The 250343-nt window shown below is 43.1% G+C and overlaps 7 protein-coding genes and 1 long non-coding RNA gene across 16 annotated transcripts; 2 read left to right on the top strand and 6 right to left on the bottom strand.

Moving 5' to 3' along the window:
• Window positions 1-7754: 7754 nt before the first annotated feature.
• Window positions 7755-15459, top strand: si:ch211-125o16.4 (neuroblast differentiation-associated protein AHNAK). Of its 2 annotated transcripts, none has more exons than XM_052081018.1 (5): window positions 7755-7955; window positions 9465-9525; window positions 9599-9738; window positions 9847-10019; window positions 11328-15459. In XM_052081018.1, exons 3-5 carry the CDS (start codon window positions 9633-9635, stop codon window positions 14673-14675), a joined length of 3627 nt encoding a protein of 1208 aa, XP_051936978.1. In that variant the 5' UTR covers window positions 7755-7955; window positions 9465-9525; window positions 9599-9632; the 3' UTR covers window positions 14676-15459. The 2 variants fall into 2 exon arrangements, with proteins under 2 accessions (XP_051936978.1, XP_051936977.1); XM_052081017.1 differs by having other exon boundaries at window positions 7756-7955; window positions 9621-9738.
• Window positions 15460-16095: 636 nt separating this feature from the next.
• Window positions 16096-46080, bottom strand: edaradd (EDAR-associated death domain). 4 transcript variants are annotated; one of them, XM_052081173.1, is made up of 6 exons: window positions 45912-46080; window positions 34441-34502; window positions 34081-34123; window positions 23989-24056; window positions 16853-16901; window positions 16096-16699 (listed from the first exon to the last, which is right to left on the bottom strand). In XM_052081173.1, the coding sequence occupies exons 1-6, from the start codon at window positions 45943-45945 to the stop codon at window positions 16308-16310; spliced, it is 648 nt and encodes a 215-aa protein (XP_051937133.1). In that variant the 5' UTR covers window positions 45946-46080; the 3' UTR covers window positions 16096-16307. The 4 variants fall into 4 exon arrangements, with proteins under 4 accessions (XP_051937133.1, XP_051937132.1, XP_051937131.1 ...); XM_052081172.1 differs by having other exon boundaries at window positions 16096-16702; XM_052081171.1 differs by having other exon boundaries at window positions 16096-16744.
• A 3895-nt stretch (window positions 46081-49975) lies between these two features.
• Window positions 49976-99986, top strand: pdzd8 (PDZ domain containing 8). 2 transcript variants are annotated; one of them, XM_052081021.1, is made up of 6 exons: window positions 49976-51023; window positions 62314-62439; window positions 69265-69367; window positions 94812-94974; window positions 95141-99091; window positions 99153-99986. In XM_052081021.1, exons 1-5 carry the CDS (start codon window positions 50137-50139, stop codon window positions 97477-97479), a joined length of 3618 nt encoding a protein of 1205 aa, XP_051936981.1. In that variant the 5' UTR covers window positions 49976-50136; the 3' UTR covers window positions 97480-99091; window positions 99153-99986. The 2 variants fall into 2 exon arrangements, with proteins under 2 accessions (XP_051936981.1, XP_051936980.1); XM_052081020.1 differs by having other exon boundaries at window positions 95141-99087.
• Window positions 99987-108913: 8927 nt separating this feature from the next.
• On the bottom strand, window positions 108914-133195 carry slc18a2 (solute carrier family 18 member 2). Its single transcript, XM_052081097.1, has 16 exons — window positions 132829-133195; window positions 132569-132748; window positions 126908-127256; window positions 123807-123865; window positions 123587-123670; window positions 118677-118769; window positions 118105-118194; window positions 117943-117986; window positions 116847-116907; window positions 116558-116653; window positions 114000-114078; window positions 111937-111988; window positions 111678-111741; window positions 111472-111591; window positions 109899-110032; window positions 108914-109797 (listed from the first exon to the last, which is right to left on the bottom strand). Exons 2-16 carry the CDS (start codon window positions 132699-132701, stop codon window positions 109690-109692), a joined length of 1566 nt encoding a protein of 521 aa, XP_051937057.1. The 5' UTR covers window positions 132702-132748; window positions 132829-133195; the 3' UTR covers window positions 108914-109689.
• Window positions 133196-147322: 14127 nt separating this feature from the next.
• kcnk18 (potassium channel, subfamily K, member 18) lies at window positions 147323-153724 on the bottom strand. 2 transcript variants are annotated; one of them, XM_052081111.1, is made up of 5 exons: window positions 153609-153724; window positions 153370-153438; window positions 152920-153255; window positions 152628-152774; window positions 147323-149181 (listed from the first exon to the last, which is right to left on the bottom strand). In XM_052081111.1, the coding sequence occupies exons 2-5, from the start codon at window positions 153407-153409 to the stop codon at window positions 148340-148342; spliced, it is 1365 nt and encodes a 454-aa protein (XP_051937071.1). In that variant the 5' UTR covers window positions 153410-153438; window positions 153609-153724; the 3' UTR covers window positions 147323-148339. The 2 variants fall into 2 exon arrangements, with proteins under 2 accessions (XP_051937071.1, XP_051937073.1); XM_052081113.1 differs by lacking the exon at window positions 153370-153438.
• A 15512-nt stretch (window positions 153725-169236) lies between these two features.
• LOC127610727 (cytosolic phospholipase A2 beta-like) lies at window positions 169237-194362 on the bottom strand. Its single transcript, XM_052081192.1, has 24 exons — window positions 194278-194362; window positions 194059-194189; window positions 193350-193478; window positions 192078-192112; window positions 191946-191988; window positions 190006-190078; window positions 189780-189916; window positions 189479-189607; window positions 188479-188519; window positions 188337-188379; window positions 188180-188234; window positions 187705-187829; window positions 187070-187159; window positions 185256-185290; window positions 184984-185122; window positions 183349-183485; window positions 181211-181433; window positions 181011-181125; window positions 180672-180809; window positions 179551-179643; window positions 175514-175693; window positions 175078-175250; window positions 173420-173606; window positions 169237-170226 (listed from the first exon to the last, which is right to left on the bottom strand). Exons 1-24 carry the CDS (start codon window positions 194360-194362, stop codon window positions 170015-170017), a joined length of 2748 nt encoding a protein of 915 aa, XP_051937152.1. The 3' UTR covers window positions 169237-170014.
• A 5515-nt stretch (window positions 194363-199877) lies between these two features.
• Window positions 199878-204261, bottom strand: LOC127610745 (uncharacterized). Its single transcript, XR_007965017.1, has 2 exons — window positions 202932-204261; window positions 199878-199959 (listed from the first exon to the last, which is right to left on the bottom strand). It is a non-coding gene; the product is annotated as an uncharacterized LOC127610745 (long non-coding RNA).
• Window positions 204262-204586: 325 nt separating this feature from the next.
• On the bottom strand, window positions 204587-236581 carry pla2g4f.1 (phospholipase A2, group IVF, tandem duplicate 1). Of its 3 annotated transcripts, none has more exons than XM_052081028.1 (25): window positions 236363-236581; window positions 230086-230158; window positions 229773-229903; window positions 228434-228562; window positions 225833-225867; window positions 225685-225724; window positions 225145-225217; window positions 224876-225012; window positions 224552-224680; window positions 223793-223833; window positions 222048-222090; window positions 221096-221150; window positions 218826-218950; window positions 218470-218559; window positions 217713-217747; window positions 217361-217499; window positions 212529-212665; window positions 212088-212310; window positions 211884-211998; window positions 211575-211712; window positions 211379-211486; window positions 210119-210298; window positions 206897-207069; window positions 206627-206813; window positions 204588-205417 (listed from the first exon to the last, which is right to left on the bottom strand). In XM_052081028.1, exons 1-25 carry the CDS (start codon window positions 236369-236371, stop codon window positions 205200-205202), a joined length of 2763 nt encoding a protein of 920 aa, XP_051936988.1. In that variant the 5' UTR covers window positions 236372-236581; the 3' UTR covers window positions 204588-205199. The 3 variants fall into 3 exon arrangements, with proteins under 3 accessions (XP_051936990.1, XP_051936988.1, XP_051936987.1); XM_052081027.1 differs by having other exon boundaries at window positions 225685-225727; XM_052081030.1 differs by lacking the exons at window positions 217361-217499; window positions 217713-217747 and having other exon boundaries at window positions 204587-205417; window positions 225685-225727.
• Window positions 236582-250343: the final 13762 nt, after the last annotated feature.

Below are 250343 nucleotides of genomic sequence, written 5' to 3' on the forward strand. Positions count from 1 at the left end.
GGCCGACATGACGTGTTACCAACACACATGTCCTAAACATCTCACAGCTAAACATTCACTTTCGTCACTTGCACATTTTTAAACTAAATTGCGTGTAAAACAAAAATGCAAACTAATACTATACTAACCCTGTCGTGAAAGGCCAACACTAAGTCTTTCAGAACCGTGACAAGGATGTTGTGACTTGTACTGAAACAGCCCAGAGTCTGAAGAGAAACACCGACCTCCATGAACGCCAAGTGGAGGCAGAACTTTAGCATCTTGACTGGTATTCGTAAGAGGGAGCACATAACTCCTACACTGGCATCCCTTCACTGGCTCCCCATTCATTTTAGAGTTATTTTCAAGATCCTCCTCTTTGTTTTGAAATCTCTGAATAATCTCGCGCCACCTTACCTCTCTGAGCTCATCCGCCCCTACACACCTGCCCTGCGCCTCAGGTCTGTGGACCAGACGTTATTAGAAGTACCAAGAACTAAACTGAGGCTCAGAGGGGATTGAGCCTTTTCTGTTGCTGGTCCCTCTCTCTGGAATGACCTCCCACTGAACATTCAGCAAGCCTTCTCGCTGCCCATCTTTAAAACCCTCCTCAAAATTCACTTGTATTCTTTGGCATTCGACTCAGCATGACTTAGATTTGTCCTTGGTTTTACTGTTTGGTGTTTTCTACTGCCTTTATTACCGATTTGTCTTACTGTTTATTGCGCATGTTAATTGCTCCATGTACAGCACTTTGTATGCAGCGATGGCTGTTTGAAAGTGCTCTATAAATAGAGTTGACTTGACTTGACCAAGGTACTGAATTGTTAAGAAGGGTGAGGATCCATGCATGTGGCCAAAGACAAATATCCCTGTGCCCTGCCCCTACTTCACATATTTCAAACTCAAGGCTCGGGGGCCAGATTTATGATCGTTTTATGTGGCCCGCGAACACAGTTCAAACGTGTCAACTTCCATGATCCATTTCTAAAATGTCTTCCAAAATTTTACATTTTCATATGTAATAAATAAGAGATATATTCTAAGCACTTTATTGTGACCAAACTCCTCATGAACGAAACTTGAAAAATAGTTGAATAAACCGTTATTCTTGACTTTTTAATATGGTTTCATTCCTAATGGCCCTTCAAGTGAAACGGTAACTAAAACGTGGAATAACCCTGCCCTACATCAACAATTTGATGTGCCCTGTCATTGCATGGCGACCAATCCAGGGTTGTCTGCTTTTTGCCCAAAACCCAGGTTGTACTCACTGATTAAAAAGTGAACCCCAGCACACACACAGAAAATGTCCATTTTTGTATTTTAGACATTAGTGTAAAACCAAATATTTCTCCAAATCTTGACGTGTCACATCCCACATCCGAAAGGAACGTCATCTTAACAGATCTGCCGCATTTTCAGATGAAGAATCCAGTCACCATGGCAACAAAGATTTTCGCCTCACCAGCTCCCTTTGCTTGGCACTACTTTGAATTGAGAGCTGTGAGACAAATTTAGAATCTGTTCTTGCAAAACTTCTTCCCCCCCCCCTCCCTCCTCCACCCCCACACACACATCCCAACTCTTGGACAATAACATGGAATATCTGGACCAGATCGAGACAAACAACTACGATTTCGATGTAATGACATACAATATAAAACACGGACATTGGGACACCACATCCTAGCGTGTTATTCTTGCTCCGACTTAAAAAAAAAAAATCGGCTGTGGTTTGTTGTTTTACTTCTCTCTTCTGAGAGCCTCCACCCATCTCCAGCTCGCCCATTCACTGCATTGTCATAATTTGTCGGATGGGCAGGGTAGTGACTCATGCTAAGCTTACTGTGCATCTTAGCAAGAAAAGCGTACTTTTGTCAGGGCCTTCTTGAGCATGCCACTGCGACTGTGTGGATTACATAATTTCATGTTCCTTTAAAGGGGCGAGTGCATTAAGTTGAAACAAATGTTGCAAAGATCCTCGAACACCCAACCGGCCTTGCCTTAATGTGCATGCGAGTCAATACAACAAATGCTAATTAAGAGCCTCCAAAGGGACATATTCGGCATTTCTTTTCACAATTCCCAACAGTTCTCAAGTATCATGATAAAAGATTCCTGAGAGTATTTTTCATTCGTTATTCGACAGCGGCCGGGCCACCCGTCCATCATTATTTCAAGCCGACCCAGACTGTTAGTCTTTAGTCTTTCACTCCATCATTGTTTTAACGGCGCTTCCGTCATCGCTAAATTACATTCGTCGCCACTATTTTCAGATGATCAGAAACCCGTAAGTCTTTCGGCGGCAGCATGTTGGCAATAGCCAATCGGCGTTGATGACTACTTTCAACGTCACACACAGGTGCAGCGCAAGCAGACACACAACCAAATAAAGTTTTTTAAAAAAGGCGGAACGTGGTCATTGGTGATATGAAAACAAAATGGGACGTCATTGCAGTCTGTGGGACTGAAAGGTATACAACAAAAGCTTCTTTACTGGCTGGGGCAATCTAAAAGAAGGAGCAGGTTTGCAGAATGCAAACCGAGATTCACGACGGGTCACCAGATTGACGAGCAACGTTTAAACGTAAAACAAACACACGCGAGATACGCAGCACGTGTTTCCATCATCGTCGGCGAAACGGGAGTCCGCTTTTACTAATGGACTGCCCACTTGGTGAAGTGATGATTCGGGTAACGGGCGAAAAAAAACTCGCCGGTCGACGAATCGTCCGTCAGTGTGTCAAAGTTTCCGTCATTTGCAGGAAAACAGAACGCCATCATGCATATTTGAACATAACGAAAAGATAACGAGGAAAAAGAAAACACCAAACTGTAGCGCCATGAGCCATTGCTTGTGTATGAGCCGCCATCTTGGGTATGCACTTTAATACTATCTGTACTGACTTTGTAATGTAAATCATCTTGTCCAACTCTCAGAAGCATTCACACATTTTTTTAAGACGGGAATTTCTATACACCTCTAATGTACAATGTACAATACGCAAAGCCACCTTACCAGTTTGTGCAATTACCGTGATTTGTTCTCATCAATACATTACGTACCATTTCAGTGTTTTTATTTGATTACCTTTTCCGATGTACCGAATGGAGCAGCACTCCCACTTTCATTGTATTCCTCTTGTAGAATGAGAATAAAAGCTGAGAATAAAGGCATTCTATTCTACTCTATTCTATTTTTCTGGCTAAATACTCTAAGGATGAATAATTACAGTCAATGAAAACCCATGTGTCACAATCTGGGTCAAATTACTTTGCCAGGGTTGTGCTGTTTCCTGCAAGTGTCAAATTCTTAAATAGTGGAGCAAATTACCACCAACATTGCCACTTTTGGTGTTGTATTTGCAGACTTCTAGAGACTGGGACTCCTTCCAGACTGGGAAAGGTACGCTAGATCACTCACATCCAGTTGGCAAAGAATGGCGCATGTGTGATCCTGCTTCAATTTAACCATGACCATTTCTGCAAATTTCAGAATGGCTCAGACAGATGCATCGATAGAATAATTCATTTTTATATAATTTGGTCATTGATGCCGCCCTGATTTGGAGCCTATCCCAGTCGTCTTCGGGGTAGCAGACGGGGTACAACGGAGCTAGTTGCCAACCAATCGCAGGGCACACATTTATGAATGACCATTTGCACTCCCAAATTTGTTATTCATGTTTTGGGAATGTGGGAGGAAACCGGAGTACCCGAAGAAATAAAAGCAATCGTGAATTGAAGCTCTGCTCTGCATCCATCCATCCATCTTCTACCGCTTATCCGGGGCCGGGTCGCGGGGGCAACAGCTTTAGCAGGGAAGCCCAGACTTCCCTCTCCCTAGCTACTTCTTCCAGCTCTCCCCGGGGGATCCCGAGGCGTTCCCAGGCCAGCTGGGTGACATAGTCTCCAGCGTGTCCTGGGTCTTCCTCTGGGTCTCCTCCCGGTGGGACATGCCCAGAACACCTCACCGGGGAGGCGTTCAGGTGGCATCCGAATCAGATGCCCAAGCCACCTCATCTGGCTCCTCTCGATGCGGAGGAGAAGCGAGTCGAATCTGAGCCCCTCCCGGATGACCGAGCTTCTCACCTTATCTCTAAGGGAGAGCCCGGACACCCTGCGGAGAAAATTTATTTCGGCCGCTTGTATCCGGGATCTCGTTCTTTCGGTCACGACCCATAGCTCCTGACCATAGATGAGGGTTGGAACGTAGATTGACCGGTAAATTGAGAGCTTCGCCCTTTGGCTCAGCTCCTTCTTTACCACGACAGACCGATACAAAGTCCGCATCACAGCAGACGCTGCACCGATCCGCCTGTCGATCTCTCGCTCCCTCCTGCCCTCACTCATGAACAAGACCCCAAGATACTTAAACTCCTCCACTTGGGGCAAGATCTCCCCCTCGTCCCGAGGGGGCACTCCACCCTTTTCCGACTGAGGACCATGGTTTCAGATTTGGAGGTGCTGATTTTCATCCCAACCGCTTCACACTCGGCTGCGAAACGCTCCAGTGAGAGTTGGAGAGCCCTGTTTGAAGGAGCTAACAGCACCACATCAATTGCAAAAAGCAAGGATGCAATACTGAACCCACCAAAACGGACCACCTCAACGCTTCGGCTGCACCTAGAAATTTTGTCCATAAAGGTTATGAACAGAATCGGCGACAAAGGGCAACCTTGGCGGAGTCCTACCCTCACTGGAAACGATTCCGACTTACTGCCGGCAATGCGAACCAAACTCTGACATCGGTGGTATAGTGACCGAACAGCACGTATCAGGGGGTTCGGTACCTCATACCCACAAAGCACCCCCCACAGAACTCCCCGAGGGACACGCCTTCTCCAAGTCCACAAAACACATGTAGACAGGTTGGGCAAATTCCCACATACCCTCGAGGACCCTGCTATAAGGGTGTAGAGCTGGTCCACTGTTCGACGGCCGGGACGAAAACCACACAGCTCCTCCTCAATCTGAGGCTCGACTTCCTGACAGACCCTCCTCTCCAGCACCCCGAATAGACCTTACCAGGGAGGCTGAGGAGTGTGATCCCTCTGTAGTTGGAACACACCATCCGGTCCCCCTTTTTAAAAAGAGGGACTACTACCCCGGTCTGCTAATCCAGAGGCACTCTCCCCATTGACCACGCAATGTTGCAGAGGCGTGTCAACCAGGACAGCCCCTCAACATCCAGAGCCTTGAGGAACTCCGGGCGGATCTCATCCGCCCCCGGGGCCTTGCCACCGAGGAGCTTTTTAACCACATCGGTGACTTCAACCACGGAGATAGGAGAGCCCACCTCAGGGTCCTCAGACTCTGCTTCCTCCAAGTAAGACGTGTTAGTGGAGTTGAGGAGGTCTTCGAAGTACTCCGCCCACCGGTTCACAACGTCCTGAGTTGAAGTCAGCAGTGCCCCTCCTGAGACGTCGGATGGTGGACCAGAATTTCCTCGAAGCCGTCCGGAAGTCGGCTTCCATGGCCTCACCGAACTCTTCCCACGCTCGGGTTTTTTCCTTGGCGATCACTGAAGCTGCGTTCCGCTTGGCCAGTCGATACCCGTTAGCTGCCTCTGGGGTCCCACAGGCCATAAAGGCTCGATAGGACTCCTTCTTCAGCTTGACGGCATCCCTTACTGCTGGTGTCCACCAGCGAGTACGAGGGTTGCTGCCACGACAGGCACCAACCACCTTACGGCCACAACTCAGATTGGCCGCCTCAACCATAGAGGCACGAAACATGGTCCACTATGACTCAATGTCCCCAGTCTCCCCCGGAACATGGGAAAAGCTCTGTCGGAGGTGGGAGTTGAAACTCCTTCTGACAGGGGATTCCGCCAGACGCTCCCAACAAACCCTCACTATACGTTTGGGTCTGCCAGGACGGACCGGCATCTTCCCCCACCATCGGAGCCTACTCACCACCAGGTGGAGATCAGTTGACAGCTCCGCCCCTCTCTTCACCCGAGTGTCCAAAACATGCGGCCGCAAATCCGATGATACAACCACAAGGTCGATCATCGAACGACGGCCTAGGGCAGGTGTCACCAACATTTTTGAGGGTGAGAGCAACTTCATGTGTACCGATTGTGTGAAGGGCTACCAAATTGATACACCTCTGAAATAACATATTTGTCCAAAATACCTTCAATAATATGAGGATGTGTTATTTTTAATACTTGATGATTTAAATTGTCAGACTTTGATCGTGTTTCGAAATGTCTCACAGTACTGCCAATGTTTGCATTTTTAAATCATAATTTCTACTAGCAAATCACAATGTCCAGGCACTGGCGGGCTACTCAAGTGGTCTTCACGGGCTACCTGGTGCCCGCGGGCACCATGTTGGTGACCACTGGCCTAGGGTGTCCTGGTGCCAAGTGCACATAAGGACACCCTTATGTTTGAACAAGGTGTTCGTTATGGACAGTCTGTGACGAGCACAGAAGTCCAACAACAAAACACCACTCGAGTTCTGATGGGGTGGGGGGCTTCGTTCCTTCCAATCACGCCCCTTCAGGTCTCACTGTCATTGCCCACGTGAGCATTGAAGTCCCCCAGTAGAACAAGGGAGTCCCCAGCAGGAGTACTCTCCAGCACGCCCTCCAAGGGCCCTCCAAAAGGGTGGGTATGCTGAGCTGCTGTTTGGTGCATATGCACAAACAACAGTCTGGACCCGTCCCCCCACCCGAAGGCGGAGGGAGGCAACCCTTTCGTCTACCGGTGTGAACCCCAATGTGCAGGCACTGAGCCGGGGGGCAATGAGCATGCCCACACCTGCTCTGCGCCTCTCACCGTGAGCAACTCCAGAGTGGAAGAGAGTCCAACCCCTCTCGAGAGGACTGGTACCAGAACCCAGGCTGTGGGTGGAGGCAAGTCCGACTATATCCAGTCGGAACTTCTCTGCCTCACACACCAGCTCGGGCTCCTTCCCTGCCAGAGAGGTGACATTCCAAGAGCTAGCTTCTGCAGCCGAGGATCGGAGCGCCAGGTTCCCTGCCTTTGGCTGCCGCCCAGCTCGCTTTGCACCTGACCCCTTTGACCCCTCCCACGGGTGCTGAGACCATGAGAAGGGGGACCCACGTTGCCTCTTCGGGCTGAGCCCGGCCGGGCCCCATGGGTGTAGGCCCGGCCACCAGGCGCTCGCCAACGAGCCCCACCTCCAGGCCTGGCTCCAGAGGGGGGCCCCGGTGACCCGCGTCCGGACAAAGGAAACCGAGTACCATCGATTTTATTTTTCATAAGGGGCTTTGTGAGCCATGCTTTGTCTGGTCCCTCACCTAGGACCTGTTTGCCATGGGTGACCCTGCCAGGGGCATAAAGCCCCAGACAACTGAGCTCCTATGATCATTGGGACACACAAACCCCTGCACCACGGTAAGGTGACGGCTCACGGAGACTGCTCTGCAGTAAAAACAAAAACAGTCACATTGCAATAGCTGCAATCAAAGCCAAAATATCACAAAGGTATTGGTAAGGCAGCTATTGACCGAAGTAGAATGAAGGGCTTGAGTAGTTCCCTGTAAACCTGGTTAAGCCAGTTACAAAGGAGTGGTGTGTTTCTTTCTGCACTGACTTTTTCTCTATGTGCTTCTATGTGCGTCAGGTTTCGACTGCCAAAAGGCCTGCGTGTTGCTCTCTCCAACATACTTTTAAACTGAAGTGTGTGTGTGTGTGTGTGTGTGCGTGTGTGCGTGTGTGCGTGTGTGTGTGTGTGTGTGTGTGTGTGTGTGTGTGTGTGTGTGTGTGTGTGTGTGTGTGTGTGTGTGTGTGTGTGTTGCAAGGTGAAAAGGGACATGAGGAGAGGCAGTACTGATGCGGCCCAACCTGTTCTCCTGGTAGCCATCGAACTTTTCGGCATTTAACTGGCAGATCTCTTCCATCCTTGTGACAGAGCAAGAGTGACACGCTGAAGAGGACACCTCTCTCTCTCTCTGGGCTTTCCTTAGGTGGAGGAGTCCCTGGAAGCAATATACAGTGAGTGCACCGACTAACTTCCCTTCCTAAGACTCCCATGGTGTGATGACAACAAAAAAAACCCACTTAAGATGTAGTCGATTCTGACCTGTTGCAAGTGTGTACTGATTTAAACTGGTTGTCAGTATCTCATCTTTCAATTGTGTGTGTGTGTGTGTGTGTGTGTATAAAATAAAAAGCAATTCAATACATCTCGATGCATAGGGTGCAATATGATTTAAGGACAGTTTGGCTTTAAAGTGCAACAATTCCATTTGATTCAATCCAGCGGTATTACAAATACGATTTGATATGGTAAGGCTCAGTTCGAGAACATATGCTGCAATTAGTTTCTTGTCATTTTACTGTGTGTACATATATACAGTATGTGTGTGTGTGTGTATATATATATATATATATATATATATATATATATATATATATATATATATATATATAATATATATATGCGCACATCCTGTGGACGCCATAACAGCTAAAAAATACGCTGATTATTGGTCTCCTGACCTTTAGCAAGTACTGACAATGAAAATGTCCAATTGAATTTGAAGATAAATGAAGATGTCATATTTTCTGTCGTATGCATTTTATGGTCCCCCTCGTTAAAAATGTATCGGGTGTATTCAATTTATCTATATGACTGATACGTTTTATTCAATCAGCTACCGTGGCATTTGAAAAGCTAAAATATTCGTGTTGGTATTGTAGCATGAGGCACCATATATATATATATTTTTTTTGGTTACCTGGTCTGCACATCCACTGGCCCTTTTTCCTCTGTGGTTGTGTTGCAATGTACCTTGCTGAGTTTACATGATCTTCGGGTGTGGTTGACAGGCAGACTGTTATGTGACGGAATGCGCGTGTCGATCAGTGCACCGTGTGAGGGAATGCAAACCGACTGGTCCGCATGTATGCATTCCTCTGCAGAGGCCTCGGATTTTTGAGGTGCGGTGTTGGAGGGTGTTGTTGTTTCTGCATCTCGCTGAACGGTTCTGGTTAGGGAATAATGACCAATCGTGAGGCAAATGAGAATGACATTCTAGTGAAACCCTCAAAATGAATCCATATATCCAACAGTGATCGCTGGGGTTCTTTCTTTTGATGCATACCATATTCTTACATAGGGACCAACTAACGCAAGCAAAGAGGAGTTGTCCAGAATAGCGCAATGTACCGGTAGCTGAAATGTCAACTAATAAGAGGACGGTTATTTAGCCCATTAGATATTCTGTCTATATCATGGTGACATTGAAATAAAAATGGCATGACATCATCTACCCTCTCACTGTATGATATAAAACTGGTAAAGGAACCTGTAGCTGTTCATGTCTTGAGCTTCATATTCTTTTCTAGTAAAATTGTACATTATTTTATTAGAGGACGCTAACAAGAGTTTATTCAGTTGAATTTTAAACAAATACCGGTACACATTTTATCCATCCAGTATAAATCTGACTTATATTGTTGTGATCTGTCATTGAAGAAAACTCTTTTTCCCGTTTTTAGCGATACTGTACTTGTGCAGAGCAGCTTCCGTGATATGTCGAAACAGACCTAAGATAGAATGGTGAGTAAGTGGGACTCACTCAAATAATACGAACGTGACCATTGCTTTGTTGGACTCTCAGAAGTAATCACAGTGTCAACCAATTTGTAACCAAGAGCGCAGACAGCATGAGCATCTCTTCTCAAAGACTGGTCTTGGAAAACGCTGGGAAAGGAGCGGTCGTTCAAGGAATGCCAGATGGCACATTTATCGCATCCAGTGGCGGGCAGGCAGGTAAGCCAATCAGTAGACGTGTTTTTTATTTTTTTTATTTTTTACAGTCACTAACGACACCTGGGTGAAGGATTTGACACGAGTTTGATGAGTGTCCGATGGTTTCAGATGATATTGTAGCAGCCACGATACACCTTGATCATCTCAGCCAGAACGAAGTGCAGAACATCCTGAAAGCGCTGCAGCCGTACGATAACAACATGAAAGTGGTGACAAAGAAGGAGCTCAGCACCGCCACCAGCCTCAGCTCGTTGGCATTGGATCTTCAAGACCCGTCAGAGGTAAATGTTATTGTTCAAGGCAACGAGAAGGACTGGTGAATATCACAATGAAAGGAAAACATATTTATTGTTTTTGATAAATAAGAATTTCCCATTTTGTCTGTAAATATGGAGACATTATATTGTAATCAGTACCAGTCTGTTTGGTTGGTGATCTTTCCAGTTACATAATATCATCCTTTATTTTTCACAGCTGAAACTTAGAGTAGAATATGCCACGTCCATTTTAGCACTTTGATTAATCCTTTATGTGACGTTACAGAGAATTCTATTCTCCTAAACGCTGGTTAAAATGAAAGGGTGTGTCTCATGGTTTTTATCAACAAAGATACAGAGAACATTCACAACTGACAAAATTTGAGAATACATTTTGTTCTGGGTTTGTTTTTTTTGTTTTTTTTTGGGGGGGGGGGGTAATTGTAACTCAATAACTCAATGCTAAATGACAATATGCCTTCCCAAGTGAAAGATTTACAGCAGTACAGACATGATGTTTTGATGTTACTTACAAATCAGAGAGTGCTCAGCGTTGTTACCATTTGTCATCATAAAGCACAACAAAGCTTTTAAAAAAAAGTATTTTTTTTTTTTTTTATTGTACTCTAATTTGGATTTTCAATTAGTGATAAATTGCCTCTATCATCCACATCAACTCGACTTGATAACACTGCTTGGTTTCATACTGAGTACCGGTACTTAGATCATGTGTTTAGCCACACGGTGCATCAAAATCAAGCGCAAATAACGCATGTGGCAGTTTTTGGCTTCTAGTATGGATAAACACATTGCAGAGTCCCTCCTCAGTCGGAAACCATCATCTTTGTGGCATCTAACACTTCTGAGAAGTATGGTTATTCTGAAAGGATGATGAAGAAATATGGCACACCCATGTTTCATTGCTAAAATAATCTAAGACCGACCAGAATGAAGTAATTATTTTTAAAATCAATTGAACTTTGCTACATGACTATAAAAGTTGAAACTGAAACTCATATTTGTGCTTGAAATTGCTATCCTGAACATGTTTCGAGATGTTTTGTGTTTTTTGTTATTGTAAAGTGTCCTTGGGTGTCTGAAAGGCGCTTATAAATAAAATGTATTATTATTATTATTATTATTATTATTATTATTTGCTGTACACAAGGTGAATTTAATTTTAAAACCCCTCCTGATGCATTTTATGTGCCTCATTATGAGAAAGCTGCTCCTCAAACGAAGTCCTTGATGAGCAAAGTTTATTTCGAGCCTTGTGTGTTTCACAAAACCTTTGAAAAAAGTTGGGAATATAACTTTTTTTTTAATCAACAGATGATCAGTGGTGACTTCAACAAGGAGACAGATTTGGATACGTCAGCTGAAAAACATCTTTCTCATCTTGACAGCCTGACAGCAAAGTTACATGGCGCACATGTTGGGAGTGAATTCAATGGTTCAATGGGCAATGATCTTCCCTATGTTAATCTCACCAAGCCATCAGCTGATGCTGGTGCAGAGTTTGAGTTAGCCTCCCATGCACAAGTTGGTCCAGGTCCCGATGACTTCCTCGCAACACCCAATGTGTCCACTCCCCACCTCAACAATCACAGTGCATTACTTGATATTGACAAACCACAAGTAAAGACAAGTGACCTTCGTTACAGAGCCCCGCACTTTACAATGCCAACATTTGATGTACCTGCGGTCAAAACACCAGAGGTAAGCAGTGACCTAAATCTTCCTTCTGTGAATGGAGAAACAAAGGGCCTCAACCTATCTTCCCCCAAATTAGACATGAATGGAAAAAATGTGGATCTGAATGGACCAAAAGTGGATTTAAATGGTCCCGGAGTTAACATTGGAAGCCCTAATGCTGACATTAGCGTATCATCAGATCCTTTCAAGTGGCCCCACCAAAAGTGGAAGCTGAAGAAGCCCAAACTTCCTACTGCAAAAACTGATCTGGACTTAGGCACAGGCCTGAGCACACCACAGGTGGATTTATCTGCGCCTAAAGTGGAGGGTGGATTACATGCACCATATATTGATGCTAACTTGCCAAATGCCGACCTTCAAGGCCCTGATTTAGACATTCAACAGCCAGAGTTTGATGGATTGTCAGGTAAATTTGTCTGGCCTCATCAGAAATGGAAAAAACTGAAAATAAAAGGCCCAAAGGCAGATTTGGATGTAGACACAGGCCTGCATACACCCAGTTTAGATCTGTCAACACCAAAGCTTGAGAGTGGCATGAACGCTCAACTTGACCTACCAAAAGCTGACTTAAAAGGTCCCAGTTTAGATGTTGAGGCCCCTAATCTTGGCATTGATACTCCATCTGGGAAAAAAACCTGGCACCTGAAGTTGAAGAAACCCAAAGCACCTGACCTAAAATTGGACACGGATGTCACCACGCCAGATACTGGTCTTTCTGTTCTAGGTATTGATGGTGATATTAATGCACCAAATGTCGACATGAATTTAACCAAATCTGATCTAAACATTAATGCACCAGATATGGGCGTTGAGACTCCATCGGGTAAAGTCAAGTTCCGAACATTGAAAAAGCCAAAGTTTTGGTTTGCTGGACCCAAGGTGAAAACCCCAAGTGTTGAACTGGATAGTGATGTGAAAGGCCCTGACCTTAGACTTTCTACTTCACAGGCATCACTTCATGGCCCTGATCTGAATTTACCCAAAACTGATGTTGATGTTGAAGTGCCTGATGTAGATGCATCTGGAAAGATCAAATGGCCCACCCTGAAAAAGCCAAAATGGTCCATCTCTAGTCCGAAGGTGAATGGTCCAGATTTAGATGCTCATGTTTCAACACCTGACCTAAGTGTCTCAGCTCCAAAAATCGATGGTGAGCTAAATGCACCAGACCCAAAACTAAAAACTGCTGAATTGAATGGACCCAAGTTAGACATTGATGCCGCTGCTCCATCTGGGAAATTCAAATGGCCCAAGAAACCCAAAATTGGTACACTGAAAGGTCTAAAATCTGACATTGATGGTGATATCAAGGTGCCAGATGTGGATCTCGGGTCACACGATATAGATTTAAAGACACCAAATATTGAAGGCCCAGACCTCAATTTCAGCAGGCCAAATGCTAATATCAGAGGCCCTAATTTGGATGTCCAAACCCCCACTCCAAATGTTGAATCAACGGATGCCAAACTGAAGCAACCAAAAATTAAAATCCCCAAATGGCCAAAAGTCAAAGGCCCCCAGCTTGATACCGATTTAAAAGCTCCAAATATTGATGCCAATGCTGATGTTCCGAACCTAGATGTAAATGCGTCCAGTGTAAATCTAAACGCAGCTGATCTGTTCTTGCCAAAACCAAAGCTTGGAAGTAGTCTTGATACACCAGACATTGATCTGCAGTCTCCAGAGCTTTCAAATGGGCATTACAGGCTTCCACCTGACTTGAATCTTTCAGCTCCCAACATTGATGGTGTTATTGCTGGTCCAGATGTAAGTCTGCCTAAAGCAAATTTAAGTGGCGTACATTTCGATCTACCTGTTAATGACGCAGGCTTACCACGGTTGAATCTTTCTGGCCCTCAAATTACAAGATCAGGCGCTGACATGAATCTGGAAGCACCTGATGTCAGACTCAACAGTCATTTTCCAGGAGTGGAGATCGGCATGCCCACTCCAGAATTTAAAGGCCCGGAGGCACAGTTAAAATCACCAGTTATAGGGTTGGATTCCCAGTCGGGGGACTTTACATTGCCTCATTATAAGCTTCCGAACTTGGATCTTTCAAGCCCTGGAGTAGAACTACCCAGTGTTCCCTCAGTTCAGACTGGACTGGATGCCCCCAAGGTCAACATAGGTACACCTCAAATAGATGCAAACATATCTGTTCCGACAGTAGATTTAATTGGTCCAAATTTAAAAGGTAACATTAAAGGGCCAGAAGTCGATGTGGAGTCTCCTGGTCTTGAAAAGCCCAAATTGCCACATTTCAAGGTTCCAAAACTAAGTTTCTCAGGATCAAAAACTAAAACTGTCAGTCCAAGATTGTCACTTGATGGCGAAATCTCACCTCTCACAGTCTCTTCCCCTGAAATGAGCACCTACACTCCTGAAATAGCAATGAGAGCTGGAGATGCTGAAATCAAAGGGTCACCCAAAAGTAAATTTAAATGGCCCTTTAAGTGGGGATTTAAATCCAACTCAGTGGACAGCGAGGAGTACGAAATCAATGCTGAAGAGGATGCTCCCAAATTCAGAATACACACCTTGCCCAGACCCTGCATCGACACGAAAACAGGAATTCCAGATATCTTTAACCTGTCCAAATTTGACAGTGAGGCCAAGGATTATGTTGTCAGCAGAGGAATCCGTTTACCAGTAGTAAATGCGCCATCAAGAAATGGAGAAAGAGTTGACATCATGGAGCGGTTGAGAATGGCAATGGAAAAAGCACCGTCATCGAACGCCTCGCCAACAGAGGAGAAAAATGTCAGCCTGAACATGGCTAATGCACATTTTCATGCCTCTGGTGAAGCAGGAGACTCCAGTTTCTTTCGAGGAGGGACTTTTAAAGTAGAAAAGCCGGATTTCCCACTGGGCTCAATACATCCCGCAAGTTTAGCCGATGAAACAGATGAAAGTAACAAATTATCATTAGGCCTCTCCAATATGCTTGGACTTAATGTCTAGAAGGCAGATGCTTACTGCTAGGTTGCATAAATCTGACCCCAGCTAAGAGAAGGCAGAATGAATAGAGCTGTTTCTCTAAGCTATGTGCATATCCCCAATATTTATATAGATATATAAGGATTTGTATCTTTTTTTTTTCAAGATTGATCTGCAGATATGCTTTTCCTTGTGTATCGCGTTTGTCAACACTTAACCGTTTCATTTTCAGACAAGTAACATAATTTCCTTGTTAATGAAGTAACTGTGAATGAATGTAATTGAAATCTTGCGTTCGATAAACACGGCGGTATATTAAAATATATATTCAGTGATGATGAAAACAAGCTTGTGTTGTATCAAAAGTTCGCATGAAGTAGAAGGATGCAATATGAATGAAATGAGTTCCTACGGATTTAGAATCGGATCTGCAGGAGTGAAGGTCCGAAATTCCAAATTCAGTGGTGATACAAGTCATTTTAAAATGAAAGCTGTGAAATAATATGTTTTGAGTAAAGTACATTTATTTACATATCTACTGATAGGATTACACAAAAAAACATCACTTCTGGTGACTACTTTTACATGGAGTCAATATTCGGGTTAAGGTCAAAATTCCGTTTTCTGAAAAAAATCGGAATAATCCGTTATCATACTAGAGTGAATTACTACCGCATTTGAATATCTCGATTTAACGGTGTCGCACGTACAACTATGTGGATTAATTTCAGTTTACTGTCAATAAAACAGATTATATTCATCTCACTCACCAGAAGAATAAAGTAATCGTTTTCTCTTCGTTCCTAAAGTGTGCTGCTTTTCTGTGCGTGGCTGCGTGCGAGTTTCGCCAAGGTTGTTTTGTTTACCTCTGCTTGTGCATTAGGGTCGAATTGCGCCCCAGACGCATGGACTTCTAAACACACGTATATGTGTATGTGTACAGTAGATGCAAACTGTGTCATTTTCACTGTAGAGACAGAGACTAACGTGAAAACGCGGAGAAATGTAAACTCGCCACGTTGAGTAAACGGGATGTTGCGCAAATAAGGACTTCTTGGACTCAAAAGACCGAGAGTCCTTGCGGTTGAGCTTGCGCAGAACACAAACTACCATCCCGTTCAAAGGAGGTTACCGAAAGGCGTATGACCAAATATTCGGGTTAGAAAAAGCACCAACTCTGAGGTCATTTTTTAAAAACCCATATAAAACTACATGGCCTTTACAAACCCGAAACTGCCAATATTCAGCTTTTCAAAGTGCAATTTGAACAATTTCAGTGATTCATTTTAATGCTAAATGTGAATTGGAGTTTCACGTAACATCCAAGGATGAACTCTGGCTCACTGAAAAAGGTAACATATCCTTTAAACGCCGTTCTTTTAGTAATCTTTATGAACTGCATTAATAATTGAGTCATTCACTTCAAAGAATTAACACATCTCACTCAACATTTCAGACGGTTCAGAAATTTTATTTGATTATCCATAGTTTCCTGAGACAAAAATTAAGATGAAGCTGTTTATTTCTTTGTTATTGGTGTGCAATAAACAGTGGCAAACAATATTATGTAGTCCAATGTACTGTATATCAAACAGTATGAGAAAAATCATAGAGAAAAAACAGGAGAAAGACCCAGTGGATAATTCGTGAAAGAAGTTAATTTGCTTGCTGCCAGCGTGATGGCCAATCCTTTTCCATCCAGCTCTGCAGCAATCGCAACACGTCGATCCGCTGGTAAAAGCGACACAGTTCAGTGAGCTCGGTGACAGGTTTCTGGTTGTAACGGAGTAGGAACTCCTGGGTGGGGCTGTGGGACAGAGAACCTTGGGTCCGGTACTCCAGCAGGGTGAGCTCGTCGTAGCTCATCCCCCAGCGGCTCGCAAAGTTCTTCCAGTTTTTGACAGTGCAGTGGTTCGGGTCCAGCTTGAGTCGCAATAAGTCCAGAAGATCTTTGTCGTTCAGGAGGTCACTGATCTTGGGAGGAGGTGCAGGACGACAGCATTTTTCACAAGGGCTGTTAAGCTGTAATTGGAGTTCTTTGGGGTAGTCTTCTTGGCAGAGACATACAAATGAGGACATATGAAACGAATAGGCTGGATTGGAAAATAAGTATGGTCAAAGAAGAGATCGTGATTTTACGCATTGATTTTCATCTAGAATCGTATTTGTTTGATTTTACTACTCATAAAGAAATGCTCCACCTGGTGACGTAGATGTTGGGCAGGTACATTCTTCACTGTCTTTCACTGGCTATAATAGAAAACACACAGTTGATGTAACTTGAAAGACAGAAATTCTTCTCTTTACACTGAGGTATCAATTTCTATTATTGACATCTTAGACACCCATTCAACAAATAAAAACATGGAGTCAAGTAATAAATAATATTGCCTTCATTCGGATACTGCAGGAAAACGCCAACACACCTTTGACTTGTAGCCACCAGAAAATTCTTTACCAAAAATTATTTATACCTATTTTATATGTCTACTTTTTAGCTACAGTGGGGTAATATGCAAATATATCAACTTAAAAATAAAAAACATGTCAGGACCGGAGATGGTTGATGCAAAAGCAGACCATTATATACAATACTTGACATACAGTAATCCTTCGTTTTTTGCGGTTAATGGGGACCAAAACATGGTGGTGAACGTGGGCTCAGTGAACAATTTCTTCACCAATGCTCGTTGGTGTTCGACCAACAACCATAGAGCTATGCCAAGGATAAACTAAGGTGGCATTCATAATGAGTCTGTTGACTGGTCAAGCGGCGTCATGGGCGTTGGAAGTGAGCAATGCTAAACCCGGCCTACGGTCTTCCTTCCCTGATTTTGTGGCAGAATTTTGGCGGGTCTTCCACCATCCATTGATGGGAAGAGAGGCCGAAGGTCGTTTACTAGATTATCGGCAAGGAAAGCAATCATTGGCCGAATACTCATATTTCTTTTCGTATTCTGGCCGCCCGTAGTGGTTACGGGGACCGTGCCCTGTGTGCCTTGTTTCGCCACGGGTTGAGTGTATCATTAAAGGACGAACTGGCAACCTGCGATGACAGCACCAATTTGGAAGAACTCATTAAGCTGGCCCTTGTTATGGACAACCGCCTACGGGAACGCGAGCGGGAACGTAGGGATGAACGGGGAAATGCCAGTGTCCAGCCCCGACGTGCGAGCGGTCGGCCGTATTACCGCGAATCCTGGCGGCCGTCTGGACCAGAACAGCACCCCGGTGCCAGGATCGTCGCCGCAGAGGGACAGCCTATGCAGCTGGGCGGAGGACGTGTGGGGCCGGAGGTAGGACGACAACGGATTCGTGACCAGGCCTACGGCGGTCAACAAGGACATCGAGTTGCCGACCGTCCGATGACCCCAACCCGCTTTTCTACTTGCATGTACAACCGTGAGTCTGCACCCAGCACACAATATCGGGAGCCTAGAGGAGGGGAGTCCAGGTCGGGACTCCCCAAGAGACTTGAGCTGGACGGGACAATCTATGGTCCTTCACGGGCTTTTCCGGTTCGGGCACTGGTGGACTCGGGGTCGGACGATTGTTTTATTGACACTGAGTTGGCTAATGACCTGGGTTGTCCGATAGAGGAGTTAGATGTGGCTAAACGTGTTCACGATCTCGATGGGCGACTCCTGGCGGAGATAAAACAGATCACGGGCCCCTTAATGTTAAAGGTCTCTGGTAATCATGTTGAACAGAGGCGATTTTATCTTGTGCAGTCTCGATCCGTACCTGTTATCCTTGGGTTACCCTGGCTAAGGACCCATAATCCTGTCATCGCGTGGGATCGCACCGCAATTGAGAATTGGAGCCCATTCTGTTACGCGCATTGTCTGCGGTCGGCAGCGGGGGGTAGAGGGCTACCTCGCACTGACCCGCCCGAAGCCATTTGCTTGGACAACGTCCCAAGCATCTATCATGATTTACGCCAAGTGTTTAGTAAGGATCGTGCTCAATCCCTACCTCCACACAGACCTTACGACTGTGCTATCGACTTGCTGACTAACGTCCCTCTACCGAGTTCTCGACTTTATCAGGTTTCACAGCCAGAACAAGAGGCTTTAAGGGAATACATTGATAGTTCACTCTCGGCTGGCCTCATTAGGCCATGTAAGTCCCCATTGGGGGCCGGGTTCTTCTTTATTGAAAAGAAGGACAAGTCGTTACGACCATGTGTAGACTAACGTGGACTAAATGAGATCACCATAAAAAACAAATATCCTCTTCCACTATTGGATTCTGCATTTGCCCCCCTCCAATCAGCAACCATTTTCTCAAAACTAGATCGACACAGTGCTTACCATTTGGTCCACATTAGGGAGGGGGACGAATGGAAGACTGCTTTCAAGACACCATTGGGCCATTTTGAATATTTGGTCATGCCTTTTGGGTTAACCAACGCTCCTGCCGTGTTTCAAAGTTTAATCAACGACGTGTTGAGAGATTTTTTGAACGTGTTTTGTTTTGTTTACTTAGATGACATATTGATATTTTCAAGGACAATCAAGGAACATCAACACCACGTCAGGCTGATTTTGCAACGTCTAATGGAAAATCGTCTTTTTGTCAAAGCAGAGAAATGTGAGTTTCACGTCAAGTCTATTTCATTCCTTGGGTTCATTGTGGAGAAGGGCCAGCTGAGAGCCGATCCTGCCAAGATTAAGGCGGTGGTGGAATGGCCGACACCCACTACGAGGAAGCAGTGACAACGTTTCTTGGGGTTCGCTAATTTCTACCATCGTTTTATTCGTAATTACAGCCAGAGAGCACTTCCATTGACCCGGTTGACGTCCGTCAAAGTCCCGTTTCGGTGGGATTCAGAGGCCGACAGGGCGTTTGCCGAATTAAAGAAGTCATTCACTAAGCCACCTGTGTTGCAACACCCTAACCCTAATATTCCGTTTGTAGTAGAGGTGGACCCTTCGGATTCAGGAGTGGGGGCAGTGCTATCTCAGCGTTCACCAGTCGACCGGAGGATTCACCCTTGCGCCTTCTTTTCATGACGTCTCAGTCCTGCTGAAGCCCACTATCCTGTGGGAAATCGAGAATTGTTGGCCGTCGTGCTAGCCTTACAGGAAAGGAGACACTGGCTCGAAGGAACTAGAGAGCCGTTCACCGTGTACACCGACCACAAGAACCTCGCATACATTCGCTCGGCCAAGCGACTGAACTCCCGTCAAGCCCGGTGGGCACTCCTGTTTACACGCTACAATTTTACGCTCACCTACAGCCCCGGATCCAAGAATGTGAAATCTGACGCCCTATCTCGGATCTATGACCCAGCGGCCGAGAGAGGTGTACCCCAGAGCATCCTACCGGACCACCGCATCATGGGAGCGCTTAGGTGGGAGATTGAGCGGAGGGTACAGGAGGCCCAAGAGGGAACCCAAGTTCCGGCGGGATGTCCTTCCGGAAGGCTATTTGTGCCCCCACATCTGCGCGCGGAGGTGTTGCAGTGGGGACACACATCGAAGGTGGCATGCCATCCCGGGGTTAACCGGACATTGCATCTCGTCACTCAGGGGTTTTGGTGGCCTGAGCTTCGAAGGGATGTTTTGGACTATATCAAGGCCTGCTCTGTCTGCGCATGCAGTAAGGTCTCACATCAGCCTCCGGCTGGTTTGCTACGACCCTTACCTGTTCCTCCTCGACCTTGGTCCCATATTTCAATGGACTTTGTCACTGGCCTCCCTGTTTCCCGGGGAAAGTCCGTTATCCTCACCATTGTGGATCGCTTCTCCAAGTCCGCCCATTTCATTCCGTTGTCCAAGCTGCCGTCCGCCCTAGAAACCGACGACCTCCTCATCAGCCACGTCTTTCGCCTCCATGGGATCCCGCTGGATATTGTGTCGGACTGGGGTCCCCAATTCGTCTCCAAGGTGTGAAAACGGTTCTGTCGCGCCATGGGGGCAACGGCAAGCCTGTCGTCGGGATACCACCCCCAGTCCAACGGACAGCCCGAACGGATGAACCAGGACCTGGAGGCGGCGCTATGATGTGTATGTCTCCACCATCCCTCATCTTGGGCCGTCCACCTGCCTTGGGTGGAGTACGTGCATAACACCCTGGTCTCCTCAGCCACAGGTCAGTCTCCCTTCATGTTTGCCTATGGCTATCAGCCTCTGCTTTTCCCATCACAGGAGGGGCAGGTGGAAGTTCCGTCGGTACAGCACCATCTCAAGCGGGCCCATCACGTGTGGAGGGAGACCTGGGCAGCCCTGTCGCGTACCGCCAGCAGAAACCGGCAGATTGCAGATCGGCGACGTCGCCTGGCACCAAGCTATCAGGTGGGGCAGAAGGTGTGGCTGTCTACGAGGGATCTGCGTCTGGCCGGCACTTCGAGCAAGTTGGGGCCCCGCTTCACGGGACCGTTCGTGGTGGAATCGATCGTCAGCCCCGTCTCCGTCAAGCTCAGGCTGCCGCCCACAATGAAGGTCCACCCAGTCTTCCACGTTTCCCTGCTTAAGCCGGTGGCCTCCAGTCCCTTGGCTCCGCTTCCCACCTCTCCTCCTCCTCCGCGGATTGTCGACGGTGACCCGGTGTACACGGTGAGGGAAATCCTGGACTCTCGGCGCAGGGGTAAGGGGTTCCAGTACCTGGTCGACTGGGAGGGCTACGGCCCGGAGGATCGGCAATGGGTCCCCCGCTCCTGGATCTTGGATCCGTCCCTTCTCCGCGCCTTCCACGCTGCGCACCCATCGAAGCCAGGTGGTCCACCAGGAGGCGTCCGTTGAGGGGGGGGGGGGTACTGTCACGGTTCTGTATCAGTCTGGCCAGCATGTGGCATTAGCGGACTTTTGTGCACACCTGCTGCCAGTCTATGATTTGTCTCACACTGTATTTAAGGAGCCCTCTGATATGCACATGTCGCTGGAGTATTGCATTTTTGCCTTGCTACTTCCTTGCTTATTGATTGCTATTGCTATAGACCTCGTCATGTTTCGCTTTTTGAACTTTCGGTGCCCAGTACTTTGTAAGTATGGTTTTTAGTTTGTGATTTGGCTCTCGCTTGCGTGTAGTGGTTACATTGTTTTTTGTTTGCCTTCGCGATTCTTATTTTCCCCCCCTTGCCTTTTGTGCAAGCGCTTTTTGTTATTCGTTTTTGTGCCCTCTGGTCCTTGTTTTGACCAGCACTTTATGTTACGACTTTGTCGGTGCAAATTTTTGTATATTAAACCCTTTTTTCTACGGAGAACTTGCTTGGTGTCTGCACTTCTGGGATCCCAACCTTATTTCGGCTTGCCCGAACGTGACAGCGAGAAGCTGCAAAACAACAGCGAGTCACATAGAGCAACATGTACAGTACTGTACTCCATGTATATTCATTCATTCATTCATTCATCTTCCAAGCCGCTTGATCCTCACGAGGGTCGCGGGGGGTGCTGGAGCCTATCCCAGCTGTCTTCGGGCAGTAGGCGGGGGACACCCTGAATCGGTTGCCAGCCAATCGCAGGGCACACAGAAACGAACAACCATTCGCACTCACACTCACACCTAGGGACAATTTAGAGTGTTCAATCAGCCTGCCACGCATGTTTTTGGAATGTGGGAGGAAACCGGAGCACCCGGAGAAAACCCATGCAGGCCCGGGGAGAAAATGCAACTTCCACACAGGGAGGCCGGAGCTGGAATCGAACCCGGTACCTCTGCACTGTGAAGCCGACGTGCTAACCACTGGACTACCAGGCCGCCCTCCATGTATATGTAAAAAAAAAAAAAAAAATTTTAATAGGTTTGAAAAAATCCGCGATGTACTGAACCTGCGATAAACGAACCGCGAAGTAGCGGGGGATCACTGTATTTCTTAGATTATCTTCAGAGAACATCCAAAATTTTAAAAAAGTGTTTTCAAGGATTCTTCAATGAGCTCTCACTGTGTCACCATTTCGAACAAGAATTAGGAAATTTCACTGAATTTTACTCTTTCCGTGCCTGCACATGTGTGATGTGTATTTCTGTGAGGTTTGCAATACAATATTCACAGCTGAGTGTGATTTAAATTTCTCTTGGAAGGATCAGAACTAATACAGTATGTAAATAAAAAAAACAGTATACCTATACCCGAGCATGAGCAGACTCAATGAGCTTTGGTGAGAAGTCAAAAATTAATCGAATATCATATTCAACAAGTAAAACAGACATATTTTTGTGGTTCAAGTCTATAACTTTGACATCATAATCGAGACTCAAGGATGGACTGTTTAAAATTGTTTTTGTGTGTGTGTGTGCGTGTGTGTGTGTGTGTGTGTGTGTGTGTGTGTGTGTGGAAACCAGTGAATTTGAAGACCCAATGACAGTAATATAATTTTAGCATCAATAATAGAATTAAAATATAAAAAAAACATCTAGTCTATAAACCCCTATTACAGTGGTATCTCTACTTAAGAAATTAATTTGTTCCGGAAGAAATTAGAAAATGTTGTAAGAAGAGACGCATTTTCTATGTAAATGCCCTAATCCGTTCCAAGCACCCCAAAATTCAGACATAAACGTTTTCTAAAACAAATATATGTTACAAATTAGATTATTGCATAATAAATGAGAGTTGTGCATAATGTAAAAAACAAAGAAAAGAGTAAAGAATAAAAGTGATGTTCATTTAACTTTTAACTGCTTCCTCATCGTTTTTTGCCCTCTTTCGTTCATGTTCTCTCTCACAAGTGTTGTTTGCCTGGCCTTTTGTAAACAACTAAGCAAAGGACGTCTGCTTTTGTCGCCTTTTAACAATCCTTTGAAAATGTCCAAGGCAAACATCACCAGTGTGAGCAATCGCCCGAGTGGTGAACACTTTTTTGGGGGATTCACATTTATGTAAAACTATCGGAACGCCTCATGGCCCGATAGGCGAATGACGAAGACGCTGCATAAACACATCTATCTATCGACACAGACACATGCGGTAGAGGTGCATCTTAACCAATGGAATGCCAGCATGATGCTCGGGAATAGCCAATGGCAGAGCAGCTATAAGTATGTTGCATTCATGAAACTCGGAGCTGAGAGTATCAACCCATACTGTATTTGTACTTTTCGTATCTTAATTTTTTTTCCCGAACTAGACGCAATATTTTCCTGTTGAGGCGGTTCATAACTTGAAATTGAGAGATTCGTAATTAGAGGTGCCACTGTAATTCTATTACTAATTACAGGTGATTTTAATACAGGGAAGCTGTGACATAAACCTTCCACTGGATGGTGGTCTGATAAATGACAAACACTGATCGTACTGGAAAGATACAATTTTGCGACTGTTCTGTGAAGTTTAACTGAATGGGTGAAAGAAACATGATGATGCACACAATTCCGCAATAATCTAAATACTGACCTGCCTGATTCTATTGGAGGGGCTCAAGTATCCAGAGGGCATGGAGCTCAGGTGGAGTGTCACAGCATCTAGGGGAGAAGGCTCATCTTAGAATTGTAATGAATGTCATCAGGACCAACTCTTTCAATTTAAAATTTTCATCCGCTTTAGTGTCTTTCTAACTTCCCTCTTCCTAATCACTTCCACTTGCTGGTCCACCACAGTTGCCTTTTCTACTCTTCCTTCACCCTCATTTTGATGAACTTGAAATTGAGTGGGGGGTCGGTTCCGTCAGACTTTAGCCTCTATTAACTGCAATGTCAATGTAATCTGCCCAATGGCTTTATAATTAGTTGTGCTCACCAATGCAATTTAAATATACAATATTAACTACTTCTTGAACCAGCCAGATTTGAAAAAAATCGCCTGATAGGGTCAGAGCAAACCAAGTACAACGCATTAATCCAGTGGTTCTTAACCTGGGTTCGTTCGAACCCTAGGGGTTTGGTGAATCAGTCTCAGGGGTCCGACAGAGCCTCTGTCATGGAGGTTAAGACACACCACAACATGTCAATTCGTTAGAAGACACCCACTTGGCCATCACTGGCTGGTTTATTTTTTGCACACAAAAAAACAAAACAAAAAACTTTATACTTAAACATTTATACTTACTTTTTTAAATAAATGTGTTTTTTAATGTCTTTAATTTGTTAAAAAAAAAAGGGGAAAAAAGCATATTATGCATCATATTTATGGTCTAGAAGTGTTTTTCACATGATTTACGACTTCATAGTTCAGCAAAAGACTGCCCTGCGTTTTGAACTCCCCACAAATTCGGATCGAGTCACTACCTACCATACAAAAGGAATTTGGTCGCAAACTGAGGGCCCTTATATTTTGGGGTCTCGGGAGGGTGTAGGACAACATTATCTTGCAGCAGGAGGAAGTTTGAACAAATCATTCTTTCAGAGTTGCACGGGGCATCATCATTGATTGATCAATAAATCAATCGTTGAGAATTCTGTCCATTGTGTGTCACCTATTGTTGATTAATCACGTTTTGAAGGAACTGAGAGAACCAGCAATTTTTTTTTTAGTCGGTCTCAAGTCCACTTTTGCAGTATGCGGCTTGAGAAAGAACATGAGGACGTCATGGGTTATGCTATTTGTTATGAAGTATTCACATGTCAAAACAATTAAAAGGGTGATTCTTGAAATACACATTATAAGAACACACACACACACACACATATCTGTTAGAAAACCTTGACTTCTCTTTCAGAGTCAATATTTCCCATACTATAAAATATTGTACTCCAAAGAGATTTGTCATGTGCACACCAAAATTTGCATTTCCCCCTGACAAATTCCTTCAATGGAGCAAAAATGACAATCTAGCAAGACTAATTTACTGAAAAAGTCTATTTATCAAAAAGTCTAGAATAATCACAATCTTCTTTTTCTTTCCGATTCCAGTCCCGATGGTGAGTGTTGGTGGGCGGAGTCTCCTCCGTCACACCCGCTGACGGGCTACCTTGAGCCAAATGTTTAGACGCGGGAGAACCAGAAGGAAGAGTTTCTGTTAATTGCTCATCAACATTTCTGCAGCATTTTATTGCTCCTCTGGTTGTTCTTTCTTCGACTTGTCCTGCCAGTAGTTTCTTTCCGTCAGGCTTTTGCTCATAAGCACTATTATTCCTCCAACAGCTAACAATGAAACTCTAACCACAATGCACGGTAATATCGGGACCGATGCTATCCTATCTCAATCTCTATCTTTTACATGGCTGGATGAAATAGAGTAGCCGGCCTAATCTGTGATGTTTACAGTCTTCTCCATTGAGATCCCACCACCAGTCAAGCAGTGTCAAGTTTCACATACCAGAATGGGTGAGGCAGGAAGTCAGACAAAGCGATTGTATTGAAAACTAAGTCAATACATTGATAAGAAAATCCAGAAATCAACTACGGGTTGGCACCAGTGAATGATTGTGACTGTCCTACTGACATTTTGAACCCTTGTGTTGACATCTCAGGGAGACTGAATACAGCTTGTTGTCATTAAAGTATCTGTATTATGCCCTCGAAAGTTGACGGGAGTAAATATGCTATTTAATAGCCCTATGTAGACTTCGTCTTCCGCACCTCGGTCTACATAAAATATTTTATTCTACAAGATTATGCTTCTGAAATTCTCGATTGGGGTTTGACATGCGTTTCAGATCAAATGCTATTTGGATCCATCTGCCCATCCAGCTATTAACAAAAGCACTTATGTTACTTATGTCCTTAAGAAATTTCATCTATATGTTCCACATACGGCACATTTGACAATAAAGTTGTACTTGATGCTTGATACTTGATGAAGCTGTACTATTTCCAAGATGATAGTGGTGTGCCGCTAGAGGGAAGGGAGAGCCAGAGATGTCCAGATATAAATAATTGAAAAGGTTACTCTAGATCTCTAATGTGAAATCTTCTTCCTAACCGCTTGATCCTCACTAGGGTCGCGGGGGGTGCTGGAGCCTATCCCAGCTGTCTCCGGGCAGTAGGCGGGGGACACCCTGAATCGGTTGCCAGCCAATCGCAGGGCACACAGAGACGAACAACCATTCGCACTCACACTCACACCTAGGGACAATTTAGAGTGTTCAATCAGCCTGCCATGCATATTTTTGGAATGTGGGAGGAAACCGGAGCACCCGGAGAAAACCCACGCAAGCCCGGGGAGAACATGCAAACTCCACACAGGGAGGCCGGAGCTGGAATCGAACCCGGTACCTCTGCACTGTGAAGCCGACGTGCAAACCACTGGCCTACCGGGCCGCCCCTCTAATGTGAAATGATTCAATAAACTGGAGCAACTCCCCTGAAACAAATCAAAAACGGCCAGACAGAGTGCCAATACAGGGTCCCACATTAAGTCTTTGAGCAACCACCATTAACCAAGATGTGGTGGCTCTGACAGTGCTGTTATTGAGCCTGGAAATTCATGATATAATTCTATACGTTTCAATGATTATTTCATATGTGGCATCTTTATACACCAGGAGAACCAAGAGTTAGCAGGAATTATTATCATTATCATTTTAATAGCGGCGGCTCGGTGATGTCACGTCTCGTGCCCGCCAGCAGGTGGCGGGTTTTTTCCCTCCGCCATCTGCACACCTGTCCGTAATTTCGGGCTGATTATCCTCCTTTATTAAGTGGCTCCGGCAGTCCTCTCACTGCCGGAGAATTCCTTACCGTGCCATTACTCTCTCGCGCTATTTCCTCGATTGATATTACTCGTTGCCTTTTTGCCTTACGGCCACTACTCTTGTTATTTGCGTTGCATCTAAATTGTATTGCTCTAGATTACCGATTTCTGTACTTCCTCGCTCTTTGTTTTTTCCGCGAGCGTTTTCGGTTGTTTTCCTTATTTCCTGGTCCTTATTTGATCACCGTTTTTTGTTACCGTTTTCCCTGTCGGGCTCTTTCTGTTCGTTATTAAAACCTTTTGTGTTTCATACAAGATCTTTTCGTGTCTGCTTTACCTGGGATCCACCTCGTTATTTTGTTGTGCACGAGGCGATCTTTCATCGCCTCGGGCGCAACGTGACAGAATTCTCCGGCCACCATGGATTCCGCAGACCTCGAAAAGATATTGTCCGCTCTTTCCCGACAAGAGCAACAGATGAGTCAGCACGGCCAAGCCTTTTCGGAACTCCGCGGCGCGGTCTCCATGCTGGCTCATCGGTTCGATGAATTATAACCTCGGTTGGTCCGGGTGGAGGAGCAAGGACCATCTCCCCCCGGGGTTCGTTCAATCAGTCCTGAAGCGCCCTCATATACTACTATGACGAGGGAGCCATCGCTTCCACACCCCCCTCGCTACGGGGGTGAGCACGGGCAGTGTGGACACTTCCTCCACCAATGCTCCCTCATTTTCGACCAACAACCATCTGCCTTCGCTAATGACGCCGCGAGAGTGGCTTATGTTATGAGTCTGTTGACAGGTCCGGCGGCGTCATGGGCGATAGCAACCAGTGACGCGAAGCCGAATCTCCGTACTTCGTTCCCCGACTTTGTGGCAGCGTTCCGCCGGGTGTTCCACCATCCCGTGCGGGGCAGAGAGGCAGAGGGCCGGCTACTCGCCCTCCACCAGGGAGAGCGATCGGTAGCAGATTACTCCATCGAGTTCCGGATCTTGGCCGCCCAGAGTGGATACGGTGATCGGGCGTTGTGTGGTCTGTTTCGCCGCGGACTAAACCCTCAACTCAAGGACGAGCTGGCGACCCGCGACCACAGCACCGAACTAGAGGAGTTAATCGACCTCTCCCTCCTCATGGACAATCGCCTGAGGGAGCGAAGCCGGGAGCGTGGAGGTGACCGGTTCCGAATCTCCGTACTTCGTTCCCCGACTTTGTGGCAGCGTTCCGCCGGGTGTTCCACCATCCCGTGCGGGGCAGAGAGGCAGAGGGCCGGCTACTCGCCCTCCACCAGGGAGAGCGATCGGTAGCAGATTACTCCATCGAGTTCCGGATCTTGGCCGCCCAGAGTGGATACGGTGATCGGGCGTTGTGTGGTCTGTTTCGCCGCGGACTAAACCCTCAACTCAAGGACGAGCTGGCGACCCGCGACCACAGCACCGAACTAGAGGAGTTAATCGACCTCTCCCTCCTCATGGACAATCGCCTGAGGGAGCGAAGCCGGGAGCGTGGAGGTGACCGGTTCCAGTTCCGGCGTACATCCACAGAGGAACAGATGCAGCTGGGAGGCAAGGACGTTGGTGCGGAGAAGGGAGGGCGTCGTTTCAGCGATCGAGCGACGACTGACAGCATTCAACCATCTCCTCACGCCGCAACCAGCTATCCGGGGTCGTCATTCCATGTCCACCCCGAGAACTGTGAGTCACGACCCCGCGCGTCACCCCCCGAGTCTAGGCGAGGCGACACGCGACCGGGACACCCCAACAGACTTGAGCTCGAGGGGGAGATATTTGGTGGGTCCCGGTCAAGGCGGGTTCGGGCCCTGGTAGACTCAGGAGCGGATGACTGTTTAATGGACACCAATCTCGCGTCCGAACTGGGTTGCTTTTTGGAGGAATTGATAGATAAGAAGCGGGTTCGTGATCTTGATGGGCGTCTCCTGGCGGTAGTAACGCATAGAACGGAACCGCTAAAACTTCTACTCTCCGGCAATCATATCGAGCATCGCCGGTTTTATGTAATGCGGTCCCGCAACGCTCCGATCATCCTCGGATTAACCTGGCTGAAGACACACAACACCGTGATTTCCTGGGCACGCCCGGCAATAGATAGCTGGGGCCAGTATTGTTATCAGCACTGTCTACAATCGGCCGTCGGGAAGCACGAACGTGTCACACCCCCCGAGGAGATCTGCCTTGACGGAGTGCCGGATTGCTATCGGGATCTTAAGGAGGTGTTCAGCGAGGATCGTGCACGCTCCTTGCCCCCACACCGCCCCTACGATTGCGCTATAGACCTGCAGGCGGGCGCTCCGTTGCCGACCTCGCGGCTGTATCAGGTGTCCCAACCCGAGCGCGAGGCGTTGACGGAGTACATCAACAGCTCGCTCGCTGCAGGTCTCATTAGACCATCGCGTTCACCGTTGGGGGCGGGTTTTTTCTTCGTCAGGAAGAAGGACAAGACCCTGCGACCCTGCGTAGACTATCGTGGATTAAATGAAATTACAATTAAAAATAGATACCCGCTACCCTTGTTGGACTCCGCCTTCGCCCCATTACAATCAGCTACCATTTTCTCTAAATTAGACTTACGCAGCGCTTACCACTTGGTTCGCATCCGGGAGGGTGACGAGTGGAAAACAGCTTTTAAGACCCCTCTGGGTCATTTTGAATACTTGGTTATGCCTTTTGGGCTGACAAACGCTCCTGCCGTGTTCCAGAACCTTATCAACGACGTTTTAAGGGACATGATTAACATTTTTTGTTTCGTTTATCTTGACGACATTTTGATTTTTTCCCGGTCATTACACGAGCACCAGCAACACGTTAGGCTGGTGCTACAACGTCTACTGGAGAACCGGCTCTTCGTCCAGGCAGAAAAGTGTGAATTCCATGTCCCCGTCATCTCCTTCCTGGGGTTCATTATCGAACAGGGCAGGTTAAGAGCGGACCCCATTAAGACGCGTGCAGTCACTAACTGGCCGGTTCCTACCAATCGCAAGGAACTGCAGCGCTTTTTGGGGTTTGCCAACTTCTACCGAAGCTTCATCCGCGGTTACAGTCAGAAGGCGCTCCCCTTAACCCGCCTTACGTCCATTAAAATCCCATTTAAGTGGGACCCGACCGCGGATGCGGCGTTCGCGAACCTGAAGGCGGCGTTTACTAGTCCCCCCGTACTACAACATCCTGACCCTGATCTTCCGTTTACCGTGGAAGTGGACGCCTCGGATTCAGGGGTGGGTGCGGTGCTGTCCCAACGTTCTCCGGTCGACCAGAAGCTGCACCCCTGCGCCTTCTTCCCGACCGCCTTGCAGGAGTGGCGGCACTGGCTCAAGGGGGCAAAGGAACCTTTTACCGTTTACACGGATCACAAGAACCTCGCTTATCTCCGCTCCGCCAAAAGACTAAACGCCCGTCAGGCCCGGTGGGCCCTCTTCCTCACCAGGTTCGACTTCGTCCTTACCTACTCTCCCGGGTCCAAGAACACTAAGCCCGACGCCCTTTCCCGTCTCCACGAACCTGCGGGGAAGGACCGATCCCCGGAGACCATCCTCCCGACCCAGTGCATCGTGGGGGCCGTCCAATGGGAGATTGAGCAGCGGATCCAGGCAGCCATGGAGGGGGTTCAGGTGCCGGCGGGGTGCCCAGCGGGGAGGCTGTTCGTACCTCCTCCCCTCCGATCTGAGGTTCTGCAGTGGGGACATGGGTCCAAGGTGGCGTGCCACCCCGGGGTGAACCGGACGGTGCAACTCGTCGCCCAGCGTTTCTGGTGGCCGGAGCTCCGTAGTGACGTGACGGAGTTCATCAAGGCCTGCACCTCCTGCGCATGCGGCAAGTCGTCCCATCAACCTCCGGCGGGACTGCTCCAGCCGTTGCCCATTCCTCCTCGCCCCTGGTCCCACATCGCCCTGGACTTCGTCACGGGCCTCCCGCCTTCCCGGGGTCGAACTGTCGTGCTCACGATCGTGGACCGCTTCTCCAAGGCTGCTCATTTTGTGCCTTTGTCCAGGTTGCCGTCGGCGCTGGAGACCGCCAACCTCCTCGTCAGACACGTCTTCCGTCTCCACGGCATTCCGTCGGACATTGTGTCGGATCGGGGGCCCCAGTTTGTGTCTCGCGTCTGGAAGCGGTTCTGCCGGTCCCTCGGAGCTACGGCCAGCCTGACCTCGGGATACCCAGTCCAATGGACAGGCTGAGCGCGCCAATCAGGATCTGGGGGCGGCCCTCCGCTGTGTGTGCCTCCACCGTCCCGCATCCTGGGTCGACCACTTACCCTGGGTGGAATATGCCCACAACACCCTCGTCTCTTCCGCCACAGGCAGATCACCGTTCATGACGGCTTACGGGTACCAGCCACCGTTGTTTCCATCCCAGGAGGGGCAGGTGGAGGTCCCTTCTGTACAGCACCACCTTAAGCGGGCCCATCACGTGTGGAAGGAGGCCCGGGCTGCGTTGTCCCGCACTGCGACCCGGAACCGGCAGATCGCAGATCGTCGTCGGCGCCCGGCGCCCTCATACGTGGTGGGACAGAAGGTGTGACTGGCAATGAGGGATCTTCGCCTGGCCGGCACGTCTGCAAAACTGGGACCCCGATTCACTGGACCATTCGAGGTCAAGGCCGTCATCAGTCCCGTCGCAGTCAGGCTCCGGCTACCGGCCTCCATGAAGGTTCACCCCGTGTTCCACGTCTCCCTGCTCAAGCCTGCGTCTTCCAGCACCTTGGCGCCTCCTCCCGCTCCGCCGCCACCTCCGCGGGTGGTCGATGGTGGCCCGGTGTATGCGGTACGTGCCATCCTGGACTCTCGGCGCAGGGGCAGGGGTGTCCAGTACCTGGTCGACTGGGAGGGCTACGGGCCGGAGGAGCGGCAATGGGTGCCCCGCTCCTGGATCCTTGATCCGTCCCTTTTGCGCGACTTCCACACTGCTCATCCATCCAAGCCTGGTAGTCCGCCGCGAGGCGTCCATTGAGGGGGGGGTACTGTCACGTCTCGTGCCCACCAGCAGGTGGCGGGTTTTTTCCCTCCGCCATCTGCACACCTGTACGTAATTTCGGGCTGATTATCCTCCTTTATTAAGTGGCTCCGGCAGTCCTCTCACTGCCGGAGAATTCCTTACCGTGCCATTACTCTCTCGCGCTATTTCCTCGATTGATATTACTCGTTGCCTTTTTGCCTTACGGCCACTACTCTTGTTATTCGCGTTGCATCTAAATTGTATTGCTCTAGATTACCGATTTCTGTACTTCCTCGCTCTTTGTTTTTTCCGCGAGCGTTTTCGGTTGTTTTCCTTATTTCCTGGTCCTTATTTGATCAGCGTTTTTTGTTACCGTTTTCCCTGTCGGGCTCTTTCTGTTCGTTATTAAAACCTTTTGTGTTTCATACAAGATCTTTTCGTGTCTGCTTTACCTGGGATCCACCTCGTTATTTTGTTGTGCACGAGGCGATCTTTCATCGCCTCGGGCGCAACGTGACAGGTGAGCGCGTGGTTAGCGCGTCGACCTCACAGTGCAGAGGTACCGGGTTCGATTCCAGCTCCGGCCTTCCTGCGTGGAGTTTGCATGTTCTCCCCGGGCCTGCGTGGCTTTTTTCCGGGTACTCTGGTTTCCTCCCACATTCCAAAAACATGCGTGGCAGGTTGATTGAACACTCCAAATTATCCCCACGTGCGAGTGTGAGCATGGATGGTTGTTCATCTATGTGTGCCCTGCGATTGGCTGGCAACCCGTTTAGGGTGTCCACCGCCTACTGCCCGAAGACGGCTGAGATTGGCTCTGGCACCCCTCACCCCCCCACCCCTCATCCCAGCCGTCTTCGGGCAGTAGGCGGGGGGACACCCTGAACTGGTTGCTAGCCAATCGCATGGTACACATAGACAAACAACCATCCGCGCTCACACTCACACCCAGGGACAATTTAGGGCAGTGGTGTCAAACATGCGGTCCACGGGCCGGAACCGGCCCGCACGGAGGTTCAATCGGGCCCACAGGGAAAAAAAGGGGAAAAATGCAAAAAAGACATGAAATGAATATTTTAATAAGGTGCAATTCATGGAGTATCCGCTAGGGGACACACAGTTTTGATCAGATTAGAAAACAACCTTGTTTTGATCAGAGAAGAAGAAAACAGCAGCCTCAGTCCACTGAGATTCACCCAACACAGCAGACGCGATCAATAGCGCTCTCACATTTACACATTTAATAGCACTCTCCTTAGTTTGTAAGGTGTAGGCAGGGATTACATTTAGATTTTATATGCCTGTGTAAATGATTTTAAACTTTCTTTATAAATCTCGTTTAATCTTAAAGTGCATTACTATATTTTTCAATAGCAATTACTTGTTAAAGTTTGTACAATCAGTGGGATCAGTTGCAATGCATATATGTGAATGATAAAAGTAAATTGCACATTTGTCAAAGGAAATGTAAGGTGCTTCATGAAATGTTTTGTAAAAGATATGTTCATTAAATGTCAACATTTTCCTAATGTTCTTGTGCTTCTTTAGACCAAAACAAAGGAAAGACATGTTATTTTGGTTATTTACAGCAAAGTAAGATACTGTATTATTTGAATGGTCCGGCCCACTTGACATCTACCGAGGTCGTATGTGGCCCACCATGTGAAATGAGTTTGACACCCCTGATTTAGAGTGTCCCATTAACCTGCAATGCATGTTTTTGGAATGTGGGAGGAAACCGGAGTGCCCGTAGAAAACCTATGCAGGCACAGGGAAAACATGCAAACTCCACACAGGTAGGCCAGAGCCGGAATCGAACCCTGCACCTTTGCTCTGTGTGGTTGACACGCTAACTACTTGACCACCGTGCCACCCTGAAATAAATTAAGAATCCTAATACATTGCAGGTCAGCTTCCCAAAGCTGTGTTGGACTATTGTTCACTGTACGTGGTTTGATTAACGTACTCACCATTAGGATCAGTGACTTGCACAGGGTAATTGGCTTCTAAAGACTGAAACATAAAACAATGAAAGAGCAGTGAAAAAAAAATCTAGCTAAAAATAAAGAACCTTTTTTCTGGAAGCTTAAATGGCAGCCTGACACACATAAGCCCGTATCTATGGGAGAAAATAACTAAGCAAAGACAGCAAACAGCATGCAGGAACTTGTTCTTGTTCCTCAGTGAACTCTCGTGTGCTTGCAGCAGTTTTACAGTTGTACATCTATTGGTGTAATACCAAAAGACACAACGCGCAAAGGAGGGATCAAAAGGAGATCACCATAAAGCAAACAGGAAAATGAACACTGAAGACACAGAGAAGTACTTACAAGTTCTGCCACAAAGGTGGTGGTGTCTGTGTCCTCCACCGGCTCTGAGTTGATTCTCTCCGCTTCAAAACACAGGGAGATTTGTTAGGTGCCTGCCATTACACAATTTTTGAACTGTAGATACAGTGCTGCCTTGATGTATGAAGTTTAATTAGCTCTGTGACCAAGCTCGTACCTCAAATTACTCCTAGAAATCCTCTTTCCCCATTGTAAGAAATTAAAATGCCATTAATCTTGAGGTTGCCACCCGTCCCGTAAAATACGGAATAATCCTATTAAATATTGTGCCCCGTATTATGGGACGTGGCTTGTAATGTCAATTAAATCAAAGCATTTTATTTTCATTCATTCATTTCATTCATTCATCTTCCGAGCCGCTTGATCCTCACTAGGGTTGCGGGGGTGCTGGAGCCTATCCCAGCTGTCTTCGGGCAGTAGGCGGGGGACACCCTGAATCGGTTGCCAGCCAATCGCAGGGCACACAGAAACGAACAACCATTCGCACTCACACTCACACCTAGGTACAATTTAGAGTGTTCAATCAGCCTGCCACGCATGTTTTTGGAATGTGGGAGGAAACCGGAGCACCCGGGGAAAACCCACGCAGGTCCGGGGAGAACATGCAAACTCCACACAGGGAGGCCGGAGCTGGAATCAAACCCGGTACCTCTGCACTGTGAAGCCGACGTGCTAACCACTGGACTACCAGGCCGCCCTCCATGTATATGTAAAAACAAAAACAAAAAAAAACAAAAAAAATTTTTTTAATAGGTTTGAAAAAATCCGCGATGCACTGAACCCGCGATAAACGAACCGCAAAGTAGCGAGGGATCACTGTATTTCTTAGATTATCTTCAGAGAACATCCAAAATTTTAAAAAAGTGTTTTCAAGGATTCTTCAATGAGCTCTCACTGTGTCACCATTTCGAACAAGAATTAGGAAATATAACTGAATTTTACTCTTTCCGTGCCTGCACATGTGTGATGTGTATTTCTGTGAGGTTTGCAATACAATATTCACAGCTGAGTGTGATTTAAACGCCCGCATTTTATTTCTTCATGTAAAAAAAAAAACTGTGATTCATGTATTTCAGGAGGGTTTTTTTTGGTGGAGCCAAACCCTCTTTCCGCGACGCTGTGAGGAGTGTCCCTTCTGGGCAAAGTTAATGGTAAAGTCAGGTTCCAGTCCCAAGTACAGGGCTTCAAAGGTCAGAGAGACCACTGTTCCCATAATCCTACGGCCAGATTTACATGTTGCGGCTGTCCGAGTCCGAAAATTACAATACTCCATTAAAACATACAGTAGTTGTCATTGTGCTGCTATCCACCTTGGCTACCTGTGGGTAGCATAAGACAGACAGCTAGGAGGACATCTGTACCGTACAGCAGTCTGAGCTCATTGTCGGGTATAAATAATATTTTTTATTTTGTTTTATTTAACATTTAAACATTTATTTAACCAGGAACGCACAATTGAGATTAAATACCTCCTTTTCCAGGGAGTCCTGGTCAAGAGGCAACAAAAGCTTCAGTTTTATAACATTAAAATGACACATTTTTTGACATGCAATTTCACCATTCTGACTTGTAACAACATAAACGTTGCAAACTTCCCCTTTGTGGTAGTAGTATTGGCTATCTTAGGTCTTGTTAAGATCTTAATTTTTAAAATGTAGAGACCCCACACATGATGAGAGAGAGTAAAAGATTGGTCGCTTTCTGCTCTCATTTTGTGATTATTCAAGTGTTGTGCCGCAGGGCATCCGACTCAACCTAATTCAAACACAATTCAACAGACTGTGGATATCTAAAAATGATCTGGACTCGTAATGCCACCGACTTGCCTTAGCAAGAACTGGAGTAACTGGCGGACATCTTACTTTGCCACGAGCTAAGCGCACCTAACTTGAATACAGACATATTTTTCATTTCACATTATTTTTTTGTCTCCACAGCAAAAATGCTGCGGTGTGTGGCATACATTTGTACCAACAAGTCTGGAAGATGCTGTTTGCAATTCATCAGTTGCAATTAAAAATACGAACAGAAGTTGTCAATGACAGTGGCCAACGCAAGATGGCTGCCCTCTGACTTCAGCCTCGAGAGGCTTGTGTGAATCCCGGTTATTTTTAAATGTCTGTGATCCAGGCTGCTGGAAGATACAAAGAAAGATTACCGGTAGTCGTAAACTGTCAAGTACATTGGGGTGACAAACTCCCCCTCATTGGGAAACATTTTATTCAAACATTCCAACCAGTTGCTCTTCTATTTCTTTCGCTTATATCCTGCTCCATAGCCTTGTCACCTTCTGTCTCGATTACTGTAAATCTCTCCTCTTAGGCCTCCCTCACAAGTCCTTCCAAAAGCTTAAACTGGTCCAGAACTCCGCTGCATGTGTCATCACAAACCACCATTTCCTCCATCACATCATCCCTGTCTTCCAGAAAATTCACTGGCTCTCGGTCTGACTCAGAATTAAATTTAAGATGCTTGTTTATTCCTTCAAAGCACTCCACCTGCCTGTCTCAGCTGGGCCTGAAGCCACTCTGCTCCCTGGCTCTGGAACTGTATGTCACCTGACCTCTGCAATTCAGCCTCTCTTACCACTTTGAAATCCATCCATCAATTTCCCGATCCGCTTTATCCTCACAAGGGTGGGTATGGGTGCTGGAGCCTATCCCAGCTGTCTTTGGGCAGTAGGCGGGGGACACCTTGAACCGGTTACCAGCCAATCGCAGGGCACACAGAGAGGTACAACCAGCCATGCTCACACTCACACCTAGGGACAATTTTGAGTGTTCAATCAGCCTGCCATGCATGGTTTTGGAATGTAGGAGGAAACCGGAATACCCGGAGAAAACCACGCTGGCCCGGGGAGAACATGCAAACTCCACACAGGAAGGCTGGAGCTGGGATTGAACCCAGGACACACTTTGAAATCCAAAACTCAAAAGTCACCTATTTAAGATCACCTAGCTATGTACTGTAACTGTAGTTTTTTTTTGTATATGTATTTTTTTAATCTCTTCTGTGTAATTAAGTTTTTAATTGCTGTTTTATTGATGTACAGTGTCCTTGAGGGTCACAAAAGATCCACAGTTTTTTGGATATATGCTAATCTGCTATCTCCACACTAGAGATGATTGCTCAAAACGCCTCTACACACTAAGCTGATATCGGGCATTATGGCCGATTGCTACGTCGGCCTCAACAAAATGTGATGGCAGTACACACCGCAACAAGCCGACTACAATGCCAACATCTGAGATTTCAACCTGAAAGCTTGGCACCCGTGACGAAATCATAACAAAGTAGGTTGGCTTCATTTTCACTCACGCTACCATAGAATTATGTTTCTTGCGAAGGTGTGGTTCACACTGAGTCTGTCAGCCTTGCTTGGGGAAGAAATACCAAGGCAGTGGCAGTGCCAAAACACTCAGAACCTTTGAGCTCCGTGGGGTTATGTCTACTGATGTGATGCTCACTCATGCTGCGCTTCTCTTGCAAATGGTAAGTAAAATGATGGATAAACACAGAGAATTGGTGCCTGTACATTCGGATTCACCTTGGTGGACAAATGAGTAGCCTCCCGCAGCCTTCAGGTGGGGGGACTGGATCTGAGTGTTGTTTGTGACTATGTACCAAACAACAGTTCAAAGTACCCATCCTTTTTGTAGACCTTAGGCTTCGAGGATGTGCTCAGAGATGCATGAGAACATCCCAGCGGAGCTGTCAACTATCCCCACCTGGTCATGGGTTGGCTCCGATGGGAGGGGAAGATGACTATCCAATGTGGCAGACCCAAACGTATTGTGATGGTTTGCTGGGAACGTCCGGCAGAATCACCGGTCAGAAGGAGATTCCACATAAAACGTATGATTATGATTATGATTCTTGCTCTCCAGGAGTAGGACCTTAAGGTCATTTCCCAAATGGCTCATCATGGAGACCTTGATTGGCTGAACTCAGTGATGACCACGTCAACAAGGATTTGTTGTTGTAAATAATGAGCACATATAACTGTCACGTCCCGTATTTGCCAGCAGGGGGCAGGCCCTGTTTGCCACCTGCACACCTGTCACCCATTTGGGACTAATTACACAGCCTTTATTTGGACGCTCTGGCAGTCTACTCACTGCCGGAGTATTCCACGCCGTGCCGAAATTCTCTCGCCCAATTCCTATTCGTATTATTCATTGCCTCTTAGCCTTGTGGCTGTTATTGCGCGTCGTTGTTCCTCTTTCGAATGAAATTTATAACATTGTCTAATCAGACCCTCCTTGCTATTTTTCCGCAAGTGTTTTCTGTTGTTCTCTTTATTTATCCCTGGTCCTTATTTTGACCAGCGCCTTTTGTTATTCTCCCGGTCGGGTAATTTTGTGTTTGTATTAAAGACTCCTTTTGTTCTCTGACAAACCTCTTTCCGTGTCTGCTATTTCGGGGATCCACTTTCAGTTATTTGGTTGTACACGAAGCGATTATCCTGTCGCTTCGGGTACAACGTGACAATAACAATGGAGGCGGGCCCCATAGTCCAGTGGTTAGCACGTTGACTTCACAGTGCACAGGTACCGGGTTCAATTCCAGCTCCAGCCTCCCTGTGTGGAGTTTGCATGTTCTCCCGGGCCTGCGTGGGTTTTCTCCGGGTGCTCCGGTTTCCTCCCACGTTCCAAAAACATGCATGGCAGGCTGATTGAACACTCCAAATTATCCCTATGTGTGAATCCCCTGCGATTGGCTGGCAATCGGTTCAGGGTGTCCCCCGCCTCCTGCCCAAAGGCGGCTGGGATAGGCTCCAGCTCCCCCCGTGTCCCTTGTGAGGATTAAGTGGTTTGGAAAATGGATGGATGGATTTTAAATTAGCCAATAATTGGGCTTTTGTTGACTTTGATTGGAAGGGGGGATCAGGTTAAAATTCTCCTGATTATTGGTATGTATGTGCCAACCTGACACTGAAGATCACATTTTGCTGTTTGGATATTCTTGCCTGTCATTCAATATGCAAAACAGCTGGATAACATTAAGACTGTGAAAATGACGCGGTGTGATGTTACTACAGTCCTTGAACAAACAATAACATTCAGCAGTGTGATATCAGTTTAAAAGAAAAACAAACATTGTGTTCATTTGCAACACTGCAATCTCTCATATGAGCTTGCTGACTCAATCTTCCTTCGCCATGATTGTTAAACAGATAATTTCATGGAATGATTAATAATTTCTCTTCAACAACATTGCACACACTCAGAATGGCTTTTACTCCCAGATTACAGAGGCAAAACATATGCTCAGAAATCCTGCTTTCTCGGCCTGAATGCTGTTTAATTGTCAGTTATCAAATGTTCATAATCTATGGTTGTTGACATTTGGTTTATTAAAATAAAATAAGGACGACTGTGTATAGTGATTAGCAGAGGTGTGGTCTGAAGCATAAAGGCCATATTTGGTGGACAACTGTGGCAGCCATTTTAGATCATTTCTAAAAACATAAAGCTACTGTCCTGGACGGCCACTAGTTTGACTATGCTTGTAATTGCCAAACATGAGCAAATGTTTGTGTTTACAGCCAACGGTGTGGTTTGTCTTGACACTTCCACTAAGTAAAGGTAAGAGTGATTATCATTTGAAAGGAAGACGCTTAATTGCAGCTTTATCACAAAACATGGAGAACCTTTTCCTTTTCCATGAATGTTAGCATGTAATACATTCGTGGGAATGGGACATCAGACTTAAGACAATGCATTTTACCATAAACTTGATCTTAAGACAATGCATTTTACCATAAACTTGATCAACCCTTGCAGCCTTCTATCGAGAAGAAATGTGGCTTACATGGCAACCACCATGCGACTTTGCAACGCAATAATGGACCAAAAAAACACTTTTGGGATGATTATAAACAGAAGTAAATAAACGCGGACACAGAAATATTGGTTTGTGTTTTTTGTTATTTTAAAGTCTCCTTGGGTGTCTTGAAAGGCGCTTATAAATAAAATGTATTATTATTATTATAAAACATGGCAGCTTTGGGTTTCATTACACTCAAGGTATGGAAAAAAATAGGATGAACCCTTAGATCAGTTGAGCATTGTCTCTCCCTTTCTGGGAATGCAAGGACATGTTACAACACGCCCAGGACGACGTTCAAGAGATGAAATACAAACCACATGATAATACACTGCTTATGGGCTATAATTCCATGCAAGTGAATCTTGTTGACCATCCATATCTCCAATAAAACTATTAAGCACAATTTGTGAGCAGGCAGCGTCATTGGACATTAAATTGGACTTTGAGAAGAATGAGTTCTGCATAAGATACTTGATTTTAATTTTCGATACACTGCAACTTGTTATTGGGAACTCACTCACTGTGTTTGTTAAACACATAGACCAGACATGTCCAAAGTCCGGCCCGCGGGCCAAATCCGGCCCGCGGTCGAATTTAATCCGGCCCTCGGCCCCCGTCATAAAATCAGTGCCGTCTGGCCCGCAGGTTGGGCGCAATGGAACACGTGTTGCATTGACTGAGGTCTTGTAGACTGGTGAGTGAGGTTTCGTAGAGTACTGCTTCCCTCTAGTGGCTAAATGAGTAATAGCATTCACTAAATGAGTAATAGCATTTAGACACTAGAGGGCATCACTCACGAGTTAACAAGACATCACTCCGTGTTTATATTGACTGATATGTCATATTTCAAATTCCTGTTTCAAATGAACCAAAATAAATTCTTAAGATTGTTGAAATTAAAATAAAAATGGAAATGTGAAACAGACTGGCTTACTAAAATTTGTTGAACAATATTGTTGTTCAATGTAAAGAATGTCAGCCAAGGTCGGCCCCCGACATTTTACCACATAAAATCTGGCCCCCTTGGCAAAAAGTTTGGACACCCCTGACATAGACCCTGTCATAAATGATTTAAAAAAAAAAAAAAGACAAAGGGTTAGAGTCAAGGTTAAACTAGCAATGTGGCCACCATCATTGTGGAATTTACAAAAAAAACACTGAAACATTCAAATGCTTGTTAAAATCCTCCATAACAAATTTTGACATATTTTGTTGAAATCTTGTCACAATGTGAATATGTATATTTTTCCCATTACAGGTACAGTACAAACAATTAGATGATCATATACTTTGAAATTTCAATGGCCTTTTACGACAAAACTATTAGTTTTTCATTTGGTTTTGGGAGGCTTACTTTGAATATTTTATTTGAAAACATGTCTTTGGTAATGCTAAAACAAAATACTTGGGACTGGATCAACAGTGACTGGTTTCACATATCTCAGAGTACAAAGGTGCATGGTTCGCTTCCGGATCGGGCCTTCCTGTGTGGCATTTGCATGTCTTTGTGAGTGTGGATGGTGGATGTGTGCCCTTTGACTGGATGCAACCATTTCAGGGTGTACCCCGACTATTGCCCCGATACAGCTGGAATAGGCCCCATCACGCCCGCGACCCTTGTGAGCAGGGGTGGTCGACCTGCGGCTCGCGAGCCGCATGCGGCTCTTTGGCTGGTTCAATGCGGCTCCCGGGCTCTCACACGATAGGTGTCGAAAACGCCTCGGCAGCGGCGATGTCATTCAAACAAGGCGCTAACGACACAGAATGTACTCCGTCAGCCTATCATCAATCCCATTACTTGATTGGCATAGAGAGCAACCAATCAGATGACTGCATCACCGCTCATGCGCAAACAACGGCGCTAAGCGCTAAGCTAGTCAGCATATCATCAATCCTGTTACTTGATTGACATAGAGGGCAACCAATCAGATGACTGCATGACCGCTCACGCGCAAACAACAGCGCTAAGTACTAAGCTAATCAGCAAATTACCTCTGATTTTAAGGCAGCGGTGCCCAATACATCGATCAGAATCGACCGGGAGCCAGCAAACTGGTCCCAAGTCGACCGCAAGGGGCGGGAGGAGGAAATGCGTGGGGAAAAAAAAGATTTGTTTGTTTGTATCTTGAGCTTTCATTCATTTTCGGCCCGTTCCGACTGTTGCTCAGCGTGGTGTGCGTGCATATTGGCGCGAGTGCACCGGTGGGCTCCCGCGCGTGTGTGTGTGTATGCTTATACTTGCGCGATCTGGTCGTTCGTGAGAAGTTGCTCGCTTCAAAAGTCGATCTTTTGGGCCCCCTGTCTCCTTATCTGAAATCAACGGTCTCAAACTCGGGCCTTAAACTGGACAGTGATTTCAAACTCGATCGACAAATTGGTGCCGTTGTTAAATCAAGCTTCTTTCACGTTAGACAGCTGGCCAAAATAAAACCTCTCCTCTCACATGAACACTTTGAGACAGTAATTCATGCCTTTGTCACATCCCGGCTGGATTACTGCAATGCCCTGTACTTTGGAGTCAGCCAGTCCTCCATTAAGCGCCTTCAGCTGGTCCAGAATGCCGCTGCTCGCCTCTTGACTAGTACTCGTAAGAGTGAGCATATAACTCCTACTCTGGCATCCCTTCACTGGCTCCCCATTCATTTTAGAGTTATTTTCCAGATCCTCCTCTTTGTTTTCAAATCTCTGAATAATCTCGCGCCACCTTACCTCTCTGAGCTCATCCGCCCCTACACACCTGCCCGGCGCCTCAGGTCTGTGGACCAGTCTTTGTTAGAAGTACCAAGAACTAAACTGATGCTCAGAGAGGATCGAGCCTTTTCTGTTGCTGGTCCCTCTCTCTGGAATGACCTCCCACTGAACATCCGGCAAGCCTCCTGGCTGCCCATCTTTAAAGCCCTCCTCAAAACTCACTTGTATTCTTTGGCGTTCGACTCAGCATGACTTAGATTTGTTCTTGATTTTACTGCTTGGTGCTTTCTACCGCCTTTATTACCGATTCGTCTTACTGTTTATAGTGTATGTTAAATCGCTCCATGTACAGCACTTTGTATGCAGCGATGGCTGTTTGAAAGTGCTCTATAAATACTGTTGACTTGATTTGACTTGACAAAAAAATTTATGTGTGTGTGTGTGTGTCTGTCTGTGTGTGCATGCGCGTGCAAGGGTATTTTTGTGGCTCTTTGCAGTAACTCAGTAAAAAAATTGGCTCTTAGTCTCTGTCTGGTTGGCCACCCCTGCTTGTGAGGATAAGTGTATTAGAAAATGAAGGGATGGATCAACTGTGTCTCTATTCTTTGCTGCCACTTGGTTTTGCCTCAATTACTCCAAGAGAAGTTTCGTAAACAATTCATGAAAGGGGCACTAATGAAAGGGGAACTATCACGACCTATCACCAAACTATACATTAAACTATAAACCACATGCATTTTTCCAGTCATGTCCAAGGTTGTTGAAAAATTAGGGCCAGATCAGCTAATTTCTCTTACTCTAGTCAACTTCTAACCAAGCAACATTGGTTTAGAGTCCACCACGCAACAGAAACCGCAACCGTTTATTTTATTGAAAAGATTGTCTTTAATAGACAGTGGGGGTGTAATTGTTGCATTCCTTTTAGATTTTAAAAAGTATTTGACACATTTAAATCACACCTCACTGACTCATCTCAGTGTTTAAATACTTAATACAACATGGACAGTATATTTCAAAGATATTGTCACAGGTATCCCACAGGGTTCAATGCTGTGTCCAGTTCTTTTTTGTCTTTACATAAATGATCTACTACCTCTGTGTCAAGGCTGTGAAATCATTATCCATGCGGATGATATTGTGACAAAAAAAAAACAACTAACTGTAAATGAACTGATTCTTGGACACCTTATTCTATACATTTAATCTAACTTTTACACATAATGGCATGTCACTTTCAACATCGCTTATTGGGTTTTGGAGACTGTTGCAGCTGACTTTGGGCAGAAGGCAGATGACACCCTGACTTGTTCGCCTGCCAGTCACAGGGTACACCTAGTGACAAACATCCACACTATCACTGAGCGGATCTCGATCTCATACTGCCGCACACAACCAAAGAGAGCGCACCACTACACTATCAGCAAGTTTTTTAAAAAAATATCCCATAATTGATAAAGTGAGTAAAATTTTCAAATGTATATGTTTTAGGTATCTGAGAAATCACATGTCGACAGAAGCTGCATAAATGTTTGTTTTCCCTTATACTGTATCTCACATTAATTACTGTCTACCCACCTGGGCCCTTGCAAATTCTGCTTTTCTGAACCCAATATACAAACAAATAGAGGCGGGCATCGTCAGCCTGGTGATTCTGTCCGTCAACTGGCATCAGAATTTCTGGCAACCCCAGTTTACTCGAGTTGTCGGCGACAGCCAAACGGTGTTAGAAGAGACTTACCAGTACTATGTCACATGCAGATACTGCACACCTGACATGCAGCCAAATAGAGAAAATTAAATAAAGGAGCGTTGTACACCTTTCAGTCCTGCAGACCACAATATGTGTCCCAAATTGCAATTTCACAAAACATGATAGATTAAACTCATCCGGCTCATTTCAACATAATCTAAAGAAATTCTCAACTGACAATCAGATGTGTCAACATTAATACCTATAGGGTTAGTAGTCATCCGTATACTGCTGTTTTGAACGTTTATCTCTGTGTTGTGTGTGTATTTTGATTGTATTTTGCTTTTTGTTAAATAACTGTTATTGTTGTTGTTGCTTCAATTCAGCGATATTCCTGAATGTTGTACCTGCCGCCTACCGACTGGTGACGGGCTCCAGCACGCCCGCAACCACGAAGTCAAGATCACAATTGACCAATGAGCGCAAATTAAAAACGTGGTGGTAATGTAACACAACGGTTGCCAGCTGTCACTAACCACCAACCAAAAAGAATGCCCAAGTCAAGATTACCGAATGACTTTATCTCGTTAAAATATGAAACTCACAATAATGTTATGTGAGCCAAATTACATTAAAACGTGATGTTTCTCTTCTCTTCTCTTTTTGATGTGGCAACAACAGCCTTCTCTAGGTTTTCATACAAAAATTATTGGAAATTATTTAACTAAACCGTTCGTGTAAAATATACTGCGGTGTGTTCCGACTGAAGAACAAATTTGGTTACGTTGTCGCTCTAGAAGTGGAACTCCGTCGTAAACCCAGAACGCTTTGGATGTCAATCTTGTGTTCATAGTTTGTTACTGTTTTTTTAAAACTTTTTTTAAACAAAAGTGTATCATGTCTAATTTGATGCTAAATTGTTTTTATTTTCACATACAACACGTTTAACTTGTCTTCCATATGTTAATTTTCCATTGATTAATAATGATCTCTTTTTTCCCCACTTCCATAGACAGAAATATGAACCAAAACGAATTTGACTCAATTGCTGTACTAAAAATCCGTGTAATTTACAAGTAATAAATGAGTAAAATAGGACTCCATCTATATTGTTAAGTTTCACCAGGTAACACTTGCTTCACTTGCTACTGTGTACTGCTAAAATGAGTTAGAAATAAACCACGTTTTCCCAACTACTTCAAAACATTTCATTTATGTAAAAGTAATCTATGGCACTTACCAAATGGTTCTTTATATGCTCTCAAAGTGCTCATTTTTGAAGCCTCTCTAAAACTCCAGGTCAGTGTTTCAATACAGTTTAAAGATGTTGATGCCAGCCAGTGGCGGCACCTTAAGCAAAAGACCCCAGTTTCAAAAAAGGACAAGCAGGTAGCGTCGATTTAATGCTGCGTTCAAGTGCTGCTCGAAAATTTTTTATGTGTCTAGGTGGGAGGCAACGTCAGAAAAAAACCTTCCCTAGGCAATTGACTCCCTACTTGCATTGAAGAAAGGCACATTTGGAAGTGGGACACATCTCCTCCCCAAACAAAAACATAGTAAAATAATTGAATACTGTTTGAGAGTGAGGAGCTAATTTACTTGATCCAATCTGTTCTTATCTACTGTTTACCAAATATGCCTGTAAATGGTGAGCAAACATGCTCATGTGTTGTTACTTTCGGTTTTACACTTTAATATAAAAAAATGGAACCACCAGTATCAGAGGATCTTCCTTCAAAACCAAAGATCACACACATGACACAAAATTAAAACTCATTACAAATGGCCACTTTCTGACTTTAAGAAACACTAAAAGAAATCTAGAAAAAAAGGTGGTCGTCAGTAAGTTCCAAAAAAATAATGAATCATAACAATAAACGCAAAAGTATATACAGTGTCACAAGGGAGAGTTTATTTAAGTACACATACAGTACAAGTGGTCTTCCTTTGATGATGGTGTATGTTTACACTTTTCAGTAAATGATTGTATGAAATACACAATAGAAATGAAGCAAGGTAAATACCATCTTGCGATTACTGAGCATGCCTTTTTGTGCCATCAGCAATTATTCAACCTTATTGTGTAACCTTCAAATGTAAACTGATGATGCTGTATTGTATTTTACAAAAATCTTAATCGTGTACATCAAGAGACTGATGACAATAATCAATTGTGAAGTGGTTACGAAAACAAGAACTTTCTTTTTTTGATAACAGTGTAAACGTAAATATGTTTTAATATAATACGAGCAAAAACAATAGACATCTTATTGCAGATGGATCTTTGGCTACTTTCCTACATATGACTTGACACTGAACTTCAGAAAGTGTCATTGGCAAATGTATTTTTGTGCAGCTGGAGTCTAGTGTACTCCGATGAAGAACTTTCAGTGGACTGTACATACGGTATTTACCAAAAACAATGCTGCATAATATCTTGACGAATTCCGAGACTGATAACGAATGAACAAATGTAATGGGACTAGACAGCAGACTTATAACACTATAGTGCCTTGTAGATGGTGCTGAAAAGAATGTTCTTGTCTGAAGCCATAGTTAACTCGCATGTACTCTTTCAAATTCTGGTGTCTGATAGGTTACAGTTGTTACAGTACTTCACTGAGGACAGAGGCAGGTGAGGAAACTCACAGGTGAACAGCTTCAGGGAACTGAAGAATCCATGCATTCCTTGCATGTATGTACACGTTGGTGTTGCTGCCTTTTCAATAAATATATTTTTAATCTTCGCTGTACAAGCTTTTTACACTGCTTTTATATCTCAAATGCAGCTTCCCTTTGTTTTTTTTTAATAAAATCTCTATACAACAAAAAAATAGAGACAAGTCAAAGAATTGACGAGTATTTACTCTGTACAATCCAGACATGCATCATGGCATTAAAGAAAACACATGGAATTGAATTCATATTGGATTCAGGGCTCTTCGAGATGTGGGTAAAAATCTAGGTTTAGTGTTTACGTTATCGGAGCTGAAAAAATCACACCAGGCGTTTGATACATTAACATTTCCAAGGTTATCCGCCCCTATGCCTTTCTCAGCAGCTACTTCCTTCTGAGAAGAGAAGATCTTGTTTGAAGACTTGCAATAGCGAAATACTGTTGAACATATACCCTACACACCCTAGTGAGGATAAAGCGGTTCGGAAAATGAAGGAATGAATGAATGTTGAAAAGGATTGTAAATACCAATTCTAATTTAATCAGGAAATGTACTCATCCATTCATGGATCAAACACCTTTTGTGGGAATGCGACAATGCGTGCGTATGTTCCATTAAATCTGACTCCACTTTTGTATTCTCATGTCACGCAGGTCTGATTAAGCTCATCTCAGAAAAATGAATCTGGCTGGTTAGAAATGTTTTTTTTAACATCAATTTTTAGATATGATACAGTTGGATCCCTTCTATCGCCTCGTTTTCTATTTGATAATTTGCCTGCATGCAGGACATCTCATCTTTGACCGCCGAGAAAGTGTTGAAAGGTAGCCTGCTTTTTTTATATGGATACAGATGGTGTAGTTTTGAAATATATGAGGTCATGCAAACAAAATCACTTCCCATTTGTACGATGCTATAAGATTTTTTTACGCTCAAGGGCCTTAAGTGGTTTTGGCAGATATTTTGGGGTGGGGCAAATCGATTTTCATGACTTCACTTAGTTGAGAGGGTCTCTCGTTTTTACACAAAAGTATAATATACTCCAGAGGTGTGTGGTAGAGATGTGTATTCAACATAATAGGAATTTGCCCAAATATAGAGATTTCGACCCTACCGTCCAATCACTGTATTTGATTACAGTATGTCTTCCGTGTGCACTGCTCAGTGTGGTAGAAATGGCAAAATTGCCCGCATCATGTTACTGGTTCACCCAGCTCTTACTGGGGAATGCTTGTTGCACACGATTTTGAAGCACTTAACAGCTGCAGCTGGTGCTCCTTCAGTAGTTGGACTGGGCTCATTTTTCAAATCTGGGAGATTTTTTTGGGGTGGATCGGAATGTTTTTTTTTCTTCAATTACCTTGGGCCTTTGCCATTTTTATTGCATTCTGACAAGCCAAATGACAAATTTGAGCAAAACTCAAAGCTCCCGAATGGGAGTAGTGAACTGACAGATTCAGTCCGCACCGCTCAGTCCTGTCGAACAGACATGGGGTACAACTGCAGAACAAACACAGAAACAGGAACTCTACTGGAAATAAATGGCTACTTACTTGTGAATTTTAAATATAAAATGGTTTTAAGCTTAAATGAATGAATGAATTAATCCATAAATAAAGAAATAGCTGTGGGGGCTTTCAGATTTCTGACAGGATTATAGCACCCCCTCACCCTAGTGTAGCATTGTGCATGTCAAATACAGTGTCAACACTTTTGAAAATTCAGAGTTTTCCAAGATGACAGTTTTGTTGTACACATTTCAGTTGTGACCCTTTTCAGCTCAGATCACGCGGCGTGGCTGCGTCCTTTTCTTAAAAACGGATCACAGGCCAATCTATTGTTGAAACAAGGAGTAATTTTTGGCCGCATTTTTTAGGATTTAAAATGTCACAACTTCCTTAATTCTTCACATATTGACGAATGAAATGTTCTTTTTTCAAGCTCTTTTCAATGATGTTGGCTTTACCTAAAAAAATACGTTTTTGTTTTTTTGTGTGAATTTTGACAGTCACCTGCTTGTGAGTGAACTGCTAGTTTTGCAGAAAATACTGAAACACTGAACAGTGCATTCAAATGTTTAGCGGTCCAATAAAATTCACATAGTGCATAGTGCATTTAAGGTTCAACGTGAAATGTCACTAAAAAGCCCAACTATCTCTATTTTTTTAGTAGTGTGTACACAAGGGCCATTTTAAACAAATAAACAGATCTAACTTTAGCATAGACAAATATCACCATAACAAAAAAATTAAGGCATTTATATAGTTCTTAAATTATTTCACAATAAAAATAATGTTTTTACTATATGACCATAAAATATTATAAAATGACGAGTGGGGGTGGGGTTCTTAGTTAACAGGTATGTAACGAGCTATGTAAATTAGTCATTGTGTTATTACGATTGGTCTGGAAGAGAAGGTTCCTCACGTCTTTTTCCTCGACTGATTTATGAACAAACTCCTTAGTGAAACTAAAACTGGGTCGGGTTAGGGTCGTAAATCCCGCCTGGATTGATTCGTAATGGATGTTGAACGTGGAAAGGTCTTCCCCTACATATCCTGCAATTCCGACATATCCGTCTAACGTGAACGTCACAAAAGAAACGTCATTACGCCTAATGACGTTGCGGCGTTTGTCCAATCAGGAGGAGATCCCCAAGCTCCGGAAAGAAGCAGATGATATGGCAGCTTCGAAAGCGACCAGGTGGAACTTGTTTTGTTAACACGACTAAAGAATTGATTATGGATAGAATTTGACTGCGAGAGAGCGACGAGGCAGCTGCTAGAAATGATTTACTTAATCCTAATTTCTGCATTCTCCGGAGCAGTCGTCACGTTGATGCTACAGTTCTTGTTGATCTACCGGAGGAGCCCAGAGCCTATTCTGAGGACCGAGCAGTACGCCAAAGTAGTACCTGATAACGCATTGAAGGATTACTTTAATTCCCAGCATGTCGAGCCAGGCCAGCTGCAGCAGCAGGACGGTACAGCCTCTGCAGGTTACAAGCCGCAAGAGGCCGCCTCAGCGAGACAGCAGGAAGCGTCTGTGACCGGTGGCAGCCCCAAACAACAAGCGTCGCCGCCTGCACACAGCGACTCGGTTGATGCGGACAAGCCAGAAACCTGTCATTTCCTCAATGCTATCTTTTTGTTCCTGTTCAGGGAGCTGCGAGACACCCCTCTTGTCAGACACTGGCTCACCAAAAAGATCAAGGTAGAGTTTGAGGAGCTGTTGCAAACCAAGACAGCAGGTCGGCTGCTGGAGGGTCTTAGCCTGCGAGATATTTCTTTAGGTAATTCTCTTCCGGTCTTCAAGACGGCCAAACTTATGAAGCCGGTGAATTTGAACGAGGACGGCATGCCGGAGGAACTCAACTTTGAGGTGGATATTGAGTACAACGGCGGCTTCCACCTCGCCATTGACGTGGAGTTGGTGTTTTGGAAGTCTGCTTACTTATTCGTTAAAATGAGGCGCGTAGTTGGCAAACTGAGGCTGCAGTTCACCCGGGTGCCCTTCACCCACTGGTCCTTCTCCTTCCTCGAAGACCCACTCGTGGACTTTGAGGTCAAGTCTCAGTTTGAAGGCAGGCCCCTTCCTCAGCTCACTTCCATCATCGTCAACCAACTCAAACGGGTCATCAAAAAGAAGCACACACTTCCCAACTACAAAATCAGGTAGGTTTTAAGCATTGTCTGTGATATGATTTAGTTACCCTAAATTTGCCTCTGATACACTTGTAATAAGATAGCATGCATTTTGTTATTCTGATGTCTTACATTATAGGAAGGCTTCATTAATTTTACGTGTGTGGCTTGATTGGTAGTAATGAATTACTTTCGCTTGGAAAAGCGTACAAAAGCCGAGAAATACCCCTCTACATTGGTATATTGGACTTTTGTGGAAACATTCAAAACATTCATGGTTGGGTTCAACAAAAAGTAACTTATGCTAACTGAATGAAAAATCAATTAGAAACAGCAAACAAAGTGCTCGGCATGTTATTCCATAATTATTACCAAAAGTGTACTATGGCAATTTTTGTCAAGGCCCTGGTGTGCACAAAAATGGGCATGTGCGTGTGCTGTGAACATTTTAGGAGTACATTTCAGTTAGCGATGGGACACACCACACAGGTGACATTAAAAACCAAAGCTGTGCTCAATATTTTCAATGAGCAAGAGCTTAAGTGCCCCGAGGGAGGATCTGTGCATCCTCTGAGACAAAGAGTTATCAAACCCAACTCCCGGGGATCAGATCCTGCCTGCCCTGACATTTTTGTAGCCCGTGAAAGCAAATCGTGTGTGTCAACTTCCAAGATCCTTGCGAAAATCTGTACCCAAATGTATAATAAATAATGTTGAGATTTTGAAATAATTTTGTTAGCCTGTTTGCACTCACTCGAACAGTCATTGAACAAACGATTATAGTTCATATGACCGATTTCAAAACTAGTATTCAATAAAAAAATTCGTACAAGTAAGAATTCGATTTGACGATTCAATATTTATTTGGTTTCACTGTCATCACGGCCCTCTGAGGCAAGACGTAACTCCAGAGTGGCCCGTCGTGAAAATGAGACCTTCTCCGGCGCAGGCTTCTGGGTTGTTATGTCCAGAATGAGCAGAGTCTGCGCACCAAAATTAAGCTGCCGAGACATGCAAAGCAACATTCTGTTCATCATGCGCGCAAGGTAGGAGATACTCTATTAATTCCAGCATTGTCCATGTGTGTGCAGCTGCAAACAAGTGCCATGTCTGCTGCACTTCCTGATCCATTTGTTCCCCAGAGTGTATTTTGTATGCTCAGCTTTCACATCAAAAGTGGCATCTCACTTGGTAGAATTATATCACAGTATTTTCTGGAAACGATATGGCTTCATTCTTTCAGGATTAACACTAGGACAGATGCATTCTGTTTGGCGTAGCTGTGTGTGCGTATCAGGGGTCCCCAAACTTTTTCCTGTGAGGGCCACATAACTTTTCGCTTCTTTGATGGGGCGGCCGGGGTCAGTTTGTACCAGCAAAAGTGTGAGTAGACGTAAAAACATATTGTTTCCCAGAAACCCACACAAAATCAAATAACTTTTTTTGATACACTCACGGTATTAAAGACGTCTTTCTTCTCGGGACACACCACCTTCGCGACAGCATTCATGCATTTCTTGACAAACTCTCCTTACCGCTGCTTGCTATCAGTTGAGCAAACCGAAAGCTAGCCCGAACAGATGTCTGGTTCAGCTGAGCTTGGCGTACAAATGTATTTTGCTGAGCTAACGTTCCTCTTTTTACCGTTGACAGTTTGTCTGCTCTCATTTGCCCATGCAAAAAATTGTACATGTTGTTGTGACGGGATTCATAGTGTCTCCGCAGATTGTATTCTTTGATTACCGACAGATGAGACAGACAATCTTTTCTTTGCATTGAAAAAATATAGTTTTTCCATTTTGGGTTAAATTCCCTGTATTCGGAATAATTTTTTTTCTCCTACCTCACCTTTTCGCCATGATTACGTTCTCTTTGAGAGGGACGGGTTTAGGATTTTTTTTCTGGGATTGCCAGATAACTGCTCAGACCGCAGAAGGATGGAACAAATGTTATATTTGTTTATGAAATTGTTACTAGCTAATAGTTAATCGTGAAAATAGTTCATAACTAAGGAATATTTTATTGCAAAATTTTATGATAAAATACAAATATACATAGATGAAAAATAAATCAAAAGACTATCTGGTATTGTTCAGGGGGGCCGGACCAAATGTGGAGGCAGGCCGTAGTTTGGTGACCGCTGGTCTATATAATAATTATACATTTTATTTATAAGCGCCTTTCAAGACACCCAAAGACACTTTATCAATGTGCAGTCTCGGCCAGTATTGACAAACATGTAACGGCTATTTTATTTTATGATCCTGCCAGTAGCATATGCTTGTCTCAAAGATTAAGCCATGCAAGTCTAAGTACACACGGCCCGTACAGTGAAACTGCGAATGGCTCATTAAATCAGTTATGGTTCCTTTGATCGCTCCGCCGTTACTTGGATAACTGTGGCAATTCTAGAGCTAATACATGCAAACGAGCGCCGACCTCCGGGGACGCGCGCATTTATCAGACCCAAAACCCACGCGGGTCCGGCTCCGCGTGGGTCATTTTTAAAGTAATTCTCTTTACATTAAAAATATTGGCCATCACATTAATTACAGACAAAATCTTAACTTTGTATTGCTGCCCATGACATACGTACATATGTGAAGCATCCCTTTAATATTAATTCAAACAATAAATAACCCTGAATATCTACTCGGTGGGAACGATTTTGAAAAATGGTGTAATTGTGATTATTTATTTATTTAATTTTACCCTTCAATAATATGATTGCAATTTGTGATTATTTTTTCAAGGTCGTCTTCCAATGTTTCCAAGATTAGTTGACTCTTGACAACGGCATCAAAAATCAAAATCGACAATCAATTTAACAGTCAAAGAGTTGTTCGTGTAACTATTTAATTCCTGCTGGCTCTAAGCCTTATCTGTGGCACATGTGCAGTCGTGGTCAACTGGGCCATCCTTGATGTAAACCTTGAGCATGACTCAGATTTGTTCTTGGTTTTGCTCTTTGGTGCTTTCTACCGTCCTTCTTACTGATTTGTTGCTTTACTGTTGTATATGTTAGTTGTTCCATGTACAGCACTTTGGATGCAGCGATGGCTGTTTGAAAGTGCTCTATAAATACAGTTGAGCTGAGTTGAGTAAACAGAAGCATTATGGGTAATGAAGTGTCAGGGCTACCCTGTGTTAGCACGAGATTCCGAAGGTTTGATAAGATAAGAAAACCTTCATTAGTCTCACAATGGAGAAATTCCCAATTCAGAGCAGCAAAGTTATGAAAGGAAGAAGTAGAAGAACATTGTGCACGGGCGCAATTTACCCAAAATACTGAATAGGTTCCAAACCTCCCTTTAATGGGAGCACGGCAGTGATAAATAAGCATCTAAAATAGGAAGCACGTAACTGATGGCCGCTGATTTCATTTTTGAGAAAGGGAATAGTTGTGGCTGGAAGCTAGCATTAGCACACACAGATTACTGTCCTGTGTGTATTTGTCAAGTCACATACAAGTTTATTATCAAATGTTCTCTGTGTACCATACTGCACAGATGAAATTTCTTCCCTTTCAACCAGACAACAAGAGGAGCCGCTGCGGGTTCCCGTGCCACATAAAATAACATAAAATGATCATTGATGTAACACAATGTCATTTTTGGTCCGCAAACATATCGTAGCATCTATTATAGATTACAAGGGCACTCGTGAACCTATGTTTATTGACAACCAAAACACAAGTTTTTGTATGCCTGTGGTTAATATTGAACACAAATAGCAAAGCACACCTGCTACCTCATGGTGTCTTTCCATTGCCACCTAAGCGACCATGCACAGTGTTGCATTTATGAACTTGGCAGCACTGAAAGAACCTGAACATGACATCCCCCCACACATAACAAAACACATAAATTAGTTCGTTACAATATATTTATTTATAGCGCTAAAAAAATTATGTTCCTACTTGAAGGATTTTTTTTTCCTATTTCAGGTGCAGACTACATTTTGATTGTGTACTTTACTACTTTTAAATTATGCTTTCTATTGATTGAAAACAAAACATTTTGGATTAAGGTTAAATCAAAAACAAAATTTAAAGCACAGTGAATTTCCTAATTTCCTCATCTGATGTCATTAACTCCCACATAAAAAATAGGGTAGCAGTCTAAGAAGAGTGTACAGGGAAATATGTTTACAAGTATTAATTTTTGTTTTTACAGTTTTGTTAAGTGTGTCCCCAACAACAAATACATAAGAATGACCAAAACATGTTCACCCACTTGAGCTGTCACAATGGGTAGAAATACCTGAACCTTTCGCCCCTAAACCTGACAAACATAATTGGTTCTGTGAGCCCGCTTGTAGCCTAACACATTCATAAATCCAGCCCCACAACTAAGTTATACTTACCTGTACTTAAGATAAGATATCCTTTATTCGTCCCACACTGGGGAAATTTACAGCCTCCAGCAGCAAGAATGTATGTAGAAAGAAGAAAGGAGAAAGAGAAAAAAAAACAACAAACATCTTTCAATTAAATACAATATGAACACAAATGGATAAATCGCAGTACTATTTACAATTTTCCTTCACATCATTTAATTATTATTATTATTATGATTGTTATTTTTTATTCATCAACCTGACAGCAGTCGGTAGGAACGAGCGTCGGTATCTCTCCTTCTTGCAGCACGGGTGTAACAGTCTCTGGCTGAAGGAGCTACCAAGTGCTGTCAGGGCGGGCTGGAGGGCGTGGGAGGGACTGGCCATCATAGCTTTTAGCTTAGTTAGCATCCTTCTGTTGCCCACCTCCTCCAGAGTGTCAAGGGAGCAACCCAGGACAGAACTGGCCTTCCTGACCAGTCGCTCCAGTCTCTTTCTGTCCCGGGCTGAGATGCTGCCTGACCAGCAGACAATGCCATAATGGATGGCCGAGGCCACCACCGAGTACAATACTTGTACCCATCTTTATTTAACCAGTGTATAGTTAAAAATAAATATGATCAAATATGGGAAAAAAAGTGAAAGTACACGATTATAAAGAAATACAACACTTCTAGAAAGGAATTACCGGTACTATTTTTTTTCTCATATATTTTAACTGAGGGGGGAAAAGGTGAGCAGGACTATGGCCTCTCCATTGAAAAAGAATCATATTCCATAATTCCATGGAGAAATTCTGATTAGTGTTTTTTTTTTATTTCTTTTGGAATTCTTTGTTTGATTTTGGCATACCAAACCAGGGATTCCCCCCCACATCACATTGTCATTTAAAAGATTAACTCCTTACACATTTCTTTTGATTATTTTTATAATTTTTTTGGATTGCCTCACACATGCTGTCACCAGCGAGCGCTGACTCATTTGTCAGTCTAAAAAAAAAAGAGCAAAACAACAACAACAAAAAAGATGGATTACTGCCTACCTTGCCTTGCGTTATTCACAGAGCCTGTTTACACAACGATAGCACCACAGCATAAATCTGTCCGCACATCTATGACAAGCGCTTCATTACGCTCCTTTTAGCAGTTTCCTTTTTCTTATGAGCCATTCCGATTACTGATTCCCGCATTCATTCATAAAATGCGACTGCTTATGGCATCTGTGATTGAGTGAATGCAGACTCATCATCACGGGTGGGACACAGGGGGTCATGCCCGCCCAACAAGATGCTGGTGCCCCCCCCCCCCCCCCAATTTGAGATGTGAATCTAAAAATAAACGATTATTATCATTAGTAGTAATAGCAGCAGTAGCAGTATTTGATCAACCATCCTTTTTCTAATCCATTGATCCTCATGATGCTCGAAGACGTGGTGGAACCCATCCCAGCTTCTTCGGCCAGTGTATTTGGTCATATTAGATCGATCAATCTCTCTCTCTCTCAAAAGATTTTGTTTTGAGAAAGAGCCTTTGGGCAGTAAAAAAATCTTATGTGACATTTGGAGGATGGAAGCCAAAGGATTTGATTATCTATTGCAGTGGTCACCAACATGGTGCCCGCGGGCACCAGGTAGCCCGTGAAGACCACTTGAGTAGCCCGCCAGTGCCTGGATATTGTGATTTGCTAGTATAAATTATGATTTAAAAATGCAAACATTGGCAGTACTGTGAGACATTTCGAAACACGATCAAAGTCTGACAATTTAAATCATCAAGTATTAAAAATAACACATCCTCATATTATTGAAGGTATTTTGGACAAATATGTTATTTCAGACGTGTATCAATTTGGTAGCCCTTCACACAATCGGTACAGATGAAGTTGCTCTCACCCTCAAAAATGTTGGTGACACCTGATCTATTGTAACATGAGGCACTATTTCACATAGGAAAAAACATCTCACCGCACACCACTTAGCAAAACGATTTGCAAAATGTGGATACACAAGTTACTTATGTACCATCTGTCATCGCACCCGATGCTCTCTCAAGTCACGCTAGTGTGCCACGGCTGACTGATTGGGAATCACTGACACGAATGACCAGATTGAAAATTGATTGTAAATAAGTAAAATCGCAGAGGGATTTCATCCCACCATTCTTCTTTAAATGTCAGCTTTTATAGATTGATAAAAAGCCCACATTGTTCGATATTTGTAGTTATTAACATTTAAGCGTTGGAGTGTGCTATCCAGTCCACTATATTACTCAGCCCCATGGGTCCAAAAATCCAATCGTTTTTTTTTTTTCTTTCCCAAATGAATATACAGTACACCAACATCATTACCAATTTGTCTTTTTTTCAAGACTTGATGGTGTAACTTCAGAGAATTGCGATGATTGATCCATTTTTTAAAGAACAGTCTGAACTCTTTGTATGCGTGCAGTTTTATCATATGTCATTTGGCCTCTGCACAATTCCAGTTGAGGATATCATGTGGCTTTTCGTTTTCCCCAATGGATTTTTCTTTTTCTTGCTGGCATGAAGCAACTCATTCAGTACCCAGGCAGCATTTGCTATTTACAGTCTCCCATTGTCGGCCTGGATTGTCCCTCGAGGCTGCTGCTCTGTTGGCTCACAAAAGTTCTCTGCTCAATTTTTGTCGTCAGATATCTTCAACGTTGGTGATTTTATTCATGATAATTTTTTTCACTATACCTTTTTTTACTTTTGTTAAGTGGTTGATGAACTGTGCCAATTTAACACTAACTCCATTGTGTGCCCCGAATGACACCAACTTGTCATTATCTGCACCTTTTGCCAATTACAATGACACATTTTGATGGCTGCCCGTCATAGCAGATTGTATTTGCGTCTAAATTGTTACAGATTCTAAGGCGATGAGCTTTGGTCTGCTCGTTGCATTTCGTAATCAGCCAGAAATCTCTAACAGCATAGAAAATCAATATTAACCTCAAAGCTAACCTGATCAACAACTTCGATATCATAGTTCATCGACTTCTCTGAATCAGTTTTGAATAATTGCTTTCATGAGCAGAGCCTTAATATTTGAGTACCGTATTTTCACGACTATTCGACGCATCGTACTAATGGCCGCAGTCTCAGTAATGCGTGACATTTCTGTATTTTACACATACACAGGACGCATCGTACGAATGGGCGCAGTTTTACAGTGGTAAAACATACGCCAGCTTAAACATACGGCATGCATGTGCGCACTCTAACACGTTAGCTTGAAGCATACGGTAGCATGCCAAGACATACAGATAAGATAAAAACACGTTTTTAAAAAGGCAACGAAAGCAGAACTGAGTTCGGGTGTATTTTATTTAGCCATCGTACAATGTTCTCACGTTTTTCGATCAATCATCACCCAGAAATCCATCAAAGTCCTCATCCTCTGTATCAGAAGCAGAGGACTGCACATCACAGTTGTCATTGAATGCATCACATGCTAGTGTGAGTTGCTACGCATTGCCGAGCGGAAAGAAGGAGGAGCAACAGCAAAGTCAACATTTCTCTCGTGTGAAACTTTCCCACATTTGTAAGTAAAGAACAGAGCGAAACATGGTGGCAGCGCGTGTGTGTGTAGAAAGAATTGAACAATTGTGCAAGTACCGTAATCCATCAAAAACGCCGCGTTCCCTCTCGTTGTTGCGTATTGTGGCGTAACTCGCCAAGCGCTGCCTCTCACTCTTTGTAAAGTTGTGTTTGCCACCGATCATCCATTGTTCCCATACCGTTTGCAACTTTACTTTGAACGCCCGGTTGATGCCAATGTCCAGCGGTTGGAGTTCTTTAGTCAACCCTCCGGGAATAACGGCAAGCTCAGAGTTCATTTGCTTGACTTGTTTTTTCACCGCTGCTGTGAGATGGGCACGCATGCCAAAAGCATAACCGGTGGCTTTAAGTTTGAACTGAGCTTCGTAGGCGTGTCTTTTTGTCGAATTTATTTTCAGGGGTTCTTAGAAACCAAAACCGGAGTTGTTTTGCAACAATGCACATTGCCACACTCTATACAAGTGTTGGTACTGGCTTGAGGCGTCCACTTACACGCCCACCCTTCACCATTGGCGGACTAGCTTGCCTGTCCTCTCTCCCCCCCCCCCCCCTCTCTCTCCCTCTCCATATATGTATATATACACGCCCACCCTTCCCTGATTGGCCGACTTCTCTCCCGCATGCCTGGCCACAGTCACTTACGCCTTTTCTCTATATAAACAGCGTGTCGGCTGTCAGTCAGATTTTGGAACTCAGCGCATATAAAGGACGCTCCGCACCATAAGGCGTCCTGTCCATTTTGGAGAAAATTTAAGACTTTTAATGGCGCCTTATAGTCGTGAAAATACGGTATTTTAGTCTTGGAGGTCATGACTCATGTCAGTGCACTGTATCGAGAAAGCTAGACATCAAACTGCTCAAACTGAGGGTGTGTGTGTGTTTTCAGTGCGTGCGTGTGTTTTCAGTGTGTGTGTTTATTGTGAGTGAGTGAGTGCGTGTGTGATTTTTAATTATGTGTCAAATTACCTTGTACTGCCAAAATCGTCAAAAACGGCATGTTTGTTCAACCATTAACATTGTGAGGAAAATACGACCGTTACCAAAATACGACAGACGCCAACATGTGAGGTTTCTCCCCCCGACGCCAGCGTTATGTAAATTTTGAGCAACATATCCAGCTGGCTGTGGCGGTGGTGCCAGCCTGTGAATCACCTACAATCATGCAGTGAGTGTGGGATGATGATGTAATGATGAGCAGCCTGAGTGAATCAAAATTGGACCTGGGGATTTTCTGTGTTGTCACAGATGGTAGCCGCGTGGAGGGGAGGGCTGGCACTGCTGCCTACATGAGGCACCAGTAATCCACGCATTACAGCTCCTATTAGGACTGATAACTCCAGTTGTTATTTTCAAATCAAAATGCATGCTGCATTTGTGAGCATTTTTAACAACAGCAAGTTTTCAGGAACAACAACCATAGTAGAGCAGGGTTCCCTCATTAGCGTTAACCGAGGGCCAGATTGTGAGTTTTACCAAATTGCGGCCGAGTTTTTGTTTTTCTTTTTTTTGACCAATAAATATTGTTTTATGTGCAAATGTTATGATTGTGGGCGGCCCGGTAGTCCAGTGGTTAGCACGTCGGCTTCACAGTGCAGAGGTACCGGGTTCGATTCCAGCTCCGGCCTCCCTGTGTGGAGTTTGCATGTTCTCCCCGGGCCTGCGTGGGTTTTCTCCGGGTGCTCCGGTTTCCTCCCACATTCCAAAAATATGCATGGCAGGCTGATTGAACACTCTAAATTGTCCCTAGGTGTGAGTGTGAGCGTGGATGGTTGTTCGTCTATGTGTGCCCTGCGATTGGCTGGCAACCGATTCAGGGTGTCCCCCGCCTACTGCCCGGAGACGGCTGGAATGGGCTCCAGCACCCCCCGCGACCCTAGTGAGGATCAAGCGGTACAGAAGATGAATGAATGAATGAATGTTATGATTGTCATTATTAGAAGTAATTATTTGTTGTAACAGCAGCTATAGTGGAAGTTGAAGGTCCCTTAGCAAGCTGACAGTTTTGGCTGTCACTTCAGCCTTCGTCGGAGCTGTCACTGCTTCCTTGTGATGTGTTTTTAAACGGCTCCGACAAAGATTGATGTGACAGCCGAAACTGTCAGCTAGGTAAGAGATTTTCTCTTCAGCAAAAAAAAAGACAATGCATTGTCTGGAAAAAAAACCAAACCATAAACCTATTTTAACTAATAACAAGACACGATGAACACACCCACGGAAAAATCACAAGAGCCGTGTGTCAGCTCAAGTTTCTGATTAAAGCACAGATTACTGATGAAAGGTGAGTAAGACTGCTGCATTGGGTCTGAATATTAATCAATCCATCCGTTCCTCATCCAAACCGCTTATCCTCACGAAGGACACGGGTTTGCTGGAGCCAGCTGACTCCAGGCAGAAGGCTAGGTACACTCTGAACTGGTTGCCAGCCAATCGCAGGGTACACAAAGACAAACAAGCAGTCAGACTCACAGTACGCCGAAGGACAATTTAGAGCAGGAGTGCCCAACCAGTCGATTGCGGTTGAGAAAGGTGTTAATTCAGATTTATCCCACTGGGATTGTCCCAGTTGTGACCTCAAAGAGTTTGAGGTGAATGTAAACAACAAAGATTGCCGATTCCAATACATTGTTTGTTGTTCTGGTTTATCACAATACATTTTTACCTCCAGAAAACTTTCTTCATTGATTCCTTAATTTATATAAATAAAAGAATATCTTCAAAGCATTGAATTCATTTCACCAAATAATTTTATGCTGGGAGATAAGGGCATATCTTCACACAGTCAGTGCAAATCACGTTGTGTATGTGAAGTCATTTCACTTCACAAAAATACAGTAAAAAGCCGCACCCATAAAACCAAAACATTTATGTATAATAAATCTAATATTCTTTATTTTAATGCACATGCTTGTTTGTACTGGTGATGACGGTGCAACTTCTATTTCAGGCGGTGTTGAATGTGATGCAATTGAAAATCTGGAAGCACCTCACTTTTGTGTTGGTGCACCAAAGGAAAAAAGTTACCTTAGTCCTGCTCTTGCTCAGAGGTTTCCTTATTAACCAAAACACTGCACTGAATTAAAAAGTTTTCCGCCAAGAAATTCACCCAAGTACATTTCTTATAGTAGTCCTAGTTGTCACTTGGACAAACACAGTTGTCACTCCTTGCAAATTAGACCCAATTAAAGACACACCTTTCCAAGGTAGAACTTTGCTTGGTAAATTTGTTAACGTTTAAAGAATATTGTTCAAAGAATGACTTCAAGAGGATTGCTCACTCTTTGTAGAAGTTATACTATTGAGGGATTATTTCCCCACAGGCCTGTGTTCTGACCATGCCACTCGAAAATGATTGACTGCCATGTCAGTATTATTTTTTTTTTTGTTTTCTATTTCTCTTCAGATACAAGCCTTTCTTCCCATTCCAAGTACAGTCACCTCAAGGATCGACCTCTGATTTAGAATTGTCAGTCCAGGACAGCAGACTTGTGGAAGGCCGTCTCAAAGTTACACTGATTGAATGCAGCAGGTCAGTCATAATGTTCATTTTGTTATGCTGTTCTGTAGTGCTGGTAAACCTGTCCATCTGACGTTAATCAACTATGACCGTATGTGCAATGCCTTGAAAAAGTATTTGTACTCCTTGAACTTTTTCACATTTTGCCACCTTACAACCACAAACCTCCATGTTATTTATGTCACTGCTGATTTATTATTTATAGAGGTTTTATGTGACCAAAGACCACAATGTAGCACATTGTGAAGTGCAACGTAATTTTACATATTTTTACAATTGTAGGCTAATCAAAAACCTAATGTGATGTGCATATGTACAGTCCCCTTGTGTCCATAGTTTGGACTCCAGGGGCATCCCGAGGCGTTCCTTAACCAGCCGGAAGACATAGTATCATTCCAATGCCCTAGGGTCATCCTCGGGGCCTCCTTCCATTGGTACATGCCTGGAACACCTCCTCAGGGAGATGTCCAGGAGATATCTTGACCAGATGCCCGAGCCACCTCATCTGGCTCCTCTCAATGCAAAGGAGCAGCGGCTCGACTATGAGCCACTCCCGGAGTCTCATCTTATCTCTGAGCCTGCACACCCTGCTGGGGAAACTCTTTTCGGCTGTGTGTATCCATGATTCTTTTGGTCATGAACCACAGCCCATGACCATAGGTGAGGGTATAAACATCGATCGACTGGTAAATCCAGATCTTCGCCTTGCAGCTCACCTCCCTCTTCATCACAACGGACGGACACATAGTCTGCTTCACAGCGGATGCTGCACCGATCTGCTTGTCTGTTTCCCGCTCCGTCCTCCCCTCACTTGTGAACAAGACCCCAACACTTGAACTCCTCTACTTGGCACAGAATCTCATCCTCGACCGGGGGAGCCCACCCCATCCTTTTTAGATTGAGGACTGTGGTCTCACATTTGGAGGTCCTGATCGTAATCCCAAATGCTTCACACTCAGCTGCGAATCGCTCTATTGAGAGTTGAACATCACATCTTGAAGAGCTACATGTACCACATCATCTGTGAAAAGCAGAGATGTAATACTGAGACCAACCAAACCAGAAACCCTCAACGCCTCAACTGCATCTATAAATTCTGTCCATAAAGGTGAATAACATAACCTGTGACAAAGGCCAGGATTGGCAGAGCCAAGCCCTCATTGGAAACAAATCTTACTGCTGGCAACGCGGACTAAACTCCGACACCGGTCGTATAGGGATAGAACAGCACTCCCCGCAAGATACCACAGACGGAGACATGGTCAAACACCCTCTCCAAGTCCACAAAACACATCTAGGCAGCTTGGGCAAACTCCCATGCATCCTTGAGGACCCTGACGAGGGTGGAGAGCTGGTCTGTGCTGTGGCTGGGACTAAAACAACATTGGTCCTCCTGACGGACCCTCTTCTCCAGCACCCCTGAATAGACTTGACCAGGGAGGCTAAGGATTGTGATCTCACTGTAGTTGGAACACTACCCTTCTGACCCCTTCTTAAAAAGGGGGACCACCACCCCTGTATACCAATCCAGGGGCACTCTCCCCGACCTCCGGGCAGATCTCGTATACCTCTGGGTCTTTTCTACCGAGAAGCTTTTTAACTAACTCGGTGACTTCAGTCCCAGTGGTAAGAGCGCTAGAGTAGGCATGTCAGGGGAATTCAGAAGGTCTTTGAAATATTCTCTCCACCTTGTTGAGTCGAGGTCAGCTTTGCCCCATCTCCACAATACAAAGTCTCAAATGGTGAACTGATTCCGTCTCCTGAGACACAGGATGATGGATCAGAATTTCCTCGAAGCCGTCCGGAAACTGCTTGCCATGGCCTTGCCGTACTATTCCCATGCACGAGTTTTGCCTTGGCGACTGCTGTAGGGTGTCATGGTGCATAGTGCACATATGGACACTGCTTAGGTTTCAACATTGTTCAACATGTTCATTATGGACCAGAGGTCACCAATGTGGTGCCCGCGGGCACCAAAAAGCCCTCAAAGGCTACATGAGTAGCCCACGGGCCTACTCCAAAAATGGCTCACCAGTGATGAGACACTGACCGAGGTGCTGTTTTGTGTATAGGCACAAACAACAGTTAGGACCCATAACCCCACCCAAAAGAGGATGGGGGTCACGCTCTCGTTCACTGCTACTGTATGTGCTGTCCTTCACTGGTGTGAACCCCAAAGTATGACACCTGGACACCCCACTAATGTAAATATTTAAAAAATGACAAAAATGGACGTGTATTATTCACAGGACAACGATAATATGCTCTTCTTTAACGTGGTTCCAGCGAGACTGCTGTGAAGTGTAGTCAATTACGCAAGCACTAAATTCTGGTTCTTCACGATAACATTGAGTTGTCACCCCTTCATGTGAACGATACTTGTCAAAAGTGTAGCTTATTCGCTGCCGTGGAGGTTGTGATTACTGATTTAGGAGTGAAACTGCAACATGTTTAGCAGGCAGTAGTAGCCAGCCGAAGCTTGTTGCCGAAACTTGCGATATGTAGCTACTGCAGCGTCTCGCCTCGACCTGCCGACTACACAGCTGCGGGTTACATAAGCAGCCCAATTAAGCTTTTTGGGTCAGTCTCCGCCATTCAGTCATAGGAAAAACTTGTCAGTTTTGTTATTCTTTGTTTTGCTGAGGCTCAAAATGCAAATTGCTATATTTTGTAGTTTGAAGGCGCACCCATTGCCCAGCATGCCTTGAGGGGCTTTTTTTTGGTTGTGTATCCATAGTTCTTAATAATTGCAGATCTGTTGTTGTTTTCTTATTCTTTCCAAAAGTAATGATATTCATTATTTACATTTACCTGCCTCCTTATTTATTTTCATTGACTGCTAATTTAAAGTTTGGACTTTCTTTTTGTCATGTCAGATGACTATGTTTTTCATTCTCTTCCCCGTAATGTTGTTCCCTACATGTTTCCTTTTTCAAGAGTGCAATAGGCGTACTCGTAGCCATTCGACCATAAATGTACAAATGTAACGCATTTATTATTACATTTATACCATTACATTTCACTGAACAATTTTCAAATATCGTTTGGGACTTTATAGTCAGCTCAAGAACCAAATAACAAGCTAAAATGCATATGAAGCACAAAATCCCACCGTTTTGGACGATGACGTATTTCTCACTAGACCCCATGTACAGCAAATCCAGTGGTATCTTCAGTAAACGGTGACCTACAGATGTGAAGAGGATGCATCTTGCTACCACTACTACTGTACAGGGCCCTTGCCTTTTAGCCTGCAGTGCTGGATGTGGCAAGTCGTTGAACGGATGTTAAGTGAAGAGGGCCCAACGGGAGTTGTCGACCCTGGATGATTGTTTTCACCGGCATCATAACGTAAAATAAATTATATCAAACAAATAATAATACCTTTCCCAATAATAAAAAATATTAATAATCAAAAAAAGTATCTTGACCAGAAATCTGGAAAGTCTTGTGTTTGACTGCCGTGGCTGCACTGTATGGCTTCTTGTTTGTTGAAAGTTCTCCTAAGCCGCAAACACCCTTATAGACAAAAAAGTGGGGTTGCCAAGTCTCATACACTTGCCTTACTGAACGTGTGAGCCTTGTTTTAGTGTGGTGGTTAGAGTACAGAATGATCAGATCAATAATTCATGTTCTGTCCATTACAATCAAATTGCCTTCATCTCGTAAATCACTGATGCAAAAATCTACATGCATCTTGGTTGAAACTGAGTCAGTGAAATGTTGATTGATGTTCATCACATGACAGTAACTCTGCTTTCTTGGCATATCCAAAACACAAACGTAATTTTAAATCATTTGAACGCGTTGTGGGCAGCTTGATGGAGTAGTGGTTCTTATGTTCTCCGCGTGGTCTCCTAAAAGGTGAATGTTAGGTTAATTGAGAAATCTCAATTGACCCTGTGAGTGTGACTGTGATTTTGCCCGCTTTGTCTATATGTGCCCTGTGATCAGCTGGACAATTGTGTACCAGCGAACAATTGGGTGTGGTTTCAAAGGGAGCGAATGTTGCATTCACCTGTACTTTTCCTGTCGCAAGGGGATTTCGAACATATTTCCTTGTGACAAGGAAATTCACTATGACTGTTGGTCAATGTCTGGTGAATGTTCGGCGAACATTTTGCTAACATTTGTGACCTTGACTCTGACAAACACTGACGTGAACGTGCATTTTTCTACACTCAAGCAGTCGCAATTGTCCGCCCCTCAGTGGGTTGGGGCTTTACAGCCATCATGTTTCCTGCAAACCCGAGTGGGAGTAAATTTTAAATATACTTTTGATACACTCCATAGAGACAATATAAGGAATATTTCTAATAACATTTTGGATATAGTATTGACAGATTCATTGCCAATAGTCTGGCTAGCAACAAGGTGTCAAGACATTTGGTAAAGGGTGGCAGATGCCACTCTTTGCCACCCTGTGTAAACCGCCAATGGTTTGGCTCCCAATAAATTTTGGTAACCATAACCCATTGAATTCTTTGCTGATTTTGACATGGGTTGGTTTGTGACAAACATTAGACAGGCAGATATATACGTATACCAGATGTGGGGAATTTTGTAATCTGGGCTTTCCTAACATATTAAATATCAAAGGTACTGTATTCCCAAAATGTTTTTACAAAAGAAAAAAACCCCAACAATGAACTTGACCTTTATATTAAATACCCATTGTTGTTGTTTTTTTTCCTCTTTCGACCACATTGGTCCTTTTTTATTCTATTTATTTATTTTTTTAATCTCCTGTTTTGGATTCAAATTTTTACATCCAACTCCAGTGGAGTCGGTGCATCACCAGTCATGATCATCACCGCATCCCACTGCTATTAACCTAATTATTGCCCTTATGTGTGTCAAAAGCATTAGTGAAAAGACAATTGAGTTAAAATGAATAAATAAAATCTTGTGACGAGAAATGGTAGGACGCTGGCACACTCTTCAGTCTACACTACGCATAGTGGGTAGGAGGTGTGTACTTTTGCTAGTTCAATGCTGTGTAGGCTTCTGAAGAGGATGAATATGGCGCAAATAAATGTGTCTCCAGAATGCTTTCGTATATAATGTTCTGGCGTGTTGATACACTGATATAATGAAGCAGAAATAAAATTACACAAAGAAGCTCAAGTAAAAAAGAATTTGATCGGGTACAGTACAATACAATACATTTGTATTGGTATAGTGCTTTCACAACAGCTGCACGTTACAGAACATTAAACATAAAATCACAAAAATAATACAACAGAACACATCTTCTACTTTGTACAGATTAGTAGGGTCACACCGGGAAGAATGATGCAATTATTCTTATTTTCATACTAAATTTACACTACATACATACTACATTACAATTTTAGACCTAAACAATTAGGTCTAAAATTGTAAATATAGTATAAAAAAACCCCTGTCATCTTACTGGGGGAAAAAAAATACAGGAGTGTTGAATGTTGGTTTGGAGAGAACAGGCATCACAATTTAGGAAACTGCCGCCCCCTACTGTGCTCAGGAGGCCAGTGCAAATACTGTGGACCGTGTCATTGCTGACATGATGAACTCTATTTTGCTTGTAAGGAGTTGCACGATGATGATGAGAATCAGTTTGCAGGACATTTCAGGAAAACCTCACATGGCCGTTGGATTGTATGGAAGAAGGCTGGAGCCCAAAAAATCCTTAACCCTCAAATTGCAAAACTATGAGGCAGATGTGCTAACCACAAGGCTTATCATGCTCCAGTAAATCCACTCCATCACCCTACCATCAGATAAATTAAAATTTTTACTGGCCATCCCCAGTTCATTACTTTTTATTTATTTATTTATTCATTTTTGTTGCTTAAATTTTGCCCGCAGAGAAGTGGGCTACAACGATTACAAAAATAAGTGTGTCATGTTACAATCCAAAGAAAGTGCAGGTAAAGGTTACAACGCTTTGGGACTCAAGTGAACCATGGCCCAGAAGGCAAAAAGTGGAAACAGTGGTCAACCTTCCTGGGGGTTGGCCAACCAAAATTGACCAAACAACCAAAAAAAAAAGAATGAATGACAATGTATCCAGGAGGTCACAAAAGAGCCCAGAATGACACCTCAAGAATTGTAGGCCTCTCTGGCCTCATTAAAGGTCAGCGTACATGACACTCGGCAAAAATTTTATCCGCAGGAGAAATCTGCTGACAATAAGAACATAGACTATATTTGCCAAACAACAATTTGATGATCCCAAGACTTTTACAGAAGTATTCTGTTCACTGATGTGACAAAAGATTTTGGAAAGTGTGGTTCTGTACCATCTGCTGGAAAAATGACATAAAAACCACGCTATGCAAATAGTCAAACATGGCGGTGGCAGTGTGTGTCTGAGGCTGCTTGTTTCTTAAGGGCCTGGACTTGGTGTAATTAATGGAAATGAATGCGGCTATCGACCAGAAAATCCAACAGGCAAATGTACAGCAATCATTTTCAGATCAAACGCGATTGAATAATGCAGTCTGACAATCACCTAAAAGATACCAGCAAGTACACCACATTGAGATAGTGTGGTATGAGTTTGAATAGGTCGTCCATGCTCGACGACCCTCCATTATGTCTGAATTAAAACTATTCTGTGAAGACGCAAAAAACTCATCATCAGTTATCACAAATGCTTGATATCAGTTATTGCTGCCTTTCCTTGGGTCGTCTTTGTGATGTGCAGTATCCAATTTGCTTGATGGTTGGAAACATTGAAGTATGGCAACTGTGCAGAAAAAAAACCCACAACTGAAAACGAGAAGATGGGCATATACTTTTTCACGGCACTGGATATCTTGTCTGAGGCATCCTGTTTTCCCCTTCCCGCAGACTCTTCATCCTGGGCTCATATGAGAGAGAAACCTATGTTCACTGCACTCTGGAGCTGAACAGCCACCAATGGAAGGAGAAAACCCGGAGCTCGATCAAACGAGTGAGTAACATCTCGCTATTATTTTCTCCTAATTTTTGTTGTTACTCCAAGGAGAAAAAAAATGACATACAGTGACTTGCAAAAAGTATTGGACCCCTCTTGAGCTTTTTAACCTTTTGCCACAGTCAGTGATGAAAGTCCTCCGGATTTTCATGGAAATTCCTATGGAAAATTGAGGAATAATTGCCTACAATTACAATTATAAATACAATTATATTCGATGACAACGTTGAAAGAACACGCATTTGAGTTTGTTGTTTTGCTTTCACGAACATGGCCATGTTGAGGCACTAACACTACTAACAGAAACGCCCCTCCCCTCGCATTCTCATGGCCTCCCCATATCTTGGAGATTTCGAAATTTCGATGAGAATGGAAGCCACAAAGTGCACGTGTGCACACAAAAAGCAAATGAATCATTGAATGTTGAGTATTTGAATTGCGTTTTGTGTAAACTAATTCATGCGTGATCGGCCAGGTACGGCCCCAGCGCAATGTTCAAACAGGTAGACAGGCAAGCTGACACTTTCAAGTGGTCATGGCTTGAGGAAAAGGGCTTGAACGGAGATTTTTTGTCCGACTACATTAGAAAGGTCGACAAACCTGGTAAGTCGGTTAAAATCATGTACCGTATTGGCCTGAATACAAGACAGCCCTGATTATAAGACGACCCCCTGTTTTTCAAGACTCAAGTTTGAAAAGACTTTTTGAACACCAAATAAATTTTTATACAGAAAATAATTACAGTACATCCGAAACAAATGATGATAACAATATATTTGAGATAAAAAGCATGTTATTTTGCCTCATTCAAATCTTAATATCTGAACCTTTAAATATGTATACTAAAGCGCAATCACATTCGTAAGTGAATGGCTTCTGGTTTTTGAAATGTAAATTACATCATAACGTCTCCTCAGCTGCCGGTAAACATGGACGATCTTCGACCCACTTTTCTCCAGTGTCGCTATGTTTCTCCATTTTCTGTTATTTCTTCTATTATTTTCTTCTCTTTTCTTTCTTACTGCTATTTTTTATTTATCTTCTTCGTGCTTCCGCTATTTTTATTCTTCGTGACATGGGTTGGCTTTGGCCTGGGGAGTCAAGTTCAGCATTCGCTTCAATGATATCTGGCGCCATCTAGCGTCGTGAATGGATATAATGTCTTGACCCCGAATATAAGACGACCCCCATTATTTCAATACAAAAAACACTGTTTTATATTCGGGCCAATACGGTATATATATTTATGTATTTATTTGTATATATGTATTTGTATTTTCAGGAAAGTCCGCTTTCATCTCTGCACAGTTCAGGCTCCAAACATAAAAATATACAATTGGAATTCTTTGTAAAGAATCAAGTGGGACGCAACCGTGAGGTGGAACAAAATTCAAAATTATTCAACCCCTCTGAGTTTAACTTTAAAGAACCACCTTTTGCTGGGTGTCTCTCAATTTTGCACATGCAGAGAGAAGAGACAGAAATTTTTGATTAAGTTAGATTAGATGGAGAGCATTTGTGTACAGCAGTTTTCCGATCATTTTCACAGATCCTCAATTAAATTTGGGTCTGAACTTGGACTTAGCCATTCTAACACCAGGTTATGTTCAGTTTGGAACGATTCCTTTGTTCGGCCTTTAATCATAATTTGGCAAACATCTGCCCAAGAAAGAGCAGGAGCAGCAAGTCTGCAGGAAAGTTTTGAAATGAAATGAGAATATTCAATAAACGCTGCTAAATCAAAACAGACGGATGAGCCCCCGTTTTGGTGTAACACAATTACTTCCTTCTCCGATGCGATATATTGGCTGCACCCGGAGTTATTGACACATTAATACAAGCCTATTTTCATTTTCCTTCCATTCATGACATTATCCCATTGTTGACATTTTGTGTTGGCAAAGGACATTTTGAGGCCCGAAGCAAACCTTTTTTAATTGCCGAAATTTGGAGGCAGCGCAGTAATCGCTCCAGGCTTGACTGATGACCATTTAAGTGTGAAATGCCAGCCCCAACTACTGGCTGTGGCTCCAGCAAAGCTTCATGTTGCTTTCCTTTCCTCACATATACAAATGACATTGAAAGCGGTGTGTTTTAAATATGATTTACATTTCTCAAGGGGCACTAATCATCTCGTTTGGTACAGCACCGTGTGATGAGTTCAACTCTTGTCCACTAGGTGGCAGTAAAATATAAGTTCTGTTTGCCCCGCGTGCATCACTGGTCTGATCTTTTTTTTTATTTTTTAAAAAAGGTAGCATGCTACATTTTTTATTCATCTTTTTATTTTCATTGAAAAATAATCTTTGAAGCCCTTTTATCAGTTGTTCAAGACAGTTTGGATTGGAAATGCACAGGTTACCATTTTCAAGCCAGTCTAGATGGTTAAAAATGTCTGGCAAATGATAGGGCTGAATTTGTAATAAGTAGCTTACATGGAAATATTCTTGACTCTTGGATTGTTGTTCTCTTTAAATTGAATATGTGACGCTGATATTTCTGCTTGGCAGTGCAGTAAATTCCCTCCATCGCAATGAGTATATTCCAGCGATATGGGCTGAAATATGTGCTATCTCGTTGAAAATTGTGTGTGTGTGTGTGTGCGTGTGTGTGTGCGTGCGTGCGCGTGCGTGCGAATGATTGTTTGTCTCTATATGTAACCCTGTGACAGACTGTCGACCAGTTCAGGGTGTAGTTTGCCTTCCGCCCGAAGTCAGCTGGGATAGTTTCCAGCACTGCCCTGCAACCCCTTGCATTTTGATCCATTGCTGTCAACCATTATTATCATTGTGAAGCAGAATTCACCAACCGTTGGAATGTTCGGCCACTAATATGGAATATGGGCTGGACTTAGACTATCGTCAGACAGGGTTTGTCTTAGCATTCTGATGTGTTGTCGTAAAAGCAATAATGACAGCTGCCGAACTAGCTACAGATAGAACAAACAAGATATGTCTAGCTGCACTTGCTCAATTGACTGTTGATGTTCGTCTTTCAAATAGTATTTTTCTACAGGACATCACCAACCTATTTTTGAATACGGGTATTCACCGCTGGCGAGTTCACCTGCATGTTATTTCCGAAGACATTTCTTTACGAAATGTGCCCAAACATAGCACGTTTCTGGTGTCAGTACTTGGACTCAGGCGATGAGCGATCACAGGGGCGAAATTACTCACCAGAATTTTACACCTTTTTGACTTTGGTCACAATGCAGCGTGGGTATTTTAGTTATGGTAAGCTATCTTAAACCAAAAAAAAAAAACTTGGAAGCAAACATTTGAATACAACTGCAAGTCATTGATTGCTGTCAATTAGGGAAGAGGATTTTTGGTTGTCAGTCCGAGCTCTGCTGTTGTTGTTTCCCAAATAAATGTAGCTGATAGTACAGTGTGACTCATAAATGTTTTTTTTTTCTTCTTCATGATGCATTTCTTCTTGACTGGTATGACTTGTACCCCATATCAGCGCATTCAGCAGGGCCAGTTCAAAGCACTTATATCGTTTTTGTGTTAATAAGTGTATAGAGAAGCCAATTCAGGGTGGCATTTAAGTTGGATTTATCAGCCGTCTGCAGTCGGTGTGTGCCCAGCAAGACCACTTACTTCAGGATCAAAAGGTTTGCCATCCGGAAAAGGTCATATCACCAGCTTATCTACCTTTCTCCTTTTTACTCATGATTGCAAAATATCAGCTTTCCGAGTAAGTCCTCCTGAAAGACACCTTTTTGTGGGTATCAATGGTTTTCTTGATAGGAAAAAAACGTTTCCACTCGCTTAAAAGTGGGAGTCTGTAAAAAAAATTGATTGCGAGCACCGTTACTTTAATTTTTTTATTGTCTTGAACCTTCATTAATTGTACTTCAATACTTCACATAATATCTCACGACACATATTCAATTAATATCCATTTCGAACTTGTGTACCAATGGAGGATCTACAGCCACTTTATATACTGTAAAGTGGTTTAGGTTCATATACACTTGTAGTATGTTAACAAGTGTAGTTTAATGGTAAAGTCCCTTGTCACACTGGTACATGTGCAGGCTTCATTAATTTAAGTTTGTGTTGTGTGTGTTTGTTTTAAGGACAGTTCCCAAATCATTAGCGATGTTTGTAGTTCTCCTTTAAGGTACCACAATAAATAATATCCTTGTTTTGCAACCCTATTTGATCCAAGGGCTTGATATAAATAACAATTGACCCAGTGATAAACGGCCTTTTGACTGCTGCTTGATTTTTATCGATCAAATTTCCGTTTGTTTTAGTCTTGCTGGGGAGCCATTATGTTTGAAGCAACTGTCTTTTCAAAGTCATTGAATTGTTATTGACAAATGCCATTTTTTGGGGGTTGGGGGGTTCTGTAAAGTAGTCCACCGTTTGTGAATCTTCTCTCGAAGGCATCTTTTACTAGTTATTGGAGTATTTGCTTTTTGAGCAAATACTGGAGCAATTATGCATGGGGGTTTGCAGATTGCCATGATGACATAGTGAGAAACATAGTTTTCGATTTATTTGGCATTGTGGCTTGAGTGTCGCATAGGCATTCACATTATCATTTTGAAGAGAGCTGCAATGCCCTATTTTGCGTGATGTCTGTTTGATTTTCATTGTAAATGTCTGTAGTAGCTCAACATTGAACAACAAATGCCAACTGAAAATGTATTTACGCATATTGTCGTCTCACAACATGCAGCAGAATGTACAGTGATCCTCGCTACTTTGCGGTTCCAGTGCATCACAGATTTTTTTAGATATTAATTTAAAAAAAATAGCCAAAATGCCGCAAAAGGCCGTGAGAGGCAGCAAAAGACAGCAAAACACCACCAAGTCTCATAGAGCAACATATACAGTACTACATGTTTATGTTTACTGTATTTAGTTATTTACACAATACCTGTAGAGGGGGGGCTATGTACTTCGCGGGTTTTCCTCTTTCGAGGGGGGTTCTGTTCCGCATTAACCGCAATAAGCAAGGGATCACTGCAAATGAGGGACGATTAAAAGCAAAAAATAATTCAGAAAACGGCCATCGTCCTACATTTTTGAACAGACACAGTATTTTCACCATTTGAGTCACTGTGGCAAAAATCGAAGTCCATGCTCCTAAGAAGGATAAATGGCGCCATCCTTCTTTTCAAGATCCTCTTGAGCCATGGCGTTGTCTGCCAAAACTACAAACAAACTTAAGTGTGGCACTTCACAAATGTTTTTTTCACTTTTTCACTTGTTAATTGTTCAGCTTGTCCTAGCTCTACTGAATGAGTTCTATGAAATACTGTATACCGTATTTTCCGCATTATAAGGCTTTTCGGAGTATAAGGTGCACTTTCAATGAATGGCCTATTTTAAAACTGTTTTCACATAAAGGATGAACCGCATTATAAGGCACAGAATATAAGCTACAATAGTGGCCACGGTTGCGTTTTGCATCCACAAGATGGAGCTGCGATAATGGGAATACCATACAATACAATGCAGCTTTATTTAAGTTATTTAAGTTATTTATATACGTTTTCACAACAGCTGCCGCTGTGACAAAGCACTTTACAGAACATTTAAAATACTACTAAGAAATCTGAATTTTGATCCATATATCGTATTATAAGGCACACTGTCGGCTTCTGATAAAATTGAATGCTTTTTAGGTCCGCCTTGCAGTGCGGAAAATGCAGTAGTTATTAATGGTCATTATAGCAAATAGATCTGGTGCCTATGATTTATCCATAGTACTGTTTATGTACACTTCAATATTTTGAAGCATAGTTATTCGTAACTCCTTTGTCCACATTAAATCATAGAAAAATTGTTTGGTCCTCTCAGCTTGTAACAAAAGTGTTGAAAGTAAAATCTTGTTTCTCAAAAGCTCACAATGTCTTTAGAGCAGGGCATGTATGTTTTACATACATGCATGTTTGGAATAAAGTTGGGATGTTGTATTAAACATATATAAAAACGGAATACAATGATTTGCAAAACATGTTCAACCTGTGTTTAATTGAATAAATTACAAACAAAAGATATTTAATTTTCAAACTGAAAAACTTTTTTTAAGCAAATAAACTTCAATTAAATATAGGTTGAACTTGATTTGTAATTCATTGTATTCTGTTTAACATAATGTCTCAACTTCATTGGAATTGGTATACTTTGTTGTGTATTACAAAATTTAGCTGCAAAGCTGAAAGTCTGTAGTTAAAGAGCATCTTGTTTAGTTTCAAATCCGTTGTGGTGGCGATTAGAGAGAAAAATACGAGAATAGTGTCGATGTCCAAATGCATGAATTAATGAATCTGACTGCTGACATTTAATACACAGGAGGTCAATCACAATCTGTCCTGGGATGCTTGTTGAACTCCAGTTTGTTTGCCTTTGAAAACAATTTTCTATTAAAATAATTTCCTGGGTCATCATTAAATTTTTGTGGGTGTAACGGTATGCTAACTTTTGTGTGCTGATTGTTTTGATATTCAGTGGTACCTCTACTAACGAAATTAATTGGTTCTGGGAGAAATTTCTTATCTAGAAAATTTTGTAAGTAGAGACCCGTTTTGCATGTAAATGCCCTAATCCGTTCCAGCCCCCCCCCAAAAAAATTCGTCCATAAATGTTTTCTAAAGCATAAAAATGCATCATGTTACAATTAGATTATTGCACAATAAATGACAGTTGTGCATGATGTAAAAACCAAAGGATAGCGTAAAGAATTAAAATGATGGTCATTTAACACTTAACTGCGTCCTCATCGTTTTTTAGTTACTATTCTCTCTCAGAAGTGGTTTTTGCCTGCCGTTTTGTAACGAACTAATCCAAGGACATTTGCTTTTGTCGGATTTTAAACAATCCTTCAAAAAAGGTTGACCTCAGCATAGTGAGTGATCGCCGGACTGATGAACACTTTTTCTGGGTGATTCACATTTACGTAAAACTATCGTAACTCTTCATTGCTCGAGGGTGAATGACGAGGATGCTGTATAGACACATACCTATCTATCTACACACCGAGACACATTTGGTAGAAGTCCCTCTTAGCCAACGGGATGCCAGGAAGATGCTTGGTAATACAGTATAGCTACTGGCAGAGCAGCTATATGTACTGTACTAGCTGGTTCGCCGCCCTCCGGGCGGCTCATCACCTAGTTCCTGCGGAAGGCTGGTAAGGTGATGGTTCGCCGCCCTCCGGGCGGCTTATCAGCTCGTTCCTGCGGAAGGCTGGTAAGGTGGGCCTTCGGCCCACAAAAGTGTTGTTGCTTGGTTCAACTTTTTGTTCATCTTCATTGCTTATCGCGAAAATAGAGATGTTTAGCTCTACTAAATAACTAACAATTTCATTGCAGTGCTTGTGGGTAGACAACATTTTTTCGCTAAGATGCCCGCGCGATCGTAGTGAGCCACTGCCTGAGCGGCGCAGTGGCGGCGCGCAGCGGCGGCGCGCAGCGGCGCGGTGAAGTAGGTACGTTTTGAAAAGGGACAGACGGAAGGACAGACCGCGTGCGGGACGACGCACAATATATATATAGATGTTGCGTTCAGAAACTCAGAGATGTAGCAGCCCATAGCCCATATAGTTATTTATATAGTTATATAGTTATTTTTACCTTTCATATCTTGAGATTTCTTTCGCAACAAGAGGCAATATTTTCCTGTTGAGGCGTTTCGTAACTTGAACATTTCGTATGAAGAGACGTTCGGTAGTAGATGTACCACTGTATTGCTATATTTCGTTTCTCATTCTGATTGGATATTTTGTTGTCAGAAGATGATCCTCGACACGGGGTGACAATATTGTAGTGGACTTCAAATGTCCCTCTATACATCTTATAAAAAGTGAATTGCACCAAAGTGGGCATGGTCAAGACGAAAATCTCTGATAGTTGGAGGGGAGGGAGCGGTGTATGTCTTTGATTTTCAATTCACCTCTATTTCTTGTTGTTTTGATGCTCAGTCTTAACTTAAAAAATGGTCAAGTGTCTCACTCACAGTTGGCATCCCATACCAACAGCAATCATGCTACTTCATGAACCCCTCCTCCATGCACAAACGTATGCACATATGAACACACCCTTTCCCCATCAGGCATTTGTTTGATGTTCCACTTAGGGTGTCTGTGCTTTCCATCTGCCTCTGACACTTGATTAAAGATACTTGTGGACAGCGGGCATGCATGTAAGCACACCATGAGTGATAAAATCAAAGAAGGAAAAGGTAATTTTCTATGCAGTTTTTGGATACATTTGAATAACCTGTGTGTAATTGATATCAATGTTGATGTGTTCATGGAACACTGATGACTGAGAATCAATTAATGCCCATTTGATGGGTGGAAGAAGCAGATGTATAATAATAGTGCTGTCAAGCGTTTAAAAAAATAGCGAGATTAATTATGATCTGTAATTGAACTAATTAATCTATATTTTAATCTCATCTAAAAAGTGTTGAGAAACCCCCAATTTAAATTGTTAATTCATTACATTATTGAGGCAGATCAATAGACAAAAAAAAGTGGCATTGTATGTAAACATACTTGAACAGATGCAGTGCTAGCCATTCACTTGCTTCTGTAGTTGAGACTAGTCCAAAGTCGAGCTGCAACCTTTAGTTTTGACCAATGATCTTATGGTGAAGGCATCCTTTTCCTTTTCATTTATTTGAAAAAGAATGGAGAGTAGAATTCATGTATAATTGAATTGAATTCAACTTTGTCAAATGTGCTGTACATATGTGTAACATACAGCACAGATGAAATTTCTTCCCTCTCAACATAAAACAAATAAACGGACACATTTTATGATGTAGGCCGAAATTGAGCTTGCCCTCCTTGACAGACCTGTGTGTGTGTGTGTGTGTGTGTGTGTGTGTGTGTGTGTGTGCGCGCGCGCGCGTGCGCGCACACATTGTGATAATTTTAGTTTAACCCCAGCGAGTCCCAGGGACTCGCTGATCAGAAAGTATGCATTTAGTGTCCCAAATTTCGAATTCTGAAATGGTGTACTTATTCCATTGCATATTATAATAACACAAACAACAATATACAGTACATTGATCTTAGGTTTATTTCTTATAAACAAATGCTGCAAAAATTTAATTAATTCAGGCATACAAGATTTGCTGCGAAATAGGTTCTTATTTCATCCTACGGTGCAGTCTTTGAGTTCATAAATTCTCCTCTCTTTCTCCTCTCTGCTTCCACTCTGCTTCCAATGATGCAAGGCTTTCTCAAAGTCAATTTATCGCAAATAACTATCCAACTTTAACTGCGTCCTCTGTGATATCTCCGCGATAAACTTTCACAACACTTGTCAACTTGTTGTTTTAACGGTACACAACTTGGCAATCGTCTACTTTCCGCGAGGTTGAAGGCAATCGCCAATCTCGTCTCGCAAGAACAGAAATCTTGTCACGCGAGATTACTTGACACGAGATCAAAACAATGCCGGCGCTTGTCAAACTGCGACACTACGTTGCTGGAAAAAATATGTAACGTATTTTTTTTTGTTTTGACTGAGAAATTTCCGTGCGTCCCAAAAACACACATTATTTGGAACTGTGCGTCCCGCGGGAAAATTATGCATGTAGGACGCGGGACGCAGAGATAGTGAGAAGACTGTATGTACTCTATGTATATATATAAACAGTCATACCTCGGGTTTCGACCATAATCCATTCCAAAAGGCCGTTCGAAAACCGATTAGTTCAAAAATCGACAACACACTCTTTAAAAAAAAAAAAAAAACTTTATTGAACACTGAAAACTGATTTGGTCAAGAACAGAGGCGCTCGAAAATCGAGGTTTGACTGCATACAGCAGGGGTGTCCAAACTTTTTGCCAAGGAGGCCAGATTTTATGTGGTAAAATGTTGGGGGGGCCGACCTTGGCTGACATTCTTTACATTGAACAACAATATTGTTCAACAAATTTTAGTAAGCCAGTCTGTTTCACATTTTTATTTTAATTTCAACAATCTTAAGAATTTCTTTTGGTTCATTTGAAACAGGTATATCACATGCAACTGCTTATTCACTTGACTTTTTCTTAAACAGAAGTCTCCTGAGTGCAAATTGATTGATTTGAAACATAAAATGTATCACCATGACTTTTCAATAGTCACAAAACCTTTGACTCGAACAACAGGGAAATGAACAAGCAATACACATATCCACAACTGCAAGGATCATTTGAAAAATGACATATCAGTAAATATAAACACGGAGTGATGTCTTGTTAACTCGTGAGTGATGCCCTCTAGTGTCTAAATGCTATTACTTATTTAGTGAATGCTATTACTCATTTAGCCACTAGAGGGAAGCAGTACTCAATGAAACATCACTCACCAGTCTACGAGACCTCAGTCAATGCAACACGTGTTCCATTGCGCCCAACCTGCGGGCCAGACGGCACTGATTTTATGACAGGGGCCGAGGGCCGGATGAAATTCGACCGCGGGCCGGACTTTGGACATGCCTGGCATACAGTATGTATGTGTGTGTGTCTATATCTATAGACACGCACACACACACACGCATACGCATACATTCCCACAAAAGACTTGGCTGTGTAGCTTCCAGTCCTGTGTGGGTTATTATTATTCATTCATTCATTCATTCATTCATCATCCGAGCCGCTTGATCCTCACTAGGGTCGCGGGGGGTGCTGGAGCCTATCCCAGCTGTCTCCGGGCAGTAGGCGGGGGACACCCTGAATCGGTTGCCAGCCAATCGCAGGGCACACAGAAACGAACAACCATTCGCACTCACACTCACACCTAGGGACAATTTAGAGTGTTCAATCAGCCTGCCATGCATGTTTTTGGGAATGTGGGAGGAAACCGGAGTAGCCGGAGAAAACCCACGCAGGCCCGGGGAGAACATGCAAACTCCACACAGGGAGGCCGGAGCTGGAATCGAACCCGGTACCTCTGCACTGTGAAGCCGACGTGCTAACCACTGGAGTACCGGGCCGCCGGTTATTAAGATAAGATATCCTTTATTCGTCCCACACTGGGGAAATTTACAGCCTCCAGCAGCAAGAATGTATGTAGAAAGAAGAAAGAAGACAGAGAAAAAAAACAACAAACATCTTTCAATTAAATGCAATATAAACACAACATGGATAAATCGCAGTACTATTTACAATTTTCCTTCACATCATTTATTCATTCATTCATTCATTCATCTTCCGTAACGCTTGATCCTCACTAGGGTCGCGGGGGGTGCTGGAGCCCATCCAAGCCGTCTCCGGGCAGTAGGCGGGGGACACCCTGAATCGGTTGCCAGCCAATCCAATCGCAGGGCACACAGAAACGAACAACCATTCATTCGCACTCACACTCACACCTAGGGACAATTTAGAGTGTTCAATCAGCCTGCCATGCATATTTTTGGAATGTGGGAGGAAACCGGAGCACCCGGAGAAAACCCACGCAGGCCCGGGGAGAACATGCAAACTCCACACAGGGAGGCCGGAGCTGGAATCGAATCCGGTACCCCTGCACTGTGAAGCCGACGTGCTAACCACTGGACTACCGGGCCGCTCACATCATTTAATTATTATTATTATCATGATTGTTATTTTTTATTCATCAGCCTGACAGCAGTTGGTAGGAACGAGCGTCGGTATCTCTCCTTCTTGCAGCGCGGGTGTAACAGTCTCTGGCTGAAGGAGCTACCAAGTGCTGTCAGGGCGGGCTGGAGGGGGTGGGAGGGACTGGCCATCATGGCTTTTAGCTTAGTTAGCATCCTTCTGTTGCCCACCTCCTCCAGAGTGTCAAGGGAGCAACCCAGGACAGAACTGGCCTTCCTGACCAAGTCGCTCCAGTCTCTTTCTGTCCCGGGCTGAGATGCTGCCTGACCAGCAGACAATGCCATAATGGATGGCCGAGGCCACCACCGAGTTATAGAACGTCTTAAGGAGTGACCCCTGAACCCCAAAAGACCTGCGTTTCCTGAGTAGGAAGAGTCGGCTCTGTCCTTTCCTAATCAGGGTGTCCGTGTTTGTAGACCAGTCCAGTTTGTCGTTCAGAAGAACACCAAGGTACTTGTAGGAGGTCACCCTCTCTATGTCCATACCCTGGATGTTCATCGGTGCTGGTGAGGACTTTTTCCTGCAGAAATCCACAACCAACTCCTTAGTTTTCCTAGGGTTGATCTGGAGGAGATTCTGCTGGCACCAGTCCACAAAGTCCTTTGTCAGTCCCCTGTACTCCCGATCGTCCCCTTCTGTAATGAGGCCAACAATCGCAGAGTCATCGGAGAACTTCTGAAGGTGGCAGTTTGGAGTGACGTGTCTGAAGTCCGAGGTGTAGAGGATGAACAGGAATGGAGGAATTATTATTTCGTTTTTTTTTTGGTCCAATCAGATTTCAGTTTCGATGAGTTGCCATGCACATATTGCGTCCAGCGCCTTATGGACCTTGAGTGCAGGCCTTGACCACACACACACACGCGCACACGCGCGCGCATATACACAAAATTTTCAGCAGTGTGTATATATATAATATATATATATATATATATATAAAATATACACACACACACACACAGTAATCCCTCGTTTATCGGAGTTAATGGGGACCAAAACCACCCACGATAAACGAAAATGCTCGAAGTAGCGACCAATTAACATATACAGGTAAAAAAAAAAAATTAGTCCGCAAATGGTCCGCAAGAAGCTACAAAACAACAGCGAGTCACATAGAGCAATATATACAGTACAGTACTCCATGTATATGAAAAAAAATGATTTTTTTTATTAATGTTTGAAAAAGTCAGCGATGCACTGAAGCCGCGATAAACGAACCGCGAAATAGCGAGGTATCACTGTATATAATATACAGTATATCTATAATCTATCTATAGATAGATATAATGTGTGTGCATATAACATTCAGATTTAAGTGTGTGAAATCCTACTGTCTCACTGCAAAAGTCTGGTCCGATGGATCCCATCACCTCTAGTAATTTTCCATTTTGTGTCGATTGACAGATGCCACATTCATCATCTGTTTCCGTTTTTCCGTGCCAATTATGTGTCTTATTCTAATTCTGTTTGACAATTGGTAGCCGCACAGTGAAAATTAGATTAAAGACCAGCGATTTTCCCAACCACATGTTTTTGTTTGCTTGTAATCACTTCTTCTCCTGATCAATTTTCCTCAAGGGGGGAGTAAATTGAGCAGGTGCTTTGTGCATGACAGTGAGAGGCACAGCCACATTACAGGTTTCCTGCTATTTTAATTCAGAAAGCTTTTTGATGATCATAGAGCATGTGTTATATAGTCAGGAAATTACATTTACATTATTGGCTCTTGACTGCTACCTTTGGCTCTTCTACTATCTACAATAATGAAACATTAGTCACATACTTGGCTGCAGGTATTTCATAATACAAATAACCTTTCTTCTATCAGTTTTTGCTCTCTAACCCTGGGCTTGGTCGACTTGATTATCTGAAAACCTTTCAACAGTTGGATTGAGCTTCGTTTTCGTTTCACACGGCTTTTTTTCTATATAACCAGGGTGTGGCCTTTTGTTTTTTTCACTTGGATTACTTCCAAGTTAGGTTGGATTGTTATCTCGGATATAGAGGATCTCAATTTAATTTGAAAGCACTAGGACCGCTCTCTTGACATAGCCCAGTCTTATTTTTAAACGTTGTTTCAGTCTCGTTTAGAGTAATAACTGAGTACATTCGTTCGTTTCTAATGCTCTCGAAACAAATTCGTCATTACTTGTAATGTGCGTCATCTCACCCAAATGAAAGAAGAAACATAGTCTATTTCTGCCACTTTTTTGATTGCAGGTTTGGAATTGACCAGTTGAGCTTAGTGGCAAACCACATAAGCACAGAGTGTATGATTCAGAAATTTTTGTGAGTGTTTGGTCGAAGGCTTAGTGTGTGCATGAGTGACAAGCATTGGCTTTCAAAAGGCATGCAAACACTGAAATGCCAAATTGATAGCTGAGGATATCAGTCTTCTCTCGACACCTCTGACGACGGCATCGGCAGCTGATGATAGTAGTAGTTAGATAGATAGATAGTAGTTCCAAGTGATCGTTGAGGCCATCACATTATTATTTCGCAATGTGGGTCCAATGATCATAAGGAAAAAAAAAAAAAAAAAAAAAAGGATCATGTGGGCGACCAAACGCCTGTTGCTTTTCATAAAAGTGCAAATTAGGCAAAGCTCCCGTTTTTGTTTGATTCTGTCTCCATAACAACCTCTTTATTCTGAATGCTTTTGAAGTCTGTTTGTTATGCTAAAAAGGCAACTTAAAACTCAGGTTTTAGCCACAAGACAAAAATTTGAACGTGGAGCTTCATGGCAACTACGATATGGGCAACTGATTACATTATTGTGTGGATGGCCATTGGCTACACGTATTGTTTTTTTTTCTTTCATCGGTTGGAGCATAAAACATATTTGATATAGAAGTGGGCATTAAAAAGCACTTGCAAGTCATATGCGAATCCAAATATTTGTGAATGCTTATTTAGTTATGTGCCAATGTCATACAATGAAACCGTCAACTGAATCTTGAAATCCTAAAGTGGTTCAGAAATGTAACTAACCAGGCTTGTTGAGGTGAAAGCTACATTTAGGTTTCTTGGCGACACTCAATTTTGATCAAAACGATTAAAAAATGAATTAGTAGTGCAGAATACAGTACATACCAATTTAGAAGTTTAAAAAATATTGCTGGCAATAAACACATTAACACTGCCCATAAAATGACTGGTATCAAACCAGTTATCGATGATGCTTATCCTAAGTAGAACCAACTTTATCAAGTATTATTGATTGAGTCATGTATTTTTAAATAACAGTTATGTAGATTTCTCTGTAATAAAATGTGACATCACTGTTTATTGTTAGCAAGTGCTGAAAATTGTTGAACAATTGGCCACCTGGGGTGACCAATTGGGTCAACCCCAAGAGGCTTAGAACGACAATTACCAATCACATCCTCTTCAATGAAAATCTGCCGGTCGATCTTGTACAATGAGTCGGAATATTCCTTGTGTAAATATATTCTTTCACAGAGTTTTATTTAATGTGGGGGTGGATTTGGGGGTCTTGAATGTTCAACTGATGAGGTGGAGGGAGATTGTGTACTACAGAAAAACCAGCAAACAGTAGAACTGGGCAGGGGAGATTATTAAAAAATAAAAACGAAATTACAAAACAACTGGCATACAAATTCACAAAAAAGAAAAAAAATGGGCAACAGACTCACCACCACTGAAGACAAGTCACGCAACAGTGGACAACGGTCGGAGACTGACTGAACGACAAGCAAACGGGCTGATGCGATAACGAGGCACACCTGGGAAAGATGAGCGGCTGAAGACGACCGATTTCGTTGATGCACAAGGGGAGGAGGGATGACGATGTTTTAAATTTAATTTGTTGTGCACTTCACTAATCTGGACCAGCAAACGGGCTACATCGAACCAGAAAGTTGCTTGATGCACTTTTAATCACAATGTGAGCCCTTATTCAGGCAGGCGCCTACTGTAAATACAGGATGACAAACCTCAGAGGTGTCCATTATCGAGTAGCTTTCCGTACTGCCTGTTGTTATGCCACCAAAATGATTTTGCAACATGTAGGGAGCATATCAAATGCACATTGCTTGATAATGTTGTTGTGCTACTTAACACACTATATCTTTGAATGCAAAGAGGAGCCAGAAACAGAGCTGTTCAGGTTGCAGGTACTGTACATGCACATTAGCCATGCGGCTGACACACTTTTCGGTCCGATATTTAAGTCAAGGGCCCCCCATGCGCATTATTGTTTGAACACCTTACTATAAATTGTGTGGCACGGTCATGTTAAAATTTATGACATTATTATTTCATTTGTCGGGGATCCGCTTAAATTAGGCAGATGTTATTAAATTAGGTCTTGGTATTATTAGTTCACATATTCCACATTATGTGACATCACGGGTAGCCAGTGTAATAGGTGTTGACGTAAACACCTGAGCAGTTACTGACCATGCATCCCACCCCTCAACCCCCTCATCAGCACAAGGGTTGATAATTGCATATGGCAGGGATTTCTGTGTACTTGGCCCACGGCGACTTGTACCCTATAACCATACACAAATCGATCTGACATGCGGTATTGGATTAAATTACCGAGCAGTGCAGTGACAGGGAAAAAGATGTGCTCCACCACTCTGTCTCACACGCACCCTCCCAATCCTGCTGGAGAGCGGGGGGATGTTCAGCCAACCAACATTTGATGGTCCTTATCGAAGTTCGGTCAAGCTTCCATATTGAGTGTAACATTACGCATATATCTCCAAATGACTGATTCCGATAAACTTGGAACATATATTCTTTTTAAATAAACGTGTGTAGTTCATGCCGGGCGGAGTCTATAGAAATATTTATTTTCGCAATCATTAAATTACATGTCGAGAAAATTTTTTTGAACAAGCACACAAGTGCGGATGAATGAAAATCAATCTACTACCACTTGAACTAGGAATCTCTCGCCTTTGCTCAAAATATAGTGCACAATCAGCTTATCAGGGAACCAAGAGTACAGCGCAACATCTCTGTGAGGGACTCAAAAGTCGTGCAGTTCAGAATTTGGCCACATTTTTCGAAACGTCATCATGCAAGATGTCAGCATCTTGTGTGAGACGATATTCCACTCCAATTAGCAAGTGTCTTAGTTTCTTTTGCTTTCTGGCTTTTTTTGGCAAGAATTATTCTAACTGCACGAGAATGTGGGATGAGAACATTAATTAGAATCACCTTTATTGGTAAAGTGTGTGAGCCACTCTAGCATTACAGCAACAAGAATAAATTTAGGACACAATACGGATACTTTAAGGAGACCATTAGTGCGATAGTACCCAACAATGACAGCTATGCAAATAATGCACAGATTCAAAGGCAAAATGCAGTGACCAGTTATTGCAATAAATATGACAATGCCAGTAGTGTAGATCAGCGGTCCTCAACCTTTTTTGCTCCATGGACCGGGTTAATGTCAGACAATATTTTCAGGGACCGGCCTTTAAGGTGTGGTGGATAAATACAACAAGCTATGGTAACGTTTAAATGTGCCTTCAAAATAAGATACACCGCAAATACAAAGTGCATGAAAAATACGACTCATCATCGCCACATATTATGCAGAGTGGGCTTGGTGCGTGGGAAGCTCCCATTGGGATAAATCTGTATTAAAAGTCAGACTCCTGATACTGTCTATTAAATGTAGCCTTTTTCGTGAAAGTCGTAGACTCCTCTTCTGTCCCCTGGTTTGTCTTTTTCCTCTTCCCAAAGGAACTTTCCAAAGAGATTGGTTTTAGTACTCATTTTGCTAGCTCCCAGATTTCATTTTAGCGGTAACCTAGCATGTGACCGAGAAGCGCCACCTTCACCGGCGTCAAGAGTGACATACTGTAGACCAGGGGTGTGTTTTTTTTTTTTTTTTTTTTTTTGTCGTGGGCCACATTTCTGTTACCATTTCCTTTGGAGAGCCGTTATGACTGGAAGCATATCAAGAACAGTTTATTTACTGTCATGACGGGTTTGGTCACAAGAACATGCTTACATTACATTGTCTCTCTTACTTAGTATATCCAAGAATTTTACATTTTTGGAAGAGATTTTAGCAAGCATCATGGAAGTCGACATGTTTGATTGGCTTTCGCGGGCCACAGATAATGATGCGGTGGGCCAAATCTGACCCCCCGTGTCTTGGGTTTGACACCTGTGCTGTAGACGAATGTAGCAGAGAATTAAATAAAACATCTTTCAGTTTCCGAAAATAAATAAAAAGTAAGTTGTTGTAAGTTATTTCTTCTCTCTGTTTGGCCCAATACCAAGTGACCCATGAACCGGTACCGGTTCGCAGCCCGAGGGTTGGGGACCACTGGTGTCGATGACTATTCATATAGTCATCACACCATTTCAATGGAGGCTTCTTCAATAGGTTTTATTCTTGAAACACAACTCATGAAAAATGACACTGATTTTGATGGTCTTCACATTCATGAACACAAGACATTTTGCAAATTCATCACGTCTAGCAAAAAAAGTGTTTTTATGAAAAATTTTATGAAAGTCAATACTTAATTGTGCAGTTTTAACAAAATGGCCAACTTGTGCCCCTCCAACAGATTTTAAACGAAACAGCTCTGGCTGAATGTCCCACTCAGATCTACCAAAGGTTGGAGGCATATGTAACATTCCTTTTCCAGAAAGTTTAATCTAAACTCGCTACATTCATTCTATGTTCCAATATTGTTCAAAAATGCTTTTAAAACAATCTTGCGTGTCGCGTGTCCATAGTCATCATCAGTCTCGTACCGATTATTATTCATGAGGGCATCTTTTAGTTCTGATACATTTGAAATCATACCTGTTTTTTCTATATATGTATGCATAAAGTATGCCGTGCTGTAACAGATGGAGCAAATGTATATTTTTTATAAAAATCTATCGAAATGGGATCAAAGATAGACTTGTGTCTGTCCTGGAGGGTAAGAGAACTTGAAAGTAGTTGTTCACTGCCATCTGACCATATTAACCTTTCATTTGTCCACGGTGGCAGTGCAGATAAAAAGGGATGCTGCATTTGTAGAAATCAATGCCAAATTGTTCCATTGACATTGTGCTAGCAGGTGCTTCTTAGTTGTTGTTTTTTTTCTTCTCTGAGACAACAAACCAGGAGCTGCTTGCTGCCTGTGTCAATGGTAATGTGGTTAGTTACTCCTGCCGAAGCTCAGCCCCTAGAGGCAGTGCCACTTCTCCAAAATTAAACTCTGCAACTCAGGGTGTATTATTAGATCATTATTTTTTTTTCTTATTTTGAAATATGTGAGTTGTTGTTTCGCGTGTTTAACAGGAATCTGCAACAGTTCGCTCTTTTTAAATCGACTTTCATGTAGATCAGGGATTTCAAACATACGGCCCACGGGCCGGAACAGTCATCCAAGGAGGTTCGATCAGGCCCGCAAGATCATTTAAAAGTGAAAAATGCATAAAAGACACAGAATGAATATTTTGAATAAGGTGCAATTTATGGAGTATCCGCGAGGGGACACACCGTTTTAATCAGAGTAGAATACAACAGCAGTCTCAATGTATCACTGAGACAGACCCAACACAGCAGACGCGACCAAGGACATGTGAATAATGTATTCTTGACACATTTAATAGCACTCTCCTTAATTTGTAAGGTGTAGGCAGGGATTAAATTTCGATTTTATACGCAGATGTGTAAATGGTTTAGAAATTCCTTTCTTTATAAATCTTGTTCAATCTTAAAATGCATTACTATATTTTTCAATACCAATTACTTGTTTAAGTTTTGTGCCTTTGTACAACAGTGGGATCAGTTGCAATGCATATACAGTCAAACCTCAGTTTTCGTCCATAATCCGTTCCAGAAGGCTGTTCGAAAACCGAAAAAAACGCTCTTTTTGAAATAAAAATGTTTACTGAACACATCTGCTCACGATGGAAAGCAACATGAGGAAGCGTCACTTAGCGTAAGGAAGGCAAGAGGAATCAAATGGTGCATTCAAGTGCGCTCAGTTTGTTCGGGAACCGAAATTTGTTCGTCATCCGAGGCATAAACAACTCGAAATTTTTGGTCGAAAACCGAAGTATGTGTATGTGTGTGAACGATAAAAGTAAATTGCACATTTGTCTAAGGTGCTTCATGAAATGTTTTGTAAAAGATATGTTCATGAAATATCAACATTTTCCTGTTGTTCTTGTGTTTCTTTAGACCAAAACAAAAGAAGGACATATTATTTTGGTTACTTATAGCAGGAGTATGGTATAATTTTAATGGTCCGGCCCCCTTGACATCTACTGAGGCCATATGTGGCCCACAATGTGAAATGAGTTTGACACCCCTGATATTGTCGATAAAAGGCATAATAGTGTACTTGTTGTCAGTTGTGCAGCTGCACACACAGCTAGAGTACTGCTCTAATGAATGCTGCTCAGCACCTACAGACTCATGGCAGCTGTTCATACAAAAAGGACAGCATATTTTCCACAAGGGGATGTCCCAAAGTGTTGTATGGCTCTTGGGCAGCCCGAGTGATACACTGGATTTGGCAACACATTTAACCTACCATGGTAGTTTGCATCGAGAGACCCTGCAACATTTGCCTTATTCAGTGCGTAGGAAGAGTGGACAGTGGTGGCAGATGCCCTGAGCATCTGACAGTGCTTTGAACATCAAAGAGCAACATCCCTACATCACTGTGCCCCCCCGCCCCTGCTCAAGCTCACTCGGTAGCTAAAGAACCATACAGGTAGATGGTGAAATTAGCCAGAAATTGATTACTACAAGTTGAATGCAATTCCAAAATCCAATGCCAAGAAAAAAATTGAACAGAAATTACTTTGCTTTTTTAAAAAAAAATATTATTATTATTTTTAAACAATTCATGGTCCATGGGGTATGGAACAAATGCATTATATTAAATAGTGAAAATCTAAATACTTTGAATAAAACAATCAGTTTTAGTCAGATGCTCATCCTTGGTGGCAAGAATAAGCTGACTACACGTATGGCATAAGATAAATGGAGGATAGTCATGATTTGCGTTATTTGTATTTCCTAAAAATATAATTTCTGGGTGTGTTCAAATTTCTTCATGCGGTTTTGGTGGATCCAGATTTGAGGGGCTGAGTGTTTTTGTTTCCGCCAGCACACTTTAAAGTGTGTGTGTGACATGAATCTGAATGAGCCTTTCGCCCTCCACACTATCTCCTCCACAGTGAAATGTTGTTATAGTCTTCATGGAAGAGCTGTAACAAAGTCGGATCACATTAGACATGTCCTGGAGACAGACAGACATAAGCGCGCGCACACACAAACACTAAATCCATAAATGGTGAGAGCAAAGTGGGTATTTTGTAGCTGAGCAGAAGTCATAAGGGTTTTCTTCACCTCTACAGTACACTGTACTGGCCATTTTTGGTTTTGTGGCGTGGCATTTATTGACCTGTCCCGTGACATTTAATTCAGACTGTAGCTACTTGCCATTTACTCAATGATGTTTACACTACGCACCTGCCACCATCCACACAAGCCCATCCTAGCACATGCATCCCTACCTCAGCAGTCACTTTACAAGTGTACGGAATTATGTAACACTTTTACACTTAAGGTTGCAATATTTTATTGAGGTTATAGATACAGAGGTTCTGTGGACCATATCAGTGAAATTATGTGTGTGATTAAAAAAAAAGTTTTGAGAAAGATCACTTTCAATGAGCAGTACAGCAAGAATACTTTCTTCGACATGGTGAGCAAATGCAGAATATTTCGCTACGACCTTTAGTGGCACATGTTTTGTCACCAGATGTTATGGCCCAAAAAGCTGACTGTTGCAAGGTGAGCTTCAGCTACTATGCCACCCAAAGCGTACAGAACAATTCAGATACTCGCTTGTGGACAAGAACAAGAAGAACCAAAGTGGCAAATGTCTTCTGAGAAGTTTATTAAAAGGGAAAAACACTCAAACATACAGATGCAAAATGAGAACACGTAAAGGAGTTGCACGCCCAGAAATAATACCCGATACTAGTCACAGACGCATGAACACTACACTTCGTAGTTTATTTGCATTCTCTTTACCTTGTTTGTGTGTGTGTGTGTGCGTGTGCATGTGCGCGTGTGTATATTTTCTGTGCAGACAAAGGCCAGTTATGAACAACACCCTGAAACAGTGCCAGTTTCTCTGCGCCCGAGATCATCTAAGATGGAGTGATGCAAAGTGGAAAAAGTGTTCTGTGGTCTGATGAGTCCACATTTCAAATTAGTTTTGGGAGGTGTGGATGTCGTGTCCTCCGGGCCAAAGCACAAAAGAATCATCCGAACTGTTATGGACGCGAATTCTAAAAGCCATCATCTGTGGTACTGCTCGTGTAAAGAAATGTCTGTATTTAAACATTTATTGGGAGTCTGTACTGAGTAAAATTTTATTTGGTATTTCCAAGCACAGTGTTTATGTTTGAACTGTGCGTAATGTTGCAGTGGCTTACAATAATAAATGCAGGTACGGTATATTTTAGAAATCAAACTTATGCCTCCTTTTTCATAACCCTAAATATCCTGCAATAATCTATGTTATAATATGATTGGCAATCAAATAAGTGTCAACCTGACTTTCTACCGTCATTTAAATCAATGTCATCTATTCGAAGTAGCAAATCCATGTTTCTCAGCTATCATCAGACTGGCTCTGAATCAAGACTGTCAATCATCCACCGAGCCCCTTCAAACCCTTCCCTCTTGTTCTGTTCTCTTGTGTAGATCATCAGTTTATTCATGCCAACCCTAACTCAATCACAGACTTCCACCAGAACAGTAACGAATTACTGCAGGCAAAATTACAGTCATTTGTCTCAGTCGACGCATGTCGTATTGGCTTTCCTTTACTGTCTTTTTATACCAGAGCACCTGTACCATTGTCAACATCTTTCTCTTCCTCCAGTCTAATATTGGCTATCCTATTTGGAGACAGTAAGCCGCCAGTTGGCACAAACCACAGTCAAATGGCTCTGTTTGTGTATCGTCGGAGTTGTCATGAATGTAGACGGACAACCTTTTGGGTTTGCGTCAGGTCACCTCTGCATCACATTTGTAATGTGGGATATGTGACTTGTGAGCTGTGGCTGTCATTAAGGCAGGCGGGGGTGGGGCTTAATTACAGCTCTTTCATCTCACACTGAATTGCCACTTTCAGTTCGAGCCGGAGAAGGACAAGACGTCAGCGCTCGGCTCCATCCGTATCGCCACTGTTCACAAGTGACTCTTATTCTTGACAATTAAATACATTTGTGAAAGAGGGAAACTATTGACCTTTTCATAGAATTTAGATTATTTTATCTTTACTCGGAGAACACCATGATGGCAATAAAACCTAACAATAAATGTTTTCCAAGTTGCATATTTATCACACATACTGTAACTGTTTGCGTATTGACGCAAATAATATTAGAGGTGTTACGATTCACAATCATTTTTTATCTATTTGCCACCTCCCATTTTTCTATTGTTTCACATCAAAAACAACAGGAGTCTCTTCCATAATGATACAGTTTAACACATGGACTAAAAAGTGAGACAAGAAAGACTCCTTATTATTATGTCATAATTATTTATGTACAAATACTTCAGTGAAGTTGTTTATTTGCCTTGCACAGTAAAAACACAACAGTAGCAGCGACCAATGAAATTCTTACTTTGTTAGTCTTTCTCCACGATTGCAAAAAATAAAACAACAATTTTACAAAAAGACAGGGTCTGACATTAGTGATACTCGGATGACCCTGGGCCAATGTTTTATTTTTTAAACATGCAAAACAACTACAGATGTAATATCATTGACAAAATCTCCTTTTACACCATGCATTCTTCCAAGCAAGCAGAAATGAGTGCTTTAAAAATTTGGGAAACACCTGTCTACTTTTTCTGCCAGACCTTTAAATGAGCAACCTGTGCTTGTGAAGTATCCATTGGGGGAATCCTTGGTTGATGTTTGCATAGGAGGAACCCAATTGCCTCTGAAAATTTGAAGCCTTGAAATCCTCTAATGAAGTCAAACGGGCAGAATGGACTGCCAATACATTCATCAACAACTGTGTTAAAATGTCTTTTTTGTTGTTGTTGTATTTTTGTATTTTCCCCTCCCATTTCTAGAGCGACTGTATTACACCAACACTAGTCAACGTTTTCACTCCGTCATTTGCGTCAAAGCGCTTGCACATGATAGACACATACTTGGTACTTTGACAAATGTACCGTAAATTCCGGGCTACAGACCGCAACTGATTAAGAGCCGCATGCTCGGATTTATGAAGAAAAATCAATTTTGTAAGTATATGCTCCACACCGTACTATAAACAGCTGGCCAATGAGTATGCGGGGGTTTGCTTCTGCGTCCCTGCCACCGTAGAGCGCCTCCGGGTGCGGTCCCCCGCTGAACCCCCGCAGAAAAAAAAACCACATCATTTCTTAAGGTGAGAATAATCTCCATATTTTTATGAGCATGATAAATGCATTTGCACAACGAAATTACGCTGAAACACATAATAAGAGTCCAGACAAAGAGATCTTGATGCGCATCTGCGTAATTACGAGGAGAAATACTGCAGCCCACTAGGGTATAAATAGAATAATGCAAATCATATAAATGGGAAAAGATGTATGAAATTATTTCTCTAGTCAGCCGCTTAAAAATGATCATCGTTGGCAGCTTTAGGCCTGATGATGCGCGGCTCAAAACACAGGTAAAATGTGTTCTCTCGTGGCCGCTTGTTTTCAGTATGACGGGGAGTCACCTTTTTTATTTACACTGAGTGAGAGGCAAATCAAATGTCAGAGGGTCTTCGTCCATATTTATTATTTCATCTGGGCTGATGGAATTCTCCGCCATCTTTGTTTGTGTGAATGTGCGGAACGAAGCAAGTTTGTCCTCGTAATTGGGAGGGAGCTCCTGACATAACGTCGTGCGTGCCCTAATAGACCGGCTTCCATTTCATGAAACTATTACACCATGACGGCCCACCTTCAAAACCTTTAAAAGCCTTGGTTGTCTTTTTACACTGGCTCAGTTCTTCTTGCCGGAGCCTCCATCTTCGCACCATCGACTCGTCTTTGCCAAGATTCCGAGCGGCAGCTCGATTTCCTTCTTTAACTGCCAGAGTGATTGCTTTTAGTTTAAAAGCTGCATCATATGCTTTTCATCTGGTATTCTCCATGTTAATCAGGGTGAGAAGAAAGACTGAAATAAGGAAGTCGTGATTACCGGTAATCATACAATTTCGTTGGACCCCTGTGTACTACTCAGTCGTTTTATTGGTCGACTGTTGCCGTGTAACACACGGACCACTGCGCTTGCTCAATAGGCATGAAGGGTCCATGCAACCGCATGCCCATATGTGGAAGTGCTGATAGAGCAGCCTTCCACGAAGTAAAAATGATGTGCTATGTTTTGTGGTTCCATGTGAGGTCATTGCCAAGTGTGATGTGGGTACCAAGTAATTGAAAAATGTGACTGACAACAAGAATTTTCGTTCTTGCTCTTTTGTTTGTGTGCGTGTGTCTGTGTTTCTTTAAACCAGAAGGGTGGCATTGTGAATAAAAAATGTTTCATGAAACATCACAGATTTTTCCATTTCCTCTAAAATTAACCACTGAAACAATCATCCTCCAGTTGATTCCATAACTTTTGGAGGGGTTGTATGTGTCACATGCCAGTACTCGGGGATCTGAAGGCCCTGGGCAGTTTAGATTGACATAGCAACACATTCAAGATGAACTCTGACTAGGCACACACAAAAAAAAAAGACTAATAACCAACACACAACCTAAAACTGGGCATCCAAAGCACACTATGTTCATAACCAGTCTTTCCTTCTTTATTTGTGTTAACATTTATTACAGACAGAGGTCATCAAGGGTCCGTGTGGCAGCGTGGGAATGACGTTCAGGCATGTGCCTGCCAGTGAGGGAGAAGCAGTCCATGTGAGCATCGAGACGGTGACGCCGAACTCCCCTGCAGCCTTGGCAGACTTGCAGCGAGGTGATCGGCTCATCGCAATCGGAGGTTTGAGATGGCTTATTCATTATCGGTTTTTGCTGAAAGGATTGAGAAATAATGTTGCAATAAAAATCTGACTTGGAGAAGATCTGTTTATTGAAACCAAACGCAATATTGTAACAAATGTCATTCGTGTTTTTTTGGAATACTAATTGACGTCCATTTTCGACAGGTGTCAAAGTGACATCGTCAGTTCAAGTGCCCAAACTTCTGAAACAGGCTGGAGACAGGGTAGTAGTCCTCTATGAGAGGCCGGTCCGCCACCAGACTCCGTCCCTCGGAAGCCTGGGAACTCTTCAGGAGGGATTTGGGCAGCTGGAAGAATCGGGCTTCATATCCCAACCTGGGGGATACGAAGAAGACCCGGCCCCCATCACCACTCTGTCTGACATAACTGACAGTAAAGACATGGACTCTGAATTTGAAGAGTTGATTGTGGACTCCAAACCCAGCCCGAATGTCGGCCCCCTCAGCACCAGTGATACGAAGGATGATTTCCTTCTCACAGTAAACCAAAGCCCCAAAAAAACAGTGGCCAATTTGGCTTCTAAACCTCTTGGGACCATATCACCCATCCTCAACCGTAAGCTAAACCTAGTGGGCCTCCAATCACCACTAAAGGCCCAACCAAAAGAATCCCCAAAGCCCTCCCGACAGAAGACGAGCAACAATTCAGGAGATAGTTTGCAGCGCCCCGCGATGCCCCCTCCACCGCCGCCCTCTCGTCCCCCGGTGCCACCAAGACCTCAAATACGGTTGTCGTCTGCCGGTTCAGAGTCCATTTTTTTGGAAAGCGTTGATTCTACGACAAGCACGACTCCCCTAATATCAACTGCGACGGCCACTGTCAGTGCTTCAGAGAAATCTCCTGAAAAAGCTCCTCTGACAGGAGCCATTGAAGACCTGGCTGGCACCGAGAAGATAGGTGTCAAACCGAGTGAGGCGAAGTCCACCAGGCCGTCAGAGCCCAGCGATGACATTGGAATCACATCCTTCACGAGTAGCAAGGCAGACCAGGCAAAGGACAAAGTTTCCGAGAGCTCTTGCAGCACACGGGACAGTCTAGAAGAGCACCCCTTCTGGGAATCCCCAGAATCTATGTTTCGTCATCGGACAACTTGTTGGCCCAAGGCCTCTGTTGTGTTTGAGGTGGACAGCAACCACAAGTACCTTAATGTGGCCCTTTGGTGTAAAGATCCCTTTAAGCTGGGCAGTTTGCTGTGCCTGGGCCATGTCAGCCTCCATCTGGAACACGTAGCCCTTGAGTGTATGGCAACATCTTCAGCAGAATACCAGAGCACATTTAAGCTTGGGCCTCCAGAGCCTCGAGCTAATGTCAGCCGCACCGCACTACGCAGCCTCAGTACCCACAAAGGCTTCAATGAGAAGTTGTGTTATGGAGACGTTACTCTAAATTTCTGTTACCTAGCAGGGGATGAGTTGGACTATCCTGGAATGGCAGAAAGGGAGCGAGAGGGGAGTCTCCACGATGATGATCTAAGGGAGCGGGTGAGAGAACAGTTCCCCACAGCCTCGCGTGATGACTTGGCCTACGGTGCCATGCAGCTCGTTGAGGTTCGCCACAACTTCCAGGACACCCAGTTCCAAAACCCGACCTGGTGTGAATATTGTAAAAAGAAAGTTTGGACCAAGGCAGCCTCGCAGTGTATGATCTGCGCATATGTTTGCCACAAGAAATGCCAGGAAAAATGCCTTGCAGAAAGTCCCTTGTGTGTGGCACCGACCGAGCGTCGAGGAGCTGACCCTGAGGCCAAGTCCACTATTAATCGGGCCACAAGTGGCTTAACCCGCCATATCATCAACACAAGCTCCCGCCTGCTTAACCTACGCCAGGCCCCCAAGACTCGCCTGGTCGAGCAGGTCACGGATGCGGTGCCCGGAGCTGTGGATCCTTCCCCTAAGCATACTCCAAACACCTCAGACAACGAGAGCAGCGATACCGAGACCTACACCAGTGGTGCCAGCCCCTCCAAGCAACCCGTCGGCGGCGGCGGGGGAAGCGGTAAACTGGTTCGCAACGAGGGCGGCTTGGACGATAGCGTGTTCATCGCCGTAAAAGAGATCGGCCGCGACCTCTACCGAGGTTTGCCCACCGATGAGCGTTCTCAAAAACTTGAGCTGATGCTGGACAAGCTGCAGCAGGAAATCGATCAGGAGTTGGAGCACAACAATGCCCTTTTGATGGAGGAAAGGGAGACCAGCGATCCCAGGCGGAAGGTGCTCATTAGTTCGGCCCTTTCCAAGTCCGGCGAAAGGCTGCAGGCACTCACTCTGCTCATGATTCACTATCGTGCGGGCATTGAGGACTTGGAGTCTGTGGAGAGCACCTCTCCTTCGGAGCAACAATGTTTTAAGGGCAGAGGGGACGGCTTAGAGGAGGAGGCCCTGATGGGAGCGGAGGTCTATGACAGTGACATATGCAACCCGGCGGACTTGCAACTGTTGGATGACATCACTGAGGAGCAGATCTGTGTGGAGGCGCTCCACTAAATTGCACCAGAGAGCAGACAGAGGAGGAGGAACCGTTTTTTTTTTCTTCTTTTTTTTGAAGGGGGTATCGCTAGTTGAAAGGGGGATACCGTCCATTGTTTTCATCACATCTCACAAAATACATGAAGGAATTTCCCCCTACGAATACTTGGTTGCACCTGCTAATTCTTTTATTTTGCACTGTGTCCATACTTTAGGTTTCAAAGGGAAGTAGAACGCTGTAGTGTTGCTGGTAGATTGCTCGTTCAGGATATTTTTCTGATGAAATGTCTTTGTAAAACTTTCCCCCTCTCAATGATGTCATCACACGCCGGATTTTTTTTTTTTGGTGTGTAATGAAAGTCAAGTAATTGTTCAGTAGGAACTCGCTGTCAGGTTAAGGTCAAAACAGCTTCAGCAGATCACATGAGGGGAGGTTGGGGGGGAGATCGTCTTTCGTGTGAACATTGCAGTCATGCTTTCTACCCCTTTTTTTTTGTTAGGAGCACTTTTAAAAGCAGACCTTTTAATATTCACAAATGACTCCTTTTGGGGGCATTTCAGCAACTGCAAGCTAACTGGGATGGATGTTATGTTTCTATTTTAGTTGTATCACTTCGGCCAAACATGTTTCATACGACCATATAAAACGTGTTTTTGATGAAGATTTCAAGGTGTTGTCTTGTTTTTTTTTGGTTTCATATTTTAAATAAATTCTTTCAATGTTTATTTTATAAATGTGATGTGAATAACTTGGTGGATTTGGATGAATCTTCTGATTACTTCATGTTTCAGTTTGCTTTTATGTCGGAGGAAAATAAGAGATCTTAAAAAAAATGTCTGATTTCGTACATGCCATCTGCCTTCATGAGTGGTCATGAATGCCCAATCTATTTCCCATATTGCGTTTGTTTTGTCAATACCAACATTACCAGTCAAACGTTTTGGAAGCATGCACAAATTATTATTATTATTATTTTAATTGTAGATCAATACTTCATACTGTACTTCAGTCATCGACATCGTGAATGATGGAATTATTTGGGAAGAAACCCCCGTCCACCAAAACAATGTTTTACAATTTAGATTTTTCAAAGTAGCCACCTTGTGCCCAGATTACCGATTTGTACATCTTTTGTATTTTTTCAGTCAGCTTGATGGGCATTATCAAGAGTTAAGAACTTGAATTTGAAGGCGTTTCGAAACTTTCGACTGGTACTGCACCCCCATTATATTCCACACATTGATCATTTTTGTCTTCAGCCCCAAAAAGCCATCAGCTCCCTAAATGTTATCCTCTTATTAATTTTCTTAAATGCTCCTGGAAAGCCGCCACTTTTAGTCCATCCATTTTTAATACAAAATTCTAAACATTATTTATGCGGTTATTGCCAACCTAATGCCACTTCAAGTCTACACAAACACAGTTTGATTCTCCCATTAAAAATATTTGGGATCTGTTGGTTGGAAGTGTAATATTAAAAACACACACACACACACACACAATGTGAGCCCCAAAATGAAAATAGAAAAGCAACTTGGAGTAATCGCCTGCTGAAATACTGCACAGAAATCTGGATAAGATCGTATTGATATTAAAACCAATACCCCCCCCCCCCCCCCCCAACAGTATGTCCTCTTTAATGCAATGTTGCTCGACATAGCTGCTGTACTTAATCTTTGTCAAGTTAAAGTCCAACTGTAAGTAGGTCAACAGTTGCAGGTCATTGATCTGGTCTGCACCTGAAGAAACACTCAATCTTTCCAACCTCCTCTCATCTTCTGTAATCATTTTCTTACTAACAATCAAATATTCAAATATTTAAAAGTCAAGAAAGTTACCACATGCAAATCAAAGAAAGGATGTGGGGGGTGTCAGAGTACACAATCACACGGTGAGGCAACCGCCCTCAGATATCATCTCAATTCATGTCTGACTATGAACCTGAAACGGCGAGCTATGGGATGGCCATCTTCAAAACAAAGCCCGCACGGCTATCAATGCTGCGGAGGCACAAGAATTAGCAACCGTTCCGTTGATCACCTTTTGTTTTGCCACTGTAACCTTTACTTTTTGAGACGCTTTACAACTTTTGCGCGGGGGTCGCTTTTGCGTTCTGGCTGAACAATTGCAACACATGTCTCAAGTTTGTTACTGTATGTTCTGATTTTGTGCAATATTCTTTATATTGGACATGGAGCTAATGACTAGATCGTTTCTCTTTTGTAATTAGATATGTGCAGCCTGTGTATCTTTACGTCGAATAAAATCACGTGGTCTCCGAACCCATGAGGTGATCTTCACACAGTAAAACTGACTTGTAGGCCTGCCGAGCTTTGCTTTTGCCTCTGCTGCTGCTGTTTCAATGTGATTGACCACAGTACTGTTTCTCACTTACTTGTGCCCATCACAGCTGTTCAGCAGGTTACAGTCTTCATATGGTAGGGATGTTGTGCACAGTTTTTCTTCAGGTTCATGTCTGGAAGCTTTATTGTACTTATCCAAAATAAAACAAAGCTTGAATTCATTTACTGTGGCTTGTAGTTCATGTCAGCTATAATAATATCGCTCTCATGAAGGTTTTTTTAAAAAAAACAAACGCTTTTTACACGTTAAAGTACTGGAACAGGGACCCGGTGATCACCTCACAGTGCAGAGGTTGTAGGTTCAATCCTAGCTCCAGCCTTCCTGTGTGGCGTTTGCATGCGTGGGTTTTCTCCGGGTACTCCGGTTTCCTCCCACATTGCCAATATCTATATATATATTGCGCGTCGTCCCGCACGCGGTCTGTCCTTCCGTCTGTCCCTTTTCAAACCGTACCTACTTCACCGCGCTGCTGCGCGCCGCCACTGCGCCGCTCAGGCAGTGGCTCACTACGATCGCGCGGGCATCTTAGCGAAAAAATGTTGTCTACCCACAAGCATTGCAATGAAATTGTTAGTTATTTAGTAGAGCTAAACATCTTTTTATTTTCGCGATAAGCAATGAAGATGAACAAAAAGTTGAACCAAGCAACAACACTTTTGTGGGCCGAAGGCCCACCTTAACCAGCCTTCCGCAGGAACTAGCTGATGAGCCGCCCGGAGGGCGGTGAACCACCACCTTACCAGCCTTCCGCAGGAACTAGCTGATGAGCCGCCCGGAGGGCGGCGAACCAGCTAGTGTATATATATATATATATATATATATAATATATATACACAGTATATATATAATCAAAAAGACAAAAACAACAAAAAATGCAGAGCTCAATGCAGAGACCATTCAGACATAAGTTCCAATAATTTGGCTCACTTGAAAAGCTTGCTCTTCCCTAAGCTGACAAACGCATCTAGAGACAAATCCCAAGAAATAAAAAGTGGACTTCTGAAATTCTCCTTCATTTTCGTCCCCTTCGGTACACAACAAATACAAAGGCATTGACCATGCCGTTCCAATCTTTTGGGTGTGTACTATAGACAATCCGTGTATCATACGTTCTTTCGTTTTTCACAAACCATTCTTTGGATTTCATTCAGAGAAAAACGTGCAGCTGCCGACTTGATTTTCAATTTGGCGCTACAAGCCAACGTCCGTCTGCCTCAAAGAACGTGCCTCAAAGAACGTGAGTCGGTGTCCTTTTGTCCACCCACTTCAGTGTGGCAAAGTTCTGCTGCATCACCTTGCACGTTTTGAGGTGCAGGATTATGCGATATTGCTGGCATCGGGCCCAAACAAATTTGAATAATTGCATATTTTTTCACAAATCTATACTATTGGTCACTCCACGTGTGTGTGTGTGTGTGTGCTACTTTTCATTAGTTTTTAAAATTTTTAATCATTGACTCATTTTCAATGTTGAAAATAGCTCGCTCTCTTTGACTATGCAAGGTTCAATTTTCGAGCAAACATGCCTTTTTTATTTTTGGGTCTCCTGAAAAGCGATGATCGTAGCGATACAGCAATTCGCACAAATACCACACAAATATTTAAAGCTCACTCTGGAAATCACTCTGGAAAATCACAGTGCGTGATACAAGTGTCTGGAAATATTTGGGAGATGTGAAGAGCGATAGAAACATGGCCTTGTCTACCAAACTCAACGCGGGAGCAATTGCGCAATCTGAGGTTAGGCTTGTCTTGCTTGTTGCCACACACTGTGTCACACGGATGTATTTGAACAGAAAATATGACCACTCTGCCGTCTTTCGAGTGAAAAATACAATTCAACATAAAGGACAGAGCAGAGAACTAGACTCTGAAATGTCATGTTTAATCATTATTTCTGACTCGTTATGACCCCCCTCCCCACATTGTCTGTCCTCTGCTGTTTGCTACACACTGACCCTGTTGCACGTTTCAGAAGGGACAACAAGCATTTTAATGACCAAACATGAAAAGCAGCAAGAAAATTCACATATTTTAAGTCCCCCCCACCACCTTCACCTAATGTGAATGTATTTCGCAACATATTTTCTGCATTTATAATCAAGCGTGAGGGGAGCGCATTGTGTCAGCATCTGGAAAGTAATTCAGCGACTGTGGTAAGATCGACAGGTTGATTACGGTGTCTGCTCCCACATTATCATGTCAGACTAACTTTTTTTCTTTGCCTTCCATCCTTAGCGGAGACCGTCAATAAATTTGGACACCGAACTGAAAAGTATGCACAGTCTTCTATGTACAGGAGCCTACAGTTACATCTTTCTTACCCAAGGAAGATTTCAGGGGTTTTCAATTCAAATTCAAGCAGCCTCACATATTGGTTTCGAATATACCACATTTAATATAGAATAGGGTTTCCACTTGGTGTGGAAACAGTTCACATAGATGACTAAAGAGGGATGAATAAAATCATCACATCATACGTCTACAAACGTTTACATTCTTGGACACGGATACACAGCATACACATTTGTACATGTTTGATAAAACTCAAAGTATTACAGGTCTTGGCACACACTACACAAGTATTCCGACCTTGGCATGATACTGTTAAGGGTTTATCCCGCTGAGCGGCGAAGGTTTGCGAGGGTAGCGGGCTTCAGGATCTAAACATAAAAGTCTCTCTTCAGAAGCCGAAGGGCATTCACCAAGTAGTTTGACCCATTCAGTTTCAAGTTGCAGCTAGATTTGCCCTCAGTGTCCCCGTTATGCCGACGCAAAACCAGAATTGTAAACTTCTTACCAGATAAAAAACAGTCAATGTAAAGCATCACATTCATATGGTTATGTTTCAGACCCCCTGCTGTGACACTTAATTCAAGCACAACCTAATCTCTCATCATCTGCTTAGCTCTATGCGATTCCGTTTTACACTTTGCCTGTGTGGTATGTTGCATTTGTAATAATGCGGCAGCGGCGACGACACGGGCAAACGGACGCCTCGTTCCTTTTATGCTTCTAATTAACTGATTCCCCTGAGAGGAGATCGAATATAAGAACAGGACCAGGATGATGACCGAAACAGCAAGCTTGCAGATAATTTAGTGAGAAGCACCCCGTGTAAATTCAAATATGCTGATGAATGAACAGTGATTTGTTTTCACAACAACACTACAATAGATACCAACAGCCATTCACACCTAAGGTCAATGTCACTTCTTCAAATAACGCTTGATTAGAAAGGTCAAGTGTAATTGTTCTGGACCAGTATTTCTTCCACGTGAAAAGTAATCTTAACACTACGATAAAATAGCAACACAGAGGGACGACAATATCTGAGAAGAATAACTGAACTAGCCTCAAAAGAAACAAGATCAATTTGTAGCATAATTTTCCAAACGACAAAGTTTTAGCTGCAGTAATCTTGCCTCCATCCACCAAAATGAGAAATGTCACATGAAGTCAACTCGTCGTGAGTACAGCAGTCAACAGTACGCTTCACAATTTTTACTCTGATGGAGCTCAATTCCTCAAAGGCTCACTTTTATGTTACGCTGCGCTTCACTGAGGACAAACAGCCATTTTTTTAAAGACACATTTTGCAAGATGAGAACAATAACAGACAGTAGATGCGGCATGTACCTGTCAACTTTCAACCGGCATTCTGTGGTAACCAGAAAGCACGTTACTGTCACCACACCAAAATCTGAATATCACCAGATGTACAGTACAACAGTTAATAAGTTAATAAGGCAAGCTATGCAGGTACAATGAAAATACTCCAATTATGACCAATGAATGGTATAAGGCAGATATTGTTTTGCAAACATTAGTCGTACTACGGGATCCTCTGATACGACACAGGCTCAACGTCTAACGGCTGTGTACAAATGTTAACGAGAAAGCCTATGACAAACCCAGAATAGGGGTGACATGTATGGCAAACAATTTAAGATTGGCAAAAATAAGTTACAGCACGGGTCAGTAAATATTGGAAGTAGGTACAATGTGTCCCAGAAGTCACTATGCACAGGTGCACATTGGTGTACAGGTGCACTCGGTACAATTCAGACACTGAACAGGCCATTAGCGATTGACACCTTGGGCGTTGGAGGTTTCTTTTGTTTAGTGTTTTTTTTTTGTTAAGTACTTCGTTTCCTTGCGTGTAGCTCGAGACCTGAAGCAGCATTGCAAAGTTGATGAAATGCGGCAAATGATACTCAGCAATGTGAAGTTGAAAGAGGCGTGTGTTGCTAGCCGAAACATGCGTTGAATCGAGCTTTTGTTGATGCCGAGCTACTCAAAGACTTTGCAGTAACAACTGCACCTTTAATCAGTGTTGCGAGTAGCTGGGTCTCTGCTGCATGGTTTGTCAAGAACATGTGTTTCAAGAAGGTTGCCATTCGTAGCATGAAATGTACTCGGCATCTAAAATTGGAAACAAAACATTTTTGTTGGTTGCAAATTAGCATTTTCCTTTTGTGTATGTATTACCAAAAACACGAACAGGGGTAAACTGCAAAAACAAAATCTAAAACACAGCCCTGAAACCCCAAACTGAAAGTAACAACCACATGCACCACTATGACATACAAAACATGACACAATGGAAATAAGAAAAATCATGACAGTAACACAGTGATCCAACCAAAAAACGAACTACGCAGGACCGCAGGCCCGATCCCATTGCGATCCTGTTAAGTTTGCACACGTCCTGGGGCCCGCCACCTCTTCGTGTTCCGGCCGTGCATCTCCTGTGTCCTCCACCTGTTCCTGTCCCGGTGGCGCATGTCCTGCGGCCACCACCCATTCGTCTCCTTGCGGCGCATGTCCTGCGGCCGCCGCCCATATCTGTCCCGGTTTCGCATGTCCTGCGGCCTCCACCCATTCCTGTCCCAGTTTCGCATGTCCTGTGGCCGCCACCCGTTTCTGTTATGACAGCGCACATCATGTGGCCGCCACTTGTTTTTGTTCCAGCGGCACACGTCTTGCGGGCGCCGCATGTTTTGTGGCAGTCACTGGGTGACATTAGGACGTTGGGCATCCATTCATCGGGGGGTGAATACTTTCATAGTTATGTTTGTCTCCAGCAGGTGGCATCGGAGGGCTTCTTCTCCAGCTCCACGTCTCTTTTCTAATAATAATAATAATAATAATACATGACAAGGACTACATGCCAACCACTCTCAGTCGGATTGTTGCGTTACTGTCATGTTTTTTTGTTTCTGTTGCTTTGTTTGTCATGGTGGTGTGTTTTGAGTTTTGGGGGTTTTTCAGGACTTTGTTCGTGCTTCGTTTTTCTAGTTTACCCAGGCAAGCGTTTCTGTTAATACATTTTGTTCGGTACTCCTGACTTCTCCTGCCTCCCTGCTTTTTTGGGTCGACTACCATCACACACTCCATGACAGAAATGAGGGGATCGAGGAGCATCGTCTCATTTCCCGAAATATTTCTACGTCCTTCCGCCTTGCTCGTCTGTCATTGTCAAATGAGCCACTGCACACGGGACCATACTGCACATGTCATTTTTTTCCTTTCTTTCTTTCTTTCTTAAACAAATGCTGATGGCCTTACATCTGTCCATACGTTACCATGTATTTCCAACAAATGTTAATATTTATGGTTTGTATGGTTTGACTCCCCCTCCGTGAGTCGTCACCTTACCGTGGTGGAGGGGTTTGTGTGTCCCAATGATCCTAGAAGCTAAGTTGTCTGGGGCTTTATGCCCCTGGCAGGGTCACCCATGGCAAACAGGTTCTCGGTGAGGGGCCAGACAAAGCGCGGCTCAAAAGACCCCAATGATGATAAAAATAAATGGATCTAGGTTTGCCTTGCCCGGACGCGGGTCACCGGGGCCCCCCTCTGGAGCCAGGCCTGGAGGGGGGGCTCGTTAGCAGGCGCCTGGTGGCCGGGCTTACACCCATGGGGCCCGGCCGGGCACAGCCCGAAGAGGCAACGTGGGTCCCCCTTCCCATGGGCTCACCACCCATGAGAGGGGCCAAAGGGGTCGGGTGCAATGTGAGCTGGGCGGCAGCCAAAGGCGGGGACCCTGGCGGTCCGATACTCGGCTGCAGAAGCTAGCTCTTGGGACATGGAATGTCACCTCTCTGGCAGGGAAGGAGCCCGAGCTGGTGTGTGAGGCAGAGAATTTCCAACTGGATATAGTCGGACTTGCCTGCACACACAGCCTGGGTTCTGGTACCAGTTCTCTTGAGAGGGGTTGGACTCTCTTCCACTCTGGAGTTGCTCACGGTGAGAGGCGCAGAGCAGGTGTGGGCATACTCATTGCCCCCCGGCTCATTGCCTGTACATTGGGGTTCACACCGGTAGACGAGAGGGTTGCCTCCCTCCGCCTTCGGGTGGGTGGACGGGTCCTGACTGTTGTTTGTGCATATGCACCAAACAGGAGCTCAGCATACCCACCCTTTTTGGAGTCCTTGGAGGGTGTGCTGGAGAGTACTCCTGCTGGGGACTCCATTGTTCTGCTGGGGGACTTCAATGCTCACGTGGGCAATGACAGTGATACCTGGAGGGGCGTGATTGGGAGGAACGGCCCCCCCCGATCAAAACCCGAGTGGTGTTTTGTTATTGGACTTCTGTGCTCGTCACGGATTGTCCATAACGAACACCTTGTTCAAACATAAGGGTGTCCATATGTGCACTTGGCCCCAGGACACCCTAGGCCGCAGTTCGATGATCGACTTTGTAGTTGTATCATCGGATTTGCGGCCGCATGTTCTAGACACTCGGGTGAAGAGAGGGGCGGAGCTGTCAACTGATCACCACCTGGTGGTGAGTAGGCTCCGATGGTGGGGGAAGATGCCGGTCCGTCCTGGCAGACCCAAACGTATAGTGAGGGTTTGTTGGGAGCGTCTGGCGGAATCCCCTGTCAGAAGAGACAGAACTCCCACCTGGGGAACTCCCACCTCCGACAGAGCTTTTCCCATGTTCCGGGGGAGACGGGGGACATTGAGTCAGAGTGGACCATGTTCCGTGCCTCTATTGTTGAGGCGGCCAATCTGAGTTGTGGCCGTAAGGTGGTTGGTGCCTGTCGTGGTGGCAATCCCCGTACTCGCTGGTGGACACCAGCAGTAAGGGATGCCGTCAAGCTGAAGAAGGAGTCCTATCGAGCCTTTATGGCCTGTGGGACCCCAGAGGCAGCTGACGGGTATCGACTGGCCAAGCGGACCGCGGCTTCGGTGGTCGCCGAGGCAAAAACCCGAGCGTGGGAAGAGTTCGGTGAGGCCATGGAAGCCGACTTCCGGACGGCTTCGAGGAAATTCTGGTCCACCATCCGACGTCTCAGGAGGGGGAAGCAGTGCACCACTAACACTGTGTACAGTGGGGATGGGGCGCTGCTGACTTCGACTCGGGACGTTGTGAACCGGTGGGCAGAGTACTTCGAAGACCTCCTCAACTCCACCAACACGCCTTCCTTGGAGGAAGCAGAGCCTGGGGACTCTGAGGTGGGCTCTCCTATCTCTGTGGTTGAAGTCACCGATGTGGTTAAAAAGCTCCTCGGTGGCAAGGCCCCTGGGGTGGATGAGATCCGCCCGGAGTTCCTCAAGGCTCTGGATGTTGTGGGGCTGTCCTCGTTGACACGCCTCTGCAACATCGCGTGGTCAACAGGGAGAGTGCCTCTGGATTGGCAGACCGGGGTGGTAGTCCCTCTTTTTAAAAAGGGGGACCGGAGGGTGTGTTCCAACTACAGAGGGATCACACTCCTCAGCCTCCCTGGTAAGGTCTATTCAGGGGTGCTGGAGAGGAGGGTCCGTCAAGAAGTCGAGCCTCAGATTGAGGAGGAGCAGTGTGGTTTTCGTCCCGGCCGTGGAACAGTGGACCAGCTCTACACCCTTAGCAGGGTCCTTGAGGGTATGTGGGAATTCGCCCAACCAGTCTACATGTGTTTTGTGGACTTGGAGAAGGCGTTTGACCGTGTCCCTCGGGGAGTTCTGTGGGGGGTGCTTCGTGGGTATGGTGTACCGAACACCCTGAGTAAGTCGGAATCGTTTCCAGTGGGGGTAGGACTCCGCCAAGGCTGCCCTTTGTCGCCGATTCTGTTCATAACCTTTATGGACAGAATTTCTAGGCGCAGCCGAAGCGTTGAGGGCGTCCGTTTTGGGGGCCTCAGTATTACATCCCTGCTTTTTGCAGATGATGTGGTGCTGTTGGCTCCTTCAAACGGGGCTCTCCAACTCTCACTGGAGCGTTTCGCAGCCGAGTGTGAAGCGGTTGGGATGAAAATCAGCACCTCCAAATCTGAAACCATGGTCCTCAGTCGGAAAAGGGTGGAGTGCCCCCTCCGGGTCGGGGAGGAGATCTTACCCCAAGTGGAGGAGTTCAAGTATCTTGGGGTCTTGTTCACGAGTGGGGGTAGGAGGGAGCGGGAGATCGACAGGCGGATCGGTGCAGCGTCTGCTGTGATGCGGACGTTGTATCGGTCTGTCGTGGTGAAGAAGGAGCTGAGCCAAAGGGCGAAGCTCTCAATTTAGCGGTCGATCTACGTCCCAACCCTCAGCTATGGTCACGAGCTATGGGTCGTGACCGAAAGAACGAGATCCCGGATACAAGCGGCCGAAATGAGTTTTCTCCGCAGGGTGTCCGGGCTCTCCCTTAGAGATAAGGTGAGAAGCTCAGTCATCCGGGAGGGGCTCAGAGTCGAGCCGCTTCTCCTCCACATCTAGAGGAGCCAGATGAGGTGGCTTGGGCATCTGATTCGGATGCCTCCTGAGCGCCTCCCCGGTGAGGTGTTCCGGTCATGTCCCACCGGGAGGAGACCCCGAGGAAGACCCAGGACACGCTGGAGAGACTATGTCACCCAGCTTGCCTGGGAACGACTCGGGATCCCCCGGGGAGAGCTGGAAGAAGTAGCTAGGGAGAGGGAAGTCTGGGTTTCCCTGCTAAAGCTGTTGCCCCCGCGACCCGGCCCCAGATAAGCGGTAGATGATGGATGGATGGATGGATGGATGGATGGTTTGACTCCTAGTGCAATCGTTTACATATTGGTCGAACTCAATTCAGAGGCAGTGTGTGTCCTGTTCAGACCTACAAATTTACACACACACACAAAAAAAAGCATAAAACATTCAGTTTTTCCTCCCTTACGCTTTATTTTGTTATTACCGATCACAGTGTTGCATTTTTGTTTTGATATTTGCAAGCAAGAAGAGCAACAAATTTAGCTTTACAATTCTGCACATCTTAATCAAATAAAAATGGCACGATGTACGAGCACATGGGCCGGCAGTATGAAATTAATAGGTGACCTACAGTAAGACAATACTCAAATTTGTTTTCACCTTTAGTTCCCATATTCTATTCTGCCCACGCAATTGTAAATCAAACAGTAACAAATTCAGCACATTGGGTTTGACCCGCCGCTCAATAGTTTCACCGTACTCCCATTCATTCATATAACGGTCACTGACATCATCATCCACATTTCTAAGCAATTTAGGCAAAAGGGAAAAACATCACAGGCAAGTTCAATGTATTGGAAACACGGGACAGACGAGGCTTTGCGTGACATCAAAGAGACATGAATTTGGGGACCATTTTGAAATAGTCCATGAACATTTTCCAGAGCACCCTTCTACTGTCTACAAAGTGCTTGGGAGGGAAAAAAGTGGTCTATAACAAATAAGGCTGTTGGTTCTGACATGGTGCGCTAGCAATGACAGCTCAAGATCGAGTTTGGTTTGTCTTGGTACAAGCGCGAATAAGACAACGAATAGAGAAAATGGAATGCAATATGTTCACATGGAAATAGCTTTGCTGCTTTGTTTTGTTGGTATTTTTCCGTGTTCCTTAGTTTTATACAACAAAATAAATCCTCTGAACCCTTTTTTTCATTTGACCCTGCATGGCTAGTCATAATCATCATAATCGGGCTCCATGTTTTCACCTTGATTGTAATTTCCCTGCGTGGAGTAGGACCTTGTCTTCATTGAACAGTTTGTGTCCATCAAAATAGCCTGAAAGACAATCAGAAAATGTGGATTCAATTGACAGTAGATGTATGATTGCATTGGACAAGTCACACAAATAAAACCGCAACGCCTGTTTGAAATCTTACAATTTTTTCCTCTTGTCCGGGTGGGTTCCTGAGAAAGAGGCAAAGGGGAGCATATAAAATGTCCACGATTCCAATAATGGTCATCAACCAGGGGAAGCCAATACTTTCGGCAATGGATCCTCCAATAGATGGACCTGTAATAGAAAAAGACGGGTGAGACAATTGTCACTTGGTTGAAAGCAGGGGTAAAAGAACTCTGGTTTCTCAATTGATCATGATCGTTTCAGGCCTCGACAGAGCTTGCTGATGAACTGGTCACTTGAATCAGGTATGCTGAAATACAGAGAGGTCTAAAACAGACAGGATATGGCTCTTGAGGAACCAGTGTTCCCTACCCCAGGTTTAAAGTAACATGGTAAACTGGATGACTTTCAGTGACTGTTTGTTACGAGATAGACTCAAGTAGTCCGTGAAGACTGGTCACTTATGGCAAACAAGTACAGGAAATGTCACATTCCTTCCCAAGTACTGTTGAAGTGCTCTTGAGTAAGGCACCAAAGCACCAACTGCTCCACAGCGCTACACTTCTTGTGTCAAAACCTGCTACGGTACTTTCTTTATGCTAATAGGCAAGCATGGGAAGAAAATCAATTTCATGGCTGTGGGATGCAGATCATCTGTCTGATTCACTGGCTACATGCTGCATTAGCTGAACATTCCCTCGGCGTTAGCTCAAATTCAAATTCGACTGAAGTGTTGTGCTTGGCCCAGTGTCAGTTGGACAATCCCAATAGTTAGATTCTCTAATGACATGTTGACACGCAAGATTATGCAGCCCTCTTGTGAACCTGTCCTCAGTGAAAAGAATTTCTCCTTTACGCATATCAAATACAGTGAAAATCCTCTACAACAAAACCTACATGGGCGAAAATATCCCCAAGTGTGAAAAAATCTTCATGCATCAACATCATTGCCACTTTCCTGCCTGATCCACTACAACAAAGTCTAATCCAACAGCAACCTTTAATACTTCGTTTGGAAACAGCAACCACCACACTGGTTTACACATGTGCAGTAGTCCAGGAAGTATTTGTTATTGTTAGTTTCAGACGCAGCTAGAACATTGCATTGCTAAAATGGCTACAAAACGGACCTTTGGATGTCAAGCAATAAAACAAGAAGAGCTCTGACGCTGGAATAGAGGGAAAAAGTGATCAAAATGAAAGACGGAGGAAGCAAAATAAAAGGACATTATCCAAGAAATTTATGTAAGTGAAAGTGATTGCTGATCGTAAATTTCGCAATTTCTTTCCCTTTTTTCTTTCTACACTGACTGTATGAAGTGTCAAATAAGTGCATGCTCATATTTATGAACTATTGGAATAAAAATAAAGAGTACACATACGTTTGTGTGTGTGTGTGTGTGTGCATGTGTGTTTACATCTGAGATCAAATTTGCTAAGTGAAAAACCCCCTGTTGTGAAAAATGTCTTGCTGCAAACGTGATTTTGTTGTAGAGGAGTTTCACTGTATCCATTTTTCTGTAGTGCCACAATATGTAAACAAAGCCCTCTGAGCTGTTTCAGTGTCATCATATTTGAAGTTTCAAAGCTTTGTTGGACCTCCTGCTTACCTAAAGCAAAACCCATGCAAAAAGCCACATCAGCAATGGCATACACACTTCCATAAACTGACACATGCCGCAGGTCCACCAAGTATCCCATGATCGGCATCATAGAAGAGTCCACCATGCCTGTAACAAATGGTGAACAGGTGACATATTCTGTGTGGTACATGAATCTGGGAGTATTATTATCTTTTTAAATCTTACATACTGACCTATGGCAAACCCAACCCCAAAGTTTGGGATAATGAGACCATAGATACTTCTTGCAAATGGAACCTACAATAAGCGGATAGTACACCAAGTCACAGAATACCAATATTAAGTGACTAACAATAACAATAATAATAATAATAAGAAATTTCATCTATGCTGCATGTCATACATAAAGCATATTTGACAATAAAGATGACCTTGAATAATAAAGAAGTTCCTAGTGACAGCTACTGCTGTATAGAACTCCACGATACTTACCCCTATTACACAGATGCCAACCATCACCATCCCAATAAGAGCACAAAGCCATCTGTTGGGAGTAGATAGACAATTCAGTAAATCAGGGAATTATTACGTTGTCTCTTTCGTCTTCATCACACATGGCAAATGCAGGCCATTTAATTAATGACTTTTTTGTTGTTGTTAAAAGCTTCCAGAAAATAAAATATCACTCAAGCTAGGAATGAATTATTCAGAAAAAAAAGATTCGGGGAACATGTATAAAAGTGATCGGAAGCAAATGGGTGCCTGAGGAGAATGCTGGTCACTTGACCACCTTTGAACCAGATGAAAATGTCATGTTACCCAAAAGGGCATCCCTACTCGTAAAACAGTATACGATGCTAAAATGGCTACATTTGAATAGAGTAGAACAAATCTCACAAAATTATGTCAGTCAAAACTCCCTCCTTGAAATTATGCAAGCCGTAAAGTGAGACATGACAATATTATGCAAGTTCTCAACAAATCTCAGAGTTCAGTTTAGGAAACCTCAGTCCAAGCCGATTAACTCCACTGACTTTTTGAGCAAAGCCATCACCACAGTAAACCAGAGATGACAAACGAGGAAATATGTAAAGACAAAGAAACAGACATAACATTTATTGTGATGTGTCGGGAAAGTAGTATTCTTGACTGTTTAGGACATTAACATACTGTATGGCTAGTTGACATTAACAAAAAAAGGATGAAACATGTCTCTGACTTAATGATCCTTATCAGTTCATTCTCTGCAAAAAAAATTGGCCTGCAACACCATTGAAGCATTTACTGCAAAGCTATTGTTCATAGTTCACAACAAAATAATCATACATCTGTAAACCTTTTCAAGACCTTCTTACTTCGTCTCCTCATTACTAAGGCATTGGGCTGGTAACAAAGGCCAAAACAGTTTTGCGGCATAGTGATCAACTAGTTAGCATGTTGGTCTCACAGTGCAGAGGTGCAGGGTTCCATTCCGGCTCCAATCTTCCTGTGTGGAGTTTGCATGTTCTCTCCGTGCCTGCGTCGGTTTTCTCCCATATTCCAAAAACATACAGTATGTAGCAGGTGAATGGAACACTCGAAATTGTCCCGAGGTGTGTGTGCCCTGCGATTGGCTGGCAACCGGTTCAGGGTGTCCTCGCTTGCTGCCCGAAGACAGCTAGGAAAGGCTCGAGCATGCCCGGGACCCTCGTGAGGACAAACGGATCAAAAAATGGATGGAAGGTTGTCTCCCACACATAAAATGCATACCTGATGTTCTTGTGACTCTTGTCACCGGTGAATCTTCTCCACAATGCAAGCACTTTAACATAAAATGTGGTGAGGTGGTAATCTTTTCAAATCAGGCCTCGGGACATTTTTTTCTGTGTTCCTCTGAGATTTGTTGAGAACTTCCTCAAAACTGTGCTCTTGCAGTCACAGATTCAACTTCCTCTGTTTCTTAGTACACTTGCCAAGAGCGCAACAACTTCCCAAGCTATGCTAAACATTTTTCAATATGATGAGGGCTCATGATCGTTTAGAAATGGGAGTTAAAAAACAAACAAACATGCAAATAAATGACGCAGTGAATCAAAACTGAAACAACAAAACATGAGAGCTGTCAGGAATACAGTGGATCAAGACAATCACTGCAGTCATGGTATTAGAAGACTAATACCATTATGTTGTGTAGTATACAACTGGGTATGGTCATGACCACAGCAGAGTGTGTACCCTTTGGACTGGGAAAAAAAACATGATTGCAGTTGATATTTTGTAAAGCAGGGCTTAAAGTTGTTGCTAGCGGAAAAACAGTTTCATTGGTATTGTTTGAAAGTCATTTCTAAATAAAGATGCGTCACAAACACTGAAAAGCAAGCTGAACTGCCATTCCAAGTGTGGACATATAGTCGACGAGACATTATGACGCTAGCATGCGTCAAGGCTTCAGTGAGGCCAGGCTCCCAAACATTAAAAACACTGGAATCTAATTTTGAAAAGCGGAAACAGATATCGCACCCACCCGAGGGAGCGAAGGAGAGACGGAGAATAGATAAGGCTGATTTCCCTCCTACCTCCCCATCTTGTGCGCAAGCGTTCCAAAGATGTAGGTTCCAATAAGGTAGGAGATGGATGCTGGTAAGAAAGCGACTCCTAGACAACACGCACACGCACGCACGCACACACACACACACACACACACACACACACACACACACACACACACACACACACACAAGAGACAAAAAACAGACTGTACAAAAGACTGAAGGTGTGGCAAGGCTTTGATAGATAAGCAGATTGTATCAGCGCTTCATCATCAAAGCCGCTGTACATCTTCCATTGTCTTCTACGTAATGAAGACCTGCGCTTTCCACCTTCCAGAAGATGACACCCTAATATCCTGTTTGTCATTTTATTTTTATCGGATCAAGACTTTCATATAGGGCAGACTCAAAGAATAAAACAATAAATGCACAACCAGAGGGAGAAATGCATTATATACAGTCATACCTCGGTTATCGATCATAATCCGTTCCAGAAGGCTGTTCGAAAACCGATTTCTTCGAAAATCGAAACCACGCTTTAAAAAAAAATATTATTGAACACGTCTGTTCATAGTGGAATGTTACAGGAGGAAGCGTCACTTCCTTGTCTACCCAAGGAAGGGTCCTCAGGCGAGAGGAGTCCAGTGACGCGTTCAAGTGCGCTCAGTTTGTTCGAGAACCGAAATTCATCATCCGAGGCATTAAAAAAAAAAAAAAAAAAAATCAAAATTTTTGGTCGAAAACCGATTTGGTCGAGAACAGAGACGTTCGAAAACCGAGGTTTGACTGTACTGTAGTTTTTGTATGTTGCAGATTATTCACCTTGGTCAGGGGTCGGCAACCCAAAATGTTGAAAGAGCCATATAAGACAAGAAAAACGCCAAAAATCAAATATGTCTGGTGCCGCAAAAAACTAAAAGCCTTCTATAAAACTTACAATGAAGGAAACGCTTGCTGTATGTTGGTAGGAGATTGGACTGTCTCAGAATTGTTTATGTTATTCATTCCTTTGTTGTGTGTTCACAAATGCCCCCATAGAGTTTATTTTGTGATTTCCTCGCTTGATTTTTGTTTTGGTGCATTATTTTCACTTTTCTTAGTGTCAGTGAAGTGATCATTAATTTCCGTTTTTCGGAGGCTGTCTTTGAACGCCTCTCGAGTCGAACGAGAAGAGACAAGGCACGGAGTCGGACGCAGACGTGTCTGTGTCGAGACTGTTAAAAGCATAAAGTGTAAGTTTTAAAAAAACAACACCACAGTTCTCTTTTTTCGGAGCTGCAACATGTATCTATATCTATTTGAGCTATATTAGCCTACTATCAAAATATTTTTCCATTTTCAAACATTTTTGATAAAGCTCCAGGGAGCCACTAAATGTCGCTAAAGAGCCACATACGCCTCTGGAGCCGCGTGTTGCCGACCCCCGACCTAGGTGATTCATATTTACTTCGAGTCGGTACAAGAATACTTACCGGTCGGTGTCCAAATCACAAGATAGTTTTTGCCAAAAGAACATGATTGATGCGTTTCAACTGTCGGAATTGCGTTTGAAAATATGAACATACTCTATAGCAGAGGTCTCCAAATACGGTTCTCGGAAGCCCCTATCCAGCCTGTTTTATATGTGTCCGCAGCTCCAACACACCTAATTCAAGTGAGCGATTGTTAACAGGCTTGCGCAAAGCTGGCTGATGAGTTGATCATTTGAGTCAGGCATGTTAGAGCTTGGGACACATGTTAAACGGGCTGGATTGGGGTTCCCGAGTACTGGACTTGGAGACCCTTGTAGTATGGTCAGCTTAAAAAGCTAGAGGTCAACAATTCATTTGTTTAAGATGAAAGTAGTAAAGCAATGATGTCCACTGTTGTCCACAGTGAAGATCAGTTATGGAGAAAAGCACATCTCTCCAAAACGATGAAAATACAAAAGGAAAAGTAGGTTGGCAAGATGCCTGCAGCAAATATTTGCAAATAAAATTTGAATATTCACTATAAAACCTTCTTCATAAGAAGAAACTCGTGACAAAACTTGTGAACGTTTTGGAGCCTAGAAGACCTAATAAAAAAAAATAATTAAAATCTGTGCAGTGAGGGGAAGAGCGCTGCATACAAGAGATGCCTCACGATATGACAGATTTGCAAGAAAAGGTGGGAAAATATCGTGAAGTCAAGAAGCTGACATGCTAATAAACATACCGGTAAATAAATAAACACAACTGAAAAGTGCCCCAACAAAGAATAGGTTTCATTTTAACATTAATCTTATTGAAATTGTATCTGTGTGGTCTAGACAGAAGATTTTACATCTCAGAAAATTATGATTGTGTGTACGTAAATATTTCGACTATCTTCTGCTCAGTGCACAAGGCCAAAATATCCATCCAGAATTCTTCTACACAGCTTGTCCTCAAAAGGGTTACAGGTGAGCAGGTGGATATTTTTCAAATAGCTGATTGTACTTTTGGCATGTCACGGAATACTATATTGGATGTTAAACTGCAACTGACCCAGATGAGCATTCAAAGTTGACACATTTGTGTGTGGTTGTGTTGTGTTAAAGTGCTGAAAAAAAGCCGGGTAAATACCTAGCTGCCATTTCCTGGAACACATGGTCTCCATCATCCAAATGGGCAGTGTTGGCTCGAGCATGGCAATGGCCATATTTCCAAAACAAATAGCACCTGTGAAGAAGGATGAGATATAAATGGATTGTTTTTCTTTCCGCATTCACGAAAATGACACAGCGAGCAATGCTGAGAGACCAAATACACATTTTTACATTAGTACTGTACTTGGAAAATATTTATTCACACATATTAGACATAAATGACATTCAATTTGCTTGTGTCTACTGTCCTGGTTTTATGTTCTTACCAGCTGCAATTATAATGTATGGATCCCTCAGAAGGGTCAACAGTGGTGTCCCCTTCTGACTCTGTTCAAAACAAAAGGTACAGTGTATATTTTTATTTTTTTACATGATATGCTTTTTAACCCTTTCAAGGACAGTGGTTTACTACAATGGACAGCTTATCATGTTTTAAGTTACAGCAGGGGTCGGGAACCTTTTTGACTAAGAGAGCCGTGAAAACAAAATATTTGGAAATGTATTTCAGTGAGAGCCATATATACGTATAAACTGTATTTTAAAAGTGAATTCAACAAAAGGGCGGTACAATAAGCCTCTGAAATTATTGTTTAAAATAGTTTTGTTATAATACTCACTATTAACGTGAAGTTTTTCCGTTCCTCACGATGGTTAAGCAAAGCTAGCAGAATTATAGTCAGCGTGCCAGGTCCGTACGCGGAGTTGTTGCCGGCTAGCTTGCAACCTGCTCAGTAGCTTGCACGCTTCCTTTCTGGAGTCTCCCGTAGGGTATTTTGATGCCAACATAGCATGGCGCGTGTCAAAGTGCCGTTTTACATTCGACCGTTTCATCAGTGGTATTTTGTCATTGCAAATTAGACACAGCGCAGAACCTGTTCTCTCCACAAAGGCGAATCCTTCGGTCCATTCATCCTGAAGTGTACCATACTCGTCATCTTTTTTTCTTTTCGCCCTCTTATTCGTCGAAGTATTAGCTTTGAGCTCATGACCGAGCAGGCTGATTCAAAAGGGGGCGTTTACCCGTTACCCAGTAACGACCGACGTAGGCCAGTATCATCAAATTACAGCCAATTGCAGCCCTGAACAGGACACGAGCAGTGAAAAGTCGATGGATGGATTAAACAAGTGAGAATATTTTGTTTTATCTGCGAGCCAGATGCAATCATCAAAAGAGCCATATATGGCTCGCGAGCCATAGGTTCCCAACCCCTGGGTTACAGGGTGTATTAAAGGGTTATGTTAAAACAAACCCCAAAAAATTATATGTTCGAAATGAACCCATTTTTCCATTTTTGGGGGGAAACGAATGAAAAGTTAATTTTGTGAGCCTTTATAAATTAGTGTTGAGAAGAATCTACTCACCTCTGGTTCGACCCTGGTGGGCTTTAATATAAAAAGCTGTAAAGCTATGAAGAAACATTTAAGGAGATCATATTAAAATTAAGGTTTATTATAATAAAGTTCTTGAGAGAAATTAATTATTGGTCTTTTCGTAAGATGCAGGATATTGGAACGATTGTGTACCTCCATCAAAGAGAGCCAGAAAAGCCAGAATGAGGAATGGAGCAGTCTTTCCAACAAATTCATACATGACACTACCAAATGGAGGTCCAACTGTGAAGGACAATCTTAAAATCAAAGTGCGTCTATTTCCAAGATGACCAAATCATGTAATGTACATTACAGGCACAAAAGTATCAGGACACACCCCTTACTCAATTCATTCAAAGAAAGCCTTAATCTCAACACTTTAGCATACTAAAAGATCCATCTATCCCTTTTCTGTTCCACTTCTTTAGGGTTGTAGGCATGCTGCCGGCTACCTTGCAGGACACTAATAGCATTGTGTTACAATTTGGTCATGAACAATTCGATGGTTCCAACATTTGGGCAACAGAGTGAGGAAAGATCATTTTCTCTTCTTTACAAATTCAATTTTGGTTGAATGGGCCAAAATTCACACACCAATAAAAGGGCAAAGGAGAAATGAGAAACTTGATATTTTATGATTTAGCTCTTGTTGGTGTAATAGCCAGGTGTCCTGATACTTATGTATACTGTCTTGATAGTGTAATGAGTTTCAAACAATTGCCTACCTAAAACTCCCATTGCCAGACCCCCAAGGGCAATCCCTATTGCATGTCCCCTTTCTTCGTCATCTGTGTACACACTTGCAAGCATTCCCATCCCTGAAAATATAGACATACAAATTTGACTGACATTTACAAATTATTTTCGACAATTTAGTCAGTATGAATGGTGGAAAGCGGCATGTTGTGTTCGACTCAAGCTTGATAACAATTTTGCTTTGAAGTGTCCATCCATCCATCCATCATCTACCGCTTATCCGGGGCCGGGTCGCGGGGGCAACAGCTTTAGCAGGGAAGCCCAGACTTCCCTCTCCCTAGCTACTTCTTCCAGCTCTCCCCGGGGGATTCCGAGGCGTTCCCAAGCCAGCTGGGTGACGTAGTCTCTCCAGCGTGTCCTGGGTCTTCCTCGGGGTCTCCTCCCGGTGGGACATGCCCGGAACACCTCACCAGGGAGGCGCTCAGGAGGCATCCGAATCAGATGCCCAAGCCACCTCATCTGGCTCCTCTCGATGTGGAGGAGAAGCGGCTCGACTCGGAGCCCCTCCCGGATGACCGAGCTCCTCACCTTATCTCTAAGGGAGAGCCCGGACACCCTGCGGAGAAAACTCATTTCGGCCGCTTGTATCCGGGATCTCGTTCTTTCGGTCACGACCCATAGCTCGTGGCCATAGATGAGGGTTGGGACGTAGATCGACCGGTAAATTGAGAGCTTCGCCCTTTGGCTCAGCTCCTTCTTTACCACGACAGACCGATACAACATCCGCATCACAGCAGACGCTGCACCGATCCGCCTGTCGATCTCTCGCTCCCTCCTGCCCTCACTCGTGAACAAGACCCCAAGATACTTAAACTCCTCCACTTGGGGTAATATCTCCTCCCCGACCTGGAGGGGGCAATCCACCCTTTTCCGACTGAGGACCATGGTTTCAGATTTGGAGGTGCTGATCTTCATCCCAACCGCTTCACACTCGGCTGCGAAACGCTCCAGTGAGAGTTGTAGAGCCCCGTTTGAAGGAGCCAACAGCACCACATCATCTGCAAAAAGCAGGGATGTAATACTGAGGCCCCCAAAACAGACTCCCTCAACGCTTCGGCTGCGCCTAGAAATTCTGTCCATAAAGGTTATGAACAGAATCGGCGACAAAGGGCAGCCTTGGCGGAGTCCTACCCCCACTGGAAACGGTTCCGACTTACTGCCGGCAATGCGAACCAAACTCTGACATCGGTGGTATAGTGACCGAACAGCCCGTATCAGGGGGTTCGGTACGCCATACCCACGAAGCACCCCCCACAGAACTCCCCGAGGGACACGGTCAAACGCCTTCTCCAAGTCCACAAAACACATGTAGACTGGTTGGGCGAATTCCCACATACCCTCAAGGACCCTGCTAAGGGTGTAGAGCTGGTCCACTGTTCCACGGCCGGGACGAAAACCACACTGCTCCTCCTCAATCTGAGGCTCGACTTCCTGGCGGACCCTCCTCTCCAGCACCCCTGAATAGACCTTACCAGGGAGGCTGAGGAGTGTGATCCCTCTGTAGTTGGAACACACCCTCCGGTCCCCCTTTTTAAAAAGAGGGACTACCACCCCGGTCTGCCAATCCAGAGGCACTCTCCCCGTTGACCACGCGATGTTGCAGAGGCGTGTCAACCAGGACAGCCCCACAACATCCAGAACCTTGAGGAACTCTGGGCGGATCTCATCCACCCCTGGGGCCTTGCCACCGAGGAGCTTTTTAACCACATCGGTGACTTCAACCACAGAGATAGGAGAGCCCACCTCAGACTCCCCAGGCTCTGCTTCCTCAAAGGAAGGCGTGTTGGTGGAGTTGAGGAGGTCTTCGAAGTACTCTGCCCACCGGTTCACAACGTCCCGAGTCGAAGTCAGCAGCGCCCCATCCCCACTGTACACAGTGTTAGTGGTGCACTGCTTCCCCCTCCTGAGACGTCGGATGGTGGACCAGAATTTCCTCGAAGCCGTCCGGAAGTCGGCTTCCATGGCCTCACCGAACTCTTCCCACGCTCGGGTTTTTGCCTCGGCGACCACCGAAGCCGCGGTCCGCTTGGCCAGTCGATACCCGTCAGCTGCCTCTGGGGTCCCACAGGCCATAAAGGCTCGATAGGACTCCTTCTTCAGCTTGACGGCATCCCTTACTGCTGGTGTCCACCAGCGAGTACGAGGATTGCCGCCACGACAGGCACCAACCACCTTACGGCCACAACTCAGATTGGCCGCCTCAACAATAGAGGCACGGAACATGGTCCACTCGGACTCAATGCCCCTCGTCTCCCCCGGAACATGGGAAAAGCTCTGTCGGAGGTGGGAGTTGAAACTCCTTCTGACAGGGGATTCCGCCAGACGCTCCCAACAAACCCTCACTATACGTTTGGGTCTGCCAGGACGGACCGGCATCTTCCCCCACCATCGGAGCCTACTCACCACCAGGTGGTGATCAGTTGACAGCTCCGCCCCTCTCTTCACCCGAGTGTCCAGAACATGCGGCCGCAAATCCGATGATACAACTACAAAGTCGATCATCGAACTGCGGCCTAGGGTGTCCTGGCGCCAAGTGCACATATGGACACCCTTATGTTTGAACAAGGTGTTCGTTATGGACAATCCGTGGCGAGCACAGAAGTCCAATAACAAAACACCACTCGGGTTTTGATCGGGGGGGCCGTTCCTCCCAATCACGCCCCTCCAGGTATCACTGTCATTGCCCACGTGAGCATTGAAGTCCCCCAGCAGAACAATGGAGTCCCCAGCAGGAGTACTCTCCAGCACACCCTCCAAGGACTCCAAAAAGGGTGGGTATGCTGAGCTGCTGTTTGGTGCATATGCACAAACAACAGTCAGGACCCGTCCACCCACCCGAAGGCGGAGGGAGGCAACCCTCTCGTCTACCGGTGTGAACCCCAATGTACAGGCACTGAGCCGGGGGGCAATGAGTATGCCCACACCTGCTCTGCGCCTCTCACCGTGAGCAACTCCAGAGTGGAAGAGAGTCCAACCCCTCTCGAGAGAACTGGTACCAGAACCCAGGCTGTGTGTGGAGGCAAGTCCGACTATATCCAGTCGGAAATTCTCTGCCTCACACACCAGCTCGGGCTCCTTCCCTGCCAGAGAGGTGACATTCCATGTCCCAAGAGCTAGCTTCTGCAGCCGAGGATCGGACCGCCAGGGTCCCCGCCTTTGGCTGCCGCCCAGCTCGCATTGCACCCGACCCCTTTGGCCCCTCTCATGGGTGGTGAGCCCATGGGAGCTTTGAAGTGTATTCTGTACTTATGGCGACCAATGATGGCACGTTAATAATAATAATAATACATTTTATTTATAAGCGCCTTTCAAGACACCCAAGGACACTTTACAATAACAAAAAACACAAAACAATACGGGTTGAGCAGCGGCAGCCAAAACGCGCCAGCGTTCACTCAACCCGAAGGTCAGAAAAAACCCACACTTGAACTACCCTAATTTTGAGGATAATTTGAGTGAGGCAAAAAAACTCCAGCATAAGCATATGACAGTTACTTCACCTGAATATTCACTGAGAAGTTTCTTAAAACACTGTTTGGGTAGGACAGAAAGGACAAGAAGTTGGTAGACATATAACCATGTCTTCAGTTGCTCTGTACAGATGTTTGGACCGGCTAATTGGTGTTGTTGTTAAATCCAGCTTCTTTCATCTTAGGAAGCTGGCTAAAGTAAAACCTCTCCTTTCTCATGAGCACTTTGAAACAGTAATTCATGCCTTCATCACATGAACTCACTGGATTAGTGTAATGCACTTTAGTTTGGAGTCAGCCAATCCTCCATTAAGCATCTCCAGTTAGTCCATAATGCTGCTGCTCACCTCTTGACTGGTACTCGTAAGAGGGAGCACATCACTCCTACTCTGGCATCCCTTAACTGGCTCCCTATACATTTTAAAGTTCTTTTTCAGATCCTATTATTTGTTTTTAAATCTTTAAATGGCCTCGCTCCACCTCACCTCTCTGAACTCCTCCGCCTCTACACACCTGCCCGGCGCCTCAGGTCTGCGGACCAGACATTATTTAGAAGTACCAAGAACTAAACGGAGGCTCAGAGGGGATCAAGCCTGTTCCGCAGCTGGTCCCTCTCTCTGGAATGACCTCCCACTGAACATTCGGCAAGCCCCCTCGCTGCCCATCTTTAAAACCCGCCTCAAAACTCATTTGCATTCTTTGGCATTTGACTTAGCATGACTCAGATTTGATCTTAGTTTTACTGTTTGGTGCTTTCTACCATCTTTGTTCCTGATTTATTGCTTTACTGTTGTATATACCCGTATGTTAGTTGCTCCATGTACAGAACTTTGTATGCAGCGATGGCTGTTTGAAAGTGCTCTATAAATACAGTTGAGTTGAGATGTGTCCTTGAAGCTAACCTTGCTGAACTGCTTACTGGAGACTTTGGGGTGACGCCCTGGGCATAAGAATAGGCCAGTTGATACAAGCTAGAGTTGCTTCAGACAGAAACGAAAGTCCCGATGTCGCAGAACAGTTTCGGTACCACCCTTCCGATGATATAAATATGTTGTCAGTCCTTTGTGTCTTTGCACTTATGATCTGCTGCTATTGTCTGTAACTCATTGGTGCCCGGCATATTCTGTAAATAAAAGCTTTGAAGAAAGTGTTCATCATCTCCAGCCTGTATTCGGATAACCAACATTCTCACTGCCTGAAATTAAACGAACACATGGAGGAAAAAAAAGGCCACTTCCTCCAATAGAATCAAAGGCGGACCACTTTGTACAAGATATGGCTGGCTACAAGATATGGTTCATTGCCCAAGAAAGGGCCACTACCCAATATTGGTTATTTCATTCAAAGTATTTTAAATAAATGAATAGATGACTGGATATAAGAGCCATATGGCGAGATTGAGTTCTTACCTGCAACAGATGAGCAGGAGGAGCCCACACCTTGAAGTGATCTGGCCAGAAACAGCAAAGCGTAGCTCGATGAGAAGGCGAACACTTCACGACAATAAGAATAAAATAAATATGGGCAAGGACATGTCAGGCATGAAGCAGGCACTTTATTTTCTTTTAAAATTGTGTGTGTGGGTGTGTGTATGTATATATTATATATAGCGTATGTAGTGCAACTTACTAATTGTAGAGATGAACATGATACAGAAGCCAATGAATATGGGAAGCTGGTATCCAATCCTAGTGGCAGAACAAAAGACAAACACTTCAAAAGGTGGGCAGGGAGGGGAAGAAGATATACAGGATGAAAGTGGAGGACCAGTTACAGGCAGCAATGTCACTGGTGTCTGCGGGGCCTGAAAACCATCTCAGGCCATGACAGCCCAAAGACATTGACTGAGAAGGACAAGGACTGGGCAGATGGACTGAACCGTTTTTTCAACCGTTTCGACCAGTCGTCTGTCCCTTCCCCCAACCACCAACTGCAACCACTCTAACTGATGACTTCTTCTCCTCCCCCTCCTCTTTCGACCAGCTCTCATCAACCCAGTCTGTCATCTGGTTCCTGCCTGTCCGTCACAACAGAGCAGGTGAGGAACCAACTGAGGAAGATGAATTTGAGGAAGGCAACAGGTCCGGACAAGATCACTACCCGGCTCCTCTGGACCTGCTCTGACCAGCTGTGTGACATTGTCCAGCGCATGTTCAACCTGAGCCTGAAGCTTGGCAGAGCTCCACAGCTGTGGAAAACTTTGTGCCTGGTCCCAGTGCCCAAGATCCCCCCACCCTAAGGAGCTGAACAGCTACAGACCGGTGGCGCTGACGTCTCACCTGATTAAGACGCTGGAGAGACTCGTCTTCGGCCACCTTCGACCGCTGGTGAGCTGCAGTTTGCCTATCAGCCTGGCATCGGCGTGGAAGACGCCATTATCTACCTCCGCCACTCAGTGCTGTCACACTTGGAGAAGGCTGGGAGCACTGTGAGAATCATGTTCTTTGATTTCTCCAGTGCCTTCAACACCATCCAGCCCAACTTACTGGGAGGCAAACTGCAGAACGCCGGTGTGGACCACCATCTCACAGCATGGATCGGCCACAGTATGTGAGGTTGCAGAGCTGTGAGTCGGACAGGCTTCTCTGCAGCACTGGAGCGCCGCAGGGGACTGTTCTGGCTCCATTCCTGTTCATCCTCTACACCTCGGACTTCAGACACGCCACTCCAAACTGCCACCTTCAGAAGTTCTCCAATGATTCTGCGATTGTTGGCCTCATTACAGACGGGGACGATCGGGAGTACAGGGGACTGACGAAAGACTTTGTGGACTGGTGCCAGCAGAATCTCCTCCAGATCAACCCTAGGAAAACTAAGGAGTTGGTTGTGAATTTCTGCATGAAACAGTCCTCACCAGCACCGATGAACATCCAGGGTATGGACATAGAGAGGGTGACCTCCTACAAGTACCTAGGTGTTCTTCTGAACAACAAACTGGACTGGTCTACAAACACGGACACCCTGATTAGTAAAGGACAGAGCTTCCTATAGAGGAAGCTGAGGTCTTTTGGGGTTCAGGGGTCGCTCCTTAAGACTTTCTATAACTCGGTGGTGGCCTCGGCCATCCATTATGGCATTGTCTGCTGGTCAGGCAGCATCTCAGCCCTGGACAGAAAGAGACTGGAGCGACTGGTCAGGAAGGCCAGTTCTGTCCTGGGCTGCTCCCTTGACACTCTGGAGGAGGTGGACAACAGAAGGATGCTAACTAAGCTAAAAGCTATGATGGCCAGTCCCTCCCACCCTCTCCAGCCCGCCCTGACAGCACTAGGTAGCTCCTTCCGCGCTGTAAGGAGGAGAGATACCGACGCTTGTTCCTACCGACTGCTGTCAGGCTGCTGAATAAAAATAACAACAATAATAATTAAATGATGTGATGTGTGTGATGTGAAAAACAATTGTAAATAGCACTGCGATTCATGCATTCTGTATTTATATTGCACTTAATTGAACGGTGTTTGTTTGTTTTTTCTTCTTTCTACCCACATTCTTGCTGCTGGAGGTTGTAAATTTCCCCAGTGTGGGACAAATAAAGGATATCTCATCTTATCTTATTGTTGTCACATTACAATTACTATTGCCAATAATGACAAAAACGGGGCATAATAATATTTTTTTACATGATAGTGTAATTTGAAAGCAAAGCTTTTATATTCATATTATGTGGACTATTTGCCTGACTTACCTTGTGTTGTCCTTTGTCAGGAGAGAAGGTGACTACGCACAGGTAATAGTGCTGCTGTTCTCATTTACACGCTACCGAGAGTGCAGCTGAGACACTAAATACTACCTTGGAGGTGCACGCCAATAATGTTAGCGCACCGAGACAGACACAATATGACGTGAATATTTCTATGAAAAATGATTATGGAGTTGTAAGAGCCACAGATGCTTGTGGTCTCACAAAATGCGCTGACATTACTGCCTCAGCATTTATTGCTCGTATTCGTGAAAATCTGAATTTTATTCTCATAACGTTGATTTATTACTCCTACATTCATGTCATTTGTCCCACTCATTGTGTAGCTGTCCATGTGTGAAAACGAGCAAGTGCTTTCTTTAACCGCACGTACTGTATGTAAAATGCACATAATCAGGACTTCCCCTCTGTTTGACTGTGAAGGAGCAAATTTGTAGCTTACATGGTATAAATCATCTTAAGCAACACAAACCTTTCCCGGACAGTGGACAGCTTATCATTATTGGTGTATGAACGGTTTAAACATTTTCATGTCCCCTTCTACAATAACAATAGTGTTTCCTTGTAAGGCGGGGATTACGTTCGAAAAACAACCCGTGACAAGTGAAATCCACCATGAAGGAGACTTTTATTTTTATTTTTATTTATTTTTGAATGATACATGTTTTTACTCCAACACACCTTATAGTGTGCAAAATAGGTGTAGTTAAAATGATATTTTTTGGTTAAGGAAGGACTCCATGTGCAAGAACTAACCCAGGAAAAACGTTGATTTGTTGCCAACGAATTTGGTCCAAAGGAGGGCACACAAGTACTTTGCATAAATACACGTGTACGTTTCAAGTAAGAGAGATATTCTGTTTACGGTGAATTCGCCATCATAGTAATCAGACTTCCAATTGCAATGACCTGTACTGGAGGCCTGAATGCAACAAGGCCAGTAAAAAAATAAAAATAAAATAGTGTCTTTGAGTGCTGCGAGATCAAAGCCACACGCATTGAATGCTAAATCCAAAGAAAGCAAAAACCGCACCTGTTGGTGAGTGGCCCTATGAAAGGGTTGGTCAGCAGCTGTACGGTGGCTTTGGAGGCAAACAACAAGCCCACTTTTACATTCTCGTTGATCAGCTTGCTGGTCGAGCGGGGGCAGTCGGTGGAGTTCTGCGGTAGCCCGCCATCCGGCATGATAGCGGTGGACGTCGGCGGGACCGCGCGAGTTGACACGGCCGTGGCGTTGGAACCCGACGACCTCACCGTGTTATCGTATAAGGACACAATTGTATCAAAGGCTCCCGGAGTTGTCTGCTCCTGTGGTAAGGTGTCGTTCAACACCCCGTCTGTTGATTCATCCAGGCTGTACAGATAGCTGGGGATGATGGGCACTGTTGGGCATAAAGGGGCATCACATGACTGATGAGATCAAATCTGACATGATCACTGGATGATGCATTCGGCAGGGGGCGATTTTGGATGGCGTTACTATCGAAATGCAGCAACAGAAAAGCTGCTCTGTTTGCTCGGGCCATGAAGCCAAACCTTACACAAGCATAATAGATAGTTACATTATACAGGCTATGTGGATTTAACCTCATTTGCATTATCAAAGGCTGTCCAGCCAGATACAAATATATTGTCAAGAATTGCAAAACAGTAGATTACTGGCAGCAGTAATGTGCAGTAAATATACTCTAATTTGAACAGTATAATACTGTATTTTTATTGACTGTATCTATGACTAATTTAACGATAAGTGTTGCTAAAATATTACGGTCTTTTGGGTTACAGCACATGATAAAATAACAATAGGTTATGGTAATTTGTCAGTATATGATCATATACTTTACATGTATACATGTTTCTGCTGATTGCTGTCAGGCTATTGAATAGACTCACCCATTTTTAATTTGCTTAGGTTTATATTTTACAATTTATATTTGCTGATAGATTTTTTGTTCTTCTACTTCTCCTTTCCATAATTTTGCTGCTGTAAATTAGGAAATTCTCCATTGTGAGACAAATAAAGGTTTTTCTGATCTTATCTGTCTTATCTTATTTCTTCAGCGAGTAATAAAATTTCCTTTTTTTGCATGAACGAGTAAAAAAAAAAAAAAAAGAATGATCTTTATGGTCATCAATGCAGTGCATGCATGTACATGAAATATGGCCTCCACATTTCACCCATCAGGCTTGTGAACAAGCACACTGGGGCAAGGGGTCATTTAAGGTCCCAGAGAGCAGTTAAGAGTATCTGTGTCTTGCTCAAGTAAAGCAGAGCCATGAGTCGGCCGGATGTTGGTGGCGAATGGTCCATTGGAGCAAAACAAATTCAAGCACTGACCCACTAACGCTTACTAAATTTCTTTGAATCTTCCAGATTAATGTTAATACTATACCGCTTGGAAAAACACTTAAAAATGTTCTTTTTTTTTCTGATAGTTGGCCATTAGTGTAATACGAGTGTGGCTAAAACTAGTAGAGACAGATCCTTTGTGTGTTTTTACAAACTAGAAAGATTTGATAGGGACTGAAAGGCATATCATTCTGGACCCGGCCAATATTTTAATCCTGACAACCATTTCATTTGTAAAGGTCTTTAAATTAATTAACAGTAAGGCTCGACTAGGATTTTCCTTATAACTTGTGACTTCTCGCGTTTCAACAAAAACTCACACTTTTCGACTGTCTGTGCTCAAGTGAAGAAAATCGCGAGTGGCACAGAGTGGACACGGGACAGTCGACAGAGCACCAACATGCTGCTTATAAGGACCATGAATATGAACTCTTCCACCATCTGCTAAAAGCCAACAGCACAGAGCACTCACTTGTCCATGTTGAACTTAATAATCAAGAAACACATTCATAAGGCAACTGATTACATGATAATTTTATGTAAGCCAACAGCACAGAGCACTCACTTGTCCATGTTGAACTTAATCATCAAGAGACACATTCACAAGACAAGCGAGTACATCATATTTTGTTATTGCCAATCATTCCTGACCTCTCGCGTTTTGTAAAAATCAGACCTTTGGGTAATAAGTTTGAGAGCGCCTGGAAAATATACATTCCATAATATCCTGAATTATGAATACCAATAAAACAAACAATCAATTTTTAAAAAGGCAGAAAAAAAGAGCAACATGTCAGTGGTACAATATAAAACTACGAACAAGAATAGAATCATTTGAAAAAACAAACAAAAAAAAAACCACAGGCCACTGTGGATTACGGGATGAAACTGGTTTACTTTAACTCCAGTTTAATTTATTTAACTGTTAATACAAAAATGATATTCATGCTGTCACTTCCTGTTTTTGTACATTGATTAATTTAACTGTTAATTTACCTGCATGGGATGATTGGACAGTTTTTTTACAATTATAATTATTATCAATATACTTCTGTAGATTCACTGTAAAATAACAGCAGTTCGTTCATGTCCATCCTGCCTATATTACACCCAGAATGCGAGCAATTCTCCCCTCAATCGGTAAACAAAACACATACACACACAATTGTGGAGAACTCACTAACTCATAACAAGATCACGTTTTGACAGAATGCGAATTGACACGAGGAGGCACATCCATCCATCCATTTTCTGATACGCTTTATCCTCAGGAGGGTCGCCGGGCGTGCTGGAGCCTATCCCAGCCGTCTTCAAGCTGTAGGCAAGGACACCCTGAACCGGTCGCCAGCCCATCGCAGGGCACACACAGACGAACGACCATCCGCGCTCACACTCACACAGAGGGACAATTTAGAGTGTGAGGAGACACGTAAAGATGGAAAAATGAAGAGAGCACCCTTCTGCCTTCTGTTCATTTTAAATGCATCATTCAACTAAAGGTACATTGTTTGGGCCGATATATTCACAACAACAAAAACAACTCTCAAGCGTTGAATTGAACGGCTGGTTCAAGACATTTTCCAAAGGTTTTTTGATTACAACCAAACTGCTTCACAAGTTCTTACATAAATGGCAATGGCGGTGTTTTGGGGCATTCTGTGTTCTCTTTTGTGTTAGTTAGCCACTTGATATTTGAAGAAATTTAAAATTTTCCCGGCTGTACATAGGTTTGGAACTTGTCAGTCTAGTGACAAGGAACAAAAAAAATACATCTAACAAATCAACTGTATAGGTTTCACCAAAAGAGATGGCGTCATAAAATTAGCACTTGAACGTGATTGCAACAAGCAACATGATGGTTAAGAAGGGAAACAGAAGCAGGGGGTAGCTTACAGTTAATGTGACAAAATATGGGGGGGTGGGGGGGGAAGCGGACTTGGCTGTTGTATCTGTAAGGTAAATCTCAGTAATTTAATTCCATAACTGACATTTCCAGCATATTCAAGAAGCGCCGGAGTTTCACAGCGTATCTCGTATGTCTTGCCTTGGTGCTTTTATTGACGGGAAACGAGGGCGAGACAAATGAGAAATGACATGCAACAAGAAAGACTCAAACCAGGGATGTTCAGTTCAGCACCGTCAGTTCCCCGAGGCCACGACAGTGCCAGGAAAAGCAACTTTATTTAGAGTAAGAGGGAAGGGGAGGTAGCCAATCACTGCACGAGACAAAAACAGACACGACAGCCAACAGCTGCCCATAAAGGAAAACAAAAAGTTAGAACGTATGCATGCATTTGGAGTAAGATGTCTCAGTGTGACATAAAGGCTCCTATAGAAAAAAAAACTCTTCGACGAGAAGGTAGTTTCTTGTTAGAATTGTGATCCAATCCAACATCCATTGCTGACACTGACCCCTGAAAAAAACCCAAATGGATAACCAATCACAGCAAACACTTCCGCCTTTTGAGGGACAGCGGTTACTACAGTGGACAGCTGACCAGGTTACAGGTTATCATTATTTGCGCATGAAACGGTTAATATCCATCCATCCATTTTCCGATCTGCTTTTTTATCCTCACAAGCGTCGTGGGGGGTGCTGGATATAATATATATAATATATATAATATATATAATATCCCTGCCGTCTTCGGGCCAATCGCCAGGGCACACACACACGTAGACGAACAACCATCCCGTGCTCACAATCACACCTAGGGACGATTTAGAGTGTTCCAATAACCTGCCATGCATGTTTTTGGAATGTGGGAGGAAAACGGAGTACCCGGAGAAACCCACGCAGGCCCGGGGAGAACATGCAAACTCCATACAGGAAGGCCGGCGCCGGGATCGGACCCACGACCTCTGCACAGTGAGGTCGACGCCCTAACATCTGAATTACCAGGCCACCGGGTTAATATCCATAATATAAAAGAAGATGATGATAACATCCTTTTGCTGTCACAAATACATTTCACACACATCTGACCAGTCATTAATGTCATGCCTGGGTGACAAATTGGAGCAGAGGTTGTCTTGTCTGCAGGGTGAGTGTCTATGGAAGCTGAGGGAATCGAACCTTCAGCTGCTGGCCGCATTCTTAACCAACAGATACCCCAATCATTTTTCATGATGATTTTTATCCATAAATAGCGCATGTCCGTATCAGACTCCCAGCTGCCTCGGGGAGCGAGGTGGGATGGACCCCAAACTGATCTCCACTGTGTCACAGTCTCGCAAGACAAACAAGCATTCACCCTCACACCTCTGAACAGTGTCCGAGTCTAACATTCTGGTTTTCGAAGTGTGGCATGAAGCTGCAGCAGCCAAAGAAATCTCACGCTCCCTGGGGAGAACATGCAAACAGCTCACAAAGGACTGCGCTGAAATTCAAACTCGGGACCTCGAGTGTAAAGCACAATTACAAATGACTATTCCACTGTGCTACAAACGATGCTTTTAAATGCAATTGGCTGACCATTTTATCATAGCTGCTATTTAAGACATAGAAATCTGTCTCGATTATGGAAGAGATTATCATAAACAATTTTCCCTCAATAAAAATGAGTTATCTATGAGCATTAATAGCAAACAAAGCTAAAGAAAATCGACATATAAAGACAAGTGAGTGAACATATATCCTCCAAGACTCCCTCAATAAGGAGCACACCTCAAGAACATTTTTGTTGTCATTTGCTGTCGATTGTCAATTGTTATATTCCGTACATGTATTTTTAACTGAAAAAGTAGCCTTTAGACATGAAGAGGATTTATTTCAGTCATTTCTGTTTGTCAAGCGACTCACATTGATCAATTTCCACACACATAAAATATCTAAATAGCCATTAAAATGCATCTTCACATACTGCATATCAAATCATGTGTTCAAGGCTCAGCAAGCATCATATATTTAGATGCATCCACTCCACACACGCAAAGGCACAAACAAGGATAAAACTGTCAATTAAAAAATTGTTTCGTTATCCTTGCAAAGAAACAGCACACATTTCCTTAGAGGTCATAATATACGTTCATGTCAACTATTATTTTGTTTGTAGAAAATATTGGAGAAAATGACCACTGCTTTGAAATTGGATTATTTTCAAAATATTTTTTAGATGAGCAAAATGTCCTTTTTGGGGACCTTTACACTTGTAGTTGACTTAATTAGGCATGATAATGCCATTTCGTATTGTAACGAACCATGTCATTTGAACGCATCGATGCTTGTTAAGCCCGTGGGGGTGTTGAGCCACCTGTTGCGCCCAATAATAAAAAGAATAATACTGTGGGGAAAAACAAACAAACCAATAAAGTAAGAGGCGTGTGAGAAACGTATGCACCTACCTACTACGGTCAGCAGCATGTTATCCAACAACAGAGCCACAAAAACAATGAAGAGAATAAGTTTCCTCGACTGCCTTTCCTCTCTGAGCCAGGTGAGTAAATTAAATTGGCGGAACGCGTCCAGTCTCCCCATTGTGTTAATTCCGTAAAAATAGCGGGGCGAATGGGTGACAAGTGGTCCTGCGCAGAGAGGCAAGTGTTAAAAGCCATAAAACACTCTAGCGGGGCGCACTGGCAAAGAGTGGAGGGTCACATCTTACCTCGGATACACAGAGGTCAGCGGCAGCCACAGAAGGAGCGCGTAGCGGTCGATGAGCTTTGTCTTTCTACTAGCTGCTGACGTCACACAGACTGCTACGCGAAGGCTCCGATTCGGCACGACAAGACACAGACAGACTGACAGACCCCCAAAGTAATCATGAAACTGTTGGGATCTGTGGCGACCGGGGACTGCTCATTAATCAAAGAGAGTAATGAGACTTGTGGCGATGCGCTTGGAAATTCTTATTTTGTATCCGCCTTTTTTGTAATGGTGAATTCTCTATTGCGTTTTCCATGGGAACTTAACAGGATAAATACATGTATTGGGCTGAGAACCGTATTATTTCCTTGATTTTCTCTATCAAACGTTTATTAAAAGCTAGATCTTCCTAGGGCAGTGGTTTTTAACCTTGTTAGAGTTACCGAACCCAACCAGTTCATATGTACGTTCATTCTTGAAAATTTAAAAAATACATTTTTTTACAAATTTAAGACATGATAAAACATATATTAAAAATAGAAAAAAAGAGTAAATAAAACTCCTTGGCCTAAGTATATATATTTTTTAAATGGTATGACTACTACACGAGTCATACGGTGAACTGAGGGAACTAAATTTACCGCAGCACTGATTGGAAAAGCAATCTAATGTGATCATCTGCAGCCAGTGAGGGCCAAGCGGGCGTGTCATCACTAATTGACATGTTGAGTCGGATGTGTCTTCACCTCCACGGGAGAGGCCCCGTCGAACCCCTGAGACCTATTCACCGAACCCTTAGGGTTCGATCGAAACCAAGTTAAGAACCACCGTCCTCGGATAACGCCCACAAATGTATCTAGACGTCGCGGCCAAGTTACACCAATCGTCCGTTTCAAATGACTTGATCTGAAGTGAACTTTTCGTAGTCGTCGCTAGATGGCACCGGTAAATAAATGTGAACAGTCAAAAAGATTTTGGGGGACTCCAAATCACTACTTTTATTTACCGTAAGGAACTTCAGGATCTTAGCCACTTCAAAATGGATGAATCTGGAACCAAACATCCATTTTCGGGTTTGTGGGACGTATACTCACGACTTTGTTTAAAATGGGCAGTTTGGTGGTCACACGACTTCATCTACAACAGTATACGTTCCTAGTTCTGCCATAAACAAATGGTAATGAGTTAATGGAGGCATGCAAGTCTGCTTGTTACCTACTGCTGTGCCGCATTTAAGCAAAGTACTTTCTCCCAGTTCCTTACTCATGGTGTGCAGCACTGTTTTAGTGCTTCAGTTTGAGTCTAATTATCCCATTCCCTGCCTGTGTTTTGTATGACACATAATTTTATTTGTGAATTGAATTTCCTCTTGAGTGATTAGAATTCATATACAATAGTAAGAAAATTAGAGAAAAAAATTAAACCACAATGGCTAGCTCTCCAGTGCACGGTCAATTTCAGCATCAAAGGAGCCCATTGTGACATGAATGTGGGCATAAAAAAATTAGTTTCTCAACAACCATGTTAACCACAAACGAATTTCATCCACATTTATTTTGGAATCATCATAAGTGTTTGCCTTTGCCCCATGACTTAATGCCATTTACCCTGTTTACTCAAGGGCGCTGCCTTGTTCAAATTACATGGAAATGTTTGTTTATTATTGATCCGGTTCTGCCCAAAGTAAAGGTTTCGGGCCATTCCATTAATAGTAATTCTGTTTAGAAAATTACTTTAGTTATCGCGGTGCATTGTGGGTGGCAGACGCCATGTTTCATCAGACGACCAGCAATGTGGTCGTTGCTACTGGTCCTCCTGAGTTATATTCCTTTCGTTTCACCTTCAAAAGCAATGACTGTAAGTCTGCTTGTGTTTAGCATTATTTATAAATGTGTTTCGGAGATCGTTTTCCCTCAATTGTTGTCATTGGAAACTCGCTAGCTCTGAGTACTGCTAACGACGTAGCGATGATGCTAAATCGGTGCTAACAAGCTAATTAGCATGCGAAGGTACAGTACTGCGAAAACGCATTGTTTATCGTTGTTTGTCACACTTTGAGCTGCATTTATGTCCTTTGTTAAACATCTGACGATTTGTGTTGTATTTGTGTACACAATATTAATTCATGTTCTAAGTCTGTTCATTTCAGTTTCACAATTCATTGAGCTGATGTCACAGTTGTTCACTGTATTCATTCATTCATCTTCCGAGCCGCTTGATCCTCACTGTATGCAGTCAAGAAAACCGCAATAAAGGAGCAAGACGCTCAGTTTCCTGGCTCATGAATAAATGAGTTTGGCTTCCTGTTGACCTGTGTTAACATACTCGTAGTATCAAACACGTAGCAATAACAGTACAGTGAAAAGCCATTGTCAGCAATTGGTGCAAGAAAGAACCACAACCCAGCGATGGACAACGCCCAATAAGAAATGGCTTACTCCGAAGCCAAAGCATCATCAAAGGCATCATCCAAACACTCATCAATATTGTCCTCAAAGTCCAGTGTACTGGAAGCAGCCATCTTGACAAGAGCCTCTGCAGAAGCTACAAATGCTAAAGCTTTATACAGGAAAAAACTATTGGAAACCAAGAAACAACAAGCAAAACTGGAATTAGAAAAAGCAACATTAGAGGCAGATCTAGATCTGCTGGAGATGGAGAAGGAAGTGGCAGCCGCTACAGCGAAAGCGGAAGTCCTAGAAGCAGCTGTAGCGATCGAAAAAGGCAAAGCTGAAAGCGTCGAGTACAGTCCCACTACAAGCAGTAAGAGAACGAACTATGTAAGTATGTGCAACACCAGACCCAGCTGAAGTTGCAAGTTCAATCGGCAAGGACACATTTGTTCACCTCAAGGACACCCCGTAATGTTAAGCCCATAGTTGAAAAGTTGCCTCCAAGTCTCCAAGAAAGATGGCTTCACACAAGCTCAAAATACAAAAAACTATATGATGGTTCCCTCCCTTTCACCATTTCATTTCACCAAATAATTTAATGCCGAGAAATAACGGCATATTTGAAGTCTAGATGGCGCCCGAGTAGGCGGCCGTCGGCAAGTGCTCTCATGAGCATTGCTTTTTTTGTTGTTTTTTTTGGTTTGTTTTGTCACTTTGTTGTTACGTCGTGTGGACCTGATGTGGTCTTTTCAGCATTTTTTGGCCACGACTGTGCTGTACTGTGTACTGTGCTTGGTGGTTGCGCCTTCTCGGCAGCATGGGTATACCAGCACTGTTTATGCCTGGGAGGAATGTCGGCGCCATTTGACTGTCGTTGCTGGACAGTCCCGGGGCGCTTGTGTCTTGCGCCTGTTATGGGCAACATTTTTCACAACCCCATTTTGTTCAGCGGAGAGATCGGTGCTGTTGAATGGTCTGCAGTTGGATGGATGTAAGGCTTGAGGAGCCGACGATGAGAAGAAAGGAGCGTTAGCGCGGAACGCAGATGTGGAGCTGGGAGTCGCGGCTTGAAATTGAAGTGGATTTACATGGGACAGGAGATGTGAGCCAATCTCTTTTTCGTCAATGGACACTACAGCTTCGTGTTTGCTTTCAAAACTTAGCTTGTAGCAGACGTGTGCACATTTTCAGCATGACGTCTCAGATCCACTGGTGAAAGGACACTTTGATCCTCTCCTCTTTCATCTATAACTGCTTCAAACAACAAAGTGTATGTAGAAAAGTGGTGAAGATTGCACGACTGTCTGTGTCCTATGTATTGTGTTGTTATTTTTGTTATTTTCACTTCAAAATGGCGCCGTGTGAGTGGTTGCCTTTTCAGCAGCGCCTATATTTTGTGGTTCTACTTCTTCCTTTCATAACTTTGCTGCTGTGAATCAGGAATTTCTCCATTGCAAGACTAATAAAGGTTTTCTTATTTTATGTTTCTTTCTATACTTTTTGTCTTCTACTTTCTCCCTATTATATTTTTGTTGCTGTAAATTGGGAATTTCTCCGTTGTGAGACAAATAAAGGTTTTCATATCTTATATCTTCACACAGTCAATACAGATCACGTCATATTGCGTTAAGGTGTATCGAATAGCTAAATAGAGGGGCCCTTTTTTTAACCGACTTCGTAACTTGGACCACACAGTTCAAAGGCGCTTTGCACTGCACTTTTCCAGGTCGGAGATCGCAAAAGTCCGTCTTCCCGCATTCAATGAATGCAGCATTACGACACATCTACAAAGTATAAGCATCACCGGGAAGTAAACAAAAAACAGGGACTACAACTCATCACATGACGAGAGACACAGCTGTGGAAGAGTCAAGTGAACAGGAAGAACTGATTGGCTGACACAGCCTAGTATGTTCACACTGCAGCTTAATTTCTGAAAAGTCCGACCTCGTCGCCCTACATATGCGACAAGTCTTTTGATTTCATCTTATGTTCAGTAGTACAATTGCGAGTTATTTTCTTTCAAATCCAACCCGGGCTCTTTCGTTTGCGGATATAATCGAATATCTACGCTATGCGTCTGCAGTATGAACGCTCATCCGCACGGGCACACGCACGCATCACATCTGAAATGTAGTTAATGTACGTCATCAAAAGCCCAATATGCACTCCCAGAGTGTTCGGAAGACGACTGACATTGTCCGTGAATCTGCAAAGTTGTTTTGAGTAACAGCCGTCGTCTTTCCATTTGACTTTAATTTCATCCCACGTGGACATATGCCCTGCATTCATATATATGCTTTTTGTTCCCCATCTAATGTCTCAGATACTTTTATTTCAGTTGTATAAAATGAATGTTTTTGCCCATCTGTGATTTATATCGTAATTCATGTCAGTGACCAGGTGTTATGGTCTCCAGGATTACACATTTAAAATGATTTGACATCATGAATACATATTTTTTCTGATTTTCCAAATATCTTTGAGCCCTCGAAAATGTAGATACACTGCAGAAAATGTGGTCAAGGCAGTTTGAAAATGGTGAATGAGGTTATTTTTTGCGGGGCCTGTCGGCCAAATGTAACCATTTTATTTAAACTCCACTGTGTTTATGTCAAAACTATTTCTGAACCTAACTGCACGTGTCATTCACCCCATCATAACTGGACAGCATAGGACGGATTTCCTTCAGTTTCTGATCAATACAATTAAGTACACAGCCTGACTCAAGCAGTGCGGTACTCCACCTTGCCAGGTTGAGAAGCTTTGCAGTATTCTCATAAAATAGCATTTACACGTCAACGCACTCTGAAATTTTAGTTCCACCTCACGTGTCATATCATCATTACCACGCTTGAATTAATGCTCCTAAATCACAGCGACAATCATTTGCTTGAATAATTAAATTGTACGTCCCCAGCACCAAACAATATGAATGACAAATTTAAAGACTTCATTTTTAGACGTTGTGATCTCACTTGTCTTTCCTGTTATTGCACTGCCATCGCGTGTTAAACGGATGTCACTGCAACTGGTCTCGAAAAGGTGCTCATTCTAATGCAGTTCATCACATTCATCCCAATTACATGCTCATCACCACTTCGGAGAAAACAGAAATGTGGTATAAAAGGACCTTCAACATAAGGACTTGATCAGCTTCCTCCCAAAAAGCACTTTTTGTAATTGCTACGTACTGTGGTGATGCCAGGTTGCACATATCATTTTTAGCGGTGAGTGTCGTTTCTTTTTCTTGGGACTGCTTGGGAAAACGTAAAAAGTAAATTCAAAATTCAGCCTCAAGATTGTCATTGTTATGAAAAAGTCCTCTATGGTAATTCAATACATGAAGAAATCACCACACTTGGTTCGGCTATTATCACTTGAAGAATGAAAGGTCAACAGGTGTACAATGAACAATCTGCAAGTTCTCTGAGGAGCTGCAGTCAGCTCTTCTTTTAAATAAAGCTACCATGAAAGGGTGGCAGGGTGGAACAGTGGGCAACTGGTTAGCAACGTGGGGTTGCGGATGGTTGTTTGTGTATGTGTGCCCTGCGATTGTCTGGCAACCAGTTCAGGGTGTACCCCGCTAACTGCTTGAAGACAGCTGGGATAGGCTCCATCATGCCCGCAATCCTCGCGAGGATAAACGGATTAGAAAATGGATGGATGGAGAGGGTGGGAAAAGGCCAACAGTGATAACCATCCAAGGCTACATTTACACCGTTATTGGCAGCTCCTTTGGCCCGAAACCACTGCGCCGTGGGATTTTGGCCATTTTTTTCTCTGTATTCGAGTCCTGTTAACTTTTCTCACGGCCGATCAGGATTTCTCATGAGAGGGGTGGGGAAGGAGATGACTGCTGGATCCTGCTACCTGTTGTTCAACTGGACATATGACACGTAGCGCCATATCCGATTCAATGAAATATGAAACGCAGTGCCATATTCGATTTAATGTTGTTATAATATATATCAATGCACAGAGTACAGACAACCAAATGCAGTCAGCGTCTTCACAGAAATTCAAACAGAGCAGAGAGTACAGACTGTATATCAAATGAAGCAGATTATAAATAAAATGGTACATAAGATATTGTTAAAAAATAAGGTGGCACGGTGGATGGATGGTTCGCACGTCCTTTACACAGTTCTAAGGTTCGTGGTTTCATATCCAGGCTCCGGCCTTCCTGTGTGGAGTTTCCATTGTCTCCCCAAACTGGACTCGTTTCCTCCCACATTTCAAAAATATGCACGGGGACTGAGAACTGCAAACTGTCCTGGATGTGAATTGTCTATTTGTGCCCTGTGATTGGCTGATGACCAGTTCAGGGTGGACCCCGCCTCTCGCCGACAGTTAGCTGGGATGTGCTCCTGTGCTGGAGCGCGCACAGGAGCACCCACGACCAGGTACGTACTGTCGAAACTCTGCCCAGGATTTTGAGATGGAGAGGCCTCCAGCGCGTGCGACCAAAGGTCACACAGAGAAACAATTAAAAAACAAAGTAATAATGCTTGAACTTCCGTGTGTGTGTGTGTGTGGGGGGGGGGGGGGGGGGGTAATGCTACAAGATAAACCCTCTAATATGAGATTATACAATACTTGCTGCACCACATTATTTCATTGGTTTCTGTTCAGCTCTTTTCAGTATCTTGATGTTAAATTTACGTTTTGATAGTAATTGGCAAAGGCTCAAAGGCACCAAACATGATAACCAAAAGAAAGAGCTGGAGTTGGCTTCCAAATAAATAATAGCAGAGTTAAAAAAAAAAAGAAAACAATTAATCAATTTTATCATGATTTGAGAATTAAATAACCTTTGTGGAAAGAAAATATGCAAATTTACTGTGCAGAGTTCTACCTTCTTAGATATATTCCATTTCAAACAAAAGATATCAGAATGACCTGGATGAATGTCAATATCCATGAGCATAGACATCAGATGTTTGGTTGACTCCACTACTTTTGGTTGCTCTGTGTAATTCAATTGATATTTATCCCTTTTATTAAAATCACTTCTAATGTGTTCTTGGGATATTCCCGATATAGCAGCTGAGGCTTCAGGTGAAGAGGGACTTACTCCTTTGAAAAGCCTTACCTTTTTTATATCAGGCAAAAACAGCACTGCTTTGTAAAGTCATGCAAACCAATTTGTATGTCTTAAAAGCATTTGACACTCTAACTTTGATTTAATGTAAGTATTGTACCTTTTCTGCACTTACTGTCAGAGGTGAGCATTTTGTCAGTACAGTACTGACAAGTCTGTCAGTCCGTCACTGACGGAACCCGTTATGGTAGCAATTGATGAATGATAGGAAACCAGAATAAAATTGAAGGACTAAGTAAGCACTGGGTCTTCGTCAATGTAATCGTCACGAACCGGATAAAGTACCACTTAGTCCGTCCGTCACTGATGGACGTCCATTTTTGACGGCTGAAAAACACTGAGTTTGTTTGCAGGGGTTTCTTCGAAAGGACTGCATTGATAATAATTGTGTGAGAGTGAGTATTCTTGTTTTCAACAGGATCTCTGCGAGGACGTGGATGGCCGGTTGTGATTGGCTAAGGAGGCAGGATCAGATGGTGTCACTTCACTTAGGTACGTCTCATATTTATGTATATTTATTTGCATATAAACCTTTATGGTGATTTACCACCAGTTCAGGGTGTACCCCGCCCACTGCCTGAAGATGGATGGGATGGGATCCAGCACACTCGCAGTTGTGAGAATAAATGGATTAGGCAATGGATGGATGGATAAACCTTTATGGTTGTGGTTTTCTCTTACATCTTGGTGAAATAATTTTGATTCAAGAACATCCCGTGTGTTTGTTCACGGGGCTGAATTGAACACGAGCAGGTTTGCTTCCACTGACGACAGTGAACCCTCATTCATCGCGGGGGTTACGTTCCAAAAAGAACCCGCGATGGGCGAAATCCATGAATTGTGTTCCTAAGGTTTTCTTCCAAGTTTCGAAAGACTTGATGAGTCAACCAATATACAACAGCCTTTATTGTCCAGATGTACATCGCTGATGAAAACTATTTTGGGGTGAAAAACTGACAAAAATATACAATTACACAATATACAGCAGACCTAAATGCATCTCAACAGCATAAAACACACATTTGTCATTGCCACATACCATTTCACCTTCTAAACAGGAATTCAGGAATATTCATTCATTCATTCATCTTCCGAGCCGCTTGATCCTCACTAGGGTCGCGGGGGGTGCTGGAGCCTATCCCAGCTGTCTTTGGGCAGTAGGCGGGGGACACCCTGAATCGGTTGCCAGCCAATCGCAGGGCACACAGAAACGAACAACCATTCGCACTCACACTCACAACTACAATTTAGAGTAATTAGAAGAAATCAAAGCTCTTGCTGTACGCATCTCATGCTTTCATCTCTTTCTTTAGACTGACCTCACGCCCAATGATAACCACGTCCTGCAACTCAATGGGAACTTCAAATATAACAGCAGGGGGCACAATAACCCCAATAAGTGTTGAGTCTTTACCATCATGCAGAAAGATCCGTTATTTTAATGTTACCGGAACTTAGAATTACGAGAGTTACGGTCAGCTTTATTTTTACAATTACTATACAATACTGCACTGTAGAAACAAACCCAAGATCAAAACATGTTTTTGTTGCAAACGTAAATTTGGTAAGCTGTACAGAGACTAGGCACACAGACTGTTGACATTGGTCTCCAGTCCCTTTGCCACTCAAGATGTAGAACACAATGCACTGTAAAAAAAACGCACTGAAAAAAAAGTGAAACAGCAAAGTGCAGTGAAACTGCGTTAAAGCGAGGGTTTACTGCAGATTGGAAATTATTTGCGCTTCCTGCATAGTAGGTGGCATTATACACCAAAGCGCTGTCATCCACCAATGGGTCAAGAAGAAGAAGCAGAAGCACACAACATAACAATCATTTATAGAAAAAGAGTGGATGTGCGAGCTACTTGCATTGGATTTTACCCTTGGTCACAATGCACAGCTGAATTCTGGTTTAGATAAGCCATTTTAAACTATAATTTATGAAACATAAATCCAAACCTTTTTGCATTTTAGGGGTTAAAAATAACTGCAGGCAGTCACCAATGAAATTGATTGCCAAATAAGTGTATGTGTAATGTATAGGAGAAGCTCTTTAGGCAGGAACCGTATGATGTCGATACACTGATAGATAGTGGCCTCCATTTACCATTTTAATCACCGGATTTTTCATCTATTATGCAATGATGTGGGTTTTTGGGGGGGATTGGGGCAGTGGGGGGATGATAATAGGCGCAGTGAATGACCGGTCAAATTCACTGACATAAGTGATAAATAACATTATGGATTGACCGACTGATGAGTACCGTTTGGTTTAGCTTGAAATAAATATGACGGACTGACTATGACGGAGGGGTGCCCAGGCCACTGACGGATGATGAATGACGGACTGACAAATGTGTGAAAATTGCCCACCTCTGGTTACAAGTACATACTGTACTTCATTTCTTGCAATAATTTGAGTGTTTTTCAAAACATGTTTAACTGAGGAAGAGTTGCGACCAATTCAAACAATTATGCAGTCTTTCAACCCCTTTGAAGGAAGTCCTATAAAATAGCCTAAAATGGACACTTACTCCTCATTCAATGATTCTCAGCATTGATGATTTGCTATTTTGGTACAATAAGGTGCCATGACTGCCAAAAGGTATGCAATATTACAATATTATGATGAATGGCAACTGACAACAACTTCATTGTTCCTGAGGACTGCCAACCCACCAGGCAATGAAATAAGGTGCACGGATGAAGCTTCTGGTTGAGGGAAGTGCGCTGGGACAGAATAGCACCGACTCCTGAATCTGAAGCATCCACCTGTACAATGGAAGGCAATTCAAGGTTAGGATGAAGAACAGATAAAACAGTAAAGGGCTGTTTTAGATGCACAAACCCCATTTTGACTTGTGGGATTTAAAAAAAACTTGATAGATGTAAGCCTATGTGTGGGTTCAACTTTGTTGCCGCTATTACAGATAAAACACCTGTAGAAATTGGATGTCACTCAGGAACCTCTGCAAATTGTCACTTGATGGCGGAGTGAGCCAACTGACCACAAGATGGATTTTGAGTGGATCTTTTAAACCTGACCCCTGGTCGTGGAATTGAATAGATATGAAATGAAACTTTTTCTGCTTGAATAAAGAATCTGTTTTCAAGAAGGTACTTAAGCACAAGAAGAATCTGGTGTTGGTGTTCCTGAATATTGCAGGAAAAATAATACTGTTGTCAAGATACACGAAGCAGAGCTGGTCAAACCATTCATCAATGCACTATTTCCACTCATTCGAGATCGGATCTCGGGGGGGCAGGGAAGCCCAGACTTTTTCTCCCCAGCCACTTCATCAAGCTCTTCCGAGGGAATACCAAGGCGTTTCCAATCCAGCTGAAAGAGTCTTCCCTAGTGTGTCCAGCGTTGTCCCCGAGGCTTCCTCCCATTGAGACATTCCTGGAACACCTCACCTGGGAGTCATCCTTAATGCACCATAAGTAGATGCTCAAGCCACCTCAGCTGGGGCTCCTCTCGATGTGGACCAGCAGTGGTTCTACTCTGAAACTCTCTCGGCTGAATGAGCTTCTCACCCTGTCCTGAAGGAATAGACCAGAGACCCTTCAGAGGAAAATAATTTCAGCTGCTTGAACATGTGATCTTGTTCTTTCGGTCTTGACCCACAGCCAATGACCATAGATGATGGGAGGAACATAATCGACTAGTAAATTGAGAGCTTCGCTTTTCGGCTCAGCTCCCTCTTCACCACGACATATTGATCCAGAGTTCATGTCACAGCAGATGCTTCCATGATCTGACTGTCATCTTTCCCTCAATCGGGCACAAGACCCCAAGATGCTTGTACTCTTCTTCCTGGGCTACGATCTTACCCCGACCTGAAGAGGGCACACCCCCTTTTTCTGACTGAGGACCATGGTCTCAGATTGTGTGGTGCTTATTTTCATCCCAACCCCTTCACACTCAGCTGCGAACTGCTCCAGTGTGAGTTGGAGATCATGGCTTGCTGGGGACAACAGTACCATGCCGTCTGCAAAAATCAGATATCGTATGCCTTGGCTGAATTTGTACATTTTGTCCATAATGGGCAATCAAATTTACTCCAACTTGCTAGCGGTAATGCGGCCCAAACTCTGATATCATTGATTCCAGGACCGAACAGCCCATATCAGTAACCCATACGCACCGACCACAGAACCTCCAGAGGGAAACGGTCAACACTTTCTCCAAGTCCACAAAATACATGTTGACTGGCTGGGCAAACTCCCATGCACCCTCGAGGACCCTGCTGCGGGTGTAAACCTGGTCCACTGTTCCATGGCCAGGACGATAACTGCACTGCTCCTTGGAAATCTGAGATTTGACTTCCCAATGGACCCCCTTTAGTTGTAACACACCCTCTGCCACCAAGAGGGGCAATCACCACCCCTGCAATGCCCTGTACTTTGGAGTCAGCCAGTCCTCCATTAAGCACCTTCAGCTGGTCCAGAATGCCGCTGCTCGCCTCTTGACTGGTACTCGTAAGAGGGAGCATATAACTCCTACTCTGGCAACCCTTCACTGGCTCCCCATTTATTTTAGAGTTATTTTCAAGATCCTCCTCTTCGTTTTCAAATCTCTGAATAATCTCGCGCCACCTTACCTTTCTGAGCTCATCCGCCCCTACACACCTGTCCGGCTCAGGTCTGTGGACCAGTCTTTGTTAGAAGTACCAAGAACTAAACTGAGGCTCAGAGGGGATCGAGCCTTTTCTATTGCTGGTCCCTCTCTCTGGAATGACCTCCCACTGAACATTCGGCAAGCCTCCTCGCTGCCCATCTTTAAAGCCCTCCTCAAAACTCACTTGTATTCTTTGGCGCTCGACTCAGCATGACTTCGATTTGTTCTTGATTTTACTGCTTGGTGCTTTCTACCGCCTTTATTACCGATTCGTCTGTTTATTGTGTATGTTAAATCGCTCCATGTACAGCACTTTGTATGCAGCGATGGCTGTTTGAAAGTGCTCTATAAATACTGTTGACTTGACTTGACTGTCTGCCAATCTAAAGGCACTGTCCTCATTTTCCACACGATTTTGTGGAGGCGTGCCAACTCGAACAGCCCCACAACTGTGACTTAAAGCCCAGAGGTAGGAGAGCCCGTGTCACAATGTTCCCAGTTGAAGTCAGCAGCACCCCATCTCCACTATAGTTATAATGGTGTACTGTATCCCCCTCCTGAGATGCCAAATGGTGGACCCAAATTTCCTCCAAGACGTCTGGATGTTTTTTCCCACGGTCTCACCGAATTCCTTCAGAGGGCCAAAGGCCAAAAAGGCCCGATAGGACTCCTTCAGCTGGACAATACCTCTTACTGCTGGTGTCCGCCAATGGGTTTGGGCGTTGCCCCACAGTAGGCCCCGACCATCTTATTGCTAGAGCTTTGGGTGATCGCCTTGTCAATGGAGGCAAGGTACATTGTCAATTCAATGTCTCACACCTCCCTTTGGATGTGGGTCAGATTTTGACAGGGGTGGGAGTAAAATCATCTTCTGACAGCGATTCTACAATAACTTTAGGTCAGATCTAAGACACTACCAAATGATGATCAGTTGACCGTTCCGGCACCAATGGATGTGAGGGAGGATACCGTTCATCGGAGATAACAGGGCCGCCATACAACTTTAGACAAGAGCAGAAGCAATAATGATGATGAGGGTGTCATTCGCCAAGCGACTAGTATAACCCAGCAATGATGACAGTTTGGGCCGCCTCGACATTCTGTTCAATTCCTGGTAGGTACTATTTCAGCCCCATTTAAAAATCAGCAAATAAAGTGCTTTTGGTAGACCTAGCCACACCCAGAATGACTAACCTAAAGCGGCAGGAATTTTCTCATTTGGTCAGTCTGTGTTACTGACTATTCAGGCAGCTATTTTGTGCGGAATGGATGATACAACCATTTACTAATGAGGAGAAATTCTCTCTCTCTCTCTCTCTCTCTCGTATCACAAAAAGTACCGACTTTAGTATCCATCCCTAGTCTTGTCTAAAGTGTTTACCCAATAATTTTAAAACATGAGAATCAGCCTTTAGAGTAAAACTAGTTTCTTGGGCTTAATAAGCAGACATTGAAGGGGCCTTTATCATGGAAAATTCCACAAATCAGTCATCTCTTGAGTCTACCTAGGTAGTTTTCTATTCTGGTCTTCAAATTGTGAAAAAAACTCCCGGTTAACAAAAGTCCGTAACCTCAAGCAGTGGTTCTTAACCTGGGTTCAATCGAACCCTAGAGGTTCCGTGAATCGGTCTCAGGTTCGACAGAGCCTTTGCCATGGAGGTTAAGACATATCCAACTCAACATGTCAATTAGTTATGACATGCCTGCTTGGCCATCACTGGCTGCAGGAGATCACATTACATTGCTTGTCCAATCAGTGCTGCAGGAAAATTAGTTCGCTCAATAGTCAACGTGACTGTCGTTTTTAACAAATGCATTTTTTATGTCCTGAATTTGTAAAAAGTCACATTTTTGTTTTTCGCCAATGAAGGGTTCGGTGAATATGCATATGAACTGGTTGGGTTTAGTACCTCGAACAAGGTTAAGAACCACTTCCCTGAAGATTGATTCACACATTGAGATGATGCTGAATGATATTTGGAGTACTCAAGATTGTGGCGACTTACCAGTGATTAGTGGCGTAATGCAGGGAAGATTGTGCCATTGTATCATTGGTAGCCAAAGGAGTCATGGTTCTCATTGTCTGTGATGATCCAGACATATGCGATAGTGACAAGATTGTGACCTCCTCTGCCTTGTGCATTCTTGTGTGGTAAGCCGTCCTCTGCCGAGCTGGAAAGGCTTCCTCCACTGTCATTGAAGGCCGACTCGGGTACGAAGACGTGAATGTTATGGGGTCCAGGGTTGATCACAGGAGTATAGGTCATACAGTCATACATGCTTCTGAAGATGCACTCAGGAAATCCACTGATTGATCCCATTCATATTAACAAAACAGTTACAGTATCGAAACAAACAGTGACATTTATCAGCTTCTCAAGTATCATCTCAAGCAATCAGTTCAACTTTTATTTCTGGATTTAATCCTGGCTGAAAGTTGCTCCAAAGAGCTGTTATCAAACGAACAAACTGGAGCATTCAGCTACTGAAGGCTTCTCTGGTGAAAACTCAAGAAGCTGATTAATTATTTGCGTTTATTTGGGTGATCAAAAACTGCCACACTTCCACAATAAACGTGGGCAAGGAAGAATACCTGGACAGCAGTTGCTTATTGCCATAGCTTATAGCCTCAACTTGCAAATCCAACAAAGTTGCAGCATCCATGAATTTGTGAATCGAGGGGTTGCATTGACTCGTGAGCTAGAGATATCCTTATGTAATTGTTTAGCATTTGTGAGGTCATTGGCTGGAGTATTGTTAGAATTGGCAAATGATCAAAGGATAGATCACTGCAGACACAAAGGGGCAACAATTACATGGGTTGTATTGAACCAAAAGAGTGAAAAGCAGAACAATCTAAGTAACGAAAATGAAAAACAATGATGGTAAAAAAATAATTGCAAGTACAAAACAAAAGTGGATGGAGCTGCAGTGGGCGGAAGGTACAGGCTTAAATAAAAAAAAAAAATGAACTCTTACCGACATGACACTGAAAAATCACACAGGTGCATACTAATACCAAAAGCAAAGTATAAGTATGATGAGATGAGATCCAACAAGTAACGAGCAAGACTAAACAAGAGCTATAGCAACAAGCAACGCAGCCAGTAAGGCACACATCTAAATACCATACGAGGCAAATGCTACCAGTTGCTTCAAGAAAGCTCAGCCCACCAGCCCGCCAAAAGGATTGTAGAAACAGAACCTCATCACCGGCAGGCAAACACACAAAACATGTCAGATACTGTATCAAGAGGTACTTGAATATCACATTGCGTACTTGCTGTATGCCCCAACGTGATACATGCATACTTTTCGGAGGGGGCGGGGGGTCACTTTGCTCATGCTTCTAAATAAATTGGCATCCGAAAGCAGACTCTGGTACTTCCAGATATTGTGATCCATTTAAACATCAGCGAACCCTTGCGACGTAGTTCTTATCTTCATTACTGTTTCCAATGCTTATTGACTTAATGCAGTGGCGGTAGAAGTTTACAAGCCGTGTCTGGCTCAGTTTAAATGCCATGGACATGATGGCCATGCCAGAAATAGTGAAGAGTGAAGTAAGCATGAAAAAATTGGGATGATGAGGGACAATGTCTCCAAAACCAATAGTGGTGAGTGTAATAAAACAGAAGTAGTAAGGGTCAAATCCCTTCATTTCTGTCTCCCACACTGGCAGAATCAAACCTCCAAGAAAAATGTAAGTAAACACGATGAAAAGAATAAGCATAAATGGTACATTTAGCGTTTCCATCGTATCTCCTATTTCTGTCAAGTCCCAAATGGCCAATCCTTTGGACAATGGCGCCATTCGATTCAGTTCTGGGCAGGATAGGCTCCTGAGCAGGGGTCCCTTTCGCTGGAGCTTCTCTTTGACAAGAATCTTCTCAAAGATTTCTCGATTTTTTTGGAACTGCATTGAATTGGACTTCACATTCACATGACTTTGCAACGCTTTCCGGATGGTGAGTCGTTCGTGAAGCGCAATATCATGGCTGAAAACAGTGGTACCATCCTCCAATGTCCGATGGTTCGACTTCCTTGCTTTCTTGTGAGTCCTGAGCTTGGACCAACTGTGTGAGTGCAGGACTTTGAAAAAGGCGTGAGCATGAACATATGCTTTGGTCAGCAGCTTAGCAAGGAAATCTCCAATATCAAGCATGACTAAAAGCATGAGCGGAATGCCCACCATAGCGTACAAGACACACGACACCTTACCAGGTAGGGTGACTGGATAGATGGCCCCATACCCTGCAAAGCACATGGAACAAAATAAACACAATCAGTGTTAAATGCACTTCACAAGAACACAGTCAGAAGGAGTCATCTTGCATTTTGACAATTCAAGGCCTCATACAGCTGAACATCAACGAGCTGGGCTGGGAACTGCTCCCCCATGCCCTTTACAGCCCAGACCTTGTCCCTCCGACTTTCCCCTGTTTGGTCCCTGAAAAATCATTCACGACAGGTATGAAGTATTGAAAGTAACGATGAAGTAAAAAGTGTTGTGAGCGACTGGCTGAGATATCAGTCCAAAGATTATTACGATGAGGGTACATGGAAGCTTGTGCGTAGATGGGAAAAGTATGTGACACTGCTGGGAGACCATGATGAAAAATAAAAAAATAAGCTTCGATATGTATTAGAAGTTATCATATGGAAGAATTTACCTTATTCATTGACTGACCCTTGTCAGCGTGTGTCTCTCTCTCTCTCTCTCTCTCTCTTTCTCTCTCAATCTCTCTCTCTCTCTCTCTCTCTCTATATATATATATATATATACATATATATGTATATATACATATACATACATACACACACACACACACACACACACACACACACACACACACACACACACACACACTAGGGCAGGTGTTGTGTGTTGCAAACAGCTCCAAAGGTGATGTCAAGGCGGAAGGGGCCCTTCATTATGTTTTTGTGCAGTGCTGAGTTGAACTAAAATGGCGATGAAGAATGGGGCAAAGGAGTGGGTAATGATTTGTTCTGTAGAGTCACTGATTTTGTTCAGGCCCTTTTTATCCACAGCTGTATAGCCTGCATACCACATTGAGATGCAGCATATGAGGATGCTCTGTATGTCGAATGCCTCCAGCAACTTCCTTTTCCGCATGTTTCCTCTTGAGCACTCTGATAAAGTGAATCATCATTTGAGAAATGCTGACTTCAAGATTCCAATAAAGTGATTTCAAACACTCATTTTCATACCGAGTCAATTATATACTTATATACTAAACAGTGTACTGAAATGTTGTGCGTTGTGTCTTTGACCTCATGATGTTGCTTGTTAAGAGCTAAATTATGCGAAAGACAACCACACAACAGGAAAATGTGCCATTAACCCCTAACAAGCTCTCCTTTTGTGGCATGTAAAAGCATTCTCCTCTCCTGTTAGAGTTACGGGCCATTAGCCATTAGCAGACTTAGGGTGTGCAGAGTTGGAGGAGTGGGGGATTCAGGGTGGGGCGGTAAATGAGGCTGTGGCCCCGGGTATCAACTTTGGACATCCGGATTAGCATCCAAAGGCCCAAGTACAGGATCTATTATTTATTATTATTATTATTTTTGATGGAGATTTATACTCCCTAACTGGAAGTGCACCCTCTCAATCTAGTGAGCACACATACAAGAGCAACCTTAACATTACACACCAGTTCAGAGAGAATACTTTTTGATTGAGTGCATTTTAGTTATTTTTCTTTCACAATAAAGTATATTTTAATGCCCGCGCGCCTCCCATCATGTTGCTTTATTTGCCAATTGAGAAACAGCTTGCTGTATGCAGCTCTGTTGGTTTATACAACTGCAAACTATATAACAATAATCCAAAGATTGGCACATTTAGTCAATTGAGTCAATAATGACTGTCAATAATGAGTGATTGTTAAATGTTTGTACTTTCTCTTCATTATTTTGTTAGAGTCAGTGAATTAGGTTTGCTGTTTTTGTTGATCTTTATGCAATGTCATTCCTTTGAATCTTCTGTCTTGCTCGCATCAGGACAAAGACTGCTAATTGCAAATACACTATTGTGATACAAACACAAATATGGCACTCCCCATATAGAATATTGACATGAATATTCAATTGGCTCTACATGACAACATTTACTGAAAAAGCCATCCCTCCTATTGCCTTGATTAGGCTTGTCATACTGTGGAGACCATCTGTCTCTCTGTCTCTTCTCAGCTATTCCGATCATCCAAAAGCAGCTGTGTCTCATCTCTCATTTATGAGAGCTACTGGTTACAATTTTTTGGGGCAAGGGGGGGCGGGGGAGGGGGGGGGGTCATAGCTTGGTCGAAGAGCATTGCATTTTCATTTTTCCGACAAGTGTGTGCACTATTATTTACCGTATCTAATCCTTGCGGATAGTCTCACACAGGATGCATTGCTTCTTAAATTAATTTCAGTCATAAAATGACATTTGTATCAATAACTAACTCAAAGCCTTTCCGAACCTGGATTAGTATTCACCTCTGGTTTCATCACTTGGATTTCGTTGTGTTTCTCAGTATTTAAAGGCAACTGCTGCCAGATGTTTCTGAACTTCTGGCAGTGTTTAAGATGGTTCATAGACCACCGCAATCCTTAGTTTTTTCCTAGTGAGTATTTCTGATCGTTTATTTCAATCAAACAGCACAATGAGCAATCTCAAAAGCTCTGAAGTGTACCAATACCTAAACATTCATAATGTCGGTCATAAAGAGGTTGGACACAGCTTTCTGTAGCTGAAAGCAGACATATGAGCCAGCCAAAGCTACCACTTCAGATTGCATGGTAACCACATGACCGGAATACTTCATGTAAACAAGCTTCATGTCACATTATATCATAAAACTGCAATCAATCTTCAAAGTTTACGTGAACATCTGTACATATGTCAACTTCAATTGCCCGCTGCAAATATTAAAAGGATTGGCCCCATTATTTTGAATATGATGAGCTTAAAGGTTTCCTTGCCATGGGCGATTACTAGACCTTCATGACAAAAACGCTTATTGTCCATCCAGCCATCCATTTCCTGATCCGCTTTATCCTCACAAGTTTCTTCAGGCAGTAGGAGGGGGACACCCTGAACTGGTTGCCAGCCAATCGCAGGGCACACAGAGACGAACAATCATTTGCCCTCACACTCACACCGAGGGACAATTTCGAGTATCCCATTAACATTAACCTGCCATGCACGTTTTGGGAATGTGAGAGGATACCGGAGTACCCTGAGAAAACTCACACAGGCACGGGGAGAACATGCAAACTCAACACAGGACAGCTGGCGATGGAATCGAACCCTACACCTCTGCTGACACACTATTGATCAGTCCATAGGAGAGGATGTTCTTTTTATTTTTTTAATAATAAATTATTGAGCAATCTAAAGTGTTTAAAATGGTGTGCGGTCTTTCATGCTGCTATATTAACAGTAGACCAAACATAATGCTTTTGGGGTCTCGTGAAAAAATGTGGATCTTGGAGATTTGCGGATGCCACCCAATGCATGCGATATATATTGTTGGCCAACTTCTATTGTACATGTGCAAACTGCATTGTTAACAATGTGGGAGGTTAGCAAATGAGATATACCGTAGTTGTCTTTGACCATACATTCATAACTGGTCATATTGGGCTGGTTAATGAATGCTTATTCATTTGTGAGGGAATCACTGTGAACTCACCAACAGTCGTGAAGACTGTGCACACGAAGAACATGGACCCAAAGAAGGTCCAGCTGTCAGGTTGTTGGAGCCATATGGTCTTAAAGCCATCGCTCATTTTATGCTCCACTTCGTCCACTATGTTTTGGTGGGTGTACGATGAGTTATCTACAGTTAAAATAAAAGTTGTGAGCGTTACTTGGTTGTGGGGGATAACCTAATGTGCAAAGTCTTGATATGAACAGGAAAAGTTAGTTAACATGCAAAAGAAGGCACACTCGAATGCCATTCCAGAATTATTTGTCAAACGTACTGGTGAGATTCTGGACATGCCGAATAATGTGTCCCAAGAAGCCATGGTATTCCTGTTTGGAACGGGGTGCTCTCCCTTCAATGTATTGGAACAAAAGTGCGCCCAGCGCCGCATAGCCGACCAGAGACACGCACAGCATGACGTGAGGAAGGAGCTTCCAAAACCACACCGAGCTCGCCTGGAACTTGCCGATGGGGCTCATTGCTTGCTTGTCTGGCGTAGATCCCATTTTCTCGCTCCTCAATTGTCCTCTCCTTCTTCCGCCGTTGCAGGGCTCCGACAGTTGGTGCGGGAAGCACTCGTCTTGTCTTGATGCTTCACAAATGCGCTCTGGCTCTGCGTGCGCACACACACACACACACACACACACACACACACACCACATCATTGTACATGCAGATCACAAAGACGACCCTGACGCCCCCACGGGCGGTCCACCATATACACTACCTAATTGTATTGCTGCCTGCGGTGCAGTTATGACCGACATGGTTGGACCACTTTGGAAATCAAGCTCAGCTAAAAATACAAAGTATATGAGAATAAAGTGTTAAACTATCCCAGCATTGGAGACATTCATAGATATCCACAATTTGATTCAGATTTACAATATTCATTGAGAAAGTATGGTAAATGCCACATCATGCTCTAGCTTGTCATGTAATCAAAAGAAAGTATTATAGAAGCACCTTTTTCAGGGTGAGCACCAACATCTAATGGGTTCTTCTTTGGCCATTCATGCACGTCCCCTCTGCCAAATCAGCTCTTACGTGTAATCATGTGAACGAACCAAAAAAAAAAAAAAAAGAAAGAAAATGTAGACATTTTGCAAATGTGAGAGCAGCTAAGCTAATTTGCAAGAAGATGTCATCATATTATTGTCAGTGTGCTGCAAAGAGGTGACATCAGTGTGAACGCTTAGTAAAAAATGATCTTCAAAGCTACTGTGTGACACATCACATTTACATCATTGTCTCAGTATATGTGTGCTATACCATTTAAAAAAACAAAATGTCGTGTTTATACTTTATAGCCCATCATGGGCTATAAATGACTCCTTTAGTGTCAGATTTACAAATATATAAAGCAAAAAGGGTAGCTTATTCAATTGGCTCAACATTATATTTGCGACATGCAGATATACGGCAAGCAGCACGAGCCAGTTGCATGTATCAACCCAGTTTGTGATGATTGCGCAATGCAATGACCATTCAGAGGTGAGGCTCTGCCTCACCTGCCTCCCCTGACCGCACGTCCCTGAGCCCATGGTACTGTATAAGCCGGTATGCGCCATAGTCTATCGCTAACTCAAACAGGAGTTGACTCATCATTTCAGTATCTATCTATCTATCTATCTATCTATCTATCTATCTATCTATCTATCTATCTATCTATCTATCTATCTATCTATCTATCTATCTATCTATCTATCTATCTATCTATCTATCTATCTATCTATCTATCTATCTATCTATCTATCTATCTATCTATCTATCTATCTATCTATCTAATCACATTTTACATAACATCCATCTATCCATCCATTTTCTGATTTGCTTTATCTTCACAAGGGTTGCAGGGCATGCCGGAGGCTATCCCAGCTGTCTTGGAGCAATGGCGGGGTGCACCCTGAACTGGTTGCCAGCCAACCGCAGGGCACACAGAGGCAAACAACCTTCTGCACTTACACTCACACCTAGGGACAATTTAGAGTGTTCAATCAGCCTGTTATGCATATTTTTGGAATGTGGGAGGAAACCGGAGTACCTGGAGTAAACCCGCGTAAGCACGGGGAGAACAAGCAAACTCCATTTCCTATAATATAGCAAATATCATTTTTTTAAAGTTCGATTTTCGCTTGGGCCGCATGGTGGGAATGGTGGTTAGCAAATCAGCCTCACTGTACTGAGGTTCAGGGTTCGAATCAAGATTCCGGCATTCCTGTGTGGAGTTTGCATGTTCTCCCTGGACCTCCATGGGTGTTCTCCGGGTACTCCGTTTTCCTCCCGCATTCCAAAAACATGCATGGTAGGTTAATTGAGCACTCTAAACTATCCCTATTTATTTATTTGTGGGTATTTGTGAGTATGACTCGTTTGCCGTAATGTGCCCTGTGATTGGCTGGCAACCAGTTCAGGGTGTACCCAGCCTGCTGCCCAAAGGCAGCTGGGACAGTCTCCAGCACGCCTGCGACTCTGCGACCCTCATGAGGATAAGTAGTTTGGATAATAGATGGATATTTCAGCTTTCCTATACCCTCAATAAACTACAGACAATGAATGGATGGATCTTTATTCTGTAACATTTTCATATTTGGCCCATCTCTTGATACTGTTTTATGATGTTAACCCTTTTAGGGACAGTGGTTACTTGAATGGACAGATATTCAAATGTTTTTTTCTCATATATTAATTCATTTTAATGTCACAGATGTGCATCAACCACCACAATGGACCTTATGTGTGTTGCCACCCACTGCCATTGTTTTTTTTCATGCCTAAAGACTAATAAAAACACTTCCTGATGTACTGTAGGTTATCATTATTTGTGCATGAAAGAGTTAATTTTATACAGTATCAAACATTCATATATTTTCCTTATTTTCAGAATAGATGTTCTGATATCCTTGGAACTAAAAAGGAAAGATGTCTAAGAATCTCAATGATATCTGTAGCAGGGTTATAAACTATGTTTGATGTAGGTCAGAACAGGCTCTGGATTTAGATATTTTTTTAAACATAACACAAATATTAAAATCCTTGTTGGAAGCACCAAGGGCAACAGGTGCTGTGGGAGATGTATATTTAGGTGGCAAGCAAGTGCACAATAACAACAAGGACCGCTTTCTGTAAATACCACGTTGTATTTGCAAGGTTGAAGCAATCTATTTCTAAGTCTCCTTCTTCAGGCTTAGTTTTAACATCTACAATCCGGGTGTTACACAGTTAACTTTCAGGCATTTCTGTTGAATTTCTGCACCAACCGTTGAAAATTGACATTTATGTTTTTTGTGTGTGGTGTTTTGGTTTGGACTTGCACTTTGTGAAATAGCCATCCTCAGCACTAGTGGCTGTTTAAGTGACTTTTGATCAGCACAAAGCTGTCTGACGAGTATATTTTTTGTGGGTTACAAAAGTAAAGGCAGCAGGGGATCCAAAAGCGAATGGGAGTCTATTGGCAGAGGCTAAAGAGAGTCTGTTGATCCAGCTCAAGACACAACAGTAGCTCGCAAACAAGAAGGTGAAGCTCTGGCATAATGTTGGAGAACTGTCCAAAATGGCAAGTGTGTGCACTATTACTTTGCAAAACACCACTCATAATACGTGAATCATCTGGCACCCGATTGCAGATCAGCAGAGGTGGGAACACCCTCCGGGAATCACCCCGCCCAGCCTGATAATTAAAGGAAAGAGACGAAGAGAAGGGCCCCGGAAGTGGACTTGCCAAAATAAATGAGCAAGTGATCGTACATACAGTGAAGGAAGAGGGTCGATCTCTGACAAAACATCACAATATTTCCGGATCAACAGAGCTACAGCATTTTATAAACATCTAATGATATTAAAAGTAGAGTTTGCAGTGTTAAAAAAAAACACATACAGTGTCATACACTATATGTTAAAGCTGCCTGTATAACCGAACACTAGAATATTATAATGCTCTTTTGAAATAAAATGATCCCTCTCTGGCCCCATCTTATACCTCCAATTTAATTGACTCAAAATGTTGTGTCATTCAAATTATATATACAAGATTCATCCTATTGACTGGTTTCTCGCTAAAAGATTACACCACTAAAATAATCCACCAATATGGCCAGAATAATTTGTCACATCCTTGTGAGATCACAGCCCAATTAAGGTTGGCCAACTGGGTGTTGTACTGTAAATGGCATATGAGCTGAGAGATGTTGTATTGCTGCTTGGCCCTGCCTCAGGTACTCTTGGACTGTTTGCATTTCAAGATCCCAACAAGGTTTAAGGTTACTTGCTTCGTCTGATGTCATGGTTTAGTAATCTTGATTACGTTTCATGCTTGGGAAATTCTGTTACACTGTGATTATCCCGATTTATGTTAAACACTGAAATGGAATGTGTACTTGTAAATGTATTCAGTATATACGTGGAATATGCATGTTAACAGGTTTGTTTTCAACAACCTTTGTCTGCCAACCATCAGTATTTTTTATTTTTTTTGGCTGTTATACCGGTTAACACAAACATCAGAGAGTCGCTGACTCTCTGGACTCCAGTCGTCTCACTATTGGGCACGTGACCTCATACTTCAGCAGCTAGTCAGAGAAATAAATGGAGCTTCAAGCCTCAGATGACATTTTTAAAAGGCAAGCAGTACCGACTGTGATGGTGTTCTAAATTAACTGTTTTGCACATCAGCCACATTGACTCTCTGTAGTCACCAGCCAAAGAGATTTTCCACTCTCCTTTTTTTTCTTTTTAACTTTAGGTATATATATATATATATATATATATATATATATATATATATATATATATATATATATATATATATATATATATACAGTATATATATATATATATATATATATATATATATATATATATAAAATGAAATATCGCTGCGCGTCTTTTATAACACTGCTGAAAAGTCTACAAATTTATTTCTACTAACGTTTCACTTTTTGACGAACTTTACTATGAATTTCTAACAGGGTTATTTAGAACCAGAATAAATATCAAACTTATGAATTTGAAGTTAACTTGAAGTGATACATTTTTTTTACTTTCGCTGGAGAGCTTTATTTTTCAAACCCTCATGAAAATAAATTGTAAATGAGTGTTGACTACACCAGGCATGGTCAGCTCCGGTTGTCGAAGGTCACTGTCATGCGTGTTTTATATATTTCCCTACGCCAACACACCTGATTCAAATGATCAGCACAGCTCAAGAAGATATGGATCCTGATCATTTGAATCAGGTATGTTGGAATAATAAGGAGACATATAAAACACGCACCACAGTGGCCCTGGAGGACCAGTTTTGGACACCGTTGCAGGCCTGCGCTACAGTGAGCTCCCACTGTCCTAACCTGCTGCTAACATGCTGTTTCGATGGACAAAAAAAGAGCAATTTGGCAACCCAGTTCAGCGTCGGAGCAGATACAGTATATGTTTATAATGTACCTGTTGTGGACACACACATTCGCTTGATGTCGAAAATACTGTCCATATGCAAATGTTATCTGGTTATTTGAATTTGAGTTGACCCACTGTTTAGTTGTTAGATGTATGAGTGTTTCAGCATTTGATGTATTTTATTGTCAAACTCACCCGAATATGACACTAAACTTGACACTAAAGCACGCTGCTGGCTTTTGCTCGGAGCGGGAGGAAGCACCAAGATCGCCAAACACAGCACTTTGTTAACCTATTCACGTCGTGCCACCTCCTTTGCACGATATCATCTTTGTGTTATTGTTGCACTGAGCTGACTCTACATTTTGTTGAACACTTTTGATGGGCGCTTGGTGAACTTATTGAAGGTACTTTGAACTGCTTTTCTGACTGACACGATTGGCTCGCGCATCGTAAACCAAACTTGTTTTTATCAAAACCCACCAAAATGAATCTTAACATGCAGTGTTAACTAACAACCTTGGTGTTAATGTTAGTTAATGAGCAATAAATAGGTATGCTTTTTTAAGTGTTTTATTTTAATGTAATACTGTGTTTTACACACTCCACTTGTTTTTATATTGCTTTATTTTCTTTACCTCACAGCAGTAAAAAACAAACAACGCCCCCCCCCCCAAAAAAAAACTTAATATCACCTACCATGGTTATTGATTGTTTTTTTCATTCTACTTAAAAGGAAGTGATTATTTTGTGTCAATGGGTAACTTCAAAACTGAGGAGACAAAAATGTTGGGCGTCCGGCCTGGCTCCATCCTGGGACCACTTCTACTGAACATCTACATGCTTCCACTTGCTCAGATAATAGTTTTCTATTATCTGAGCAAGTGGAGAAATAGATTACCACAACTATGCACATGACACCCAGCTCTACGTTCTCTATGTCCCCAAGTGACCATATCACCTTACAAGCAATGGAACAAATGTGAGTGGATGTTTTAAAAACTGAACAACATTTGAGGTACTTGATTTTGGACCAAAGGAGGAATGTCTTCAAATCCGCATGCAAGTCCAGTCTTCTCAGTTAAATAACTCAGATCAGGCCAGGAATCGAAGCATAGTCATGAACTCAGACCTGAATTTTAAATACCATATTAAAAAGAATCACAATGTCAGCCTACTATCGCCTCAAAAATAGTAGCTCCTTCAGCCAGAGACTGTTACACCCGCGCTGCAAGAAGGAGAGATACCGACGCTCGTTCCTACCGACTGCTGTCAGGCTGATGAATAAAAAATAACAATCATGATAATAATAATAATTAAATGATGTGAAGGAAAATTATAAATAGTACTGCGATTTATCCATTTGTGTTCATATTGTATTTAATTGAAAGATGTTTGTTGTTTGTTTTTCTCTTTCTCCTTTCTTCTTTCTACATACATTCTTGCTGCTGGAGGCTGTAAATTTCCCCAGTGTGGGACGAATAAAAGATATCTTATCTTATCTTATATAACTTCCTCTGCAGAAGCAGTTTTACATGGTTGAATTATGACTTTAAAAAAATGTTTATAAGTAATTTACTATGGTGGGGTACTGAATAATACACCTTCCTCACTTTCTAAAAGACCAGTGTTCTAATCAGGCATTCTTGTGTGAAGTTTCATGTGCTTCCTATGTGTGTCCCGGCTTCCTCCCAAATTGCAAAAACATGCATATATATAGTTTCTAAACCTCACTTGTGGCTGGGTATGAATGTGAATGGTTGTTTATCTGTGTGACCTGAATGTGAATGGTTGTTTATCTGTGTGACCTATGATTTACTCCAGACCAGTCCAGGGTGTACAGTATACCCAAAGTCAGCTGGGATAAGCTGTAGTGCACCCGGGACCTAAATGAGGAAAAGCAGCACAGGAAATGGATTGATAGATGGATGTCATTTATCTCTCTTGCTCAAAAAGATGCACATGAATCTGAGCATCTAAGCCATTACTGTAATCTAATTCTAGATTCTTCGCTGTATGGTGAGATACTTGTTTCCCAAGTAGATAAATGTTACATCTCCTCCACAGCTGTCATCTGTGTTTAGCTTGAAACCAGAGCGAAATTCCGACTGGCAAGAGGGGCGAATAAGTTATAAACACACCATTACATTGTAATAAACAAAGTATTAAGAAGAGCATGAAAAAGACAGAAACAAATTCCCTACATCACAGGCACTTTGTACATTCGGTATGTATGTATGTATATACACTATATTACCATAAGTATTTGCTTACCCATCCAAATGACCAGAAACAGGTATTCTAATTACGGCCCGGTAGGCCAGTGGTTAGCGTGTCGACCTCACAGTGCAGAGGTACCGGGTTCGATTCCAGCTCCATGCAAACTCCCTGTGTGGAGTTTGCATGTTCTACCCAAGCTTGGGCTTTCTCCAGGTTTCCTCCCACATTCCAAAAACATTCATGGTAGGCTGATTGAACACTCAAAATTGTCCCTCGGTTGAGCGTGGGTGGTTGTTCGTGTCTCTCTGTGTGCCCTGCGATTGGCTGGCAACCAGTTCAGGGTGTCCCCCGCCTACTGCCCGAAGACAGCTAAGATAGGCGCCAGCACGCCCCGCGACCCTAGTGAGGATCAAGCGGTTCAGAAAATGGATGGAGGTGTTCTAATCACTTGGCCTGGCCATAAGTGTATAAAATCTATTTTATACACCTATTGTATTTTTACTTGCATGCTGCATATACCATGTGTGTATATATACATATATATATAAATATTAGAGCTGTCAGTTTAGCGCGTTTTTATTGGCATTAATTTAAATGAATTCTAACGGGATTAATTTTTTTCTCGCGAGATTAACGCGGCACACATGACAAGCGGATGTTACGGTGCTCTATAAATACACCAGAAACAAAGCAACAAGCGCGCTGCAGAAGTCCACGCCCATGTCTGTTTTGCCAGCCACGGCAGTGCGAGACACCGAAAACGGATACTTAAAGAGTTTATGAATGGAAAGTTTACTTTTAAAAAGTTGCCAGATTGCTCCACTGACAAGACCAAAGTTACCTGTTCTTCTCTCTGTGTGTATCATACAGGTATACGATGTATGCTACTGACGCGATTGTTACTTTTTTGGAACTATTTTGTGTGGAACGTTACAGTGTCCTGAGCTTCTCTGTGTTCATCTGACAGTGACAGTGCACTGCAGTAGTAGCGACCTAGCGAAAATAAAACATCTCCAGTGTTGTCATCGAACCAAGTGCAGTCATCCGAAATGAGGTCTACACAAAACCGTAGAGCTGGGGTGCCCAAACTTTTTGGACCGAAGATCTACTTTTCGATCAATTAACCTCCCGGATCTACCCTTACCGGCACGCACGCGCACACACACGCACACATGCACGTCATGATGAGAAACAGCCTGAAACTGAGGCATGCGATGCACTTTTACAGACTGTTAACTATCGTAGCTCACAAGTACAGTTTTAAAGTGCTTCCCTGGGCCCTCCTAGATTCCTATTCTTTGCCCATGCCCTCGGTAAATTGTACACGAAGCAAACTCTGAATGAAAAGAATGACGATAAAAGATAGAGCGCAACAGCTCTGATTACAAGCTGCAATTGCAGACTGCTAAGCAAACAACTTTCATTCATTCATTCATTCATCTTCCGAACCGCTTGATCCTCACTAGGGTCGCGGGGGGTGCTGGAGCCTATCCCAGCTGTCTTTGGGCAGTAGGCGGGGGACACCCTGAATTGGTTGCCAGCCAATCGCAGGGCACACAGAGACGAACAACCAACCACGCTCACACTCACACGTAGGGACAATTTAGAGTGTTCAATCAGCCTGCCACGCATGTTTTTGGAATGTGGGAGGAAACCGGAGCACCCGGAGAAAACCCACGCAGAAAACCCCGGGGAGAACATGCAAACTCCACACAGGGAGGCCGGAGCTGGAATCGAACCCGGTACTCCTGCACTGTGAAGCCGACCTGCTAACCACTGGACTCCCGGGCCGCCCAACTTTCGGTGACCTAATCACGCGCCACCGTAAATTCAAGATTTACCTGCTTTATTTTATTTTTTATTTTAATTTTTTTGTGAAAATGAGACTAATAGGATGATTAGGGTGCAACATACATGAACACAAAAAATATATATTACGAACATGTACAAAGAGACACAATTTTATTTTATTTTTTCTCCTCGACACTCCTCGGATCTACTTGGGACCTGTCTTAGATCTACCGGTAGATTAGGATCTACCTAATGGGCACCCCTGCCGTAGAGAGACTTCCGCGCAAGAAGGACCAACACAATCAACATAGCCTGACTGTGTTAGGGGGAGTGAAACCCCCCTCTTTCAGAATGGTTTCCATCCGACTACATTTCTCAAGCCCGAATGACATCCCGATGTCACTGCTGTAGATCCTGGTTGTGTGGATCAGGGAGTCTATGTCCCTTTCGCTCTTAGCATACAGCTTTATGTCATCCATGTAGAGGAGGTGACTGATTGTAGCTCCATTTCTGAGTCGGTATCCATAGCCTGTCTTGGTGATTATTTGGCTTAGGGGGTTCAGTCCTATGCAGAACAGCAGTGGGGAGAGTGCATCACCTTGGTATATGCCGCATTTGATGGACACTTGCGTAAGTGGCTTGCCATTGGCAAGTGTGGTTTTCTACATCCTCATCGAGTTCGCAACAAAGGCTCTTAGGGTCCTCTTCACCTTATACAACTCCAAACATTCAGTGATCCATGTAGTGGCATCGAGTCATAGGCTTTCTTGTAATCAATCCAGGCTGTGCACAGGTTGGTACGTAGGGACCTGCAGTCTTGTGCGACTGTTCTGTCAACCAGGACACACACACACACACACATATATATATATATATATATATATATATATATATATATATATATATATATATATATAATCCTGTGGGACTTCCAGATCCAGACTGACAAGATGGTAATGGCGAACCAACCAGATATCGTCCATCCATCCATCCATCCATCATCTACCGCTTATCCGGGGCCGGGTCGCGGGGGAAACAGCTTTAGCAGGGAAGCCCAGACTTCCCTCTCCCTAGCTACTTCTTCCAGCTCTCCCCGGGGGATCCCGAGTCGTTCCCAGGCAAGCTGGGTGACATAGTCTCTCCAGCGTGTCCTGGGTCTTCCTCGGGGTCTCCTCCCGGTGGGACATGACCGGAACACCTCACCAGGGAGGCGCTCAGGAGGCATACGAATCAGATGCCCAAGCCACCTCATCTGGCTCCTCTCGATGTGGAGGAGAAGCGGCTCGACTCTGAGCCCCTCACGGATGACTGAGCTTCTCACCTTATCTCTAAGGGAGAGCCCGGACGTGAAGGCGTGTTGGTGGAGTTGAGGAGGTCTTCGAAGTACTCTGCCCACCGGTTCACAACGTCCCGAGTCGAAGTCAGCAGCGCCCCATCCCCACTGTACACAGTGTTAGTGGTGCACTGCTTCCCCCTCCTGAGACGTCGGAGGGTGGACCAGAATTTCCTCGAAGCCGTCCGGAAGTCGGCTTCCATGGCCTCACCGAACTCTTCCCACGCTTGGGTTTTTGCCTCGGCGACCACCGAAGCCGCGGCCCGCTTGGCCAATCGATACCCGTCAGCTGCCTCTGGGGTCCCACAGGCCATAAAGGCTCGATAGGACTCCTTCTTCAGCTTGACGGCATCCCTTACTGCTGGTGTCCACCAGCGAGTACGGGGGTTGCCGCCACGACAGGCACCAACCACCTTACGGCCACAACTCAGATTGGCCGCCTCAACAATAGAGGCACAGAACATGGTCCAGGTATCACTGTCATTGTCCACGTGAGCATTGAAGTCCCCCAGTAGAACAAGGGAGTCCCCAGCAGGAGTACTCTCCAGCACACCCTCCAAGGACTCCAAAAAGGGTGGGTATGCTGAGCTGCTGTTTGGTGCATATGCACAAACAACAGTCAGGACCCGTCCACCCACCCGAAGGCGGAGGGAGGCAACCCTCTCGTCGACCGGTGTGAACCCCAATGTACAGGCACTGAGCCGGGGGGCAATGAGTATGCCCACACCTGCTCTGCGCCTCTCACCGTGAGCAACTCCAGAGTGGAAGAGAGTCCAACCCCTCTCGAGAGAACTGGTACCAGAACCCAGGCTGTGTGTGGAGGCAAGTCCGACTATATCTAGTCGGAAATTCTCTGCCTCACATACCAGCTCGGGCTCCTTCCCTGCCAGAGAGGTGACATTCCATGTCCCAAGAGCTAGCTTCTGCAGCCGAGGATCGGACCGCCAGGGTCCCCGCCTTTGGCTGCCGCCCAGCTCACATTGCACCCGACCCCTTTGGCCCCTCTCATGGGTGGTGAGCCCATGGGAAGGGGGACCCACGTTGCCTCTTCGGGCTGTGCCCGGCCGGGCCCCATGGGTGTAAGCCCGGCCACCAGGCGCCTGCCAACGAGCCCCACCTCCAGGCCTGGCTCCAGAGGGGGGCCCCGGTGACCCGCGTCCGGGCAAGGGAAACTGAGATCCATTAATTTTACTCATCATAAGGGGTCTTTTGAGCCGTGCTTTGTCTGGCCCCTCACCTAGAACCTGTTTGCCATGGGTGACCCTACCAGGGGCATAAAGCCCCAGACAACTTAGCTTCTAGGATCATTGGGACACACAAACCCCTCCACCACGGTAAGGTGACGACTCACGGAGGGGCCCTCCTCTCCAGCACCCCTGAATAGACCTTACCAGGGAGGCTGAGGAGTGTGATCCCTCTGTCGTTGGAACACACCCTCCGGTCCCCCTTTTTAAAAAGAGGGACTACAACCCCGGTCTGCCAATCCAGAGGCACTCTCCCTGTTGTCCACGCGATGTTGCAGAGGCGTGTCAACCAGGACAGCCCCACAACATCCAGAGCCTTGAGGAACTCCGGGCGGATCTCATCCACCCCTGGGGCCTTGCCACCGAGGAGCTTTTTAACCACATCGGTGACTTCAACCACAGAGATAGGAGAGCCCACCTCAGAGTCCCAAGGCTCTGCTTCCTCCAAGGAAGGCGTGTTGGTGGAGTTGAGGAGGTCTTCGAAGTACTCTGCCCACCGGTTCACAACGTCCCGAGTCGAAGTCAGCAGCGCCCCATCCCCACTGTACACAGTGTTAGTGGTGCACTGCTTCCCCCTCCTGAGACGTCGGATGGTGGACCAGAATTTCCTCGAAGCCGTCCGGAAGTCGGCTTCCATGGCCTCACCGAACTCTTCCCACGCTTGGGTTTTTGCCTCGGCGACCACCGAAGCCGCGGCCCGCTTGGCCAATCGATACCCGTCAGCTGCCTCTGGGGTCCCAGAGGCCATAAAGGCTCGATAGGACTCCTTCTTCAGCTTGACGGCATCCCTTACTGCTGGTGTCCACCAGCGAGTACGGGGGTTGCCGCCACGACAGGCACCAACCACCTTACGGCCACAACTCAGATTGGCCGCCTCAACAATAGAGGCACGGAACATGGTCCACTCGGGCTCAATGTCCCCCGCCTCCCCCGGAACATGGGAAAAGCTCTGTCGGAGGTGGGAGTTGAAACTCCTTCTGACAGGGGATTCCACCAGACGCTCCCAACAAACCCTCACAATACGTTTCGGTCTGCCAGGACGGACCGGCATCTTCCCCCACCATCGGAGCCTACTCACCACCAGGTGGTGATCAGTTGACAGCTCCGCCCCTCTCTTCACCCGAGTGTCCAGAACATGCGGCCGCAAATCCGATGATACAACTACTAAGTCGATCATCGAACTGCGGCCTAGGGTGTCCTGGTGCCAAGTGCACGTATGGACACTCTTATGTTTGAACAAGGTGTTCGTTATGGACAATCCGTGACGAGCACAGAAGTCCAATAACAAAACACCACTCGGGTTCTGATCGGGGGGGCCGTTCCTCCCAATCACGCCCCTCCAGGTCTCACTGTCATTGCCCACGTGAGCATTGAAGTCCCCCAGCAGAACAAGGGAGTCCCCAGCAGGAGTACTCTCCAGCACACCCTCCAGGGACTCCAAAAAGGGTGGGTATGCTGAGCTGCTGTTTGGCGCATATGCACAAACAACAGTCAGGACCCGTCCACCCACCCGAAGGCGGAGGGAGGCAACCCTCTCGTCTACCGGTGTGAACCCCAATGTACAGGCACTGAGCCGGGGGGCAATGAGTATGCCCACACCTGCTCTGCGCCTCTCACCGTGAGCAACTCCAGAGTGGAAGAGAGTCCAACCCCTCTCGAGAGAACTGGTACCAGAACCCAGGCTGTGTGTGGAGGTAAGTCCGACTATATCCAGTCGGAACTTCTCTGCCTCACACACCAGTTCGGGCTCCTTCCCTGCCAGAGAGGTGACATTCCATGTCCCAAGAGCTAGCTTCTGCAGCCGAGGATCGGACCGCCAGGGTCCCCACCTTTGGCTGCCGCCCAGCTCACATTGCACCCGACCCCTTTGGCCCCTCTCATGGGTGGTGAGCCCATGGGAAGGGGGACCCACGTTGCCTCTTCGGGCTGTGCCCGGCCGGGCCCCATGGGTGTAGGCCCGGCCACCAGGCGCTTGCCAACGAGCCCCACCTCCAGGCCTGGCTCCAGAGGGGGGCCCCGGTGACCCGCGTCCGGGCAAGGGAAACTGAGATCCATTTATCGTAATCATCATTGGGGTCTTTGAGCCGTGCTTTGTCTGGCCCCTCACCTAGAACCTGTTTGCCATGGGTGACCCTGCCAGGGGCATAAAGCCCCAGACAACTTAGCTTCTAGGATCATTGGGACACACAAACCCCTCCACCACGGTAAGGTGACGACTCACGGAGGGGACCAGATATCGTGATCATAGATAAAGGGCAGTCGAAAGCCGTTTTAGTGGATGTAGCGGTCCCAAATGATGGAAACTTTAGAAAGAAGGAACACGAGAAACTCGAGAAATACCAAGGGCTCAGAGAGGAGCTGGAGAGAACCTGGAAGGTAAAGGTGACAGTCGTGCCTGTGGTGGTCGGAGCAGTGACCCCCAAACTAGATGAGTGGTTGCAACAGATCCTGGGAACATCGGACAGTCCATAAATGTGCAGTGCTGGGAACAGCAAGGATACTGCGCAGAACCCTCAAGCTTCCTGGCCTCTGGTAGAGGACCCGAGCTGAATGAGGGACGGACACCACCCGAGGGGTGAGACGAGGATTTTTTTTTTAATATATGTATCTATGTATATATAGGTATATGTATAAAACACTAAATGTTATCTGTTTGACGTTCTATTTTTTGGAATGTACAGTCAATTAAAAATCTAAACAAAGTCATGGATTTACCTGCTAATTTGGCATCAATCTTGAATATTCATCTGCTTGAGGGCCCTCATGGTACTTTTGCTTGCTCGTCTTATACCCAGTTGTTCGTATACGAGGCATCTCTCCCCACCCCACAAAAGGTATGATTTCCACAATTTTTTTTGTTTTTAATCTCGCAACTCTCCCTTTAAATCACACATCGAATATTTCAGTTCTTGAAATAAAGTGAACTGTGTGTACTCAGACTTTCTCATTTGCAAATTAGATTTCCTTTTGGAATTTATTGTCCATTATTTGCTCAAAAGTCTCATCTGTTAACTTTTTTGTGCTTAGGCCAAAGCAAAACATGTATTACATTGGCACCATCTAGTGGAATATTGGTGTTGTGCGGAGGAATTCATGGTGTATTCCCTAACATTTATTATTGGCTGTAAATGCCAAAAAGTGATTTCAGTGACTATGTGAAATGCAAGTGTGCATATTTGTTTTCCCATGTGCGATGTCATGTCAGTTTGTGCTACTCAGTTATTTCAGCTAATATGCCTTTTGGTGAGTCTCATGTGTGTCACGTTGCGAGGTGTTTGTGGACCCCAAAAGGCAGGCAGGAGAGAGGAGCAAGTGTATTTGAAGAAGTGTATTGATAAAACACAGAAAACTAAATCCATAGCAAACAAAGTCCAAAGTAGCAAACAAAAATCATGACTGAAGATAAAACATAACAGCAACCAAAACATGACTGAAACAAACCTGATTGCAGCAAACAAACCGCAAACAAACAAACACGGCAGTAGCAAGAGCAAACAATGACCCGACACCGTGTGTTCGGGCAGGAGTCCTTTTATACAACTAATTACCAAATGACCAACAGGTGTGCAGCTGCCGGGGGGGGGGGGGGGGGGGGGGGGGGCTACAGTGCCACCTTTTGGTCCCTAAACCGAATCATGACATGTGAAGTTTGTTTGTATTTAATAATTGCATGGGTTCATACATGTGTACATGCTACAGATGCATTAATGCTTTATAATTCTCTCCAATTTAAATGTTTTTGCCGTCATTTTATGACATCTATATGCAATTACAAACCAATTGAGAGTGCATCCACTCAATAGTATTTGCAGATTCTCACTCTTTGTGGGAGGGCGTGGTCCCTCTCCTTCCCGAATAGTGGTGGTTCACTGAATTACATTTAGAGATTATAAAGTCACCTCAACAGTAATAGTATCCCCCCCTCCCCCACTCCTACCTCAAGTATTTTGCTTCCTTTTTATGTGAGGTCGAAATTATAATAAAACCTTTCACTTCTGATCCTAAAACTATCCCCTCATGACTCAACAAATACATTTCCAAGGATGTCCACTTAAATGCATTTCTGTAACTCTTCCAGTCTCTTTCAAAAACTCTCCCTGCAGTCTCTCTGATTATGATATTGTGACATTCTAGGCTCAGTGGTCAGTTTCCTCCGAACATTTCCTATTTGAGGAGCTGCACTGTGGGCCACAGTCATGAGGTAATGAGGCTTCACAAGCCCTTTGTGTTGCTAAAGGTTTGCTTAATTCAAAGCTCGCTAGCGCCCTCTGTTGCAAGCTTTAAACGATGACTGACAAAATTCTGTAGATTTCGGTCATAAAGGAAAATATCATGTCATCTATTATGATGCATTACTTTGTAAGATAAGATAGAAAAAACATGTAAAACCCCTAAATAATCATAGAACCTAGCAATATTGCTCATTATTCGGTGGGGTTGTTCAGTTCAAAAAGTGAAACCCATTAAACACAGAGGAACATAATTTTCATGAAGTCACTTCCTATCTAATTTAATTATTGACACCATTATTTTGTAATATCCCAAATGTTTGGTGTGAGTCCCCAGTAGTTGGAATGCTCGACTTGTACATGTGATTTAAAAAAAAATCAAGGGGTTGAAGCCAGTGCACACACCTTTATTTGATTACATGATGATACAAACAAGTGACTAAACAAAGCACATCCCTCTGCTTCTGCGAGTGAATGTATTTATTGACTGAATGATTTGTCTGGAAAAACAAATTATAGAATCACAATTAAAAATGAAGTGTTCTTTTTTTCTTTTTTCCTCAACATGCTTACCGGTAACTTTTCAATTTTAAGTGACACTTAGGGAAATGCATGTTCAATTGCCGCATTATTTTGTGGTTCTCTGGGTTCCCTTCAAGGGATCCTTCAACCCAAAAAGTTCTTGACTGTGAGGCTAAAAACGACGTCACTTGTGGTTTCCACAACAAAATGTAATAATTTCTTCGTTGGCCCATGAGCAACACGTTTAAATATGTTGATGGAAATTGTTTTAGAAAAAAAAATGAATGGTGGACAATCCCAAGACTTTAGTGCTGGCAGCGTGAGTTTGGTGCCGGAGGTGATGATATGAATGCAAACTGCTTTCTGTCTCTATTGGTGTCTTGTGATTAACTGGTGAGCAGTCTCAGGGTGTATGTTTCCCACCTTTTGCTCAAACTCACCTGGGAGAGGCTTCAGTTCCACATGAGCCTGAACAAGATATGCGGGACAAAAAAATTGGTCTATATTTTAGGCTAGTTGTGAATCTCAATGTGGTACAATGCAGTGTATATTATTTTTAATCTCTTTTAAATATCGTCTACTCTACTGATTTTAATCACTCAAGGTTAAATGAATAAATCTCAACTGTTCACACGGTCTGACTTATATCTTAATATCCATTTTAGATTTCAAGACCTTACGCAAGGTTTCAATGATGATTTCCTTGTTGTTGGCCACATTATAGGCAGTTAAGTTCACGAGACTGTCAAAATTTTCCGGAGAGTAGACAAGTTCTTCAGTCTTGAAAGGGGAGTTGCTGCTCTTCACATCCACCTCTCCAGCTTTTATTTCTTCTGCAGTCTCGCGTTTCACACCTACAAAGTTAAAATGAGGACCATCATTGTTTGTGCCTTTCTGGTATAAAATCTGAAATGTATCTGCTGATACACGCGGATCAATGCGCAAACCTGCAAGAAAGTGGAACTGCGATTGCTGTGATCAGGGTATGGGAGGGTTACTTTAACCCTTTTACCTGTAGCCCGATAACCTGGGTATCTGTCCACTGTAGTAACCTCTGTCCCTGATAGCGTTAAAATGCATTGTGAGATAGTTACTCGTTGCTGTTAAAAAACAAACAAACAAAAAACGTGGCAAGTAATGGAATAGAAGTTCCATTATATTAATGTAACTTGTTTACTTTGAATTACTTTTGGACTACTCCGATACCAAATATGTTAAAACTTTCAAACATCAGGAAAAAAACACCACGAGGTTCATTCATTCATCTTGAATCCGCTTGATCCATGAGGTTATGTTTTTTTAATATACAGTATTTGTCTGGTCTGTTCTGCCTTATGGGTGTTTAAAAAGCATGGTTTTGGAACGCAGGAGGAAGCCTGAGCACCTGCAATTCCAAAACCAAAGCACAGAAATTGTGAGGAACGAGATCGACATGCAAACTACCTGTGCACCATGCTAGCGGGATGGATGGATGGATAGAGAAATGTTCACCTCGTGAGGGAGTTTAGATTTGCTAGCTTCATAAAGTTTTTCAGAGCTTTGCACATGACCAGTGTTTGTCACAACTAGTGAAAGATAAAAAAGAGGAGTTTGTTGCAACCCCCTCAACTCACGTACACACACAAACACACCCACACCGTTTTGAAACTGAGTGCGCTAAGACCAACAAATATCCAGTTCGTGACCCGGTCTCATATTCTTGTTGGCCAACAAAAATCTTACGTGTGATAACCAACGACATTCCATTTGGCTTTATTATGAACAGGTATCCACTTAACTCTGTCAATGCTTGTTTGGCCAGCAAGTTTGAGAGCAGGCGTCGACTCGAATGCGCCGTCTCTCACCCCACATTATTATTAATAATGATAATAAAGTGCTTTTCACAACACTCAAGGACACTTTACAATCAAGAACTAAAACAATAAAACCACAGATAAAATTATAAACAAAAGAAGAGATCAATTTAAATGGGTTAAGTGGGTTTTGAAATGGGATTTGAATGTGGGAGAGAATCGCGGGGTTTTCCTAGATCTAAAAAAAGCTTTTGACACAATAGATCACAGCATATTATTGAAAAAACTAGAAAGATATGGCATTAGAGGTGTAGCTTATAAATGGATAAAAAGTTATTTAGAAAACAGATATCAGTACGTGCAACTCAACAATAAAAAAACGAATCAACTGAAAATCACTCACGGAGTTCCTCAGGGGTCAGTGCTTGGTCCAAAACTATTCATCTTATATATAAATGATATCTGCAAGGTCTCAAAACTACTTAAATGTGTCCTATTTGCTGATGATACAACTTTCTACTGTTCTGGAATAAATCTGAAACAGCTCCTGATAACCGTAGAAAACGAATTAAACAAATTAAAAAACTGGTTCGACAGAAATAAATTGTCACTTAACCTGAAAAAATCGAAGTTAATTGTTTTTGGCACAAGACCAATCAAACACCAAGCTAAAATTATGGTAAACTCAATTGAAATAGAAAGAGCGTATGAAACCAAGTTTCTCGGATTAGTAATAGACTCAAAACTATGTTGGAAACCACATATCGATAACGTAAAAAGAAAAATAGCCAAGACCGTAGGGATCCTCTACAAAACCAAGGAAGTGCTAAATAAGAGATCTTTGTACACATTATACACTTCATTATTATTACCATATATGACCTACTGTGTGGAAATATGGGGAAATGCCTGCAAAACAAACACACTCCCTATTCTCAAACTACAAAAAAAGCAATTCGAATTATTAATAGATCAAAATATACAGAACCCACAAATCCACTATTTATCAAATACAATACGATGAAATTTTATGACCTGGTTGACTTTAAAATCGCCCAATTAATGTACAAAGCACACAATAACCTGCTCTGCCAAAACATTCAGAAGTTTTTCGAAATTCGAGTAAGCAATTATGAATTAAGAGGTACCAACTTATTCAAAAAACTCAAAACAAGAACAAACATCAAGCAAAGAAGTGTATCTAGCAAAGGTGTTAATCTGTGGAATAATCTCGAAACGGACCTAAAAATGAGTAAATCGCTTGCTGAGTTCAAAAACAAATTAAAAAAAAATAGTACAAACAACCTACATCAATCAGAGTTAAAATGATAAATTCTAAACATTAAATATAATGATAAATCAGAACTACAGTAAATTGATAAATAGAGAAAGGTATTGAAATATCCATTATAAATACAAGAGAAAATTGACACAAGAGTGCCAGGGTGAGGATGTATATAATCCCGATACAAACCAAAAGCTGTAAAAATATCACGGTTAAGGGTAAAGTATGAGCCTTAATGGAGACTTCTTACTTTTTCTTTTCTGATTGATATAAAAATGATTTAGTAGATATAAACACATAACGGGGTAGGACTAGATAAGTTTTTTACTTCATCCTACTCCCTTGAACATAATAACTGTGTTGAATGAAGACTGATTTCTTTCTTTTTACTTTTTTTATCTACCTTATTTTCTGTCAAATTATTACTGTATATGTTTTATGTTCAATAAACAAACAAATAAACAAAAATCACTATTACGGATGTTGGGTGGATTACATTAAAACTGTAATCCTGCAGCATAATCCACATTTTCAATAAATGTACCTTGAATGAATTGTAATCTGAAACTGGCATGGAATAGTTACTTTTTTTGTATCCTAAATACTTTATGCCGGTACATATATTCAGTTGGGACAAGAACCTCAGACCCATTGTCAGGCTATGCCCTGTTCTTTTTGGTGCATGACCATACCAATCCTCATTTTGTTTGAGTGCGTCAGTCGATGATGAACACAATGGTGACTAGACACCCTGGTTAGCCTTTCGAAAGACCTGAATCCAATCAAACCTCACTGGAACATTTTCTAAAAGAGCACCCATTGCCACCAAAGAATGGCACAGGAGCGTATTGATGCCTTCATCCATTTCAGATATCATGAGTTGTGAAGTTGGCTGTGATTTTATTTGACCATTTTTTTTTGCCCATTTGTGCGGATGCAGTTGGGGTCCAGCCCTTTAAATGAACCCACCTGGTTCTTTGAAATATCTGAATGAATCATTGACAAGTGGGAAGTAAATCACAACTGGTGCCTTAGGATTCTCCATATCTTCAAGAATGTAAACCTCTCTCTGAGGTTGTTCTTCCAGGGTGGTAAAATCGATACGAGGGAAGGGCATGTCGTGGTCTTGACAGTAAGACGCTGTCAACTTCAGTTCCTGTGAACAAAAAAGGAATGAATGATGAGTGGAACATTGTAATTACTTGAGAAGAGATCTGTCATGATTCTGTTTGTGACCAACAGGTGGCGCTGTAGGGCTCCACCTGCAGCTGCACACCTGTTGGTCATTGTGTCATCAGTTGTCTGTTTTAAAAGGACTCCTGGCACGACCATTGGGTGTCGGGTCATTGTTTGTCATGTTTTTTGCTTCAGCCATGGTTTTTGTTACTTTGGATTATTTTTGTTTCCATGACTTTGTTTGTTTGGATTTGGTTTTCTCAGTGTTTAATACAATTTGTCAAGTTCACCCTGCTCCTCCTTCCTGCCTGCTAGTGATGGGTCCATGAGGCCTCATGAGGCGTGCCGACACACTGACACACTGTGTTGATACTGTGTCGCTGACCACTGCCACCTGCTGGAACTTCAAAATCCCTGCAGTCAACCCACTTGACAGACTGAACTGACTGATTTGATGATGGAGTGTATACAATATCATTCACATCCATGCATTCATGTTGTATCATGCAATGTGTTTCAATAATGGGAAAATCATGTGAATGAGGATGCTTGTGGGCTTTGTCTTCACAAATTTTTATTTAGAAAAATAAGATTCTCCAGTGTTTTAAATTTCAGTGTGTTGTGTTTCTTGCATGCTGTGGATTTCCAAAAGGAGATCAAAATTGCTTTACACGGCGGACAATTTGTGTTTGTCCAGAAGCTGCTCCATAATATGTACCTACTGTAGCAACGTCACTCGAATGAAGCGCGCCTCAGCAGTCGATAGTCCACTGCTCTGTGCTGTGCGCGCAAGCACGTACTCAGGGAGCCGACGCAACCCACATCACATATTAAAGAAGCTTTTGAACTACGACAACAGCTAAACTAGCCTAGCCGACGCTCGAAGTCAGAAAACACTGTGTGGCGGGCTTTTGCTACGTCGACTCATCCCCATGGAATGAGTCGACGCAGCCTGGACTGTGTCGATGCGGTTCATGTGTTGGTCACATGAACCACATGGACCTCAGTGGGAATTTGAGGTCCGCTGGCTGAGGACAATTAGTGGAGCCCAGGTTTTAAATCAAACATGGTGAAGTGGCATTCAACTGTTATGCTGCATGCAAATTGAAAACAAAATCTCCATTGAAGGTGAAATCATCCCAGAGTGCAAATGCATTTTAATCTAGATTTAAAATGATGCTTCCGCCCCCCCCCCCCCCATCTTTTTAGCATTTTAAAAATCAAATTCACTCAATGGTCTTTTAGTAATCTTAGAAAGCTACTTTCGATTTCTTTCATTTTTTTTCCAAATTTAGTCATTTTAACAAGCTGCTTTTGTTCTTTATGCTCTGTGAATGTCTTCAGTGTTTGTTGATGCTTTTAACTGTGAAGCACATTGAGTTGCGCTGTGTATGATCTGTGCTATATAAATAAAGTTGTCTTGCATTGCCTTGAAAGAGGTTCACTTTTACCTTGAAGATGTCGCTTGGGGTCCAAGAATTATCAAAACAAATGAAAATGTCCACTTCTCTCTCAGGACGTAGGACGGGCGCACAGCCGATGTTGATGCAATGACCAGAATCAATAAGCTGCAGAAACGAATCGCTGGGTGTCAGTAAGTTTGCAAAAGCATCAGGGTGTGATTCTGGAAAGAGAATAAATGGGGCTCATGTCATGAAATGAAAAAAGAAGCTCAACCATCATATCCATTGTGCGACCCAATACAGATTGGATGTAACAGTGGGACAAATAAAGGATATCTTAGATCTAACATTGTTATTAAGAACTAAAAACAGTAAAACAGATGAATTTATTTTCATTCATGTCCATTTCCCCATCATGCATTGTAAATAAGCTTTAAGCTGTTAAAAAAAAAAAAAAAAAAAAAAAAAAAAAACATTTACGTACCTTTCCAGGCTGTGAAGTTGCTATGTGTATTGTAGCTTGAGTGCAGAAAGAGACCATGCATGAAGTTGTATTCTTTAGAACTAAATGGGCGATTCATTAAGACGTCACTGATGATTCTGGAGACGACTGAGGATGGCTCCATATGTTGTGTATCAAGAGTCAACGGCTCGTTTTCAGGCTCTGCGAAAAGGGAAAAAACATCGGGTTGTGAATGGACCATGGATCATTGATATAGAAGCAGCAATTCCTTTGATGATAGTTGAATTTTGTATTCAATAAATTTGAGGAATCAAATCCACAAAAACTACAGTGGGTGTAAGAAGTTGACATTAAATTGAACTTGGGTTACTTCCTTTTAGAGATGGATGATGATAAACCCGAATGACGATAAACTCCCTCTCCCATTTCCAACATACTTGGGTGACAAGTATGTTGGTGTCACTGGTGCCACTTCTCGTGGGCATAGAGACCGATCCTTGAGCCGCAGACTCGACCACAGATGGAGCAAGGGAAACCGGATACCAGGGGGGTATCAGCTGCCCGCTGATGCGTTTCTCGGTTCGTATGGCTTAGTTAATTTGGTGTGTATTTGAGAGATTGCAGTGGCACAAGTGATCTGCCAGGTTGGTCTGTTGAGTGCAAGTGTTTCAAGCTGCGTGGGGTTGACGTTGGCTCGCTTTAGGAGGTCCCTGCTGTAGTCCTTGAGGCGTCGCTTTTGCCCCCCAGCAGAACGCTTTGCACCTCTCAGTTGGCCATAGAGGACCTGGCGGGGCAGGCGGTTGTCTGGCATGCGAATGGTGTGTCCGATCCACCGAAGATGTTTCTTCGCCACGGCCGCTTCCATGCAGATGGAATTGGTGCTTTTGAGGATGTCTGTATGGGGAATTCCATCTTCCCAGGACAGGCCGAGGATCTTTTGCAAGCAGCGGATGTGGAAGGCTTCCAAGGTAGTAATGTGCCGGCGAAATGGAGTCCATGACTCTGACCCATAGAGCAGAGTGGAGAGACATACTGCATTATACACAGCAATCTTGGTACGGGTCTTCAGGTTTCGGTTTTCAAAGACCCTGCTGCGTAGGCGACCAAAGGATGATGATGCTTTATTAATACGGGTGTGGACTTCAGTGTCAAGGGAACAATTTGAAGATAAAGTGGAGCCAAGGTAGGTGAAATGGTCCACTACTTTTAGTGGAGTGCCATTAATGTGAAAGGTGGGGGATGTGGAAGTTGGGGTAGTGAGTTGGAACATGACCTCAGTTTTTTTAATGTTAATCTGAAGACCAAAGGATTGGTACAGATTGAAGATGGTGTCCAGGGCGTGCTGCATAGAGTTTGAACTGTGAGCTGGTATAGTGCAGTCATCAGCATACTGAAGCTCACAGATCTGACAGATTTTTGTCTTTGTGTGAGCCTGGAGCCGTCTGATGTTGAAGAGGCTTCCGTCTAGGCGGTACTCCATATGGACACCGTCTTCATGTCCCATGCCACGGTGGAAGAGGCACGTAATGGCAGAAAGGAGGATGTTAAAAAGCACTGGAGCCAAGACACAACCCTGCTTCACCCCAACTTTCACCTTGAAGAGCTCTGACTGGAGTCCTCCAATGAGCGCTCTGGCTTGCATACCATCATGCAGCTGCTGGAGGATGCTGAGAAACTTGGGTGGCACCCCAAGTTTGGAGAGGTGTTTCCAGAGCAACTCACGGTTGATGGTGTCAAAGGCTTTGCTGAGATCGATGAAGGCTATGTACAGGTCCTTGTGATGTTCTCTGCTTTTCTCCATTAGCTGTCTTAAAACAAAGATCATGTCAATGGTGGATCTAGTCTTCCGGTAGCCACACTGAGTTTCTGGAAGCACACTTTCTGAGATGTGCTTGACCAGCCTGCTGAGCATGATTTTGGCCAAGACCTCCAATAATACCAGTAAAAAATAAAACAACTTCGCTGAGTGGTCATCTTCTATAGTGAAGTGTTCCAAGTTTATGAAGCCCACTTTGAATTTTCATCCTTTGGTCTTTGTGATGCCTGGCTGGGAGCTATGGAATCTTGCTCCTCACCCAGAACCTCTGGTATTTCACACGTTGTTTTAGATGCAGGGAAGTCCACTGGTGTTGTTCCAAAATCTGGCAAACAGAAGAGCCCGGTCTTCTTGTTGCAGTCAAGTAATATGCCTGTGTAGGAGCTGTAATGAGGCGAGCTGCTCTCGTCGAGCGAACCAATGTGCTCGTGTCAGGAGTCAACATAAAGGAATGGGGACATGGCAAAGCAATTGGAGTTTTTCCTTCCGTAGCGGTATGAAAGTGTTTTTTTTTGGCCAAAACACTTTCATACCGCTAGGGAGCACCAACAGCTAGCCAAGTGCCTTGTGTTTAGACAAGAGACAAGTGAATTTGCGACGCATGAATGCAGGACTACGGTGAAACAAATATGCAAGATTATAAAATATTTTTTTCTTTGTGCTTATTTGATTTAAATTCAAGCTTTTATAACATAATTATTCAATGTTAAAAAATGGTTATGGTAACAATGTAACACGTTAATTGTAAAATAAGCTTCTTTTTTTCACATTTTCAGCTAGTGATGTGCAGCGAGATTTTTTCAATGAAAGAAGTGCGCCTTGGCTTAAAAAACTTTGAAAACCACTCATATAGAGCCTTCACAACTGCTGCAGTTGTAGCAAAGAGAACTGGTCCCAAACACGGACATGAAACATATAAATACAAATGGCATTGCAAAACAATAAATGAAAGCAAAAGTTATGAAGACAATGGATTCAACAAAAAGGCTCATAAACACAAGGGGCTAAATCTCCTTCGAAGTCTTGCTTGTCTCCTTTGTTTAGTCAATTAACTATGCTTTTGGTATTATCTTTGTTACATAATGGCTGCGTAGAGCTCACAAAGTAGTTTGTTTGTTTGAGTGTGTGTTGGCGTATGCACATGTAAATTTGTGTCAGGCAAAACCCTTTTAGGTGACAATTGGTTCCTGCTGATAATCAACACTAGTTGGCAAAGGAACACACTAACAGGGAAACAACCCAATGGGGAATACAGTATAAAGAGATCATCAGAGAGACATCATATATAGGGTGCATCAGATTATAGGGCGCACTTTTGAGAAAATTGAATGCTTTTAGGTGCGCCTCAAAGTGCAGAAAATATGGTAATTGCTTTTTGTGAGTCTTCTTTCAATTCCTGGCTGCCTGTAAAACTTTTATCACATACTGTACATATACATCCTGTCTTACATCTTGATATGGAATAATTTGAGTTTTCATAATAATGGCGAGGCACAATGGTCCACTGGTTAGCACGTCTGCCACACAGTGCAGAGGTGCGGAGTTCGATTTGAGGCTGCGGCCTTCCTGTGTGGAGTTTGCATGTTCTCCCCGTGACTGCGTAGGTTTTCTCCGGGGACTCCGGTTTCCTCCCACAAAATCATGCATGCTAGGTTAAGTGGACACTCTCAGTTGTCCCTATGTGTGTTTGTGAGCGTGGATGGTCGTTCGTCTATGCACGCCCTGCGATTGGCTGGCAACCAGTTCAGGCCCACCTACTGCCCAAAGACAGATGGCATATGCTCCAATATACCCCGGCACGCCCACAACAGTCGTGGGGATAAAGCGGTTCAGAAAATGGATAGATGGACAACAATGGCACAGATTAAAAGACTTGATGTAAATTTCATTTGTAATGAGTTACAGTACATTCTGCTAATATCCTAATATGTTGGACAAGTAGATGACCTTTGTATTGATGACTTGTATTCTTTGGTGTTCGACTCAGCATGACTTAGATTTGTTCTTGATTTTACTGCTTGGTGCTTTCTACCGCCTTTATTACGGATTCGTCTTACTGTTTATTGTGTATGTTAAATCGCTCCATGTACAGCACTTTGTTTGCAGCGATGGCTGTTTGAAAGTGCTCTATAAATAATGTTGACTTGACTTGACTTGTATGACTAAAATAAATGGATGACTAAAAGTAATTTAAATACAAACAAATATATTCTAAGTCCTCTATTTAGTCCATTCGCTTTACCTTTGTTGTCCATATGTGGTCCGCTTACGGTCTCATCACTGGCGTGGGTCATTAATTGAGACATGGTGACTGCAAAGAAACTGCTCCATATTCCTGATTAGGATAAAAAACAAACAAACAAATAAACATGTACAGTGTCTGGAATTGTCTCTTCATAATTGTCTTGAATCAGTCGCAAGTTCTAGTTGTCTGAGAATGAATTATTACTGAGTCTCTTTGGAAGGGACAACAGGACGGCGGTGTATGTGTGTGTGGCGGTGTTGTTGTTAGCCTCCTCCTTTGTGTAAAGATGGTCTTTCAACCTTAAAGGTCGCATGGCATCAAAATATTTTTTTCCATCCATCCATCCATTTTCCGAACCGCTTGATCCTCACTAGGGTCGCGGGGGGTGCTGGAGCCTATCCCAGCCGTCTTCGGGCAGTAGGCGGGGGACACCCTGAATCAGTTGCCAGCCAATCGCAGGGCACACAGAGACGAACAACCATCCACGCCCACACTCACACCTAAGGACATTTTTCCCGCCCACTGTTTTATGCATAGCGTTGTTCAAACGATATAAACATACAAATATATATGTGTGACATGTTCAAATTTGACATTTACGCGGTTTAATGTTTGCATGTACAATGAGTAAGCCTTTGAAAGGCAAAAGAAAGGCTTGCAAAACAGGTTGATTTGAATTTTTTTGTCGATGTGACGATGCAGTACATTCGATGCTCATTGTTCAAATACCTTCCGACTACCTGGTTGCTACGCGCCCATTCATCCCCGGGAAAATTTATGTCCGGCGACAACGTGCCTGCATCATGTACAAAGCTCAAACAGTGCAACAAACGCCGACCTCATAGAAGTTAATGAATGAATGAAATGTATTTGGGGAGAAAGTCCTAAGCGCCAGAAGATGTTTGGGCACATTTCATGGAGGATGGCTTTGTCAACATATGTTCTAAAACATGCCACACCAACAACCAAATTAGTGCTGTCCTAAATCGCCTTGTGCATGAATTGAAGAACCCTGACAAAAGTAAAAGGGCTTCGCAGACAACCAGAACAGTCCAATTGCGATCGATTCAGAATCAAGTGACCTGGATGAGTGAGAATGATAGCAGCCACGTTCATACCAATCAGATAAGAGATGCGGATTTCTGGGAGTTTTCTGATGAGATGACCAAGGAAGAACTGACTGCCATAGTCTTCAGCACGCACGAAAGCACCATACTTTTGAAAGCCAACCTCATAGGGGGTGAACTCGCACCACTCTGGTCATTGGTAATAAAGAGAAAAGGGATATTCTGGAAAATAACTTAAATGCTCCTTATGTTGAGGTGCATTTATGTTGCCAACATATCAACTGTTCATGCGTTATTATTTAGCGTCAACAAAATCTATTGCACTACTATAAGCAAATATACAACAGCTGGCAGTGCGCCAGAATGATCAACCCCTCCAATGATATTTACCAGCTTCTGATTCACAGCCCATCCTCTCCTTCATATTGACAGCAGTGTATATGGGCAAAGGATTTTGGCCTTCATTTACCGTCTTCCGTTGCTCAGAGAGCGTATTGACCACTTTCTGCAAGAGTTGAACAATATTCAGAATATTCTTTTGCAATGTAAAAAAAGTGAGCAATGTGTGAGTTTAGTGAGCAATTACTCACCTCGCCAAAAACAGTTTGTTCATACAGCAGGCCTGCCAAATCAGTATGGGATAAAATATGTCCTTCCTTAATTTTTTCTTCCATTTCGCGCCTATAGTATTCCATTTTTTCCAGAGTTAAGATACTCAGGGCATCCTTGCAGATCTCTTTTCTTATTTCAGCGATGACACGATCGATGCCGTCCTGTGACCAGTTTGCATCTCTGAACAAGGCACTCATAGTCCTATTCACAATGAAAATGTCAATAGTGTTAAAAGTTCAAAATGAGAATCCATAGGTCAATCATAAATCTTAGCCCGAGAATTCTGTCAAAAAAAAAATCAATGTTGGGGTGTATTACATTCACAAAAATACCACACATGTTTTTAAGAGCAGGCTCAGGCACCACCTATGTCATTCAGTTTTTCACAAGTATTTCTTTGTTTGATATTCTTAGCTTTGTGTGGTTTTCCACATCCTCATCGAGTTCGCAACGAAGGCTCTTAGGGTCCTTTTTACCTTATACAACTCCAAGTATTCAGTGATCCATGTATGTGGCATAGAGTCATAGGCTTTCTTGTAATCAATCCAGACTGTGCACAGGTTGGTATGTCGGGACCTGCAGTCTTGTGCGACTGTTCTGTCAACCAGGAGCTGATGTTCGGCTCCTCTGGTATCTCTTTCCTGTATGTCTGCCTCTGTTATGGTAACTGGGTTCTGTTCTGGGAGGTTGCTGTGCTCCTCTCTCAGGGTCACCAGCCATTGTGCACTGCTGTTATGTGCAACCTCCTTCTCCCATATGCCTTTCCAGTACCTTTCAGTTTCCAGTCTTGGTGGGTCAGCTCTGTTGTTAGGACCCTGCCACTGAGCGTACACTTTCGCAGGTTGAGTCGCGAACAGCCTGTTTATTCGTCTGGCCTCATTCTCTGTTGTGTACCGCTTTAGCCGGCTGGACAAGGCTTAGAGCCTTTGTTCGGCAATTTCTAGTACTTCAGGTATGGTCATCTGGATGTACCTCTCGGGCATCGGCCTTTTCATCACACCTCTCTGGGCCTCCGTCGATTTACTCACATCTTTCCGAGCCACCTTGATCTTAGCCTCCAACCGTATTTTCCATGGTGGGTAACATATCTCATGGCTCCCATGGTTGCTCTTACAGCCGAGCATCTCGAGGATCACTGATGCTGAAGCATGTATCAGCTCATTGGTTTCCGTGAACGTTACGGTCGGAATCGCCCTCAGTGCTGCATTCACACTTTCCATGAGACTTACAGGTGGTACTTCACATAGCCGTTGTAATCGGTTTCTAGGTTGCACAGCTTTCATTCTCGCCATGATCTTAGCTTTCAGGTCAGTTGCTGCCTCGCTCAGCATCTCTTTAATTGGGGGTGGCCTTACAATCTCATCATCTGCATTCATTGGGGCTTGCCTCCCAATCTCTGGTATGACCTCCTCCTCTGATCTGGCAGCCTGGGGCCCTTCACCATGGAACCTGCGCTGCACCTCATCAATCTCAAGTTGTGACAGCAATTGCCGTTTGTGGATGTTGGAACACTGAGCTACTAGTTGTTTCGTGGTCAACCGTGACTGTGGGTTTCGAAGTAACCATTTAGCCCACATTCTCTGCATGTAACCCCTCTGACTAGGATTGCTTGAGTAGTAGCATTCCAACAGAGCCATGTTATCGCATCTCGCCCATCTCCGCTTTGTTCCAGTAGCCCATTTTTCATCAAGGTGCTCTGGTTCCCCAGCACCTGACGCAGACCTTGTTTGGCCGGGCTACGACTGAGCCGGCATGTCATTCATTTTATTGTCTCTCATCATTGTATGAGGTAGGCATTAGCGTGAAGAAGCTTGGAAAGTGGCATATAGAGTGTAACAGCATTTTGTGATACAGTCACCCATATTTAGTGATGTATCCACTTTCAAAATATAAAGAGAGATTCTGTGATTGGTTGGCAACCAGTTCAGGATCTAGTCCGCCTACTGCCTGAAGACACCTGGGATTGGCTCCAGCGGGCCCTGTGACCCTAGTGAGGATCAGCTTATTCCAAAATGGATGGATGGATGGATGACAAAGAGAGATTTTTTTTTTTGAAGCACATTTTAAGATGACAACAAAGTTCCTTCCATTTGAATGGCTGAAACATTTAACTCACCAAGTCGATCCAGACACTCCTGTGATATAAGATACAATATCGAGGACTTGTATTTCCTTGAGGCTTTTTAGACTGCCCAACAGGCTTGTCATTGCTCTGGATCCTCCCCCTGAACCCACCACTGCTATAGTTGGCACCTAAATAAAGGATACACGTTTCATTTATACAGTGGTAACTGTAAAATCAAACAAACAGTGTTCAAGGATGATTCATTCCTATTTAGAATGCATTTGCCCCATGAGTAATAACTGAGAAATATGTTCTCTCTCTCTCTCTCTACACATACAGGTGTGTATATATATATATATATATATATATATATATATATATGCCTCAATTATTGCATCAATTGAACTCAAACATAATACACCATTTAATACAGTCTTAAATGCATTAAATGGCATAATGAAAATATACTGTATATGCAAAATAGAATATATAATTCAATACACAAGAATATACAGTCACCTGTTTTAAAAAAATATGAAATAATTACATACATACAAATAAAAACATTCATTGGGAAGGCAAAATAATAAAAAAATAAAACTGTCATGATTCTGTTTGTGAGCAACAGGTGCCACTGTACGGCTCTTCCTGCAGCTGCACACCTGTTGGTCGTTTTGTAATTACTACTTTAAAAGGACTCCTGGCACGACCACTCGGTGTCGGGTCATTGATTGTTTGTTTGTTCCTTCCTGTCATGTTTATTTCAGTCATGTGTCGGTCACTGTTAGGTTTTTGCTTCACTGATGGTTTTGGTTTGCTACTTTGGTTTCTTTTTGTTTTGGATTTAGTTTTCTCTTCTTCCGAGCCGCTTGATCCTCACTAGGGTCGCGGGGGGTGCTGGAGCCTATCCCAGCTGTCTTTGGGCAGTAGGCGGGGGACACCCTGAATCGGTTGCCAGCCAATCGCAGGGCACACAGAAACGAACAACCATTCGCACTCCGACTCACACCTAGGGACAATTTAGAGCGTCCAATCAGCCTGCCACGCATGTTTTTGCAATGTGGGAGGAAACCGGAGAACCCACGCAAACCCACGCAGGCCCGGGGAGAACATGCAAACTCCACACAGGGAGGTCGGAGCTGGAATCGAACCCGGTACCTCTGCACTGTGAAGCCGATGTGCTAACCACTGGACTACCGGGCTGCCTAGTTTTCTCTGTATTTTATCAATACAATTCGTCAAGTGCACCTACTCCTCCCTCTCCCCTGCTTTTTGGGGTCATCCACCACCACGCAATGTGACAAAAACATTATCCAGTGCAAAAACAAAAACCAAAAAGCGTAATCGTACAACATTCCTTTCTTGCAATTGTCGCTTTTCACTTTTCTTGGACCATAGTGGTGGGCAGCATTGCCTTTTCAGTACGAATGCTGGTACGCTATTAGTGTAAAAATTTAGAGGAGTTCATGTGGCTCTCAGTTTTTGGTGGACTTTGACAATCTGCAGCGATCAAGAAGTATGTGACGACTTGACAAGTGAGTTGAAATTGTGTTTGATTGGAGATTGGCTCATCATAAACTTCAAGTGCAAGACTGGATTGCTGACCCGAACGTCATGACCAGCGTGACTTACATTGACCTTGTCCAAAAAACAAAACAAAACAAAATTCCAAGATGAATTCTTCACCTGGCTTGCTGATGGTGGAGAGTCAAGGCCAAAGAGCTTTTGCATATTCTGCCCCACAATTAACTTCCTCTTCTTCAAAAATTCTTTCTCTTGCGGTGGAATGTCAAAATCCAGACGGACTGCAATATGGTCATCGACGCTACAGATTATCATGGAAACAAAAACAAACAGATTTGAATCAACAGTTGGCAAATACCAATAGACAAATTTTAGTAGACACGGTACTGGATACATTTTGATTTAGAGCACATAAGAAAAAATAGGCTGTTTACCACTCATGTGTCTCAACATCTAAATCCACGGTGTCCTGTGGCAGAGGGGAAACACATCAGTCAAATCACAAGTTATTATGTCATCGAACCAGTCAAGTGACAATCTTTACAAATTGTTTTGTGTCGATCACCTCAGTTTATTTTTGATACAACAAAATTATGTCTGACGTAGTGTGCTCGACAATGAAGCTAATGCTAGCGTTAACGCTATTATGTCAACATTTAGCTAGGGTTTTGATTTGCTTACAGCTGGTTTACTAAGCTTCAATGCAGAAACCATCTCTCTCTCTCTCTCGCTCTCTCTCTCTCTCTCTCTCTCTCTCTCTCTCTCTCTCTCTCTCTCTCTCTCTCTCCACACACTCACATCCATCCATCCATTCGTTCATTTTCCGATCCGCTTTATCCTCACAAGGGTCACGGGGGGTGCTGGAGGCTATCTCAGCTGTCTTCGGGCAGTAGGGGGGGGACACCCGGAACCGGTTGCCAGCCAATCGCAGGGCACACACAGACAAACAACCATTTCTGCTCACAATCACACTTAGGGACAATTCAGAGAATTCAATCAGCCTGTCATGCATGTTTTTGGAATGTGGGAGGAAACCGGAGTGCCCGGAGAAAACCCACACAGGCACGGGGAAAGCATGCAAACTCCACACAAGGAGGCCAGAGCCGGAATTGAACCCTGCCCCTCTGCACTCTGAGGCAGACATGCTAACCAGCCACATATAGTTGGTGAAAATTGATTGCAATTTTCTGACATCAAGTGAATTTAAGATAACTGGAGACTGTTTTTCAACTTACTATTTCTGTAAAAGTCAGCATTTTTGTGTCAAGAAATACTTTTGGAAATCATAGCCACGTCTGATGTTGGCACAACCCCCACCCCCACACACACACACAAAAACAAACAAACAAAACAAACAAACAACAAAAAAAAACTAACGAATGAAAGTTACGAAGTCTGCTGTGCCTAAGTCTCAATAAATTAAGCTCCTATAAGTCATGGAAAAGCTCGCTTCCGATTCAAGTTTTCTTTCCCAGTCACACAAATTGGAGCAAACGAAAATATCCAAATTGAAAGAAACTTCCAAATCGCCCATTATCTGTTTTATTCATTTTACATTTGTGTGCTAGATCGGAAATCCGAAAACAAGTTGTTATCCATTTTTCCATTTTAATATTTGGAAAGAATATTGAGATAACCAGTCATTGCTCGGGTTCTTTGAGCTCCTGTTTTGTTTTGAAAAACAAATGAACAAATGATATATGGTTTCTTCCAAAATGCAGGAAATGCTTCCTGGTAATAACCATTGCTTCAGCTAAATACAGTACAGCAATCCCTCATTTATCACAGTTAATGGGGACCAAAACCACCCGCGATAAACGAAAATCCACGAAGTAGCGTCCAATTAACCTAAACAGGTTAAAAAAAAGTTATATATATATTTTGTCCGCAAACGGTCCGCGAGAAGCTGCAAAACAAGAGCGAGTCACATAGAGCAACTTATACAGTACTGCACTCCATGTATATGTAAAAACAAACAAAAAAAACATAAATTTTTTTTAATATGTTTGAAAAAATCCGCGATGCACTGAACCCGCGATAAACGAACCGCGAAGTAGCGAGGGATCACTGTATAGTCAAAAGTACCATATCATATCATTAAATAATAATACTAATATTTCAGATTACTTACCTCTACTACTTTTACTGTTCACTTCATTGAACATTTCCCTCAACTCACAAGAATGACACTCCTTGAAATAGCTTAGACTGAATCGTCAGGGTTTTTGATATAAAGGTTAATTGTTACCTGATCAATAACAAGAGACACTTTGCAAGTGTGTTCAGGTGGTAGTGGCTGAAGCCTTGCCACACTCGAGGGGGCATCAACAGCAGAGGTCTGAAAAACAATATGCAATATAGTTGAATCCCACCATTTGCATCAGGTTCCAAGAGAAGCCACACAGACACTAGCAAACATCTTAGAGCATAGGTGTCAAACTCAAGGCCCAGGGGCCAGATCCGGCCCGCCAGGTCATTTTATGTGGCCCCCGAAAGCAAATCACGTGTGTCAACTTGCTAAAATCTGTACCGAAATGTCAAATTGTCACGTGTAATCAATAACGTTGAGAATTTGAAATAATTTTGTTACCCCGTTTACCCTCACTTGAACAATAATTGAACAATCTCTTTTAATCGACTTGACTGATATCAAAATGAGTAATCTATTTATTTGTTTTGTACAAGGAATAATTTTGTGGTTTCACTGTCATAACGGCCTTCCGAGGGAAGACGTAACATCAAAAATTGGCCCGTGACTAAAATGAGTTTGACACCCTTGGCCTAGAGCTAACACCAACATAACATACATCCTGATTACTTACATTTCCTTGACAGAAGTAATAATTAACCCCTTGTTATATTATCTGTGCAACTGAAACTCACAGCCAGTCCAAGTTCGGTCGCCAAGTCTCTGTTAATGAAAAAACGCAGCCTGGTGGCTTCCTTTGCTGTTAAACTCTGATTCTCGGGACAGGCCCCACAAAGCTTTATCGTTTTACCCAGGGAATCTATTGAAAACAGGGAGAAAATCCTTGATTGAATTTTCATGAATAATTCTCATGGATATATGTCGACTGCACAAATGTCAATAATTTTATATTTGCCATCACTTCAAAAGTACCTGTAGACACCATTGTTCATATCCAGAAAGTGGATTATTTGATTCGTCCAAATCATTCTGAATCAAAGCAGTTTCTAATGTGTTGGAATGTTAAATGCATCTTACAAGTTTGTTAAGTTGAGTCCAGACAAGTGTAAACTGTAATAAGTCGACATGTGGTATTGTTGAACAGAAACAGTGTTGTACGCCCCACTCGGATTTATTTGGCTATGCAAAAGCTAACAATCAGTACCATACCATAATTGTTTAGAAGTTTGTCGACGTTGACGTCCAACGCAGAGAACGGGGGAGCCTAAAGGAAAGTTACATTAGACATTATAGCAAATACATGCAAACTCAACAGTTGAAAGGGTTCATACACTGAATGCATAATAGTGCAATTGATGTGGCTTACCAGGAGAATGCCATTACTGACATAGTCACTTGGAGGCTCCTCGCTAAAAACAAGAAAAAAAAATCAAACACCAGGTACTTGGTAAGAATGTACTTTTCACATTTGAGAGCAAATATTTGATGAAAAGTGCAAAATGTGTCACCTTTGGAGCATTTCAAACAGGATTAAAATTTGGTTTGTTGTCTGAAAAAGCATGGAAACACGGTCAAGGTGAGGAGCATGACACAGAAACGCATCAATGAGGAGAGAAGATCTCATATCAGGTAAACAAGATGCAGTCAACAGACATAAACCAAAACCAAAATGGATTAGATTACACCAAGCCCAAAGTTTCTAAGAAGTGCAGTTATAAAATTTTCAGGCACTGATGAAATCCCCTAAACTACAGAAGAAACATAGCCCCTTAGGCTGAGGGCAACTTTGCCAAAAGCACCTGCAAAAAGGTGCACCCAAAGTAAATTTGTAGCTGTTCTTGAACCATTTGGAGTATCAGCATAGTTTTAGTCTCTTTATGAAATATTCAAAATGTAATTATTTTGAACACCCCCACCCCCAACAGTCAGAATCGGTTTAAGTGCTCCTGTCACTGAACTATAGATGTTTGAAAACAGAAAGAAAAGGCAAATCTTATGTTTGTCTAATTTCTTTTCACAAAATCTGCCTTGAAAATGAATTTAGAATGTTGATTAGACTTGAAAACACTACAGGATCAAAGCTTGAGGTCTCCTCAAGTTGCAGTTCAAATTTGACAATCGTAAAATTCAAATCTCCAGAAACTCAGCTTTTAAAATATGCATAACATGCACATGACGACGTGCATCAGCAATTTTTTTTGACAGATGATGGAGCCAAAAAAGTATCCCATGACATAACCTATATGGGTTTTTGTATTTTTGAAACATTGCGTCTGCCACATGCTGCAACCTCAACATGCATGAAGAGATCTCATTTTGTCACCTCACTAGAATTCGCACTGGCCAGACGGTCGTCTGTCAGAGTCACGGAGGAGACTATCGTATATGCTGATTCACAATCCTGGTTATTTCACAAATCGCTGCAGTCATTTTGGTATTAACACTTTTCGACAAGGAATACCCCCCTCCCCCACTCCTCCCAAAAGTGTTACTCGTGCTTGCATTTACCTCAGAATTTAAATTGAATGCTATTCTTTCTTTCTTGCCAAGTGTGAGGTTGCTGAGATCGTACATAGTCATTGACAGGAGGTCATCTGAAACGGGGTCCTCGTCAAGCAGCCTGATCTCTAAAACATTCTGGAGGAACATCAAACTACTTAGCACAGTCTGTAATTTTGAAATCAATGTGTGACATCACCATCCAGTAGGGTAAAAATGGTCTTTTAAATTGTAATACAAACACGCTGCACTTGAGGACACCGTCTTATGATAAAAGAGTCCCATCTTTCATCCTTCCATGTGGGCTTACTTTCAGATGGGAGGGCACCCTGAAGGTAAACGTTTCATTCCATTCCGGATTGTTGTTATTCTGCACTGTTTTTGTGTTGAATGCACTTGCATTTGCCGTAGGAAGATAAAGACTGACATAACAGTCTGACTCCGAAACTGAAACACAGTGAACAAGGAGCGGAACCATCAAGAATCATTGTTTGACTTGACGTGTCCTTGATACACGGGAAGAAAGTTGTACTTACAGTAATCTTTGGAATCACCCAGTTTGGCTTTTAGTACAGTCACATTTAATTTCCAGTAAGAAACCCCTTCCTTCTGTTGAGGGAGCCAATAATAAATGATTACCAGCTGGAAAAAGCCCTCATAAGCCAGCATTTAGATGGACTTATCTCGTGCAAACAATCACCTGAATATACTGTAACATAACAGCTTTCGGTGTGACATGAAGTAATCAATAACTCATTTGACCGAAATATATAGTGTAATTTAACTGTATTTATTATTTGTTATATTAATCAAGTTGACACAATTTTTTTCTTTCCACAATAATTCATTGTGATTTATACAGGGAAAAACCATCCCCTTAATGTGTGGCAAGTATATACCCATCCATTCATCCATTCATTTTCTAATCTGCTTATCCTCACGAGGTTTGCGGTGGTGCCAGACCCTATACCAGCTGTCTTCGGGCAGTAAGCGGGGTACACCATGAACTGATTGCCAGCCAATCACAGGGCACACATAGACGAATAACCATCCACGCTCACACTCACATCTAGGGACAATTTAGAGCAGGGGTCCCCAACTACGGCCCGCGGGCCGGATACAGCCCGTGGGCACATTTGACCCGACCCTCTAACCCTCCTGTTGTCCTCGGGTCAAAATGACCCGTCACTGTGTTAAAAGCGCCCCAAAACCCCCTAAATGATCTTTTTTTTAACTTAAAATGTTATGACTTTTCCTAGATTGTCCCCAACTGCAGAAAAATTGAAAGGTTGTTTTTATTCACATTTCCATGGAAGCTGTACAAAAAAAAGTACAAAGGTGGTCTTCGGGGCAAAATGACCCATGACGCAAATAGGGTTGAAATCAAAGTCACAAAGTTATTTACACACCATAGAATGTTTCAGTGTTTTAGTTGTGTCTTACATCAATTAGTAGAACACGTGAACAAGACAGTAGCAGACATAAACAAGACAAGATAGGTGGCGTTCTCGTAGATGGCAGAACTCTTTTTTTGTGGATTTCAAGGGGCTATAAAGAGAGAGAGTTGTTTAATTATTATTTATTTCCTGTTTTTTCTGTGAAGAACTCCGAGAGGGTTATTGAGTTATTATTTATTTCATTAATACTGTTATTATTTGTTTCCTGACTTTTTTTCTGTAAAGAACCTGGAAAGGGTTATTTGGTTATGTGTGCCTTTCTGGGAAAGAATAAATTTTTTAAGCTCCCCTACGATCGTTGATGTTGCAAACTGACACCGGCCCCCCATCAGAGAAGGGAAAAGTTATGTGGCCCTCATAGGAAAAAGTTTGGGTAGCCCTGATTTAGAGTGTCCCATTAACCTGCCACGCCTGCCATGCATGTTTTTGGAATGTGGGATGAAACCGGAGTATCCAGAGAAAACCCACGCAGGGTCGGGGAAAACATGCAAACTCCACACAGGAAGGCCAGAGCCGGAATCAAACTCTGCACCGCTGCACTGTGAGGCGGACATGCTAACAGACCATCAAGCATGCCACCCTAAGTGAACAACATCCATCCATCCACTCATCCATTTTCTGATCCACTTATTCTAATGAGAGTCGCGGGGGGGGGGGGGGGGGGGGGGGTTGCTGGAGCCTATCCCAGCTGTCTTCGAGCAGTCGGCGGGGTACATCCTGAACTGGTTGCCAGCCAATCGCAGGGCACATATACAACCATTCACGCTCATACTCACACCTAGGGACAATTTAGAGCAGGTGTGTCAAACATACGGCGACCACCGGGCCGCTGTGTTTACCATGACATTTAAATGATTTTCTGCTATGGACCACTCATAGCTAGAATACCATACATTCTCATTTATTTACAGTGAACGTGTATGTTTGCTGCATTTTTGTGTAAACAATCTGAAATGTTTATGTAAATTTTATATGCATCACTGTTAGAACCAAGTTCATTTCAGTTCCAAATGTCTTACCCCCAAAGAAAAGCCTTTGAAAGTGCTCACAGCTTTCCTCTCACTGAAGAAAAGATAAACAGACATAGTGACATTTTCAGATGAAATAGTCAATTAAACTGTTAAATAAAAAAACAACTCCAAAAATCTTACCTCTCCTTGATCGTAAAGGCGATCCAAAGTTTACCCTTTAAAGACACAGACCGTCGAAGGAAAATTAGGCAAGGACCACATGCGTGATGATGATGATGTTCACACGACAAACATCGAAAATGCCTCGGCAGTGGCGATGCCATTCAAACAAGGCGCTAACTACACAGAATGTACTACATCAGCCTATCATCAATCCGTTACTTAATTAACATAGAGGGCAACCAATCAGATGCCTGCATCACCGCTCATGCGCAAACAGCTAGTCAGCGAATTACCTCTTATTTTAAGGCTGGGGTGCCCAATACGTCGATCAGAATCGACCGGGAGCCAGCGAACTGGTCCCAAGAGGAGATGGGTGAGGAAAAAAAAGATTTGTTTGTTTGTATCTTTAGCTTTTATTCATTTTCGGCCTGTTCCGACTGTTGCTCATTGTGGTGTGCGTGCATATCGCTATTTATTGTAAGGTCTGTTGGCAAAAAAAAAAAAAAAAGAAATAATAAAAAAACACGGTCAACAGTATCTTGTGGAAAGCAAAGGTCGCGATTTGGTGACACAAAAATGATCATGTTTAAATTGTCAGGGTGTGTTTTTACTACTTTCAGAGAATCGGCGCACCGGCGACTCCAGTTAGCATTAAGGTGTCGGCCCAGCAAAAAAGCAGCCAATAGCTCAAAGACATTGAGGTCCATGTGTGTCTGATTTGACCTTACACTGTGCTCTTGTATTTATTGTGTGTTTCTAGCAGCGTTGCCAAACGTCCCTTGAAAAATTGAATGTTTCGAAAACAACCACATTGAGAGTAAAAATAGAGATGAGTTTTACTGCATTTCTGTGGAAATAGTCTCTAAATGTTGATGTACAGTAGTTGTAACGAATAGCGTGCAAATGGACCATGCCTCCTCATGTCCATCACCCCGTAGCCCGGATCATCACACCTAGCTGCTCCCTTCTGGTGCGTTCAAAGATTTTTCCAGGCGAGGTGTTAAAATGAATGCAAGTTATAAATTGTGAAATGAGTAGAGGTTTTAAAAGGACATTTAAATAGGCTCAAAATGAACTTTAACCCTTTCATGCACCCTGTAATCTAATAACATGATAAATTGTCCACTATCGTGACCGCTATCCCTCAAAAGGTTAAGTAAATGAATTGAGTCTCACCCGAAATCCGCGATGATGAGCAGACACTTTGCACATTGCCCTGTTTGGATGAATAAAAGGACTTCCCTTTTGCCGACGGAACACCCACCGCTCCCGAACCCCCCACATACATACCTCAGGTTGGATGGCAAATTCCTTGATTTCCGTTTTCCCTTCTGTCAGTGTGCTGATATCAATCACCATTGTTTGAATCAATTCATCAAACAGGGGGTCCTCATCATACAGATGAATCTGGAGAGTAGTCTGGGAACATAGCACAATATTAACAGATTATAGCTTGAAATGTGAGAACAATTCAAGGTTTAGCACAGACATTCATAGATGCAGTGACTAATAATAGTATTCATAATAATAATAATAATAATAATAGGATGTCACAATAGCTGATTGGTTAGCACATCTGCCTCAACAGTGTATGGGTTGAGGGCTCGAATCTGGGCTCAGGCCTTCTTGTGAGGTCTGTTCTTTTTACCAATTATCGACCAATTTTTAAGTGTTTTGGGGGTTTTCTGAAAAGTGATGGCTTTGGGGATGCAACCGACGATGATCAGTCACCACTGACGCAGCACATAGGGCACTCTTTCTCTTTTGGCTGAGATATTGCATAGGTTGTGAAAGTCTAGTTTATTTATTTATTTGTTTATTTATTTTTGCTGTGTAATTCCAGAAAAAATAAGCATGCGAATTATATAAAACAGAACATCTTCATAAAAATAGTCAACAACGTTTTCCAAGAAAAGTCAACGTCTTCCCTGCATTTTGTGATGTGTGTTTTGCGCTCCACGTGAAGTTTCAAAGTCCTTGCTATCTTGAAAGGGCTCACCTGGAAATTATTGTGGAGTGTGAAATTGAAGCTTTGGTTCCATTCTGGGTTTTTGTCATTTTCCACAGTAGTTGTCTTGAAAACAATTGCAGGTGGGAGAATCAGCGTGACATAGCAATCAGACTCTGACCCTGAAATATGAATTAAAAAAATTTGATTTGGACAAAATATGACAAAAAGAATCACTTTAGTTCAGATGAAAATGATATTCTCACAAACCAAAGTCTTTTGCGCGAATGTTTTCTGCCTTCAGTACGGTGACAGTCAACGTGTGGGAAGAGACAGCCTCGTTGTGTAGAATCATGCAAAAAGAAAAAAAGGGGGGACGGGGGGGGGGGGCGTTCATCTAAGTACAGTAATTAAAAGAAAAGAACTTCTTGGAGACATTTGGATATTTTTTTAAAGAATATTTGCAATTAAAAACTGAAGTGCACAGTTAACACGATACATTGCAATAATCTCATGTAAATATTGCTGGAATGGTATAAGTAGTATTCAAAATAGTACTGAAACAGTCATGCAAAGTATTGTATAGTCACACTGCAGTACAGTACTCAACATGATGTAACACTGTATTTTCCAAAACTAAATCTCTCACGAGATTATTTTCGATGAGCTACGATACAGGAGGGATGGGCAATTCCAGTCCTGGAGGTGACCTATCCTGCATGTTTTAGATGTTTCCTTCTTCCTACATACCTGATTCATATCATTAGGGTTGTTATCAGGTGTCTGCGGAGCTTGGGGATGAGCTGATCATTTGAATCAGGTGTGTTTGTTGTCGGAGGATACATTAAAAAATAAATAAATAAAAATGTAGGCTGGTGGCCCTCGGGGACCGGAGTTAACCATCCCGGCCGGCTCTACACTGTTAAACAGACCAGTCAACGTTCTCTTACACACACGCACATGCATACACACGTATAGTGTAATGACTGAAACTTGTAGGGAGACGTCCTGGAAGTGTTTTGGTTTAAAAAAAAACCCACAAAGACAGCAGTGAACTCAAACTTTGTGAGAGCCACAGGAATGTGAATGTCATGATTTATAGTTTTGCCACAGCCTGCCCTGTGGTTGGAATTAATTTCCAAACTATGTATTATTTATTGTTTTCACCGGGTCATGTTCAGTAAAACATACACAAATGCATTGGGTTCACTATTTAACGGCAATAGTCATGCTTTTCATAATGCACCAATTTATAGGTAGAAGTTTCTATTTGCAACGCTGCTTCTTCAGAGAATGCCTTGCATCTGAAGGTAAAATTGATATTGCATGAAATCCTTTACCGATTCGAAAATCAAACAGAGTCAATCGTGAACTGTAAATGGATTTGAATCGGGACATTGTGAATCAAATCTGAATCGATACCCAGCTATTCAGTTATACTTTCCACGTACTGTAGTTCTAAGGAGTCACATCTGTGGACTGGTCGTAGTATATTCACGACTCCAAAAGGTGAACTGTCATGCATGAATATCTTGACAGAGCTAAGATCAGCAACACCGGCTGTATTTGTTAACTTGGTCAATCCTCACAGCATTCAATTGATCACAAGTGGACTACAATTTAATGAACCCACTTGGTGCGATTGAAATCCCTGTGAGGACAAAAATCTCCTGGATGAATGAAAAGCGTCACAGACAGAATAAAAGGGAGGCTGAACGGTCCCCATCCTGCTTGAATTCAGTGATTATGCGAATGCAAAACAAAAACAGTATTACATTGACATGAACTATCGCTTCAAAGTTTTATCAAGTATTACTCCTGTCTCAAAATGAAATTGTACGCAACTTACCATTGTCACTGGGAAGCTGACAGCTCAGTAGAAGTGTTCTTCACCGGGCTCTCTCTGAATGTTGATAATTTTTACAATGCAAATAATATGGATGTCTTTTTGTGCTTAAACTTATTAACCACTCCCTCCATCCAACATGTGGCACGACAAGGTAGCTGTCACATTTACTTCAGCCACGTTTCCACTGAGGAGAGCAAGAGCCCCGCCCCCCATCATGCATACATTTTATACATCACCATTGAGAGCATCCTGTCCAGCTGTATCACTGTATGGTATGGTGCTAGCACTGTGTCCTGCCAAAAGACTTTGCAGCGCACCATGAGAGCAGCTGAGAAGATCATCGGTGTCCCCCCCCAACCCACTCGTGGACATTTACTACTCCCGTCTGACCCGCCAAGCCATCCGGATCGCAGGTGACCCACCCATCTCACAGCCTCTTCGGCCTGCTGCCATCGGGAAGGAGATTGCGGAGTCTCCGTGCCGGAACCAGCAGACTTAAAAACAGTTTCTTCCACCAGGCGGTCAGGAGACTCAACTGCCTCCCTGCTCTGCCCGCGCTCCCCGCCCTCTGCCTCTGCCCGACCCCTGCCTCCCGTCACAGACAATGACCCTGCCCTCATCATCTGACATCTGCGTATTGCACAATGCACTACCTCACTTTACCCACAATAGCCACAAGTGCCATTGTTTATGCTGTTTATATAGTCAAACCTCGGTTTTCGAACGTCTGTGTTCTCGACCAAAAAATTCGAATTTTTTATGCCTCCGATGACGACCGAATTTCGGTTCTCGAAACAAACTGAGCACACATGAATGCGTCACATGACTCCTCTCGCCTTCCTTACACGAGGAAGTGATGCTTCCTCGTTCAGAGTTCCATGGTGAACAGATGTGTTCAATAAATATAAATATATATATATATTTTTAAAGAGTGTGGTTTCGGTTTTTGAACAAATCGGTTTTCGAACAGCCTTCTGGAACGGATTAGGGTCGAAAACCCAGGTATAACTGTATTGTTTATATTGTCTATACCAGTGGTCCTCAACTAGAAATACTGTCGGTCCACTTTTTTTTTTAATTAGACCAAGGTCCGTTCCCATGCACGGCGGTCATGGGGAGCAGGGCTATATGCCCATTTAGTATGGTCAAGCCAAGCTCATACAAATCCTCACTCCTCACAACCAACCAATAATGGGGTGCATGAAAATAACAATTATTCACTTTGCCAGTACACAGCAAATAATGAGAGGTATTGTGTTGAGGCACAGGAACTCTTTTATTTTGTCAGGTTTTGCCTGTTTAATAATAGAAATGGCCTTTTAGGGAAGTAAGACATTTTTACTTTAACTTTGTTCAACAGTAGTTGTCTTTTTCTCTTAATTTAACAAAAGCAAAACAAAATACATTTTACATATTTTAAACATTATTTTAAATACTCAACGTGAAAACCAAAATATCCTTTTCATTTGTACAATTCCCCTTTTCACCTCCCCTCTGAAATCACTGAAAAATATATAGGAAGAGGAGTTAAGAACCATTTTAAATACTGACACAAGGGAGCACAGGAATGTGCAGTGCTGTTCTTCCACGAAAGGTGAATGCAATGTCTGAGGCATGCAAATATTATTTGAGGATGCCATTGTGATGTTAATTTACCATGTTGCGGTGTTCTGCTGTTAAACAGCTGCAAAGATCCCCGGGGAGAGGGGAGCAAAACTGCACACAATCGAAACCTCCCGCGATTCGTCTTGGGTAATTGTCTGTGTGCAGCTCTCGTGGGCTGAAGCTGTGAGCACTGTGGCGTTGCGCATGCGTCTGTTTCCTGACACAATCATCCATTTTGAATGCGTGTGTATTGGGATAGACGCGTGCAGACGCTTATGTATTAGGGATGTGAATCTCAGCACTGAGGACGATTCGATACACATCACGATCCACTGCCAGCGATGCGATACTTAAACGATACATGGAATTTTCTGGCGATACGATGCGATACGTTTCACCGTCGTCACGATGCGATACGATTCGATACACATTAAGTTCAAATCAATACGATCCGATACGATACAATGCAATTTGTTGCGATAGTGTGCAATTAAACATGATGCAAATAAGCAAAGAAAAAAAGCTTTTAAAAAGATGGAATTCAGTATGGTATTACAAAAAGGATACCACTTTATTCCTTATAAAGAGTAGAACTTGTAAAACAACTTATTTAAGCCCTTTCACAATTGGGTTTTGTGCAAAGAAAATGTAAACAATTTGGCACCTGAGACAGCTGTTGCTACAGTGTAAACACAAACAGACTATTCTCACTGAGTGTCTTATATGAAATATAATAATAATAATATATATATATGTATATGAATCTCTAGCGCAAGATGTCCACCCATCCACTGTAAGTGCAACTCTTTGCGCACTGTTCAGCGACACAGTAATCTCACTTCTCACTTTGTTGTACACATCGGGAATATGTTTGTAAGTGAACAGACCTGTCTGGTATTTTATACCTGGGTTCCAAAACGTGCACGAGCTGTCTGAAACCCTCGTTGTCCACCACGCTAAGGCTGGAGGTCTATGCATATGAAATAAGCAGTGGCCTTAGTTATAGCCATTGCGCGGTCACAGTGAGTTGCAAGGGGACTCCCAAAATAAGAGGCGATTTTTTTCTGATCCTGACCTGGTTTACCAAGAGTTTCTCCGGTGTCCGACGAGGAACTGGGCGGGGAAGCGGGAGGGAAACTTGTCGGTGATCTGGTGCCATCGGTTTAAGTGGGTCTGCATATTTGTGGTGCTGCCGTTGTATGGCTTCTTAGTGCGACATTCTTTGCAAATTACGGAGGTTTTATCAAGCTTTCCGTCTTTCTTTTCGAAGCCGTAGTATTTCCAAACATAAGATTTGAATGTTGCGGCTGCATTAAATATAGTAGTTTCCTTGCTGCTGCGTGCGCTAACTTCCATAATGTTTCGCTCGTTGTGTACTGGACTGTATGTGACGCACGGCTACCGTCCGTATTCAACACAAAACGCAAAGCAATGATGGTGCATTCATCGCGCCTAGGAAAGGGCAGATATGTGACGTTTTACATGAATAAAACGGCGATTGAATCGGATTTTACCGATACCCATCAGTGCATCGTGATGAATCGCGATTTCACCGATACCCATCAATGCATCGTGATGAATCGCGATTTCAACCGTGAATCGCGTCGTACCCAGTGAATGAGCCGATGCACTCGGATCGCGAACGTGCGCATCGATGTATCGATTAATATCGATTATTTTCCACACCCGTATTATGTATGGGCACACCTTCAGTTCAGAGGAGCCAATCAGCGCATCGTTATCGCCGACATGCCCTGCTCAGCCCGGGTATATCCAGTGAGTCAAACATTATACAGTACACACAAAGTCGCGCTGCCGCGGTCCTCTGCATTACATCTGTTCGTGCACGCAAATAATACAACGGATAATTTTAACAAGCGATCGCGGCAATGCGCAGATTATAGTCCAAAAATATAAAATGTATAACGTAAAAATCACTTGATAAATTATTATTTGATACAATTTGCCGAGGGCCCGGACAGAGGAGGTGCTATCTTGTCTTAGCTGTGTGTGTTTAATGCACAGCATATTTACACTGAGGATTGAGAGGAAGAAATTTCATTTATGCTGCATGTCATACATAAAGCATATTTGACAATAAAGATGACCTTGACCTTGACCAAATAGTACAGTTTGGTTTGGTTCACGAGATCCGCTTGGTTAGCATTTCCACCGGCGATGAATTGCTCATCGCATACATGCGCCCTAAACCAAAAGCCATTGAATCAAACAACCAGAGACAAACAAGTTAAATTGACTCCTCATTGATTGTACTCAAAAAATAGATATACAGGACATATCACTTGTAATATTTTTATATCTTACAAACCCCCATTCCAGTAAGGTTGAGACATTGCATAAAATGAGCAAATCCTTTTCAACCTATATTCCAATTATACACTACAGAGACAAGGTATTCATTGTTCAAACTGATACATTTTATTGTTTGTTTGTTTTTTCCCCAGATATTCACATATTTTGAATTTGATTTTATTGGACTTAACTGCAGCATTTGATACAGTGGATCACAGTATTCTGCTGACTCGTTTGCAGCACTTGGTGGGCATTGGCGGCAGTGCTCTGGAGTGGTTTAGGTCCTATTTAGCTGACAGAACCTTTTGTGTCAGCCTTCGCTGCTCTGAGTCATGCACTGCTCCTCTATCATGGGGTGTTCCACAGGGCTCAATTCTGGGGCCACTTAGTCCTGGTGCTGTCTTTGTCTAACTTTTTTCCTAGCCTCCTAACGTATTTTTCATGCGAAGAACTAACCATGGAATTAGTTGGCTGGTCTCTCGATGTAATCGACAAAATTTTTTCGATGAAAAGAGCGGGCAGTGGGGAGCCTGCTTGCCCTCCGGGGACACTTGCTGCCGGATACGCCCTGGAGCCATGGAGAAAGTGGAGACCGGTGTGTCTGGCAGTACTGTCCGTGGAAGACATCTACATGGTTGGCCGTTTGATAACAGGTATCCTGCTGTTTGGTGTTGGCAGCTTTCTGTTCTATCGCAAAATTCAACCGACGGGAGCGGCTCGATTGGAAGTGAAGAAGCTGCCGGTCACTCTGGATGGCTTGGCGCGAATGTCCAACACTCAGACTCAAGCGGTAACTGAGCTCAGCCGCAATATTGTTGCGGTTTTTGGAGCGACTCAGCGCGATCGACAACACCATGGAGAAGGTGGAATTCCACGATGCGAAAAGAATTTTCGGATCCGACTGATCACTGCCAGTGAGGAGATACAGACCAAGGACTCAAGGCTGTCTGGAATTGTTGGCGGCCGTCCCTCCAAAACAAACAATGCTATCTGGCCTTTCCCCTGGATGGAAGTACAGTGCACTCCGCTTAATAGAACACCGGTTAATAGAGTAATCCGCTTAATAGAGCAAAAGGCTCTGGAACAGATTTGCCTAATGCAATTTCCTATAAAGATACTCCGCTTAGTAGAACAGATCTCCGCTTAATAGAACAGGCCGTAAGCAATGAACATTGTAAACTAGTGGTTTTCGAAGTGTAGCTATCGCGATACTGTACCACTATCGCGAGAAAACGCGGTAGTTATAGCCGTATACAGTAACGGGTAGCACGCGTCACTCCACACATAGACACACGCACGTCTCAATGGCTTCAACTTCATTCAAGAGACGAGAGAGAGACGAAGTGTAGCTATCGCGAGAAAACGCGGTAGTTCTAGCCGTATACAGTAACAGGTAGCACGCGTCACTCCACACATAGACACACGCACGTCACAATGGCTTCAACTTCATTCAAGAGACGAGGGCTATCACCTGCGGATAAGAAGGACATACTCAGACGATACGATGCATTGCCGGATTCTCAGAAGGTACGCCCGCGGTTTCCAGGACTTCCCTCTTATCCAGCGCATTGAGAGGGAAGTCAACCGCAGAATTACGGACTCCTGTTTCCAGACAAAAGTAACGAAATTTTTCTTGTGATTTGAGATGTTTGACTGAAGTTGATTAAAGTTGTTGTTTGATTAAAGATATGGACGTCCACAGTCGAAATATCTCTTCTAACTCGTCAGCAGGGGGTTTTCTGCGTGCATAACTTGGTCGTCGACGTGTCTGAAGGTGTACCTAATAAAGTGTCTCCGGTTAATAGAAACCCCGCTTAGTAGAACAGAAGCGCTTCGGCCCAATGGTGTTCTATTAAGCGGAGTGCACTGTACGCGTGGAGTCTAGGGCCCCCTCCACTACCCCCGTCCTACTCGGCCATGGACTGATAAGCCGGGACTGTCTTCATGATGAGCAGACCTCGACGAAGCAGCTATGACCTGTACACGCATACACATACACAACTGGACAACCACACACGCATACACATCCTTGTTATCACCGTCTTCATCGCTCCGATTCTTTTTCCCCCGTGACGTGGTTCGATATGCGGAGCGCAACGGTGACCGTGCAGCCGGTCATTTCGGCCGCGTCGCGGTTACCCCCCCCCCCCCCTCCTTCCCATTCATCCTCCCCTCCTTATTGAATGTTATGTCTTGTGACTTGTTGTAACTGTCATATGCTTATTTATGTGCTAGGGTCTTTTTTATCCTGGACTTAAATTATCCTCGGAAGAGGATAGTTCGAGCTTGTTTTTTTTTCCCTCTCCCTACCCAGCGTTTTCCTTTCTGAAACTTGATTGTAATTTCCCCATTGCGGGACAAATAAAGGATATCTTAATCTTAAACTGGACAGTGATTTCAAACTTGATCGGAAAATTGGTGCCGTTGTTAAATCCAGCGTCTTTCACCTTAGACAGCTAGCCAAAATAAAACCTCTCCTGTCACATGAACAATTTGAGAGAGTAATTCATGCCTTTGTCACATCCCGGCTTGATTATTGCAATGCCCTTTACTTTGGAGTCTGCCAGTCCTCCATTAAGCGCCTTCAGCTGGTCCAGAATGCCGCTACTCGCCTCTTGACTGGTACTCGTAAGAGGGAGCACATAACTCCTACTATGGCATCCCTTCACTAGCTCCCCATACATTTTTGAGTTATTTTCAAGATCCTCTTAGTTTTCAAATCTCTGAATAATCTCGCGCCACCTTACCTCTCTGAGCTCATCCGCCCCTACACCCCTGCCCAGCGCCTCAGGTCTGCGGACCAGACATTATTAGAAGTACCAAGAACTAAACTGATGCTCAGAGGGGATCGAGCCTTTTCTGTTGCTGGTCCCTCTCTCTGGAATGACCTCCCACTGAACATTCGACAAGCCTCCTCACTGCCCATTTTCAAAACCCTCCTCAAAACTCACTTGTATTCTTTGGCATTCGACTCAGCATGACTTAGATTTGTTCTTGGTTTTACTGTTTGGTGCTTTCTACCGTCTTTATTACCGATTTGTCTTACGGTTTATTGTGCATCTTAAATTGCTCCATGTACAGCACTTTGTATGCAGCGATGGCTGTTTGAACGTGCTCTATAAATACAGTTGACTTGACTTGACTTGATGCCTTCGACAGGTTCCATGAAAGCTGGGAGCAACAAAATACTTTCCTGCGGAAGATGAGAATTGTAAAAAACACAGAAAAAAAACAAAAAATGCCTGTGGAATATTAAACAAGTGAATGGGTTGGGAAACAGGTAGGTTTCACAAGTTAGCATTAAAGATTTTTTTCGAATTTCATCATCAAAGTCGCCAACCTCTGTAGTAAGACGATTTATTCTAAAACCCGCCTCTCTGTGTGGCTCCCCCGCCCTTTTCATGGTGTTGTCCTCAAGCCAGCTGCTGCGTGCACCGCCCACGTCAGACAATAGTCGTTTATCTCACTTTTATTCTAAATCCCAAACACAGCTCCTGTGGACTGTAGCCAACGCCAGAACAGAGCAACAACAGCCTGATGCAAAGCGTCAGACCCCGCCCAATTGTTGCGTGCCTCCATCAAGATTCAGTCCATCAGTGCAGGGCCCTCTTTGCCACGTTCAATGTTGTTGTTGTTTTTTTTGCCTAAAACATAGTGTGCACTTATTTCATTGCGACTAACGGATAATCCCATTCACTGGAAAGGAGAAGGCGTATCATGTCATCAGGCCCTATTTTCATTCCCAGCACAAGTCTAGTGCGTACTTTTTAGCCTTGTTCATGTCGTGTATTTAGTCTTGGCCAGGTCATGTTCGTGTATGAAACTTTTTTTCCTCATGTGTTGATATCTTACTGTCATTGTTATACTATGTGGATGTGTAAAGACGACGTGTAGGATGTGTAGGACGACGTGGATGCAGGTGTGTCTGTTGACAGGTCACACTGAAGCACAGAGAAGAAAAAGGTTTCTCCCTTCTATTACTGCTTTATACTATATGCTGTTGATATGAAACGATTAACTGTTTATATGCGTGATGCCCATAAAAGTGTGATCCATTACTGTCTGATTAATGTATAGCAGGCACATTGACTAATACAAAACTATAATCATTAGTGTGTGTCATACAATTATAATTTGTTAAAGATTTGGATAATATATTGGCTAATATAAAGCTGCCCCCCTCCCTATAGAGTTACAATGCATCTTTATTTGTATAGCGCTTTCACGTCAGCTGAAGCTGTTAACAATGCGCTTTACAGAACGGTTAACATCCATCAATCCATACATTGATTTTGTGATCTGCTTATCCTCACAAGGGTCGCAGAAAAGTTAACATAAAATCAAATACAACATAACACATAACATAAAACACAGATAGTTATAACAGCTACTCCTGCAAGCACCTTGTTTTTAAATCAGTTATAGATCAAAGAAGAGAGAATCAAAGATCAGCGACATTATGCTCAAAACGTGCACGACATCCCACACGTCGGCTACAAGCTAAATTTGAAAGTAAACAAGAAACTGTAGCGTCCATTGCCGATAAAAGAAATTGCTTTACTTCTCCTGTCAATTTTAGATCAGCGTCAATTCTAAGCGTTGCATCTGCGCTCTGCGCTGACGGTCCTTTCTTCTCATCGTCGGCTCCACCAGTCATCCATCGAGCCGCACTAACTCAGACTGTCCAACAGCGTCGACATCTCCGCTGAACAAAAAGGGGCTGGAAAAAATGCTGCCCATTATAGGCGCAAAAAAATCCCACAAATGCCCGCTGTCAAGCGGCGACAGTCAAATAGCGGCATTATTCCCCCCCATTAAAATCAATCCTGGTGCATGCGTGCTGCCGAGACATGCAACCATCAAGCAAAAGTTCTTCGACGAATGTCGTGGCCACAACGCTGAAAACAGTTCACAACGGGTCCACACGAAGGACAAAAAAACACCATATGACAAAACAAAAGACAAAAACAACCAAGAAAGCAGAGCTCTTGAAGAGCTTTTGCAGACGGCTGACAATTTCAGGCGCCATCTTTAAGTTTGCTTTGTAATTGTCAGGCTAACTCTGATATGAAATAGATCTTTCACATCCTTATTTCAGTAAATTCTGCAGTACTACAGTCCTGTGTAAAAGTCGATGGCCATAATTTAATTTGTCATTTTCGTCATGGTCGATTGAACATGCATAACTAAAATTGCCTGTCAATGCCAATCTGTTAACTGACGCAAAAGAATATCATGGAGCACCAAATTTGTGTTGTTTATTTACCAGTCAAGTTTCTTGATGGACGTGGGTACTGAATATGGAAAAGGTTCCATTTTGGAGGAGGACTGTCCTTATACACTCATTCAACAGTTGAATTTAAAGTATTGTGTCATGCAGTATTTATAAAATTGAACCGTTAGCATTTTTGCACAAGTGTCTGACTTATATCCCTTTCTCCGATGCCATTTTAGCTTTCACGACCTTATGCAATATTTGCATGATGCTTTCCTTGTTGTTAGCGACATTATAAGATGTCAAACAGAGCAGAGAGTCAAAATTCTCCTCTGAGTAGGTGAGATTGTTGGTGGTGAAGGGAGAGTTGCTGCTGGACACGTCCACCGCTCCAGCTTTTATTTCCGCCTTAGTTTTGCGCTCCACACCTGTGAAGTCAAAATAAGGATAATCATTGTTTGTGATGTAATACAACAGACTTATGAAATACTGTGTATGCTTTCGATTGATCCAAAGGGTCAGTACTACCGCTTAAAAAAAACAAAAAAAAACACTCCAACAAAATATATCAATTAACATCTATGAGTGAGGAGGCAAAAATGAGTCTCAATGCAAAACATAATTTTATGGAAAATTTAACAGACAAGACAAATGTATTATTATTATTATTAAAAGTGCAATATAACCCATATACCGGTAGTTTTGCAGGCGATGCCCACATACCACAAATCCCCTTTTTCTGGATTCCCAGCAAGTTTTATTTTTTTCCCAGTGTCCTCGTGACTATTATATTATATTACTATATAGCGTGTACTGTATGCGAAAACAAGTCGAACTCGCTCAGGGAGCATTCGGGTGACTTATGATGAAAAACAGACTTTTTTTAAGGGTGTGTTCACACCCTAAAGCCAAATATCCCTAACTTTGTGTGAGTAACGTATATGTGTGGTATAAACCGGGAGTGTCACACTCCTTTTCATAAGGCTGTTATGACTGTCAATCCAAATAAATGTATGACCGCCTCATTCTACATATCTGTAAATAAATAACTATTTTGTCAGGAAACGCAACAACAACAACAACAACAAATATTGACATCAAAGTTACTTTTTTGCATGATATTTACTTTTCAGAAAAGCTTGTTTTCTCTGCTTTTTGGTCAGAGGCTAGTGTGACTGGTCAAACGAACCCATGTTCCACTGCTGATTACGATGGAATTGGAAAAGCTGGAAACTAACTTTTTATTTATTTTTTATTTGTTGAATGAAAGAAGAAGTATTTTTCTTTTGGTAGGTTCGGTGCTTATATTGTCACAGAACACAATATTCTGTGGGCCTTGATATATCAGTCAAAATGCTCTAAAATAGTTGGCAATATGGAAAAATCTACTTTGAAAACAGTCAGCAGTGAATGGGTTAGGAGTCAGTCACTCTTGCAGGATGGCACATGCCTATGTTTAATGTCAGAATGGTCACACAAATGTTCTGCAACAATTTAACTGGTTGCAAACAGTTTTTCTTGCCAAAACTCTGATTGTCATTCGATTAATGATGAGGAGTTCCAATGATCATTTTTGACCACGAGTTAATTCTGGACTAAATAGCAAATAATCATTCACTTTTGCTGACATAATATACCTGGTTGTTTGAACTGTTTGAATGAAATATTGACAAGTGGAAAGTGAATCACAATCGGTGCCTTGGGATTGTCCATATCTTCAAAGATATAAACCTCCCTCTGAGGTAATTCTTCCAGACTGGTAAAATCGACATCGGGGAAGGGGATGTCATGGTCTTTACAGTAATCTGCTGTCAACTTTAGTTCCTGTTAACATGAGAGTAAGACGATACGAATGGAGTATTGCAGTCACTTTCAAACTCATCAGCTATCCAGAGGTTCACTTTTACCTTGAAGATGTTGTCTGGGTTCCAGGAATAGTCAAGGGAAATAATAATATCCACTTCTCTCTCTGGACGTAGGACAGGGACACAGCCAACATTTATGTGATGACCAGAATCAATTAATTGTAGAATGGCATCACTGGGTGTCAATAAGTTTGGAAAGGCATCAATGTGTGTTTCTGGGAAAAGAATAAATAGAGTCAATATGTAACAATAAATGTAATAGATGTAATGTACATAGTCAAACAAATCAGCACAGGAATGTGTACAAAACTGGCAACTTCATGAGATGGTAACTAACGGGAACACCACAGGGTCAAAGGGGTATGCAGTGCATCCACAAAGTATCACAGTGTTACACTTTCTGCATTATTCCACAATGGGTCAAGTCTATTGACACTATGAAAAAAAGTATTTACCGGTACTGTAAAATAAAACAAAAATATACAATTTCACATCTTTGTACTGTAAGTATCACAGCCTTTGTTCAATATCATGGTTGATTCTCCTTTGACAGAAATTAAACCCTTGAGACTTTTACAAGAAGATGCCAGAAGCTTTCCACGCAGATGAAAAACGGAATGTACTTGACACTAAAGACCACATCTTAAGCCAGGGGCGCGAACAAGTCTGGAGACGCATTGCATTGTTGTCAAATCTTTTGTGTGAGACGTAAAACTGACACAAGTAAGTAGTGTCAGTATTAATACATAAAGAGCAATGTTACCAACTTGGCAAGAGCGCATGCTAATGTACTGCATTTGATGATCTGGTGAAAACATATAGGGTTTCAACCGGTACAAAGGTAGCCTGTCACAATATTGTTTTCTTGCGTCAAGTGATCCCACCAAAGAAGAAATCCCTCACCACCCAAATTAATAAACACAAGTCCAAAGCACTTTCAAAACAAAACATGAAGAAACAAAATGACCAATTGTGAGCTTGTGTGAAAGAAAAGTCACTTGGGGGATCGAAGCTTTAAAATACTTGGGACTCTAAAATCAGCGTTGCCTACAACTTCAGGATTTTCTAAACAACACGAGACCTTTTATCATATTTTCTGCACTATAATGCGCTTCGGATTGTCATGCTTGCCTTCAATGAATGGCCTATTTTAAAACTGTTTTCATATATAGGGCGGACTGCATTATAAGTCACATAGAATAGAAGCTGTAATAGTGGCTGCAATTACGCTATGCATTCACGAGATGGAGCATCACAAATGCTGGCTTTTGAACTTTATGTCCAAAACAGTCCGGATCGTTCTTTTCCTCTTTGGCCGGGAGGATTTCCAAAACAATTTGAAGTGTGGACTCATCAGACCACAAAACGCTTTTTCACTTTGCATTCGTCCATCTTAGATGAGCTTGGGCCCAGAGAAGCCGCCAGCATTTCTGTTTATCTTTGATAAAATGTCTTCTGCTTTGCATAGTAGAGTTTTAAGCTGCATTTATGAATGTCATGCCAAACTGTATTTTTGACATTATTTTCTGAAGTGTTTTCGAGCCCATGTGGTGATATCAGGGGGCCGGGGGGGGGGGGGGGGGGGGGGGGGTCTGGGAAGTGTTTCATTGCAAAAATTTTTCAGAAAAGAACAGTACACAGTTCAATAGAATATATATATAGAATAAATATATAGCATTAGCAATATATTTGTAGAATAAATATTGGTTGAACATGAATTGCAAATCATTAAGATTAAGATTAAGATTAAGATATCCTTTATTTGTTCCTCAATGGGGAAAATACAATCAGAATTCAGAAAGGAAAACGCTGGGAAGGAGAGGGGGAAAAAAACCACGCTCGAACTATACTCTTCTGAAGATAATTTAAGTCTAGGATAAAAAAAAGACCCAAGCACATAAATAAGCATATGACAGTTACAACAAGTCACAAGACATAACATGTAATGAGAGGGAAATATATTCTATTCTGTTTTTATTAATAGAAACACAACGTTGCAACTTCATTGGGATTGTGTTTGTATTTTTTTTCATCAGATTTTTTTTTCAAATACATTTAGAATTTGATGCCTGAAACACATGCCAAAAAAGCTGGCACAGGATCAACAAAAGATGAGGAAAGTTGAGGATTGCTGGGGTGTGGGGGTGGGGGAAACGTGATCAAAACATTCTACAGGTGAACAAGTTCTTTGGAAACGGGTGAGTCTCATGATTGATTACAAAAAGGAACATTCCCCAAGAAAGGCTCAGTTGTTCACAAACAAGGCTGGGGTCACGTTCACCGCTTGGTCAACACAATTAGTTAAATCACAATGTTTCTCAATGTACTATTGCAAAGCATTTTTGAGATTCCATCATTTACCATCCATAATACCATCACAAGAGTCAGAGAATACCTCAGGCAACATTGTTTTTATAACAGGCATTATTGTGTAAAGGATATTGCCACACTTGCTCAAAAACACTTGAGAAAACCACTTTCGGTTTACTCAGTTCATCGCTATACCTACAAATGCGAGTTGATACTCTTTCATGTAAAACGCAAGCTATACATCAACACCCACAAGTGCTGCTGATATTGCTCATGGGAAAAGGGGTGACATAAAGCGTAAAAATATGCTGTGGTCTGATGAGTCCACACTTTTTTGGAAATCAAGGACATTGTGTCCTCTGGGCCAAAGAGGAAAAGGATCAAATGGGTTTGATTTCAGCGCACCGTTCAAAAGGCAGCATTTGTGATGGTGGTGGTGGTGGTGGGGGGGGGGGGGGGTGGTGGCCATGGCTTGGCAAACTCGCTCATATGCGAGGGCACCATTATTGTTGAAAAGGACGTGCAGGATTTTGAAGCACCATATGCTCGATTCAAATAACTAATAATTCAACAAGACAAGCCACATTCTGCATGTCACAACAGTTTGGCTTCATCGTAAAAGAATGTGAGCACTAGACTTGCCTGCAAGCAATATAAACCTTTCGTCAATGAAAAATGCGTGCCGCATTATAAAGTGCAACATTTAACAGCGGAGCGTGCTGTTCAAAGAAAAGATCATATAAGGGAGTGGCACTGCTTTTTTTGACGTGTTGCAGCCATCAAATTCAAAATGAATTCATACTTACAAAAAACAAAAAAAATAAGTGTTGTTTTTGCTTCATCTTTTTGCTTGTCCCAAAAACAGAAACAACCAGAAGCAAACTCTCTTCTCAAAGAAATTATTTTCCATTCCACAATGATGAGTATTATATCTAGAAAACATTGAGCGCATACCTTTCCAGGCTTTGAAGTTGCTATTTGCATTGTAGTTTGAGTGCAGAAGGAGACCATTCATGAAATTGTGTACTTTAGAACGAATTGGACGATTCCTCAAGAAATCATTGATGATTCCAGAGACATCAGTGAATGTCTCTATGAGCTTTGTATCAAGAGTTGAAGGCTCATCATCAGCATCTGTCAAAAGGAGGAAAACAGAAACACTTCATTATCCCACGGGTCATTAATATTAAATCATCAACTTCCAAGTGTACCCAAAGTAATTAATATTGGTTTAAGGTTGTTATTCAATTTGAGCTGTCAAAGAAAATGGAGCAACACTTTGGGATGAATGATGAAATCAACAAAAATCACAGTGGATGTAGGAGGTTATTTCGTGGTTAATTGCCTCTGGTGAGACACGATTGCGAGAACTGCAAGTTCTTACTTGTATTACATACCTGGATCAAATTTCTTTCACAATATATTACTGCATGTGGTTGTGTTGGCTTTCTATGCTCAAGCCGTTGCTGTAATCACTCTGAAGTGTTCCAATCTGTCCATTCATCAATTTTCTGAACAGCTTTATTCTCACAAGGGTCGCTGGGCATGCTGGAGCATATCGCAGCTGTAGGCAGTAGGCGGGTGACAACTGGTTGCCAGGCAATCACAGGGCACACAGAGACGAACAACCATCTGCGACCACGCTCACACTCACACCTTGGGACAATTTCGAGTGTTCTGTTAATCTGCCATGCATGTTTTTGGAATGTCGGAGAAAACCCACGCAAGCTAGGGGAGAACAAGCAAACTCCACACAGGAGTGTGAGATCCGACGCGCTAACCAGTCAAGCACCGGGCCGCCTCTTCCTATCTAGGCATTCATCCATCCATTTTCTAATCCGCATATCCTCTCTAATTGAACATTATTTGAGAGTCCTTTTTTCAGTTCCTGACTGTCTGTATAGCATTCAGACAATATTTGTCTTCATTCTAAATTATGAATGTTGACAATGACCCGTGCACACAAAAAAAAATGAAGCAGTACACTGTAGTTCTAGCAGGTGTAACTATGACAAAATTTAGCAGATTCTGTGTGATAGAACATCAAAATGTGGGATGAGCGGTTCAATGCCAAAAAAAAAAAACACTCACAACCGTAATGGCGACAACCCGTATATCAAATGAATGGATGGATAGATTGATAAATTAAAAAGCAAATCAAATGAACATATTCTTATTATATTCTCAAACTACATTTCTTACCAGTAGCTTTACCTATGCTTTTGATATTTGGCCCAAGTCGGGAGTCAGACTCAGCATCCGAACCAGTGGCGAGCATGAATAACTGAGTCAGGTTGACCGAAAAGCAACTGCTCCATATTCCTAATTGAAAAGAAAAAATGTGGACTTTTAATTGCTTCTCGATTACCATATGAGTATGAACATTAAATAAATATGTGAATGCTCTTACCAATCAGGTATGGGATGCGCACTTCTGGGAGTTTTTTGATGAGATGACCAAGGAAGAACTGACTGCCAAAGTCTTCAGCTCGCACAAAAGTCCCGTACTTTTGAAAGCCAACTTCATAGGGGGTGAACTCGCACCACTCTGGTCATTGATAATATAGAGTAACAAAACATAAATGTTCTTCGTGTGAACTGCATTTATGCTGCCAATTTATCACTTTTGGATTGGATTTCACTCAGCTTGAACAAAAACTAAAGGATATGTACAATACCTGGACAGTGTCAAACTAATGCGACACTGACTGATATTTACCAGCTTCTGAATCAAAGCCTCCCTTCTCCTTCATATTGACCCCAGTGTATATGGGCAAAGGGTTTTGGCCTTCATTTATTGTCTTCTGCTGCTCAGAGAGGGTACTGGTAATTTTCTGCAAGGGTCGACACATATTGATTGTCCTCTTGAAAGAAAAATAGCGTGGGAAAAAAATATGACTGAAGTGTGGAGCTACTTACTGACCTTCCCAAAAGCAATTTGCTCATAAATGAGCCCAGCCATATCCGTAAGTGACACAATGTGCCCTTGATTAATTTTTTCTTGTAGTTCTTCACTATAATATTCTCTTTTCTCTGCGGAGAAAATACTCAGGACACTCTTACATAGCTCTTTCCTTAGGTCAGCGATGGTACTATCCATGCTGTTCTGTGACCAATTTGCTTCTTGGGACAAGGCAGTCATAGCCCTGTTCACAATAACAAGATGAATACCATTAAAAGGCCGAAATTAATGGTGTGCATGTTTTCCAGTTAACGCCGATGTGACACTGTCATCAAATTCCATCAAATTCCTTATGTCTTATTAAAAAAAAACACAACAACAACAAAAAGCCTTTGAATATACATTATTAAACCACAACATAAATTCAATTAATCTTTTTCATCACGAAAACAATAAACTCATCAGGTTGATCCAGATACTCCAGTGATATAAGAAACCACATCCAGGAATTGCATTTCCTTCAGGCCCTTCAAACTACCAAGTAGGCCTGTCATTGCTCTCGATCCTCCCCCTGAACCCACCAAGGCTATAGTTGGCACCTAAAAAAAATCCAAAGACTAGTGAAATGAAGACAACAACTTGTTTTGAAAGCTGCATATTGAGTTGTGCTCTGGATCAATATTGTGTTAAGTAAAAGTATTTTACTAGTGAGGATAAAGTGGCTCGGAAAATGAATGAATGAATAAAAGTATTTTACTCCTTTCCAATGACTCTTAAAATCATTGAGAGTAAGCAAATAATTTTCAAAATGACTTGATCAAAGAAAACCATGTGATATCATCGCAAATGTGATGAAGGCAGTGATATGGTATGGACATGTATGGCTGCTAATGGGACAGATTCACTGCTAACTGTCAGCATCACAAAACTTCAAACCCAAACTACAAGTTTTCACGTTCGAAGTAATCTCCTTAGAGTCTGAAGGTGTTTTTACACGACACTTGCTCTTTGTAAAAAGGTTTGTGGGGCAGCGCACAAGGACTGTGGTGCACCGCTGCAAGCTTACCCATATTTGGCTGGGTTGATGTAGCAGCCAACCAGAAAGAAAACAGGGAGGCTTTTTCTGCTGGTTAAGATGACCAGTAGACTGTGGCTCGGCAAAATGTGATTGTTGCAAAGCAAAAACACCAACAAAAAAAAATACCTGGCTTTTCTCATTTTAAGGAACAGACCCCTTGTCTGCGAAGGTTTTGCTTAACCAGTGGCTGGCTAGCTTTTGTAACGAGCATGGACTGTAATTCGTAGATATTTGGCCCTCCTTTTGGGGCAGGCCCGACCTACTGAGTTTAGATGGCCTTCAGCCTAACTGGGAAGGTGTCATCAGTCTTTAAAGAATGATTTAGCTGCCAACACAACCACCATCGGTCACCAGACTGACTGGCGATGTGTAAACTTTTTTGGATGGAGGACGAATTCTCCTCTTGCAGCAAAGTGAAGTCCGTCACTCCTGAAAACAAACACGGCGAACACGCACGAGACAAATGGAGCGTCGTGATATTACACATTCGGTCTGAAGGAGTGTGTATTGGGGGATTTTTGTCAGTCGTTAATGCAGTGGTTCTCAAATAGTGGGGCGGGCATGTTTCCCGAGGCGCGTTTGGCCTTGGGAAACTTGCTTTTTTATTTTGATTTTTTTATTCATTCATTCATTCATTCATCTTCCGTACCGCTTGATCCTCACTAGGGTCGCGGGGGGTGCTGGAGCCCATCCCAGCCGTCTCCGGGCAGTAGGCGGGGGACACCCTGAATCGGTTGCCAGCCAATCGCAGGGCACACATAGACGAACAACCATCCACGCGCACACTCACACCTAGGGACAATTTAGAGTGTTCAATCAGCCTGCCATGCATATTTTTGGAATGTGGGAGGAAACCGGAGCACCCGGAGAAAACCCACACAGGGCCCGGGGAGAACATGCAAACTCCACACAGGGAGGCCGGAGCTGGAATCGAACCCGGTACCTCTGCACTGTGAAGCCGACGTGCTAACCACTGGACTACCGGGCCGCCTTGATTTTTTTATTCGTTTTTTTTTTGGTGCACAATTAAGGTTTGATTGCATTCATTTCGTTTAGACTTGTAATGACAGGTATTTCAACACCAGGTGGCACAGTTACTTCAAGTTGCAGAGCAAAGAGAGGGAGGTGAAGAGGAAGAAAGAGGGAGAGAGTAATGACCATGGAAAGGAAAGTGATATGTATCTGATTAAACGAAGCGGGTAACAAAGTACGAAACATTCAGGAGACGCCTGGAGTCGGAAAGACTCAAATCTACGAAACTTTGAGAAACAAGGAAGCGAGTCTTACTCAGTCCGATTCTGGCAATTTCCATGTTCGGAGTGAATTGCTCGTGGCTCGAGTAAATTAACATTTCCTAGAATGGTTTGATTGTTATCATGTTAAAAACTTTCCGCAAACTGGACCGCTAATAAGAGTTGGAGATCAGTCAAATGTGTTGAGTGTGAACAACAGTGGGCTCAGTACACATCCTTGAGGAGAACCGGTCCTGAGGGTGATGGTGGAGGAGAATGTTACATTATTACTGCCATACAAAGACATTGTGCTATCTTTGTTTTCTATTTCTAACTTGTGGCCCGGCCCTCCACAATATTTTCTGCTTCTCATTTGGCCCCCCTGGGAAAATAATTGCCCACCCCTGGCCTAGAGTATGAGTAGGAAGTGTTGACACGAAGTAGAGAGAGAGAGAGAGAGAGAGAGAGAGAGAGAGAGAGAGAGAGAGAGAGAGAGAGAGAGAGAGGAGAGAGACGGTCTACCGAAAGCAAAGATGAGAAAAATATGACGAAACGTATGTAGCGCTTGGCTTCACTGTGACTACGGTGGGAGGAAAGACAGTGGACAGCATGAAGCAAAATGAATTAAGGCGTCACTTAAAGACATTACACCCCAATTCCGTTGATAGTTGTTTTTTTCAGCGAAAACGTGCCGAATATTACCAACAATCATCCCATTTTGTGACTGATACTTGTATTAATCCAGACATCATCTTTGATTTAAAAAAATCTGCACAAATTATTTTATATATTTTTGTTTTGCAGATTAAAGATTTTTTAAGATTGTGCTCCTGAGTTCATGTTGGTGATCAGTTTGAATGCATTGTTATTTATTGATTTTATCTACCGGTAATTTTATTTTTCAGTATCGTATGGTTTGACATGTTAAATATTTATAGTTAAATTAAGAATTTAATTTTACTTTTGAATTTCAGACGCACTTTAACTCTTTTCTGTTACAGTTAATAAAGCCATTCTTGTTTGTAAATTGGTCCATATTTATTTTTTTATTCTGTTAATAAGGATACAGTGTTATGCAGAGGTGTACTTACAACAATTTTATAGACAAATGATACTACAGGTAATTATCAGCGGGGGGGGTGGGGGGGCGAGATGTTTTCTTCTCCTTAGGGGGAGGCATGACAGAAAATAATTGAGAACCACTGCGTTAATGGAATGGCATCTGTAGGCACTTGACGCGGTTAGGACAGGACGGATGAAAACCCACGTCTGTCCTTACTTAGTCGGTCCTTTTCAAAAAACTTCTCGTCCACTGTCCTCTGTCCCCAAAGTGGGCGTCTCTCCGGGATGGATGGATGGACCATTATGTCCCAGGCACGGAATACCCATCTCTGATTATCACCGCACAACAATCCCACCTAGAGTTATTATTGAGCGTTCCATGCATGTCTTTGGAATGTGTGAGGAAACCCACACAGGCACGGGGAGAACATGAAAACGCCACACACGAAGTCCAGAACTCGGATATGAAACCGGTACGTCAAAACAAACCATGCCTTCAAAGTTGTTTATTTGCTGTGAGGTGACATCACTCCTGGTGGTGAACAGGCTCATTCGCTGGTACTTCTTTCACGTCTGCTTTCACTTCTATCATAATTGTTACGTTTAATTTACTTTCAATAAACCAATTGCCATTTGACCCCTAGTGTAAAAATGAGACTTATAAGCTTCACTGAGCCAAGTCACCGGTAGTCCAGTGGTTAGCACGTCGGCTTCACAGTGCAGAGGTACCGGGTTCGATTCCAGCTTCGGCCTCCCTGTGTGGAGTTTGCATGTTCTCCCCGGGCCTGCGTGGGTTTTCTCCGGGTGCTCCGGTTTCCTCCCACATTCCAAAAACATGCGTGGCAGGCTGATTGAACACTCTAAATTGTCCCTAGGTGTGAGTGTGAGTGCGAATGGTTGTTCGTTTCTGTGTGCCCTGCGATTGGCTGGCAACCGATTCAGGGTGTCCCCCGCCTACTGCCCGAAGACAGCTGGGATAGGCTCCAGCACCCCCCGCGACCCTAGTGGGGATCAAGCGGCTCGGAAGATGAATGAATGAATGAATGAGCCAAGTCAGGTATTTTAAGGAGGATGGAACAAAAAAGATTGTGTTGTATGGCTTGACCGACATGTGTGAGAATACATTCACTGTCATGAACAACAAAGCCCGTCACAGATCCAAGTTAACTGACCAACACCTCAGATCCATCCTGAGAATTGACACAACAAACCTAACTCCAAACTTTGATGCACTGAAAAAAAAGACTGGCCCACTAAACTGCTCCCACGAAAATTGGTGAGTTTTTCTGCTGTGTTATAGAAAGAAAAAAACATATAGAAAGTTTAGAAAATTCTCTTTTAGTTGAGCGCCCATTTATGCACAGCAGTGAAACAGAAAATGAGCAGTGCTGAAATGTTTGAAATGGTGTATTCGCACCCTGCCCACCACCTTTTCCAGCTAGTCCCCTCAGGCAGGCGCTACCTATCCATGCACACCAAATCCAGTACACACTTAAACAGCTTCTTCCATCTAGCCATAAACCGATTAAAAGCAGATGCACTCTCCAGATTTGATAGATCATTGTATATGTGCAGTTTTCTTCCATCCACAGGTTTTCCTCCCAGGATCGTGCCAAGCAGTGTGTAAACGCCGCATCCCCCATATTCATTGATACAACCGTACTGCCTGGATGAGAGCTATTCTGCAGATTTGCATGGCACAGTTCTCAATGCACGCTGTTAGTAAATCGGGTGGTCCATTTATTTGTGTCTGCTTACTGTGCTATGAGGTTTGCACACTACACCCAAAGCTTTAATGTATGCGGCCCAAACACCCGATCCAAACGTTTTTGGCTCAAATTGTAGAACGATCGTGGCCTGTTAAGTCTACTCTAAAGGTTTGCTCACATCTGCTTCAGAATCAAAATGTAATTGTTTCACACCTGATCTGGTGATGGTGGCGAGTCCAGGCCAAAGAGCTTTTGTATTTTCTGCCCAACAATGAGCTTTCTCTTCTTCAAATATTCTTTCTCTTGTTGTGGAATGTCAAAATCAAGCCGAATTGCAACGCCGTCATCGATGCTGCAGATTTTCAAGGAGCAGAAGTCACATTTGAATTTGTACGGTACAGCACACAGAAGAATGTCCTTATTGTCAAAACAGATATAACACAAATTAAGTTTTGATTTTAACCCTTTGAGGGACCGTGGTTACAGCAGTGGACAGTTTATCATGTTATCAGGTTACAGGGTGCATGAAAGGGTTAAGCATGACAGTGAAAAGGACTATGTTTACCATTCATGGGTCTCAACATTCAAATCCACTGTGTCCTGTGACAAAGAAAAACACATCACTTTAAAACTCAGAACGGGAATATTAAAATTATGAATCAATTGATTTTTGCTGGTTTGCCCTGTTATCCACACGTCTCCAGAGATTTTCATCAAAAACGAAAGTTTCTGAAAACTTTTTTTTGCAGCAGCAGCAAATGAAGTATTGTGGCTGGATTTTTTTTCAGGAAGTGATGGAAATATATACTGTATATATTTTTAAAAAGCCCGGCTTTGTGTAGACAAGGCATTGGTTTGTAGTTGAATCATTGAGCTAATGGCGACAGTTGGAAATTATCAGGAGAAAGAACATATCAATGTAATTAATGAACGGAATTATGGAAATTGAAGAAAAGCTTTACAAAGGCAGAATACACTACAGTGTATGCTCTGTGTAGAAAGCAAGCGGTTTAGACCACTGCTGTCTGGATGCAAATTATTTCACTTTTCTTTACCAACTATATATTTTTATTGTGCATTTCATATTATGCTTCCTTTTTGTTAAAAAAAAATAAGTGGTAGTTGAATGTTCTGTTTGTACATCAGAAGTTCACACAAGTGAAACCAATAAAATAAAAGCTTTGCGATGTAAGCAGGACTAAAGGAAGTTCTTTTTTTAAGATGTAAATGTAAAAAAAATATTCTTAGCAAAAGACATGCCTGGCAAACTGCAAGCGAAATAAAGGGAAATGATAAATAAACAAAAAATGGCCTAATATTACCTGATCAATGACAAGAGAAACTTTGCTTCTGTGTTCAGGTGGTAGTGGCTGAAGCCTTGTAGAACTTAATTTGATATCATCAGCAGAGGACTTTAAGACAAAAAGGTACAGTGGAACTTCATTCGGTCACTTTACTTTTGCAGTCTATGACCAAATAGAACCACAACACTTTTTAGTTAAGACTGCACACTTGTTCAATGTACGGTAATAAAAAATATCAAATAATACAATTGACAGCTTTTCTCTTCAAAATTAAACAGGATTATGTTTTGAATAAAACCTACCCATCAAGAGAAAGTTGCACAAAAACAAACCAGACCCACAGAGGCGCAGAAATGTTATTGACAGCAACTCACTGAAATGCCAATTTCAGTCTCCAAGTCTCTGTTGATGAAGAAACGTAGCTTGGTGCTTTCCTTTGCCAGTAAAGCCTGACTTTCAGGACGGGCGCCCCGAAGTTTCATCACTTTATCCCGAAAATCTATGGAAAACAAAGTATTGACTCATTAAATCTCTTCATTGCTTGCAATAGTTTGATATTTCACAAACAATTCTCGCATCCAGCAGTATACATATTGTTACTAATAATAACGGTCCTCACCATTGTATATAAAAACAAGTTTTAATATCTGTAAGGCCTCAATACAAATTTGATCAATGCAATATGATCATGAGTCTTAAATATCCATCCATCCATTATCCAAAGCACCAAACGAGGGTCGGGGGCATTCTGTCTTTGAAGAATAGGCGGGGGACACCCTGAACTGGTTGCCAGCCAATCGCAGGGCACATGGAGACTAAGGGTGTGGAAAATAATCGATATTAATCGATACATCGATGCGCAAGTGCGCGATGCGAGTGCATCGGCTCATTCACTGGGTACGACGCGATTGACCGGTGAAATCGAGATTCATACGATGCATTGGTGGGTATCGGTAAAATCCGATTCAAGCGCCGTTTTATTCATGTTAAACGTCACCTTTCTGCCCTTTCCTAGGCGCGATGAATGCACCATCATTGTTTTGCGTTTTGTGTTGAATACGGACGGTAGCCGTGCGTCACATACAGTCCAGTACACAACTAGCGAAACACTATGGAAGTTCGCGCAACCAGCAGCGAGGAAACTACTGTAATTAATGCTCCCGCAACATTCAGATCTTATGTTTGGAAATACTAAGGCTTCGAAAAGAAAGATGGAAAGAATGATAAAAGCTCCGTAATTTGCAAAGAATGTCGCACGACGAACCCATAACACGGCAGCACCACAAATATGCAGACCACTTAAAACGATGGCACCACATCACCGAGAAGTTTCCCGCCCCCTCCCCCGCCTCCCCGTCCAGTTCCTCGTTGGACACCGGAGAAACTCTTGGCAAACCAGGTCAGGATCAGAAAAAAATCGCCTCTTATTTTGGGGGTCCCCTTGCAGCTCATTGTGACCACGCAAGGAAAAACTATATATGGATGACTCTTTTGGACACTTCATTTTGACACTCAGTGAGAGTGGTCTGTGTACGCTACAATACACACAGCAGCTTTGACGCTGTGACTGCCCAAAATATTTTCTAATGCATTTTTTTCTGTCCTATGGAGATGAATATTTCATATAAGACACTCAGTGAGTAGTCTGTTTGTGTTTACACTACAGCAACAGCTGTGAGTCTCAGGTGCCAAATTGTTTACATTTTCTTTGCACAAAACCCAATTGTGAAAGGGCTTAAATAAGTTGTTTTACACGTTCTACTGTTTATAAGGAATAAAGTGGTCTACGTTTTGCAATACCATACTGAATACTGAAAATCTTTTTTTAAACGTTTTTTCTTTGCGTATTTGCATCGTGTTTAATTGCACACACAATATCACAACAAATTGCACTGTATCGTATCGGATCGCATTGATTTGAACTAAATGTGTATCGCGTCGTATTACATTGTGAAGACGGTGAAACGTATCGCATCGTGTCGCCAGAAAATTCCATGTATCGTTTAAGTATCGCATCGCTGGTAGTGCATCGAGATGTGTATCGAATCGTCCTCAGTGCTGAGATTCACATCCCTAATGTAGACAAATAACAATTCACACTCACAATCACACCAAAGGCAATTTAGAGTGAAAAATTAACCTAGGCAGCTATGCTAACCAGTCCTCCACTGTGCCACACGAGTCTTAACTACAATATAACAACATCATAGTACTGAATAAATAAATAAATACATGTTTATATTAAGGGCGGCCCGGTAGTCCAGTGGTTAGCACGTGGCTTCACAGTGCAGAGGTACCGGGTTCGAATCCAGCTCCGGCCTCCCTGTGTGGAGTTTGCATGTTCTCCCCGGGCCTGCGTGGGTTTTCTCCGGGTGCTCCGGTTTCCTCCCACATTCCAAAAATATGCATGGCAGGCTGATTGAACACTCTAAATTGTCCCTAGGTGTGAGTGTGAGCGTGGATGGTTGTTCGTCTATGTGTGCCCTGCGATTGGCTGGCAACCGATTCAGGGTGTCCCCCGACTACTGCCCGGAGACGGCTGGGATGGGCTCCAGCACCCCCCGCGACCCTAGTGAGGATCAAGCGGTACGGAAGATGAATGAATGAATGAATGTTTATATTACGCTCTCATAAGATACAATACCAGATTTGTTTAGTGGCTTGTCGATATTGATGTCCAAAGAAGAGAATGGTGCAGCCTAAAGGAAATACATGTTAGACATACCATAAGGAAAATTGAATGCGTAAATGTCATGATCATGATCACTAGCAACTCTAGTACCTACTTAAAGATGTTGCACTTAGACACGAAGGGCCCTATTTTGGTTGGCAGGCACCCATGCACTCGGCGTAAAAATGGACACATCTCCATATTGGTTTTGATTCAGGTCCAGTCTAGCGTTTTTCGGACCGAGATGCGGCTCACTGGGCAACCCAGTACAGGAAGCCGCCAAGACTCTGACTCAACTGATAATTCGGGGAAAAATAACCAGCAAAAAACTGCTTGGCATAAAAACAGGTGCATCTCCGTCGTCATGCTGGGGCAAGTCTCGTTTTGCGTGTTTGTGGGTTTGGTAGACAAGCTATGCCTCGCTGGGCAGCCCTGATAATGCGGCTGCTGCTCCCCCAGGGCACATCTCATAATGTGGTGGCATAAGGTAGACAAAATTTTAGACTACCGGTAGTTGAAAGCACGTCTCGCTTATAGTTCAGGTGGTGGAACTCGATTTTTGTGTATTTGATTGAGACTCATCTATTTTATTCATATACAACATTTGACAATCCCTCCAAATGAGTGTAGAAATAAATTCAGGGAACAGGCGGCACAGTTATGAGTTGGTCATAGGTGCCAGGCAGTCTCCAACTGCCCACCTCAGATGCGCAGCCGACTACATCATCCACAAGGAGAGATCTTGCAGTTTTTCTGCCAATTATCATGCACTGACCCCAGCGAGTCTATTTCTGTTTCTGCAATGTGAAGCATGGTGTGCGCTATGACCACCTTTTGCGCTGGTTATGAGACTTGCGCTGGTAACGAAAATAGGGGCCCTTAGTGGACTGTTTTCAGTGCACGTGGTCCTTGTAATGCATCTTACCAGGAGGATTCCATTACTGAGATATTCACAAGAGGGTTCCTCACTAAAAAGAAAAAAAAAAGAAAAAAGGAGATAGTTGCTGTCATCTGCAAGATGTGTCAGAAAAGGTCTGGGACCGGTTTCACAAAATCTATAGTACTGTATATCTGAAACCCAAACTACAAACTACGGGTTTTTCGCTTCAACGTGGGCCAATAAACCAGAATGTCTACAAAATGATGCTGCGGCATTTGCTTCATTCTGTCAGCGAGCAGAGACAGTTGTGGTTGGACAACTCTTGGTGACTTCTACGTGTTAGCAGGTGTACTCCCTTCAGACGTTTTGAGGATGTAGACGACATCAAGATGGGTGTGATGACAGAGCTGTGGAGGAAGATTCCTTGCGACAGAGAAGACTGGTAAAATTACGGTACTTCAAAGGGGAGAATTTATATTGTGGGACTTGTAGTTTGGATTTAAAACAGCATTACTGTCTGGTGGAAACCTTCTATACAACCTGTAGTGCATTTGATATTTTCTCACAAATTGGTACGAATGGTCGGACCCACACGGTCTCATATTATTATTGTTATTATTATTAACCAAGCTTAGGTGTTGAAAAGAGAGAAGTATCTATACCAGGGGTCGGCAACCCAAAATGTTGAAAGAGCCATATAGGACAAAAAAAAAACATATGTGTGGAGCCGCAAAAAAAAAAAAAAAAGCCTTCTATAAAACTTACAATGAAGAAATCACATGCTGTATGTATGTAGGAGACTGGACTGTCCCAGAATTGTTTGTTATTCATTCCTTTATTGTGTGTTCATAAACACCCCCATATAATTTATTTTTTGATTTCCTCACTTGATTTTTTTGTTTTGGTGTATTATTTTCACTTTTGTTAGTTTTAGTGAAGTGATGATTAATTTCCGTTTTTCTGAGGCTGTCTTTGAACGCTTCTCTAGTCGAACGAGAAGAGAAGGCACGTAGTCAGACGCAGACATGTCTGTGTTTGTCGAGACTGTTAAAAGCATAAATAAAGTGTACGTTTTAGAAAAACCAATACCACAGCTCTCCTTTTTCGGGGCTTGGGTGCCTCATGGCAATATGACTCTTCAAGACTGAACTAAAAGTCTGGATTTAGCCGGGGAACAAAATTTTGTGAAAATGTTTTATAAATTACATTTAAGTAGGACTGTTTTGTTAAAAATGGATAGCTGTAATTCTTTCATCAGCTACTAAAGAAAGTTTGTTTGCTGATTAATTTCTACCGATTGTACTCTCCAGTTGTTTTGAACTGCCACAGTTGTCTGTAACATTTTGTCAACCATCCATTCGCTGTACTGCCTATATTCCTTAGGGAGGTGGGTGCGCTTGAGCTCATCTGAATTTAGGAGAAACGCTGGGTATGCCCTAAACTGGTCGATATAAATGCGTAATAAATTTGCAATTTTGTCTTTATCAAATTTAATGAATGGTTGAACATGATTAAGAGTAGGTGTTGTGTTGGTGCACAACAGAAAATTATAGCACTATAAGCTGAACTCTAACACCAACTTTAACAATGCTGTGTTGAGTAAACTTAACTAAGATGGTGATTTTTCGATTTCCTACAAAGTAGTGGTTTTGGAGAAGCGAGGATTCTGCCAGAGAGCCATGATATCTTTTGTGACACCAGTCCTGATAACCTTTCTGACACACATAGTATAACGCTCACTTGAGCCAGTGTTGTTCCTTCAAATTGCAATATCTTAATTAATTTGTTACCTGTGGAGCATCTCAAATTGCATTAAGATGTGGTCCAGTGTCTATAAAAAAATGAAAATGTATTACATTTTTATATTCATATTTTTCAGCCAATAAGAGTATTTCTAAATATCTCAATACTATACATGTTGTTAGACATTGTAATTTCTCTTTTGTGTGGCTCCCAGCGGCATGGTCGACCACCATGTCGCCATAGGTAGCACGTCCGCCTTACAGCAAGGTTCCGGCCTTTCTGTGTGAGTTGCATGTTCTCCCTATGCCTGCGTGGGAATTCTCTGGGTACTCAGGTTATCTCCCACATTTCAAAAACATGCATGGAAGATTCATGTTTTTGAAATGTAGGAGGAAAACCCACGCAGGCACCGGGAGAACATGCAAACTCCACACAGGAAGGCCGGAGCCGGAATCAAACCCTGCACCTCTGTACTGTGAGGCGGACATGCTAGCCACTCAACACTGTGCCACCCCCAAAAGGGACAGTATTCATACACAGTTATGCAACAGTGACAGGTGAACAACTCTGATTATGTAAACTGGTGTTGTAGCTAAGATATAGAATCCAACACCACATTAAGACTTGAAACTTTTAATGTGTTTCACAAAACTGTACTGTCACAGTCATGACCAAATCCCTAATTCTACAATGCATGAATGAAACAATGCTTTCTGGGCAGGTTGAGTCTTGAGAATAAACCGCGAGACCGAGACAAGCATGAGAGTGAGATACCCAAAAAGCGTGTTGCTGTTGTTTGCTTTTACCTCCAGATTTAAGACGAATGTCATTGTGTCTTTCTTTCCAAGTGTGAGAGTGCTGAGGTCAAAAAGAATGGTTGAAATGAGGTCATCTTGTGAAAGGTCCTCATCATACAGCTTGATCTCTAAAACATTCTGCAAAAACATTGGACAATTTTATTTTTCACAGTCTGTAGTCTTTGAATCTTTTTTTTCCCGCTGTATGTGCCAAACTTGTATATTATACACAGCCTTTAAAAAACGTAACACAAAACACTAGCCGGGGGAATAAGATTTCATAATAAATACCACTCCTTTCATCCCATGTCTGTTGATTTTCGGTGAACTTACTTTCAGATGGGAGGGGACCCTGAAAGTGAATGTTTCATTCCATTCCGGATTGATGTTATTATGCACTGTTCTTGTGCTGAATGCACTTGCAGTTGCCGTGGGAAGATAAAGAGTGACGTAATAATCTGGCTCTGAAACTAACATTTGGGGAAAGGGAGGAAGAAACATGATTACTGTAATGTTGGAAAGTGATCAACTCTCCATTCCAAAAGTAACCACGAAGCATCGATGTTTGATTTCAAAATACATGAAGGGAAAGCTGTACTTACTGTAATCGGCGGAATAATGGGTTTTGGCTTTTAGTACGGTAATGTTTAATTTCCAGTAAGAAACCACTTCCTTCTGTTGAATGAGAAAACAATTATCACTGGAACAAGGCCACAGATTACAATTTTGATGTTATTATATACTATACAAACTAGGCAGCATCATCAGGCAAATATGTTTTCTTCTCATATTAATTAACGTTGCTTTTAAAAGACGAGGGGGGGGGGTTACTTGGATCCTTAATGACTGATAGCATATACCGAATCATGAAAATTCCCGTTTTCTGTTGTAGATCACTTGGAGCTGTAGGCCATGAAAATTTGTTTTTTCAATTAAATGGGTGGGGGAAAAAATCTCAATACTGTATCTCTCTCTCTCTCTCTCTATCTCTCACTCTCTCTCTCTCTCTCTCTCTCTCTCTCTCTCTCTCTCTCTCTCTCTATATATATATATATATATATATATATATATATATATATACACGGTGTGTGTGTGTGTGTATATATATAGACTTTTTTTTGGACTACAATGACAACTCTTACCCCCAACTGATTCTCTTTGTGGGGACTGACAGCTTCCATACTACTAAAGAAAAGGAAACAAAGAATGACCATGCGTTTTCAGATGAAATGTTGCACAGCTTCTTAAATAGAATGTTGAATATTTTGTTGAATAAAAGAAAAACGGTACCTCTCCCGCAGCTCAAAGGCGATCCAAAGTTTACCCTTTGAAGAAGAAAGATTGTAAGGGAATTCTCTCTGTCAATCTATGAATATATATATTTTTTTCATCTGTGCTTTTATTTCTTTTGATTTTCAGGGTTGATTCTCAACTCAGGCCTTCCTGTGAGGATTTTTTTTTCTATTTGTGGCCTTTGATTGACTGATGACCGCTCCAGACTGTACCGTGCCTCTTGCCCAATGTCAACTGACATAGGCTGCAGCTCCGCGTGACCTTTTACATCATCGCTACAGTAATGAAATGATATTTGCCGCCCCCCCCCCCCCCATTTCTGGATTTTTATTTATATTTTTGCATATCACATACAAAGGTTTCATATTATGAAACTAATTCTAACCTATCTCCCAGAGACAACCCAAGGAACGACAAAAATCAATCTTCAAATAACAATTCCATTTATTAAGGCACAAAAATAATCCAAATCTTTCTGACCCTTTGTGAAAAAGTAATTGCCCCCTGAACCTAATAATGGGTTATGTGATAATTGGTGATGAGTCTTTCGAATCACTCTGGAGCAATAACCCCACCAGTTCATATGCACTTGCATCGAACCCTTCATTCGTGAAAAACTACATTTTTATTTTATTTGTTAAAAACAAAAAAGTAAATAAAATGACATGGCCTATAAATAGTTTTTTTTTTTTTTTGTATGACGGAGTATCACGACAGTCACACGGTAACTACTGAACTAACACAATTTTCCACTGCACTGATTGCTGAGGGAATAATGTAATGTGATCATCTGCAGCCAGCGATGGCCAAGCGGGCGTGTCATGACTAATTGACATGTTGAGTCTGGTTTGTCTTAACCTCCATGGCAGAGCCTCCGTCGAACCACTGAGACCGATTCACCGAACCCCTAGGGTTCGAACGAACCCAGGCTAAGAACCACTGCTCTGAAGGAATGTTGTCCCACTCTTCTTTGCAGTCCAGTATATATACAAACTGATTACGCCCGTAACCTGTATTGCTCTGGATATTTAAAAAAAACCTCAAACAGGTTGAAAATGAATACAAATAGTTGCGTGTTTTATATGACACGTCAATTGGAGACCGTTGAAGAGCGTTCGTCCACTCGTCACTGCACCAATCCGCTAATAACCGATCGGTGAGTGAGAATACCTGCATAACTGAAGCATACTGTTTAGATTCATACAGAAGACACCTATATTGAATCTTCATTACTATATCCGACAACTCTGTTAGTGTACATACATCCGCCTTACGTTCCTGCAAGAATATACCATTCCTGCAACAGGAGGGGTGTTCTCAACACACGCTACCGCGACGCATTGATGAAGTGTAACGTAGGCCACGTTGTGCTGCTTTTTAAATCGGTTACATCTGAATATGAGCGTAGAGCATCATCTAAATTAAATCGTGTGAATTTGGGAAAATGCTCGTTGTGTCGTGGGCTAGTTTAAGTGAAACTTCTCAGAACCCTTCTTGAAGATTATTTGGTTTCAACCATTTTTATACTCACATATGTTGATTGTTGACACACTTCACATCATATATTTTGGATGAAGAAATATCAAATATTGAAGCCATCATTTCTTAAAAGTCATGATTATCACAAAATTCCCATTTACATTTATTTCTAGACAAATGAATCTGGGGCGATTCATTCCATAAAAAGTACCGTAGCATAAAATCATTCATGCTTCATTCATTCTTACAAACATGGGCTCATTTTATTCATGGTACCAATCTCGATGCAATGATATCCTCTCTTTTGATATATACGTGGTTTGAATTTTTTGTAACATACTGTCTCTAAATCGTACAGCTAATTATGATTTAATGAATTATGATTATCATTACTCACCATGGTACAAGGAATGGACAGGGTGTTTGTGTAAATACTCAGACACATGGAAAATTTGAGGGAACATTCATGCACTCCTACATGCTCACACTCCTTAACACAGAGGAAAGACTCAGCCAATTTTAAAGCTGCCGCATCACTGCTGCGAGTGACAATTAGCAATATACTCCTTTGCTAATTTGTTCGCTAGTTAGTCTGAAATTCATTTTGAAGACACTGGATGTTTACATAAAGAGGTATATCGAGTGGACTTCACGCATAAACGGAGCAGAGCTTATTCATGTATGACTGTAATCAGTAAACAGACTGGATTTTATTTAGCTGTTTGTGAAATTTGTGCTCTGTTATTTTCGTTCACATCCTGAGCGTCTCCCAGTGTCTGAAGATCCTCCCTCCCCCACCAAACATCACCACCACCCAGTTTAGTGACGCCCTTGCCTCAGCACCTTCAGAAAATCACATTGAGAACTGGCCATTGACTAGACCTCTGAGTATGCTACAAAGAGCTATTTGGAACAAGAGCATGGTCCATTCTACTAGCATATTGTATTGTTCGCTTTCCCTAAAGGTGGCGACTTGGAGATTTCTTACCGTCGACAAGCAAAAATGCATTGGTACACTGAGTTAAAGTGTCAAGTTGAAATCCAACTTGCAATAATTTTTGGAATATTTATTAGTACATATTGCGATAATTATGGATAACGGTTGCCTATTTACTGTACCTTGTGTTGAATGGCAAATTCCTTGATTTCCTTTTCCCCCACTTTCAGAGTGCTGATATCAAACATGATTTTTTGAATCACCTCGTCATAAATTGGGTCCTCATCATACAGATGTATCTGCAGAGTAGTCTGGGAACACAGCACAATATTAATTGTTAGGTCGAGTTTATGTCAGTAAAACATTCAAGACTTTTAGAGTTATTAGGCACACACATACTGAAGTTATAGTTGTACTACATGTATTAAAATGTGCTTCCTTATCCTTGAGCCACTTTATCGTTGTGGGGGGATTGTGTTTCCCAATAATGGAGTCTTTATGCCCCTGGTAGATTCATCTAGGGCAAACAGGTCTGAGTAGAGGGACCTGACAAGGCATGGCTCAAATGACCGCCAGTAAAAATAAAAAATAAAATAAAATATTGGACGCTGTTTTCACAAGGGCTCAGTGTTGAGTCTCTATTTTTTGCAGATGAGGTCGTTCTGTTGCCGTCATCAAACTGCCATCTCCGGTTTGCGTGTCAAGCAGCTGGGATGAGAATCAGCACCACTAATCTGAGGCTGTGGTCCTCAGCCAGAAATGGATAGAGTGTCCTTTGCACATCGGGATTGAGCTCCTTCCTCAAGAGGAGGAGTTCAAACATCTTGGGGTCTTGTCCACAAGTGAGGGGAGAATAGAGCGGATATCGATCGGATGATTAGTGCAATGATGCAGACAGACTCTTGTTTCGGTCTGTCATGGTGAAGAAGGAACTGAGCCATTAGGCAAATCCATTGATTTACTGGTCAAGCTACGTTCCCAAGATGTGGGTCATGACCAAAACAATTTAAAAAAAAGAAACTAAACCACAAATACAAGCCTGTGATTGGCTGGCAACCAGTTCAGGGTGTACCTTGCCGACTGCCCGATGGGATAGCCTCCAGCATGCCCGCGACCCCCGTGAGGATAAGCGGATCAGGTAATTGAATGGACAAATACAAGCAGGTTGCTGATGGTGTAGTGGTACGCTCGCCTGACTTGCGAGCAGGCAGCGTGGGATCAGTTCTCACTCAGTGATGGTGGGAATGGTTGTTTGTCTTATCAATTATTGTAAAAATAAATACATCAATAATCTAAATAACAATAACAGGACCGTGTGGGGATTGGCCAGTTGTAGATATGTGGAAAAATAACTGAGGGTGACCAAATATTCACATGGGAAGTTTCCGCTTGACAGGGACAATATGCAACAGATTGAAAAAAAAAGCATCTTCTTGGCAATTATATAATTCAAATAAAATTACGATATAATTGATGTTTCAATTACTTAATTACTTTATTACTTAATCTTAAAGTTCACACCTGGAGATGACTGTAGATCTTGAAATCAAAAGGTTGGTTCCACTCTGGGTTTTTGCTGTTGCTCACAGTACTTGTCTTAAAAACAATTGCAGGTGGAAAAGTCAGGGTAACATAGCAATCATTCTCAGAATCTGGAATGGAATACAAACATAAATAGTTATGAGCAACATGCTTGAGTTTCTGGGAAGTAAAATCTCACTTCATGACAATTTAGCATAAAAACAAACATTCACAGACATAACATTAAAAAGAAACCTTCCAAAATATAAGACAAATAAAACATTGTTCAGAATAAAATGATATTCTCACATACAAAAGTCTGTTGAGCGAATGTTTTCTGCCCTCAATATGGTGACAGTCAGTGTCCAGGAGGAGCAGGATCTTTTCTGTAAAATCACACCAAAAAAAAGGAGAAAATATAGGAAAGCTGGATGGATAATGATCCATGTCACGAGAATTTAAAGCAGTCCTTGGATTGATGTAGTGTTATTTATCACGGTTACAGCAGAGTATACATTAAACACAATTAAGGTGTGTTGGCAGTCGTCAGACAGCAAAATGAAACGTGTGATGTGGATTTTTTTTCAAGCATTCTATCTGTATATGCAAAGCAGTTCTATCAGTGGGCCTAACGGTCCTGTTAGGCTTTGTAGAAAATGTGTACTATTATTAGCTGAAATGGTTGAAGTAGCGTTCCAATTTATTACTTTATGTACAGTAAAACTACCCAAACAGCAACGCAAAATAAAATACTGTACCAGCAGTTAAAGTGTGTGTTTATCCACCCAACCAGCCATCCATTTTTAACATGCATGATGACTGAAAAAATATACTATCATTAACTACCCACCAGCAATAATTGCTCCTATTAGAAAGTACATATTTAATAAAAGGCCTATATTCTACAGCAGGGATACCCATTACGTTGATCGTAATCGACTGGTAGGTCTCTGAATGGTCCATTTGTGTTTCTCTGTGTATGTTAGTAATATATTTTTATATTAATGCTGTTTTGAAACACTTCTGATACTCAATTTGAATGAATATCAAGTTTTATAAAAGATCGTCGGAGATAGGCACTCAGAAATAACGACAAGACACTTCTGGCTACCAACAATAGGCACTTTATTGGTCCCACACAGAAATGATAACACAGTTCAAACAAGTTGTATGAAGCTAAAGATATACTCTTACCGTATGCCAGTAGGATGGAGAGCCAACACCCTCAGCAGAGTGAGCTTCAATACGAGCTGGGCGTCCGTACGCTACCCACAGCAGACTCTACCGAATGATCTCGGTCCTCCTCCTTTTATTCTACAATGTGTGCTAGGGAGGGGATGAGTGGCCATTCTCACTTCCCCCCAGCCACATTACTTTTGTTGTGTAACCAAGTGGCATATCTTATGAGAACATCCTGTTTTTTACTTTTCCCACATACTATCAGCAGATGTACTTCTGCTTCTAATCATGAGTTTTCGGCAACAACAGGGTGTGTCTCAAGAGTTTCAGTAAAAACATGTTATTCAAGCATTTATGCAATAAACAAACTTTAAACACAATAATCATTAATACAACGATATATATTGATTAATGAAAAAATCACTACACTATTTATTATACCAAATGCATACTGCACCCTATCATCCTGTCATCCTATCAGTCTCACTTTTACAAAAAGTATTAAATAAATAAAATAAAATAAAGCAGGTCATCTATAACCTATGGTGTTGCGTGACTGCGTCACCAGAAGTTGTTAGCACTCAGCAGTCTGCAATTGCTACGGAGCTCTAAGGGGACTTGGAGAAAAAAAATAACTTTGCGTAGTTTGCGAAGTTTTCCTTGCAAGATTGCGAGATCATGCAAACTTTTTGTAAGGGGACACTTTTTTTAATTCATTCATCTTCCGAGCCGCTTGATCCTCACTAGGGTCGCGGGGGGTGCTGGAACCTATCCCAGCTGTCTTCGGGCAGTAGGCGGGGGGCACCCTGAATTGGTTGCCAGCCAATCGCAGGGCACACAGAGACGAACAACCATTCGCACTCACACTCACACCTAGGGACAATTTAGAGTGTTCAATCAGCCTGCCACGCATGTTTTTGGAATGTGGGAGGAAACCGGAGCACCCGGAGAAAATCCCCTCCGTGAGTCGTCATCTTACCGTGGTGGAGGGGTTTGTGTGTCCCAATGATCCTAGAAGCTAAGTTGTCTGGGGCTTTATGCCCCTGGCAGGGTCACCCATGGCAAACAGGTTCTAGGTGAGGGGCCAGACAAAGCACGGCTCAAAGACCCTAACGATGAATACAATAAATGGATCTAGCTTTCCCTTGCCCGGACGCGGATCACCGGGGCCCCCCTCTGGAGCCAGGCCTGGAGGTGGGGCTCGTTGGCAGGCGCCTGGTGGCCGGGCCTACACCCATGGGGCCTGGCCGGGCACAGCCCGAAGAGGCAACGTGGGTCCCCCTTACCATGGGCTCACCACCCATGAGAGGGGCCAAAGGGGTCGGGTGCAATGTGAGCTGGGCGGCAGCCAAAGGCGGGGACCCTGGCGGTCCGATCCTCGGCTGCAGAAGCTAGCTCTTCGGACATGGAATGTCACCTCTCTGGCAGGGAAGGAGCCCGAGCTGGTGTGTGAGGCAGAGAATTTCCGACTGGATATAGTCGGACTTGCCTCCACACACAGCCTGGGTTTTGGTACCAGTTCTCTCGAGAGGGGTTGGACTCTCTTCCACTCTGGAGTTGCTCACAGTGAGAGGCGCAGAGCAGGTGTGGGCATACTCATTGCCCCCCGGCTCAGTGCCTGTACATTGGGGTTCACACCGGTAGACGAGAGGGTTGCCTCCCTCCCCCTTTGGGTGGGTGGACGGGTCCTGACTGTTGTTTGTGCATATGCACCAAACAGCAGCTCAGCATACCCACCCTTTTTGGAGTCCTTGGAGGGTGTGCTGCAGAGTACTCCTGCTGGGGACTCCCTTGTTCTGCTGGGGGACTTCAATGCTCACGAGGGCAATGACAGTGAGACCTGGAGGGGCGTGATTGGGAGGAACGGCCCCCCCGATCAGAACCCGAGTGGTGTTTTGTTATTGGACTTCTGTGCTCGTCACGGATTGTCCATAACGAACACCTTGTTCAAGCAAAAGGGTGTCCATATGTGCACTTGGCACCAGAACACCCTAGGCCGCAATTCGATGATCGACTTTGTAGTTGTATCATCGGATTTGCGGCCGCCTGTTCTGGACACTCGGGTGAAGAGAGGGGCGGAGCTGTCAACTGATCACCACTTGGTGGTGAGTAGGCTCCGATGGTGGGGGAAGATGCCGGTCCGTCCTGGCAGACCCAAACGTATAGTGAGGGTTTGTTGGGAGCATCTGGCGGAATCCCCTGTCAGAAGGAGTTTCAACTCCCACCTCCGACAGAGCTTTTCCCATGTTCCGGGGGAGGCGGGGGACATTGAGCCCGAGTGGACCATGTTCCGTGCCTCTATTGTTGAGGCGGCCAATCTGAGTTGTGGCCGTAAGGTGGTTGGTGCCTGTCGTGGCGGCAACCCCCGTACTCGCTGGTGGACACCAGCAGTAAGGGATTCCGTCAAGCTGAAGAAGGAGTCCTATCGAGCCTTTATGGCCTGTGGGACCCCAGAGGCAGCTGACGGGTACCGACTGGCCAAGCGGACCGCGGCTTCGGTGGTCGCCGAGGCAAAAACCCGAGCGTGGGAATAGTTCGGTGAGGCCATGGAAGCCGACTTCCGGACGGCTTCGAGGAAATTCTGGTTCACCATCCGACGTCTCAGGAGGGGCAAGCAGTGAACCACTAACACTGTGTACAGCGGGGATGGGGCGCTGCTGACTTCGACTCGGGACGTTGTGAACCGGTGGGCAGAGTACTTCGAAGACCTCCTCAACTCCACCAACACGCCTTCCTTGGAGGAAGCAGAGCCTGGGGACTCTGGGGTGGGCTTTCCTATCTCTGTGGTTGAAGTCACCGATGTGGTTAAAAAGCTCCTCGGTGGCAAGGCCCCAGGGGTGGATGAGATCCGCCCGGAGTTCCTCAAGGCTCTGGATGTTGTGGGGCTGTCCTGGTTGACACGCCTCTGCAACATCGCGTGGTCAACAGGGAGAGTGCCTCTTGATTGGCAGACCGGGGTGGTAGTCCCTCTTTTTAAAAAGGGGGACCGGAGGGTGTGTTCCAACCACAGAGGGATCACACTCCTCAGCCTCCCTGGTAAGGTCTATTCAGGAGTGCTGGAGAGGAGGGTCCGTCAGGAAGTCGAGCCTCAGATTGAGGAGGAGCAGTGTGGTTTTTGTCCCGGTTTTTGTCCCTGCTAAGGCTCTACACCCTTAGCAGGGTCCTTGAGGGTATGTGGGAATTCGCCCAAACAGTCTACATGTGTTTTGTGGACTTGGAGAAGGCGTTTGACCGTGTCCCTCGGGGAGTTCTGTGGAGGGTGCTTCGTGAGTATGGGGTACCGAACCCCCTGATACGGGCTGTTCGGTCACTATACCACCGATGTCAGAGTTTGGTTCGCATTGCCGGCAGTAAGTCGGAATCGTTTCCAGTGGGCGTAGGACTCCGCCAAGGCTGCCCTTTGTCGCCGATTCTGTTCATAACCTTTATTGACAGAATTTCTAGGCGCAGCCGAAGCGTTGAGGGGGTCCGTTTTGGGGGCCTCAGTATTGCATCCCTGCTTTTTGCAGATGATGTGGTGCTGTTGGCTCCTTCAAACGGGGCTCTCCAACTCTCACTGGAGCGTTTCGCAGCCGAGTGTGAAGCGGTTGGGATGAGAATCAGCACCTCCAAATCTGAAACCATGGTCCTCAGTCGGAAAAGGGGAGGAGATCTTACCCCAAGTGGAGGAGTTCAAGTATCTTGGGGTCTTGTTCACGAGTGAGGGTAGGAGGGAGCGGGAGATCGACAGGCGGATTGGTGCAGCGTCTGCTGTGATGCGGACGTTGTATCGGTCTGTCGTGGTGAAGAAGGAGCGGAGCCAAAGGGCGAAGCTCTCAATTTACCGGTCGATCTACGTCCCAACCCTCACCTACGGTCACGAGCTATGGGTCGTGACCGAAAGAACGAGATCCCGGATACAAGCGGCCGAAATGAGTTTTCTCCGGAGGGTGTCCGGGCTCTCCCTTAGAGATAAGGTGAAAAGCTCGGTCTTCCGGGACGGGCTCAGAGTCGAGCCGCTTCTCCTCCACATCGAGAGGAGCCAGATGAGGTGGCTTGGGCATCTGATTCGGATGCCCCCTGAGCGCCTCCCCGGTGAGGTGTTCCGGTCATGTCCCACCGGGAGGAGACCCCGAGGAAGACCCAGGACACGCTGGAGAGACTATGTCACCCAGCTTGCCTGGGAACGACTCGGGATGCCCCGGGGAGAGCTGGAAGAAGTAGTTAGCGAGAGGGAAGTCTGGGCTTCCCTGCTAAAGCTGTTGCCCCCGCGACCCGGCCCCGGATAAGCGGTAGATGATGGATGGATGGATGGACTTTTTTTAATGCCTTGTTTTCATATAAATGTTTAATCCCCTCCACATAATACATACACAGCGCACAACAAATTGATGGATAACTAGTTTTAAAACCAGAAATCAAGAATAATGACTGTTATTGTGGATTACAAATGACAATTTGAAAATTTGGTCCAGACTTTAGCAAGCATCATGGAACTTCACATGCTTGGTTTGCTTTCGCGGGCCAGACAAAAGGAAGTGGCGGGCCAGATCTGGCCCCCGGGCCTTGACTTGACACTGTGCCTTAGGGGCTCCGTAAATTGCAGCTTGTGATCAGAGTTTGCTGCGCTATATCTTTCATCATTATCATTATTCTCATTCAGTTTGTTCCATGTACAATTCATCGAGGGCACAGTCAAAGAATGGGAATCTGGAGGGCTGAGAAAAGTATTTTAAAATGGTACACGTGAGCTACAATAGTTAACAGGCTGCAAAAGTGCATCGCATGCCTCCGCTTCGGGCTGTTGCTCATCCTGGCAAATGGCTTACTATGCATTCACTACTGGACTAAAATGTGCATTTTAATGTATTATTAATAAAACATTTTATTCATAAACACCTTTCAAAACACTCAAGAACACTTTACAATCAAGAAAAAAAACAATAAAACCACCGATAAAATTATAAATAATAAAAGAAGAGATTCATTTAAATTGAGTAAGCGATTTTGAATAGGTGGGTTTTGAGATAGGATTTGAATGTGGGAAGAGCGTCAATATGGTGATGGGTGGAAGTGAGTTCCAGAGTTCACATAACTAGTATAAAAGAGTGTGTCGTATATTTTAGTTTAAGCACAAATACAAGCACATTTAGTCAAAATTGGTATGAAATGTATGTTATCACACGAATACACAGAAAATTGCACGAATTTGCCTTGGAAAAGTCGAAATCATATAGGAATAACAAACGGGTAAATCATTCAATTGACTGACTGGTCGTATGAAATAAGAAGAGGACGGATTTCCCCCCCAAAAAATCTAATTACAGAATACTGACATGAACTTACAACCAAGTCAAAATAGCATTAGTGTTAGGATAAGCGGCTTGGATAGTGGATGGATGCTCAACCTTAATGTGCATGAATAAACTTACCATTGCCATTGGGAATGTCACGGCTCACGACAGCTAAATGCAAACGTCTCCACACGACTGCATATGGACTTGCCTGACGATGCGAATAACGTAGGTAGGTTTAGCTGTTTCTGACAGGGTGTTTCTGAGCGTTTGCTGTCTCACAGAATCAAATATTCCCCTCCAGCAAAATAACACATTCCAGTATCATGACATACTTGTCAGGTTTCCGATAAGCGCCGGACAAAGGAGCAGGGAAAAGCGAAACCACAAACTCTTGCGCAAGGCAAAGAACAAGATAAATTTAAATTGCTTGTCACTCAAAGGACATGGAAATAGATATTCAAAGTCAGTGGCGGATGCTGATCTGTCAAGGAGGGGAAGCTCAATTTTGGCCGACATCATAAAATGTGTCCGTTTATTTATACATTAATTCTACTCTCCGTTCCTTTTCAAGAAAATGATCTGTGACCCTGTCATACCAACAAGGCATCTTTTCCAGGGACTTAACTAGTATCCTACAAGTACAGCAACTACAATAAAAACCACCTGAAATAAAAGATGAATTCGTCGCTAGTCGTTTTCAACAAAGAGAGTGTCGCTAAGATGATTAGAAGAAGTCTCCAGTTCAACTTAGAACAGAATGAGAATTGAAAGATCCCACGGATGTCCACACCAAAAGATCGGTGATTGGCTCATTTCGCTGTCAATCAAAAAGAGATTCAGCCTCACACAGATCATGCAATCATCATGCAGGAAAGCTGAGCGTCCAGCCCAGCCCATAAATGCCCCCTGTCCATAGACTCCCAGAGACGCTGAGCGTCCGGTGTGCGGGACAAAACCAGCATTTATCCAATGACTTGTCTCTGTTCAATGCATTGGGACAACCTACACTGAACTCTCTCAAAGCCCAGCGTCCGCACTGTAGATGCTCACCGTCACCACAGCTTAAAGCACAGTGAAGCTGCGGGAATGAATGAGAAGAGAGTCGCGTTGTAACCAGTAATAAGAAGCTGATTCGGAACAAAAGTTGAGCGCGTTGTAGCACATATTTAGTCAATGACATGCACACACAATTATATGCACACACACATATGACACCTAAAGTGTGTGGTTTATGTCCAGTCTAGTTCATAATTTTGTTTTAGTCGCCGTTGCTGCAGAAACCCCCCCGCCTCACACAGGTAGGATGTCGGAAATAGCAACAGCGCTATTGTGGCGATCTCAGAGTATTCAGCCATTACTTTAATCCAGTTGTCTCGAACGTACTTTTAAGGCCACCATCACTTGCGATCTCCAGCAGTTTTTTTTACTCATTTTGCGAGCTCCGGCGTTTTGTTTTTAGTGTAATCAGTCACGTGACGGAGATGCTTGGCTTGACGTGTGTCAAGTGTGACACAGACGGATGTAACGGAGAATCCGGTAATTTTTCAAAATAAAACATCTTTCGTATTCCAAAATAAATAAAACGGAATTAAGGCAAGTTCTTTCTGCGCGGCTTGGCACCAAATGCCCTGCGGACCGCTATCGGTCCGCGGACCGGCGGTTGGGGACCCTTGCATTACAGTGCAGTGCAGTGTAGTGCCCCTAGTGGTGGATGTAGTTAAAACTCCCCAAACTGCATTACAGTGTAGTGCAGTGCCCCTAATGGTGGAAGTAGTTAAAACCACCCCAAAAGTCTCTGGGGTAGCCATTTTGAATCATAACAGTGGACAGGTGTGATCACATCCACTTCCATCCTCTTTCTTTTGACAAGTTCAAGCACATCTGTTAGTACATTTACACAGTTATACATGTTACTGTTTGTTGTGCAAGTTATTTAAAAACGTCTCTTTAAAGTCTTACAAAACTGGTTAGTACGGCAAAACAGACAACTTGCGAGCTCAACCCGCTTTTTGGCAAACTCGTTAAAGTCCTGTTTATGATCTCAATTATTCATTTATTACCATTCTCTGGCACTATACCAGCAGCACTTAAGACTGCTGTTATTCGACTCCTTCTTAAGCGACCAAACCTTGACCCAGAGAGTTTTTGTAACTTTAGGTCTGTTTCCAAATCTCCCATTTATTGTGAACATTTTTTTAAAAAAGTCATAGCGCAGCAGCTTAATGGTTACATGGCCGCTAAAAATTGATTTGAAACTTTTCATTCATTTTTTAAGGCCCATCTTTCTACTGAAAAGGCCTTTGCTAAAGTGACCAGTGATTTTCTCCTCACTATGGATTTCACCACCTCATCAATATTATTATTACTCGATCTTACCACTGCCATTGACACAGTCAGTCATCAGAATCATCTTTATAACATACATAACATACCATTAGAACGTCTCAGGACGTGTGTTGGTATTTCAGGCTCAAATCTTTCCTGATTTAATTCTTACCTCTCAGAGGGGATACATCATGTAATTTACAGTAATACGACTTCTGGGTTTTCTAATATTACATTTGGAGTTCCAATTTAGAGTGTTCCATTCACCTGCAATGCATTTTTTGGAATGTGGGAGGAAACCGGAGTACCGGGAGAAACCCCAGACAGCAACGGACTGAACATGAAAGCTACACACAGGAAGGCCAGAGCCGGAATTGTACCCTGCACCTCTGCACTGTGAGGCGGATGTGCTAACCAGTCCATCACTGTGCCGCCTATTATTTTCATTTGAATGTCAATATTAAATAACAATTGTGCTTGTAAGGTAATAATTATCTTGTCAAATGGAACACCATGCATAATTATTTTTATCCAATGACATAATATGCCATAGTAACTGTCGAGCGCTAATGTTATTGACAAAATGTGGGGGGGAAAAAACCATGGAAATTCAGACGAATTGTTATGAAGTGAGGCATTGGCAACTCTGCATTTCAAACATAACCGCAGCTATATATATTTTTTGACAAATAAATCAATCTCATATTCAATTTCACAATCAAACACAATTCTAAAACTTTCTAAATGGCTTTGATGCATTGACTGAAATACCTGTACAGTACTTGACTGTACACTGTGAAACGAGATAAACTGCTTTGGCCACATGAGGGCTCCAAAGCCTTTGTATTTTAATCCATCCATGTAATTTCTGAACCGTTTAACCTCAGGGTCATACTGATTCTCTATTCCAGCACATTGATTACATTGTTTTGAACAGGAATGACCCTTCAAATGCCATTCTGTATTAAACAGCAAATTTATTTAAATAGACATTTAATTATATGTTGGAAGAGTAAAAAAAAAAAAAGTCAATTCAAAAACAGATCAGCTCAACCGTTGTCATTTTTAAATCACGTGTCTAAAATGCAATAAAAACACGTGGTGAAAGAGTTAAAATGTCCAGTTAATCCAGAGTGAATCTACTTTTTTTTGTTTTAGGTTAAAATTGTGGTACTTGCCACGTCTTCATTGTGTCAGACGTGAGGGGGAAAAAATGGAAAAATTTGCTCCAAAAAATCCGTCATCGTGACTTTGTGTTTGGGATCATTTTTTTACCGTTTCATTTATTTTGTGACGAAAGCACTGGTTGAATACAAAGCAGTATTTTGGCCGCACTGTAAAAGAGAGGTGTGTGCGTGTTTGTTCGAATTTACAAGCCAAAGTCAGATGACAGTGTTATCACTCGCACGGCTTCCGTACGGCCATTGTGACTCGGTGATGGTTTGAATGTGAGAGTGAATATTTGTCTGTCTCTCCGTGTTCCCTTTGTTTGACGGGCGACCAATCAAGGGTGGATTCTGCCTTTCCCCCTATGTCAGCTGGGATAAGTGTAAATTGAGGGGGTCGTTGTTTTTAGTGGACAGCTCTACTTTACGAACAGCAAAAGGAGAGATTGAATCCTTTAAATGCAGTTTTTTTTTTTTTAAAGGGCGTGGGGCGGCACGTTCGAGACACAACTCCTTCTGGTAACGAAAACACTTCCTGCTTCTCTTCCATCAATCAGACTCAAGCAACATAAAAATACTTCAACAATTATTAAACATAATATCATTTAGGTAACTAGAACAGATGAATAGAATGATCAAATATAAAATGATAATAATCAATAATATAACATAAGCTTACATAAGCAACAGTTGCCTGTGACCGCGAACAGCATACGCGCTATATCGCAAAACGAAGGACGAAAACTTCATTTTGAAAGAATAAAGACTTGATGTTCCATGAATGAAGTACTGTATTAATAAGATAAGATAAGATATGATAAGATAAGATAAGATAAGATAAGATATCTTTATTTGTCCCACACTGGGGAAATGTACAGCCTCCAGCAGCAAGAATGTGGGTAGAAAGAAGAAAGAAGAAAAAACAAACAAACACCGTTGGTATCTCTCCTTCTTGCAGCGCGGGTGTAAGAGTCTCTGGCTGAAGGAGCTACCTAGTGCTGTCATGGCGGGCTGGAGGTGGTGGGAGGGACTGGCCATCATAGCTTTTAGCTTAGTTAGCATCCTTCTGTTGCTCCTCCAGAGTGTCAAGGGAGCAGCCCAGGACAGAACTGGCCTTCCTGACCAATCACTCCAGTCTCTTTCTGTCCCGTGCTAAGATGCTGCCTGACCAGCAGACAATGCCATAATGGATGGCCGAGGCCACCACCGAGTTATAGAAAGTCTTAAGGAGCGACCCCTGAACCCCAAAAGACCTCAGTTTCCTGGATAGGAAGAGTCAGCTCTGTCCTTTCCTAATCAGGGTGTCCGTGTTTGTAGACCAGTCAGGTTTGTTGTTCAGAAGAACACCTAGGTACTTGTAGGAGGTCACCCTCTCTATGTCCATACCCTGGATGTTCATCGGTGCTGGTGAGGACTCTTTCCTGCAGAAATCCACAACCAACTCCTTAGTTTTCCTAGGGTTGATCTGGAGGCACCAGTCCACAAAGTCCTTCGTCAGTCCCCTGTACTCCCGATCGTCCCCCTCTGTAATGAGGCCAACAATCGCAGAGTCATCGGAGAACTTCTGAAGGTGGCAGTTTGGAGTGGCGTGTCTGAAGTCCAAGGTGTAGAGGATGAATAGGAATGGAGCCAGAACAGAATTATTAATAATAATAATACATTTTATTTACAAGCGCCTTTCAGGATATCCAAGGACACTTTACAATAACAAAAAACACAAAACCATTACATTTACATCATGTTTGTAATGTTTCAAGACTTAAGTCTGAGGTGGCGATGACTAATCTGAGCCACCTTTCTCACGAGACCTGCCGTATTATAACTGTAACACAACAACAAAGAAGACAATTTCAGTCTTTTGTCTCAATTTCTTTCTCTTTTTAATGTGATCTCTCCTAATTCGTCTTTACAGTTGAATGAGGCTGCTATATTAAAATAGTAACAGTGACATCAAAACATGTGTATAATTATTTCTATTTTGTCTTTGTCAATGCTTTAATATATGATTTCTACTGGAGATTTCTACTACTCTATCATGATTTTCAGCACGCTTTCAAGAAAAACACAACCATTTTGGAAATTTGGGGGGGCTGGGGGGGGGTTCAGGGAGAGGGAAATTTTTGTTGGATAAAATATCCAGGGACAATTATATTTAGATCATAAAAACATCCCCATCAAGACAAATGACATCAGCCACAGTGTCTTGTAAACACTTTTAAACTGTTGGCATTACACATCAATGCATAGTTGTCATAAAAAGAGTGTCAAGAGTTCAGCAATTAGAGGTACTTAGACCTTATACCCACTTTGGTTTATTACACTCATACACATTTTTTTTGAAAGGAAGAAAGTAAATGTAGCTCCAAGGACATCTTTCATAGAGCAAAAGATCCATTTTGAATGATGGTTTAATTAGAAAGATGATCACATAGTGACATGCAGAGGTTTATGATGTACCTCAATACTGCACACATAAACTCCTACAAAATGAAAATATAGCTTATTTACGATAGATGCATGACTGAGCTTGGGCCAAGTGATCATTGAGTTCATGACTGGAGTCGGTTATGCTTACAAATCACACTTTGTACATTAATGTCAAACTGTGTGTGGGGACTCACCTGTGAGGGGCAGCAATGCATCACAGAGCATCCAAAGTGAGGGAGCGTTAGAATCTCGGCTAGGTGTTACAATTGCTAGAGTGAATTCTTACTTTTTTTTGGTTGTTTTTTTTTTAGGTGTGGTTTTTGTGTGTGTGTGTGTGTGTGTGTGTGTGTTTTTTTTTTTTAAATGATGGTAAGAGAGTGAGTATAGTGAGAAGCTCGATCATGTGAGGTGCTCAATGTGGAGCTGCCGTTGCCTGTCTGATCAGGCTGCCTCTTGGAAGCCTCCCTGATGAGATATTCCACCGGGAGGAGGCCCCCGGGATGACAAAGCACATGCTGAAGAGACCATGTCTCCTGGTTAGCCTGGGCATGCCACAGGATGGCCTGTAAGTGCTTGAACAAGGTGGCTGGAGAGAGGAAGTCTGTGTTTCCATATATAAGCTGCTATTCCCTCAAACCAAACTTGGATCAGTGGAAGAAGATGGATGGATAGATAGCTGGGTGGATAGATGGAAGATGAGTTGGTCCTCCTTTTCGGAAGTCCCTGTAAGCATTGCACTGTTGTGGCTCACCATTATTTGTTGATGTTAAGTCTTCTTCAGTCAGCACGCTTCCTGTTTGGCTGTTATTCTGTTTGTTGTGACAATAACAAACTCTTGAGCACCAACAGGATTTTTTATTCTTAATATTGTAAAATATTTGGTAAAATAGATCATAACAAATCTCGACCCCGAGAAGCAATTTTCAAGGATTTTAAGGGTTCAATTGTTGTTGTTGTTTGTTTTTTTTTTTTGTCAATACTCTGTACTGTATATCCAGGACATACAGAAGAATGAAAATGCTTTTTTTGTCTCTGTTAGAAATGAATAAAGAAGGAAAAGAAAAGGAAAGTAAAGAGGAAACAATGGGCCGCCAAGAATACATCAAAATGATGCCCCCAAGGAACGACCTGCTAAGTGAACGCCTGAGGCGACAGAACCAAACTCAGGCAAAGGAGCCAGATGTACTGTTATGGAATGACAAGCCTCTGACTGACATGTAACACTGACAAAGTGAAGAAGTGGCTAACATTGAAGAAACATACCAGTGGCTGTTAAAGTCTAGAATGAAGACAGCATGGAGGCATTAATCAATCCAACACAAGAACAGGACCTTAGTACAAGATTAATAGACATCTACCACTTTAGACAGGACCCCAATTTTGGCTGTGCAAAGAAGTTCCAGAGACGGTGTAGCACATCACAGCAGGTGTAAGTTGCTGGCGGGCAAGACATACATGGAGCAGCATAACCAGGTAGCAGGAACAATGTACATGTGTACCAAATATAGAATATAGAATCAAGATGGCAGATGCCGAAGGTGGTTGAGAACAGCCAGGCAAAGATCCTGTAGGATTACAGATCAAGACTGAAAAACTGGCGCTCGTCAATAAGCCTCACATTGTGGTGGTGGATAAACATTTCAGCATTTATTACATATCTATCACACACAAAGGCTTCAAATCATCAAATCATTTTAATATCACAAAATGCAGTTTTCAAATCACAATTCAATGTATTAAGGCACCAAAAAACATTTAATCCAAACCTTTCTGACCCTTTGTGAAAAGTAATTGCCACCCTTGGCAGCAATAACTGAAATCAATAATTGCGATAATTGGTGATGAATCTTTCACATCACTGCTGGTGTGTTTCGGATCATTGTACTCTTGCCTGATCCAAGAGTGCTTGAGTTTGATGGCACGAACTGATAGCCAGACGTTCTCCTTCAGGATTTTCTGGTATACGGCAGAATTCATTGTTCCATCAGTATCAGCAAGCTGTCCTGGTCCTGAGGTAGCAAAGCAGCCCCAGACCATCACACTGCCACCAGCATGCTTCACTGTTGGCATAATGTTCTTTTCATCATATTCTGTGCCATTTTTACAGCAGATGTAGCGGGTCGCAGACGATTCAAAAAGTTCCGTTTTTGACTCGTCAGTCCACAGAATGTTTCCACAAAGGTCTTGACGTTTTTTGACGAAATGTGAGACGAGCCTTTTTAAGATTTGCTGACATTTGGGAATTTTGCCAAGAGACTTTATATGAGTCATGAACACTGACATTAACCCAGGTCAGCAGATCTTTAGATATTGTTTGAGGTTCTTTTGTGACCTTCTGGATGAGTCATTGTTACACTCTTGGAGTAATTTTAGTTGGTCATCCACACCTGGGAAGCTTTGCCACTTTTCCCTGTTTCTCCATTTGTGGATCATGGCTCTGACAATGGTTCGCTGGAATCCCAAAGCCTTAGAAATTGCTTTGTAACCATTTCCAGACTGATGGATTTCAATCACTTCATTTCTCATTTCTTCTTGAAGTTCTCTGGATCGTGGCATGATGCAGTCGCTCTTGAGATCTTGTGGCCTACTTCACCCTCTCAGCAGATTCTATTTGAGTGATTTCTTACTTTAACAAATTTGGTGGTAATCATGTTTGGGTGAGGCTGGTGAAATTGAACTCACCTTTCCCAAGTTTGTGGTTCATCACTTTGACTTTGTGAGTTAACAAGGGAAGGTAGTGGAGGGGAATGATTTTTTCACAGGGTCTGACAGGTTTGGATTTTTTATGTTGCTTTAATTAATTGAATTTTCTTTTGAGAACTGCATTTTGTATTTCCTTGGACTGTCTCTGAGTGACATTAAAATCGGTTTGAAGATTTGAAACATTTGTGTGTGTTTGTGTCATGCTGTTCGTGACACGAATATGATATGGTAGGTAATGTGGTAGGTTTGTTGCAATGACTTTCACGTATGCAATGGTGTAAATGGAAAAAACACTTTTTATCTTCGTCTTAATTCTCCTTTAGATCTTAGATCTTCGCAGAAGTGAAATATTAAAAATATCAACAACAACAAAAAATAAAATATTGTAGTGACTTCTATATATATAATTCACCACCAACTGCAAACGTGTGAATGCAATGTTGCATATGCGTGTCAGAGAGTTCACGATTTGGTAACGGGGTAGAAATAATTGCAGTCCCTTTAAGGACCGCCATGTTTATCTGCTGGTTTCTATGGAAACCGACTTTCGGCGGGTCTCGGTTGGCGCGGGAAGTTTTGCTGCTGCTAATAATAAACGAAATGAGACACTCTCTCTGAGTGCGAACGTGAGAAATTGTCGCTTTCTTCCCGTTGCTACAATTTCCACAATATCGTGTTTATGTAAATTTCTACATTAACTATCTTTTGTATTTGTTGTGTATGCTTTATTTCTGCTTCGTTTTCTTTCGAAAAGCTTGAGTTTACGGATAATTACGCTCGATGATTCTAATACCTCTTAAGAAGCGTTTGTCTGTGGACTTTAAATCAGATAAAACAAACAAACATAAAAGGAAGTAAAGAAAAAGCTGGTAGTGTGCGAGATTTCAGCAAGACTAATCTGATAAATGAACAAAAATTGATACACCAGGAGTACGTTTTAAAGAAATTGTAGGTTGTCAAATGGTGAGCTGCGCTGTAAAAGAGCGAAACAAAAAAAAAAGAAAAGAAAAGAAAATGCTTTATTCACAGAGCTTTTATAATTCTTGCTTTTGTTGCCGTCAGACTAAGATGACTGCCAATGACTGTGTAACTGTTGCAGCAATGAAAGTGCTCAAATTACACCAGTGACAAAAACTACTGCAAGGCGCCATCTGTGGGACAAAGGAGTGTCACCTAAAACTATTCAGGGAGAACATACAGAAAAAAAATAAATTACCGTTTGGGCTTTGTTGTGGATTTTTAGGCTGTCTGCGCTTGACAAAGGCAGATTAGTGCAACAACATTGAGATACTTTCAATGGCCACGCTACATGTAGTACACACAGCTTTGAGTCGTGCATTAGTGAAATTTCAGTTGAGACCAGTTGCCAGCCAATGCACTTTTTAGAAAGTTGTCGTCTGTTATTTATATTTAGGTTTTTATATTTAGGTTTTTAGTTATTATAGACTGTTGTGTATATATATATATATATATATATATATATATATATATATATATATATATATATATATATATATATATATATATATATATATATCGCATCTCGCCTCTATTGATTTATTTATTTTTATATATATATATATATATATATAAAAAATCCTCATCTCACCCCTCGGGTGGTGTCCGTCCCTCATTTAGCTCGGGTCCTCTACCAGAGGCCAGGAAGCTTGAGGGTTCTGCGCAGTATCCTTGCTGTTCCCAGCACTGCACATTTCTGGACTGAGATGTCCGATGTTGTTCCAGGGATCTGTTGCAACCACTCATCTAGTTTGGGGGTCACTGCCCCGAGTGCTCCGACCACCACAGGCACGACTGTCACCTTTACCTTCCAGGCTCTCTCCAGCTCCTCTCTGAGCCCTTGGTATTTCTCCAGTTTCTCATGTTCCTTCTTCCTGATGTTTCCATCACTTGGGACCGCTACATCCACTACAACGGCTTTCCTCTGCCCTTTATCTATGATCACGATATCTGGTTGGTTCACCATTATCATCTTGTCAGTCTGGATCTGGAAGTCCCACAGGATCTTCGCTTTGTCATTCTCCACCACCTTCGGAGGTGTTTCCCATTTTGACCTTGGGGTTTCCAGTCCATACTCCGCACAGATGTTTCGGTAGACTATGCCAGCCACCTGGTTATGGCGTTCCATGTAGGCTTTCCCTGCCAGCATCTTACACCCTGCAGTTATGTGTTGGATCGTCTCAGGTGCCTCTTTGCACAACCTACACCTTGGGTCTTGTCTAGTGTGGTATATCTGGGCCTCGATGGCTCTGGTGCTCAAGGCCTGTTCCTGAGCAGCCAGGATGAGTGCCTCTGTGCTGTCCTTCAGGCCAGCCCTCTCTAGCCACTGATAGGACTTCTTGAGATCAGCCACTTCAGTTATGGTCCGGTGGTACATCCCGTGTAGGGGCTTGTCCTCCCATGATGGTCCCTCTTCCAGCGCCTCATCTTCTGTTCCCCATTGTCTGAGGCATTCTCAGACCTGGTGTTGTTTATATATATATAAACAACACCATTCAAATTGCTTCCAAATGAAACCACCACAAGCCTCAACTCAAGTAAAATGGTGCAAGTGTCAGGTGTAAGCCAAAATATGATTTAAATTGTTGTGTCTTTTAAAAATATAGAATAGACTTCAAATAACTTCATCTGGTGGCAAGCCTAATGAAGTAGTGAGTGTAAAGATACTATACTTTACGTTTTCTTCATTTGGGAATGTTGCCAGCCATGTTGTGAAACTGCCATGATGCTTTGCTAGAGGGTACTATCTATGACAAATAAAACAACTCCAAAATTGTACCTTCATTCGAGATACATGTATACTTTAGAGTTGATTCAAGGTGAGATTTTAATCCACAGGAGTCATTAATGCAGTGCGAGCAGTGATACAGTCTGTTTCGTCTTCAGCACCTTGGTTGAACAGATACGGACCCAGTGCCTGTTGTCAACAGAAAGATTGTATCTTGTTCCTAAGTTAATATACACGGCAATTTATCATGATTAGCTCAGCTGTCAAAACTTCAGAGAATTAAAGCCACTCTGGTAATTTTGACTGCAAAAAGGAATGGCAGATCTGTATCGGAACCCCGCACTGTTTTTTGTTTGTTTGTTTTTGTTTTTTTGCACTCACAATGCAGTACTATATCCTGCATTTTGAAGTGATAGAGAAGGCTTTTTACAAATGTATATTCTCAGAAAAATCCAGACAGCCATTAAAGAAAAAAAAACCTCATCACAGAACAGAATGTGAACTCAGCTGCCAGCGCAGCCTTCCACCACCGCTGAAAACAAGCTATTTAGAGGGTTCAAGAACAGCTTGCTCTCTTACTGTGGAACATAATCAGCACATTTTTAAACATAAAGACTGCCTATGAATGTAACCATTCATCTTGAGTTACCATGTTGTCACTCAGGCATCACGGCTCTCCAAGGCCTGCGCCCTCCACAGAAACCCGCCTTGTATTGTAGAACCGAAAAGGGCTTTCCAACAAAGTACTAAGTAGCTCCGATTCTGACTAATACAATCACATAGAGCCAACTTATTCCATTCAAGCTGACAATCTTAAAGGCTAGACTAGTACTACACGTTTCTGCTGTGACGTGTTAACAGTGTGAACGTGTGTGTGTGAGTGTGTGTGTGTGTGTGTGTGTGTGTGTGTGTGTGTGTGTGTGTGTGTGTGTGTGTGTGTGTGTGTGTGTGTGGCACATTCAGCTTTTTGCCATTTGGAAATAAACAGCAGTTTTTTTTAAACCAAAACAACCATTGTCTTCTTACAAATCACTTGTATGTGTGACTGTCTTTCAAACCAGTGTTGAGTTATTTTGTCTTTGCGCACTTATTTCTGTATGCACGTAACGGTACGCAGCTTGTTTCAATATTCAAAAAATGTTTGTGTTAAAAAATGCTGAATGTCATATTGGACATTGAATTCACCCTCGGGGTATAATTCTTTGGCCATTGTACAGCTGGCAAATTGTGTGGAAACACCCCAACTGAGATCCTGATCAATAGATATACTAAAATAACGGGAAGAAATAATTGTTCTTGACAAAATAATTAATGAATTTTAAACTATAGCTATATGGAAGCGACTATTTCTGACTGCTTACAGCAGTTCGTGTCAAGCTAGCATTCTGTTAAGCCCTGTTGTCTAATTGTGTATACTTAAAGTTGATAACTGCCCTGCAACTAGCTGGCAACGAGTTCAGGGTGTCCTCGGCCTACTGCCTGAAGACAGCTGAGATAGGCTCCAGCATGCCCACGACACTCGAGACTATAAAAGAGGATTAGAAAATAGATGGATGGATAAGGTTGATAATTACTCATGTATTTATTTGGTTGCATGTTTTCCTCAGTGGACTCCGTTTTAAGATGAGTGTGTTTTTTGGAATCACTTCCCTTAACACTTGTTTTTGATTTACAATAACCTTAGGCCAGACCAGGTTTTGCAGGGAGAAAATACATCATCACTGTCCACACAAAAAATAAAAAATAAAAATTGAGTGATGCGGTATGCATACATGTTAGTGATTTATTCCAATGACTCTCGCTAAAATGTGACATTGACAGTAGCTCGTCTTCAATGCATTAGATAGGACCAAGGTGGGGCGCGACGTTTCGGTGCCTCGAGCTGGCTGACGTCAAATCCGATAGAGGTGAGTCTCAATGCTCTCAGCACCTCTGTGTTCCGTGTTGGCATGCCACTACCTTTGAGCCTCGATTAATGTCCATCAGTCACCACTGCTACCACTATGAGTTTGAAGTCAAGCTAATTGTTGTTTGCGGTAACATGTGGCGAGGTTCCTGGCTGGTGAAGCACTGGTAGCCGGTGATGGGATCTTATACGCCCCTGCGGTGAAGCGGAGTACTGTTTGCCTCACTTCAACAAAACTGAATAGAATAAAATTGAGTAAATTCAACACCATTTTGTTTTTCGGTGTACACTCACTGGAGGAAGCTTTGTCAGACACACACCACAGCAGCCCTCTGTTCTGACATTCCATTTTGCGAATTACTGTACATATGCGCACATTCTTGATTGAAGAAAATATGAATATGTGCTTTTCAATGTTGAGATGTTGCAAACTGAAGCCTAAGCGACCTTCCTTAATTGTTTGAACTGGATTATAACAGTAACCTTGATTACCACCTTCAGTCATGAGGAAAATGCACAGCTGAAGTTCAAATGGTATCTCATTCTGTACATTGTGAACTTTCCCCAATGCTTCCACTTACGTGGGAAAAAAAAGGTGTATTTTTAGTCTTTTGTTTAACTCTGCTAATTTCATTATTGATATCAAGAAAGACAACATTCTTCAAGTACAGTTTTGTCTCTGTGCAGCAAAGGCCTTCAATGAGCAAAGTGTGTTTTCTCAAACTGTAATCACTACGTGTTGATAAAGTCTATATTAATAAATCCAAATTCATATTGTTGCACAATGTGGTTAATTACCAGTGAAATGCACTCAATAATGCACTGCCGAGCATGTCATTTTTT

This window comes from Hippocampus zosterae, chromosome 11 (assembly GCF_025434085.1).
Source record: "Hippocampus zosterae strain Florida chromosome 11, ASM2543408v3, whole genome shotgun sequence".
NCBI lineage: Eukaryota > Metazoa > Chordata > Actinopteri > Syngnathiformes > Syngnathidae > Hippocampus > Hippocampus zosterae.

What these genes read in the sequence shown, in the direction of transcription:
- si:ch211-125o16.4 (XM_052081017.1), top strand. An exon ending in ATCCAGTGGCGGGCAGGCAG is followed by an intron (nt 9,739 to 9,846) that starts GTAAGCCAATCA and finishes CGATGGTTTCAG; the next exon opens with ATGATATTGTAGCAGCCACG. An exon ending in ATCTTCAAGACCCGTCAGAG is followed by an intron (nt 10,020 to 11,327) that starts GTAAATGTTATT and finishes TTTAATCAACAG; the next exon opens with ATGATCAGTGGTGACTTCAA.
- edaradd (XM_052081171.1), bottom strand. Translation starts at nt 45,945, where the DNA reads ATGAGCACTTTGAGAGCATATAAAGAACCATTTG. An exon ending in CCACCTTTGTGGCAGAACTT is followed by an intron (nt 34,124 to 34,440) that starts GTAAGTACTTCT and finishes TTTATGTTTCAG; the next exon opens with TCTTTAGAAGCCAATTACCC. An exon ending in GCAAGTCACTGATCCTAATG is followed by an intron (nt 24,057 to 34,080) that starts GTGAGTACGTTA and finishes CTTCTCCCCTAG; the next exon opens with ATGCTGTGACACTCCACCTG.
- pdzd8 (XM_052081021.1), top strand. Translation starts at nt 50,137, where the DNA reads ATGATTTACTTAATCCTAATTTCTGCATTCTCCGGAGCAGTCGTCACG. An exon ending in CTTCCCAACTACAAAATCAG is followed by an intron (nt 51,024 to 62,313) that starts GTAGGTTTTAAG and finishes ATTTCTCTTCAG; the next exon opens with ATACAAGCCTTTCTTCCCAT. An exon ending in TCGGCTCATCGCAATCGGAG is followed by an intron (nt 94,975 to 95,140) that starts GTTTGAGATGGC and finishes CATTTTCGACAG; the next exon opens with GTGTCAAAGTGACATCGTCA.
- slc18a2 (XM_052081097.1), bottom strand. Translation starts at nt 132,701, where the DNA reads ATGGGGAGACTGGACGCGTTCCGCCAATTTAATTTACTCACCTGGCTC. An exon ending in ATACATTATAATTGCAGCTG is followed by an intron (nt 116,654 to 116,846) that starts GTAAGAACATAA and finishes CCTTCTTCACAG; the next exon opens with GTGCTATTTGTTTTGGAAAT. An exon ending in TTGCATGGGTTTTGCTTTAG is followed by an intron (nt 110,033 to 111,471) that starts GTAAGCAGGAGG and finishes TTTCTATTACAG; the next exon opens with GTCCATCTATTGGAGGATCC.
- kcnk18 (XM_052081111.1), bottom strand. Translation starts at nt 153,409, where the DNA reads ATGTCGGTCATAACTGCACCGCAGGCAGCAATACAATTAG. An exon ending in GCAGGCAGCAATACAATTAG is followed by an intron (nt 153,256 to 153,369) that starts GTAGTGTATATG and finishes GTGCGCACGCAG; the next exon opens with AGCCAGAGCGCATTTGTGAA. An exon ending in GCATGTCCAGAATCTCACCA is followed by an intron (nt 152,775 to 152,919) that starts GTACGTTTGACA and finishes TTTTAACTGTAG; the next exon opens with ATAACTCATCGTACACCCAC.
- LOC127610727 (XM_052081192.1), bottom strand. Translation starts at nt 194,362, where the DNA reads ATGATTCTACACAACGAGGCTGTCTCTTCCCACACGTTGACTGTCACC. An exon ending in CTGTTTGAAATGCTCCAAAG is followed by an intron (nt 188,380 to 188,478) that starts GTGACACATTTT and finishes TCTTGTTTTTAG; the next exon opens with CGAGGAGCCTCCAAGTGACT. An exon ending in TCAGTAATGGCATTCTCCTG is followed by an intron (nt 188,235 to 188,336) that starts GTAAGCCACATC and finishes ACTTTCCTTTAG; the next exon opens with GCTCCCCCGTTCTCTGCGTT.
- pla2g4f.1 (XM_052081027.1), bottom strand. An exon ending in GCCAAATATCAAAAGCATAG is followed by an intron (nt 210,299 to 211,378) that starts GTAAAGCTACTG and finishes TCCTTTTGACAG; the next exon opens with ATGCTGATGATGAGCCTTCA. An exon ending in ACCCAGACAACATCTTCAAG is followed by an intron (nt 206,814 to 206,896) that starts GTAAAAGTGAAC and finishes TCATGTTAACAG; the next exon opens with GAACTAAAGTTGACAGCAGA.